We start from the raw sequence: 288358 nt of genomic DNA on the forward strand, positions 1-288358 counted from the left end.
TCCTAACAATGTACACTTCTTTTGTAGCACGCAGCAGACTGTAGTGAACTATTCATTTTGTGAATACTGGGACCCACAAAGTAATCTTCCCTCTTAAATAGTAAGCTCTGAGGATGTCATTGTGTTTATTTTGCTCTCCTCTCCATTTAGTCCAGTGCCTCATGTCTGGCATGTACTCAATAAATCTTTGCCAATGTGAAAGTGGCAGTTCTTGGTCTTTCCAACTTTATCCCTGACATAAATTGAAACAGGCATATGAGATTGCCATGGGAGGGAGGCTGTGGGGTCCAGAAGGTTCTAAGTAGGTGAAGTGCTGTGGCTGGCACAGAGGTGATGCAAACGAGCCAGGTGGGAAGAGGGGCAAAGGTTTTCCTACTAAGAAGATAGGCACGCCTGACAAGTACATAAACTTGAATTTGCTGCCTGATTTTGTGATTCTTAGGCTTGAATGTTAAGCAGTTTTGTGTTTCATATTCCTTTCAGCCACTTTCATCCTCACTCTCTTAGTTCAAATTCTTAGGAAGAGGTCTGGGAATAGACACAGGAGGAGGAGCTGACATCCTGGGCTCTAAGGGAATGTATTATGGAGGGTAGCTTTGCAGAGACCAGTCACATTGGGAATAAGCATCATTATTGTGATAACCTTGGTTGAGTTTTACAGTTTACAAGGCATTCAGATCATCTGATTCTCACAGACGTGTTGTGAACTAAGTGTGTGTGTATGTATGTGTGCTCAGTCGTGTCTGACTCTTTGCGACCCCGTGGACCACAGACCACCAGGCTCCTCTGTCCATGGGATTTCCCAGGGAAGAATACTGGAGTGGGTTCCCATTTCCTCCTCCAGGGGATCTTCTCAAGCCAGAGATCAAACCCGCATTTTCTGCACCTCGTGCATTGGCAGGTGGATTCTTTACCACTGAGCCACCAGGGAAGCTCTCAAAACCATGGCCCCAGATTACAGATGAGGAAAGGGAGGTTCAGGAGAGGGTGAATTATCCAAGTCATAGTGAAAGCAAGAGAAAATTAACATTTTTTTGGAGAACTTACTATGTCCTGAGGCACTATACTAAATACTCTATATATATTTTTTTCTTTTAATTGGAGGATAATTGCTTTACAGAATTATGTTGGTTTCTGCAGTACAACAACGTGATTCAGTTATATGTCCCCTCTCTCTTGAACCTCCCTCCCACCTCTACCCCATCCCACCCCTCTAGGTGGTCACAGAGCCCCAGGTGGAACTTACTGTGTTACATAGCAACTCCCCACTAGCTATCCGCTTTACACATGGTAATGTGTAGGTTTCATTGCTATTCTCTCAATTTGCCCCATCCTCTCCTTTCCCCAGTATCCACAAGTCTGTTCTCAATGCCTGTGTCTCTAGTCTTGCCCTGCAGATATGTTCATCAGTACCATTTTTTTCAGAATCTGTATGTGTTAATATATAGTATTTGTTTTTCTCTTTCTGTTTGCACTTTCGCCTTAAACACTTTATCAGAGACCACAGTGATGTCACTGCATATGTCTGAGATCATATCAACAAAGTTCAGATAAGAATCTGTTACGTTTACTAATATAAAACAAATTTATTGAATACATTTACTAATTTTATTTTTTTAGAGGTGCTCATTGCTTAATAACCATAAGGAACATCTACTGGATACACTGGGGAAAACTTGCATCTTTCTTATACTCCGCAAAATATTAAGAAGCATAAAAACAATCTAAGTCCATGAAAACATGTGATTATACTCTTTTTAGATCATTATCTCTTCAACAAGATGACAACGAACAACAGTGGCGGCACATTTTGTGTTCCTCTACAGATCCAGCTCTCTATAGGTTCTCTTCCTAATTGAAAAGAGAACACGCAAATGCCGTAAATTGCAGCTGATAAGAAGAATTACAACAAAAAGCGCCCTGCCTAGAGTTCTAGATAGGAAAGTGATCCAGTCAAGATTTAGGACCTATGCACAGAGCTGTGACCCAAGCCAGACACCTGAGCCCTGGTCAGGGGAACACTGAGCAGAGCCCAGCACAGAGGGTGTCATTTATGTGTCCTTTGAATATCACTGCATTTCAAGGCCAGAAAGAATACTGGCTCTTAGCTGGCTTTTTGTGTTATCTGTGCCTCTTCCCCTCTCCGTGAGGGATAAGTGAGGTTTTAATATACAGCCAGTGACATTCTAGTCGATGTAGGAAAGGGGCAGTCCCTGAGGGCAATCTGAACTTCTGCTTAGTATATTTACTCTTGCTGTTTTCCTTCCTCCTCATTTGTAATTCAGGAGGCTCTTTGAGAAGGGAGAGACAGCAAGGCTTCTTAGATGGATCGAAGGACTGTGAGCTGGGATACCAGGTTCTATGAAAAGGTCTGCTATTGAATTTGTTCTGCTACCTTTAGGCAAATCATTTGATCATGCTGTGCTTTGGTTTCGTCCTGTGCTTGCTAAGTGTAAACAACATGTAGTTGAATATTCTGTGATTATTATAGAGTATTTAAATGTGAGACTGATTTATTTTTCTAGGCCACCTGCTCAGGTCTGAAGTGAAAATCTGCTTCTCTGAGATGCTGGGCTTCGTGGCAGCTGACCCTAAACCCTTCAGACAGCAGCCATCTAGTTGCTGCTTCTCAGCCCATCAGGCTTACTCTATAGTTGAGGGGCTTATCTTGTGGTCTCCTTTGTTTGCAGAAATGAAATATGTCATTCTATACTTCATGTTGCTTTTACAGCCTCCTGCCCAACCCTCCCTCACCCCCTCTAAAAAGATGAAGGCTTTCTTTGGCACAGAGTTGCTTTACTTGTGACACTGATCCTAAGAGGCAGTGGAGACAGATGACATGGCAAACTGAATTACCTGAGCTTGCTACTATAGTTCCTTTTTGATGATCTGGGTCAGGACCACTAGAGGTTTGAACTAGATTTAAAGGTGCAGGCTCTTTGGGATTTTGGCAGGAAGCAGTTAGGGAGTATGCTGGAAAGAGAACACAAAGTACCCTCCTCCTCTCTGCCTTTTTGGTTTGTTATAGCCTGTGTTACATTAGGCAACAAGATGTCCCTGTTAGTGAAAGGTGCCAAGCTGAGGTTCTTAGAAGCTAATAAAAATGTTTGTGAATAAGGAAGGGTTTTGTTCTTCATCAGTGATCACCATGACACTTTTAAATAACCATCTCTGAAGTGCACGAATGGAGTTAACAGAAAGGTTTCTTTTGTTTTGAATTAAAATAAAATGTATTACATGATGTCTAGTGCAGTTAAATTAGAAGCATTTTCTAAACAAACCGAGCAAGGTGTTAAAGGGATAGGACCCATGAAATGTTTGACTCCTTACTGGTAGCTTCGGTGGCAGCAGGAAGAGCTTCAGACACAGGAACACAGTGTAACCTTTCAGTTTTGAAACGTTGCTAGGTCTTCCTGTGCTACAAATGATCAAAGACACATCTGGGTAAATATTGCTTGCAAATCTTGGTTGGCTTGAAGAGTACTGGATCCCACTTCCGTTTGTTAATTCAAGGAAACGAACATGCAGGGACTCGAATTTGGGGTCTTCATTCTTGGACAGGGTCATCAATACACCAGAACATAACTTGCAGGTGCCCCAACTGCAGAAGCTTCCAAAAGAGGCAGAGTTTTCGCCGATGCCTCTTAGAAACAGGTAGCCAGCAACCTGCCAGGCTTGAGGAACTGGGCGGGTAGGTGGGGAGGGATTGGCAGTAACATTTTGCACTTAGATTGACGTCTACTTTGCAGCTCCTGCGAAGCAGGGTGTAGGTCCTTGGGGTGGACGATGTGAATAGGAAGCCATGTAGCTTGGCAATTATGTGAAAACTGGCAATCTCTGTCTCTGGCAAGGACTTCGTCTGTATGAATGTACGAAGGGGATGAGGGTCACCCCGGGGTCAATCTGCACAACCTGGAGAAAAGTCCCGCCCAGGGGTGGATGAGGGGCCCAGAGGCCAAGACTAAGACGACGAGAGACCAGAAGAACTGCGGACACTACCTTGGAGGGCCGGGGAGGCTTCAGTTACCGCCTTCGGAACGATCACCTCTGGCTTAGAAGTATTAATATTAAAATCATTTCCGCCATTGTAGGGAGCCGCAACAAGACGGGAGGCGGGGACGCGCGCCAGGCGGATGCGCGCTCCCTTTGTCCCGCCTCCCGGCCGGCTGGCTCTTTAGGCCGAGGGAACGCGCTTCGGAGAGAACGCGCCGCAGGCGTTGCGTTTGTGCTCCGGGTGGAAACTGCCTTCCGCGGCGGCGGCGTTCCGGGGGCGGAGAGGACCGGGTAGGCGGGAAGGTTGAGCGCCGCCCGCTCCTCCCCACCCCCTGCCTCGGCCCTGAAGGGGCTGGATGGGCGGCGAGTCGGGCGCGATGGCTCGAGCTTGGGCGGCGGCGGCGGCAGCGGCTGGAGGCGGCGGCGCGTCCTCCTCCTCGCCCCGGCGGTGATCGGAGCGAGCGGCCGCAGGCCCCCGATGAGACTGCTCGCGGGCTGGCTGTGCCTGAGCCTGGCGTCCGTGTGGCTGGCGCGGAGGATGTGGACCCTGCGGAGCCCGCTCACCCGCTCCCTGTACGTGAACATGACGAGCGGCCCGGGCGGGCCGGCGGCGGCCGCGGGCGGCAGGAAGGAGAACCACCAGGTACGGGGCCGAACCCGAACCGGGCCCGGCGGGGCGGGGGCGGGGCGGCCAGCCTTCCCGCGCTCGGCCCGGCTATTGTGCGGGGCGTTGCGGCGTGAGGCACCCCCCCGGGCCTCGCCCCGCCGCCCCGGCCCCTCGCAAAGTTTCCCCCCCACCGTCTTCTGGGCCGGGCGCCCGGTCCGCGCCCCGCGGCTCCTTTTGTTCGGAGGCTCGCGAGGAGGACGACCTTCGGTTTCTCTCCCGGGCCCCGGCGCGAGCGCCCCGGAGCCCCGCATTGTTCCCGGGTCGCGGCGGGTGATTGCAGACGCTCGGCCACTTCGGCGTCCGCTCCCGGCGGCCGGCCGGAGGAACTTTCGGGCCGGCGCGTGGCGACCCATCTGGCACCGAGGCCTGAGAACTGAATGACGCGACCAAACCCGTGACCCCCGACAGCTTCCATCAGCCCCGAGTATCACGCCGAAAAGCCGGTCCCTCTGTTTGTCTGGTTGAATCTCTGAACGTACAAAGGTTCCATAAAGAAATTTAGCCGTGCGGCGTGAGCCATTTAACTCTCTGGGCTCGGTCGGGTGACATTTTCCCTGAGCACTTAAAAAGGTGTTTGATAACTCGTCACTCCTCTGCTGTCGAACCTTCTTCCCCTCCTACCTAAGAGAGAGATTTTCTCCTTCTAACTTTGATTTTGGTATCTGACCGGAGAGATGTGGTAACAAGAAAGGTGATGCAGGCTTTCACTGGAAGGGTTATCAGAACTGGGCAGGAGCGAATTCTTTAGAAGAGTTGTAGTTGTGCACCGTGGACGATGGCGATGTGGCTGGCTGGATAGTCTTTTCATTATCTTAGTTTTGTGCCACTTAAGTATGTGCATTTGCAGAATTAAGAGTGAGGTCTTTCATGTTTGATTATGATGTAGTTTGCGGTTAACATGACATTGAGCAGAAAGCCTCTTGGCTTTTGAACTCTGCCAGAGTATTGGTTTATAATAGCTAGCAGTTATAGTACATTTTGCTTTCCCAGAGAGCGGTAGCTAATTACTCCCCATCTTGTATGTCATCATTTCCATAGATTTCTCATTTTCATATATTACTTTTCTTACGATGCCAGGTGTTTACCCTGAAGTTGATTTCATGTGCTCTAATGAAACTAAAGAATTATCCAAGGAGATAAAACAATCCATTCAGAGAAATAGTGTTTAGTTTTTATTTAGAAAATATTTGTAGTGGGCTTTTTCTATTTCTAAGGAAATTATAAATGTCCATAGAATTTTTTTGTAATCCCACAGCTATTGTACTAATACTTTGTTAATCACTCCTATGATATAGTTAGGGGTGTACATAAACTTAGTAGGTGACCTTAACCTGTAAAACCACTTTCTCTGCAATGGATTAGTCATTTTTAGAGTTGTACTGTAGTGATAATGTTCAGTTACTAAGATATATATGTCGAAGTATCATGGATAATGATGTAAAACAGTGAGTAGAAATGTCATCTTTAACAGCTGGTGGAAATAAAGTTCTGGGTAGGATAAAAAGGAGGCTTATTTCCATTGACGTGTATAGTAGAGTCTCTTGACTATAGATATTTATTATAACACTTGAGATTACTGCTACTTAAGTATACTTGGTGTTTTCAGTGCTCATAAAAGAAATGGACATATTATAAAAACTGAAAAACTGTTTAAGTCACTTGATTTTTATGGGGCCTAGGTAGAATTATAGCTGCAGACACAGCCTCAGACGATGGCCTAACAAGACATCTCAGAATGTCTTCTAATTGTGTACTTTTTAAAAGTTGAATCTGTCAAGTTCTAAGGAAAATTAATACTGGTTTCCAGTACCTCCTTTGCTTCATTATGTTTCTAAGATACTCGAGTATGTGTAATAAGTGTGTATTTTAACCAGTTGCACATAACAATTTGGGCAGCTAGTTTCTCCAAATGAAGACTGATCTGGTGCTTTTTGAATACTGAGTAGAAGGGGGAAGATTGGCTCTTTTCCTTAGAACAGTCACTCACATTATTTTGAGTTGATGCATTCACATTATGAAAATATTGTCCATGAATAAAAGATTAAAGTGAACAAAAGAGATGTTTATGGAAACCACAGTGGACTAAATGAAATAGGAGACTGTTCTCTCTGCCCTGGCTGAGTTGATGATTTGTTATCTGCTTTGTGTTGCAGGATCCTTATAAACTTTGTTGCTTGTGAAGTAACTTAACTCTAAATGTTTTCCCTCCCTTCAAGTTAATAGTTCATACTGGGTCTTCTGGTGTTCATTTGGGTGTGTGGCTTCCATAGCCCGCCATCTGGTTCTTTTGCAGTTGCATGGAAGTAGGGTTATGGATTTGATTGAACTATACTTACAAGTTTTCCTTATGTTTGATTAAGAAATTATGGTGGTGGATTCTTTAAAAGAGAGATCTTAGGCAATGTTTGTTCATTAAAAATAGCTATTTAGTTACTGAATCCTAGAGAGGCAAGGCTCCTTTGGGCTAAAGCAGCTCTACACCATAGTCACAGCACCACTTTAATACCTTGGTTTGCTGTGCTTGGTGTGCTAGTTTCACAACTGGGATTTGTGTTTCATTTTGGAAAAGTGAGAAGGAAGGGAAGGGGTTTCTCAGCACAGATGGATATGGCTTGCTGGTCAAGTAGGCACCACTGACTTTTTTGTACAGACTGTAAAGTGAGGAAAAAAATTTTTTTTAAAGAAGTTTGCTTCAGAGAAAATTTCCAGTTTTCTTAATCAGCAGCACATTCTTAATCACAGATTGAAAGCTGGGTAGTTTGATTTATTGGAAAGAAATTGAGGCAGGTAGTGAGAAACTAGACATATGACTTTTCAACATTGGCGAACCAGAACTTAAAAAGAAAGTAATAACGACAATAACTTTGAATCTAGTCTTTTTCAGGCATTGCACCTGCTAGTTAACGCAACTGTTAAAGAGCTATTGAAACTTGAAAGAACTCTTAGGCCGCACTAACTAGGTTCTTGATAATAAGAGTCATTCAGCAGCTTCTCAGTTGATGGAGTGACAAAAGAATTGTTATAGAACTCCCTGGAACCAGGCCAGGACTGTTTCTCCAGTTGATACACTGCCAGGTTTTTTAAGAGCACAGATAACATTATCTGTGGAATTAATAAGGTAACTTGGGGAGGGAGATGGGAGGGAGTTTCAAAAGGGAGAGGATATATGTATACCTATGGCTGATTCTTGTTGAGGTTTGACAGAAAACAGCAAAATTGTGTAAAGCAATTATCCTTCAATAAAAAGTAATTTAATAAATATATAAGGTAACTTAAAATTGCAAATATGTATATATCTGAGTTTTTTTTTTTCACCTTCTTATGTAAACTCAGAAATGTGCTCTGCCATAAGCAATGATGGATTTAAGACAGAATTGAAACAATTTGGATTTTCTTTCAGATGAAAAAATATCAGTACTTGGACATCACAGCCAGAGGTCAAAGGTTGTGCTAAATACAGGTTCCATCTGCTCCTCACTCCCCAGTTGCCTTGTGGAGGTGGACCAAAGTTAGGCATGAGTTAACAGTGCCCAGAGGGGTCAGCCAGCTAGCCAGACAGATGCTGATAGATAGGTTTGTGTCCTCTGAACTGCCTTTGAAAGTCCGGAGGCCTTTGCAGCGGAATACCAAAGAGATTTTGAAAAGAGTTTCTTTCCTTCCTTATAACCTGTGTTGAAACCCTAAACAAGTGTTAGCTTCAGTTTTACAGAGCACAAGGAAGGTCCCTTCTTCAGGTATACCAGAGGCCTATATGTTCCCCTGTGAAGGTACCCTTGGGACCCTGATACTTCCTGTAAAAGTCTATTTCAGATTCTCTGAAGCTTTGTTAAAGTCTTGGGATTATAAACTACTAACAGTATTTGAAATGAAGATTGCCAGTAATTTGTTTATTAAATCAAAATTGAAGTGATTTAATCTAATCTTTCCCTGCATGTAAGTGAGGGTGTCTTGTTACTCTGCACTTTAAAGTCTCCTGTAAAGAGGTTGTTGGTTTAGGTTTGTATCATTTGTAGGAAAAGAATGAATGATTTGAATATTTACACCTGTGCTGTGCATATATACAAGGTGTGTGTGTGTTAGTTGCTCAGTTGTGCTTGACTCTTTGCCACCCCATGGATTGTAGCCTGCCAGGCTCCTCTGTCCATGGAATTCTTCAGGGAAGACTACTGGAATGGGTTGCCATTCCCTTCTCCTAGGGATCTTCCCGACCTAGGGATCAAATCCGGGTCTGCTGTATTACAGGCGGTTGCTTTACCCTCTGAGCTACTAGGGAAGCCCTTGTACAAGGTATCAGTGTATCCGATACACAAGACATCAGTGATTAAATGTCTGGACTGATATGATTGCATTGTAGAACTTAGAATGTGATTTTTGAATCCTTAGCTGTCAAGATCAGTGTCCTCAGGTTGGTCTTACCACCTACGGTAGTAGCTAAGATTCTCCTGTACTCCGTTAGTAGAGCCTTTCTGGTTGTCTTTAGTGGTATTGAATATCTCAGGTCTTCGGTTACTCACTTCTTTTGAGAATGGCAGAGTGCCCAGACCTACAGTGTGGTTTGAGGCATTCCCTTGAACCTCAGTGCTCAACTGGCTTTTGTGAACCTTGAACAGGAAGGGAAAGAAAATTGAGTTATTTGGCTTCTATTAAGTGTCAGGCACTGTGTATATATATTATCCTCTCTAATCCTTATGACAACTCTTGGTGGTAGGTGGTACATCCCTATTTTACAAACAGAGGCTAAGAGCAATGAAACTTGCCTAAGAGCACAGTTAATAGATAGCAGAGTTGGAATTTTGAATCCTGCTCTGTCTGGTTTCAAGGCCCAGGCTTTCCCCACTGTTTCGTGGTGTCCCTCTTAGGAAGCCTTGTTGGCTGAGGGGCTGTGAAAGTAGGTTGCCTTCTTAATAGCAAGCTGTACCCACTCTAGTGGAGCTCTGTGTAGACATTGAAATTATGTAACAATGCAAGTTGTTTTTGCAGTTTGTGAGTAGATAAAGATGAAAGCAAGTGCTTGAAGTTCTGGCCTTTATCCTGTTTGTGCATGCTTTGGACACATTTAACACTGGGGGAAAAAAGCCTTAACTGTGGTTTCTTTCTTGTGACACCAACCAATTCTCTGACGCCAGCTAGGTGTTCTGTGATTCACTTCTATTTGACACTACCCAGAATTAACAGCCCAGAGATTTAACGGCTCCCTCCTGCAAGACTGTCCTCACGTGTGTCTCACAGGCCAGCTACAGGTTGAGGGTTCACAGCCTACCCATGCTTCTGTCCGACTTGGTTACAAATTCTGGGGTTTCCACAACCCCCCCACCAAGTTAGATAACGATTCACAGAGCTCAGGAAAACACTTGGTTTCTGTTTACAGTTTATTATAGAGGATGCAACTTGGGAGCAGCCAAATGGAACAGAGGCACAGGGCAAGGGACTGGTGGGGGAAAGTAGAGGGTGCCACAGAGCTCCCAAGCCCTGTCCAGGTAAGCCATCCTCCCAGCATGTCCATGTGTTCAGCTACCTGGAAGCACCCAGAACCCTGTCTTTTAGAGGTTTATGGAGGTTTCGTTACCAAGGTGTGATTGATGAAATCTTTGACCAGTATTGGTTAAACTCAATCTCTAGCTTCTCTCTCCTCCCTGGATATTAGAGGTGGGACTGAAAGTTCCATCTTGCCTCCTGGTTATCACATGACCATACACTCACTCTGAGTTTCCCCAAGGTTTTAGGAGCTCTGTGCTGGGAACTGGGGATAAAGACCAAATATTTATTATTAAACCACATTACCTAATACTCACAAAGAGTCGGACACGACTGAGCGACTGAACAGTCCAACTCTTTGCAACCCCATGAACCTCAGCACACCAGGCCTCCCTGTCCATCACCAACTCCCAAAGTCCACCCAAACCTGTGTCCATTGAGCCAGTGATGCCATCCAGCCATCTCATCCCCTGTTGTCCCCTTCTCCTGCCCTGAATCTTTCTCAGCATCAGGGTCTTTTCAAATGAGTCAGCTCTTCATATCAGGTGGCTAAAGTATTGGAGTTTCAGCTTCAAAATCAGTCCCTCCAATGAACACCCAGGACTAATCTCCTTTAGGATGGACTGGTTGGATCTCCTTGAAGTCCGAAGGACTCTCAAGAGTCTTCTCCAACACCACAGTTCAAAAGCATCAATTCTTCTGTGCTCAGCTGACATTACCTAAAATCAGAAAGTTCATTTTCTAAAATAATTTTCTAATTCTGATTTTCCTAATGGGCTCAAGTCGTTTGTATTTTGGAAGAATAGATTATTATATGCCATGTGTCTGACTAGTTGAGGAACTCAGAGTAATTTCAGAAAAACTTTTAACTCCATCCCTCAGTCTGATAAGCAAATACAATTTTATAGGAACATTGCATTTCTACTTTAAAGGAATTGAGTAAGCCCATGTAGGGGTTCTTAAGCAGTGGTTATTTTGCAGAGAACTTGACAATGTCTGGGACATTTTAGTTTGTCATGACTAGGGGTGGGGAAGTGTTGCTGGCATCTGATGGCTGGCTTGGGATGCTGCTAAACATCCCACAGCCCAGATCAAGGATTATCTGGCTCCAAATGTCCATGCTGCTGAGGTTGAAAGACGCTGGCTTAGTGTAATTCTGTTACTATCTAGATCAGATTATCTTTAGCCCCATTTATCCAGTCTTAATTGGGCAGAACAGTCCTGCTTTCTTTTCTAGAATTGAATCTCACAGACAGGCACACTGGAAAGAATGGAGCAAAGAGAAGCTTCTTTGAAAAAACACTTCTTCTAAAAAACCACATGCACCTAGAGCAGGAGTTTGATTCAGTTGGGAGTGCTCAGCAGCCCCTTATTGGCTCTGTGAGGTGGGAAATGAAACATGCAGCGCTTTGCCAGGTGCCTGGGATAAGGTAGACATTCTGTGTTTTCCTTCACTGCTTGCTGTACTAACGTAGTTCTGTGGTGGGTGGGTAGCTTAACCACTATTTGCAGAATTGGGTTTAAGCAAGGCCTTACCAAAACCTTAAAGTTTTAGAAACTGACAGAACACAGGGACAGCTGTCTCCATGGTTATCCTTGTGTTCTCTTTAGGATTTTACTAGAAACACTAAATTCTGTTAGACTGCCTGTGATTTTTTTTTTAACAGTTGTTAAACAGATGAACATTTTGTTGTTCATCTGTAACTGTACCAGGCACAGAAGTCAGTCATTGTCCCTGACCTTTTATGGAGCTTTGTGTCTACCTGGGAAGACCTACCCTGAACATGTAATTTATATACAGGTTTTCCAGTTGAGCCATTTCAAATTCTGAAAGATGATGCTGTGAAAGTGCTGCGCTCAATATGCCAGCAAATTTGGAAAACTCAGCAGTGGCCGCAGGACTGGAAAAGATCAGTTTTCATTCCAATCCCAAAGAAAGGCAATGCCAAAGAATGCTCAAACTAACGCACAATTGCACTCATCTCGCATGCTGGTAAAGTAATGCTCAAAATTCTCCAAGCCAGGCTTTAACAGTATGTGAACTGTGAACTTCCAGATGTTCAAGCTGGATTTTGAAAAGGCAGAGGAACCAGAGATCAAATTGCCAACATCTGCTAGATCATCAAAAAAGCAAGAGAGTTCCAGAAAAACATCTACTTCTGCTTTATTGACTATGCCAAAGCCTTTGACTATGTGGATCACAATAAACTGGAAAATTCTGAAAGAGATGGGAATACCAGACCACCTGACCTGACTCTTGAGAAACCTGTATGCAGGTCTAGAAGCAACAGTTAGAACTGGACATGGAACAACAGACTGGCTCCAAATCGGGAAAGTAGTATGCCAAGGCTATATATTGTCACCCTGCTTATTTAACTTATATGCAGAGTACATCATGAGAAACGCTGGACTGGAAGAAGCACAAGCTGGAATCAAGATTGCTGGGAGAAATATCAATAACTTCACATATGCAGATGACACCACCCTTATGGTAGAAAGCAAAGAGGAACTAAAGAGCCTCTTGATGAAAGTGAAAGAGGAGAGTGAAAAAGTTGGCTTAAAACTCAACATACAGAAAACTAAGACAGCATCTGGTTGCATCACTTCAAGGCAAATAGATGGGGAAACAGTGACAGACTTTATTTTGGGGGGCTCCAAAATCACTGCAGATGGTGACTGCAGCCATGAAATTAAAAGATGCTTACTCCTTGGAAGAAAAGTTATGACCAACTTAGACAGCATATTGAAAAGCGGGGACGTTACTTTGCCAACAAAGGTCCGTCTAGTCAAGGATATGGTTTTTCCAGTAGTCATGTATGGATGTGAGAGTTGGACTGTGAAGAAAGCTGATTGCCAAAGAATTGATGTTTTTGAACTGTGGTGTTGGAGAAGCCTCTTGAGAGTCCCTTGGACTGCAAGGAGATCCAACCAGTCCATCCTAAAGGAGATCAGCCCTGAATATTCATGGGAAAGACATGTTGAAGCTGAAACCCCAATATTTTGGCCACCTGATGCAAAGAACTGACTCATTTGAAAAGACCCTGATGCTGGGAAAGATTGAAGGCAGGAGGAGAAGGGGACGACAGAGGATGAGATGGTTGGATGGCCTCACCGACTCAATGGACATGAGTTTGAGTAAACTCTGAAAGTTGGTGATGGACAGGGAGTTCTGGTGTGCTGCAGTCTGGGTTGCAAAGAGTCACACATGACTGAGTGACTGAACTGAACTGAACTGATTCAGGTCAGTGGTTTTAAATGTTACTGAGGAGAAATGAAACGTGAGAAAGTATTGGAACAGGGGATCCATCCTAGTTTGGAAGTTCAAGGGAAATGTTTAGGCTTAGGTCAGTTGAGGGTAGTGGGAAATGTAGGAGACAGCAAAATACCAGGTAAAACAGCTTTGGGAGATGAGCCTTCCAGAAAAAGAAAGAAGGGTGCAGTGTTGTGACATAGTGCGTGGCTGGGTGTTATGGGTTGATAGGGAGTGTCATGAGGTGAGGCTGTGTATACAGAATGGACAAATCTTGTAGGGCCTTGTAAGCCATATTATGTATTTTGAATATTATTTTAAGATAACTTCTATGGAGCAGGGTTGTGACATGATAAGATTTGCATTTAAAAATTTGCAGTTTCAGAGAAATGCTTAGTTCTTTAAATTTTCAAACCATTTTTAATTTCTGGAAGCTCAAAATGGCACCTACACTTTAATGTTTGTATTTTTTTTTAAGTTTTACCAAGATATAATTCATGACTGTAAAACTCATCTTTTGAAGTGTACAGTGGTTATAGTAGACTTCACAAAGTTGTACAGCCATCACCACTCTCTTAATTTTAGAACATTTTCATCACTTGATAAAGAAATCCCATATACATTAGCATGAAGACACTCCCCATGGTCTCCTTCCCCCAAACCCCGTGGCAACCACGATCTACTTTCTGTCTCTGAGTCTGCCCATTCTGGACAATTTGTGTAAATGAAATCATGTAATCTGTGGCCTTTTGTGACTGGCTTATTTCACTTAGCGTAATATTCATAGTTCAAATCTCAGAAATCAGTGCCTCATTCCTTTCTATGTTTGATTGATATTCTGTTGTATGGATCAATTACACCTTGTTATCCATTCATCAGCTGATGGACATTGGGATTGTTCCACTTTTTGGTAATTATGAATGATGCTGCCGTGATGCTGACATTTGTTTCATACAAATTGTCAGGAGGAACATGTATTTCAACCTTTATCTTTAAAGGAAGGGCATTACTCCTTTTTATTCTGTAGCATATTCTGATCAATAAGCATTTTCTTTTCTGAAAGATTGTCTGGCAGTAAAGGTTCAACCACATGTGTTAATATTGATGAGACAAATGCTGTTAAAAACTTGAGGCTTTTTTTTGGGGTGGGGGGCATCATTTGTAAGCATTATTTGCAGTTAGTGGTGCCAGTTCTTGCTTAGTTCTGGAAGTCAGAGTCCGTTATTGTTCTGGTTGTCCATTTAAAAGTGGGTGCTAAGGAATTCTTAGCTCCTTTGTTCCACGTGAATAACTTCTTGTCCGCAGTAATAGAATGTACCTGATTGCCTATTACCCAGGTGATGGCTTTCATCTTGATTAGTCATTTCAGAGAATTAAGAGAAGATAAAAGTTAGAATGGCTTCAGTATTACAGAGTTTAGAATGTGAACCAGGAGGTCAGGAGTATAATAAAAAATGGTTTATGACCTGCACTGGGGCATAACTTCAGGCACAGTGAGTATTAAGAATTAGTTAATGGTTAAGCCCGAACATTTTCAGACCAAGATAAAAAGTGTAGGCAGTGAATGTAAGAAGTTTCATAGCTTGTCATATAGTGGGGGAAAATAAAGGTATCAAGTTCAAGCAGTTTTGGTGAAAGTGTTTAATGGTAAATTAACACAAAACCATTAGCAGTTTAAAAGATTTGGTTTATCAAGTCAGGGCGCAGAGTTTGTAAAAAATATTAGTTAATCTTTGAAACTTTAATGTGCTTGTTTGGTTATATCAGTGTTAGTGTTGGCAGTGTTACCCAAGATTTCTTTCAGTGTTTAGCAAGCTTAGGATGACTATAAAATTGGTCCATCAGTTATTCAAGCAGTTACGGGACACCTACTGCTGATGAATGGTCATACTTGTCAGGGTAAGCAGGTTACTTTTGTCTCTTCATTGGGGGAAATTGTTTCTTAGTTGATAAGAGATTAATAGTAACTGATCTACTCAGCAGTTTCATCATATACTTAATGGACTGACTTTTATTTATCAGGCCGTGTTAGAGGACCCTTCTCTCATTGCTATTATTATAGGAGTCTCATGTGTCTGGCCTTGTATTGAGGATAAGCCTGCATTAACTTGTTTAATCCTCAGAGTAACCTATCAGGATAGACAGAAACCAGTGATGAATTTACAGAGTCTCAGAGATTTAAGTGATTGTATGAGCTCAGACACAGGAATGGCTGAGCCGGGACTTGATGGTGGGCTCACTCTGAAGCTTCTGTGCCCCACAGGCTGCTCCCCCCCTTGGTGTGCTAACTCTAAGTGAAAATGGGAAACATTTATTACACAAGATCACACTTTAGCCACAATTGAGGTCCTTGAATTTTGTTCTAAAATGTATGTTCTGGGTAGAGCCTGTTCCTGGTAATCTGCTTCTTAGCATGTTATTACTTTGTCTTCTTATTGTTTGCATATGACCTTAAGATCTTAATCTTTCTTAAGGTTAAGAAAGAACATTTGGCTCCTGTCTGTTAAAGAGTGTTAAATGACTTACTTGGTAAAGCACACCAGTATTTCTACAGGTTTCTTTATAGCCCGCAACAAAAAGGGTAGCTAAATCAGGTCACTGGAATTTTTTAAAAAATTACTTAATTAATTTATTTGGCTGCACCAGGTCATAGTTGCAGCACTCGGCATCTTGGATCTTCATAGCATCATGAGAATTCTCAGATGCAGCATGTGGGATCTAGTTGCCTGATCAGGGATCGAACCAGGACCCCCTGCATTGGGAACATGGAGTCTTAGCCACTGGACTACAGGGAAGTCCCTGGTCACTGGAATATTAAATCCTGCTACTTATTGATTGGTTTGGTGGCTTCGAGTTAAATCACTGCATCGAGTGTTTTTAGATAGAAAACAAGGTTAATGTTGGTAGTTAACTGCCTTCTTGCATTGAATCTCTGTGAAGGAGAGGCCAGCAGAGCTTCCTTAATCTCGGGGTACAGTGGGCCATAGTGCTAGAAGTCAGGGCCAGGAGTCAGGGTACTTGCCTGGCCCTGTCACCTACCAAGCTGCGTGACTCGCAAGCCTCTTCACCCTTCCTCCACTGTCTTACCTGCCCCTGAAGGTAATGAGAGTTAAACCAGAAACTAGGTAGGAGGAAGTATTTTATACCTTATAGGTCGTGTAAGAGATTATTATTCTCAAAGTGCCATGAGATTTATGGTATTTGGAAATCTTAGATTCAATTTAGTCTTCTGTTTTTCGTTTTTGGATTTTTTAGGTGATGCTTCAGTTCTGTGTTTTCATTTTTCTTATTCTTCTTTCTTTTTAGTGGTATGTGTGCAACAGAGAGAAATTATGCGAGTCACTCCAGGCTGTCTTTGTTCAGAGTTACCTTGATCAAGGAACACAGATCTTCTTAAACAACAGCATTGAGAAATCGGGCTGGCTATTTATCCAATTATATCACTCTTTCGTGTCATCTGTTTTTAGCCTGTTTATGTCTAGAACATCTATCAATGGGTAAGTGAATCTTGGATAATTTTTTCTTTATCCTTAGGTCTAGGAGAAAGAAAAGTTACCTCGTTGAGGTATTGACAATCTCCACAGCTACAACACTTGTAGTCAAAATCCTTGGCCCAGCCTTGGCAGGTTGCTTTTAAAATTCCCTATAACTTGATAAACAGCCTCATTGTTCTGTATTCTGTGATGGGAGTTACAGTGCTTCCTAATTTTGATGTGCACAGAAATCATCTGGGCATCTGGTTAAAGTACAGAGTCTGAGTCAGTAGCTCTGGCCTGGGACTACACTGTGTGGTCCCAATTTTCCACCCATTCCCAGGTAATGCCTATCCTGCTGCTGATCTATTAGAGAGGAACAGGATACTTGGAACCAAGCTATAGGCTGAAGAGTAAGATCTTTGCCATAAGCATGCTTCCCAGAAGGAGGTGTTCTGGGGAAGGATCTAATTTACTTCAGCCCAGCAGTAAATGGTGGCTCGTTCTAGTGACGGATTCTCCTCTGTTCTTATGTAATGTCTGGACTCAGCAGGATTTTGTAAACTTAGGAAATTCTCTGTCCCTCGAGTGGTTCTCTCACCTAAATCTATGGAAAACACTGTAGGAGTATTTTTATCCTTTCTCAGCCAACTTTTCAAACCCCCAAGCCTAAGAATCCAGAACTCCAAAGAGAGAAGTGGCAGGGCTCAGTGCGTGAGAAGCCTGTTGGACCACTTACAGCCACTGGCTGGGTCCACTCTTTCTTCTCTTCAGGTTTGGAGCCAGCTTCTACTGAATGTCTTGTCTGGATCCCAGTCTGTCCTCTGTCCTTAAATATGTTTTCAGGCACCACGAGCCATTTCTCAGGATTTCTTACTTGACTTTCTTCCTTGTTTATATGAAGTTGCCTTAAATTGGCTTCAGCAATCAGTTGTTATCTTTGTGTTGGTAGTTGAGTTTATACAACTTGTCTGCCATTTTGTTTCTGAAATTCACTGCATTGAATTTCTGTTCTGTGCCTTTTTTGTTGGGGGAGAGGACTGGCCACCACAGCAGTGATTTTTAGCCTTTTGAGGGTTCTGTACCTCTTTGAAAGTGATGTAAGGTAGAAATTCTCTGTTCAAATAGTCCTTACATTCAACATTTTGCTTATAATTTGGGGAGATTTCAAGCTCTAACCCTTCCTCCTACCTCTGCCCTTTTGGCCCCTGGTTAAAATTCTCTGCTCTGGGAGTTCACATTTTGGTCAGAGGGCTAATACTAAGTCCCCTTTGGCTCCCCTTATCTATAGCACTTCTGCTTTTCTTTTTTAAATAACCCCCATCCTCACCCCTTCCATCCACCCTCAGTGCCCCCTCCCACAATAAAACAGAAACATCTCTTGCCCCGCACCCTGTTCTCAGCTGAAAGCTTAATTTTGAGCCCATTGGTGCTTTCTCTCCATGGTGGTGGTAGCTTATTACAATGAGTGGCTGTCTCTTACAGAAATAATTAGTGTGGTAACCTTCTTGAATTAAAAAGTAAGATACACATTGGACTTCCTTTATGTGGGAAAGGGGAAAACCAAGAAAGGAGATAGCTGTGTTCTTTTATAGAGATATTTGCAAGGAGATATACCTCCTCTGTGGGCTTCCCTGATGGCTTGGTGGTAAAGAATCCACCTGCAGTGCAGGAGACATGGTGTTTGATGCCTGGGTCAGGAAGATCCCCTGAGGTAGGAAATGGCAACCCACTCCAGTATTCCTGCCTGGGAAACCCATGGACAAAGGAGCCTGGTTGGCTACAATCCATGGGATCACAAGAGTCAGACGTAACTGAGCATGTGGACTGGGGTGGGGTGGGAGTCAGGAGGGAGGCATACTTCCTCTGTAGATTCCAAATCTAGAGAGAACCTAGGCTAGAGAACCTAGAATGGTTATCACATACACACATGCACACACACAGGTGCATACGTGGACATCACTAACTTTGGGACTTAAGGACAAATTAGAGAGCCATACCTTTCCGTGGTATGTGTTTGCCGGAAACCTTGTATTGAGCAAAGTTATTGTCTTGGTATTTTAAGTGGGATAATTCTTCAGTGTCTGGAACTGCCCCGCACGTTTCAGGAAGTCTGACTTTTCTGACCTTGCCCACTAAATGACAGTAGCACCCTCAAGTCATTGTGACCACCCAAAACTCTTCCCACCTAGTGCTCCCTAGAGGGCAAAGGTCATTTGGGCTCGATGAATTTCAAATTTGTTGTGAGATTTTGTTTAAATCTTTTGGTGTAGCCTCTGTTGCTCATGATCTCTGGATATAGCACAATGCTGCTTTCTCTGGTGCCCTTTCGACATGAACTGTGACCTCAGGTGGCCTCTAGCTCTAGAATTTTATGATTATCATATCATGGGTCTTTAGATTCCAAAAGATATGGCTAGGGAAGCGTGTTATTTTATAATTAGGAAAGCTTAAGCCATGTAATGATTTTGCAATTTACTTTTGGTTCTATGGCAGGTGGGCACCAACATTTGAAACATGCATCCCCCAAGCTCCTCCAAGCTTATAACCTCTCTTACCTCTTGTTGGTTGTTCTGATTGTGGTTCCTCTGTGAAGTTTTATGTAGCTATTTCATAAAGTTCAGTTCCTTTTCTCAGATTTCTTTTTCATCCTGTTTTCTCATTAAAAGATAGGAACAATTGAGAGCTAAAGACAAAGTTTAGGAGATGAAGTTTTCTCTGGGAAGTGGTTGTATTGGTGAATATCTCTGAGGGTTTCCCTCTCCCATTTTTTTTTAACATTTCTGTGGGACAGGAGATTTACCGCAAACACATTGTTCGGTTTGGTTGACCTCTCCTAAGGGAAAGGAGAGGAAGAACTCGCTCCATAATTTTAATTTTTTTCTGAAACCAGTCTTACCAGGAACACCCAGTTGCACATGTCCTTCCAGTCACTGCATAACAAGCTTATTGTACCTTCTAATTGTTTCCAGAAAGCAGCAGAACAGTACAGATTTCCCTGTCATTTCCTAGACCAGTGGTTTTCAGACTTGTCCTGGGTCTGAAGAGGAGGCGCCTTAGGAGCTGCTTCAGGCTGCAGAGAAAGGGTAGAAACGGGCTGGCAGTGCTGGCACCCTCCCCTCTCCTGTTAAATTTTACATTGTCTGAGTAACATCTGCTTCATTTAAAGAAATGCTCCTGCTGCTGACGGGGAGTTTGGAATCCCTGCTCTAGACAGACTAGGATTTCAGAGCTAGAAAACAAGTTCTAAGTAGGGACACATTTTATTTCCTGAGACAATGCTTCCTTGAGACTTGGTGTGATCTGTACCTGCTTTTCTTAGAGCACTCTTTGATCTCTATTTTAACTCCTCTATTTTCAAATACATTACTAAGTTTTAGAGGTTTTTTAGGATTTTTAGAAATAATAAGACCTAGCCAATTGACATACAAACTGACCCAAGTATGAATCTACTTTTAAATACAAATTAACTGATATCACAAGGACCACTCTTCCTCTTTTCTCTAGTGTCTCTTAAAAATCTATTATCTAGACCTATTTTTTCTACTCATTGTTCAGTTTCATATTGTAAATGGCTTTCCCCTCCTGCCATTTGCTTTTTCTGCTCAGTGTTATTGGCTAGTGTTGTAGTCTGGTTCTGTTGGCCTGACATTTTTTTAAACTGATATACATGTTTTCTATTACTCCTTCCTATTTTGACTTCAGTTTTTCACAGTCATCTTTTATTTCCCTTTATTCTGTTTTCTTACATTTTTCTTCTTGCCTTCGCACCTTTTATTCCTCTCCCTGTCCCCACTCTTTTGGGTGTACTGTTTGCAGCCTCAGAGACAGACGATGATATTTGGAGGTGTTTTCTTATTTTGTTAACTTTGCTTTTTAACCACGAATCATATAGACGATGTCTGTTTTAATCATATAATCTTATAAAATGAGCATTTTGTAAATTCAGAAGGCTGTTGGTGCCATGTCACTGTTTTGTGTGGATGTTGGGTGGGAGGGCTTATTTCGTACACAGTCATCCATTTTTGTCCTTTTTCTCTTTTCCAGGTTGCTAGGAAGAGGCTCAATGTTTGTGTTTTCACCAGATCAGTTTCAGAGACTGCTTAAAATTAATCCAGACTGGAAAACCCATAGACTTCTTGATTTAGGTGCTGGAGATGGAGAAGTCACAAAAATCATGAGCCCTCATTTTGAGGAAATTTATGCCACTGAGCTGTCTGAAACTATGATATGGCAGCTGCAGAAGAAAAAATACAGGTATAGTTTTAGACATGGTTTAGAGTGTACTTCTTGGTTTTAGATGTGTTTCTTCTTAATATTATTTTATTTAAATGATACAAATCAGAAATAATTTTCCATGAGGAATTTTTAAAAAATCTTTCCATGTTACAGCTGACCCTTGAACAGTGTAGGGGTTAATTCACATATTATAGTCAGCCCTCTGTATCTGTAGTTCCTGCACATCCATGGATTCAGCCAGCACCAGACCATGTAGTATTGTGGTATTTACCTTTGAAAAATATGGGTCATGTGTAAGTGGATCCAGGCAGTTCAAAACCACATTGTTCAAGGGTCAACTTACAATTAAGTGGAAACTGAGAGAAAAATCATCTTTCTGTGGCAGTGTTTTTCTGAACTTCAGATTTTGGCACTGTAGGGAAGTAAAGGGCTTCCCTGGTGGCTCAGATGGTAAAGACTCTGCCTGCAATGCAGGAGACCCAGGTTCAGTGCCTGGGTTGGGAAGATCTCCTGGAGAAGGGAACAGCTACTCCCTCCAGTATTCTTGCCTGGAGAGTTCCATGGACAGCAGGGCCTGGCGGGCTGCCGTCCATGGGGTTGCAAAGAGCTGGACATGACTAAGTGACTAACACATAACACACAGGGAGGAAAAAGGCAGGTGAGAGACAATTTGGAAAAGAGAGATCAAATGTAGGGACTTGTTCCCTAATTTGAACCTGACATTCTCAAATCTTGTTTTTTATTTATTTTTTTAATTAAAAAAACTTCAAAAAATTTGTGGTAAAAATATGTAACAAGAAATTTACCACTTTAGCAATTTTCAAGTGTACAATAGTATTAAGTATATTTACATTGCAGTATAACCACTATCACCATTCATCTGTAGAACCTTTTTATCTTTCTCAACTAAAATTTTATACTTGTTAAACAGATTCCCCAATTTTTTGTCCCCCTGGCCCCTAGAAGACACCGTTCTACTTCCTGTTTCTATGAATGTGACTACTCTAGAAACCTTGAAGAATTGTACAATATTTGTCCTTTTGTGACTGGCTTATTTCAATGACCATAATGTTTTAAAGTTCATCCATGTGGTAGCATGTGTCAAAATCTACTTTGTTTTTAAGCCCGAATAATATTCCATTGTATGTATATACCAGATTTTGTTTATCCATTCATTTGTCAATAGACACTTGGGTTACTTCTACCTTTCAGCTATTTGTCAATAGACACTTGGGTTGCTTCTACCTTTAGCTATTATGAATAATGCTGCTATGAACATGGCTGTATACAGATAGCTATTTTAGTCACTGCTTTCCCTTCTTTGGGGTACCTATGCAGAAGTGGAGTTGCTTGATCATATGGTAAGTTGGTGTTTAATTTTTTGATGAATTGCCATACCTTTCCACAGCAACTGCACCATTTTATATCCCACTTGCAGTGTACAGGGGTTCCAGTTTCTCTACATCTTTGCCATACTTGTTGTTTTCTGATCTTTTTTTTTTTTTTTTTATAATATTCTTCCAAACGGACATGAAGTGAGAAATCTTGTTTTTCAGATCATCTGCTGCTTGAGAGACTTAGGAAGAAGGTTATTCTTTATTCAGTATGGATTCTGTTGAATGGAAGAAGGTGCTGAGTATAGAATGTGAGAGGTAGAGGTATATAACCTGCCTCCTTTGATATTTTGGAAGCCGGCCTTAGACTTAGAAAGTTCAGTTACATACTCCCTCACTTTCCTACCCATCTAAGTTTGTAAGTAAGAGATTAATTTAGGAACAGACTAACCTTAGAGACAGAACATATTAGCATAGTTCTTGGAGCAGGATTAGTTTTAAACTTTGGAAAAAACAGATTTTTTTTAGCCTGAGGAAGAGAATACCAAGTAGGAAGGAGGGGGAAGGGTTACTGTAAGTGGGGTTTTGCATGCTAAGTCACTTCAGTGGTGTCCAGCTCTTTGCAACCGTATGGATGTCAGGCTCCTCTGTCCATGGGAATGCTCCTGGCAAAAATGTTGGCGTCGTTTGCCATTTCCTCCTTGAGGGAATCTTCTTGGCCCAGGGATTATATCATGTCTCCTGCACTGGCAGGCGGGTTCCTTACCAAATGGAAGGAGGAAGAGGGTGTAGTCTCTGGTGTAATCAAGCACAACGAAGCCTGAGAACTCAGTTGAGTGAAAGGTAAAGGAAATTGACCTTCCTAAGAGCTTGAGCATTCAAGTCTTTGTCAGTGTCAGTGTTTAAGTGGCTCTTAGGGACATTGTAGCAGACTTATCTGTGTGAGGTTGATTTGTAAGATCCAGTAGTCTGCTCAGATTAGATCCTTGTGGGTCTGTGTGGTGGTACTTGAAATATATTCCTTCAATTAGAAATTAATTTACCATGTCAAGGCTTTGACCTTTGTTATAACAGTGACTTAAATCATGCCCAATTCCTAATTTGACTCTCTTCCATGTTTTGAAGTGAATATGGGGAGGAAGATGTTAGAAATATGTCTTCAAGTGATTTTTCTCCCACCTACCCTAAGCCATGTCTTTGCTTGCTTGCCTGCCATTTAAACCCTTCTAGAGACTAAGTGGCCAAATGGAATTTTAAATGAGACTTCAGATGTTCACATTAGTGATTCAGTACATGTAGAGTTTACATGTTATGTTACCTGATAAACTTGTACACCATGTAAAAAATACTTAATTTGGGAGAATTCCCTGGTGGTCCAGTGGTTAGGACTCAACATGTTTTTTCACTGCTGTGATCCAGGTTCAACCCCTGGTCAGGGATCTAAGATACCACAAGCTGCATGGAGAGCCAGAAACAAAATGAAACAACAACAAAAGCTGACCTTGCCCCCCTAATACACATAACAAAATCTTTTTGCAGTTTGACCTAGATAGGGTATTCATACTGGTTGACACTCCCTCCATGATGTTGTTACTATGAAATAAAAGCATATTCACAAAAGTGGCAACTTTTGGTGCAGTTTGAGGTTTTAATGGACAAGTGGTAGGGTTTGCCTAATCCATGATGACCAGGCAGACTTTTAGCTTACTTCCATGTTTTTTTTCTTTCTTTCTGTCTTTTTGGGAGGTAGCTATTTTTTGTTTCTCTTCAGTATATGGGTGCACAAAACCCTGGCTTTTTAATAGAGGTTCTGGATTTCATTTTTGAAATAAATCAATAAAACAGAAAATGGCCAGATTTCCCCTCTTCATTGACTATTGTTTATGCCAGAAAACCTGATTGTAAAGTTTAAGGATGTGGTTTTGATTTTTAAAACAAAAATAAAACTTTTCTTTACATTGTTGGTGTTTTGGTTTTTTGTTTAGGATTTATCACAATACTGATTGCTTTGTTACTTCTCCAAGGAAGGTGTACTTTAAATCCTCCTGGAAGGCAAACTTACTCACTTTCTTGAAAATAATAACCCTGTGAACAGATACCTTTCTTCTTGGGTTAGAAATGCTGTTTTGTAAGAGCCATAGATGTTTAGGAATGGATTATACAATTACTTTTTTTTAAGTTTAAGTTTTTAAAATTTATTTTTGTCTTTGCTGGGTCTTTATTGCTTCGCGCGGACTTTCTTTGGTCGCAGCGAGCAGGGGCTCCTCTTTGTTGCGGTGCATGGGCTCCTCATTGTGGTGGCAGCTTTTGTTCTGGAGCACAGGCTCTAGCTGAGCAGGCTTCGGTAGTTAGGGTACACAGACTCAGTAGTGGCGGCTTGTGGGCCCTAGAGTGCGCACCCCATGGGCTCCAGGAGTTGTGCTCGGGCTTAGTTGCCCTACAGTATGTGGAATCTTCCGGGAGCAGAGATAGAACCTGTGTCCCTGCATTGACAGGTGGATTCTTATACACTGCATCACCAGGGAGGTCCTCTACAGTTATCAGTTTGGTATAAAAGTAATTGTGGTTTTGGACCGTGGATTTTAAATCATTATAACTGAGCTCAAACACATCTTTAGTAATCAAAAAGGGACTGTTGCAATCAACACATTTTTGCCAATGAAAAAATAAGTTGATTCCTATAGCATAGATATCTGTGTTTTAGGATTTGATGAACTCTTGAAAAGCATTTTCTGCCTCGTGCTGGTTGTGGAAGGGTTTTCCCTGCAAAAAGTTGTGGAGATGCTGAAAGAAGTGGTTGTTGGTTGGCAAGAGGTCAGGTGAATATGGCAGATGAGGCGCAACTTTGTAGCCCAATTCTTTCAACTTTTCACGTGTTGGTTGTGTGACATACCGTTGGGCACTGGTGTGGAGAAGAATTAGGCCCATTCTGTTGACCAGTGCCAGCTGCAGGCATTGATTGATTGTGCATCTCATTGATTTGGTGAGCATACTTCTCAGATGTAATGGTTTTGCTGGGATTCAGAAAACTATAGTGGATCAGACTGGCAGCAGACCACCAGTGACCCTGACCTGTGTTTTGGTGCAAGTTTGGCTTTGGGAAGTGCTTTGGAGCTTCTTAGTCCAGCCACTGATCTGGTCATAGCTGGTTGTCATGTAAAATCCACTTTTTGTCGAACATCACAGTCTGATCGAGAAATGGTTCATTGTTCTTGTGTACAATAAGAGAAGACACTTCAAAGACGACGATTTTTTAGTTTTCGTTCAGCTCATGAGGCATCCAGTTATCGAGCTTTTTCACTTTTCCAATTTGCTTCAAATGGTGAATGACTAGCATAGTCGATGTCGAGTTCTTTGGCAACTTCTTGTGTAGATGTAAGAGGATCAGCTTCAGTGATCCTCTCAATTGGTTGTTGTCAACTTCCATTTGCGGCCACTGCACTCCTCATCTTCAAGGCTCTCGTCTCCTTTGCAAAACTTCTTTAACCAGCACTGCACTGTATGTTCATTAGCAGTTGCTGGGCCAGATGCATTGTCGATGTTGCAAATTGTCTCTGCTGCTTTATGATGAATAAAAAAAATCACTCGAATTTGCTTTCTGTCTAACACCATTTCTACAATCTAAAATATATATAAACAGCAAGTAATAAGTCATTAGCAAAAAGAAAAAAAGCAAGAAGGCCACATTAAAATGATGTATAACATAACCACATTTATTTAAGAGTGTATTCCAGTATCAAATCGCAGAGTTAAACAGTGAACACCTGCAGTTACTTTTGAACCAACCTAATAATGTTTTGATTATGTACACTAACAAAGAATTCCACAATTCAGATGACAGTAAATTAAACCTGTTCTTCGGCAGGAAAATAATTTTGGCAGCATGGTTAGTTCCTCAGACTGCTTTTACTGAAAGTTAATGTGAATGTTAGTTTATGTGATCTGAATGGTGTTTCGTAGATGGTGGAGGATACCAGCGTATGGCAGGGTGCAGAGTGGTAGTGGCAATGGGCTTGGAATTACATCTGCACGGGTAGTTCGACAGGAGTTGTATGTATGTTTTTGACACCAGAGAACAAAGATCTTTAATGTAAATTTTAAAAGATGCTTGACTTTAATGCATTATCTATAGGTTAAGGATCTTTCTTAAAAAGAAAGGAAAATATTGTAGTTAATTCTATTCCTTATGTTCAGACTCTTCTTTTTTTAAACAGAAAGATACTGGAAACTGAATGGATAGCCATTCATTCTCAACCCACCACCCTGGAAGCATTTATATAAAGATTGATTGTTAGGTTCTTTCTCACCTATATGGAGAGAGCAGGTTCATTGTCTTGAATAATCTATTAGGAGAGTTTCCAAGTTGTAATTTCTACTCTGCTTGTGATTTACAAGAGCTTGGACAAGCCACTTCTTTCATTTTTCTAATTTCCTCTTATAAGAGAGGAAAATTCAAACATCTTGTTAGGACTCCTGGGCTAATATGCAATTTGAGTGGGGCTGGTAAATTAGTCTTTATCGGTGGAACTGAGATAACAAGTAGAAATCACAAAACAGAAGTAAAGATGAAGTTGGACTTCTATAAGTATAGTTTTAACTGTCCTGGTTTTAAGGCTATCAGGATTTTGATTTTCTATTATAAGCATGTGTGTCTATCTTTCAAATTAACCAACATGGAAACTACCTACCTATCTTCAAGTGATTCTGAGATGGATTTGGTGAGATTATTCTGGATTAAAACATGCCAGTGATGTTTGGCTTCTGCTTTGTTGTAATCAGGTCTAAGTTTATTTGTTTGTTTTTTTGAATCAGATACATAGTTTGTCTTCTGCAAGTTTATGAATTTAACTGGCTGTTTGGCTAAGGTATTAATATACAAATAGCCTTTAAAAGTGATTTTGGAGCTGTAATGCCCCGCTTATTTCAAGTGACAGAAATCTGACTAGCTCCTTGAAGTTTGTCAGAGTGTTGTTTTGGAGGAGGCTTTTAGTTTTTTTAAAAATATAGATTGAAAAGAAGATGTATCTGAGTAGTTTGTATTTCTTTTTATTCTGCTGTGCAAAAATGTTCTGAAATGTCGTAAGATATCTGCTCAGTGTGATCAAAGACTTGTTTAAAAGGTCTTTTTTCTTGTTTCCTTTTGCTCCTGTCTCTGTCTTAACATGCCTCACCTACCACATTCTGATTGATATAACCAAGCCTCACCTACTACATTCTGATTGATATAACCAAGCAGGAGTGAGTAATTAATAGAATTGCCTTAACACTGTGACAAACAGACTCTTGATATAAGGATTCCTACCCTCTGTGAGTAAAACACTGTAAAGGACTAGAAAGTGTTCTTAGGGTGCAGAGGCAGGGAGGGGAGAGAGGGAAGGAGCAGGAGAGAGAGTGACTATGTGTGATGAGGTACTGAGCACTGAGAGAGGTGTGTTAACCGTGGTCTCGCTTACTGTTGTAGTAGGATGTCCTGTGCTTTATTTTTTCTATAGTTATTTAGATATGAAGATTCTAGAGTATGAAATAGTATCTCTCTCCTAGAACATAGATGTGCGCAAAAGATCATAGGTTGTAAATGGAAAATATCTTATATCACCCTGCTGCTGCTGCTGCTAAGTTGCGTCAGTCGTGTCTGACTCTGTGCGACCCCATAGACGGCAGCCCACCAGGCTCCCCAATCCCTGGGATTCTCCAGGCAAGAACAGTGGAGTGGGTTGCCATTTCCTTCTCCAATGCATGACAGTGAAAAGTGAAAGTGAAGTGAAATCGCTCAATCGTGTCCAACTCTTAGCGACCCCATGGACTGCAGCCCATCCTATCAGGCTCCTCAATCCATGGGATTTCCCAGGCAAGAGTACTGGAGTGGGCTGCCATTGCCTTCTGCCATTCTTAAAATAGGAGGCACCCTAGGAATCTACAATTACATCCCAGTGAAAGTAAAAGTAGAATTCTTTGTTCGTTAATTGATGTTCAAGAATTTGATGCTCTAGTTTCATAACCATTTTTATCATCTATATCTTTGTACTTATTCAACATACTAATTCTTACAAAGGAAACTTTGTATGTTTTGGAAATAGGTAAAATGTTGAATTTAAAGAAATATGGTTGTTTATTTTTGCATGGCCATTTTATTACTGCAAATATAAATTGTAAATGAAGATTTTGAACTTACTTTGATTTGGAAGACAAAGTCTTTATTGGCATCTAAATGTTCTTAAAGATGTCTTTAAGGGTTTTTGTATCTTTCTAATTTTTCCAGAGTGCTTGGTATAAATGAATGGCAGAAGACAGGGTTCCAGTATGATGTCATCAGCTGCTTAAATTTGCTGGACCGCTGTGATCAGCCTCTGACTTTGTTAAAAGATATCAGAAGTGTCTTGGAGCCAACCAGAGGCAGGGTCATCCTTGCTCTGGTCTTACCCTTTCATCCCTATGTGGAGAACGGTAAGTGTGGACACCCACTTAGTAGGCCTATTATCCAGCACTGGTGTTTGTGATTCTGTGCTGTGCACAATTAGACATGATCTGGTATTTCTTAGAATACCCTGATATTTAACAAAGTACAGTTAACCCATGTAAAATATCGCCTCAGTTAACTTTTGTCTTAATGTGGATTTTATAGTGCTCTTTGTACTCTCTTTGCAGTGATAATAATTAATACTGAGCTGGATTTGCCTGCTCAAGATTAAAAGCCTGAAATGCTGTTAAATGGAGCTTTCACCACTAACTTATTAGCTTTTTGAGCTGAGTCAAGCAGTAAATGATGCCTTTTAATCTATCTGAATATACTTGTTAAATGTCATAGCTATCTTGTATTTTACATCTCTTGTCCCTAAAATGATAAATGCTATTGTTATCCATTTTCCCTTTAGAAGACCATTTGTGTCCCAACGCGTATCATTTCTTTGACGTTTGGTTTTTCAGTCACATGGTCTTACTCTTTAACAATACTGAATGAAGAATATCTCAGAAGAAATGGTTGGATTTTATACTGCCTCATATTTATTATGACTTTTGGCCATAGTCACATTAATTCACACTTGGCTTTAACTTATTTGATTTGCATTTTAGATCATGTTGAAAGTTTTGACTTTAAGCCTCATTTGCATTTTTGTAAGTTATTGTACAATAATGTAAATTTTATTTATTATATAAGTAACACATGTTAATATTTGAAAATCTTTTCCTCTTTTACTGCCTTGTTCAACTTTGGGTTCAAATAAATCTTTAAGAACTTGTTGGCATTCTTGAGAAGTCCAGTAATATTTTGCTAGCATCATAGTTATCAAATACCTGTAAAAATCTTCATCCTAAGGAATAATGCTCAAGTTTGCTTATAACCATGGATTTGTGTTGCCACTCACTTGCCCCTTTGTTTCTTCTTGTTCTTATTTTTTTCCCCCATCAGGTCTTAGTTCCTTCTAATTCAGTGCTTGTCTTTAACGTTTACCAAATGTTTGTGGATTTGTTGTTGATGGTGGGGAAAATGGAGAATTCTTTAGACATAGGAAGGTAGAAAGAGGATAGATAGAATAGATGTCGTCCCCTCCCGCCCCTACATCTAGCATCTCCATTTTTACATTCCTTTGTTGAGCCATTTTGTCACGGTAAAGAAAAAACTGCTTGAACCGCATAAGTTTGTGGGGTAGGGAAATGTCACCCTTGATAGTTCAGTGGCCTGACCTGTTTCAGTGCTGTTCCCTCGGTAATTATACCACGGCTCCCTCTCACTGCATTGCCATCACTAGTCATCAGCTGGCAGGTCTGGGTTTCTTGTGTCCTGTTGGGCAAGCACATGATGGAACTTTAATGCTATTTCCTGGCATAGCAGGAGGTGGACATGAGCAGGGGAAGAAACGTCAGTCTAAACATGAAATCTATTTCCTTGTGTTTCTGACACTAAAAATTGAGAGGACATTAAACTGGACAAGAGGGCAGACTCTAGTAAAGGTCTGAAAACAGACTCCTTGCTTGTGGATGTGCCAAATTGCCTGTTCAATTCAAGTGGTCTGGTGTGTGACATAGAGCAAACCTGAGATGCAGAGCCTTGTTGCTGTGGGTGACCTTTAGTGACCTATAAGTTTTGTAGACTGCTTGTGGTACTCCGTTATTGCTTCCTTTCTCTGAGTTAGATCCTGATGATTTCCATGTGACCCCATGTGAAGACTTATGAGGTACAAAGTGATCTTGCTGTGTGAGTTCATGAATACAGGACTGGTTTAAGAATATCTGAGTGTACTTTGCATTCTGAATCAATTTATTTTAACAAAAGCAATTGTAGATGAAGTAATTACTGGTATAGTTTTTTTGATTGGTCTTAAAGTTGAACAACAGCAATTTTATTGCTTAGATCAATTTAGGGGAAAAATGCAAGATATATCTTTTTAATTTCAGTTTGTTTGGTGTACTGACCCAGTTCTGGTTGGGGGTTAAATCTCACTAGAATTGTTTCAAGCATCAAAAAGGGGGAAAGTATGTAATCAAGAAAAGGAGACTTATATTGCAAAAATTTATATTGAAAATTTAGTAAAGTTTAATTTTTTTAAATTGTGATTTTTGTAAAAAGGTAATTCATGGTTAAAAAAAAAAAGTGTTAAGCAGCTTCCTAGAGAGTATATAATGAATTTTCTCATCCACTCCAGTTCCACAATCTTGTTCACGTTTCTTGACTATTTTTCTAAAGATAGTCTATGCAACTATGCTTGGACATGAAAAAAATTGATTCTATAATCCAAGCCCATTATAAATACTTTTGTTGCCCTTTTTCGCTTAAGTATATCTAGGAAATTATTCGTAAGTGTCTATGTCCTTGTCTGCATGTAAGCATTGGTGTGCTGGAGCTGGTTTTATAGGCTCAGGAGAGCTGATTGTTGTATTGGCAGGAATTTAGTGAGCTGGTTGTTAAACTTGGCCATTATTGAAGTTGACCTCGAGGGGAGTACTTACACCATGGAAACGGGCAAACTCTACAAATAGACTCTCCCTTCTTCTAGCTCATTGGTAAACATTTACCAGTACACCGCTGGGCATTGGTAACTTTTACTTGATGAGGCCTCTGTTGACGTACTTATGGATACTGGCAGTTTGCTTTGTAAAGACAAGTGAAATGAATATTCTTAGGCAAGTCTTCCACACATGTGTAAGTAGGTATCGGGATGTTATCTGTTTCAAGAAACAGAAGAAGCAACTGAAAAATAAGAGTTTATCTTAGAAGAGTGATTCCAGGGTTGGTTAATTCAGTGATGAAAGCACCCACTGAAGTTCAGAACTTGCTTTCATTTCTTCATCTTCCGTGTGTTGACATCCCCCGAAGTTACAAAATGGCTGATGCGGCGCCAGGCATCATGTGTAGGCATGACAGAGCCTGGGAAAGAAAGAAGCATTTTCTCCCATACTTTTTTTTTTTTAAAGTGAGGGAAACCTTTTCCAGAAATCTCCCTGGTACATCACACTTTAGGTCCCATCAATCCCTGGGCCAGGAAGAACCCTTGGAGTAGGAAATGGCAACCCACTCCAATATTCTTTCTTGGAAAATTCCACGGACAGAGGAGCCTGGCAGACCGTGTAGTCCATGGGGTCTCAAAGAACTTTTGTCTTCATGGAGCTTGGTTCTAGTGAGGAAGACAGATGGTAAACAAATGGCATGTTGTTGGTGATAAGTGTTACGAATAAAAATAAACAATAAAGGTAAAAAAGGGGCTTCTTGGGATTGGGAGTTGGGTTTAGGTGCTGTAATTTTAAAGAGGATGCTCACGGAAAGACCTCATTGAGACGGTGATGTAGGGAAAAGGCTGAAGGAAGTAATGTTTAAGATTGTCTGGATGATACATTTCTAGGAGTGGAACTCCTTGTTAAAGAGTTAGTTTTCCAAATAGCTACTCTGTGACCCTAGTACCATTTATTGAATAATCTTTCCCTAATGCTTTGACATGCCACCCTTATCATGTATCATGTGTGTTGAGTCACTTCAGTTGTGTCTGACTCTTTGCGACCTATGGACTGTAGCGCACCATGCTCCTCTGTCCGTGGGATTCTCCAGGCAGGAATACTGGAGTGGGTTGCTGTGCCCTCCTCCAGGGGGTCTTCCTGACCCGGGGGCTGAACCCACATCTCTTCCATCTGCTGCATTTGCAGGCCTCTTATGTCTGCTCTGTTGGCAGGTAGGTGCTTTACCACAGTGCCACCTGGGAAGCCCTTTTATCGTGAAGGCCTATGATATGTTTGTCTCTGTTCTCTTAAAATTTATACTTCTGTATGTGTGCCAATACCAATCTATTTTAATTGCTGTAACTACATCATGCATGTTAATAGCATAGTACTAGTCTTTCCTAATCAGTTCCTCTTAGATTTTTCTTGGCTTATTTATTTAGCAGATAAATTTTAGCACTAGCTTGCCTAGTTCCCCTGTATTATATTTATGGGTTAGTTTAGGGAGTAACGAGTCTACTAGCTGATAATAGTATGTCTTTTAATTTGTTCAGTTATGTTCTTTCATGACAAAATTTTCTTCATAAAGATCCTACACAAGCTTTGTTAGGTTTATTCTAATCGTGTGTGTGATATTATAAATAGGATTTTTCTTTGTTGTTTAAACTATAAAAACTTTCTGGCTTTATATAATTGACAAGTTTTTTTTGTACTTAAGATGTTCAACATGATGATTTGGTATACATATACATTGTGAAATGATGACTGCAGTCAGTTAGCACATGCATTACCTCACATAGTTACCTTTTGTGTATGTGTCTGCAGAATGCTTAAGATGTATTCTTTTAGCTAATTTGAAGTATACAGTTTAGCGTTGTTAACTGTAGCCACCAGGTAATACACTAGGTCCTCAGAATTTGTTCCTCTTACACCTAAAAACTTGTATCCTTTGACCAGCATCTGAGCTCCCCCACCCACCAGCTCCTGACAGTCACCATTCTGTTCTCTGGTTCTACAAGTTTGACTTGTTTCAGTTTCAAGTATAAATGAGATCATGTAGTATTTCTTTTTCTGTATCTAGTTTACTTCACCTAGCATAATGTCCTGTGGTTTTATCCATGTTGTCTCAAATGGCCCTCCAGATATTATGCATAACACAAGAAGAGCAGTTTTTTGTGTGTGTTTGTGTTTGAACCAGTTTTGTAACTGTTTACCTTATTGGATTATTTTAGTGTTTCCAGTAGTTTCCTCCACTGATTCTCTTGGGGTTCTTAAAAAAGACAGTTATAACATCTGCAAGTGGTTTTGCTACTTCTTATTTTTAGCCTTTTTTTTTTTTTTTTTGGTCCAAGTTCATTTGTAGTTACTTCCAGAAAATGTTTTAAAAAATGGTGGAAACCTTTGGTTTTTACTTTAATGAAAAATATGATTCTGTCTTTCGGCCTGAGATGGCTGTTTGGCTAGAGATAGAATATTTTTCAAAAATCCTGTTTTATTAAGAGCATAACACAGTCAGGGGTCAGTGTTGGATTCTGTCACCTTTGTTTTCAGCCTCTGTGGTGACAGGGTTTTTTCCTCTGTTGTCTTATTAAATCTTCTAATACATATCCACTCATACATCTCCGCGCTTATGTAGGATAGTCTTCTTCTCTGTATCACTAGATTGTATTTGTAAAAACTCTAAATAAAGCTATTAGCATTAATATTATTGATAAATGACGGTCTGATCTAATCTTTCATTTGGAAGATGTTGTCTTTCTCATGTTCTGCTGATTTTGTAAAAAATAATTTCTGAATTCCTTCTAATGCTCTGGAACAGTTTAAATAGCATTGTGATTATTGTTTTTGAAGATTTGTTAGAATTCTCTGAAACCACCTAAATAAATCTGTACATATTGAGGGGTAGCCCTTGGCAACTTTCTCACTTTCTTCCAGGGTAATTGTTTGGGTTAAACTAGACATGTTCAGTCTTAAAGCTCCCATCAGTCTTAATAGAAATAAGCAAGACTCTGTCAGGACTGCTTTGTGGAAAGGGTATGGGCTTTTGAGGGCTAACCTGTTTTGAAATATGGGTCAGCCCTTATTGCCTGAGCCTCTCCTGAAGCTTAGTGTTTCATCTGTAAAAATGGGGCTGACATTTACCTTGAGGTTTGTTGTGAAGATGGAATAATATAGTGTATAGGATAGTGTCCAACCATGTCTGTCTCAGTATTGGTGTTTGATACATGTTAGATCTGTTTCATTCCATCCTGTTCTGTTCCTTTATTTTTATTTGTGGCTTCTTAGATCAGATTTGTTCACAGTCCTTCACTTTGAAGTGTTTATCGATATTTTTGCATTTTAGCTTGGTCTCAAATTCTGTGCCTTAAGCATCAGTTTATGTGATTCGAGGGGAGGCCTTACAAATAGCTGTGAAAAGAAGAGAAGCAAAAAGCAAAGGAGAAAAGGAAAGATATAAGCATGTGAATGCAGAGTTCCAAAGAATAGCAAGAAGAGATAAGAAAGCCTTCCTTAGCAATCAGTGCAAAGAAATAGAGGGAAACAACAGAATGGGAAAGACTAGAGATCTCTTCAAGAAAATTAGAGATACCAAGGGAACATTTCCTGCAAAGATAGGCTCGATAAAGGGCAGAAATGGTATGGACCTAACAGAAGCAGAAGATATTAAGAAAAGGTGGCAAGAATACACAGAAGAACTGTACAAAAAAGATCTTCACAACCCAGATAATCACAATGGTGTGATCACTCATCTAGAGCCAGACATCCTGGAATGTGAAGTCAAGTGGGCCTTTGAAAGCATCACTACGAACAAAGCTAGTGGAGGTGATGGAATTCCAGTGGAGGTATTTCAAATTCTGAAAGATGATGCTGTGAAAGTGCTGCACTCAATATGCCAGCAAATTTGGAAAACTCAGCAGTGGCCACAAGACTGGAAAGATCAGTTTTCATTCCAATCCCAAAGAAAGGCAATGCCAAAGAATGATCAAACTACCACACAATTGCACTCATCTCACATGCTAGTAAAGTAATGCTCAAAATTCTCCAAGCCAGGCTTCAACAATATGTGAACTGTGAACTTCCTGATGTTCAGGCTGGTTTTAGAAAAGGCAGAGGAACCAGAGATCAAATTGCCAACATCCGCTGGATCATCGAAAAATCAAGAGAGTTCCAGAAAAACATCTATTTCTGCTTCATCGACTATGCCAAAGCCTTTGACTGTGTGGATCACAATAAACTGTGGAAAATTCTTCAAGAGATGGGAATACCAGACCACCTGACCTGCCTCTTGAGAAATCTGTATGCAGGTCAGGAAGCAACAGTTAGAACTGGACATGGAACAACAGACTGGTTCCAAACAGAAAAAGGACTACATCAAGGCTGTATATTGTCACCCTGCTTATTTAACTTCTATGCAGAGTACATCATTAGAAACGCTGAGCTGGAAGAAACACAAGCTGCAATCAAGATTGCCGGGAGAAATATCAATAACCTCAGATATGCAGATGACACCACCCTTATGGCAGAAAGTGAAGAGGAACTCAGAAGCCTCTTGATGAAAGTGAAAGAGGAGAGTGAAAAAGTTGGCTTCAAGCTCAACATTCAGAAAACAAAGATTGTGGCATCCGGTCCCATCACTTCATGGGAAATAGATGGGGAAACAGTGGAAACAGTGTCAGACTTTATTTTTTTGGGCTCCAAAATCACTGCAGATGGTGATTGCAGCCATGAAATTTAAAGACGCTTACTCCTTGGAAGAAAAGTTATGACCAACCTAGATAGCATATTCAAAAGCAGAGACATTACTTTGCCGACTAAGGTCCGTCTGGTCAAAGCTATGGTTTTTCCTGTGGTCATGTATGGAGGTGAGAGTTGGACTGCGAAGAAGGCTGAGCGCCAAAGAATTGATGCTTTTGAACTGTGGGGTTGGAGAAGCCTCTTGAGAATCCCTTGGACTGCAAGGAGATCCAACCAGTCCATTCTGAAGGAGATCAGCCCTGGGATTTCTTTGGAAGGAATGATGCTAAAGCTGAAACTCCAGTACTTTGGCCACCTCACGGAAAGAGTTGACTCATTGGAAAAGACTCTGATTCTGGGCGGGATTGAGGGCAGGAGGAGAAGGGGATGACCGAGGATGAGATGGCTGGATGGCATCACTGACTCGATGGATGTGAGTCTGAGTGAACTCCGGGAGTTGGTGATGGACAGGGAGGCCTGGCGTGCTGCAATTCATGGGGTCGCAGAGTCCGACAAGACTGAGCGACTGAACTGAACTGAACTGATGTGACTCGACTCCACAGACACTGAACTGTATGCCTGTTAGCCGAGGGTTTCAAACTCTCTTAGCACTAATATAGTAGAGAGAAAGATATGACTTACTCTGAAAATTTCATTAACACCTGTTGGTATGTGGTGTCACTGCTCTAGACTAGAGGGGAGAGTGTGTAGACACTAGAACCATGTCTGTTCTTCTTCGTGTCCAAGTTGTTTTCATTTTATTCTCTTCTGATTATCTGGGAAGTGTAAATTTAAACAGAAAGCTATAGCTTGCTTAGTCCTTTCCAGTGGAAATTCTGGATGCTCACATAGCAGGAAAATTAATGTTAGGGATTCAGTGAATGGTCCTTATGACAAGGCATAGGGTCAATGGCTAAGGCGTGAAGTGTGCTTCATAACTCCGTTGAAGGGCCGAAAAAATATTTTTCTGTAGAAATATTGTTTAGTTGCATTCATGTAAGGGTATTTAAAAGACTTTTATGTACCAGGCAGTGCTAAGCAGTAGAAGTAAAAAGAAATGAGGTGTGTGCTTCTAGTTTTAAGATACTTAGAGAATAGTTCAGAAGACATAAACAGATGGTGGCAGGATAGTCTGAAAAGAAACATGAAGTCCCATGAGTTTAGAGAAGGAAAGTTCCGTTAACTGCTGGAGGAGTTAGGGAAGTTTTCATGCGGGCAACATTTGGCGTGTGTTTGCGTCTGTGGAGTGTTTTACCATATGCACATGCAACAGCAATAAGATGGGAACGAGGTGGGGTTCCCAGTTCAGTGAGACCCAAGGATAGCATGCAGACGAAGCCCTTGGTTGTATAACAGTATAGCGGTCAATCAGTATTGTTGGCTAGTTGGATGAATGAAAGAATGAATTATATATATATATATATATATATATATATATATCAGGCACTCTTATATGACCTCAAGGAAAATAACTACTTGGGAAAATATGTTCCAAAATTTAGCTTAAAAATTAGTCTCTTAAACACAGTCCTTGCTTGTATTGGGAAAAGTTTATTCTGAATCAAATACAGGTTTGTCTTAGGGATTTTGTTTCCTCATTAGTTACATGAAGAATGGTATGTTTTCATTCCTCAAAGGACCAAAAGGTAATGACTTTCAGAAATCAAAAGGAAATGATCAGATCCCTTCTATTCACCTAGATGGTGGTAGTACTTAACCTTTTCTGCCATCTGGTTTAGAAGTTCATTTATTTCAGTCAGGCCAATGGTCTCAAAGTTGGGGGAGTATGCAAGACTTTTTATGTTGGGGTACAGGAGGGAAATGTTAACATTTTTGTTTATATTGCTTTTCACGCCCATTGTTTAATTTCTGTTTTTGTGTATACACATATATATGCATACATGTATATGCATAAACTACAGAAAGCACATGTGCACTCACATGTGTTTTCACATACATTTACATGCAAAATGAGGTTATGCAGATGGAGAGGTTAGAGGTCCCTGACTTAAGCCATCAGTACAAAATGCTTTTAAAGGGATCTTAAAATATTTGAGATCGCACGGCAAGCTTTCAAGATGGCGCCGAAGAAAGACAAGAAGCCTAAGAAGTCAACCTGGAAGTTTAATTTGGATCTTACTCATCCAGTAGAAGATGGAATTTTTGAGTCTGGAAATTCTGAACAATTTCTGCGGGAAAAGGTTAAAGTGAATGGAAAAACTGGAAATCTTGGGAATGTCGTTCACATTGAACGCTTCAAGAATAAAATCATAGTCGTTTCTGAGAAACAGTTCTCTAAAAGGTATTTGAAGTACCTTACCAAGAAATACCTTAAAAAGAACAATCTTCGTGATTGGCTTCGTGTGGTTGCATCTGACAAGGAGACTTACGAGCTTCGTTACTTCCAGATTAGTCAAGATGAAGATGAATCTGAGTCTGAGGACTAGATGACGCCATCCTTCATAGGGCTTTGCTTGCTAACAAAACTAATTAAGCATACAAAAGAAACATCTTAAAATGGACCTTTAGGCTATCAGTGAATAAAAAAATTACTCTGTATGTTAAACATTCATCTTTTATTTAAGTGTATGCTGTTCATATGGTGCTGCTTTTCCTTTAATACTTTTTTATAATTTTATTGGAATGTAGTTGATTTACAGTGTTGTGTTAGTTTCAGGTATATAGCAAAGTGAATGAGTTATATATCCACTCATTCTTTTGTCATATAGACCATTACAGAGTATTGAGTACAGTTCCCTGTGCTATAACAGCAGTTTTTTTGTTATATGTTTTATGTATGCTAAGTTGCTTCAGTTGTGTCCAGTTCTCTGCAAATCCATGGACTGTAGCCCGCCAGTCTCCTCTGTCCATGGGATTCTCCAGGCAAGAATACTGGAGTGGGTTGCCATTTCCTACTGTCATCTGTTTTATGTATAGTAGTGTATACATGCCAGTGTCAGTCTCCCAATGTATCCTTCTCCCCCATATCCCCTGGTAATCATAAGATTTCTGCATCTGATTTCTGTTTTGTAAATAAGCTTTTGTCCACCTCCCCCCCGCCCCCAAATATTTTGTATAAGCAATATTTAAATAGCTTATAGCTAGTGGAATTTCAGGATTTATCTAATGTACTGGTTTTACAGACATCCTCAAGTTAAAAGTATATAGCAAAAAACACAATTGGGTGTAACTATATAATAAAATATTTAGATTTGAAAAAAAAATATTTGAAAATTTAATCTGGGGTATAAAAATAAGAATCCATCTCATTTTATACCAGATTAAGAGAAACACTTTAAATAAACATAATAGGTTGTAATTCAGGTTTAATAATAGGTTGTAATTCAGGTTTAATAGCAGATACATACTTGCAGGTACTTTAAATAGACTTTTTGTTACACAGAAGTAACTTTCAGAGAGCAATTCTGTAACATGTTTTCTTAGTGAGATGGTAGTAAGTGCCATAAGCCTCCTTGCTACACACTGCCCCTTGTCTACCATTTCCCTCCTTAGTTGGTTAAAAATCACACTGCAATGCATAATACAAAACTGTATACTCTGTATGGCCCCAACTATGTATAAAGTGTAGGTTTGTATAAATGTTTGTGTGTGTGTAATACAGTGACTTACTAAAAGAAAAAAAAATATTGCAAAGGCTCGATCAGTTCCAGTGCTTTGCCAAAAGCCTTCCCTGTTGCTGTTATTTGGCACAAGACTGACACCTAGAGTCCATCGTAGCTTATTTATTCTGAGGTTTTCTCTGACTGAACCTTCTGCTTTGGATTTTTTTGTTAAAATAACTAAAATGTTACTGTATTTATTGCGCTCTCACTTTTTGTTGGTAGCATGATGTAAGTTATTTTGCATACCCTGGCAGGAAAATGTGTACTATACCACTGGCCCATTGCAACACTAGAGAGAATGATATTTGCGAAATGCTGTTCAAAATGATTTTTCTCTAATTCAGATTTTGACATATTCCTTCCTCCCTCAGTTCCTCTTTCCCTGCCAGCTTGGTCTAGTTGGCCCACCATGTCTAGAAACCGTAAAGACGGTTCTTCTAGGCAAGACCGAGGCACTTGGTGTGACTTCAGATCATCTTTAGGGTATCAGTCATCGTGTGGTTATGTTGAATGGAGCAAGTACAGGACATATGCTTTAATTGGAAGTTTTTGAAGATGCTTGACTGCTTAGAATTCTCCTACCTAGCAAATTAGGAAAGTATTTTTCAGTTGCATTTTGTTAGGTTTTAGTATTTTGGTAATTTCCATTAGTAATAGTTTCCTTATATTCTCTGGCGTCCTTCTTATAGCTAGTTGACTTTTTCATTTACCTTAAATTGTTTTCTAAAAAAAACCTGATGGGTGTATATCCACTAATACTTTCATAGCATCTGGAGTTGAATTTTCAGTGACTTCATTGAAAGTCAGAAGACTTCTATGGTCTTTCATAGTTAGAAAGCGCTGCTCTATTTTCATAAGTGTTGTCTTTTTCCTGCAATAGTAAAGAACAGGCCACATTTTAAGTTTTGTAACCAATAACACCACACTAAGAGCGACATATTAATTACAGTGCTGTCTTGCATTCTCCAGTAACCATAAAGGTCCAGTTTCCACTTTCCCTTTGTGTGGAGTAGGATGTGGGAACTGAAGAATAACTTTATTGTTTACATGCCATTGTCAAAGCCCTGACTGAGGGCTTTAAAATTTCTACTTCCAGGCTTGTCTTCTAGTCATTTAATTTTGCCTCTTTGCTGAAAAGGTGCCTGTGTCAATAAAAGAAGAGTGTGGACACACATTTGTAATTATTTAGAGTGGCATCTTAGGTATTTATAATTAAACCACTTCTTTATGTACTTCTATATACACTGAAGGATGAAGTGACTACTTAGATGATACTATTTCCTGGATGAAAATCCTTTTTAGAAATTAGATTTAGAAAAACCACATCTCATATCAGAATTCTGTTTCATTTGCCCTCATGGCTGCTGTTTAAGAGGAAAATATCTCTGTTAGTGTATAAGTTCTTTATTTTGTATACATTTTAATTTAAATCTGGGCAGTTTGATCAGGTATCGTGGAAACTGTCTGCTCTGTTATCTCTAAAACAATGTCTTGTTTGAAAACACCTGTTTTTATAGGACTTTAAGACTGTAGAAGGACTATCAGAATGTATTGTAGTCAACATACATTCTTCCTATCACTAAACATCAAAGGCTGAAGAAATACTCATTTTTTATTCTTATTATCTGTCTTTTCTAATGTGAACAAGTAAATTTTCTATATATTTGATCCACAGATGTTTGCAACATTTGCTTAATGGTTACTACTGATGCAAGATACAGTCCAAAGAAGCTTTCAACCCACAAAAGCATCCTTGTCTGTATTGAAAACATTACCTGTATCCAGTGTGTTTCAGAAAGATTTCATGTCACTAAGATGCCAGCCTGGTTGGTGTCTATTTGATATTGTATCAGATGTCCTTTGTTATGTATTTATCAAAACAAATGCATTTCATGAAAGTCCTCTTTCAGACTCTTTTTAAAGAAAAACTTGATTATTGATAGCTTGTTGGCAGCTAAGTTTTTTTAGTTAAACATGCTTTTTAACTTTACATCTTTTTGATATTTTACACTTACAGTTTGTTGGTGTGTTTCCACATGTCTCTTATTATATAGCTCTTGAGCAATTTCCTGAAAAATACGCCGAGCACTCTTTTTCTATAAATACAAATAAGAAAAAAAAATGTTGTCTTATGATTAAAAGCAGTGATTATTGCACGTTATCTGAGCCTTTTCTTTCTTTATTGGCCACCAGTCTTAGAAACTACCCCACCCAACACATCTGTATCCACAGCTAACTCTTGTATTTTGAGTATATTAAGTAGAATTTATGATTGAGAACTATCAATTTGCCACATATTCTGTCACTTGAATATCATTTTTCTCAACAATAGGAAACAGTATGAAAGTTGTTCTGTGGTGATGTTCTGTGTTTCTTAAATTATTTTCATTGTAAAATAGTTAATAACCACAATTCTGAAGATGTTTTACCAGCATTGGTGTGTACCTTTTGTGACTCTTCTGTTTCTTTCTTTCTTCGAGTGTTAGATTTTGACTGTCAGGAAGAAAAGGAAAGTCTTACAAGACATGTTATGTACTCAGAACAATCATGGCAGATATCTCATACCATAATAAAGTTAAACGAGCTTGATATTTAAGTAATATGCAGTAAGAGTAATTTTCGTGTCACTTCTGAGGTGTTTTTATTAATAGCTCAAGCTGATACTGATAATAGGATTTATGGTAATCTTAATATAACGCATACATATCCCCTCTTATAGCATGTGAACAATGAGAAGTATAGTCTTTCTCAAAAACTTTAGGCCTCTTAAAGATATTTTAAGGCAGTGTCTAATCTCTCTCTCTCTTTTTAAAATATTTATTTAGCTGTTCCGGGTCTTAATTGCATCATGCAGGACTTTTAGAAGTATCGTGTGGGATCTAGTTCCCTGATCAGAGATTGAATCCGAGCACCCTGCATTGGGAACATGGAGTCCTAGCCACTGTACCACTGGGGAAGTCCCTTCAGTCTCTTTCGTTAACCTTTTTCACTCTTAAAGATCGTTCTTAGGCCTTTCATACCTCCCCCACCAGTGGAAAAGTAGTGTGTGTCTGATGGTTATAAAGAAGGATCTCTTATTCCCATTTATGGAAAGAAAACCATATAAATTATGTACTCTGGTTAGTGATTTTCAGTGATGAAAATTTTTGCTTTTTTCTGCAGACCTCTTCTGCAGTAGGTATTTCCTGCAGATGCAAAGGGAGATGTTAATTAGGTGAGCTATTTCTGAGGCTCCCAACCTGTGCAGAGATGGAGGTTATTTCCTTAAGACAATTTTCAAGTCCATAGGGACATCTAATGCATGACGTTTGACTTACTTTGATGAAGACGATGAAGATCACGAGCACACTGGTGATGTAGATAGAGAACAGGACTAAGAGGGCTATCAGGGTGGACTGCAGTTCCTTGCTGAGAACCTTCATCTCTTTGTTAATTATAGACAGAGAAAGAGAGCCAGTCACTATTGAAACATTATTGCAAATATATGTATAAAGTGTAATTGAAACTAAATGTTAAGGGGGACACATGAGCTTATGCTATTTGGCTATTCATATAAAAATTTATTCAGGGGCTCTTAATTTAGAAGGCACTCAAGTATATAATATAGTTAAAGCCAGTTCATTAGTTCTTTAAGTGTATTATGCCCAAAATGTTACTCATTTTTAAAACTTAAAATTTTAATAAATTCAATTAATTATTTGTCATGATGCTAAGAATCACTTTTTATGTAAATTGTTGCCTAAAGTGAGATAAACATTTCAAGACAGGTTGTTCAAGGGTGTTTTAAGTTTCTTTTAGTACCAAGAGTCTGTGGAGTTAAAATTCTTTCCCACATATGTTTATGACCTTGAACTGAATACATAGGTAAACAGTGCAGTCTTTGAAGACCCTGAGAAGGCCATGCGTTGAGATGATGGTGCTCACCGCACGCCTGTATATGCAGTGTTGTTGTGTCTCTTCTTTCTAATAAAGCTGGAAGTAGAATTATTGAATCCATTTGTACATTCTGAATTTCTCCCTCCCTGTAGGAAGTGTCCTGTTCTCTAGGTAGTGATGAAATAACACACCACAATTATTTGAAGTATGCAATTATTTGAAGTACAGAATCCAGTTAAATTTGTAATTGTTATCTGAATAACTTGTACTTTTCAACTAAATAAGCCCGTAGATGCTTATCCTGTGAACTCAGTTTATACAACATACATTTTTCTTGTGAAACTTAATAAATCAACCATATTTGTAAAACTTAAAAGTTTCAAGTGTGAAATTAGCGGCTGTGTTAAAAGGTAGGAAATCGCTGTTTCTGTCTTAATGGTATTTTCATTCCTACTCCTACAGAAGGGTGTTTCATCACATAAACTTGCAGGTTTGAGACCTCCTTCTCTTTACAAACCATTTTTCTTCTGGCTGTTATTTTCTATAGAAGACAAATGCATGCAGTGAGAGATACAAATTTCTACAGCTGTTGTGTGTTTGTTTTAATATCTGTTGTTGAGTCATGTCTGACCCTTTCAGATCCCATAGACTGCAGTGCGCCTGGCTTCCCTGTCCTTCACTATCTCCCGGAGTTTGCCCAAACTCAAGTCCATTGAGTCCGGGATGCCATCCAGCCATCTCATTCTCTTTCGCCCCCTTCTCCTCCTGCCTTCAGTCTTTCTCCGCATCAGGGTCATTTCCAGTGAGTCGGCTCTTCACATCAGGTGGCCAAAGTATTGGAGCTTCTGCATCAGTCCTTCCAGTGAATATTCAGAGTTGATTTTCTTAGCTGACATTAATTATTTGATATAAACCAGGCACCATTAAGGGCTTCCCTGGTGGCTCAGAGGGTAAAGCATCTGTCTGCAATGCAAGAAACCCGGGTTCATTCCCTGGGTCCGGAAGATCCCCTGGAGAAGGGAATGGCAACCCACTCCAGTACTGTTGCCTGGAAAATCCCATGGACTGGGAAGCCTGGTAGGCTATAGTCCACGGGGTCACAAAGAGTCGGACATGACTGAGCAACTTCACTTCACTTCACAGGCACCATTAAAAGTGCTTTATGTGCATTAACTCATTTATAATTTACCCCTACAGGTGAGCATAAACTAACATTAAATAATAGTGAAATAGCAAAAATTCATTAGAACACCAAAGTAAGGCTTGTAATATAGGACAATCTGGGCTCCTCGAAGTCTGTTTTAAAACCAAAAGCCTGATCAATTTGAGTTTATGTTTTAATGATCTCAGAGCTCATCATACTAGAGTTTCTTTAAAGGGGAGAGGTCTGAGAAAAGCATGGAGTTACTGTTAATCTCTTCCTTTCCCCAGAATCATGTGAAGCTTTTCCTCACAATTTCATAATTTATAGGTCTTAGCTAGGCTCAGTGTCCTCACTTGCATGAGGAAATTGTCATGGATTTTAGTAAATCTAAGGAAGCCACACCGACCCTTTTTCTTTCTGTTCATTATCTATGCACAAGGGGGTAAGGTCAGGGGTCCCCCAGTGGCTTTACCTAAATTTTGTGTTTATTCTCCATAATGCATATGTTTTTATAGGTTCAATTTATTGATTGCTTATGCTTCTCCAGTGTTTTGTTCTAGATGGTGCAATACCAGACCAGATCCTAACAAGGCTGTCAGTTAAACATCATATTTCAGTCCGTGTAACATGGAGAAAGAAGGGCATAGTTGGTCAGCCTTTGCCAGTAAAGTCTGGACATAGAGAATATACGACCTGACATAGCCCGGACTGTGTGTGCAGAGGCTGAGAGATGGAATTGGAGTAGTTCTTCAGTCCAAACTGCATGTTGGCTAGTGTGAATGTCATACTTTTCACTGGCTCAGCTATTAAGTTATCAGATGTATCTCCTAATCTCTGCATAGAAGTAAGTGATGCATTTAAGGGGCCAAGCAGAACCCAGTGTATGGGAATAAAGCTTTGACTGACCTCTCACCACAAGCACAGTCCCACTTCCCGTTTGCTTAGCTCTTGGTTGCTTTGAGTTGGAAAAGGCTATTCCACAGACGTAGATTGCACTGTCATTGAAAGTCAGCCTGTTCACAGTGAGGGAAACCCGGTTGTGTGCCAGATTCTTAAGTGTGTATTTGTCTGTCTCACTTTTGCATCCATTAGAGCACAGGTTCTCAGACTTGTGAGTCCCATAGCGAAACCACAGGCTTGTGGGTTGCTCTGCAGGGCACCCCACTGTGGAAAAGGAGCAGGACAAGGTTACGGCCTTTTGCGTGTAGTCCACTTCAAGTTCAGGTAGTTGAGACACTGAGACGATGCAGTTGTCTGCAACCCCTGTAGGAGGAAGCAGATGAGCTTGTTCACTGGGCTTCTCACCTCCCTTTGTCCTGTGCTCCTGTTTTATTGATATTTTGGGGTGAAGAATCCACTGAAAACCATGGCTTTCTTGTTCTTACCTTACTCTCAGCACGGTCAAGACTATAAAAGTAGACACTGGTGCCAATATTTTATGATAACTATAAATGGAGTATAACCTTTAAAATTGTGAATCACTATTATAAAGTTACAACACACCCATAACTTTTTTTTAAACTTGTACATTAACTTTACTATCAGTCCAAAAAATTGAAACTTAAAGGCAGACACTGGTGTTCCTCACTTTTCTTGACCCTCTGAGTTTCCTGACCTCAGGCTTGCTGGAGCACAGTGATGTCTGGTACTTAAGGGGCAGCCCTGGGGGTGGGGTGAGGATCTCCTTTGCTGGAGGTGACAGCAGATCCGGAGTCAGAAGTTCAGGCTCCACGTGTACACTCGTGGTGTGCTTACGAGCTGTCCGTTTATCTCCCTGTGCAAATCAATTGCTCTCTAGGAGCCTGTTCCCTTATCTGCACTGCTGGCCTCACAGGAATATTGCATTCAGTGTAGCAATAGGTATCAAAGCCCCTTATGCAAATGACTGAGCACATGAGCAGCAGGGATTTTTTTTTTCTGCCGTTTAAGGTTGTGATTGCTAGAAATTCATGACAGTTTACAGTTGTTCTTCAGGGAGTCTAGTTGTTCCAAAGGGAAACATTATAAAAGGCAAGATGTACATCTGGGAAATTGTAGCCCTGGCTTAGTCAGCCTTTCATTGGTGAGCAGAGGCCTGATGAGCTGGCCATGCCACTGCCCAGCAGGTTAGTTTCTTCCCTGGCTCTTGTGCATTGCTTTGTAGCCTCTTGTAGCTTTAATTTACTTGAGCGGTATTGTGATTAGGAGCAGAGATTTGAATTCAGATCCTAGCTCTTGCTAGTTCCTAGCTCTCTGGTCTGTTTCCTCATTAGCAAAAGGGAGATAGTGTTGTGAGTATCGTGAGGTTAGCAGGAAGTTTCCTTGAGGCCATCAGTGCACAAGGAGTATTTACTTACCTGGGTCTAAGTAAGTATTTAATGAAAGGAGCTATTTCTGCTGCGATGGCCACTCCTGTCCCCACAGTATCATATGCCCATTTTAGAGAGAGCTCTAAATAGAGCTGTAAAGAGAGATAGCTAGCTGGTAAAGAATCCGCCTGCAATGCAAGAGACCCTGGTTCAATTCCTGGGTTGGGAAAATCTGCTAAAGAAGGGATAAGCTACCCACTCCAGAATTCTTGAGCTTCCCTTGTGGCTTAGCTGGTTAAGAATCCACCTGCCATGTGGGAGACCTGGGTTTGATCTCTGGGTTGGGAAGACCCCCTGGAGAAGGGAAAGACTACCCACTCCAGTATTCTGGCCTGGAGAATTCCATGGCCTGTATAGTCCATGGGGTCACAAAAAGTCGGACACAACTGAGCGACTTTCACTTCACTTCACACCATCATGTCAGCAGGGTCGAGACTAGACACCCCATCTAGTGCTCTCACCGCCGCCACATCATGCTGCTTCCGTGTCATGGGGGTGGGTCCCTATGTGGCTGCCTATCTAATCCCAGGTTCGTGAAACTGGAAAGCTGCTCAGTTATTTACCAGTGGGAAGACCTGCCCTCAGCCATTTTGAGGGCAAGGGAGGCTCTATGTGAAATGCTATTATTGGTTGAGGCAAACTGGAGTTTGTGCATGTTTTCACTCTGACTTTGTGTGGTTCTATGTTTCCACATGGTCTTATTTGTCTGACTTTTCCCTTTGCTACTGTACACAAAATTAAAAAATAATCCAAGATGTCTGATACAAGTTTCATATGGGCTTTTTGTCACTTAACATTTTTCTTATAGGTCCTGATCCAGAGCAGAAGAATTAAAACTAGAATCATGGTATTTGTGACCCAAGTCTCTTCTCACCATGTTGTAATTTTTGTTACTTGTACAATTGGAGATGAGCTGGGAGCTTTTTAGCAACCTGGTAAAGGTAAACCAGAGGAGTGGGTAAAGTCAAGTCACTGGAGAAGGCCAGGCTTCCTGCGTCTTCAGCCGAGGGGTTTAGCCTCACTCCTAAGTCTGGTAACTGCGGCCGCAGGTCTCCTACCCAGACTTACCTTAGAAGTAGAGAAGCGGCCTTATGAGGTATAGTAATCGTTAAAGTGTGGGAACTTGAAGTGGAAATGGGCCTGCCAGAGTCGTGAAGTTAAGCAGCAAGGTCCCAGTGTCAACTCCTCCGTGAGGTAGTTTTTAAAAGGGAAGCTATCTTTTAGCATTTTTCCTGGAGAACTAGTGTTCCAGGGTAAAATAAATACTTGCAACTTTGGAGTTTCATATCTCTGCTCATGACCGCCTTGGAAGGGAGAAAACCCGGTGTGGTGGTTTCCTGTGAGAGCCCAGGCTGTGAGGAGACGGCTGCTCCCCCAGCCGCCCCCGCCCGCCCCCGCGCGTGGCAGCTTAGTGCGAAAGGGAAGTGTGGATAATGTGTCAGCCTGCAGCCCACTCCTCTCAAGAGCTGCGCTTGAAGGACTCTCGCATTCTGTAGGGTTTCTTTTTAAACACAGTACCCTCTGAAAAAGGTTGAAAGTTTATCTTCTTAGTGAAGGGAATGAAAGATTACTGTTTTTGAAGACCAAGCTAGAAAATACATAGAGAAGTAATTTCTGAACTTTCTAAAAAACGCCTTTATGGAAAATTTCGAACATACGCAGAAGTAGTTGACCAGCACAGTAACTTCTCCACCGTCACCTGACTTCAGCCCAGTCTTGTTTCAGCTCTTCTCCCTACTTGTGCCTTTACTCTCTCGTTATTTTAGGGCAAATTCCAGATAATTTGTCTGCACATCTTTCAGTATATATCTTTGAAAGATAATTCTTTTAAAAAATAATGCTAATTAGACTGCTCTATAAAAGTAATATATATACTTATTAGGGAGTTAATAGACTTATTACTGAAAGTAGAAACAAAAAAGTCACCCATAGTCCTTTCACCACTCTGCCCCTACCAAATCACGGTTAACATTTAAAAATATTTCTTTACAGATGAGAAAAAAATAAGAGCTTTTGTTCCCTTTCCTGGCCTATGACCCAAACTTTGTGAGCAAATCTGAGATTATGAGATTTTTTAGAACGATGATGAAATTATTAGAACTGTGATATAGGAAACTCTTTCCTAGAGGAAAAAACAGGCAAAAGTATCCATATATTTGTGATATGGTTATTTTTCAAGGAAGGAGCCATAGCAGTTTTTTCAAATGACAGGTACTTCAATTTATAGAAATTCAGCTTTTTCTGAAACACTGTTCTTTAAAATATATTCAATTATTTAGTGCAGAGTCAGTTTGCCTGTATGGGAACTGAATTGTTAATGATTAATGTGATTTTATGAATATTTTCAAGCCTTTGTTTGGAGAGGTACTCTTCTCTAAAGCAGCATGATAGCAAAGGAAATTTTCAATGTTAATATTAATTTTTTTTCTCAGCTGTTTTTTTATTACCTGTTTCTCAGAAAAAAGGAAATTTGTCACCTTAGACAGTTTCCATAATGTTATACATTTAAAAATCTGTAGGGGGTTAAAATATAAATGAATTTTTAGATGAAAAGTAGCAATTGATTTAAATAAAATGGAGGGAAAAAAAAGAACCTTACCGACATAAAACAGAATCAGATTGAGTTCCAGACCGAGAATGATCTTTCCTCTGTTCACAGTCTCCATTTCTGTGTGTATGTGTGAGGTGTGGGAGTGTGTATTTGAGGAGAGTTTTGGCTTTTTTTTTTTCTTCTCTAAGAAAGGAAGAACCAAAGAGAGGAACTCCTATTGAGGAACCATAATTGGGAACTTTTTGAAATTGTGTAAAGATTGTTTGTAATGCAGTTTCACCATTTAAAGTTGAGATTTTAGCTTAGAGCACACTTCTAAATGTTCATATGGTCACGTTTTTCTTGGGTTTTACAAAGCCTCAAAGATGTTAGATGTTTTGGGTGAGATTTTGATTTACCTTGGTGCATATTCCTAGAAAGTATTGTTTGACAGATAACTCATACTTAAATTTTCTAGAGCAGTTCAGTCTGTGCTCTTGGGCATCTAATTTGTTCTTGGTGCTGGGCTGATAACTGCTGGAAATCGAGGAGAAGCAGAAGGAGATACCTTCATGTAGTGTGCTAAGTCGCTTCAGTTGTATCCAACTCTCTGCGACCCTATGCACTGTAGCCCACCAGGGTCCTCTGTCCATGGGATTCTCCAGGCAAGACTACTGGAGTGGGTCGTCATGCCCTCCTCCAGGGGCTCTTCCCAACCCAGGGATCGAACTCACATCTCTTCCATCTTCTGCATTGGCAGATGGGCTCTTTACCACTAGCACCACCTGGAAAGTCCATCTTCATGTGGAGACAAGAGAAAAATCAGTGAACGATGAATAAATAAGTTGGGTGCCATTAACTAATTGTATCCCAGTTTTGTTTAGTCACTAAGTCATGTCCAACTCTTTGCGACCCCATGGACTATAACCTGCCAGGCTCCTCTGTCCCTGGAATTTCCCAGGCAAGAATACAGGAGTGGGTTACCATTTCTTTCTCTAGGGGATCTTCCCAACCCAGGGTTCGAATCTACATCTCCTGCATTGGCAGGAGATTCTTTACCACTAAGTCACCTGGGGAGCCCTTGTGCCCCAGTTTCGTGTGACCGCTTTTATTGTGAAATAAATGTCTGGAATCTTTGTCATCCAGAACCCCATCCTAGTCCCTCGGGGGCTTCATCAGTCAGGTTCTTTGTAAAAAACAGAAAGTGACTTGGGCTGACTTAATAAGCAAAAGGGAGTTTATTGAAAGGATTTGAGGGTAGCAGTGAGTCCCTGGGAGGACTGGAGAATCATGTGTTGGGGTCTACATGCAAGACACATGCCCCAAAATCTGCTATAAAGCTGATGTGAAGAGCACACTGCCCCCGGCAAGCATTGCTGCCTTGGCGTGGGCCACAGCCTGTCAGTAGTACCACTCCGTGTTGCCCGAGCTGCTTGGACTCACACCACTACTCTGCCTTCCCAGAGAAGGAGCCTCACGTCCCCACCTCTGGGCCACTTGCTCCTCATTTCAGGTCGCGGCGAGTGTTTCTGAGCTTAGGTCATGAGCCAGTGCCTGAGCTGCAAGAAAGAGGCGGGGGAAGCTGCTTCCCCAGGCTTTGCCTTCCACGGGGAAGAGGGGTGCTCACTGCCAGAAAGAATGAAGCCCTCTCCACTGTACTGTTTGTATGCTTGGCACTTGTTGATTATATATTTTGTCATTTACAGAAAGTTATTCTCAATCTGTATTTAGTAATACTTTTAACATTACTGTGTATTTTTTTTTACATCATTGCTGTGTCGGAAAGCACCCCCCAGATTTTATATATACCACTGTGTGTGTGTGTGTGTGTGTGTGTGTGTGTGTGTGTGTGTGCGCGCGCGTGTGTCTGTAGTCAGTGCTTGGTATGTATGTGAACTGAAGACTTTTTCTAGCCCCCTAGTACCTGGGCATCTGACGCTCATGGGTTTGGAAATGACTAACGTAACACAGACTTGAGTCACTGTTCCAAGAAATGCTAGGTTGATTCATCCATTCTAGTGTGTTATATCCTTTCTCTGGTTCTGGAGGTTAACTTGTATGAAATTCTTCTGAAAAGTTAGAGAATGGATTGACCTCTCTTGAAAAGCACACCAAATGGTCTGTTTTTAGAAATTAAAAGTCTCCGTTAACCTATTTTTACTTTCAGCCTGATAAACCTCTCTAGTTAATATGTGGCATAATTTTACTACAGTAGTGGCGTTTTCTTACGTTTATCCAAAGCACTCTTTCAAACTTTGTTCTACTCTGCCTCAATGTCCCAGTGTTTAATAAGCAGTTTTCCAAACCTATTAACCATTACACACCTGTCAGTCTAAGGGAGGGTGATATCAAGAAGCTGTCAGAGCAAGTAGTAGTGTGGGCTTTGGGTCTGGTTTAATGAGGGATTACATTTCTGCCCCAGTGTTCATTAACCTTGCAAGCTGGGCCACGTTCTTCAGTCTTCCTAAGTCTGCTTCCTCTTTGTCCTACCGCTGGGTCACCTGGGAGATCATTCATCAGAGCACCCAGTGCTTGGCACACACCAAGCCCTTAGCCGATATTGTTCTTCCCCTCTTCCCTCTTTTGAATAATTTGTTCAAGAATTTAACTTCATGTTTTTGTTTTAGTAGGTGGCAAGTGGGATAAACCATCGGAAATTTTGGAAATCAAGGGACAGAATTGGGAAGAACAAGTGAATAGTCTGCCTGAAGTTTTCAGAAAAGCTGGTTTTGTTATCGAAGCTTTCACCAGACTGCCATACCTGTGTGAAGGTGACATGTATAATGACTACTACGTTCTGGATGACGCTGTCTTTGTTCTCAAACCCGTATAAACACATGGAGGTTGAGGTCTTCAGAGTCCACCCCAAGAATGTACACTCCAGAAGAGGATCTGCAAGTTCAGTTATGTGAAGGGAGGACCTTTGGGGACTGCCATTCTAAATATCATGTAGGAATTTTAAAAGCCAAATTACTAATTATTGCTTTGTAGTGTGTAAAAGGAATGTTTTTTAAAAAACAAAAAACCAACTCTTTGAGGATTTTTATCAACTCTTTACTCAATAATGCAGGTCACACTCCAGTTATGGAAGATATTTTTTATACTTAATTGCAGTAGGAATTCATTCCCAAAGCAATAGTCATGACTTCACAGGGAACCAGCAAATGTGGGTTGTTTGTAATAAAATAAAGACTGGGTAATAAAGCTGTCTTTCCAGTTGCAAATATTGGTTATAAAGTATAGCCACTGATCCTCTTTCATGTTTAGAAATTCTGTCATTATTCTGGAAAATGTTTTTAATCATGCTAATAAACTGTTTTTGGAGGTGACTTTGGCATCATGTTGGAGTTACTATAAGGCTTCCCAAGTATCTTTAATTGCTTTGCTTCAGGTGTGCCCAAGTAGTAGCATATATGAAAGAAAGATGAAGTAGACTAGAATATATGGTAAAGGAAGGCTTTAGACTTGGGGTGGGGGTGATTATTGCAAATTGTGGTGAACGCAAGCAACCCAGACTAACTCTCAAAAGAACAACCTCGTTCAGATGTACTTCCGGGACTACCCTCACTCCCCAACTCATATATATATATATATATATGTATATGTATATGTATATGTATACATATATATATATATATATTTTTTTTTTCGAAACGCAGAGCAGTGGGTTCTGACTTTGTGGTAACTTGTGTCCTACACTCAGAATTTTGCTTTTCTGGACAATCTCAGGTTCTCAGAATTGGAACATTCAGTTTTGTCTACTGAACACAACCTAATATTCTTTTAATTCAGCTTCTTAACTCTGTCCTTGTATACCTCTTTCACAGAACTTGGCTCTTCTCGAAATCCGTAACTGAGTTTATAGTTTGCCAGGAGTATGGTTTGAGAAAACCACGTCAGACTCATGCATTCTAGAATCCGTGAGTGCCTCCAACCATATATCCAGAAATGTTGCAACGAGGAGCTCATTACCAAGATCGATCGATAACCATTGTGGATGTTCCAAAGAGCAGAGCACTTAACCCAGAATCTAAAATCTCAGTAATCATAGAGATGCCAATTTGAGATCATGCCTATTAACAGTATGTTATTCTCACAACTTGATTTTGTCAGCCAGGTGTTTCATTAAATATTCTCATCTATATGCTCATAGAAGTCATCAAATCAGCACATTTACTGCAGCACCTGGGTATAAAGGCGAATTAAAGTCTTGAGAAGAATGACTTTATTATTCATTAAGAACCGCATTCCCACGTCCTCACACCAGTATCTTCCACCGTTACTGTGTAGTCATAATAAGAGTTGGATTATGTGATTTATGCAAAAGCGTTATTGGTGCTTTCTAATGCTTTCCACCACCCCCCCCCCCGAATTCAAATAAGTGAAGTGCAAATACTTAGCACCTTAGATTGTAAAAATAGAGGAAATGAGTAAATTTAATGTAGTTCTTGTACAGTTCAGTTTTGCTTCTTTATAAGCTGTCGTCATCAGGGGTTGCTGTTTAGACTGCTGAACAAGAGTGCAAGAGTGACGACGGATGCTCAAAGAGGCAGGTTGCTCCAAAGTGATTCATTAACTTTGAAACTGAGAATTAATTTGATAGTCTACTTGGAAAAAAAAAGAAACAAGCCTTCTTTTCTCCCCCAAATCAGAGAAAGCACATACATTTATGCATTTTAAAGACAAATACTTTCTCAAAATCTGAGGTTCTCTGAAAATCAGCTTCTCAAAAGTGCCGTTTTTTGGTGAAAATTTAAACCGACAAATCCGCTCACATTTCATGCCTGGTCTTGAAAGTCTTGGTGGTATATCATCATTCCACTAGATGGCAGTGTTTCTTACTGAGCGTCAATGACTGTTTTATTTCCCCTTAAACGGAATCATGTTTTTTCTCCCCAAAGTATTGATACAATAAACTGCCTTCTTGTCTGCACCATTCCTTGTGTAAGTGTTTCATATCAAGTTAAGGTTGTACTGGAGGAATTAAGACCTCTATTTGCAGTCAAAGCCAGCTAACCAGTTGACCTTAAAGGTCACAGAGAAAGGAAATGCAAGCTGCACCTGCGAGTCAAAGCTCTTTGCACCTGCAGCTGTAAGCCTCTGGAGTGTTTAGATCACTGATGTCAGCGAATGGAAGGGAAGAAGACACAATAGCCTTAGTCATTTCTCCCTTGTGCAGAGCTGTTGAGAGAGACAGCGAATTTTCTACCCTTCTCTTATGTCACGTCTGTTTTTACATAATTGACCTTTAACAGAAAAGCAGTTGGGCTGGGAAATAAAGTAAAACTTAGCTGTTTCAAGTCGTCTTTCTGAGTAAAGCTTTGTTTTCACTTAGTTCTGCTCTAACATGTTTCATTAACTTTGAAATCTACTCCTCAGAGCAGCATATTCAAGCAGACTCATAATGAAGCAAGATGTTTTTACCAGTTGTTTCCTACTGCTTGCTGCTGCTTAGTTACTGATAAAAGCATTTCATGATCTTTTTTCTCTAAAAGCTGCAGTACCGTCTGTCCATGTGGGCTTCCAGTGGCTAAAGTGACTTAGCACGTTTATGCAGATACCTAAGTACTCCTCAAATAGGCTTATATCCAATGCATCTGTATTACAGCTGGAAGCCAGTGCACTGAGCCAGGGCTAGTAAAATGGACAGCCAGGGCTGTCCAGGTTGAGTTCTGCTGCGTAGGAATCCGCTGAACACAAAACTGGGCTTGTCATTGACTGGAAACAACCAGGATGCTCACCAAGTAACACATCAAAGATATAAAATCATGAATTGGCAGAAGGAAGATCACACTGTCCCTGTCAAGATCTAAGTGAAAAAATGCAGCCAGTATCATGAAGGAAATATTACCACAATATAAAATTCAATAGCCTGCCCTTTTGCAATTGTATGATAAGACAGTAGCTAGGCAACAGTGAACAACACAAGAAAAATAATTTCACATCTCCTGTAGCTGTTTGTATAGGTGTTCATATTTTGGTGTCTACTTTATCAATTCTAATATATTTGTATTGTCTTTGTCTTCTGTGTGGGCTTCCCAGGTAGCTCAGTGGTAAAGAACCCGCCTGCCAATGCAGGAGAGGCAGGAGACATGGTTTTGATCCCTGGGTCGGGAAGATCCCCTGCAGGAGGAAGTGGCAACCCACTCCAGTATTCTTGCCTGGGAAGTCCCATGGACAGAGGAGCCTGGTGGGCTACCGTCCCTATAGTCGTGAAGAGTCAGACACAACTGAGCACATTTGCACTCATATCTTCCATGTAGGAGTTGATTCTAACATTTTTAGTTGTTACTTTTATTTTGGAATAATGTTAGATTTCGAGAAACCTGTCAAAGATAGTACAGAGAGTTCCTGTGCACCCTTAACCCCCTAACTTTTGTCTTGCATAGTAGCCACATTATGTGTCTAAGAAATTAACATCGATACCCTATTATTAGTAAGCAAACTACTGACTACTGCAATTTTGCCCATTTTTCCATTTCCTTTTTCTCTGTTCCAGGAGCCTATTCAGCATACTACATCCCATTTAGTTGCTTACATTTAAAATTGCTTAGTGTTTATTGACACAGTACCATTATTTATATTTTTCTTCCAAATTTTTATTGTAAAATCACATGAAATTTCCCATCTTAACCATTTTTAGGTGTTCAATTCAGTGGTATTTAGTACATTCAAATTGCATAACCATCACCATAGTCCATTTTTACTGTTTTCACATTTTGCAAAACTGAAACTCTATAACCATTAACACTTAACTCCCTATTCCTTTCCCCCTTCCCCCACCCCCAGTCCTGGCAATCACCAGTCTACTTTCTTTGAATTTGGCTATTCTAGGTACCTCATATAAGTAGAATCATACAATATTATTTTGTGTATGACTGGCTTATTTGATTGAGCACAATGATCTCAAAGTTCATCCATGTTATAATGTGTGTCAAAGTTTCTTCCCTTTTTAATGCTGAATAATATTCCATTGTGTCTTTTGCTTATCCATTCATCTGTCAATGGACACCTGCATTACTTTTATTTGTTATTGAGAATAATGTGACTATGAACATGGGTGTATGAACAGTCTGTTTTGAGTTGCTGTTTTCGGGATCCGTACCCAGAAGTGGAATTTCTGGATCAGACACTAATTGTATGTTTAATTTGTTGAGGAATTGCCATATTGTTTTTCACAGTTGCTGCATCATTTTACATTCCCACTAACAGTGTACAAGGGTTCTAATTTCTCCACATCCTCCCTAACATTTGTTATTTTGTATTTTTCTTGATAGTAGCCGTTCAATGGATCTGAGGTGGTATACAGTGGTTTTGATTTGCATTTCTCTGGTGATTTTTTTTTCTAGTACAACTTGTATGGCATTGGGTTTCATTTACTAGTAACCTGTACTTTGTAGCTTGCTATCCATATTGATATCAAAGATTTGGAATCGGTGTACACTGATACCAAAGTACTTTTTCATTAAGAAATTTCATACTGCTGGAGAATTAGAATTATTATTGCTTAACTAGAACTTAAGATTTCCCTCTGGATTTTAGAGTCAATATGCTGTATTCACATGAATTATATACTAGTCTATTTTTTTGTGCAGGACCATTTAAAAATTACTTTCAGTAAGTATAAAATGAAAAGTAAAGATCCCCTCTTTATACCCTCAAATAAATAACCATGTAAATCTGGAATGTCTTATACACCTGCATTTCTTAAGTTGTGGAAAATAAGGACAGATATGATGTCCAAATGCTATTTTCTTCTATCCTGTTCAGGAATCAACATAGTACATTGGTTTTATATTTTCATCTTTTTTCACTTTTTAAAACTATTTTGTATTCAGGTATAGCCAGTACACCGACTAAATGGACATGAGTTTGAGCAAACTGGGAGATAATGAAGGATAAGGAAGCCTGGTGTGCTGCAGTCCATGGAGTCTGTGGGGTCACAAAGAGTCAGATACGACTTAGAGACTAAACAACAACAACAAATAGCCGATTAACAGTGTGTTAGTTTCAGGTGAACAGTGAAGGGACTCCGCCATACATATACATGTGTCCATTCTCCCCAAACACCCATTCAGGTTGCCACGTAACAATGAGCTGGGTTCCTACTATACAGTAGGTCTTTGTTGGTTATCCGTTTTATATAGAGCACCGTGTACTGGCAACCATAAGTTTGTTCTCTAAATAATTTTTTTTTTTTTTTTTTTTTGCTGTGGAAACCCTGGAACCAAGATGCAGGACACTGCTTTCAAACTTGGAACCCTCAATGCTTTTCAAATGGTAGAGTTGAAATGTTTGAGAATATGTTGGCAGTCTGTTTTATACTCAGCAGAACAAAAGTTTTCCCTACACTTGACTTTGCCATCTTGTTTTTTTTTATTTTTTATAGGGTAGCTGTGACTGATCATAAAGCACTACTGGTTTTGGCATTATAAGTAGCATGTTTGTTATAGAAAAAAGTAGAAAATACAGGTGTAAAGAACATGCAAGTAGATTTTAGCTGAACCATACCCTTAGAGGACCACTATCAACATTTTGGTATTACCCTTCTGGACTTTTATACATACCTGTATGTGTCCATGCATACACATTTACAAATTTTTAACATTAAAAATTTTGACAATAAAAGATACCTTTATTCTTCCAAGATGAATCATGTGAAACTCATAGACACCTATTTTCTAAATCAAAAATTGACAAAAGATGGAAGACATTTTCTATCATCTAGTGCTTGAGAGTAAGCTTCTTGTTTGAAGGATTAAACCAGGAGCCTAGGAATAAAAGGATGTTTTTGAGAATGCTGATAAATATTATAACTATTTATAAATAACTAATAAATATTTATAAACCATCAACTGAGCAACAGAGCAGCGGAGTCGGTCATTTTTGAAGAGTATATGTCATTCTGCCACCAACAAAGTAATGTCAGCATTATACATTTCAGTTTTTAAAAAATTTCAGGCATTGAGAGGTGTTTCATTAAATGTAAAGGATTGCGAGAAGATCTCTAGAGTTCACAATTAAATTTGTTGTTCAGTTGCTCAGTTGTGTCCTACGCTTTGGGGACCCCATGGACTGCAGTATGCCAGGCTTCCCTGTCCATCACCAACTCCCAGAGCTTGCTCAAACTCATGTCCATCAAGTCAGCGATGCCATCCAACCATCTCATCCTCTGTCATCCCCTTCTCCTGCCTTCAATTGTTCCCAGCATCAGGGTCTTTTCCAGTGAGTCAGTTGTTCACATCAGGTAGCCAAAGTATTGGAGCTTCAGCTTCAGCGTCAGTCCTTCCAATTAATATTCAGGACTGATTTCCTTTAGTATTGACTGGTTTGATCTCCTTGCAGTCCAAGGAATTCTCATGAGGCTTCTCCAACACCACAGTTCAAAAGCAGCAATTCTTCAACGCTCAGCATTCTTTATGGTCCAACTCACATCCATACGTGACTACTGGAAAAACCATAGCTGTGACTAGATGGACCTTTGTTGGCAAAGTAATGTCTGCTTTTTAATATGCTGTCTAGGTTTGTCATAGCTTTTCTTCCAAGGAGCAAGCATCTTTTAATTTCATGGCTGCAGTCACCATCTGCAGTGATTTTGGAGCCCAACAAAAATAAAGTCTGTCACTGTTTTCATTGTTTCCCTGTCTATTTGCCATGAAGTGATGGGATTGAATGCTGTGCTCTTAGTTTCTTGAATGTTGAGTTTTAAGTCAGCTTTTTCACTCTCCTCTTTCACCTTCATCAGTTCAGTTCAGTTGTTGAGTCGTGTCCAACTCTTTGCCGACCCCATAGACTGCAGCACGCCAGGCCTTCCTGTTCATCACCAACCCCCAGAGTTCACTCAAAACTCATGTTCATTAAGTTGGTGATGTCATCCAGCCATCTCATCCTCTGTCATCCCCTTCTCCTGCCTTCAATCATTCCCAGCATCAGGGTCTTTTCAAATGAGTCTGCTCTCTGCATCAGGTGGCCACAGTATTAGAGTTTCAGCTTCAGCATCAGTCCTTCTAATGAGTATACAGGACTGATTTCCTTTAGGATTGACTGGTGGATCTCCTTGCAGTCCAAGGAACTCTCAAGAGGCTTCTCCAACACCACAGTTCAAAAGCATCAATTCTTCAGTGCTCAGCCTTCTTTATGGTCCTACTCTCACATCCATACCTGACTACTGGAAAAACCATAGCTTTGACTAGACGGACCTTTGTTGGCAAAGTAATATCTCTGCTTTTTAATAAGCTGTCTAGATTGGTCATAACTTTTCTTCCAAGGAGTAAGTGTCTTTTAATTTCATGGCTGCAGTGATTTTGGAGCCCCCCAAAATAAAGTCTGTCACTGTTTCCACTGTTTCCCCATCTATTTGCCATGAAGTAATGGGAGAAGGGAAGGGAGTGGCAAACCACTTCAGTATTCTTGCCTTGAAAACCCCATGAACAGTATGAAAAGGCACCTTTGTCAAGAGGCTTTTTAATTCCTCTTCGCTTTCTGCCGTAAGGACGGTGTCATCTGTATATCTGAGGTTATTGATATTTCTCTTGGCAGTCTTGATTCTAGCTTGTCCAGCCCAGCATTTCGCATCATGTACTCTTCATATAAGTTAAATAAGCAGGGTTTCAATATACAGCCTTGATGTTATCCTTTTCCAATTTGGAATCAGTCCATTGTTCCATGTCCAGTTCTAACTGTTGCTTCCTGACCCGCATACAGGTTTCACAGGAGGCAGGTAAGGTGGTCTGGTATTCCCATCTCTTGAATTTTCCACAGTTCGTGATCCACACAGTCAAAGGCTTTAGCATAGTCAATGAAGCAAAAGTGGATGTTTTTCTGGAATTCTCTTGCTTTTTCTGTGATTCAACGAATGTTGGCAATTTGATTTCTGGTTCCTCTGTCTTTTCTGAATCCAGCTTGAACATCTGGAAATTCTCGATTCATGTACTGTTGAAGCCTGGCTTGGAGAATTTTGAGCATTATTTTGCTAGCATGTGAAATGAGTGCAATTGTGGGATAGTTTGAACATTCTTTAGCATTGCCTTTCTTTGTGATTGGAATGAAAACTGACCTTTTCCAGTCCTGTGGCCACTGCCGAGTTTTCCAAATTTGCTGGTATATTAAGTGCAGCACTTTCACAGCATCATCTCTTTGGATTTGAAATAGCTCAGCTAGAATTCCATCATCTCCACTAGTTTTGTTTGGAGTGATGCTTCCTAAGGCCCACTTGACTTCGTACTCCAGGATGTCTGGCTCTAGATGAATTATCACACCATCGTGGTTATCTGGGTCATTAAGATCTTTTTTTGTATAGTTCTTCTGTGTATTCTTGCCACCTCTTCTTAATATCTTTTGCTTCTATTAGGTCCATACCGTTTCTGTCCTTTATTCTGCCCATCTTTGCATGAAATGTTGCCTTGATGTCTAATTTTCTTGAAGAGATCTTTAGTCTTGACCTTTCTATTGTTCTCTATTTCTTTGCATTGATCACTGAGGAAAGCTTTCTTATCGCTCCTTGCTATTCTTTGAAACTCTGCATGCAGATGGGTATGTCTTTCCTTTTCTCCTTTGCCTTTTGCTTCTCTTCTTTTCTCAGCTATTTGTAAGCCCTCCTCAGACAACCATTTTGCCTTTGTGGATTTCTTTTCCTTGGGGGTGGTTTTGATCACTGCCTCCTGTACAATATTATGAACTTCTGTCCATAGCTCTTCAGGCACGTGTCCATCAGATCTAATCCCTTGAATCTATTTGTCACTTACACTGTATAATAGTAAGGGATTTGATTTAGGCCATACCTGAATGGCCTAGTGGTTTTCCCTACTTTCTTCAATGTAAGTGTGAATTTTGCAATAAGGACTTCAAGATCTGAGCCACTGTCAGCTCCTGGTCCTTCTTTTTGTTGACTGTGTAGAGCTTAGAAAAGATAGAAAAGATAGTTATGCATAATTCCACCATGCACACTCAACACTTCAGTGTATTTCCTGTTTTAATACACGTGCGTATATGTTGCATGTGTGCATGCTCAGTTGTGTCTGACTCTTTGCAACCCCGTGGACTGTAGCCTTCCAAGGCTTCTCTGTCCATGGAATTTTTCCAGGCCAGACTGCTGCAGTGGGTTGCCATTTCCTCCTCCAGGGCATCTACCAACCCAGGGATGGAATCTGTGTCTCCTGCATTGGCAGGCAGATTCTTTTTCACTGAGCCACCCAGGAAATCTTTACATAAACATATATGACTTCATGTTTGACTTTTTTAGATATAAAATTATTTCCTTGTGTGTTTATTACACAGTCTTTGTTCATACCCATTTAGATAGCTGTATAGCCCATGAAGTTGATGTAGTATAGTTCATGTAACCATTTCCTTAATGGGAACCCCAGTTGAGTCTTTTCCCACCTGACTCTCCTTTTGCATTCATATGCAGTGCTGCTGCATTAAATATTTCGGTGCACAAACTTTTTTTTTTTACTTCTAAGGATTTTTTTCCCCTTTATATAAATTTGGTCACATTTACTGACCAAGGTGTCTGAATATCTTTACAGTTCTTTTGTTTGTTTTTTAACCGTTGTATTATGGAAAATTCCAAGCACATGAAAAAGAAGAAAATAGATAATAATAACCCCTGCTCGAGAGACAGCTAGTATCAACACAGGACCCAGATTGTTTCACCCATATTCCTGCCCCTCCTTGGTCCCTGTTATTTCCAAGCAAGTCCCAGACATCATGTTTCAGCTTTGTAAATATGTATCTGCAAAAGATAAGGACTCTAAAAAAAGAGCCATATTGCAGTTGTCACACGTAAAAAAAACTAACCAGAATACCTCCAGCGACCACATTGCTCCAATTGTTCCATCATTTTTAAAATAGTTTGTTTGAATTCAGATCCAAATAAAGTCCCTACACGCAATTGGTGGATGTGTTTGGAGAGCCCTTCAGCCTCTTTCCTCGCCGCTCTTTCGGAGAGGGGCGAGGGAGAGGGCGCGCTTTTGTTGGCGTCTTGCAGCTGCGGGACTGTGACCCCCACGGCTCTCGGGGCCCGGGTCTCCACTCCGGCCGCCGCAGGGACCGCCCGCGTTGGACTCGCAGCAGCGGCGCCGGGCACCGCAGGTGAGGCATGGGCGGCGGGGACGAGGCCCCCCTGGGGCCCGTCGCGGGGGATGCGGGCGGCAGCTGCTCAGGCGCTGGGGTGCGCGGGGGGGCCAGGGACTCGCCGCGAGGAGCTGCCTGGAGAAGGGGCGCAAGGTACAAGGAGGGCGGCGGGGGCCAGAGGGAGAAAGGAGAGTGGGCAGAGGAGATTCGGCGACTTGAAGGGCTCGTGGGGAGGGCGCGTCCATGGGAGGGGAGGAGAGGAAATTTCTAAGAAAGGGATCCGAGCCCGCTTAATAAGAGCAGACATGAAGGCAAGGACTTTGTCATGATAATAGCAACAACAGAAGCATCAATAATAATAGCTACTATTTGTCCAGTGTTTATATGTGCCAGTGCTGGGGTCAGTTTTTTTTTTTTTTTTTTTTACGTATTTTACATACAAGGAAATTTCTTTACATATTTTTCCAATTATATTTCATGGCTGTTGTGAGCAAGAAATGAGAATATTCAGGTAGAGCAAACCGTTACACATTGGATACATTGATGAACTTTAAAATAACATTTACACAGTCTTTGTGCCTACTTAGGGGTTTCAGTCATGTCCAACTCTTTGGGACCCCATGGACTGAAGCCTGCCAAGCTCCTCTGTCCATGGGATTCTCCAGGCAAGAAAATGGAAGCCGGTTGCCATGCCCTCCTCCTGGGGCTCTTCCCCATACAGGGATGGAAGCTGCGTCTCCTGCACTGCAGGCAGATTCTTTACCATCCGAGCCACCAGGGAAGCCCCTGTCTTTGTGAGGCATTATCACCATCCGCATTGTACAAAGAAGGCAATGTAAGCCCAGAGAGGTCAAGGAGTTTGTTGAAGAGCACACGGCTAGTAATCAGTGGTCTAAATGAAAACTGGGGCTTCTAGCCCTGAGGTGGCACTGGCCATCTGGAGTTCAGGTACAGGGCCACTAAGCAGAGGCTGGAGAGCAGAACTACTCAGTGTTTGGAATCATTTAGCTCAGGGCTCGGGAGCTAAATGATTAGGCCCTGCCACCTAATAGTTGTGTGGTCCTCGGCAGGCCACTCGACCTTTTAAAACCCATTTCCTTGTCTGTGAGATAGAAATTGCAGTAATATTTGCCTCGAAGATTCTGCAAGGACTAAGTGAGGCCGTGTGTGTAGAGGGGTGCGGGCTTAGTTCTCACTCATTTAGTGATCGCTACAATTATGATTCCTAGAGAGCCAGGTGGCCCTGCGTCTGGGCCCCCCTTCTGCCATTTGCTCACTGTTTGAGTTCTGTGTGTCTGTTGAATTTGCCTGAGTGACCAAGTAAACCTTCAGGGCTGGTGGACGGAGCAAATGTTTTGGCCCAGCAGGCAGAGGATGCCCAGTGAGACAGCATCCTCCTCTCTCTCCTTCTATCACAGAATCCCAAGCCTTCCATGTTGCTTTCCTGAGACTCAAAGACAGGGAGGAGAATGACAGGCCAGAGTCTCACCGTTAGGGACAGAGCTGGGAGCACCACTCAGGCCTAATGCCTCTAGTCTAAAAAGAAAGCACACGTTCCCTTGAGTCGGGGCTGTTTCAATACCACAGTTAGAAATGAAATCCAAATCCAGTTCAAATAGCCTGGTAGCCTACAAACCAGACAAGTTAGACCACTTTGCATTAATACTAATGAAAATGGTCTTGTGGGGTTATTTTTTTGCTTTCAGTAGAAAATCTTCAGGTTAGTATCTGTAGACCTGTATCTTTGTATCCATGATACGAACCTTAAATGGCACTGCTTTGCAGACAGTAAAACTCCATGTAATTGTGAATTGTTGGTTTCCATCTGGGATGGGATGCCCCAGCATGGGGGATCCTCCCAGTATCTGCAAAATGTCTCTCATGCATTGAATGACCAGTTCATCCCAGTTTGCCTGCAACTTTCCAGGTCTTAAAGCGGAATCCCTCAGTCCCAGGAAACCCCGATGGTCAAGGTTTTTAGGAACCCACGTTCAGTTCAGGTTTGTGGTTATTGTTACGGGTTTCGTTTTGAGTTTCTTCAAAGCAGTCCTTGCCTGCCTGATTTTCGCCCATCTTGCAGGCCTTTGGGTGGGGAGGGGGCTGGATGCATGGAGAAAGCTATTGACCCCCAAATCACCATTGCCCAGCTCAGTCCTTTTAATCCTCTTGGCCAAGCTCCTGAAAGAGAGTGACCTGAGGGACTTTTAATTAAAACCAAATCCCATCCTGGCTTTGGACTGGAATTTCGTTGGAACGAAGACTTAATGTGCAGAAGAAAGTGGAGCTTCTATTTCAGTAATTGTAAACCCCTTGTAGAATTAATAGGGACACTGCAGCAATAAGCACAAGAAGCCTCATTGTCTGGGAAACTGGAGAATTATGAATGAGGCCAATGCCCCAGGGCAGCTGACCAAAGGGAAGGGAGGGAAAAAGGGCCATAGGTTCCCCAAAGTCCCAAAGCATGTAAGAGCTCTTAGGTGAGCTGAACATCCCCGCCTGCAGGGTGGGATTGATGGGGCAGAAGGCGTCTACCAAGTGCTTTGAGATCAAGTTCACTCAGAATCTATTAGAATGCTCTGCCTTCCTTGTCTGGAGGTTTCCAAAATTTCAGTTTGTTTTTGCCCTGAGCAGTAAAATGAACGTAACTGTTCCCAAAGCTGGTTGTGGAAGTCCCCATGGGGGGATAGAGAATCTATTTGCATAACAAGCCAGACAATAGCAGGGAAATCTGTATTAGAGGATGCTGGGGCGCCTATAAAGTAATCTCAAGAAACCATAGACGTGCACTGTGGGGCTCCTTTTAATTTCCCAAGAGGGTGGCAACTGGGGATCGGGTTGTGAGCTGCCTGGGAGTCACTTGTTTTCCTATCAGCCCTCTGGTCACTCCTTTTAGAACCCTTTCCCAGTTCCTCCACATCTCTCCACGCTTTTATAAAAATAAAAACATAGTTCCTTTTATTTTGTTTTTCTTTTAAAAAATAATTTATGTTTTGTATGTGGAAAATTTCGAACCCATACAAAGGTAGATACAGGAATATAATGGGCTTCAGCTTCAGTGCTCAACTTGTTTCCTCCATACTTATTTCCTCCCTCCTGTATTATGTTGAAACCATCTCAAACATCACATTTCTTCTGTTAAGTATATAAGAATGTAGCTCTAGAGGAGGCTTGGCAAACTTTTTCAATAAAGGAAAAGAGAGTAAGTATTTGTGGGGCCACACAGCCTCTGTTGCAGCTTCCCAGCTCTGTCATTGTAGCTTGAAGGCAGCCATCAGTTCAGTTCAGTTCAATTCAGTTCAGTTGCTCAGTCATGTCTGACTCTTTGCGACCCCATGAATTGCAGCACGCCAGGCCTCCCTGTCCATCACCAACTCCCAGAGTTCTCCCAAACTCACGTCCATCGAGTCGGTGGAGCCATCCAGCCATCTCATCCTCTGTTGTCCCCTTCTCCTCCTGCCCCCAATCCCGCCCAGAATCAGAGTCTTCCAATGAGGCAACTCTTTGCGTGAGGTGGCCAAAGTACTGGAGTTTCAGCTTTAGCATCATTCCTTCCAAAGAGCACCAAGCACTGATCTCCTTTAGAATGGACTGGTTGGATCTCCTTGCAGTCCAAGGGACTCTCAAGAGTCTTCTCCAGCACCACACTTCAAAAGCATCAATTCTTTGGTGCTCAGCTTTCTTCACAGTCCAACTCTCACATCCATACATGACCACTGGAAAAACCATAGCCTTGACTAGACGGACCTTTGTTGGCAAAGTAATGTCTCTGCTTTTCAATATGCTCCCTAGGTTGGTCGTAACTTTCCTTCCAAGCAGTAAGCATCTTTTCATTTCATGGCTGCAGTCACCATCTGCAGTGATTTTGGAGCCCCCCAAAATAAAGTCTGACACTGTTTCCACTGTTTTCCCATCTATTTCCCATGAAGTGATGGGACCAGATGCCATGATCTTTGTTTTCTGAATGTTGAGCTTGAAGCCAACCTTTTTACTCTTCTCTTTCACTTTCATCAAGAGGCTTTGTAGTTCCTCTTCACTTTCTGCCATAATGGTGGTGTCATCTGCATATGTGAGGTTATTGATATTTCTCCCAGCAATCTTGATTCCAGCTTGTGCTTCTTCCAGCCCAGTGTTTCTCATGATGTACTCTGCATATAAGTTAGATAAGCAAGGTGACAATATACAGCCTTGACATACTCCTTTTCCTATTTGGAACCAGTCTATTGTTCCATGTCCGGTTCTAACTGTTGCTTCCTGACCTGCATATAGGTTTCTCAAGAGGCAGGAAGGCAGCCATAGACGATACTTGAGTGAGTAGAGTGGTCGTTGTCTAATACAACTGTGTTTATGGACACTAATATTTAAATTGCATACATGAAATTTTCATGTGTCCAGACATATTGTTCTTTTGATTTTTTGAAACTGTTTATAAATGTAAAAACCATTTTTATCTCATGTGCCATGCAAGACCAGGTAACCTGTGAATTTGGCCCTTGGGTTGTAGTTAGCTAACCCCTTGAAGGAGGTCATGGAGAGGAGGTGACCACCATTGACCTTCAAGCTGGACCAGAGCAATCAGAGTTTCCTCACCCCTCCCCAATCCTTGGAATGTATGTTCTGCCCACTGTTCCCACCAGGAGAGCATTTTTTCGGGGACCTAACCTCTTAAGAAACCTATGTGCAGGTCAGGAAGCAACAGTTAGAACTGGACATGGAACAACAGACTGGTTCCAAATAGGAAAAGGAGTACATCAAGGCTGTATATTGTCATCTTGCTTATCTAACTTATATGCAGAGTACATCATGAGAAACACTGGGCTGGAAGAAGCACAAGCTGGAATCAAGATTGCCAGGAGAAATATCAATAACCTCACATATGCAGATGACACCACCATTATGGCAGAAAGTGAAGAGGATAAAAAGCCTCTTGATGAAAGTGAAAGTGGAGAGTGAAAAAGTTGGCTTCAAGCTCAACATTCAGAAAACAAAGATCATGGCATCTGGTCCCATCACTTCATGGGAAGTAGATGGGAAAACAGTGGAAACAGTGTCAGACTTTATTTTGGGGGGCTCCAAAATCACTGCAGATGGTGACTGCAGCCATGAAATGAAAAGATGCTTACTGCTTGGAAGGAAAGTTATGACCAACCTAGAGAGCATATTGAAAAGCAGGGACATTACTTTGCCAACAAAGGTCCGTCTAGTCAAGGCTATGGTTTTTCCAGTGGTCATGTATGGATGTGAGAGTTGGACTGTGAAGAAAGCTGAGCACCAAAGAATTGATGCTTTTGAAGTGTGGTGCTGGAGAAGACTCTTGAGAGTCCCTTGGACTGCAAGGAGATCCAACCAGTCCATCCTAAAGGAGATCAGTGCTTGGTGCTCTTTGGAAGGAATGATGCTAAAGCTGAAACTCCAGTACTTTGGCCACTTCACGTGAAGAGTTGACTCATTGGAAAAGACTCTGATTCTGGGCGGGATTGGGGGCAGGAGGAGAAGGGGACAACAGAGGATGAGATGGCTGGATGGCTCCACCGACTCGATGGACGTGAGTTTGGGAGAACTCTGGGAGATGGTGATGGACAGGGAGGCCTGACGTGCTGCGATTCATGGGGTCGCAAAGAGTCAGACACAACTGAGTGACTGAACTGAACTGAACCTTGAGAGAGCAATGTGTTGCAGAGACCACCTGGACTTGACCGAGATCTGTTAAGTCCTCTATATAAACTTTCCAGATTCTGGGGAGGTGAGGGTAGAGATCTACTCATCTTGGGGCCTCTCAAAACAAGCCTACTGTATAGCACGGGGAACTCTCCTCAATTTTCTGTAATAACTTTTATGAGAAGAGAATCTGAAAAAGAATGGTTATATGTATATGTATAACTGAATTACTTTGCTGTACACCTGAAACTAACACATTCTGCTTGGTAGTTAGAATAGGGAAACAGGGTCCCAGATGGCAGTCAGAGGAAGCAGCTGCTAGAAAAAAACAAAAGGGGAAAACTTCCCAAGGGACTAAGAACCTCGGGTGGGAAAACACACCCTTTTCTCTGATTGGTCTTGCACGTAACCAATCAGACCCCAGGAACAGTACGATATCTCTATTTGCAGAGGGCATAGCCAATCAGGGCCCAGGAATCTGCTCAGGGGCCGGAACAAGGGATATGAAAGAGGGGAGCCAAACTACGACTGGGTCACTCCAAGGCGGGACCGTGTTGGTCCGCTCTTATGCCTGGAGATTGTACTGCTTACAGCATGCCCAGTAAATCTTGCCTGTTTGAGGTGTAACTGGTCTGTCTTTTCAGCCTTTTGCTAAGGCAAGACATGGGAGAAGGAAATGGCAACCCACTCCAGTATTCTTGCCTAGAGAATCCCATGGACAGCATGGTGGGCACAAGAGTCAGACATGACTGAAGCGACTTAGCATGCATGCATGACAAGACAATAACATGGAAGAAGAACCAACCTGACAATTATAAGTCAACTATACAATAGAAAATAAAAAATTAACAAAACAAAACAAAATCCTCATAAAACATTCAACAACTAGCTTCCCTGGTGGCTCAGTGGTAAAGAATCCACCTGCCAGTGCAAGAGATGTGGGTTTGATCCCTGGTCTGGGAAGACCCACATGCCATGAAACAAGTAAGCCACACTATTGAATTTGTGCTCTAGTGCCTGGAAGCCAAAACTATTGAGCCCTTGAGCAGCAACTACTGAAGCCTGCAGAGTCAGTGCTCTGCAAGAAGAGAAGCCACCCCAATGAGAAGCTGGAATACCGGAAGGAAGAGTAGTCCCTGCTAATGGCAACTAAAGAAAATCTCAGGCAGCAATGAAGACCCAGCACAATAAAAAATAAAGAAATAAAAAAATTATTTTAAAAATATAACAGCAACAAGAGAAAAGGCAAGCATTGTAAGTAAGTGTCCTTGCTTAGTACACCTGCCATCTACCAATCTGGAGGGGCTGCTTCTTTCTCCAGTCTCTCCTTACCCTACCTGTATGGGGGCCAGATTGTGAACCAACATCCCTCCTTTAAAAGATAAGTACTCCTTTAAAAATGTAGCCACATTTCTGTTATCAAAAACATTAACAGTAATTCTTTAAAATGTTCAAATATCCAGACAGGGAGCAAGTTTCCACAGTTGCCCCATATTTTTTGTTTTTCATGGTTTGCTTCTATTAGGATCCAAAGAAAGTCTATATGCTATGAATACTTGTTACAGCTCCTAAGTTTTTTAAGTTCCTAGTTCCTTCCTCTGTGTGTATGTGTGTGTGTCTGTGTCTATGTCTGTCTCTCTCTTTGCAGTGTGTTTGCTGAAGAAACTAGGTCATTGATTCTGGGGAGTTTCCTACAGTCTTGAATTTGCTGATTGCACCTGGTCTACCTAACATTTTAACAAAGGAACGCCTGGGTCTCAGTCCTTAAAGCTCACTCACGTTCTCCCTTATGTTCATTTTCTTGGTGAACTCATCCAGTGGCCTGGGTTCAAGTATCTGCTGGCTGCTCTGTGTAGATAGCTCCAGTCTGAGCCCTGCTCTAACTGCAGACTCAAACGCCAGACTGCCTACTTGTTTTGTCCACTTGGGTGTTTTATGGTCATCTCAAGCTTAGCTTGTCCAGATCTCCAGGGCATCTTCCTCAAATCTGCCACTCCTGTGGTTTTTTCCTATTTCTCACCTCTCTAGATGCTCAGGCCCAAATCCTTGGACGTGTCTGTGACTTGTCTTTTCTTCCTCACATTCAGTTTATTGACTCTACCCTTCAAAAAATCAGCAACCTCAGATATGCAGATGCCACCACCCTTATGGCGGAAAGCAAAGAGGAATTAAAGAGCCTCTTGATGAAAGTGAAAGAGGAGAGTGAAAAAGCTGGCTTAAAACTCAACGTACAAAAAATGAAGATCATGACATCCGAGCCCATCACTTAGTGGCAAATAGATGGAGAAACAATGGAAACAGTGACAGGCTTTATTTTCTTGGGCTCCAAAATCACTGCAGATGGTGACTTAAACCGTGAAATGAAAAGATGCTTGCTCCTTATAACAAACCTAGACAGCATATTAAAAAGCAGAGACATCACTTTGCCTACAAAGGCCTGTATAGTCAAAGCTATGGTTTTCCTAGTAGTCACATATGGATGTGAGAGTTGGACCATAAAGAAGTCCAAGTGTCAAAGAATTGATGCTTTTGAACTGTGGTGTTGGAGAAGACTCTTAAGAGTGCCTTGGACTGCAAGGAGCTCAAACCAGTCAATCCTAAAGGAAATTGATCTTGAATATTAATTGGAAGGACTGATGCAGAAGCTGAAGCTCTAGTATTTTGGCCACCTGATGCCAAGAGCTGACTCATTAGAGAAGACCCTGATGCTGGGCAAGATTGAAGGCAGGAGGAGAAGGGGACGATAGAGGACAGGATGGTTGGATGGTATCGCTGACTCAATGGACATGACTTTGAGCAAGCTCCGGGAGATGATGAAGGACAGGGAAGTCTGGCGTGCTGCAGTCCATGGGGTTGCAAAGAGTTAGACATGACTGAGTGACTGAACAACAACAACCCTTCAAAATATCCCCAACCACTTCTTGCCACCCTCACTGCCATCTGTGACTAAGTCATCACTGTTCATCTCTTACTGGTCTCCTTGCTTTGCCTGTTGCCCTTGTTCAGAGCATTCTCAACAAGCAATTGGGGTTATGGAGCTAGTGTTTTAAAAGTCAGAGCGTGGCTTTCACACTCAGGCTGTGCTGTGCTCAGCCACTTCAGTCGTGTCTGACCCTTAATGACCCCATGGACTATAACCCACCAGGCTTGTCTGCCCATGGGATTTTCCTGGCAAGTATACTAGAGTGGGTTGCCATTTCTTTCTCCAGGGGATCTTCCCAACCCAGGGATCGAACCCAGGTCTCCTGCGTCTCCTGCGTTGCAGGCGGATTCTTTACTGCTGAGCCACCGGTGAAACCCGCTCTCATTCTAATAACCCTCAGTGGCTCCTGTCTCCCTCCAAGTAGGAGTCAAGGTGCTTATGATGACCTAATCTCACCTACTGCTGTCATCTTTGTGTGATTTATTGAACATGTCAGTTGCATTCCTAATGTCACAGCCTTTGCACTTCTGATTCCCTTTTTCTGGAACATTCTTTCTCCACACTTTCCCATTATTTGGATTTTGAAAACATCAGTTTGGCTTGTTTATTCCCTAAACCCATATGTGGGGCTTTGTTCCAAGCATTGTTCTAAGTGATTTACTTCAGTAACTAATTTTATCCTCATATGATGTTATGAGGTAGGTACCAGGGAAGCCCTTATCTTCTCTTTTTTCACATTCTTTCCCTGTATACATCATTACAGAGTATTGAGTAGAGTTCCCTGCGCTACATAGTGCATCCTTATTAGTATCTATCTTATACATAGTAGTGTGTACATGTCAATCCCATTCTTCCAATGTACCCCTCCCCCTCCCCTGTCCCATAACCATAAGTTTATTTTCTATATCTGCAACTCTGCTTCTGTTTTCTAGATAAGTTCTTTTGTGTTTTTTTTTTAAGATTCCACAAGTAAATGAAATCATGTGATATTTGTCTGTCTCACTTCCCTCAGTATAACAGTCTCTAGGTCAATCCATGAGGTTGCAAATGGCATTATTTCATTCTTTTTGTTCATGGCTGAGTAGTTTTCCGTTATATGTACGTACCGCATCCTCCTTATCCATTCATCTGTTGACGGAGACTTAGGCTGCTTCCATGTCCTGGAGGGAATGTAAATAGTGCTACAATGAACAGAGGGGTGCATGTTATCTTTTCCTGTTATGGTCTTCTGTGGCTACATGCCCCTGAGTAGGATTGCTGAGAAGGCAATGGCACCCCACTCCAGTACTCTTGCCTGGAAAATCCCATGGACAGAGGAGCCTGGTGGGCTGCAGTCCATGGAGTCGCTAAGAGTCGGGCACGACTGAGCGACTTCACTTTCACTTTTCACTTTCATGAATTGGAGAAGGAAATGGCAACCCACTCCAGTGTTCTTGCCTGGAGAATCCCAGGGACGGGGGAGCCTGGTGGGCTGCCGTCTATGGGGTCGCACTGAGTTGGACACGACTGAAGTGACTTAGCAGCAGCAGCATGGTAGCTCTATTTGTTTTTAAAGAACCTCCACACTGTTCTCCAGAGTGGCTGCACCGCTCCTAGTTCTACCACTTAAGAATTTGCAAGGACTTAGGAGCCCTGTATCAGGGATGGATCAAAAACCAAGTATTAGAACAAGAGATGCTCCTCGTGCTCTTATCATTTAGGAAATTATGAGGGATTTAGTGGCCCTGTTGCATGAACTGGGGGCAGAAACCAATACATATTTTCCATTTTCTCACAGTTTCCCTTCTCTCAGGGGTCTCAGTCTTGTTCTACCTGTCATCCGATGTCTGAAAACCTTTGTTTCATTTGTTTTCTAATTGTTTAAGGCAAGGAAATTTATCTGCTGCCATTTACTCCATCATAGCTGGAAGCAAAAGTCCAACTCATTCCTTATTTATTGGTGAGTGGTGTTCCATTGAGTGGGTATACCGTATTTGTTTAACCTTTCATCTATTGTTGAACATTTGAGTTGTTTCTAATTTTTGGAATGGAACTCTACAAATCTTTGTATGGATGTATGTTTCAATTTCTCTTGGGTAAATACCTAGGGGTATAATTCCTAGATTGTAGAGTACTGTATATTTAACTTTATAAGACACTGCCAAACAGTTCTCCAAAGTGGCTGTATCAGGAATGTATGAATTCACACTGCTCCACATTATTGTCAACACTTAGTATTGTTAATCTTTTCAACTTTTAGCCATTCTAGTGCATATGTAATGAAGTTGTTACCACACCAAATTTGGGTCCACTTGCCTGCGCATGGTAAAGCCAATCTACAGACACCAGGTTGTGGTGAAGGAAAGTGTTGTGTTTATTGCAGGGTGCAAACCAAAGAGTCCAGGGCAACCGGTGCTTAAAAGGCTCCTCCAACTCCTCAAATTCTTTCAGGGAAAGGTGAAAGACAGGGTAAAGGAAGGGGAGGGACTCGGGGTGATCAGCTCATGGACATTCTTCTGATTGGTTGCTGGTGAGGTAATCAGGAGGGACCATCTGGTTCCAATTGGTCTGGGGTTTATGTGCTTGTGGGCAGCATACTGGCTTCCCCGGGGGCTCAGCAGTAAACAAACTGCCTGTGATGCAGAAGACGCAGGAGACCTGGGTTCGATCCCTGGGTCAGGAAGATTCCCTGGAGGAAGGCGTGGCAAGCCGCTCCAATATTCTTGCCTGGGAAATCCCATGGACAAAGGAGCCTGGCCGACTACAATCCATGGGGTCACAAAGAGTTGGACATGACTGAAGTGACTGAGGATGCTCACATGCAGGGACAGAATACAGTTAACTTCTTCCACCTGTTGGGGGCTTTAGTATCTACAAAACAGCTCAAACGACGTGGCTCAGAATATTATCTTCAGTCCTTGAGGAGAAACTAAAAAGAAACTAAAGGTCCTTGATGCTGTTTAATGGCTAAAGTATGATTATTTTGTCTTGCTTGACTGTTTCCCTTCCTTTCTGCATTTTCTCACTTCTCTGAATTTACTCTTTGGAACTTGGGGACGGCCTAGGAAGCTAAAGTCTTTCTTTACACAAGAGGCAGGCAGAGGGCACGATGTCGGGGGGGGGTCCATTCTGGGAAGGCTCCACAGGGTCTGACTCACTTACAGTGTCTCATTAGTTATCAACAGCATGTTCTTGAAAACTAATATTTGCCTGGCGTGTTGCAGTCCATGGGGTTGCAAAGAGCTGGACACGACTGAGCAACTGAACTGAACTGAACGACACCGATAGTCCTTGAGATGCGTATTGGCCATTTGTATTTTTTTAAAATGAAGTTTAGGTTCATATTTTTTCCCTGTTGGCTTGTTCATCTTCTACCTACTGAATTGTAAGAGTTCTTTTTATTTTCTAGACGTAAGTCCCTTGTCAGCTCTAACAGAGTCCATGCTTTTAACCACTCCTCTTTGTTCAATTGAGGGGAATGAGAGGTGGTTGTAAGAATATAAACAGGCCATTATAACTAAGGAGAGAGATGATTGTGTTTTACACCAGCAAAGAAGTTTAGATGGAGCAAGGTGGATGGAATTTAAAAAAAAGTCTTTAAGGGATTCTGGGTCTATCTGTTTTTCCCTTGTCTTCTGATTATTCTTAAATATGTCTAAAATATACAACCCTGAGTCATGTCTGTGCTTGAATTAACTGCAGGAGAATGTCTCAGGAACCTCAGAGATGCTCTCTTTGGCTGTTCCTTTTCCTGAGCCTTGGAGTGGCAAGTTATAGTGTTCCAGACTCCCGGCAGGGTAAGTCCCGAGGGAGGAGTCATCTGTCACGGTTTCCACACATCTCAGGGGATGGAGTGGGGTTAGGTCAGTTCAGGTATATGGTGCTACGGAGTGTTCTGGGATGTGTGCGTGCCTGTGTGCCCTGTATGTGCCTGTATGTGTAGAATTTTCAGGGTTATTCTAAAAGGGTTTCTCAAACCAAGATTTCCTCACATTGGCACAAGTATAATAAAAATTCACTAAAAATTTCCGTCATGAGTAACCTTTTCTGGGGGATCTTTTCTTAACACATCTATATTTTTGAAGGTCACCCCATTCAATTCTGTTTATACATTCAATGGCTTTGTTGCAGATTTGCATCCATTGTTGCAAAAGATGGCGGTGAGTATACCATTTTCTTCTAAACAACATCCCCTCTGTTGAAACTGCCAACTCGTGGATGTTATACTTGATGTTATCTCTTTGCCTTTTAGGAAGAAATAATAGATGGAAGCTACCTGAATGGTAACATTCCCACTGTCCCCGCTTGTTGCGTCTAAGAATTTCAAACAGGAGGTGCCTGTGATCTCTCTGGAATGATTCCTTTTTAAGTTGTCTTTTCATTTTATTTCCATTGTAGCATTGCTGGATCTCATACAGTTTCAAAGGTAACTCATCCTAAAGGGGAGGTGGAGGGATGGAATAGATTTTTTTTAATGGAAGTCCCTTAACTATAAAAAGTACTATATACTCGTTTATCCAGTTTATCCAAAATTTAGCCAATGCACAAGTGTTTTAGAATAGATGCATTGTTCCATAGTTTTGGCCCCCTCTGCTGTAACACAAGAGCTAACATTTACTGAGTGCTTACTATGTAGCAGGTACTATTCTAAGTGCTTTATGCATAGAATACACATATAATCCTCACAAACCTCAGTCTCCTCCCACCCAGGTATGTCCTTTTGTTATCTCATTGGATAGAATAATGAAACTGGGGCCCAAGGAGGTGATTTAAGGCTGATTCCCTCAACTGGGAAGTGATGAAGCTGGGGTGTGTATCTAGCAGCCTGGCCCTTGGGTGCACCATCACTTTATTTTTTTAGAGTGCTCTATCATTTTATTTTATTTGGCCACACCATGTGGCATGTGGGATCTTAGTTCCCTGACCAGGAGTCGAACTGGTGCCACTTGCGATGGGAGTCTTAACCACTGGACCACCAGGAAAGTCCCTCACTGTCCCTTTATGTGCTGTTAGATGCCACCCTGTGGAGCAGGGCACTGCATAGTGTGGTGGCAAGGTAAATATTAACAGATGATTCTAATATAACAAGTACTATGAAGGACAGATGGGAGACTTGGGGCCCTATGACAGGAGCGCTCAATCATATTGAAGTGAAAGATCCCCATAAACACTCTTCTCCCTAAGGTAACTCCAGTTGACAGTATTGAATATATTCTTGCAGGCTAAAATTTTTTATCTGTCTCTAACTATCCATCTATCTAGCAGCACCTATGTATCTATCTATAACGAGAATGTGATTATAAAAGGCCTTCTAATTGTTTAAGGCAGGAGAATTTATCCACTGCCAGCTACTCAATAATAGCTGGAAGCAAAAGTCCCACTCATTCCCCTTTTCTGAGTGAGTGGCATTGCATTGAATGGGTATTACCACCTGTTGAACATTTTACCTGTTGTTGGACATCTGAGTTGTTTTCAATTTTTGGCTGTTATGAATGAAGCTGTGCATTTTCTGTGTGTTTGGCAATGTTTTAGCACTTTACATGTGTGGACAGATTTAATTCTCACAGTTAGCTATATTACATCGGAGAAGGCAACGGCACCCCACTCCTGGTAGGCTGCAGTCCATGGGGTCACTAACAGTCAGACATGGCTGAGCGAGTTCACTTTCACTTTTCACTTTCATGCATTGGAGAAGGAAATGGCAGCCCACTCCAGTGTTCTTGCCTGGAGAATCCCAGGGACGGGGGAGCCTGGTTGGCTTCCATCTATGGGATCACACAGAGTTGGACACGACTGCACTGACTTAGCAGCAGCTATGTTACATAGAAAGGGAAACTGGGGCACAGGAAAACTCAGTAAATTGCCTGAGTCCACACAGTTGAGTGGTAGAGCCAGGATTCAAATCCAGGTTTTGAGCCAACAGTCTTAACTATGCTATTCCAGCCTCTCATGGTATACACAGCATTTGTTTTGTAAATTTAATATAGTCAGGGGGCTTCCCTGGTGGCTCAGCTGGTAAAAAAATCCACCCGCAGTGAGGAAGACCTGGGTTTGATCCCTGGGTTGGGAAGATCCCCTGGAGGAGGGACACCTGTCTAAGTCCATCTGTTTGGATTGTTAATCTGAGTGGATTGTTACAGGATTTAGAATATAGCACACAGCTCTGAAACTGATTATTGTCTTTGAGAGGCTGGTGTTTGGGTAGGTTCCTAATACTGGAAACTCCCCTACATTGTGCCAAGGCAACACATTGCATTCCTCCAAGCACAGAGTTCCTAGCATCCTGGCCCACTCCCACTGTCCTCTCTGAACTTCCGTCCCCTGAGCTCTTAGCTAGCATGGGGACTACCCATCCTAGCGGAACCTGTCATCATGACCTTCTTTGTCTGTCTTTGACTAAAGCTCCCACGTGTGGACGGCAGACCTGTCGCACAGAGTCCTGGCCTATCTGAACTCACGGCACGTTGCCTTCACCATCCCCAGCCTGAAGGTGTGTATCTGAGACCCACCCCTGTGTTCCCTTCTCAGTGCACAGGGATTGCAAACTCAGGAGCCAGGTGAGTTGGAGAACTGGCAGAGAGCTAGTCTTCACTTCTGCAAAGAAACATGTTCTGTCCAGTTTTTTTGGAAATGTGCTATAAGCTCTTTTGTCTTTCATTTTTCTACTTTTGATGGAGATATGGTGTCTGTATAGGGTATAGGCTGAGCTGCTGTCTCTCAGCAAAGCCCCCTCAAATTATAGCAGCTCAGCCATGAAATTAAAAGATGCTTACTCCTTGGAGGGAAAGTTATGGCCAACCTAGATAGCATATTAAAAAGCAGAGACATTACTTTGCCAACAAAGGTCCGTCTAGTCAAGGCTATGGTTTTTCCAGTGGTCATGCATGGATGTGAGAGTTGGACTGTGAAGAAAGCTGAGCGCCAAAGAACTGATGCTTTTGAACTGTGGTGTTGGAGAAGACTCTTGAGAGTCCCTTGGACTGCAAGGAGATCCAACCAGTCCATCCTAAAGGAAATCAATCCTGGGTGTTCATTGGAAGGAGTCATACTGAAGCTGAAACTCCAATACTTTGGCCACCTCATGCGAAGAGTTGACTCACTGGAAAAGACCCTGATGCTGGGAGGGATTGGGGGCAGGAGGAGAAGGAGACGACAGAGGATGAGATGGCTGGATGGCATCACCGACTCAATGGACATGAGTTTGAGTGAATTTCGGGAGTTGTTGATGGACAGGGAGGCCTAGCATGCTGTGATTCATGGGGTCGCAAAGAGTTGGACACGACTGAGTGACTGAACTAAACTGAACTGAAACAATTAAGCTTATTTATATTATGTGTAATAGTCCACACCACCCTTATGGCAGAATGTGAAGAGGAACTAAAAAGCCTCTTGATGAAAGTGAAAGAGGAGAGTGAAAAAGTTGGCTTAAAGCTCAACATTCAGAAAACGAAGATCATGGCATCCGGTCCCATCACTTCATGGGAAATAGATGGGGAAACAGTGGAAACAGTGTCAGACTTTATTTTTGGGGGCTCCAAAATCACTGCATATGGTGACTGCAGCCATGAAATGAAAAGATGCTTACTCCTTGGAAGAAAAGCTATGACCAACCTAGATAGCATACTCAAAAGCAGAGACATTACTTTGCCGACTAAGGTCGGTGTAGTCAAGTCTATGGTTTTTCCACTGGTCATGTATGGATGTGAGAGTTGGACTGTGAAGAAGGCTGAGTGCCAAAGAATTGATGCTTTTGAACTGTGGTGGTGGAGTTGCTGATGGACAGGGAGGCCTGCTGTGCTGCAGTTCATGGGGTTTCAAAGAGTCGGACATGACTGAGCGACTGAACTGAACTGAACTGAGGTGGGAAGTCCAGAGAGGAGAGGCAACTCTACCGCAAAAGGCCATCGGCGGGGCGGGGTGGGGGGCAGGTTCCTTCTGTCTGATTGCTTTATCATCATCTAGGGAGTTGCTGCTTGTGTGGTTGAAATAACATATCCATTCTCCAACCCAGAGAGGGTGCTGTGGGAAAGAGGAAGTGAAAGGTCAACAGCCTCTCTTTAAGGATGTGACCCGGAAGTTGCATACTTCCTCCTGCTCTCATTTCATTGGCTCACAGTCCACAGTCACATCTTACTGCAGAGGAATAAGATGAGAGGCCATGTACCCGGATAAAACTTTTGGGCTTCTGTTGCTAAAAGGAATTACAAGAGAGAGGATCTTTGGGTATAATTATCAGTCTCTCAATCGCAGGTCCAGGAAATATTTTTCTCCCCTTTAAATTCGACCATAAGAAAAACAGTTGCGCAAGTGCGTAAATAGATGGCAATGGATATTTACATTAGGGAACAATAGGGCATGGTAGGAACTGCAGTGAGCTGGCCAGCCTCTACCTCATTAGCGTAATTAGTAGATGGGGTGCAATGTTGTGCTCTGTGAAGAGCACAGAAAACTGAAAGAACATTCTTTCAGAATTCAAAGACTGTTACTTGATTCAGCAAAGAGGTCATATCACTTATGAATGAAGTTCCGACATACGTCTTTGTTGTTTCAACTTTTACTGACTTTATGGTGAAGATGAACATTCATGTGAGGGCTAAGCTGAGATTGCTGGTTGTTAACGACTTACAGCCACTAGACGGAGGTGGCTGGTGGCCTCACGGCATCTGCTTTCTTCGTCTTGTTCATCAGTCTGTGTAATCTATAAAGAAGTGGTGCTTGCCCTTTTCTCTCTAGCAGTAGGGCTCCTCATGAAATGTGTATATTTTAACCTGATTTGAGCTATACTCCCTCTCTTCCTGTTTGTATATTCATTTATTCATTCAGTACCTACTCATCCAGCCTCTAGTCTCTGCCAGGCACGGTTGTAGACACTGGAGGCTCAGAACAGGCAGTCACCTTACCACCCATGTGGGCCTTTCAGTCTAGAGGGAGAGACATTGAGTTAACAATTCTTCAACTCATTCAAGACAGAGGATAATGGCTGGCACTGATTGAGAACACTTTATGTACTCATTTACTCCTTGTGATATAGGATTAATCCTTACTTACATAGTAAGTTTGACTCTTGTCCCTACTTTTCAGCTGAGAAAACTGAGACCTGGAGATACTGTTGCCCGTTTATCAAAACCCAGGAATCTCAGTTAAATTTGACTTGCAGATTAATAACAAATACATTTTTAGTATAAGTATGTCCCATGCAATATTTGGGATATACTTATGCTAAAAATTATTAGTTGTTTATATTTAATTCAAATGTAGCCAGGCATCCTGTATTTTATCTAGCAATCCTAGTTAAGGAACTTGCTTGAGGCTGCACAACTAGTAAGTAAGGTGGGGATTTGCACATGGGTTGTCTGGTTCTGCCATAAAGGTGGTGTCATCTGCATATCTGAGGTTATTGATATTTCTCCTGGCAATCTTGATTCCAGCTTGTGCTTCTTCCAGCCCAGCGTTTCTCATGATGTATTCTGCATATAAGTTAAATAAGTTAAATGGGCCCTTCCTTTTTCTGTTTGGAACCAGTCTGTTGTTCCATGTCCTGAACTGTCTGGTCCTAGAGCTTACCTTTTGTCCATGATGCTTTGCTGCCTTTCTAGAGCATTTTTATTTAAGGAAGATTTAGAAAATAGCTCCCCAGGTAGCAGAGGAAATCTCCTCTAGGAGAAACTGCTGGCCTCTGCTCCTTACCCTGGAGGGGATGCCATAGCCAGTTCATGCTGCCTGAATGTTGCTCCTGTGCAGAGGGTTTGGAGCATGGCAGAGGGTTTGGAGCGTGGCAGAGGGTTTGGAGCATGGCAGAGGGTTTGGAGCGTGGCAGAGGGTTTGAGCAGGGATCATCTGGGCATAGTAAAATATCTGAGTAGAGGTCAGCTGCTCTGGACTTGAAACCTCAATTGCCTGCAGGGACCAGGCAGCTATGGCTGGAGGGTGGTGATCAGGAAGAGTAATTACAGTGAGCGACTGCCCCTTGGCCTGTTGATTATTATACAGAAGGGGATATGTGTCTAGCACTGCCACATCTTTGTGGATTTTTGTGAGGAATTTCCTGAATTTTAAATGTTGGTAGCTCATTAAAAATTTTGGAGTCAACTCAGCCAAACGCGTGCAGGCTGCCAGCTTGCGGTCCCTGCAGGGAATTAGGTGGCTTGGCTGGGTGCTGGCTGTGTGATCCTGTCCTGTCCTCACTGACTCGCCCAGCATTCTGTGTCCAGGCAGCCATGGAAAACCTCCTGGAGCAGCGTTTGTACCAGCCCCAGAAGCTGCTGGAGGACCTGAGGGGGACAGATGCTCAGCAGTTCCACACCGCCATGAAATGCCTCTTAGAAGACAAGAAGGACCTCCTGGTGAGGCTTTCTTGGCATCCTGGGAGTGGGGGAAGTCCAGGGCCTTCAACTTGGTGCTTGTCAAGTTGAATGGAATTGAGCCTCATTCTGCCTTTCTTCATTTCCTCCCTGAAAACTCCTTGGGACCTAGATTTTCTGTCTTACTTCCTCCAGAGTTCAAATGAAATGCCTTATAATTCATATTCTTATGGTAACTCAGATAGTAAAGAATCCACCTGCTATGCAGGAGACCTGGGTTCAGTCCCTGGGTTGGGCAGATCCCTTGGAGAAGGGAAAAGTAACCCAATCCAGTATTCTTGTCTGGAGAAGCCTGTGGACAGAGGAGCCTGGTGGGCTACAGTCCATGGGGTCATAAAGAGTTGGACATGACTGAGAAACTAACACTTTATAAGTACTAAGAAATGAAGGATGCCCAGACAAGCCAGTGTAGAAACTGGCAAGACAGTTCAGTGGGCTGTGCAGCTGGAGCTCTCCCAGCTCACTGCAGCTCTGAACCCTCAGGAATGCCACCTGGACACACTCACACTCTGTCCAGGGTCCTGGCCTAAGCGTTACCAAGATACCGGTCCTGGTTTGGGGGGATTCTGAAACCTCAAACGAACAGAGCTTTCTTCTTTTCTAGTAGGTATAATCCTTCCTCAGTTTCAACTCTGTAAAAAAAATGCTTTGTAGTTAAAAGCAGTCTGAGGAAGGCTGGTATAAAAATATTTTGATCAAAAAAAAAAAAAGGTATTGTAAAGGCACAGTTGTGGCAGTCAGCTTTTTGAAAGTAACTTGTGAAGCATTTACCATATCCTAAATTGCACTCTTTGCAGACTTGCACACATATGCTCTGCTTTCAGAATAAATTTGCAAATTATACACAAAAAGGAGGAAGCTTTTAATATAGATATTGCATTTATAAATGATCTGTATTAGAATATAAAAATCTCCAGTTATATTCAATTACTATCCATGTTGTACAACAGGTACCTTTTATTTTAGTTGCTAACAAAAGGCTACACAACACACACACACACAAAGAAATGAGGGGTGCTGAGGAGTCCCAGTAGTTTGGCTGCATAAATACCCATGAATGATTACTGTGTACCAGGAGACACTGGGTTCTAGATGAAAGACAGTCTCTGCCCTCAAGGAGCTTATGGTCCAGAGGAGACAGAAACAGATAATTTTCACAAAATAAGGTTGGCTATGTAAGAGCAAAGCAAGGCCTCTGAGACACAGAGAATCACTGGGAATCAGAAAGGTGAGGTTTAGAGTTTTTCAGAGACAGTTGAAAGTGGAGCAGCATTTTCCTAAGGGAATTAAAGCGTTTAAACATTTTAATAATCATAAATTAATTTCAATGTCTGTTATTAAAATACACATCAAAACTGTGAGTTTGATGGAGATGTAGTTTTTCCTTTTGAAATGAATTTAAGTTTTAAGAAGAGTCAGTTTAAAGTAAAAAATTACGGAGAAGGAAATGGCAACCCACTCCCATAATCTTGCCTAGGAAATCCCATGGACAGAGGAGCCTTGTGGGCTACAGTCCACGAGGTGGCAAAGAGCTGGACATGATTGAATGACTGAACAACAGCAAAAAGTACCAAGTGTACAATCCTAACTAGCTAGCTGATCATTTAGAAGCTGAGTGTGTCAAAGCCACAGAGAACCTGTCTGTTAGAGCTCATTCAGTTAGTAACCTTTATCGAGTCCCATGTATGTTTGTTAAAAATAAAATAAAATTGAAAGCCTTTGTATTAAAAAAATAAAGTAAAAAAATTAAATAATTATAAAGGTGATGAAAGATACGGCAAAAATGAGGATGGTGGCCTAAGAAAATGGTCTGGATTAATGTTTATTGAGGGTTAACCATGTGTCAGGTATTATCCTGAGGGAATGATCAGTGAGCTGTTTCTGATAGAAACAGGGCCTGATAGGAAATATTTCAGGCTTTGTAGGCCGTACAGTCTCTGTCACAACTACTAAGCTCTGTGGTTGTAGTGTCAAAGTAGACAACAGGTGAATGAATGGATCTGGATGTGTGCCTATAAAACTTTATTTACAGGAACAGGCGGTAGGCTGAATTGGGCCCGTGGGCTGTATTTGCCAACACTCTTCTAAAGGTTTAACAAGCCAGGACTTTTTGAAATAAGGATAACTAGAATCTTACCATTTCAATATTCAGATGAGGAAACAGGCTTGGAGAGGTTGAGTAACTTCAGGTTACACAGCTTGAAAGTGGCAAATCTGAGGTAAGAACCTGGGTTCCTGACTCTTAGCTGTGAGCCCGTGGCAAGGCCCGCAGGCTCCTTCTCAGAATAAGGTGTTAACATCTATACAATGAAATACAAAGGATGATAAAGGAAGTTGATTCTATTGAAAGACATTTATCAAAATACGTAAGACAAAGTTGGGGGTCAGTAATTCTTGAATACTTTCAATAGTAAGGTTTAGTGGTTGGTCTAACAGCTTCTGTAATTTTGAGGAAATGTTGAGTGTAAGTGAGATTTCAAGTCATTTACAGCAACGGTAGTGAGTTATGAAAGTGTTTGTGATTTTTAGTGATGACACAGCAAAGCTTCTTGCTGGTTCAAAGCCACCTTGCTGGCTCGCTGCCTATGTTCATCCTTGAAGGAGATGCTGGGGGTCAGTTCCACAGCTGTGAAACGGAGGATGCAATTCCCTCCACTCCCCACCCCTAGTACTATCCACAGACCCCTGCCTCAGAACCCCCAAGTTACACTCTTAACCATTGCACTGTTTGGCCCCAACTGGCAATGACGGAAGTTAGGAAACTTGTAGACGTGGTTAGATGAGTGGGCTTGGATTCAGTACCCTTGTTTCAGATCCCAGCTTTGTGTGCCTTTGGGCAGGTTGTCTAATCTCGCTTTTGCTTCTTGTCACCTGTGATAGTGAGTTAATTATAGCATGTAATGTTTGCTGAGCGTTCACTAGGTACCAAGCACTCTCCATTCATTAAATCTCATTCGGTTTTTATAAATCTAGGAGGTAAGCACTGATTTTTATCTTCATGCAAGAGGAAGACATCGAGACTTAAAAATGATAAGTGACTTACGCAGGGACACACACATATAAGTCAAGGGCCTGGGCTTTGAACCTAGGAATATCTGACCCTCAGACCTGTGGGTATCAACCTATAGGACTGTTGTGAGAATAACAGGAGAGTATGCATGGTTGCTCCATGCTTGGCACAGTGCCTGGCGTGTAGTGCATACTCAGTAAATTGTGGTTGTTATTTTTAGAAGGCATGTTGGGTGAAGGACAGAGTTGTGAACAGTCAAATTTTGTGTAAACTCTGTCAGCATTCCTGGGGTCTGTGGTCCAAAGGATGTAGTCAGTCATCCTAACAGGCTATTTCTCAACATCTTCTGCGTACCAGGAATCCCACTGGGCACATGGCATGGGCCTCAGCACTTTCCTGGCTCAGCTTCATCTATACACTGAAATCAGATGCCAGGGCTCCACCAGAGCCTGGTGAAAGCAGGCTCTATGGTGGTGCTTGGGATCATCTCCCTTGTCATTCTTATGTACAGCCAGGGTTGAGGTCCACTGGCTTGGAGGAAAGATAGGTTTGTAAGCATTTCTAATCACGGAGTTTGGTTCAGGATGTTCTTGGAAGCCCAGAGTGGAGGGAGGTTTGATTTGACTAAAGTAGGACATCAGAGAAGACTTCACTGTTTCAATGATGACTGACCTTGACCTGAAAGAATCAGCTGGAATTCGCTGAGACAAGGAGGTGGGGATTCCAGCTAGAGCAAGGGCCTGAGGTGTGACAGTCATGATGTATCTGGAGAAGGACAAGGCATTCTGTAGGTGACAGAAAAGTCTAGAATATTTGACATAGCAGCATAGCGTTTAATAGTGGTCCTGAATTTCACCTCTGCTGCTAAGCGTGGTCCTGCCCAGTGTTTCCAGATTGAGAGGCAACCCTGACTTCTGCCACCCCTTTAGGAGCTGGACAACATCGTTATTGACTTGGGAGAGATTCGGAAACAAGCCTTGCAGAGCCCGGGTGTGAACCGCAGCCTGTTTCTCGTCACTCTGGAGAGGTGTTTCCAGGTGCTGAACCCCCTGGAGTGTGTGGAGATCCTGGGCATGGTGCTGAGGGGATCCTCAGGCCGCTTTCTCCACCCGGACATCGCGGAGAGTCTCCCGCATGACCTGCGTGAAGATGCCTTCAAGAACCTGTGAGTGTCCTCCCCACAACCCGCTGACTCCACTCGCTGCCCCTCAGAGTCTGTCCTGAGGTCAAGGAGATAACACATGAGGGAGGGGAGAAGGCAGGTGAGGACAGGTTAATATTCGAGGTCAGTTTAGAGATGGCTTGATTAAAACAGTCTCCCGCATTTTAGTCATTCTGGTATCATCCTCATAATTTTTGCTGTATTTGTATACTGCCTGTATTTTTTATTTTGTGTATTTAAAAAATAGTGATTTATTCTATTTGCTTAAAATATCTATATTAAAAATAAAAAATGATACATGCTACTGTATATAAAAGAGATAACCAACAAGGACCTCCTGTATAGCACAGAGAACTAGATTCAGATTTGGTAACAATCTATAAGGGGAATGAATCTGAAAAAAATAGATATATGTTTGTATAACTGAATCACTTTGCTGTACACTTGAAACTAAGGTAACATTTTAAATCAACTATACTTGAATAAAATTAAGTAAATTAATTTAAAAAAGTAAATATGGTATAGTTACTATAAATGGGAAACCAGTATCATTTGTCTTTGTTGTTGTTTAATCACTGTCATGTAAGGAATCATAAAAATAAATACAACAGCAATTTAAAAAGTGTCATTAAATCCTAGCTAGATATATTGCTCTGAGCTTGGGACCTGTTCTCGGGTAAAAAAGGAGCTGAGTGTGTGTTGAAGACTCCCTAGTGCTAAATTGAGACTTTCTCCTTGAGAGGTAGCAGGACTGACAGACACAGTTGGATCCAGGAGCTCAAATGACACCATCAGCAACATCTCTGTTTTTTTTAATCTCTCAGCTCTGCCCTCCTCTGCGTTGGCCTTGCTCCCAGGCAAGCTCTCTCCACAACGGAACATGGGCAGTTCCAGGCCCCTCCTCAGAGTGCCTCGTCCAGAGGACTTTCCCAGCAATTCCAAGCAGAGTCCTAGACCTGATTCTCATTGGTCCAGACTAGGTCATGTGCCCATTCTTGAGCTGATGACTGTGGCCAATGGGATCTGGGGAGATGAATGGCTTGCACGTGGGTCACAGTTCCACCCAAACCACATGGATGTGGGAGAAACATCATTTTCCCAAGAAAAACTGAGGTGCTGTTAATGCAAGAGAGGGGGTGGATGCTTGACAGTCAAAACTCAGATGTCCAGCACAAAAGCTTTATAGAAACCCTGAATAAGAGTCCAGGAAAAGATTTTGGGCCCTACAGAGAGAAAGACAATAGAACAATACAGGTATAACCCTGCATGACTCCAGGTTCTCATCATCACTGGGGAGTCCAGAATATGCCCCCATTTCCTGTTTCCCAATGAGCATCATTTAATCCAACCTCTTCTTTCACAGATGAAGAAACTGAGGCCCAACAAGGGGACGGTATACCTGAAGTGACCCCACAGGGTTTGACTCAATCTGAACTCAAGCCAGTTCTCCTGAACCTCAGTTTTGCCTACTTCTTACTCTACCCTTCTACTTGTGAGGATGATGTCATTAACTCCATTCCCATTTTTCAAATGGGAAAGTTGAGGCAGTGAGATTGAATAACTTGACCTAGGTCATGATAGAAAGTGAAAGTGAAGTCGCTCAGTCATGTCCGACTCTTTGTGACCCCATGGACTGTAGCCCACCAGGCTCCTCCATCCATGGGGTTCTCCAGGCAAGAATACTGGAGTGGGTTGCCATTTCCTTTTCCAGGGGATCTTCCAGGCCCAGGGATTGAACTCAGGTCTCCCACATTGCAGGCAGACCCTTTAACCGCTGAGCCTTAAGTCCAGATCCTTAGGCCATGATAGAGCATTGTTACAAATGGGCAAGCTTTCCCTTAAATGATGTTTACCATTTTCTCAGAATTACTGAACATAGCTATCTCCTGTCCCTTCCACCCCCTCTGCTGTTATGAAAAACAAAACAACAGCTGAAAGAGAGAGAGAGAAAGAAGAGGAAGAGGAAGAAGAAGAACCGGAATAAGAGGAGAAAGAGGAAGAAAAACAAGAAGGAGGAGGAGGAGGAAGGGTGAGGAAGAAAAAGAAGAAAAGAAAGATACAGAGAGAAGACCCTACGATGGATTGAAAGTTTGTCTCTCCGCATATGAAATGACTGGGAGAGTGGCGGGGACAAACCTGAAGCCTAGGAAAGGCTGGCGAATTGCTCATTTGGTGAACTGATTTTCAGTGGTGGGTGGAATTGAGCGAAGTCTTCCGAGATGAAGAGACTCAACTGTTTTGCCAGGATGAGCCAGAAGGGTGATCAGTGCCAAATGCTGAAAGGCCAACTCATATTGGACCAAACGGAACTGCTGGGTGTGGTGACAAGGAGGTCATTTGGGATTTGGGCCACAAGGAGTAGTGTGGCGGCGGGGAAACCAGATGACCCTGACTTAAAAAGTGACCAAGACACTTTATACCCACAGGATGTCTGAAATTGAAATGTCAGATACCAACAAGTGTTGACAAGGAGGTGGAGAAATCAGAACCTTCAGACACTGTTGGTGAGAAAGTAAAATGGTGTAGCTACTTTGGAAAGTAGTCTGGCAGTTCCTCAAAAGACCAAGTATAGAATTGTCATTTAACCCAGAAATTCCACTTCTAGGTCTACATCCAAGGGAAATGAAGCATGCTACACAAACACTTGTACGTGAATAATTATAGCAGCGTTATTCATAATAGGCAAAAGGTGGAAATAGCCCAACTGATGAGCAGATAAAGAAAATTGGTATATTTGTACAACAGAATAGAATTTGACCATAAAAGAAAGTACTGATGCATGTCCCAACATGCATGAACCTTGAAAACATCATGCCATGTGAAAGAGGCCAGATACAAATGTGACATATTGTATGACTGCATTTATCTGGAATATTCAGAACAGAAAAATCTATAGAGACAGAAAGTACATTAGTGGTTTCTAAGAGATGGGGTGACTAGAGGTTCAGGGGTGATAGATAAGAGTACAGGGTTCCTTTCTGAGGCACTAAATGGGTTCTAAAATGGCTTGAGTGATGGTTGGAAATGTCCATGAATATACTGAAAATCATTGAGTTGTGTACTTTAAATGGACAAATTGTATGGTACACAAGTTACAGCTTAATGAAACTGTTATTAAAAAAAAATGACCAGGTGGTTGGGAAATGGAGATCAGTCTTTGGCAGATATTTAAATGTGATGGAAAGAGGAAAAATGGGGAAATAGCTACACATAGCAAGGGGATGGGAAAGGCTTAATGACGGCTTAACCAGTGACGGCTTTGGGTGCATTTGCTGTTTGGACCCTGCCTGCAGGCCTGCATCTGTTTGTTTCTTAACTGATACCCACATTTTCATCGTTTAGGTCTGCGTTATTCAAAGATCTCTATGACCAGACCTCGGCCCATGCCCAGAGGGCTGTCTACTGCTGGATGACTGGGATTCTGAAGACATCCTCCAATGTGACTGGTGAGCCCAGGCCTTGAGGTGGGAACACTTTTTAGGCGGAGTCCATCCTTAAACATGGTGGTGCTTCATCTCTATAAATAGGGATTTGATTTCATTGTCACTTAAGACTTTTACCTTTCTCAGCTTCCAAAAAGGACGTGATGTGGCTTGTGGGAAAACACACATACCCCATTTCATCAATGCATTTTTCACATGTTGAAGTCCCTGAAGTAACAATCATTTGTATCTTAGAATCAAAGGTGTGTCCTAGTTTCTTAGGAAATAATAACAAGTTTACAAGTTCAAAATCTGTGTTAAAAATCTATGTCAAAATGGGACAATATAGTTCTTTTAAAGAAAATCTCGACAGTAAAGCCCAGAAATTCAGCACTAAGCTTCCTGGCAACCAAAGCAGAAATAGGCCAGGATTTATTTGACCGATGTTTATTTTTTTGTAAATTAATTAATTAATTTTAATTGGAGGCTAATTACTTTACAATACTGTAGTGGTTTTTTGCCATACATTGACATAAATCAGCCATGGGTGTACTGATAGATGTTTATTAAAAACCTACTATTTCCTAGAATAGTCAAATTCATAGAGATGGAAAGTAGAGTGGTGGTTGCCAGGGGTTGGGAGAGGAAGGAATGGAGAGTATGGAGAGTTACTATTTATTTATTTCATTTTGTTTATTGGCTGTGTCGAGTGGCTTGTGGGATCTTAGTCACCTGACCAGGGATTGAACCCCAGGCCCATGGCTGTCAAAGGGCTGAGTCATAGCCACTGGACCACCAGGGAATTCCCAGAGTTGCTGTTTAATGGGTACAGAGTTTCAGTTTTGCAAGATGAAAAAGTTCTGGAAAGGGATGGTGGTGCTGGTTGCCCAGCAAAGTGAAGGTACTTAATGCCACTGAACTGTGTACTTAAAAGTGATTAAGATGGTAAATTTTATGTTATGTTTATTTTACTACAATTGAAAAAAAAAGAAAAGAATAGCGATGCAGATTAGTGATGCAAACAGTTTCACAGGTAATGTCAACTTGTTGAATCTTTAATGTTAGTAATGTAAACAGAACAAACTCAACACCTAAAAAGAGCCCACTGGACTTACCTGGTGGTCTGGTGTTTGGGACTCCAACATCCAGTGTAGGAGGCGCAGGTTCATTTCTTGGTCGGGTAACTAAGATTGCACATGCCATAGGGTGTGGCCAAAACTTTTTTAAAAAATCTCATTTATTAAAAAAAAGCCTACTATGTGTCAGCCACTGGAGATACAGAGGAACAGAAGACAAGTCTTTGCTTTATGGAGCTATAGTTTTATTGTGGGTGAGAAGGTGGAGAAAACTTTTAGGCAAGTAAATAAAAAGAAGAGAGGGAGAGAGGGAGGATATAGATGTGAGTACGGCTCTGCAGAAAATAAAATTGGTAAATACCATGGAGAGGGTTACTGCTTTAGACTAGAACAGGGCTTGGCCATGGTTTTCTGTAAAGGGCTAGAGTAAATGTTTTAGGCTTTGTGAATGTAACAGAAAAGCAGCCGTAGACAGCAAATAAGTAGGTGTAGCTGTAGCCCAAGAAAGCCTTATTTACAGACACTGACATGTGAATTTCATGTAATTTTCAAGTGTCACAAAATATTCTTCTTTTGATTTTCCCTTAACCATTAAACAATGCAAAAACCAAGCTGAAGTCTGTGCAAAAAGAGATGCTGGGTGGGTTTGGCCCACAGGCTGTAGTTTCTGACCCCCAGATTAAGGAGTCAGAGAAGAGCTCGCTGAGCAGGCGACATTTGGTTTGAAACCAAAATGAGAAATGGAATCAGACGTGTGAGGCTCTGGAGGAAAAGTATAACAGGCAGGGGAAGCAGCAGATAAAAGGCCCTGAGGTGGAAGTGAGCCTATGTGTGTGGGGGAGACAGAGAAAGCCAGTGGGTGGAAGTGGAGGGAGTGCCAGCCAGTCCTTTTCCTGGAATTCAGCTCTGAGATTTGTGTATAAAGAAACATTAAAGAGTGGAATAATAAATGTCTTCCATGTGCAGCAGAATTCCCTCTGCCTGGTGCATAATTGTGACCTCTGGGAAACTGAATCTCACACTATGTAACCTGGGAAATTCACTCAACTCGCCCACTAGATTCTTGTTGTTCGGTGGCTAGGTCGTGTTCAACTCTTTGCAACCCCATGGTCTGCAGCATGCCAGGCTTCCCTGTCCTTCACTGTCTCCTGGAGTTTGCTCAGATTCATGTCCATCGAGTTGGTGATGCCATCCGATGACCTTATCCTTTGTCATCCCCTTCTCCTCCTGCCCTCAATCTGTCCCAGCATCAGGGTCTTTTCCAGTGAATCAGCTCTTCACACCAGGTGGTATTGGAGTTTCAGCTTCAGTATCAGTCCTTTCAATGAATATTCAGGGTTGATTTCTTTTAGGATTGACTGGTTTGATCTCCTTGTTGTCCAGTGGGACTTTCGAGAGTCTTCTCCAGCACCACAGTTCTAGACTGTCGACTTCCCTTAAGTCCTTGTTGCCAGAATGTAATTAGAGACAGACTCTCCTAAAATCCCCATGTGGTATATTTCATTATTAAACTAAAGTGAATTAAAATGAATTCTATTTGGACTTAAAAATTTTTTTTTTCATGAAGTTCCTTGAGGTAACTTGAAATACTTTGGGTGTCAAAAATATCCTGAATTTGGGGATCATTGATCTTCAGAAATATGGTTCATGCTTAATAATTAGTTAAAAATGGACATCTCAGCTTAGTTCTCGGTGAATTTAATGGCTCCCCCACAGAATTATCTAGCCTTTGGGGCCACCCTTTCTTCTAATAACCAAGTCAGGTGTTCAGAGTTCCCATCTAGAGGCTGTTTACCTGTGCTCACAGCAACAGCTGTGATTCCTGGGTTGGGGAGGCACCCTCTTGTTCTTGTGATGTGGTCCACAGATCAGCTGACCCCACCATCTCCTTTGGGCATCAGCCGTTGGCCAAGGCTTCTTGCAATAGCTTTTGGTGACTGATTCACGGCACCCTAAAAATGCTCCCTGCTTTTTTCATTTCCCTCAAATGCTGCCAAAGCAATGTTGTACTTTGTAAATCTTTTACTGGAGGTGGAGGATTAGGGGCAATGGCAGCCAATCCTAGTTCACTGAAACGTAAAAAAAAAAATTTTTTTTTTGGCCCCACCCCACAGTTGGGAAGATCTCTTGGAGAAGGGAATGGCTACCTACTCCAGTATTCTTGCCTGGAGAATTCCGGGGACAGAGGAGCCTGGTGGGCTATAGTCCATGGGGTCACAAAGAGTCAGACAAGACTAAATGACTTAACACTTTCACTTTTACTTTTTCACAGCCTGTGGGGCCTTAGTTCTCCAACCAGCGATTGAACCCTTGCCCTTGGCATTGAAAAGTGGATTCTTAACCACTGGACTACCACAGAAGTCCCAGTTCACTGAAATTTGAATTTGGATCCTGGCCATGATTGTTCCTAAAGTCCCACTGACATTCGCTGATGGGGAATTTCAAATGTCTGAACAGATGATCAAGTTCTCTGGGAATTCAGAGAAGAGAGAAATTATACTGCTGGCTAAGGAGATGAGAGAGGGCTTCAAGGAAGAGGAAATATTTGAGCTCAGTTTTTAAGGTTGGGTTTGGAGAAGGCAACGGCACCCCACTCCAGTACTCTTGCCTGGAAAATCCCAAGGACGAGGGAGCCTGGTAGGCTGCCGTCTATGGGGTCGCACAGAGTCGGACACGACTGAAGTGACTTAGCAGTTTGAAGCAGAAGGGTTAGGGGAAAGGCAGTCTAGCTGTTGGGAAAGTCCCAAGAGAGGAAAGATTTGGAGACCATTAGGGGTGCATACAAGAAAGGGCAAATGGTTTGGGTTGGCTCATGTATGCAGTGATAATCAATAAGGAAGATAAGGATTGTTACTGGCAGTAATAAAAGAATCAAATCTATTTCAAGTTAGTAACTAAACTAAAAATGAAACTATATTTTGTGGTCTTAGTATTAAAAAATAATCTGCATTTCTAACTAGTTCCCAAGTGATGCTGAGGCTGCTGGTCCAAGGAGCCGAACTATGAGTAACTATTGGCAATCCATCATTGCCTATGTATAGTGTAGCATCTCGTAAGCAGAGGGCTCTCAAAAAATGGCTGCTGAATGAATTCATGGATGCAAAAAGAGGTCCTGATATCAAAGATATTTCTGACAGTCATTTACCAGTGCATAGGCTTTTATTTATTTACTTTTTAACCCACGTTTTGTCTTTTTTGCAGATGACTCTGTTTCATGGGTCAGTGCAGAAAACTTATGGATTTTGGGCAGATATATGGTTCACTTACCCTTTGAAGAAATTATGAGAATTAGTCCCATAGAAGTAAGTTTGAAAAATACGTTTACATGTCTCCATCACCAATACATCTGAAGTAAGGTGTGTTCTGGACTTCCCAGGTGGCGCTAGTGGTAAAGAACTTGCCTACCAATGCAGGAGACCTAAGAGACGCGGGTTCGATCCCTGGGTTGGGAAGATCCCCTGGAGGGGAGGTAACTACAACCCACTCCAGTATTCTTGCCTGGAGAATCCCGCGGACAGAGGAGCCTGGCGGGCTCCAGTCCATTAAATCACAAAGAGTCAGACACGACTGAGTCGACTTAGCATGTACACAAGGTGTGTTCTAAACCTCTCATGTTCAGCCAGCCACTCACCTTAGCTCAATATAACTTGAGCATCTAAAGAAAACTCCTTGAATAAGGCCTCAAGCAGTCAGTTGCTGGGTTGTGTTCTAGTGTAGAAGAGCCACGAAAACAAAAAGAATTGTGGACAACTAAGACAGTTCTGATGTCAACAATAGGATCTAAAGAGAAGGTTGACTATGAACCAAAGGTCGTTTAAGGGTATTTTTGAAGTCAAGAAATGCCAAGGATCGTAGCTATAGAGTTTACAGTCACTGGAAGCACAAACCCAAGTCAAAAGCAACATGGATCGATTGCTACTTCTATTTATGGCAACTTCTATTGATAGCTTCTTCAGCATGAGCGATGATTGGACTTTAAAGTTTACAGTGGAGAAGTGTACATATTCATGGTGCTCAATTCACTGCTCAGGAATTACTCTCCTTTTCCTAATGTTGTTCTGATGATACTAAAATCCCTTGGGAGGCATGATGCTAGAACTCAGCCTCCAAGGAACGCTGCCAACAGGGAGGCTTTCATAAAGAGTTTGGGGCTTGCCACCAGTTTGTACCCTGTGTGCCCTAACTTTCTCCTGGCCAGTGAAAGAAGTGTTTGCATCAAATGACTGGCCCGTTCAAGGACTGACTGACCCAACCACGTCTGGTTATTATGAAATCAGAGGCAGAAGTAGGTTCCTCTTTCTTTAAAACAAATATTTCCTTATTTGGCTGTGCCGGGTCTTGGTTGCAGTATGTAGGATCCTTAGTTGTGGCACGTGGGTCTAGTTCCCCGACCAGGTTTAGAACCTGAGCCCCCTGCACTGGGATCATGGAGTCTTAGCCACTGGACCACGAGGGGAGTCCCTAGGTTCCTCTTTTTACCTGACAGGCTGGGAATATTTCAGATGTCTCTCAGTTTCATAACCCTCAGTTTAAAATGGATTAGACCTCCATTTTACTTTTTTAAAGTTGAGTGAACTTCAGAAAGTTGAAAGAGGTTAAATTCTCAGAAAACTGGGCCCCTAGCAGGGATTTCTTGAGATCCAGGGGCTGTTCACAACATTTCTTCATCTTCTAAACATGTAGAGAAGGGAGGTGAAGCCACAGGGTACCAACACTCAGAGGGAATTTCTTATGGACGTAAAGCACAATCCATGAGGGAGAGACAGCTTTATGAAATCTTTAAGCGAAGAATAACAGGGCCTCAAAATATAGGAGACCTCAGTGCGACACTCTTGGACACACAGGCAAAAAGTGAACAATAATAGAAAGAACCTGAAGAGTATATTTAATAAAGTTGAATGCATTATGTATATATTTACATAATAAGTGTGTGTTAAATATTATGTAAACATGTATTTATATATATATTGTATACATATATCCAACTTTATATCTTACAGAGAGAACACACATTCTTTTTTTTAATCACCTGTGGGTCATTTACAAACCAATTTATCTATTTTAAAAATTCTGATTCCCCAAAGCAAACAGTTTGTGGACCACATTCTCTGACCTTAATAAAACAAATCTAGAAATAAATATGCAAATATTAGCTTGAAAAAAGTTCAGCTGCTCATATATTAAAAAAGAAAAACTTTCCTAAATAACAGGCGGATTGTAGAAGAAACTGAAGCATCGGTTACAGACCCTTAGGAAATCAATGTCACTTAGTTACCAAAGAGGAAATGGGATGAGGGACCGATCAGTTAGGAGTTTGGGATTAGCAGATCCATGCCTGTCTATATAAAAAAGATAAACCACAAGGTCCTACTGTATAGCATAAGGAACTATATTCAATATCTTGTAATAAACTATTACAGAAAAAAAAGAAATCAATGAAAATGAGGAATGGGCATCTCCAGGGGTCTGGGGGCGGGGCGCAGCACAGGCCACCGGGGCGGGGCTTCACAGGGCTCCTGCAGCCCCCCACTGATCTTCCTGGCCTCCTCCACCAGATTGGGCTGTTTATCAGCTATGACAACGCCACCAAGCAGCTGGACACGGTTTATGACATCACGCCTGAACTGGCCCAGGCGTTTCTGGAAAGGATCAGCTCCTCCAACTTTGACATGAGGAATACCTCTACCATCCACAGGCAAGGAGTGTGGGCACTGGGCCCCCAGAGCTGTTTCCTACCTAAGCATCAGCTTCCTCTGAGCAGCAAAAGAGCTGGGGAGGGGAGGGAGGTGGTTGATCCATCTCTTTGAATTGTCCCACGTCGCTGTGCATGTGAGGGAGGTGTTTCCCCAAAGAGATCCCTTTAAAGAGGTTATGAAGGGGAGAAGAAAACAAAATGCGTTTAAAGCATCTTCTAGGTGCTAACATTTTATACAGCCTTACCTATCAAGTGCTAAGATTCCAGCTCTAAGCACAGAAGTGGAGCTTTTTACATTCTTGGTATTCCCTCCATTCCAAGTTGTAAATGTGTCATTTACAATTGGTTAGGTTGAGTATTGGAAATAGCTCACGGGCCTCATATTTGTGAACCTGTTGTATCCTAGACCCTCAAGCAGGGAGCCCTGGCGTGAGGTCAGCTCTAGAATTTAGTGATTGTAACTTGATCCCCAGGAACTGGAACCATTTCCAGCAGGGAAGGGCCAGGAGCTGTGTACTTGGTGACCGCAGAACGGGTTTGAATGTTGGGGGTAATTGTGCAGTGAGGAGGGGTGGTGGGCACCGTTCACCCATCTTCTCTCCATCTCCCAGGGTCTTACTGTCACAGATCTTCCTCTGACAGCATCACATGACCTTACATTTTCCAAAGTCACCTGCAGAGAATATTCTCATATAGAACCCTTACACCCTCTTCCTCTGTCCTTAGTAATTTTCACTCAGTAGCATGGGCCCTATTTTTTCTAGTCAGTTCAGTTTAGTTGCTCAGTCGTGTCTGACTCTTGCAACCCCATGGACTGCAGCAGGCCAGGCCTCCCGGAGTTTACTCAAACTCACGTCCATCGAGTCGGTGATGCCATCCAACCTTCTCATCCTCTGTTGTCCTCTTTCTCCTACCACCTTCAATCTTAGTAACACAAAAAATAGTGTAGTGATTAAGAACATGGGGCCTGGAGGCAGAAGTCCTGGGTTTGATCCTGGCTCTGCCACTTACAAGTTGGGTGATCTGCACCTCCCTGTGAATCTACTTCCCCATCTGTGAAATGGGAGCTAATAAACTGCCTATTTCATTAAGACCCTTGTAAGGATTAAGCACATTTGCACATAGAAAGTGCTCAGTAAATATTAGTTATTCTTAACATGGTTATTAATATTCAGTCTTCACTTCCTCTGAGTATTTTTTTCTCCTTAGACACACTTTAAAATCCTTTCCCTGAGCTGGTTGCTTTCCTGGGGACCTGTCTGAGAGTGTCACTATTTGATCATGGCCAACTAGGTGGTCCAACCACGCTAAGTCAAGTAGATTTCATACTAATGCTAAGAGCATCCATTTCAGAATAAGTGCTTAGCATCTACCAGGAAGTATGCTAATCACTTGGTATGCATCTTCTCATTTAACCCCCACAGTACTCCTTATTCTTTCATTCATCATATTTATTATGACGTGCTATGATGGGCGGAGAAGGCAATGGCACCCCACTCCAGTACTCTTGCCTGGAAAATCCCATGGATGGAGGAGCCTGAAAGGCTGCAGTCCATGGGGTCTCTAAGAGTCGGACACGACTGAGCGACTTCACTTTGACTTTTCACTTTCATGCATTGGAGAAGGACATGGCAACCCACTCCAGTGTTCTTGCCTGGAGAATCCCAGGGACGGGGGAGCCTGGTGGGCTGCCGTCTATGGGGTCGCACAGAGTCAGACACGACTGAAGCGACTTAGCAGCAGCAGCAGCAGCTATGATGGGCAAAGGAAACCTCCCCATTAAAAGCTTAGAGAGGCAGGGTTATGGTAGAGTGTGCGCTGCACAGCCGTGTGTAGCTTGCAGAGAAGTAACTTGCTGGAAGTCAAATGTCTCACAGAGCTGAGCTTCAAATTCCAGTTGGGGTGAAGGTGTGTTCTTAACCAATAGATGCAGTGCTTCCAGCTAGACCAGGGGTCAGATCTCATCTCTGCTCCTACATTGTTCTGACTCCTGTCTTTTTATTTTCTTTTGAAGCATCATCATCTAGGTGTGTTGGCTGTAAATAAATATCCTGGAAAAATCCTGGAAATAAACTTCTGCTTCAGAGAATCCCTCAGGGTGGGCAAATCCCTTATCTCTGTGTGGATAAGGAATGCTTTCTTTGTATCCCTTAATGCCCCAGGAGGAGAGACAGCATAGTTGGATGGATCTAGATTTAAGGCCTGGTACCACTTGCCTTGATCTGTCTGAGGCTCAGTTTACCCTTCTGTGAAATGGGGCTAATGAGAGCACTCACCTTGCAGGGTTGTGATGAAATAATCCAGGTTAAAGGGCTCAACACGGTTCCTGGTGCTTAGCAGCTGCTATGATTGTGACCTCTTGGTTCTAACTGGAGTGGAGTCTTGGTTGTGGCCCCCTCCTCTCTGCCCTCCACCAGCATCCCTTTATCTTCTTTCACAGGCTGGGGCTGCTGGTTTGTTTCTACGATGACCTGGAGCTGCTGGATGCTGCTGTGGCCCAAGTGCTCCTTCACCAGCTGATCAAATGCAGCCGCCTGCGGGGCTTCCAGGCTGGTGTTCAGAAGGTGCAGAAGTGCTGTGAGGCCCCGCACCCTTGGCCTCAGTTTCACTAGCCAGAGAAAAGGGAAGAACCGTCTTGTCTGCCCTTTGCAAGAAAGGGTGAATCGTGATCTAGGTCCAGCCACAGCAGAAACCCCAGCATGAACTTAAAGTAGGGAGAAGCAACAACCAACTGTAGGACGAGCTTGAATCAGTTTAATCAAAGTGGCCACCTCAGACTGAAATGTGCGTGAGGTTATTTGGGGATCTTAAATGCAGATTTAAGGTCTGGGTGGGGCCTGAGACTCTGCATTTCTAACGAGCTTCCAGGCGATGTTGAAGCTGCTTGGCTGGTGACTGTGCTTGGAATAGAGAGGAAGTAAAAGAACTCAAATCTGGTTCTACTAGTGACATATCCCTTCCCCAGGCTCTGCCCTCAGAGATTCTCAGGTTATGGTCTGGGGTGTGGCCTGGGTGTGGTAGGTCTTCAAAGCTACTCAGATGATTCCGATGTAGCCAGGGGAGTTACTGAATTCCTAGACCAAGGTTTTGGGCAAATCAGCACATGGGGACTATCTCATTTCCCTCCCGACTTCATCTCTTTCTCTCCCTTCTTCCCTTGAAGTCTTAATTTTGCCCGGCTTCTCTCCCTTCTTCTTTTTTTTTTAAGATTTTATTTTTATTTATTTGTTTATGGCCATGCTGGGTCTTTATTGCTGAATGGGCTTTCTCTCTAGTTGTGATGTGCAGGCTTCCCATAGCTGTGGCTCTCCTCTTGTGGTGGACGGGTTCTAGGCCCGTGGGCTTCAGTAGCTGCGCCATGTGGGCTCAGAAGTTGCAGTCCCCAGGCTCTAGAGCACAGGCTCAGTAGTTGTAACACATGGGCTTTGTTGCTCTGCAGCTTGTGGGATCTTCCCGGACCAGGGATTGAACCCTGGTCTCCTGCATTGGTAGGAGGATTCTTTACCACTAAGCCACCAGGGAAGCGCCTCTCTCACTTCTTTTTGTTTTTCTCATTTTTCAAATGGGAACGATAATATGAGAACAATATTCAAGAAAATTTTGGTCACCTCATCAGTTATTCCACAGCAGTGTTTCACACATCACCAAATCCTCAGGAAAAGAATCCTTCCCAAGCAAGCTCAAGCAAAAATAAAATAAGTGTAGTTTAGGGCCACAGGGACAGTTGTGACCAAGAAGAAAGTTAGGTGTGATTAGATATGAGAGAATCCTTTGGCTCATTTGGGTCAATAGTTCTTACTGGGAGGGTGCATCAGAATCAGCGGGAGGGCTTGTTGGAAACAGCCTAATAAGATACCCTCATCTGATTCAGGGGCTTCCCTGGTGGCTCAGATGGTAAAGCGTCTGCCCGCAATGCGGGAGACCTGGGTTCGATCCCTGGGTCGGGAAGATCCCCTGGAGAAGAAAATGGGCAAAAGTACCCACTCCAGTACTCTTGCCTGGAAAATTCCATGGACAGAGGAGCCTTGTAAACTGCAGTTGCAAAGAGTCGGACACAACTGAGCGATGTCACTTCACTTCATCTGATTCAAGAGAGCTGGGGTGGAACCTGAGATGTTGTATTTCTAACAACTCTCCAGGTGATGCTGAAACTACTGGTTAAGCCCCACACTTTGGGAGCCACTGCTGTAGGCATTTTGCAGATGTGGAAGCTGATCTCTAAGGAAGGGGAGCTGCTGATTTTGGAGAAAACCAGCTGTGATAGCTGTCTCTTTCACTTTACTCTGCTGCTCCCCAGTGGCCATCTGGAATACTTGCGTACACGCCTCTGACATGATTCTATATGTATCTAAGTCGCTTCAGTCGTGTCCGACTCTGTGTGACCCCATAGACGGCAGTCCACCAGGCTCCCCCGTCCCTGGGATTCTCCAGGCAAGAACACTGGAGTGGGTTGCCATTTCCTTCTCCAATTCATGAAAGTGAAAAGTGAAAGTTAAATCACTCAGTCGTGTCCTACCCTTAGCGACCCCATGGACTGCAGCCTACCAGGCTCCTCCATCCATGAGATTTTCCAGGCAAGAGTACTGGAGTGGGGTGCCATTATGGTTCATGCAAACTCAGGTGTTAAAATACAAACCGTTCTGTTGTTGTTTTGGTTTTGTATAGAGGTCACGTTACAACAGATAAATCGATTGCCTTCTTTACTGAAAACAGTTGGGAAACACACTTGACTATAACTGGACAGGCATGTTATAAAAAATAAGGGAATCACAAAAACGTGAAAACTTGTAAGACGTAATTTTAAATGAAAAATTTTAAATAGAGCAGGAAATTGCATTTCTGTTCATGTTACATCTATATAAAGACTAGATACCATAGTTTATTTATATAGGCATAAGAAATTTTTGAAACATAAACAGTTACTAACCACAGTAATTTTTTTGAGGTATAGTTTTCAGGAGACTTTTACTTTCTTGTTACTGTTGAGAATTATTTTTACACATTTATATATTATCGTAAAGCTTCCCGGGAGATTTCATAAAAGAAAAGCAGCCATATAAACAGGATGTAGAGTTCAAGGTCACAAAAGAAATAGATGCTACAGGAATGGTGGTTATGAGTGAACAAAATTTCCTTCTGCCATGCTTTAAGGTTGATTTAATAACAAATTAATATTTAAATGAAGCATAGAGTGAATTTGCAGCATAGGAAGGTCGAGGCCAGAGGAGGTGGCATTTTCAGCAGCGTGACTCGTGGTCTGGTCTCAGCACGAGCCCCCTTCTTTTTGATGAGCAGGGAAGGGGAAGGCGCACGCTGGGGTATAGTCTGGAGGAGCCGCCGTCCTCCTTGCTGTCAACTCTCACCCTGGCTTGCTCCCTTTCTAGCTCAAAGCTGAGCTCCTGGAAATTGCCATGGAGAACCAGACCCTTAATGAAACTCTGGGCTCTTTGTCGGATGCGGTCATGGGCTTGACCCACAGTCAGCTGGAATCCCTCTCCCCCGAGGCTGTGCAGGGCGCCATCTCAACCCTCAACCAGGTCTCTGGCTGGACCAGGAGCCAGGTCATCATCTTGTCTGCCAAATACCTGGCCCACCAGAAGGTCAGTTGGAGCATTGGACTCTGTTTTAATGGCCCAAGACCGAAGGGCTGGTTATAGACCTTCAGCAGGGGCAGCCAATCGGTAAGAAGATGGTGCCAAGGAAGGCTACCTGGGTGCAAATCCTTGTCTTCCATGTGTGACAGTGTCTGCTGCGTGACAGTGGGGAACTGACAACTTCTCCTTGCCTCAGTTTCCCTCTGTAAGATGGGGATAACAATAGCTCCTATTCCATAGGTTTATGTGAGTTGGTCCACAGGAAGAGGTTGGATAACACGTGACCTAGAGTCCAAGCTCAGTGAGTGTTAGCTATCACTGAGTTAATCATTTAACCTTCCCAACAGCCCTATAAGGTCAGTAATGTTATAACCTCCATTTTCCAGGTCATTCATATGAGGCACAGAGCGTATGAGGGAATTGCCAAGGCCACATGAAAGGGACAGGGCTGGGATTGAACCCAGAGCATCTGGCTTCAGAGCCCACTTGCATCATTCCCATGCTGACTGCCTCTACCATGGCACCGTGACCACTGCCCACTCATTCTTCTTTCTGACTCAAAGCTAAGGGTAGACCATCCATCTTGTCCCTTCAAGACTTCTGGTGACTTTAGTTTGAAGGCTTTGCGGACCTTCTGTTTTGACGGGGGCCGCCTAAGTCCACTCTGTGAATGTGATTTTAGAGCACTGCGGGAGACAGTCTTGTTCCTCCCAGCCCTGGACCAAGTGGCTTTTCTCTTTCCTGGCATCCAACTCTTCTTACAGAGGAATGAGGTGACTTTTGCTAAGAAGCCAAGTGCTCAAAAGTCTTTGCCTTCCTTAAGGACAGTAAGAGGCTGTTCATTCTACAGGGAATAGCTCAAGGAAACCACTCAACTGGTTTTTAAAAAAACCAGTAAATTTTTCTGATTATATTACATTTAGCCTCTTTACACCAAAGGAGGGGTTGGGAAACAGTCATGATTTCTGTTAGGGTGTCCAGCTACAGTCATATATATATATATATATATATATAAAATATCAGACTCACATCCTAAAATGCTTCTTTATTTCACCTCAAAGCTTCCACATGAAGATAGATGAGTGTGAGGCTTTGCTGTGTTAGTTGCCTGATGGGTGATATACGGAGGACAGCAGGCTTCTCCTGGTCCCGTGAGAGGGGTGTGCAGGGCAAACAGAGGCGCCATGACTCACCCCAAGGTTCTTGCCCATTGTTGCCACTGTGGGTACTGCCTGATGTTCGGGTTTTTTTTTTTTTAATAAAGCAGAAACTCTAATTTGGATTTTTATAGGATCCCCCCAATTTTTAAATCTCGTCTGCTAGGTCAGATTACACACAGAAGAGCCCGTTGCCTGGTCAGCGGTGGCATATGGGTCACTGTGCGGTGCTTAGCCGCTCAGTCGTGTCCAGCTCTTTGTGACCCCGTGGACTGCAGCCCACCAGGCTCCTCTGTCCATGGGGTTTCTCCAGGCAAGAACACTGCAGTGGGTTGCCTTGCCCTCCTCCACTGCTCTTTATTAATTCTGCTGTGGCCTCAGATGGCATAGTGGTTACCCCAGCGGCATGGTTACCTCTGTGTTGTGTTTTGATACTTAGGTCTCTTTCCTGATGGAAGGAGGAGGGTCTGGGAGGGCAGCTTGTGTCTTGCTCACAGTGGTGCCCCAGTGCCCCTCCGGATGCCCAGCCTGCAGTGGGGCCTGGTATACGCCCTTGAGGTGCAGCCCCGAGGCTGGTCCTCACCCTCCCTTGCCGGCGCCCCCAGGTGCTGTCCTTCTACAACCTCAGTCAGATGGGCGTGCTGCTGACTGGGGTGGGCACGCAGGCCTTCCACGCCATGGACCGCAGGGACCTCATGCAGCTCCTAAGAAGCGCCACCTCCCTGCACGTGTCTGACTTGTCACCTGCCCAGCAGCACGGTGTCCTGAGCAAGGTGAGAGGAAGATGTCTGGTCCGCAGCCCCTGCGGCTCTCAGGCGTGTGGTTTTGGGACTTTGTGAGGGGGCTCTGTCTTTGGGTGGGGTTGTTCTAAGCCTGGAGAATGCCTTCTTCTGATGCCCACCTCCCTTCCTTTCTGGAAAGTGCCTCTGGGGTCGAACCTGATTCTCCCTAGACTCTGGTGCTGTCCCCAGCCAGCTGAATCCGGAACACTTTTCTTCAGTTGGATTTCTTGCTGTCGTAATGTTTTAGGGGTTTGGTTTTCAAATGTGGAAATGAATCCTGAATTCCCCTGCTGCTAAGTCGCTTCAGTCGTGTCCGACTCTGTGCGACCCCATAGACGGCAGCCTACCAGGCTCCTCTGTCCATGGGATTTTCCAGGCAAGAGTATTCCCCTAGTGCTTCAGAAAGGCCCCCCTTTCCTGTTCCAAAGCCATGTCCACATTTCTCGCCCTCACTTGCAGTGGGTCTTCTGGGCATCATATCCCGTTGGACCTGCCATGTCTAATTGCACAGTCTGCTAAGAAAGCAACTCAAAGGGTTGGGCCTAAAATACCAATACCTTGCAGATCGCTGTAGCTCTTATGGTTAAAGGGTGTGGGTTTTGGAATAAGACAGAGTTGGGCTTGAGTCTCACGTTATCAAATTTCAGCCAATTACTCATTAAGCTTTGGTTTCTTACCTGTAAAATGGGGATAAGGACTGTCCCCACCTCACTGGGTTGCTGAGCAGATCTGGTGGGACTTATTGCCCATGAAGCACCCGCCTGGCCCTCACCCAACACTCAGTCCATCCTCTGCAAAGTTGTTATTATGCTTCTTCTCACTTTTGACAGGTGATGGAAGTGGGAGATACTGTCTCTGGCATTGTTGAAATACAGGGTGCTTTCTTTAAGGAAGTGTCTCTCTTTGATTTATGGAGGGAACCTGGATTCAACTCCACAGTCCTGAAGGCAAAGGAGATCCGGAGGAGTCAGGTATGACTGCAATGCCCAGAGGTGGTGCCTGGACTTCTGATTGCCTTATGGGAAAGGTCTGTTCTAAGGTTAACTTGGTACTTGGTAAACTTATTTCTGTGTGAGTAGACTCATGAACTTGGGCATACTCCGGGAGATGGTGGTAAAGGACAGGGAAGCCTGGTGTGCTGTAGTCCATGGGCTTGGGAAGAGTCAGGCATGACTTGGTGTCTGAACAACAGCAACAAACTCAGGAGGCAGAATAGTGTTAAGATAGATGAAACCCAAGTGTGAATTCCGGGGCTACTGTTGATTAACTTTGGGGTCACTGCTTCTCCTCCCATGGCCTCAGTTTTCTCATCTGCAAAATGGGGCTCATCTCTCATGAGACTCTGCTGGCTTGCACTGTACATGAGAGCAGTTACTACTGGGGCCGCCTGGGAAGAGTTGTGCTGTGGAGGCCCTTGAACTTCCTCTGACTTGCATTCATTCATTCATTCATAGTGTTTATGGAGCCCCTGGCCACTTCTCTCCCCTCTCAGGTGCCAGGTGCTGTTCGTAGTCCTGGGGACACGGAAGTGAAGGGAGCTTCCTTCCTAATAAGGGAGACAGTACAAAAGATCAGTAGTTAAATGTATGCCCTGCTACCTTTTTTTCTTTTTTGATCCCTCTGTAGGGCTTGTGGGATGTAAGTTCCCCAACCAGGGATCGAACCTGGGTCTTTGGCAATGAGAGCGTGGCATCCTAACCGCTGGTACTCCAGGGAATAAATGTGTGCCCTGTTAGATGATAGATGCTGATGAGTGGTAAGGAGACAGTAAGCCAGGGGAGGAGGCAGGGGTTCCAGGGGGTGGGGAGTGAGCTGCTTAGACAGGCGACTTGCTGAGCTCAGAGAGGTTGAAGGGGCCACAAAATCTTAGCTGCAGCATGTGGGATCTAGTCCCCTGATCAGGGATTGAACCCAGGCACCCTGCACTGGGAGCGTGGAGTCTTGACCCCTGGACCACCAGGGAAGACCCAGGAGATTCTTTATCTATGGAACTTTCTAGCCCATACTGGTCTAGTCATCGTCAGTTTTACTTCCTGGAATGCTGTGTTCAGCAACCAGCAGGTGGGCATGAAATAGGGGCTGCAGGGGGTCCTCAGCTGGGCAGTGGCTTCTCTGAGCACAGGAAGCAAACCTCCCGCCTCACTGTCTTGACTTTGCTCCTCGTTCACCTCCTGGACCACCTGGGGTGTGAGAGCTCTGCAATCACTGGACACCAGCTCAAATCCCAACCCGGCTGCTTAGCGACTGTGTGAAAGTGAAAATGAAGTCGCTCAGTCATGTCTGACTCTTTGGAACGCTGTGAACTGTAGCCCTCCAGGCTCCTCCATTCATGGGATTTTCCAGGCGAGACTACTGGAGTGGGTTGCCATTTCCTTCTCCAGGGGGTCTTCCTGAACCAGGGATGGAACTCGGGCCTCCCGCATTACAGGCAGACTCTGAGCCACCAGGGGATTCCTGTAATTGTGTGATTCTAGGTAAATAACAAAGCTCCCATTTTCCCATCTGTGAAATGGGAGCATAGGACTCATGACGATGGCCCATGAGTGTTCCATCAACGTGGCAATCATCCTCTTCCCTCAGGCCTTGTTCCTGTTTGAGCTTCTGTCAGAAACGACCAGGAGACCTGAGGAGCTCCTGAGGTGAGCCTGGGACTGACGCGCCCACTGCAGTCTCCCTCTCCTGGAGCCTGATTCCCCAGGAGGGAGAGTCGAAGTCCCGCCTGCCGTGGGTGTCGGATCAGATCTGCCTGCTCTTGCTCCTTCTTTCTTCTTCCCTGCCACCCCTTTCTCCTGGGCCCCTTGTCTCGTTTTCTAGTGCAGGGCAGCTGCTCAAAGGTGTGACGTGCCCCCACATTGACGCCATGAGCGCTGACTCCTTTCTGGCTCACTTCCAGTATTTCGAGAACAACTTCTCTCTGCTTTCACCGTATCAGGTACCATCAAAGCCCTTCCCTGCTTCTCATTCTCTCTCCCTACCCCGGTCACAGGGTGGATTAACTGTGGTGTCTTAAGATACTCATGCCAGGATTACTGATGCAGGTGATGATATGGGGCCAGGTATTGAGCCAGCTTTTCTCTAATTTCTCTTTTAAAAGCTCCACACACCCATGCCTCTGCAGCCAGAGTCTCAGCAGATGGGCTATTCTATACCCAGATGTGAACCTCAGATTTCAGCTGGCAAGTAGACCATTTTTGCATGTTCACAATTATGCTCCTGGGAGTGCTCCTCACACCCTCATCTGCCTTCCTACCCTTTCCAGGGGTAGCCTCTTTAACTCTTTGGGGAGACCAGAAGCAGTGCCTGATTTTCACTGTATCTAAGCAAGGGAAAGCAGGCCTGGGGAGCAGCGTTTGGACTTGGAGTGTAAGCAGCGAGCTGTATAGTGTCTGAGAGGGTGAGCACATGGCCTGTGCATTTCAGATCTGAATGAAATGTTTCCAAGCAATAACATTTTCTTTTTTTCCCCTTCCATATATTTTTATTTTTTATTATTTTAAAAAAACTCTTATATTTTTTCTTTTTCTTTTTTAAATTATGAAAGTATGATAATACATTTCCAAGGAGACTTGGAAAATACAGAACGAAGTCACACACAGCTCCACTATATATTACAATTATTTTTTTAAGTAGATAATTTCAGATTGGAGTTTCTATATCAAACTCTCAAAAATTAATAGAATGAGTAGGCAGAAAGTTTATAGTAGACCTGAAAAGCATTATGAACCAATTCAACATAATTAAGATTTATACAATTTTCACACAACAGCAGGATATAGATTCTATTCAAGTTCTCGTAGACCATAACTCAGGAGACACTGGAACATATCCAGGGACATAAAAACAAAGTGCAAACATTTCCTGGTCTAAAGGCATTGAAGCCATACAGGGTCTGTTCTCTTATCACTGTGGAATTGTGTTAGAGATCAATATTAGAAGATATTTGAAAATAACCCACATATTTTCATGTGCAATGTAACATTTACTGAGAGAGCTCTTTGACTTAGCCATTGAAAACCTCAATAAAGTTAAAAGACTGAAAAAACAAAGAGGGTGATTGCAGAGAAGAAAGCATTTAAATGAGAAAATTAATATCAAGGATACTTAAAAACACCCATGTATTTGGAAGTTAAATGTCCCACTTTTAAATGTTGGGTGTATCTAAGCAGCCATAACAAGGAAAATTAGAAAATATTTGCAACAATTTGCAAAATATTTGCAAAATATTTGCAAAATGAAAAGAGAAATTTCTCCCTGAGAGCCAGGAAGGGTAAAGCCAACTATATAATCCTTTGAAATCATTAGAATAATGTGCAAAATTTTAATGAAGCCTGTCATTCCCTCGGATCGTTTGTTCTCTCAGTGGTTCTCAAAGCCGAGCTTGCATCAGCACTGCTGGGAAGGCTTGTTTGCTGTGCAGCATGTTTCAGTTCTGCTGGATGAGTGAGTTGTGATGTGCTGTGCCACACAGCGGAGAAGGCGATGGCACCCCACTCCAGTGCTCTTGCCTGGAAAATCCCATGGGCGGAGGAGCCTGGTGGGCTACAGTCCATGGGGTTGCTAAGAGTCGGGCACGACTGCCCGACTTCACTTTCACTTTTCACTTTCATGCATTGGAGAAGGAAATGGCAACCCACTCCAGTGTTCTTGCCTGGAGAATCCCAGGGACGGGGGAGCCTGGTGGGCTGCCGTCTATGGGGTTGCACAGAGCCAGACATGACTGGAGTGACTTAGCAGCAGCTGTTAGCAGTACCACACAGCACCTGCAGTTCACAGTATGGTATCTGCACTTCACAATTTGCTAAGAGGGTTGCTCTCAAGTTATGTGCTCTTTCTAAAGAACCAAAGCAAAGGGACAGAAGGACGCTTTGGGAGATGCTGGGCACGCCTATTACCCTGACTGTGTGCTTGCCATCACGGGTGTTTGCCTGTGCTCATCTCATCAAAGAGTATGCATTAAATATGTGTAATTCTCTGCATATTGATTATACCTCAGCAAAACTTGAAGAATACAGAGCCCCACTTGTGGAGTTTCCCTGGGGCTCCTGGTGTGAAGCCTGATACTTTTCATTTTAACAGTTCCCTGGTGAGAACCACTGAAATCTACAAAAAGCCTTGCCCGGGTAGGGCGGGAAGCAGGTAATTTCTGTAACCTGGACCTTGGCGTGGCTGTCTCCTTCCACTCATCCGACTGATGCAATGGATGGAGTTCAGGCCCGCTTTGAGGAATACCTGCACCTTCAAATAGGAAGAGATGTCTCCATAAACCTCCTTACCTGACTGCCCAGTTCTAAGAACCTTCAGATACCAGTAATTAGAAAATTTGCCTTTATTGTTTATCTTTTTGCTGAAAACACATAATTATTATAAAACAAAACAATAGAGAGAAAGTAAAATTTCTCCTAGAGCATAGTTCTCAATAGGGAACCGTTTGGACATATCTGGAAACACCTGTTTTCATGACACCTGGGGGAGATGCTACTGGCATCTAGTAGGTAGAGGCCAGGGATGCTACTTAACCATCCCATGATCCTGAGGACAGCTCCTGCAACGTGGATTTATCCTGCCTCAAATGTAAGTCATGCGGCTTCAGAGGTATAACTACAGAGGAAGTTTGCTATTGACTTGGAGAATTTTTGGTATATCTAAAGCATATCTACATGTAATTTAAAAAACACAAATAAGCTCATACCATACACAACGTTCTGTTTAAATTTATATGATACACACACACAGAAATCTACCATATGGAAACAAAATGGTTGTGTAATATTCCACCATATGACTATACTATAATTTACTTAGTTCCCTAGTGCTGTATCTTAAGGTCACATCTCATTTGTAGTTATAAAAGAAACTGTGGTGAGCATTCTCAGACTTAAATTTTTGTGGGCATCTTGTTCTTGCCCCAGTTTCTTCATCCATAAACTTGGTGTAATAGTGTTATCTACATCTTAGGGTGTTAAAGTGAACATATAAGTTAATAAGTGAATGTATTCAAAGCACTTAGAACAGTGTCTGACCCTCCGAAAGCACAATCTGTGTTTGGTCTTATTGGGCTCAATTCCTAGAACTGCTTTAATCTTTCAGGTTAACTGTTTGGCGTGGAAATACTGGGAGGTTTCCAGGTCCTCTATGCCACCCTTCCTCTTGGCTGCACTTCCGTAAGTGAACACCAAGTCCCCCTTTTCAGCAGTATGATTGGCGGGTGTCCTCAAAGCCAAAGTGACTCTCTTTCCCTGGGTGTTGGTGACGAACTGGAAGCAAGTAGGGAGTGCCTTCGACTGTTAAATCCTTGAGGTCCAGCATATAAATTCTGAGCCCCATGTTGATGTTTCAGGCAGACTCTCTTGCTTTTTCTTGTTACTGAAAAACCAAAGCCAAGGCAACCTGAGCTTGAATGAGTGAACGCCAGTAAAGCAGGTCACATCTGAGCTGGCTTCATGGCTGGGTCCAGGCAGGGGAATCAGGACTAATGTGGACAGTGGGATTTCTCCTAAGATGAGTGGGTGTTCAGGCCTGGGGGGCAGCCCTACTTTTTAAATATGGTCTGGACACAGTTTCTCTCTGTTTCTCTTCATTTCCCTCTTCCTTCTTTTGCTGCCATTGTCTTCACTGAATTAAAAATATTTGTTGAGTACTTACTACATACTAAGTTCTAAGAGGTAAGTCAAATTTCCCCTTATAAAAGCCTACATTCTCATGGAGGAAAAACAGACAAGCATTAAGCCAACTATAATATCAAGTTGATATTTGATTGAAAGTAACAGAACCTTAACTCAAACTGGCTTAGACAATAAAAGGTAATTTTGTGTTCAGGAAAATCCAGGGGTGGACTCCAGGCATAGCTGGATCCAGGGGCTCAAATGAGAAGGCCAGAGAGGTCAGAGAGGGCTTGTGTGACACTCCGGGATGTTTTGTATTCTGGGCACAGTTCTATGTTTCAGAGAGATCATCATCACGGTCCATAGAGAGGATGGAGTGCAGGGGGCCTGGCTGGAAGGAGAGAGACAGTGGCGGATAATTTCTATAAACTTGACCTTGGCACGGTTGTCTTATTACACATACCCGTGTCTCAGCTCAAACAGCACTCCCTTCAGAGGGGTTCCCCTGGCTGTCCCCACATCATCCTCCATGATAGAGCCATTTAATTTTCTTCCTTCCATTCATTACTAGCTGAAATAATCTGTTTTATTAATTGGTCTCTGTGTTTCTTCCCCCTAGAGAATCCTGACGGTAGGGACCTGCCGCTCATGTCTTATTCATGTTGGTAGCTGGTGCCCAGCACAGTGCTTGGCATACAGCAGGCATGCCTGCTAAGTCACTTCAGCTGTGTCCAACTCTTTGCTACCCTATGGACTGTAGCCCACTAGGCTCCTCTGTCCATGAGGTTCTCCTGGCAAGAAGACTGGAGTGAGTTGCAATGGCCTCCTCCAGGGGATCTTCCTGATCCAGGGATTGAACCCATGTCTCTTTACATCCTCTGTGCTGGAAAGCGGGTTCTTTACCACTAGTGCCACCTGGGAAGCCCTGGCATGCCACAGATGCTCTTTATATATTTGCTGAATGAGTAAAAGTAAAGTGTGAAAGTGAAAGTGTTAGTCGCACAGTCATGTCCGACGCTTTGTGACCCCGTGAACTGTAGCTTGACAGAATGTGATCCACTGGAGAAGGGAATGGCAAACCACTTCAGTATTCTTGCCTTGAGAACCTCATGAATGGTAAGAAAAGGTAAAATGATAGGATACTGAAAGAGGAACTCCCCAGGTCTGTAGGTGCCCAATATGCTACAGGAGATCAGTGGAGAAATGACTCCAGAAAGAATGAAGGGAAGGAGCCAAAGCAAAAACAATACTCACTTGTGGATGTGACTGGTGATAGAAGAAAGGTCCAATGCTGTAAAGAGCAATATTGCATAGGAACCTGGGATGTTAAGTCCATGAATCAAGGCACATTGGAAGCGGTCAAACTGGAGATGGCAAGAGTGAACGTCGACATTCTAGGAATCAGTGAACTAAAATGGACTGGAATGAGTGAATTTAACTCAGATGACCATTATATCTACTACTGTGGGCAGGAATATGTTAGAAAAAATGGAGTAGCCATAATGGTCAACAAAAGAGTCAGAAATGCAGTACTTGGACACATTCTCAAAAACAACAGAATGATCTCTGTTAGTTTCCAAGGCAAACCATTCAATATCACAGTAATCCAAGCCTATGCCCCAACAAGTAACGCTGAAGAACTGAAGTTGAATGGTTCTGTGAAGACCTACAAGACCTTTTGGAACTAACACCCAAAAAAAGATGTCCTTTTCATTATAGGGGACTGAAATGCAGAAGTAGGAAGTCAAGAAACACCTGGAATAACAGGCAAATTTGGCCTTGGAGTACAGAATGAAGCAGGGCAAAGGCTAATAGAGTTTTGCCAAGAGAATGCACTGGTCATAGCAAACACCCTCTTCCAACAACACAAGAGAAGACTCTACACATGGACATCACCAGGTGGTCAACACTGAAATCAGATTGATTGTATTCTTTGCAGCCAAAGATGGAGAAGCTCTATACAGTCAGCAAAAACAAGACTGGGAGCTGACTGTGGCTCAGATCATGAACTCCTTATTGCCAAATTCAGACTTAAATTGAAGAAAATAGGGAAAACCACTAGACCTTTCAGGTATGACCTAAATCAAATCCCTTATGATTATACAGTGGAAGTGAGAAATAGATTTAAGGGACTAGATCTGATAGATAGAGTGCCTGATGAACTATGAACGGAGGTTTGTGACATTGTACAGGAGACAGGGATCAAGACCATCCCCATGGAAAAGAAATGCAAAAAAGCAAAATGGCTGTCTGAGGAGGCCTTACAAATAGCTGTGAAAAAAAGAGAAGCAAAAAGCAAAGGAGAAAAGGAAAGATATAAGCATGTGAATGCAGAGTTCCAAAGAATAGCGAGAAGAGATAAGAAAGCCTTCTTCAGCAATCAATGCAAAGAAATAGAGGAAAACGACAGAATGCGGAAGACTAGAGATCTCTTCAAGACAATTAGAGATACCGAGGGAACATTTCATGCAAAGATGGGCTCGATAAAGGACAGAAATGGTATGGACCTAACAGAAGCAGAAGATATTAAGAAGAGATGGCAAGAATACACAGAAGAACTGTACAAAAAAGATCTTCACGACCCAGATAATCACGATGGTGTGATCATTCACCTAGAGCCAGACATCCTGGAATGTGAAGTCAAGTGGGCCTTAGAGAGCATCATTATGAACAAAGCTAGTGGAGGTGATGGAATTCCAGTTGAGCTATTTCAAATCCTGAAAGATGATGCTGTGAAAGTGCTGCACTCAATATGCCAGCACATTTGGAAAACTCAGTAGTGGCCACAGGACTGGAGAAGGTCAGTTTTCATTCCAATCCCAAAGAAAGGCAATGCCCAAGAATGCTCAAACTACCGCACAATTGCACTCATCTCACATGCTAGTAAAGTAATGCTCAAAATTCTCCAAGCCAGGCTTTAGCAATATGTGAACCATGAATTTCCAGATGTTCAAGCTGGTTTTAGGAAAGGCGGAAGAACCAGAGATCAAATTGCCAACACCCACTGGATCATTGAAAAAGCAAGAGAGTTCCAGAAAAACATCTATTTCTGCTTCACTGACTATGCCAAAGCCTAGTCTTGACTGTGTGTATCACAATAAACTATGGAAAATTCTTCAAGAGATGGGAATACCAGACCACCTGACCTGCCTTTTGAGAAACATATATGCAGGTCAGGAAGCAATAGTTTAAACTGGACATGGAACAACAGACTGGTTCCAAACAGGAAAAGGAGTACGTCAAGGCTGTATATTGTCACCCTGCTTATTTAACTTATATGCAGAGTACATCATGAGAAACGCTGGGCTGGAAGAAGCACAAGCTGGAATCAAGATTGCCAGGAGAAATATCAATAACCTCAAGGTTGCCAGGAGAAATATCAATAACCTCAGATATGCAGATGACACCACCCTTATGGCAGAAAGTGAAGAGGAACTAAAAGCCTCTTGATGAAAGTGAAAGAGGAGAGTGAAAAAGTTGGCTTCAAGCTCAACATTCAGAAAACGAAGATCATGGCATCTGGTCCCATCACTTCATGGGAAATAGATGGGGAAACAGTGACTTTATTTTTTTGGGCTCCAAAATCACTGCAGATGTTGATTGCAGCCATGAAATTAAAAGATGCTTACTCCTTAAAAGGAAAGTTATGACAAACGTATATATCATATTAAAAAGCAGAGATATTACTTTGCCAACAAAGGTCCCTCTAGTCAAAGCTGTGGTTTTTCCAGTGGTCATATATGGATGTGAGAGTTGAACTTGGAAGAAAGCTGAGCACCGAAGAATTGATGCTTTTGAACTGTGGTGCTAGAGAAGACTCTTGAGAGTCCCTTGGACTGTAAGGAGATCCAACCAGTCCATCCTAAAGGAGATCAGTCCTGGGTGTTCATTGGAAGGACTGATGTTGAGGCTGAAACTCCAATACTTTGGCCACCTCATGCAAGGAGCTGACTCATTGGAAAAGACCCTGATTGGGAGGGATTGGGGGCAGGAGGAGAAGGGGACGACAGAGGATGAGATGGCTGGATGGCATCACTGACTCAATGGATGTGAGTTTGAGTGAACTCCGGGAGATGGTGATGGTCAGGGAGGCCAGGCATGCTGCGATTTGTGGGGTCGCAAAGAGTTGGACACGACTGAGCAACCGAACCGAACTGAACTGAACTGTAGCCTGCCAGGCTCCTCTGTCCATGGAACTATCCAGGCAAGAATACTGGAGTGGGTTGCCATTCCCTTCTCCAGGGTATCTTCCCAACCCAGGGGTTGAATTCAGGTATCTTGCATTGCAAGCAGATTCTTTACTGTCTGAGCTACCAGGGAAGCCCTCTGATTGAATGAATGAAAAAATAAATAAGACAATGACATTAGGAATGGAGAGACAAGAACAGATTTGAGTATTATTGAGGAGCCAGCAAAGGAAGATTTAAGGATAAAGAAATGAAGGAGTCTTGGATGGCAGAGAGAAGGCAAAACATGTTTGAAAGGAGGAGGTTGAATTTGGTTTTGGAATAGTGAAGTGGCAATGATGCCACATGGATCTTTCTCAACCTTTATTTCATTATTGCCTCCCAAAGGAGAAAAATTTAATTTCTCCATAATGACAGAAATTATAAGGAGTAAGATTGTGTTAAGTAGGATCGAGCTTTGGCAGGTCACAAATCACAATAACGAATATTCCTCACCCCCATTCCCTCTTTCTCCCTGAACCAGTTTCTCCCCATTGGGGGAAATATTGCTTATCTTGAGAATATAAGGTCAAGAGCTTGGAGGAGAGTTCTCAGCTCAAACAGTACTCCTTTCAGAGGGGCTTCCCTGGCTGGTCCCCATATCATCCTTCATGATAGAGCCATTTAATTTTCTTCCTTCCATCCATTACTAGATGAAATAATGTGTTTTATTAATTGGTCTCTGTTTCTTTGCCCTAGAGAATCCTGGAGTTGACGGAATTGGGAGTCATTTCTCTCCCCCTCTCTCCTCATCTTTTTCCCTCCACTTTCTATTTCATTTTTTTCTCCTCTTTGTCCCTTTCTTCTTCTGGTTTTTCATTTCCTTTCTCCTCATTCCCCCTCAACCAGTCCAGCAGGCAGCTTCTGTCTATGGAGAGCCTGTTCTCATATCTTGCTGTTGGGTCATGGAAGAGGAGCATGATGGGAAACTTGTTTCCACCTGTGAGAGAAGAGCATTATGGGAAGTTTGTTTCCTGCCAGTAAAAAAGAAAAATGATGAATGGGAGGCTTGCTCCCTGCTCAAAGGAGCCAGGACATCACTGGGGAGAACCAACACTTAAGGATCAGCTCTGTGATAGGCTCTTGGGCAAATACAGAGCAGCCCCTGTTTTCCTTCCCTCATTCTCCCATCTCTCTCCAGGGCTCGCTACCTGGCTTCTCTCCCAGCTTCTCAGTGTGTGCCCTTCCTGATCAGCCTGGGGAAGAGTCAGTTGGACTCCTTGGTTTTGGATTCCCACAAAAAAAATTCCGTCCTCAAGAAAGTGCAGCAGTGCCTGGTAAGGAAACTCTTCCTGGGTGACACTTTGACTCGTGACCCTTCCCCTCTGGGGCCTGAGGGCATCCTGGGGAGCCCTCAGGGGAGCTGGCTGGGTTCTCAGGTCTGATGTGAGGGCTGGAAGTTTGATTTGTGGGTCTCAAAGCTGGCTCTGAAACCACTGGGTCGACACTCTTGGCCACTGGTTCTGGGGACTTCCATTCTGGGGCCTGAATGAGGGGAGGCCGCCCTGGAGGACTGGAAAGAGCACAGTACACAGAGTCTGGGCTCTGGACGAGTCTCTGCCAGTGGTTGGTTTTGTGGCTTTGGGCAGGTCACTTCCCGTCCTTGAATCTCAGTCTCCTCATCTGTAAAATGGGTACAGTAGCACTTTGTTCATAGAGCTCTTGAGGACATGAAATAGGTAATATATTGTTTAATGCAAAGGCTCAAAGGGCCAAGCTGGCAGTTTCTTTATCTTGAAAAAGTGGATGATATTAGTACTTGTACAGTTACTTTGAAGATGAAGAGAGTAAGACCTGGAAACACTTACAACAGTGCCGAGCACACAGTAACCACTGAATAAATGTTAGTGATTTTTATCATTTTGAGAAAAAGCTTTGGAGGCTTCCAAGGGCCTACAAACTTGAAAGTACTGTTACTGCTGTACTCTCATCATAATGGGTACTGAACAGTGGGGTGTCCGCAGAGCAACACCAGCGACAGTGACCGCAGCCTCAGTGAGTGAGTGAGTGCTCACGATGGACACGTCTTCTGCCCACACCTGCCCCCACTTCGTGTGGTCGCCCAGACTTCTGAGGCCTACTCCCTTGGGGTGAAATTAGGCCTTGTGTGAAGCCACGGTAGGGTAGGTGGTTCGGATCCTGGAACCTTGGTGAGGTTTGGGGTCAGGAAGTGTTTTATGGGATCATGATCTGAAACCCCACAGGCCCTTTCCACCAGCTCCACTTGTCAATTTCAGAGCTACGTCGTTGCTGACGAGTACACCGTGGACATCCTGGGGAACTTGCTCTGTCACCTGCCAGCAGCCGTCATCCGCCACGAGTTGTCCCCCAGAGCCTGGGCCACCGCCCTGCGTGGTCTCAGAGACTGCCTGGACCTCAGCCCCCAGCAGAAGGCGGCGGTGAGGCTGAGGCTCCTGGAACAGCATGGGTGAGGAGGGCCCCAGGCTCGGCTCTGGGGCTGGGGTGGGGCTTCTGGCCAAGGGGCCCCCGGCCCTGGCTCTTCCGCCTCAAAGCAGAGTCTCTAACTTGTGATGAGGTTAGACCCTGGGATTTATTCTGGAAACTTGACCTTTCTTCTTTTGGGCTCAGGTGAAGGTGAAGTCGCTCAGTCGTGTCTGACTCTTTGCGACCCCGTGGACTGTAGCCTACCAGGCTCCTCCATCCATGGGCTTCTCAGATTCCCTATAAAGTGAGAATGATAGCTTCTCTTCAGGCCTCACGTGGTTGTCACCAATACATCTTGGCTTATGGGAAGGGAAGGAGTCTCGAAAAAGATGGCACTTTATGGGACTTCTCTGGTGGTCTAGTACCGTGCTTTGAAGGCAAGGGGAGTGGGTTCAATCCCTGATTGGGAAACTAAGATCCCACATGCTGTGAGATGCAGCCAAAAAATAAATTTTGAAAAAAAAAAGATGGCACTTTACAAATGCAAGGAGGTGTTATTATTATTGTTGTTAAAACAACAACAACAATGATAATACAAATAACTGAGGCACTGTCAGCTCTAGGTGAGTGAGAACTCCCTGGGGGAAAATAGAGCTGTCCTTTCCCATGCAGAATTTTCTGAAGTTAGGTCAGATTTGATTACGGCCTAGACGGAGAAGCCTGGTAGGCTGCAGTCCATGGGGTCACTAGGAGTTGGATACGACTGAGCGACTTCACTTTCACTTTTCACTTTCATGCATTGGAGAAGGAAATGGCAACCCACTCCAGTGTTCTTGCCTGGAGAATCCCAGGGACGGGGATTCTGATGGGCTGCTGTCTCTGGGGTCCCACAGAGTCAGACATGACTGAAGCAACTTAGCAGCAGCAGCAGCAGACATCAGTTAATGGTAAGACAACAAATGTCTTTGGAGTAGTTACTGTGGCCCAGGCACTTAATATTATATAGAGTTTAAGAGCCGGGACTTGGGAGCCTGAGTCCCTAGGTTAAATTTTTCTATCATCTACCGCCTGTGTGATCTGGGAAAAGCTACTTAGTCTTTTCACATTTTATTTTTGCATCTGCAGGATGGGGGCAGCGAGAGTCCCCACAGGGCTGTTGTTGCGATTAGCTGAGTTAATGCATGCAAAGGACTTACAACATTGCTCCGCCCATAGAACTGAGTATTTGACAACTGTTTTATCAGAAGGAATGAAGATTCAGTTGTTATTATTACATGTGTTATTACCTGTTGTCATGGAACTTACAGTCTAATGGGATATTATTGTTAATGAAAGAGATAAAGGGAGGTTTTTTGGCCAGGGATGGTTTGCCTTGGTCCTAGCAGAAGGATAATCACTGCTGATTAGGCAGATCTCCTTTAGAGATATCACCAGACATCCTTTAGGGATAGTGTGGGGGACGTCCCTGTAGACATTTGTGTCTCTGTAAGAATAACAGTGGATCCTGGACCAGTGCCAGGATCCTGGCAAGTTATTATTCTGCCAAGTTTGAGAGGAAATTTTATCTTGCTATAGGACGAGACTTATAATGGTAATTATAAAAGGAACAAATATAGCATTACTTTTCTGTTGAGGAAAAGGAGGAAGGAAACGCTCTGATGCAAATGAAAGAAATTCAGGAGCTCAATTCACACTAAAATATGGGAGTTGGTCGAGTTTAGAAGTGAATGTGACTTCAGGCATGGCTGGATCCAGGGGCCCAAATGATGTCATCAGGAAAATGTTCGTCCCACCTCTCAGCTCTGTGTTCTCGGATGTGGCCTTTATTTTCTCTATTTGGTGATAGTATTCACCTGCAATATCCTTTTTATTGCTAGAGATACCAGAAGAAAGAGAGCTTCTTTCATAGTTCCATCAAAAATCCCCAGGATGATTCTCATTGGTCAGCCTACATCACATGTCAGTTTTCTTGGTTAGGGATGTGGACCACATGATTGACAGCTTCTCCAGGTATATAGATAATCTTTTCCTAAAAGAAAAAGATGCTGCGGGACAAGGGCAAGAGCACGACCTTTCCATTTACTGCTTATTCTCTCTCCTAGACTCCCCCAGAACTGGACAGCCGAGACAGTGAAGGATTTGGGATCCTTTCTAGTGCTTTTCTCAGGAGATGAATTAAGCTCTGTTGCCACAAAGGTACCTCAATGTTCTATCTTAGAGAAGGCTGAAGGAGTTTGAAGAAGAGAAAAATGTGGTTAGTTATATTCCCTTGGGTTTGCTGTCAGTTTGTCTTTCTGGAAACCTCTTCCCTGCCTCAAAGAGCTTGGATGTTTCCAGCTCCACTTCAGGATGCCCAAGGTTCAGGGAAAGGCAGTGAGGCAGCAGCTAAAGGTCCTCTGAGCCTTTCACGTGGCTTCTAGGCAGATGTGTGTGACCTGGGAGCTGTCATTTGGCTGCCACTCTGCTATCCATGTGCTTCCCACATACATGTCCGTTGGAGGGCTTACACGCATCAGCACAATATGTACACAACACGTGTGTCCAGTATGTGGAGTCACATGGGCAAACATATTTGATCTAAAACCAAATCTTAATTGAGCATTGCCTTTGGATGTAACACTCTCCTTGGAGCAACTCCCCAAGAGTTCTACAAGGCTAAGAGGTGTGCCAAATGGTCATGTACTAGTCATCTCCTGCTGTGTAACAAAGCTGCACACTCTCAATGGCATGCAACAGGAAACATTTATTTTTTGCTGACTGCTCTGTAGGTCTGGGACTATGAGTCTGCCTCTGGGGCTAGGCTACCTGGAACCTGTTTTTCTTGCTGTGGAAATTTGAAACTCTACAAAGGGGAGGGCAAAGTGCAGTTCTCTTTAAAGCCTGGGCTTACGTTTCACTAGCCAAAGTAAGTTATATGATCAAGCCCACCTTAGTGGGGCAGGAAATTTCCTCCATGCAGGTGGAGGGTGTGGTAGGAGGGGATGTACTGAACGAGAGTCAGATAGACTGCAAAGCACCTCCACACACTTTCATTCTCTGTATGCACACATGTAAGATGTATGTTATCATACTCGCTCAGGGTACCTGAATACCTGGCATGTCACCCAAATTTAAGAACAGCAACATTCCGGTGTCCAGTCATGGTAAAATCTTCTCTTTGGGTGTCCAAACCTAGAGTCATAAGCAGCAGATGCATGTGTCTTGTAGGTTTATCTAACTTTTTAAAAAATCAATTTTCAAAATTGAAAAAGTTTTGTATCAACATAGTTAAAATCTCAGAAACACAATGTGTGATTAAAAAAAAAGTTGCAAAAAATACATACAGTAGGATACTAAGTAAATAAATACTAGTTAGATTAATTTTAAGCACATTCAAAATAATTCCATATGTAATAGAAGTTTAAAAGTGCATGAGAATGGTTAATTATCAAATACTGAATTTGCAGTGAGAGTTACTTCTGGGGAAGGAGGGAGGCCTAGGATGAGCTATCGGTTATATTTGTGATGTTTTACTTTTTAATCTGGGTTGTGAGCATGTGGATGTTTTGTTGTATTATTCTTTTTTGTTTTTGTTCTATTACTCAGTCGTGTCTGACTCTTTGTGACCCCATGAACTGCAGCATGCCAGGCTTCCTTTACCGTCTCCTGGAGTTTGCTCAAACTCATGCCCATTGAGTCGATGATGCCATCCAACCATCTCATCCTCTGTCATCCCCTTCTCCTCCTGCCTTCAATCTTTCCCAGCATCAGCTTTTTCCAGTGAGTTGGCTCTTCACATCAGATGACCAAGGTATTGGAGCTTCAGCTTCAGCATCAGTCCTTCCAGTGAATATTCAGGGTTGATTTCCTTTAGGATTGACTGGTTTGATCTCTTTGCTGTCCAAAGGACTCACGAGTCTTTTCCAACACCATAGTTCAAAAGCATCAATTTTTTGGTGCTTGGCCTTCTTAATGGTCCAACTCTCACATCCATACATGACTACTGAAAAAACCATAGCTTTGACTAGATGGACCTTTGTCAGCAAAGTAATGTCTCTGCTTTTTAATATGCTGTCTAGGTTTGTCATAGCTTTTCTTCCAATCAGCAAGTGTCTTTTAATTTCATGGCAGAAGTCACTGTCTGCAGTGATTTTGAAGCCCAAGAAAATAAAGTCTGTCACTGTTTCCATTTTTTTCCCCATGTATTTGCCATGAAGTGATGGGACTGGATGTCGTGATCTTCAGTTTTTGAATGTTGAGTTTTAAGCCAGCTTTTTCACTCTCTTTCACCTTCATCAAGAGGCTCTTTAGTTCCTCTTTGCTTTCTGCTATTAGTGTGGTATAATCTGCATATCTGAGGTTGTTGATATTTCTTGCAGCAGTCTTATTCTACTTTTAATTTTAATGACTGAAATGTTAATAGAACAAGAAATACATACTTGGGTTAGAAAAATCCCAAATACATCAAAGGCTACAGGATGTGAAGTTCCTGGCTCTGTGTTTCTGAGTCCCCAGCCTCTCCCATCAATGGTAGTTGCTCTTCCTAGATTCTTCTGCATCCTTTATGAAAGATCCTCCTCCTCCCTTTAAAAATACAAAATGGAAAATACTCTGCTGTGTAATCTCCTCTTAAAAGTTTATCTTAGAGCAGCCGCTCGTGACCTTAGCTGCATATGGGAACCCCTAGGGTACTAAAATGGACAGATACATGGCCCCACCCCAGACCAATGGTCTCAGAATCTCTAGGGTAGGGCCCGAGTGTCTGTGAATTTCCCAGGTGCTTCTAACCTACAGCCTGGACTGGGAACTCCTGGCTTAGACTGTGACTCTGATTCTGAAAATTAGAATAGAAGGAGGAAATACATGTAACCTGGGTGACTTTTGGGACACACGCAACTTCAGGGGAGAGTTTGATGAATTCTCTGGACTCTTGGACAGATTTACCAATAATATTCTGAGTCTTGAAAAAGTGTATCAGCTCTGGATAAGAAGTGACACCTTTCTTAGGGCAACTAGAAGCCCCCTCATTGCTAGTCTTTACCTCGAACTCAGAGAGAACTCTTTACTCCTCCTTTTATACATATATATTTTAATGCAAATTGAAAAACAGTACAACCCCCAAAGAGACAGGCATACATACATTTTTATAGATATTATCAGGCGGTAATGATGCACCATCTAATAGTCCCATAAAGAAATAAGTATACATAATTCCTACATCTTGGCTAGCATTAGGTATTGTCACTTATAATTCCTTACAATCTGATGGGTGAAAGCAATATATACTTGAACATGTATTGGATTAGCACTAAAGTTGGATATCATTTTATACGATTCTTTGTAGAGACTAGGTTAGTTGGGCTAGGAATTAAATTTATATGAGAAGCTGCTACAAGCACACCTCAGAGATATTGTGGGTTGGTTACTGACCACCACAATAAAGTCAGTATTGCAATAAATTGAGTCACATGAATTTTTCTTTTTTTTTTGGTTTCCAAGTGCATACGAAAGTTATGTTTACACCATACTATAGCGTGCAATAGTATTATGCCTCAAAAACAATGGAAATACATTAAATAAAAAATACTTTATTGCTAAAAATGCTAACTATCATCTAAGCGTTCAGTGAGTTGTTAATATTTTGTAGATAGAGACTCTTGTCTCAGTGTTGATGGCTGCTGACTGATCAGGGTGGTGGTTGCTGAAGACTGGGGTGACTGTTTTAATTTCCTAAGATAAGACAGCAACAAAGTTTGATGTGTCAATCGACTCTTCCTTTCACCAATGATTTCTCTGTAGCATTCAATGCTGTTTGATAGGATTTTACCCACAGTAGAACTGCTTTCAAAATTGAAATTAATCCTCTCAAACCTTGCTGTTGTTTTATCAACTAAGTTGTGATTCTATAATATTCTTAATCCTTTGTTGTCATTTCAATAATCTTCATCAGGAGTAGATTCCATCTCAAGAAACCACTTTTGTGCTCATCCATAAGAAGCAACTCCTTATCCATTAATGTTTCATCATGAGATAACAGCAATTCAGTCACATCTTTAGGCTCCACTTCTATTTCTAATTCTCTTGCTATTTTCACCACATCTGCAGTTACTTCCTCCACTGATGTCTTGAATGCCTCAAAGTCATCCATAAGGGTTGGAATCAACTTCTTCCAAATCCCTGTTAGTATTGATGTTTTGACCACTTTGCTTGAATCACAAGTGTTCTTAATGGCATCTAGAATAACCATCCTTTCCAGGAGGGGTTCAATTTATTTTCCCCAGATCCATCAGAGGAGTTATTACCTGTGGCAATCATAGTCTTAGGAAATGTATTTTTAAATAATAAGGCTTTAAAAATAATAATAATTTAATTGAATAATAAACATTTAAATAATAAGCCAAAAGTATTCCTTGATCTATGGGCTACAGAGTGGATGTTTTGTTAAGTATGAAAAAACATCAATCTCATTGCACATCTCCATCAGAACTCTTGAGTGCATTGTCAATGAACAGTAATATTTTGAAAGGAATCTCTTTTTCTGGGTAGTGGGTCTCAACAGTGGGCTCGAAATATTTAATAAGCCACACTGCACTCAGATGTGCTGACATCTAGGCTTTATTGTTCCATTTCCAGAGCGCAGAGAGAGTATATTTAGCATAATACTTAAGGACCCTAGGATTTTTGAAATGGTAAATGAGAACTGGCTTCAACTTAAAGTCACCAGCTGAATTAGCCACTAAAGAGAGAATCAGCTGGTCCTTTCAAGCTTTGAAGTCAGGCATTGACTTCTCTTCTCTAGCTATGTGCATCCTAGATGGTATCTTTTTCCAATATAAGGCTGTTTAGTATAGCCATCTTTGTTAATTAGCTTAGCTAGATCTTCTGGATAACTTAATGTGGCTTCTACATCTGCACTTGCTGCTTCTCTTGAAATTTTATGTTATAGATGAGAGAGTCACTTCCTAGGCAGGTTGATAAGAAGTCTAGGGGACCCTAAGGAGAGAGGGGTCTGGAATTCTCAAGGAGGAAGAAAGGACAAACTTTCTTTTCCCTCTACATTCCTTAGGATTATAGAACAATAATGTATCCCGCTTGAGGACAGTCTCTGGAAAAAACCTTCTGGCTAATCCTGTTATCTTAAAATGTAAATTATAGGAGTAGGTCTAGTGAGGTCTTTACAACCTCCAGATATTCTTTTGATTCACTGTAATAACTAATTATGAGTTTGAGTGAACTCTGGGAGTTGGTGATGGACAGGGAGGCCTGGCGTGCTGCGATTCATGGGGTTGCAAAGAGTCGGACATGACTGAGCGACTGAACTGAACTGAACTGAACTGAATAACTAATTAGAGAGTATATAACTCCATTGCTAACACCAGCAAGGGGGTACTCTCTCTGCCCCTTCTGATGCCTATGTCAGAAGCTTTCTCTATCTCCTTTATACTTTAATAAAACTTTATTACACAAAAGCTCTGAGTGATCAAGCCTCGTCCCAGATTGAATTCTTCTCTGGAGGCCAAGAATCCTGGCTTTTTTGCATGGTTCACCAACAACCTTTCATAGAGAAGAATTCTTTTCTTAAACCTCATGGATCAACTTCTGCTAGCTTCAGTCTTTTCCCCTGAAGCTTCATCACCTCTCTCAGCCTCTCAGTTCTTCATAGAATTCAAGGTTGGACTTTGCTCTGGATTAGTCTTTGGCTTAAAAGAATGTTGCGGTTGGTTTGATCTTCTATCCGGACCACTAAAGGGCTTTCCAGGTGGCGCTAGTGGTAAAGAGCCCACCTTCCACTGCAGGAGACATAAGAGAAGCAGGTTTGATCCTTGGGTCAGGAGGATTCCCTGAAGGATGGCATGGTGACCCACTCCAGCATTCTTGCCTGGAGAATCCCCGTGGACAGAGGAGTCTGGTGGACTATAGTCCATAGGGTTGCAAAGAGTCGGACACGACTGAATTGACTTCATGTACACACCAGACCACTAAAACTTTCCACATCAGCAATAAGACTGTTGTGGTTTCTTATCATCTGTGTGTTCACTAAGTAGGACTTTTTATTTGCTTCAAGAATTTTTCATTTGCGTGCACGATTTCATTTAACTGTTTGGTGCAAGAGGCCTAGCTTTCAGCTTGTCTCAGCTTTTGACATGCTTTCCTCACTAAGCTTAATCATTTCTAGGTTTTAAAGTGAGACTTATGACTCTTCCGTTCACTCTGACACTTAGAGGCCATCGTCAGGTTACTAACTGACCTGATTTCAGTATTGTTGTGTCTCAGAGAATAGGGAGGTGTGAGGAGAGGGAGAGAGATGGGAACAGCTCATTGGTAGAACAGTCAGAACACACACTACATTTATCAATCAAGGTCACTGTCTGATAAGGGTGTGGTTTGTGGTGCCCCAATTACAATAGTGACATCAAGGGTCATGGATCACAGATCACCATAACAAATATAGTAATGATGAAAAAGTGAGAAATATTGTGAAAATTACCAAAATGTGACACAGAGACTTGAAACGAACAAATGCTGTTGGCAAAATGGTGCTGATGGATTTGCTCATCACAGAGTTACCACAGACCTTCAACATGTAAAAATGCAGTACTGCAGTGCAATAAAATGAATGATGCATGGATGAAACGATGCATGTGTGTATAAAGAAAAAACAAAACAATGGAGGCAATGCAGCAGTGTTCCACTTTAAACTCTGATTTAAGTCTCTGTTTAATGTGCTTTAATTATTATTCATTCCTCGTCGGTCATCTTTTCTGCCCCATATAGTTTCCTGACATCCTGCAACAAACAGCTTCCAAGATGGCCGGGACTTTGCCCCCCAAAGAATTCCTCCAGACTGTCTTTGAATCTGTTCGGAACATCAGTGTGGAGAACCCCAGCTCTGACCCCAGTCCTGGTGAGTGTTTCTGGAGTATCTGAGTCTGTGCCTGGCAGCGGTGAAGGCTGATTTCCTGGCATCAAGCGGACTCCTTGTCCCAGGGACTGGATGCCGTGTCTGCAAAACAATGAATAGCAAAAATCCACAGGGCAAAAATTACATCTTTGTAAAGTGATTTGAAATCATATCTTGTTCTCCTCGGTTAGGCCAGTAAGTTTAATGGGTGAACATATGAAACAAACATTTCAGAATAATTGATTTAAGGGCCAAAATGTCTGTGTGACTGTGAATTGCTGTGCTGGGACCAGGCTGACTGGATTTGAATCCTGGGGCTGCTACTTGTGGACTGTGTGACTTTGGGTAAACTCTCTAACCTCTCTGTGCCTCAGGTTTCATCCTCTGTAAAATGAGGATAATGAAAGTCCCTCCCTCACTAGATTATTGTGAAGACTGGTGGGTTTAAACCTAGGAAAGTGAAAGTTGCTCAGTCGGGTCCGACTCTTTGCAACCCCATGGACTATACAGTCCATGGAATTCTCCAGGCCAGAATACTGGAGAGGGTATCTGTTCCCTTCTCCAGGGGATCTTCCCAGATCCCAGGGATCAAACCCAGATCTCCTACATTGCAGGTGGATTCTTTACCAGCTGAGCTACCAGGGAAGCCCCTTAAACATCCTATAAACCTATAAACATGTTCACAACAGTGCCTGGCACATAGGAAATGCTCAGTAAGTATTAGATATTAGTAAGTGTTATTGTACACTTATTAAGTGTAGACTTGCGCCCAGCAGGAGGAGACAAAGTTAACCAGACCAAAGAATAATTGTAATAATGATAGTTGACAATCCATGCTTACTTTGTTTCCTGCAGCAAATAATATTTGAGCACCAACTATGTGAACAAAATAGAAATCCCTGCCTTCATAGAGCTTATTTTCAAGTGGTGGCAGGGGCGGGGTGGGGGTGGGGGTGGGGTCGCTAGACAATAAATTGAAGGCATAAGTGAAATACGAAGTGTGTTGTGTGATAAATATCAAGAAGGAAAATTTGTTTGTTCTCTGTCTATGTCTTTATTCCTGCTTGCAAATAGGTTCTTCTGTACCATTTTTCTAGATCCCACACATGTGTGTTAACACATGATATTTGTTTTTCTCTTTTTCACTCTACACAACAGTCTCTGGGTCCATCTGTGTCTCTGCAAATGGCTCAATGTCATTCCTTTTTTATGGCTAATATTCCACTGTATATATGTGCTACATCTTCTTATCCATTCCTCTGCTGATGGACATGTAGGTTGCTTCCAAGAGGAAAGAGGGGCTAGGAAGAATTGAGAGATTGGGCTTGACATATATACACTCCTCTGTGTAAAATAGATAACTAATAAGAACCTACTGTGTAGCTCAGGGAACTCTGCTTGGTGCTCTGGGGTGACCTGAATGGGAAGGAAATCAAAAAAAGAGGGGAGATAAATATATATGGCAGACATACATCTCGGATTCATTTTGCTGTACAGCAGAAACTAACGCAACATTGTAAAACAACTATCTCCAATAAAATTTTTTTAAGAAGAAGGAAATTAAAGCAAGGACAGGAGTCAGAGAGTGTGGGGTGCAGGGTTGTAATCTGAAAGGAGATGGGCTAAGGAAGGTTTCACAAGGTGACATTTGAGGAAGGACTCAAGGGAGTTGGGAGCGGGGCCAGTGGACTTGTGAAGCTACGTCTGCAGACAGAGGAGTGGACAGGACTGGGGGAGGAAGGAGAAATGGAGGGCGGTGTGGCTGCCGTGGAGCCTTGTCTCCCTGTAAAGGAAGTCTTAAGGTGAGGGTTTCATGGGGCAGCAAGCCCAGCAGCATCACAGTCGGATTGATGCTCATCTTGGGTCCTCACCTCTGTCCTGTGGGGTGGGTGGTATGTTCCTCCCACTTTCTTGACAAAGGAAATGGAGTTTCAAGAGACTCAGAGATTTGGCCAAAGTCTCAGAGCTAGTAAATGGCAGCTCTTGGAATTGAATCCAAAGCAGGTGAAGATCACCACTAGCCCCCACGGCCCTCACGGCCCAACAGTCCAGCTGTCATAAGCTCCTCCTGTGCCCGTGGCGATGAGAAAGTAAGACTTTTCTCACCCGGGGAGGAGGCCCTTACCTCCAGTGCTTAGTTGGCGTTTTCTTTGGTTGGTTCTGGGTATTAATTTCTGCTGTGATTGTAGTAACTAATGGATTAGCAGAACTACTACTTGGTTTCACTTTGGTAAATTTTGTGTGTGTGTGTTGATTCATTCAACAAACATTTGCTGAATACCTACTATGTGCCAGGCCCTATTCTAAGCCCTGGAAGCACAGCAGTGATAAGCCCAAATCCCTGCTGCACTTTAAAACCATTCTTTTCTCCTCAATTCTGTACTTTTACTGGATCCTGCTTTCATTGGAAAGTGGGGCCAAGGGGGTCTGGGAGAGACAGGTCTTTTACATTCTACAAGTGGGCTGTGATAAAGATGTTTGAGCACCAGACCTGTATCTTCGACCTGGTCCAGTTTTGCCTCTTGATTGATGTCCAGTGAATTTCCACTGAAGATGCAGTGAGAGGGGTGTGGCCACAGGGCTCTTGAAATGTCCAGCCCTGGATGGTGCTGGCGAGTCTGTCAGTATCAGGGGTTGTCAGCTACTAAGACAGGAAATCCAGGACTCTTCTTAAGACAAGGGGCCTGGTTTCCTCTCAGACGGTGCACATCTGGGCCAGCTGAGACAGTATCTCATTTGTGTATTGGTGAGTAAATGGTTTGACTAGGTAAGGTTAAGCTTATTCAAAGACTGACGCAAATGGGTTTCTGCTGTTGCCAAGGAAAATGTAACAGACCCATTTCTATTCTCTCCTGGGATGGGAGGGCCACAGCCTCCACCAAGACTTTTATGGCAGGCAGGTCATCTTCCCTTTCCACACTTAGATAGGAGCACATCTTCCTCATAATTCTGGAAGCCCTAGCTCTAACTCTGGGTTGCAAACTCAAATGCATGGGGTGGCTATGACAGGTAGTGTAAGTAATAAAAATGGCTAACAGGTATTGAGTGCTTACTGTATACTTGGCTTTATATGTAATGATATGTTTCGTCCTCACAAAAATTCTGTAAGGTATTCAAAATTTTAATCCTCATTTTATAGACTGGGAGTATGAGGCACAGAGGGGTTAAATAGCTTTGGATTTGAATCTAAAGCCAGAGTGAACAGCTCCTACTGCCCAGTCAGAGTGATGCAAAGCTTCTACTGTGTGCACGCGGCTTTGTACAGAGTTAGTAAAACATAGCAGAAGTTTAATTCAAACTGGTCCCTGGGTGCCTGAGCTCAGCTTCTACCCTACACCGCTTCTCTTGGGTAAATCTGCTTGGAGAAGAACATTACTCACTTCAATAAAGAAGTAGACTCAGGGAATTCCCTGGCAGTCGAGTGGTTGGGACTCTGCACTTTCATTGCAGGGGGCCTGGGTTCGATCCCTAGTCAGGGAATGAAGATCCCACAGGCCTCACAGCCAAAAAAAAAAAAAAAAAGTTACTGCAACCAGTGATCACCGGGGGCGGGGGAGGAGGAAAGACTCACATTTACTGAAATTCTCTTTCCGCTGTTCCTTCTCCACATCATCCATTCCTCAGGTTGCCATGGCATCGTGGCTCCCTCTTCCGATGACATCATCAAGCTGGCCGAAGCCAATGCCTGCTGGGCCCCCGAGGACCTGCTCTGCCTGGAGGAGGACACGTTCCTCAGGAGTGTGGAGCTGCTGGGGGCCGTCAGGAGCTTCAGCCTGGCTCAGCTGAGGAAGCTGAAGGAGAAGGCAGTACAGGTGAAGCCCAAATCAGGGAGGAAGCCCTCACAGAGGGAGACCCAGCCCAGGGTCCCAGCCCTGCTGAGCACAGACCCATCTCATGGAGTCTGCACTTGGGTCATCTTGTTGGGATCTCACTGCGCCCGCTCCGAGCCAGAGCTGTGACCTGTGAGCCTGAGAGAGCCCTAGCTCCTCCCTCTCAGGACTCTGTAGAGGATGGGATGAGATGTCTTGGCATCTAAAGGGTGCTCCATAAATCAAATTTTGGGGATACCCTGGTGCCTCTGACGGAGGTGGTTTCCAGGAAGCATGCCTTTTCTTTCCCCACTGGAGAGCCCCACTGCTGCTTGCAGGAGGCTTTCTCAGAATCTGTTGCAAAGTCACCTGAGAACAAAGCAGAAAGGCATAAAAGGAGAACTCGAAGTAATTTGCCATCTTTATAAAGGTTCCCTTGAGTGGCTTGTTTCAGCTGTTAAGACTGTCCATGCACTATGTAGTTATGGTTGTGGAGTTAAGACATTAAATTCCTTGAAATGATACGTCTGTTTTGCATATAAGTAATCCAAGTTTATTGTAGACAAGTCAGAAAATAATAAAGAAGAAAATCAGTCAATCTTTTACCTGGAGATAACTGGGTGGCTCAAATGGTAAAAAATCCACCTGCAGTGCGGGAGACCTGGGTTTGATCCCTGGGTTGGGAAGATCCCCTGGAGAAGGGCATGGCTACCCACTCCAGTATTCTTGCCTGGAGAATTCCACGGACAGAGGAGGCTGGCGGGCTCCAGTCCATGGGGTTGGAAAGAGTCAGACACGAGAGACTACTGCTTTCACTTTCAAGCACTCTTAATATTTTGGTATGTTCACCCGAAGCTTCCCAGACTTCTGTGTATTGCATGTAAAATATATTTATATATTTCATACATGTATTTCATATACCTCACATATATATGTTACAAAAAATAGTATCATACTCACTAACTCTTCAATAGCTTCCTCTCCACACTAACAGTGTAGAGCACATATTATTATATATCAGAAATATAAATATATATCAGCATTTTAAATAGCTACATAATATCCTACTTTATGGTTGGCCTTTATTTATTTATCTAGTTGGTATACTTTAAGACTTTATTTTTTTTAATGCCTCAATATTTATACATATTTCTTTGGGCACTTGTCTTATTATTTACTTAGGCTAAATTCTCAGAGATGGAATATCTGAATCAAAGAGTATAAATGTTTTAAAAGGTTTTTATGCATGTAGCCAAATTTCCCTCTAAAAAGCATGTACCAATTTACATTCTTAACATCAACAAATGAGGGCATCCTTTATCCCATATTTTTCTGATACCATAAGTGATCATTCTTTTTACTCTTTGTCAGTTCGGTCAGCCTACTTACTATTCTTTGATTGTTGTTAACGTACATTTCTTTAATATGACTGAGACAACTTTTCTCATATGTTTGTTTCTTCTTTTGTGAATTTCCTATTCATGTTTTTTGTCTGTTTAAAAAAATATAGTCATCATTTTCTTATTGATTTGTTTGAGAACTTTATATATTAAAGAAATTTACCCCATGTCAGTTTCAAATACAGTCAGTAAAAGTGAAAGTGAAAGTTGCTCAATCGTGTCCGACTCTTTGAGACCCCACGGACTATACAGCCCACGGAACTCTCCAGGCCAGAATACTAGAGTGGGTAGCCTTTCCCTTCTCCAGGGCATCTTCCCCACTCAGGAATTGAACCGGGGTTTCTTGCACTGCAGGTGGATTCTTTACCAACTGAGCTATCAGGGAAGCCACAGTCAGTAGAGGTCAGTCTAATCTGGCTTTTTTTTCCACCTGAAGGTTTGGGACAGGCCTTCTCACTGGAGAGACTACCATATTGTTTCCCTGGGGCGCATTGCCCTGGCTCTTAATGAGAGTGAGCTGGAGCAGCTGGATCTCAGCTCCATCGATACCGTGGCTTCCCTCAGCCAGCAGACAGAGTGGACCCCAAGGCAGGTAAGTAGACATGCTGGATCTCTTAAATATTCGATTTCTGTCTTAATAGTGTGTATATTTTCCTTTACATCCTAGAGCATACTTAGCATAGTCATTATAGCAGCTTTAAAAGTCTTTGCTGCTGGGGACTTCCCTGGTGGTCCAGTGGTTAAGACTTTACTTTCAATGCATGAAATGTGGGTTCAGTCCCTGGCCAGGGGGCTAAGATCCTGTATGCCTAATAGGAAAAAACAAAAAAAAAAAACAAAACATGAAACAGAAACAATATTGTAACAAATTCAATAAAGACTTAAAAAATAGCTGTAAAAAAATGAAAGTCCTTGCTTCTAATTTCATCATCATTGTCATTCCTATTTATTTATTTTCGCTGCACTGGATCTTCACTGCCGCTCATGGGCTTTCTCTAGTTGGGGGGGGGGGGCGCTACTCTTTCCCGTGGCTTCTCTTGTTGCGGAACATGGGCTCTAAGCTCTTGGACTTAAGTAGTTGGGGTGCACGGGCTTAGTTACTTCTAGGCATATGGGGATCTTGCCAACGTAGGGCTCAAACCCATGTCCCCTGCATTGGCAGGGAGATTCTTAACCACTGGACAACCAGGGAAGTTCATCATTGTCTTTTTGTTAGCTAATTTCCCCCCTAATTATGGTCATATTTTCTTATTTGTAAGTCTAAACATTTTAATGGGCTAATGGGCATTGTGAGTTTTACATCTTTGACCACTCAGTTTAGTTGTTCTCCTTTGAAAAGTACTAGGCTTTGTTCTGGCACACACTTCAGTTACCTTCAGATCAGTCTGATGATTTTGAGGCTTCCCTTTGAGCATTATAAGGGTGAATCTAGAGTGAGCGTCCAGCCCAGCATTTCTCATGATGTACTCTGCATATAAGTGAAATAAGCAGGGTGACAATATACAGCCTTGATGCACTCCTTTTCCTATTTGGAACTAGTCGGTTGTTCCATGTCCAGTTCTAACTGTTGCCTCCTGACCTGCATACAGGTTTCTCAAGAGACAGGTCAGGTGGTCTGGTATTCCCATCTCTTGAAGAATTTTCCACAGTTTATTGTAATCCACACAGTCAAAGGCTTTGGCATAGTCAATAAAGCAGAAATAGATGTTTTTCTGGAACTCTCTTGCTTTTTCGATGATCCAGCAGATGTTGGCAATTTGATCTTTGGTTCCTCTGCCTTTTCTAAAACCAGCTTGAACATCTGGAAGTTTATGGTTCACGTATTGCTGAAGCCTGGCTTGGAGAATTTTGAGCATTACTTTGCTAGCGTGTGAGATGAGTGCAATTGTGCGGTAGTCTGAGCATTCTTTGGCATCGCCTTTCTTTGGGATTGGAATGAAAACTGACCTTTTCCAGTCCTGTGGCCACTGCTGAGTTTTCCAAATTTGCTGGCATATTGAGTGCAGCACTTGTGGCCACAGCAATCAGAGCAGAAAAAGAAATAAAAGGAATCCAAATTGGAAAAGAAGAAGTAAAACTCACTGTTTGCAGATGACATGATCCTCTACATAGAAAACCCTAAAGACTCCACCAGAAAATTCCTAGAGCTAATCAATGAATATAGTAAAGTTGCAGGATATAAAATCAACACACAGAAATCCCTTGCATTCCTATACACTGATAATGAGAAAATAGAAAGAGAAATTAAGGAAACAATTCCATTCACCATTGCAATGAAAAGAATAAAATACTTAGGAATATATCTACCTAAAGAAACTAAAGACCGATATATAGAAATCTATAAAATACTGGTGAAAGAAATAAAGAAAAAAAGGATTTGAAATAGCTCAACTGGAATTCCATCACCTCCACTAGCTTTGTTCATAGTGACTCTTTCTAAGGCCCACTTTATTTCACAGAAACACAAGCTGGAATCAAGATTGGCGAGAGAAATATCAATAACCTCAGATATGCAGACGACACCACCCTTATGGCAGAAAGTGAAGAGGAACTAAAAAGCCTCTTGATGAAAGTGAAGGAAGAGAGTGAAAAAGTTGGTTTAAAGCTCAACATTCAGAAAACTAAGATCATGGCAATTGGTCCCATCACTTCATGGGAAGTAGATGGGGAAACAGTGGAAATACTGTCAGACTTTATTTTTTGGGGCTCCAAAATCACTGCAGATGTTGATTGCAGCCATGAAATTAAAAGATGCTTACTCCTTAGAAGGAAAGTTATGACCAATCTACACAGTATATTTAAAAGCGGAGACATTACTTTGCCGACAAAGGTCCTTCTAGTCAAGGCTATGGTTTTTCCAGTGGTCATGTATGGATATGAGAGTTGGATGGTGAAGAAAGCTGAGCGCCAAAGAATTGATGTTTTTGAACTGTGGTGTTGGAGAAGACTCTTGAGAGTCCCTTGGACTGCAAGGAGGTCCAACCAGTCCATCCTAAAGGAGATCATTCCTGGGTGTTCATTGGAAGGATTGATGTTGAAGCTGAAACTCCAATACTCTGGCCACCTCATGAGAAGAGTTGACACATTAGAAAAGACCCTGATGCTGGGAGGGATTGGGGGCAGGAGGAGAAGGGGACGACAGAGGATAAGTTGGCTGGATGGCATCAATGACTTCATGGACATGGGTTTGAGTAAACTCCAGGAGTTGGTGATGGACAGGGAGGCTTGGTATGCTACAGTTCATGGGGTTGCAAAGAGTCGGACATGACTGAGCGACTGAACTGAACTGAGAGTGAGCTTTATTCAGTGGTTAATTTATCCCCATCACTGAGACGTGATTCTTCTGAGGACTCCATCCAATGCTCTGTGTAGTTCAAGATCTCTTCTCTAGGGCTGGTGGGAATATGAACTCTTCCCAGCTCCGTGTGAGCTCTGAGAATTGCTTGGCCTCCTGCTTTCTGATGCCTTTTTGATATTTATGTGGACTTCCATTCCTTGCGTGTGATAGTGCTCAGCCTGACTTGATAAAAACCTCTCTGTAGATGTCTGGACCCCTTCCCCTCTCTGTGCAATTTCTTCCTCCCCAATACATCACCTGACATATTATAGGATCTCTGGCCTCTCTGGACTTGAATCTCTGTATCCTCAATGCAGCCTGACCACTGGGCTTTTTTGGGTTCCCTTTCCCGCTCCATAGCCTGGAACCTGACTCTGGGCAGACAGTAAGGGCAATTGTGGGGTTCACCTGATTTGTTTTCCTTCTTTGAGCATTATAGGCTTGTGCTTTCTGTTGTCCATTGTCTAAGTAGAGTCATTTCATTGACTTTTTTTCAGTTTATGGTGAGAGGGCGATTCCTGTGTCAGTGAATCCTTCATGGGCAAAAGAAGAACTTCTGCCCAGAAAATGTTTCTGTTGGGTAGGAAGTTAATCCACTGTATTGCTGAACAGGGTGTCTTAGCTGCTCTGTGTTCACTTGGTTCTCAGGCGGCCCTCCCCTCAGCTGTCATTTTCAGCACTAGGCTTGCGTATCATGTAATTAGCAACCCCAGAAAAAAGCGCTTCTTTCTCATTAATTTTTGAAACAGCCTCAGCATTGAGTCCAATCATGTAATTGCCCAGTCCTAAACAATCTGGTCAGAAGTAGAATATGTGGGTTGGCTTGACACACATCAGAGAGTAGAATCCATCTCATCAAGACCATCTGAACTGAGAATGGGGAACACATGTGCGATAGGCTATGTGATGACCCCCAAAGATGTCTACTTCCTCATCGCTGGAACCCATGAATAGGTTCCTTTATGTGACAAAAGGAACTTTGCTGATGTGATTAGGTTAAGAATCTTGCAGTGGGAGATTATCCTGGTGGGCCCAACATAATCACAGGGGTCCCCAGTGATGGAGGTGGGGGCAGGAGGGACCCAGATACAGAGGGCAATGTGACAGGGGGAGGGGGAGGCAGGGGGACACACTGAGAGATTTGAAGGTGCAGTGCTGCTGGGTTTGAAGATCGAAGACGGGGCTCTGAGTCAAGGACTTCAGGCAGCCTCCAGAAGCTAAAACAGTCAAGGAAATGAATGCAATCTAGAGTCTCAAAAGGAACACATCCTGATGACCCATTTTAGGACTTCAGATCCCCAGAACTATAATAGAATATATCCGTGTCATTTCAGGCCACAGAGTTTGTAGTAATCTGTTATAGCAGCAAAAGGAAACGAATACAGGTGGTTCACAAAGGGAAAAGCATCAAGGGGAGCATGGATACTAGGCAGGCAAAACCAAGGCATGTCCCCTACTCTCATGAGCTTCTTGCAATCAGGATTGCCGTGTCACATGACTGAGTGGCAACATTCAAATAGAACACGGGGTGAATTGTGCCCCGCTGGAGCTGGGCAACATGGAGGCCCTGGCCCTAAAGGTGAAGTAAGTTAATACATGTTAAATATGTGAACAATGGGCTTGCCTGCTGGCTCAGACATTAAGAATCCGCCTGCAATGCGGGAGAACTGGGTTTGATCCTTGGGTTGGGAAGATCTGCTGGAGAAGAGAATGGCTACCCATTCCAGTATTCTGGCCTGGAGAATTCCATGGACAGAGGAGCCTGGTGGGCTACAGTCCATGGGGTCGCAAAGAGTCGGATACGACTGAGCGCCTTTCATTTTCACTGTGAACAATGCCTGGCACCTCGTAGTCCAAGAAATTAGTTGTTTTCATTGTTGCCATCAGTATATTGTCATCATCACACCCCCTCTTTCTGGCAGTTTAACACTTGCCTCGTTTGCAAGATGAGAGGGTGGGCCCTCCCCCTGGCCCACCAGTCTGCACTTCCTGCCGCTCTGACATTCTATAATCCTGGGGTTCTGTGACTCTAAAACTGGTTTTGACTGACTTAAGAAGTGCCGCATCACACTTCCAATATTAAAATCATTCTATTTGCAGTCTGGGAGAAAACAGGAAAATATCTCCAAGTTAGAAACTACAGTATCTCTGTCCCTTTGTACCAATTTTCAATTCCCATGGATGGCAGTGAGATTTATCAATATGTTTGAAGGGGATATGAAAACCTAACATTTGCATATATCATTTGCAGTCAGTTCCTCAACTTTAGCTCCCAATCAAACCCTTAAATGCATGTTTCTAGATTAATAGTCAGACCTGGTGGAACTGCATTAACAGATAGTTCAGCTTAAAAACCAATATAAAGGAAAAAAACTATTATAGAAGCCAGAGGGATGAACAGAGAGATTGAAATCTTACAGCTATTCACTTTTGGCGGTTAATATTGCCTAAAAGTGTTGGTATTAATTGTCTTGGAATCATTACAGATACACTGGCCCAGTCATTCAAGGAAATATATTTTGGCTTATCATCTTGCAGGCTGAGCTTGCATTTTCCAGGTTCCAGTGGCAAAACAATTTAATATCGCATCTTCAAAGTAATTTTATTTGAATTGTATTTTTGCACTTTCATTTTAAAATGGGCATGCCTGATAGTCGGGGAGCACAGACTGCTATGAGTCAACAAGTGAAACCGGATTATGAAGACTTAATAAGAAAAGTTCAAAAGCCAACGTGAATCTCTACCTCTCCTTCATCCCCAAACATCTTCACTGGCTTAGAGTAGAGGCTCTGGAGTCAGACTGCCTGGGTTGTAATCCTAGAACCAGTCATTCAAGCCATCTTGGCATACTTGGCATTACCTTGGCATCTTGGCTTAACCTTGGCATAGTTACTTAACCTCTCTGTGCCTCAGTTTCTGCATCTGTGAAATAGAGATAATATTAATATTTACTTCCTAGGGTTGTGGGGATTAGGAAAGATAGTATGTGTAAATGGTCAAAAGAGTGTTGGCATACAGTAGGCATTCAATAAATATTACCTGTTATTATTTGGGATGCACATTTCCATTCAGTCAAGGACATTTAAATCTAAGCACAGTATTAACTGAAATTCCCTTATAGCACCTGTGAGCTTTGTAATCATTAAGGGAAACTTCATGAAGACATTGATCAATCTGATTTGCAGAAATGTAGGAAATCTCTCTGAAGCCAATCCATCATGTGAGAAGCAGTAATTCAATGTCATTTCAAACGAATATATATTGCCTATGCTGCTGCTGCTGCTAAGTCACTTCAGTCGTGTCAGACTCTGTGCGACCCCATGGACTGCAGCCTACCGGGTTCCTCCGTCCATGGGATTTTCCAGGCAAGAGTACTGGAGTGAGTTGCCATTGCCTTCTCCTATATATTGCCTATGGCTTCTGTAAATCACTTACTTAGATGTTCATCCATTCATTCATTGAAAAAGTACTTATTATTCAGAATGTACCTTACTGTGGGCTACGCATTGTGCCAGGTACTGGGAATATGGTAGTGAACTAGCTGGGTAGGGTTTTCATCTTTGGAGATGCTGCTTGGTGATACAGACAAAAAGTTGAGCAATCAAGAGGAAACATTTAACAAATTTTGATAAGGGATAAGCAGAAGATGGACAAGGTTCTCATGGAAATAGTAGGGAGGGAAGCTACTTGGGATGGGAGAATCCAGGAAATCTTCCCTGAGCAGGAAGCATTTAAACAGACCTGAAGGATAGAAAGGCAACAGCTGCGTTAAAAAGTGGAATCCCATTGCAATGTTTCACCATGTTCGCCAACATTTTCTCTTAACACTAGAGTGATCCATATTGTGTGACAGGCTGGACTGACATTAAAGGGAGATGGGAAGATTCACTGTGACTCTTCCACTTCCACTCAGGAGATGTTCGTCCTTGGATGTCCCCTCCCTACCTTTGCCTTGTGAGCGCTGGTCCTTCTGTAATCTTTATAATCTGTCTCCATGATCCCTGACAATCCACATTATTATGCAGCTCATCTTCGGGGGATTGACTTGGGTTCTTCCTATAGTCCAACATAGGCAGATGAAATTAACCAGGATCCATCCAGTTACAAGTGACAGAAAACCCAACTCAAAGAGACTTGAGCAAGAAGGGAGTTTGTTAGCCCAATAAAAAATAAATGGAAGATCTAAATAGACAGTGCTTCAAAGAAGACATACACAAGGCCAAAAAGCACATGAAAAGATGCTCAACATCACTAATTATTAGAAAAATGCAAATCAAAGCTACAGTGAGGTATCACCTGACATTGGTCAAAAAATCTACAAACAATAAATGCTGGAGAGGGTGTGGAAAAAAGGGGACTCTCCTACCCTGTTGGTGGAAATGTAAATTGGTGCATTATAGAGAACAGTATGGAGATTCATTAAAAAATGAAATATGAATTTCCATATGATCCAGCAATCCCACTCCTGGGCATACGTCCAGAGAAAACCATAATTCAAAAAGATACATGCACCCCAGTGTTCGTTGCAGCACTATTTACAATAGCCGAGACAAGGAAGCAACCTAAATGTCCATGGACAGAGGAATGGATAAAGAAGATGTGGTACACATATATAATGGAATACTACTCAGCCATAGGAGACGGCGATGGCACCCCACTCCGGTACTCTTGCCTGAAACATCCCATGGGCGGAGGAGCCTGGTGGGCTGCGGTCCATGGGGTCGCTGAGGTTCAGACACGACTGACAGACTTCACTGTCACTTTTCACATTCATGCATTGGATAAGGAAATGGCAACCCACTCCAGTGTTCTTGCCTGGAGAATCCCAGGGATGGGGGAGCCTGGTGGGCTGCTGTCTATGGGCTCGCACAGAGTCGGACACGACTGAAGTGACTTAGCAGCAGCAGCAGCAGCACTCAGCCATAAAAAGAGTGAAGTAATGCCAAAATATCATATGATATCGCTTATATGTGGAATCTAAAAAAATGGTGTAAATGAAAGCACATTTACACAATAGAGTCACAGATGCAGAAAACAACTATGGTTACCAGGCGGAAAGAGGAGGAGGGATGAATTGCGAGACTGGGCTTGACATATACACGCTACCATATATAAAATTGATAACTGAAAGGAATTACCATAGGGAGTCTCTCAGGGCTCAGATGGTAGAGAACCTGTCTGCAACGCAGGGGACCTGTGTTCGATCCTTGGGTGGGGAATATCCCTTTAAGAAGAGAATGGCCCATTCCAGTATTCTTGCTTGGAGATTCCCATGGACAGAGGAGCCTGGTGGGCTGTAGTTCATGGGGTCACAACGAATCTGACATGGCAGAGTGACTAATACTCACTTTTCACTAAGGACTTACTGTGTAGCACAGGGAACTCTGCTCAATGCTCTGTAAAGACGTATATGGGAAAAGAATCTAAAAAAGAGCGGCGATATGTATATATGTGTGTATATATGTGTATGTGTGTGTGTGTGTGTGTGTATAACTGATTCACTTTGCTGTGCACCTGAAACTAACACAGTGTTGTAAATCCACTATACTCCAATACAAATTTTTATAAAAGAATGGAGTTTATTGACTCCTATCACAGAGGAGGTCAGGAGTGGAATCAAAGCATGGCTGGATCCAGGGGCTTCAACCCTGTTGTCAGGACTGTCTCTCACCATTTTTGACCCTCCTTTCTTCTGCGTTGGCTTTGTTCAGAGGCAGTTTCTTTCCATGTGGAGAGTTCTAGCAGATTCAGGTGTTTGTCTTCCAAGGTCCAGTCCAGAGTAAAGAAAGCTCAGTTCTTCTAATTGCTCCAGCCAAAGTCCTGGTTGGTTTTGTCTGGGTCATATCCCCAGTCTAGAACCAATCACGACAGTCAGGCTAAGAGGCATTCTGACTGGCCAGGAACACTCCTGGAACTCAGAATGCAGTTAGCTCCAATTGGACCACATGAAGTAAGAGTGTGGGAAGGCTGGCTCACCAAGGAAAGTCATGAACAATGAATAGCCACTATGTTAAATTAAGGGGACCCTACACTACACATCAGCCCCTAAAAGCAAAGCTAATTGGGAAGGTTCCCGTGTGGTTTTAAATGCCAGAGCATTTAATGTTCTACCCTCTGGAGCTGAAGAGTGAGAGGCAAACGTATTTCAGGGTAGATTTCACGGAGGTAACATCTGACTTGAACTCCCAAATAAAAGGATGGATTTTTAACAGTTGGGAATGTAGGAAGGGCATTTCAGATTGAGGCACTGACTTGAGTAAAGGTGTAAAGGCAGAAAATTACAAGGTTTTATTGGAAAATTGTGAAAACATACACTGAAAAAGTTTGGATCCTAATGCAGAAGAACTTAAATGACCAAACTATCTGAAAGTCATGAATGATGAGGGGAATAAGCCAGCAGACCAGACCCAAGGTACCGGTGTCTTTAATGTTGAAGGGTACAAGAACTTCATGGCCTTTATAGATCAGGGGACACACTCAGTAGAAGAGGCACCATCGGGAGGTTAAACTGGATGAGTGGCTAGGATGGTTTGGAATGGGTAATGTGTCCAGAGGAGAAGCGTGAGCAATCAGTCAGGAGGCTGGCTCCATTATCCCCTTGGATCTTGGGGTCTTGATCATCCCTGCATGGTTCATTTCTTGTCCTTCCACATTTTTATAGGCTAAATCCATTCTGCAAGGGTTTCTGGAGGATTCAGGCTATAGGGTCCAGGATCTGAAGAGCTTCCACTTGGTAGGACTTGGTGCAGCCCTGTGTGCCATGAACATCACTGAAATCTCACTTATAAAGATCTTGGAATTCAGGTAACCAAAATACTAGTGCACAGAGGGGCAAATGATTGATTTGTTGGTTCATTCATTCATTCATTTATGCATCAAGGTGCTCTCTGCTTCCTGCTGCTTTGCAACCTTTCTGGGATAAAATAGGGAGTGAGATTAGCTGGATCCTTTCTTGGTGCTGAGCCTACCTACCTTTTGCATATCTATTTTGGCTGGAAAGTCTCCTAGGCTCACACTATATCCCTCCCTTGTAACCAGGGTGGTGGTGGCCAGAATCGGGACCCTGCTCTGCAGTACCCAGATCTTGGCAGAGTTTAAGAGGAAGGCGGAAGTTGTGTTTGGGGAGCCCACCAAGTGGTCCAGCTTTGTCTTGCAGGAGCTTGGGACCATTGCAGGTAAGAGGCACCTTGAGCATGCCTTTCTCCCCCTTTCCAACCTTAAATCTGGGGACAAAAACAAACAAAATCCTTGGCCACGTATAGTGAACATCCATAGAGTTATGATAGAACCTAGATTTCATGACTTTAAGTTGCAGAAGGTGGGGATCTGCAAGTCTGCTTTTTAAACAAGCTCTCTTGGTAATTCTGTGTAGCTAAAGTGGTTTAGAATGTTATTTAATTGGCTCCAAAATAGACTTATACACAATTTAAAATTTGTGTAAAGTGAAGCTCCTTCTGGGCATAAATTTCCTTGTAGGAGACCAATCAGGGCTAATGTGACCCACATATTTTTTTTCCTGAGTTGATTAAGGAACCTAATTCCCCAGTGTGACTTTCAGGGCCTTTTGTAAGGAATGATGTTTGCCTAGAACATGCAGATCTGTACATTACGCAGTGCCATTAATAAAACAAACGGAGTTCTGATGGCTTGAATTAAACCCTCTGATTCCTTTTTCTCCCCAGCTGGATTAACTAAGGAAGAGCTCCAAATGCTTGATAAGGATTTGATGCCATATTTCCAGCCATCAGCAATCAAATGCCTTCCTGATGAGATATTCAAAGTAAGTACTCAGTTCCTCAAGGAGAATGGGAGCTGACCCCATTTCAAATCACACAGGGAAGCAGATGGTGGGTGTTGGATTCTAGGGACCTGCAACCTGCTTCTGCTAATAGGGCCAGAGGAGAGCTATATGCCAACAATGGATGGATCACAACATAATTTTAGCTGTTTTTGTTTTTAAAGTTTTTTCTTCTGTTTTTATCTTTTAATTGTGTCTATTTTTATGGTTTCCTTCTCTTCACAGCCACTGGTGCTAATTTTCTATTTATGATGGTATGACAGGTGTATATTCCCTTATCCCAAACCCTTGGGATATTTCAGAATTTGGAATTTTCCAGAGTTTAGAAAGATCACTCTGTGAATCTACAGTATTGTAACTGAACACCTTCAGCAGTGTCTGGGGGAAGCACCTTGTAAGCAAGTACATTAATATTTCTGTGAAGAAATCTGTGACAAATCACACTAATTGGAATAAATAGAGACTATAAATGGCTTCACATCAATTCAGGTCAGATTTTGCTGGCAAATGAGTTTGTCTTAAACTTTGGAAAAAGCTTACAGGTTTCAGACATTTTTTGGACTTCAGAATTGTAGATGAGGGATGACATTTCCATTAACATTTCCTTTTAAAATTAATTTAAGTGAAACATTTAAATTGATTTAAAGAAAAGTATTAAGAAAGCCACAATAGGATAGGTGGTAAATAGCTATGGAAAAAATTGAGAGGGTTGAAGGGGATCTGCTGAGGATAGGGAAGCAGATGGATAAGATTAGGAGAGAGTTTGGTGGGGGAGTCTGCTCTGATGAAGAGTGACTCTGGTGTTCTTGTTTGCTGGGTAACTTGGAAACATATTCTGTCCACCAAAACTGGATAAGGCATACCAGGCTAGACAAGCTCCCATGATGGCACGTCATTGGTTCTTTTTAAGACAAGAGAACAGATCTTGAACCACTTCAGGACCAAGAACAGTTCCCAGCACAGACCAGGTGTGAGCTCTGTTTGAAAAGTGAAAGTCGCTCAGTCCTGTCTCACTCTTTGTGACCCCATGGACTGAACAGTCCATGGAATTCTCCAGGCCAGAACACTGGAGTGGGTAGCCGTTCCTTTCTCCAGGGGATCTTCCCAACCCAGGGATTGAATCCAGGTCTCACATTGCAGGTGGATTCTTTACTGTCTGAGCCTCCAGGGAAGCCCAAGAATACTGGAGTGGGTAGCCTATACCCATCTCCAGAAGATCTTCCTGACCCAGTAATCAAGCTGGGGTCTCCTGCACTGCAGGTGGATTCTTTACCAGCTGAGCTACCAGGAAAGCTGTTTAAGGGAGATAAACAAGTAGCTATCCTTAAAGCCCATTCAGCTTCTCTTCTGGGGGCTCTGCCTGGGGGTAGGCAGCTTGGTCCTTGAAGTTAGCATGTTGCTGAGCATGCTCTCCTGGTCTTGTTTGGAATGTACTTTGCAGCTTAGCTTTTCTGGAAATTCCTAGCGGCCACTTACGTTGTGGTAGGCTTCAGCCTAGCTGCTAGGGTGTAGGTACCAGACTAGGTTTACATGGCATGTACCAGTGAAGGCATATAATGCAGTGCCTTCAGGGGCTTGAAAAATGAACAAAAGAATGTAGTGGCCTGGGTAGGGACTAAGGTGAACTGGAGAGCCAGTCTAAAGCTGGGAAAGCTGCTTCTCATCTCTGGCACAGGATGTGATGCAGTGTGACAATGTGGGCCTAGCATTGCTGCCGGATCTTCCTTTTTTTTAAGAATCCTGAAGTCTCATTTTCACGTAACATCTCCTGATAATTAAATGTTGGAACTGCTTTAAATTCATTTTTAAAAAACAGTTTAATAGACCTAGGGTTGCAAGGAGCAACATTGAAAGAATAGATAATTTTTATAATGCAGACTCTGTGTTAATGGTAGATGTAAGGTATAAGCCAGAACTGCATGTCTGCTGTGTGTGTGTGTTTGGTGAGAGGGAGGAGGTGATGCTGAATTTTGCAGGACAGGTTAGCTAGGTGAAAGGGAGGAACAGTGTTCCAGGTGGAAGGATGTAGTGCCTCCCGGGGGCTACACATATGACTGTCCATTCTCCAGGAGCGAAGTGTGCCAGCAGGGAGTGAGGGATGGGGTGCTGGAGAGGTGGGCAGGACTCGGAGCTTGAAGGCCTTATTACTATGTAAAGTGCTTGAATTGCATCCTGGAGAGGGGGCAGAAAGGGTTCTAAGCAGGGGAATCACATGATTCCAGGGAAGCACCAACCTGGACAAGAAAGAATAATGTGAAGGAGCAAAGACAGGGTGAGAGAGCAGAACCCCCTTTCTCAGAATCTTTGGGGCCCTTAGAAAATGAGCAGGATGACTTTAGAGGCACCGGACATCCCATCTCATTTCACACCCACTAGAACTGATCACTGAGTCCTCTAAGCCAGAAATGATTGCAGAAAACATCTTGTTCAGGGCCCTTGAGCAGAATTACCACTGCTGTGTGTCTATGGCACACATCACTAATAGATTACTGCACTTACCCTTTGTAGAACCCTTACTGGACTCACCTGCAATGAGTTGAGAATCCACATGGGAGAATCCACAAGTTCTCTGCGTGATCCCACATCTAGTCCAAAAGCACAGAGAGGCTGTGAAACTTGCCCAAGGTCACACAGCTAGTGTGTGGCGGAGCTGGGACACAGATTAAAAGCTTTGCCCTTTAGGTGTGTGTTTTCTCTACCACATCAGAGTTTCTCCGGTGGGGGACTTGAAGCACTGTGGGCAGGGTAATTTGCACTGCATTAAACAACATTAAGTCACCTTATCAACTGTCTTTTACTACTGATTACTTCAAGGAGGAAATCTCAATTTGGAGCTTATATATATATAATATATGGGCCCCAGGATCAGACATTGTTGGCCAGCAGATCTAGCTAGAGTTGTTTTGCTTCTTCTGGTATATTTTACACGGGTACTTATTGCAAGTCATCCTAAGTTTCCATTTTTGGAAATTGCCATTAATTTTTTTTTCATTTTAAAATACATCTATATTAGTAGTGAAAGAGTGGTCGGATTTTAAGGAAAAATCCTGAAGAGGAGCACAGATGAGAGATGCATGGGTACCGCAAAGTTGCGCGGGCCCAGGGAGGATGCCCGAGCTTTGAGAAAGTCTCGGAGGGGCGCCTCTGAGGGCGCTGTCCCCTACTCTCCTGCAGGAGCTGTCGGCCGAGCAGATCGCCTCCCTGGGCCCTGAAAACGCGGCGGCGGTGACCCCTGCCCAGCGCCGGCAGCTCAGCGTGTTGCAGCTGCAGAGCCTCCAGCGGGCGGTAGATGGCGCCAAGGCTCGCTCCTGGCTGGACGCGCCTCCGAGCGCCAGCCCCGCCCGGACCCCCTCCTCTCTTTCTCCTCCAGGTAAGTGGGATGGACCCAGACGCACTTCCCACTCCCAATCCCCCTTCCTTGTCTCTCGGTCCGCCTCGCCTGACGGGAGACAGCGAGAAGGCTCCTAAAATTCAGGGTGGGGTCTCTGACGGTCCTTGAAGATTCTGCATTCAGAGAAAAACCCACAGTCCGTACCAAGCATATGTAAAGAATGGTCAACTCCGGAGCACTTGCAAGTCTTGAGATGGGGGGAGCTCTTAAAAATGGGCAGCCCCACGGACCCCACCCAGAACCCACTGAATCAGAATTTCTCAGGCCCTTTCAGTGGTTCCTTTGCTCCTCCGTCCTTCTCACCGTCCAGGATTAATAAATTCAGTCGATATATTTTGGGTACCTACTGTGTGCTAAGCCTGCTGTAGGAGCTGGTGAGTAAGGCAGGTGAGGCTCTCTCGTAATGAACAAGGAGATTTCAAATCTGATTAAGACCAGGGAAGGAAAGCAGCAGAAGGAAGTGGTGGTGACGAAGAAATGAGCTGAGCAGAGGAGTCGGGGGTGGCTTTCTTTCCCGGGTTTTTTTTTTTTTTTTTCCCCTGTCTGTCTCACCTCCCCTCCCCTCGCCCTCACACTTCTTTATGACTCCTGTCTTTAGTGAGCACGGTCTTTGGACAAAGTATGGTGCTCGGTTCTGGGGAGGCAGCTGTGAACAAGCCAGGTGTGTCCTCCGTCCTTGTGGAGCTCCCAGTCCAGGGTGGGGGTGACGGAAGCCCCAGCACCCAGGTGACCATGAGGCAGTACGAGGGGTGCTGTGAGCGGGGGACACAGGGAACGCTGGGGAAAGGCAGCTTCCTGGGCTTTGGGGAGGGGAAGCCGCTGTGGAAACCTCCTGAAGACTGCTTTCTAAGCTGCAAACCCAGCTGGAGAGATACCCAGGCCACGTGGGAGTATCCCAGGTAGAGGCAAGAGCAGATGCAAACACCTGGAGTTCAAAGAGAGCTGGGGCTTCACCATCTCCAGGTACCCCCCTCTCCTTCTCCCCACTTGGGGATGGGAGGATGCCCAATTTCTGCAGATGGGAGCCAAGTCCTTTGATTTATTACTATCTTTAAACTTTTTCATCGAAATATAATCTGCATACATGTAAAAGTTATTTGAAAATGTTGCAGTGTTTTGGGTCTTATATAATGCACACAGTAGACCATGCACATGATTTAAAATACAAAAAGTCTGAAAAGCTGTGAAGTGAAACATCCACCCTCCACCCCTTGTTCCATAGTCACCCAGTTCCCCTCCTCAGTGTTACCAGCTTGTGTATCTGTCCAGAGGTATGCTATGCATATCCATAGATTATTCCTGCACTTTTACAAAAGCTTATTATATTTTGTTCTGCGACTTGCATTTTTCACCTGAAAATTTACCTTAGAGACAGTTCCATGTCCATATCTAGGAGCCGTGCAGTTCTGGTTTTCTGGTTATGCTGTAACTGTCTTTAATTAGATCTCTATAGACGATAATTCAGTTGTTTCTATTTTTATACTGTTACAATCAATGCTGCAGCAAGTGACTTTATATACTTTGCATCTGTTCAAGTTTATCTGCAGGGTAAACTCTTCCAAGTGAGACTTTGGCGGGGGGCACGGGTCAGAGGGTCGGTGCATCTGGAAATTCTGATGCAGGAGCAGTCTAGATCCTCTTTCCTTCCATTCACCCCACCGGGCTGAGCTGGTCCTGGCAGCGGGGTGAACCGTTCCTGGGGGCCAGGCATTTAATCTTGTTTCCTAAACTTGCTTTTTTATCTGAACCACCTGGGTGTGATACTTAAAATCCAAATCCCCTGTCCTGGTACCTGCCTTGCTGAATCAGAATTTGCAGGGGAAGATCCCCGAATTTGCATTTTTAGCCATCTCCCTAGGTGACTCCTGTGATTAAAGGCAGTTCTGGTACTTGATAATTCACGCAGTCTCATACACTTTGCCCTCCCACCCTTTGCTATTTGGGGCCATTATTCTTGTTTAGGGTTGAGCAAGCCAAGACCTAGTGGGGGGTGCGGTGCAGGGAGCTGGTGCGATGTGCCCACCCTCTGTGGGCTGCTGAGACCTCCTGTGAACTCTTGTTTTGTTTCCTTGTAGGAGCCTGGGTCTCCGGGGGTCTTGGGCTGGGCTACCCTCTCCTGGTCCTGATGCCCAAGCTTGTGTGGTGAGTGGTGTTTGCGCATCGCCCTGGGGCTCAGGCAGCTGGCCAAGGTGCTTGCAGACCCCGAGGACGCTGCAGAGGGTGGGAGTCCCCCACCTCGACTCAGAGCCTCAACAAGGGCAAGGAGACCCTGGGACTTTGGAACTGAAGAGGCACTAAAGGAAGAATAATTATTAAAATATGGCCTTGTACCTTCTTAAACTGGCTTGTATCCTCAGCAGGGAGACCTCATCTCAGCCTCCCTAGTTTTCCAGCTTGGAGACAGAGAAGCTGGGGAGGGGAGACCATTTCCTGTCAACAGCATGAAGACATTAGTACAAGTTAACACCCTCCCTCTCGAGGGAGATGCCAGCCAGCGACGGGTGCAGGCCAAGGCCCCCGGTCTCACCAAGGCCTGCTCTGGCTTCTCTTCTGGTTTTAATTTCCCTTCCTTGGAGATATAGGCCATATTGGATTTCTCCTTCTTAGATATTTAGCAGAGCTGAAATAAATGAATTCCATAACAGACGCCGATATTCCTGCCTGATTGTTGGGACTAATTGATGTTTTGGTGGGCATTGCATTGCTTGGAAATTAAAACATTTAACATGGCTCAACATTAAATCAATTTAAAACTACATTTTCCAGATACCTTCCACTTCCTTGGGAGTCAGCTGAATGAATGGCTGTTAAACTTTCAAAAATATACCTTTCTTGGTGGAGGTGGTGGCTCTTCCAGGTTTTAAGTGCCTCTGGGCTTTGGGGATGGGTTGAAATGAAAGAAAATACACTGTGTAAGTCAGTCACTCCTGCGATTATGGTGCAGCAGAGCAAATGCATCCAGTGGCTCAGTCCTTTTGGAGGCTGGGATGGAGTTACCTCTGGAAATTTGCAAGATGCTCGTGACTTTCGGCTCAGGAAGGCAGAGGTTAGGAAGGGGTGCTTTGCTGCCTCCCAGATGTTATGCCTTCTCAAATTCAGCCATCAGAGTTCTTTCTCATGACATAGCTTAAGGTGGCAAGTTTTCTTTTTTTTGTGTGTGTGGGGGGGTCAGTTCCCAGCCTCCATCTTCTGCAACTCCCCCAGCTGTTTGCAGAGATCATGGTCACTGGGGTGTGGGTCAGTGTGCTGGCTATGGCTCTGATTGGTCAGGGTCTGTGCTGAACTGGTTATTAATTCAGGTAGACATTGTGGTGGCTGGCGGGTCTTCAGAAGTTGTGTGTGGTTATTACAGAAAATTAGAAGACTGGGGTGTGGAGGGTGAGGTCCTGTGGGTATTACTTGGGGTCTGACCTGATTTTCTTTCATCCTGGTGGGGAAGCGGTCGCTAGTGCTGCTTCCTGAGCCCAGGTCATTTATCTCGTTACAAACTCCAGCCCCAGTGTAGCTGGGCGGGACCGGCTGCTTTGAGCAGGATGCTGGGTGAGAATGTGTCTGCCCAGATTCCCATCAGAGAGGCCTTGGACCTTGCTCAGTAGTCCCACTTTCTTCCAGCCTTGAATTATCCTGGGCAACCACAACTTCCTATGAGTCAGACTTCATGCTGCCAACGCCAAGTAGCTTTGCATCTCACTTTTGCTTCTGATCATTTGTTTTTGGGTTAGTTTCTGGGTTGTTCCTCCCATTGTGGATGACAGTAATGGCTCCTGTTCTGCAGGTCCAGTCTGCATCAGGTGCTGCTCTGAGGTCTTCACCTGTGTCATTAGCTCTCGTCATCATCATCATGACCCCGCCAGGTGGATGCTGTTGGTTCCCATTTTCCAGATGAGGCGACTGAACCTGAGAAAGATGAAGGAACTCTTGTCTGAGGCCTCTCAGATAGCGAGGATTTGGATTCTGACTCTTTGTCTTGCCCTCTGCTGCCTCCTGGATGGATATTCTTGAACTTCTCTAATGAGTTAGATCAGAGAGAGGTTCTGTAGATCCCTTCCCCTCCTCCTCTGGCGGGAGGCCAGCCTGCCTCACAGCTCATATAATTGGTGATTGCCTCAGGCAGGAAGACAAATCCAGCTTATGCCCTGCAGGACCCCCGGGGTCTCGGGTTGAAGCGTGCAGCCTTCTGCACGCAGAAAAGCAGCAGTCACACCGCAGGTACGGCTCCCGCTCACCTTTTCAATGTCAGCGGTGCTGTTGGGTTCCCAGCCTCCAGCTTCTGCAGCTCCCCCCAGCTGTTTGCAGAGGTCACGCTCCCTGGAGCGCGGGTCACGGTGTGCTGGTTATGGCTCTGATCGGTCTGGGCCTGTGCCATACGGTTATTCAAATTTTTGAACATTGCTCGGCTAGATCCTTTTATAGATCCCCTACCATCAAGCTTGATGGGGGCTGGGAGTCTTCCTGCACCTTCAGTCTGTCATCCAGTGGGACTTAGATTTAAGCTATTCCCTCTAGTCCTGGTACCCAGGGGTTCAGCCACAGTGGCTGGGATGGGCTCCACTGCCAATGAAAGGTGGCTATGAGTTGGTGTGTGTGTGTGAACATGTGTGAGTGTGTGTTTACCTGGCTTTACTGAAGAAATGCTATCATGGAAGAGGCAGTAAATAACTTAATATTAAATATTAGGTATTTTCTTTGTCCTTAAAAGTTCTTTAAGGACAAAAGTTCATCCTTGCCTCCTTTAAACACATCCATATTGCCTCCCTATAAAGCATATATGTAATAAACAGGGAGGCCTGGCAGAACTCCAGCCCACACGGTGTCTAAGTGGCACGTCTTCAAAGTGCAAATCTTGAAACCTTCTTAAAGTGAGTGTCCTTGCTACAAATCCATCCAGGACGTCCAGCGATTCCTGGGATTCTCAACCACTGCAGGAGGGTCGTTGTCCACTTCTCTGCCTTTCCTGCCCCAGGAACTGATTACTTCAGAAAGGGACATAGCTTGTCTGATCCTTGAAATGTTGGCAACTCACCGGTGGGTGAAGACCTTCTTTGCTTTCACCTTCATCCTGACCTTTTACGAGCCTAACAAAATGCCTGCTGATGAAATGTGGGGGAAGGGGCTGTCCTTTCCCAGGAGAACTCTGGCCCTGAGAAGTTCCTTCTAGTCTCCGAGACCCTCTGGAACACCCCTGTGTTGGGGGCAACTAGACAGTGGTTCCCAACTCTTCTGCTCACTCCCTTTATTAGGATGGAACAGCCAAGCTCTTGCCATGTGGCTTCATCGTGCATCTCAGTGGGTAGAGTCTGCTTCCCCACCTGTTAACTTTGGCTTTGGCCGCTGAGCAGACAGGACACCATCCCTCCAGCAGAAGTCTTACACGTGCTCGTGTGATTTGACCTTTGGTAATTGCTTCCGCGTGTGAGGAGACCTGTGGGTGAGGAGATGTGGAGTAGACCTGAGCCCAATGCACAGCTCGGAGCTGAGATGAGATCAGCAGGGCCCAGCTGAGCTCAGCAAAGCCCAGGAGAGCCCCAGCCAACCTGAATACTCATACGTGAGAAGTATGTATTTGTTAAGGGAAGCCACTGAGATTTAGGGTTATTTGTCGCTGTAGCCAAAGCTGACTTGTACTCCATGACTTCCGCTGCCTCTCTGGCACGGGCTGGTCACATGCTGGGGACAGGAAGGTGGTGCACTCTGTCCCTTTCATCACATTCCCATCATTTGCCCTGTAGATTGTGCCCATTAGGGAAGCTCCTTGTCTAATGCTGTGCTTCTTGATACAACACCATGGCCCCTAACTGCCGCTTACTTCCCGTTTCCAAGACCAGGGGCTGTAGAAATCAGGTAACTGCTCCTCTGGGGTCAGAGCTTCTGCCCGTAACATGGTTGTTCCGTCTGCTCTGCCATGGCAGCCTTCATATCTAATGGCTCATCAACTATTTCACCTGGAGCACTCACCCATCCAACGTCATTGCCTCCATCTCTGCAGCTTAGCTCTACCCCCTGGTACCATCAAGGCTCTTTAGCTGGAGTTTCCCAGAGGGATATTCAGGTCAGGTAATAGCCTGTGGAATAGGTGCACTGGCCCATCCTCAGGGGAGAGCATCCCAGCTGGAGAAGGTGGCTCTCCTCCAGGTGTGTGTCATCCCCACTCACACTGGAAGCTGGAAGCCCCACTGAAGTGGCTGAGGTCCACAAGTATGACCTTGAGCTACTCTCCCTTGGTGGTCTGCTGCATCCGTCTTCTGTTCCTTGCCATGTCAGGCCCACTGAGACCCCACTCTCTGCCATAATATCTTGGGTCAGGGATCCTGAGACTGATGGGCAGGCTGGTGGTTTTCCACTAGTGTCCAGTCAGCTTCAGGACCTCTCACACCAGGAAGGATTTGGAATGGGAGGAATGGACATGACAGGCATGTAGCCCCCCTGGAATGTAAGTTTCCATGGGCAGAAACCCTGACCGTCTTGTTCAATGACGTGTTCTTCCTGCTCAGCAGTCCCCAATGGGCTGGGTCATGGTTGGTGTTCACTGCATGTTTGCTGAATATGTAAATGAAACTACTTTCCCCCATCACATCAGACTGAACTCAGTAGGACCTCTGGTCAGGCAAGTGTTGGTAAACTTTAGCTCCATGGGAGCTGGGGAGATGTGATAAGAATCTACTCATTTAACAAAAGAGCATATTGAGAACTCACTTTTTGCCAGCCCCTGTGCTGGTCACGATGGAGGCAGAACACACCCAGGCCTGTCCTCATGCAGGCCACGTTGTGTTGGAAGCTAGAGGAGACACATGATAGACACACGCAGACAGTGATCCGATGGTGATCAATACAACTGAGAGAAGTCACTCGCGTGATGGTGGGGGTGAGCGCAAAGAACAAGCTTTAGGTAAAAATCAAGTGGGCATGGAAAAGATAGTGATTGGGCAGAGACTGGAAGGCGATATGGGGCGGCGTGCGTATACCTGAACTTATACCTATATTTCCATCTACATTCACATCGGCATCCATATCTACGTCGACGTCATCATCTCTGTCTGTATCTGGTCCGGGTAGCAAGGAGGAGCAAGTGTGAAGTCCCAGAGGCAGGACTGAAGCGCTGGGTGTCTAAGGACCAGCAGGTGGCATGGTGGGTGGGGAGAGGCAGGCGATGAGGCTGGAGAGATGACGGGCCAGATCAGGCAAGTCCTCTGGGGCATCACCGGGCTTAGTCTCCTGGTTCTGAATGAATGGAAAGTGGAAGGAGGTGGAACCCCATGGGATCTTTGCCCTCTTGCCGTGACACAAGGGGAACTCAGAAAAGGTGGCTGTGGCTCCAGAGCTGCTCTGGGTTCTGTCTTGCTTCCTCTACATATTGTCAGGCTCCCTGTAGTTCTTATCCTGTTGCTTCCTCGTAAAGGAGTCTTTGCATCAGTTCAGTTTGGTGAGCGTTACCTTAATCTTAGAAGATTTAACTCAGGACTTTGTTTCCAGGCCCCTTGCTGTGTCCTCAGTGTGGGGAGAGACCTGACCCTTCCCTCCCGCCCCATGCTGATGACCCCTGAGAGCACATCTCCTCCCCACACAGCCAGGCGAGCGGTCAGCCGCAGGAGTCTCTCCGCATCACTGTAGGTGAGGTATCAGGACCCCCTTGACTTATATCCCTTCTGAGAGCTGGGAAAGGTTCTGGATTCAGGCCTGGCTGGATCCAGGAGCTGTGACAACATCCGCGGGAGTGGGCTTCCCTCTTGCTATCTTCTGAGTCTGCCTTTAAGCCTGGCTTCTTTCCTAGGCAGGCTCTCCTTTCACGGTGGCCACCATCAGCATTAGATTCATAGCCTAACATGTTAGCATTATTGAGAGAGACAGAGAGACCTTGGTCTTTCCTGGTCATGCCAGTGGAAGTCCCTGGATTCACTTTGATCGAGCCTGCCTGAGGCAGGTGGCATTGCTGAGCTGACCCCTATGGCCGAGGTGGTGAAGTACACCAATTGGCCAAGGCTAGGTCAGGAGGCTACCCCAAATCCTACCCCAGATCACAGTGACCAAACAGCAAAGGGCAGATTCCAGGAGAGTTCAGTTACCAAACCATGGTAGGCAGAATTCTAAGGTGGCCCCAAACTCCCTGCAATGCACGCCCCATGCAACCTCCTCCCCCTAAGTGCAGGCGTGCGTGTGGGTGGATGTCACTCCCATGACTGGGATGCTGATCGGCTGACTTTGAGTTCCTCAAAAGGGCGGTCATCTGGGTGGAACTGACTTGATCAGGAGTGCCCTTGAAAGGAACCAGGCCCTTCCTGATGACAAAGCTGTTCAGAATGTGAGAACCTGTGGGGAGACCACAAGACAAGGGCCCAGGGTGCACTTAGGAAGGCGAGAGAGGCCCTGGCTGATGACCAGCAGGAATACAGAGACCTCGGTTACACGATCAGAAGGAACAAAGTCTGCGAAAACCAGCTATTCTGGAGGAGGACCTCAGCCGCAGACAAGACCCCAGCCCCAACCGTACCATGATTTCAGCCCAGTGAGATTCTGAGCAGAGAATTCAGCTGTGCCTTCTGACCTATAGAACTGTGAGATAATAAATGCGTGTCATTTAAGCCACTCCATTTCTGTCCATTTGTTCTGTAGCAATGGAACACCAAGACACAGAATAAGGGGAAATGAACGCCGGGAAGGCAAAGTGACTGATGTGTCCGAGGAGCTGAAAGCCGGATGGTCATCTCTGGTTGAAATAGACCAGCTCTGGAGTTTAAGCTTAGCCTGGGAACATATCCTTGAGCACGAACACCCCCTACCTCTTTTGCTTCTTGGCAGGAGGGAGGCCTGGTATGTTTATTTATTTTCTGCACTTGTCATTGATAGTGACTGAGCATTGTTTGGACTTCCTTGGTGACTTAGCTGGTAAAGAATCCTGCTGCAATGCGGGAGACCTGGGTTTGATTCCTGAGCTGGGGAGATCCCCTGGAGAAGGGAAAGACTACCCACTCCAGTATTCTGGTCTAGAGAATTCCATGGCCTGTATAGTCCATGGGGTTGCAAAGAGTCAGACACGACTGAGCGACTTTCACTTAGCATCATTTCCTCCTTTTCCGCAATACTATGAATTTCCTTTGAGAACATTCCTTTAGGACTTTCACTCATGTGGATTAGGTGGGATCAATACCGCCTCCACTTCCAGTGCTGGGCTCTGATGCACTGAAATCAATAAGCCTATCCCATCCCCCAGGTCACACTAATTGATTCAGGGATGGGCCAATGAGAGCCAGGTCTGGGATTTTTATTCAACTCTTAGAAGAGAGAGGGAGAAGGAGAGGGGGAAAGCAAGGGGGATGTTCTTTTGTTCTGGACTCAAGCTGTTCAGCCATCTTGAAACTGTGAGAAGAGAGGCTGTATGAAGAAATGGAATTGAGAAATAGAATAAGGATGGAGTTAAAAGAGGATATGAGAAACAACAAACAAAAACTTTTTTAAAAAAAGAGAGTGATGATGTAAGAAAACCCATGTTCTGGAAGAAGTTTCTGGAGCCTGGATCAAACGATACCTGCACATCTGTCTTTGGACCATTCAGTTACAAGAACAAAATTGGGTTAGATTTTTTGATGCTTCCAATTGGTTTGAAGAGCTTCTCTGTTCTTTCTTTTTCTTGATTTCTGAATGTCTGAAAATTGTTTTTTATTATGGGTGTAGCAGATCACAAGGTGTCATTTCCTCTATAACAAATTGTTTATGGGTATCCTGGCTTCACAGGGCCCCTAAAAGCTTTGTTTTACTCTGAATTTGGCTCAGATGCGCCTGAGTGTCTGTTGGGTTTACAGGGGCCCTGTTTTTGAAAACTATTCTTTACATAGATGACAAAGTAATGATTTAATGTTCTTTGCCTTGAGCCTTGGTGTTGTTCTGGAGGTGACACTCATCTGAGGCGGGAGATTTGCTCCTCTCACCCTCTGGGGACCTTCCTTGTTGGGAATTTGGCCTCAGGTGGCTGAGTCATATCCGGCTGACTCCGAATACCAGTCTGGATCTGCTTGTCCAATGGGGCAGTGCCTCCTGTCCTGTGAGGGCAGCCAGTACCACCTCCTGCTTTTCTTCCTCCTGATTTAGCATCATGCATGGCACAAATTCTGGGTACAGCAGAGGGGTTTTTAGTTTTCCCGTGCAGCCTGGGTTTGCTGGCACAGCCTGCTCTTAGCAAGTCTGATTTTCTAACTGGCATCCAGCTGCATCTTGTATGATTTCCTGTACAGGTCTCCCTGGTCTTTACACAGGGGGCTTTTCTCTTTGTTTGTATGGTCCACGACTGTCTCCATAGTCAAACACCCACGCCAGTCTTGTCAAGTACTGGGCTATAGCAAGGAAAGAATGGAGCTTAAGACGCAAGGCTGCTCATTGGATCCCTGGGAACATGATATTATGGTTCTTCACTCCCCGCTGCTCCCCAAGGACTGACACTCGTACAGCATCCAGAAGCAGGCTCAAAGCCCTGCTCTTGGTGCCTGTACTACACTTACCAATAAGGCCTCCAGTTCCATCATGGCTTTATTTTAAAAGCTACTTTGTGTTTCTCCATGTTGGTTGGAATACCAGCTGTGGAGAGTCTTCTGATGTCTGCTCCTTCCCAGGAGAATTGCTTTGACTTCTGTGCTTTTTAGAAGCTCAGAACAAGCTGCCTGGTGTTTTTTTGGATATTTTTCTGCTCATACCTCCAGATCCACCTTCCACTCTTATCAGTTCCCCTCTGTCCCAGATCCTGGGTAGGCTCCACTGTCTCTGGTTTCCAGCTGGGTTGGGCAGTGGGGCGTGGCAGACGATTGGAAGGTCCTGACTCCCATTCTGTCAGCCTGAGGATCCTGTCCTCCTTGAAGGCCATGGTTCCTTTGGGGGACTGTTTCTTACAGCTGCAGCTCTCTCTGGATTCCAGAAGTCTCTCTCTCCATTTCCCCTTTAGCCCAGTGGTAAGGGCTTGCCACTGTTGACAATTCCAGGGTAATTTACATTCCGTATTTTCTCTTAAATACCTGCCTGCAACTCTGCAATCTTCCCTTCATTGAACTTTCTTCAAATACCCCATTTGAGTGCGCCATGCCTTTCCTTCCAGGACCAGACTGATCCGTTTAGAACATCCAGTGTCAAAAAATACACTCTCCAAAGGCTGCAAAGGGAGTCCCAAAGAAGCTGCTCCACTGCCCCTCTGATTGGCGTGGCTGTCCACCTCCAGTAGGGATGAATCAGGTCAGTTAATGCTGCCCTACTTTATCTGATCAAATTTGTTACTGATGTCATGAAGATGCATCCTTCTTACATTTGACTCAGGAATTGCTAGCTGGGCATTGCACCTGTTGTTAATGACCCTGAATACAATTCTCAAATTAAACTGGGGTCAGCCAAATCTATCTAGCCTGTGAGGAGCACTCCCAATTTCATGACCAGGGAAAAAACCGAAGCCCTATCTGGGTTTCTGTGAATTCCTGGTGAAGCAATGCCTCTGGGGTCCTCCTAAAAAGACTAAAATGTGCTCAGTGGTGTCTGATTCTTTGAGACCCCATGGACTGTAGCCCACCAGGCTCCTCTGTCCATGGGATTTCCCAGCAAGAATACCAGAGTGGGTTGCCATTTCCTCCTCCAAGGGATCTTTCTGACCCAGGGATTGAACCTGTGTCTCTTGTGTCTCCTGCATTGGCAAGCAGATTCTTTACGACTGCACCACCTGGGAAGCCCAGGATCCTCCTACGTGTATACTATTGATGCGTTCATTGCCTCGGGTGTAAAATATCTCAGATAACCCATTCACATAAGGCATTAGTGGGTAATTGTGGTGGGTGACTTCTAAGATAGCCCCCAACGATCCCTGCCTCTTGGTATTCACATCTCTGTGTAATCCCCTTCCCTGAGTGTAGGTTGGGTCCATTGACTTGTTTTAATCAGTAGAATGTAGCAATATGTTGCCCTTGAGATAGAGTTACAAAAAACTGGGACTTCCTTCTTTCTGACATGCTCCCTCTTGCTCACTCTGATAAATCAAGCCACCACGTTGTAAGTTGTCCTAGGGAGAGGACTGCATGGCAGGGATCTGAGGGCAGCCTCTGCCAACAGCTCACGAGGAACTGAATTCTGCCAACAGCCATGTGAGTTCCCTAGTCTAGCCTTAGGATAAAACCTGGCTGAGACCTTTATTGCAGCATGTGAGAGACCCTGAAGCAGAGGGCCCCATTAATCCAGGTTCAAATTCCTGACCCACATAAACCGTGAGACAGTAGATATGTGTTGTCTTAAGCTGCTAAGGTTTGGGGTGATTTGTTACACGGTGATATACCTCTAACACAGTCGCTGTTCAGACTCTTTGAGACACCATGAACTGTAGCACGCCAGGCTTTCCTGTCCTTTGCTATCTCCTGGAGTTTGCAGAAACCATGTTTACTGAGTCAGTGACACTATCTAATCATCTCATCCTCTGCCACCCTCTTCTTCAGGGTCTTCCCTAATGAGTCTACTCTTGGCATCAGGTAGCTGAAGTATTGAAGCCTCAGCTTCAGCATCAGTTCTTCCAATGAATATTCAGGGTTGATTTCCTTTAGGATTGACTGGTTTGATCTCTTTGCAGTCCAAGGGCCTCTCAAAAGGCTTCTCCAGCATCTAACACAGTAATCTAAACATCTAGCACAGTAAACTACTGATGATTTCAGTGGGGAGACCAAAGCAGGACTTGCATTGCACAACAAATAATGGAGCAGTCCAGCAGGCATTTTTCTGCATCCTCAGCCCCCTCAGTGCTGAGGGATCCTCTGTCTTGCTCTACCTTGATATCACTCCTTAGCTTGGCAGTGCCAGCTTGGCAGTGCCTAGCTTCATTGACTTCAGGTTTTCAATTCTTTCCCTATTTTGCAGAGAATTTTAATGCTTACTAACTTCTACTCCCTAACTTGTTGACAAACTCCCCCAAGTTTCCAGCAGAACAATGTCCTTTCTGTCAACACAGCCCACCTTTCTCGGGGAGCAGTGTGGGTTATAGATCTAAAAGATGTCTGTTACATAAGTCTCTTAGCTTTTTTTTTTTTTTTTTGCATATATTGCTATTCAAGAGCTTAAAACTATTGAAAAAACCACAAACAATATTTCCATTTAACAGAGAAAATGCCCGTATGACATTCTTTGAGTCAAGTTCTCATGTGGCATGTGAAGGAGAAGTACATGCTGCTGGAGAAAAGCCTTTTAAATCCTATGCTTTTTAACATTTCACCTTGTATGTTAGACAAGACTATTGCAAGAGAAAAATAGTAACATTGTTGGAAAAATATGGGCCAGAAAAGAATTCCAGAACGCACACTCTTTGAACTTGAGATGGTTTTAGAGACTATGTGCTAAGTGGCTTCAGTTGTGTCTGACTCTTTGTGCTCCCATAGACTGTAGCCCACCAGGCTCCTCTGTCCATGGGATTCTCCAGGCAAGAATATTGGAGTGGATTGCCATGCCCTCCTCCAGGGGATCTTCCCGACCCGGGGATCGAACCTGTGTCTCTCACGTCCTGCATTGGCAGGAGGGTCCTTTACTGCGAAGGCTGTGAAATTACTACAGTGAAACTGTAGACTTCCTGTTTTGCACTATTTGATTTGGTTGGTTCATGTAGGCAAATCTCGGGTGACCTAAGATCTTGCTAAATACCTAACATATACTCAAGCAAGAAAGATAAATGTAGGTGTTTACATCAATGTTTTAAACATGTGATCCAATATGTTGGCAAAAATTCAGTGAAGGAATAGTAGTAATGATTAAAAAAAGAAAAAGGTACAGGGAAAACTTCAGGAGCAAACTATAAAAAAATACATCTGCACATGGCCATTTCTGACTTTTTAAAATGTGTGAGGCACCGATAGCTCTCACCTGGATCCCTGTAAGAACTTCCTGGCTTTTCTTCTTGTCTCAGACTTGCCCCTTTGGGGTTTATTTTCAACACAAAAATCAGAATGATCCTTTGGAAAAGTCAGAGCGTTGTTCATACTGGAGAAACAACCAAATGTCCCTCAACTGATAAGTGGATAAACGAAGCGTCATATACCCATCCAGAGGAATGGAGCACGGATACATTCGACAGTATGGATAAACCTTGAAAACATTAGGTTAAGTGAAAGCCATCAGTCACAAATGGCCACCTATTGTATAAGCCCACTTACAGCCAGCAACACATCATAGTGTTTCCGAAGGTAGAGAGCCTGATGGGGCCAAAGAAGGATGTTGTTTCAGGGATGTAGGGGAAAAAAAGGAGGTCAGATCACGATGTTTCTCTGCTCAAAACCTTCCAATGTCTTTCCACATAAGTAAGAACCAAGTTTCTTAACTTGGTCTACAAGGCACGTGCTCTCTCCCACCCCTGATTTCTTAACTTTGTCTACAAGGCACACGCTGTCTCCCAGCCCTGACTTGTCTGAGCTCCCCATCATTTCTCCTGCCATTTCAGTTTCCTCTTGGTCCCTCCAGTCCCCAGACTTGCACTGGCTGTTCTTCCTGGAAGGGGCTTACACCGCTGCCTCCATGCTTGTTCACTCTCTTCTTTTAGGTCTTGCTCAAATGTTACCACTTGGCCACCTCCCTGACCAGCTCATATAAAAGCATACTGTTGGACTTCCCTGGCGGTATAGTGGATAAGAATCTGCCTGCCAATGTATGGAACATGGGTTCGATCCCTGGTCAGGGAAGATTCCACCTGCCTCGGGGCAACTAAGCTTGTGCACCACAACTACTGAAGCCTGCGTGACCTAGAGCCCATGCTCCACAACAAGAATGTGTGTGTGCATGCACTCTCAGTCGTGTCCGACTCTTTGCAACTACTTGGACTGTAGCCCACCAGGCTCCTCTGTGAATTTTCCAGACAAGAATACTGGAGTGAGTTGCCATTTCCTTCTCCAGGGGATCTTCCCACCCAGGGATTGAACCTGCGTCCCTTGTGTCTTCTGCATTGGCAGGGAGATTCTTTACCAGTTGAGCCGCAGGGGAAACCCAACAAGAGAAGCCACCACAATGAGAAGTTTACTCACTGCAGCTACTGAAGCCTGTGTGCTTAGAGACTGTGCTCTGCTACAAGAGAAGCTACCACAAGGAGAAGGTCGAGCGCCGCAACTAGAGAGTAGCCCCACTCACGGCAACTAGAGAAAGCCCATGCACAGCAGCAAAGACCCAGAGCAGTCAAAATAAAATAAAAAGCACACTGCTGTACACATTTCATTTCATTCATCAGGGTCTTTTCTAATGAGTCAGTTCTTTGCATCAGGTGGCCAAAGTATTGGAGCTTCAGCTTCAGCATAAGTCCTTCCAATGAATATTCAGGACTGATTTCCTTTAGGATTGACTGATCTCCTTGGAGTCCAAGAGAGTCTCAAGAGTCTTCTCCAACACCACAGTTCAAAAGCATCAGTTTCTTGGCGCTCAACCTTCTTTATGGTCCAACTCTCACATCTATACATGACTTTTGGAAAAACCATAGCTTTGACTATACAGATCTTTGTCTGCAAAGTAATATCTCTGCTTTTTAATATGCTGTCTAGATTGATCATAGCTTTTCTTCCAAGGAGAAAGTGTCTTTTAATTTCATGATGCAGTCACCATCTGCAGTGATTTTGGAGCCCAAGAAAATAGTCTGTCACTGTTTCCACTGTTTCCCCATCTATTTGCCATGAAGTGATGGGAATGGATGCCATGATCTTCATTTTTTGAATGTTGAATCTTAAGCCAGCTTTTTCACGCTCTTCTTTCAGCTTCATCAAGAGGCTCTTTAGTTCCTCTTTGCTTTCTGCCATAAGGGTGGTATCATCTGCATATCTGAGGTTATTGATATTTCTCCTGGCAATCTCAATTCCAACTTGTGCTTCATCCAGCCGGGCATTTCTCATGATGTACTCTGCATATAAGTTAAATAAGCAGGGTGACAATATACCGTCTTGACGCACTCTTTTCCCAATATGGAGACAATCTATTGTTCCACATCTGGTTCTAACTGTTGCTTCTTGACTTGCATACAAGTTTCTTAGGAGATAGGTAAGGTGGTCTGGTATTTCCATCTTTTTAAGAATTTTCCATAGTTTTTTTTTGTGATCCACACAGTCAAAGGCTTTAGCGTAGTCAATGAAGCAGAAATAGATGTTTTTCTGGAATTATCTTGCTTTTTCTATGATCCAGTGGATGCTGGCAATTTGATCTCTGGTTCCTCTGCCTTTTCTAAATCCACTTGAACATCTGGGAGTTCTCTGTTCACATACTGCTGAAGCCCGGCTTGGAGAATTTTGCTCACCTTAAAGACATATGACTTTTTTATTTGTCACTTATTTGTATACCCTAATAAAGTTGGAAAAAATATTTTACAAAAAAGGAACAGGAAAAGAGTGGCTGACCAGTTGACATCCCAGGAGTTCTATTTGAACGCCTGCTGGTTTTCTGTATTGACAGCATCTTAAACTTTTATTTCATATTGGAGTCTAGCTGCTTAACAATGTTGGGGTAGTTTCAGGGGGACAGCAAAGGGACTCAGCCATATATACACATATATCCATTCTCCCCAAACTCCCTTCCCATCCAGGCTGACACATAACATTGAGCAGAATTCCCTGTGCTGTGTAGTAGGTTCTTATTAGTTATCCATTTTAAGTATAGCAGTGTGTATTGACAGCGTCTTGGTGTATATGGGCCATGTCTCCTGATCTGAAAGGCTCTTACAAAACTCTAGCACCTAATGATCTATTTATCTGAGATCCTCCAGCAGCCCCTGAGGTGTATTCCCAATGTGCCCTGTTTCCTACATTTTAAATGAAAGCTATCACAAACATTCCCCCTAACTTTGTTGGCAATCTGTCCAGCCATTTTCACATGATCCTGTAAGACAGAAGCTCAGTCTTAAATTTCCATATACCGAGGTTCTTTGGTTTACCCATCTGGGCACCAGACTACTTTGTGCGCTCATCTGTAATGTGACATTTTCTTCATCTCTGAACTTGTATCGTGCGCTTTACTCTATATGTCTGTACATGACAAAGGCTGAGCATTCCAGGAAACATCTGTACTTGAACTTCTAGGTTAAATAAGAATCAGAAAGAATGGGTCTTGGAATATATAGTAAGCTAAAAGTTTAAAATAAAGGTGAAAGGGGATTTCCCTGGGGGGTCCAGTGGTTAGGATTTTGTGCTTCCATTGCAGGGGGCGTGAGTTCTAAAATCTTACACGCTGCACGGCCTAAATAAATAAGTGAACTGTTAAAAAGAAAAATGAAGGTGAAGTCTGAGAGACAATAGCAGGGAAGAGTTGGATGGGGGGGTGGCGCTGTGGACAAAAGCCTGGTTCTCCCCACACATGTGAATGCATCACCTGGGGCAGTGGGTGGAGTCCAGGGCCACGGCTGGCATCTGCATTTCCTTTAGATGAGTTACAAGGAGGTGCCACTTCTATACAGGTAGATTAAAAGAAGTTCCTCCACTGGGTAGAGTGGACCAGTTACCAAAAGGCATCCCTTCCTTTGGCTGAAGCCCTTTGGACCCGGCCAGATGGCTTACCTAGTGATCCGAGGGAGGGCTTGACTTCTGACCTCGTTCATTACCTCGGTCAGATGCTTTGTAAAGTGCACGTATAGTCCAACTGTGCTTGAAGGCCCTGAGGGTGCCTGCTATTCTTCCTTATTACAAAACTCAGCCACTCGGCCAGCTTGGAGAGGCATTTTAAAATCTAAGTGAAGTTAAGGTAAATTTGTGTATAAGTTATAAAGAACGCCATCCAGGTGAACAAGGTTAGATGGAACCCTGTACAGTCTACCTGAATCAGGGTCTAGAAGTTTTACTTGAATTTTCTTTTCTCAGAGAAAGAATTAAATTGTTTATCTGATTGAACCAGGGCTTGTGTGATATTTCAGCAGAATTTGAATGTATATGTGCATATTCTAAGGCCGATTTGGAAATTAACACTTGAATACTGTGTATGTAAGAGGGGCCCACTTGGTTTGAAATAGTCTTTTTCATTCTCTTTGGTTTATTGGTAACGATGAGTTGATTTATCCCTAAATACTTCAAAGCTTTTTCTGTTTTAGCTCTGGGAATAATGTTTTTCTTCTTTTCAAAGATGTAATATTTCTGCTAACAGTACAGAAAGATAGCAAAGATAAGAACCTTCAGGGTTCTTTGAAGACAAAAATGTTATTCTGAATTGGACATTCATTAGAGTGAAGGGATAAGTTGCTAAATCTTTATGATTTGGGGTTTGTTTGTTTAATGCATTTCTTTGCTTAAACTTCAGGTGCATGCATGATAATTTTAGAGAGCAGAGAGGAGCAAATGCTATTTGATTTATGAATCTTTTCAAAAGCATTCAAAATTTATCTCGAGTTTGGTTAAGTTTATTTTTCATAATCTTGGTTGAAAGAAAGAGTGATTGCTCCCCTCACTCCACATCTCAAAAGATGGGGTGTTTTTTACTTATAAGTTCTTTGACATTAGAGGAGGGGCCAGAAGTGTTAGAAATGAAGGTGGGGGTGGGGAGACACATCCTAATTACCATAGGAGCAGGAAACTGCATGGAAAAGACACTGGTTTAGTTCCTCTTTGCTTTCTGCCGTTAGGGTGGTGTCATCTGCATATCTGAGGTTACTGACATTTCTCCCAGAAATCTTGATTACAGCTTGTGCTTCATCCAGCCTGGCATTTCACAAGATGTACTCTGCATATAAGTTAAATAAGCAGGGTAACAATATACAGCCTTGATGTACTCCTTTCCCAATTTGGAACCAGTCTGTTGTTCTATGTCCATTTCTAACTGTTGCTTCTTAACCTACATACAGATTTCTGAGGAGGCAGGTAAGATGGTGTGGTATTCCCTTTTCTAAATCCAGCTTGAACATCTGGATTCTCGGTTCACATACTGTTGAAGCCTAACTTGGAGAATTTTAAGCATTACTTTGCTAGTGTGTGAGATGAGTGCAACTGTGCAGGAGTTTGAAGATTCTTTGGCATTGCCTTTCTCTGGGATTGGAATGAAAACTGGCCTTTTCCAGTCCTGTGGCCACTGCTGAGTTTTCCAAATATGCTGGTGTATTGAGTGCAGCACTTTCACAGCATCATATTCTTGGATTTGAAATAGCTCAGCTGGAATTCCATCACCTCCACTAGCTTTGTTTGTAGTGATGCTTCCTAAGACCCACTTGACTTCACACTCCAGGATGTCTGGCTCTAGGTGAGTGATCACACCATCTTGGTTATCTGGGTCATTAAGATCTTTTCAGTACTGTTCTTTTGTGTATTCTTGGCACCTCTTCTTAATATCTTGTCCTTCTGTTAGGTCCATACCATCTGTCCTTTATTGTGCCCAGTAACTGTGGGCTATTTGATTTCACTCTTGATTGTGTTACGGGAATTAGGATACTGGATGTGCCCAGGGTTAGCTACTGTTATTCTCAGCACCTCAAGTGAGCTTACTAGACACACTTGAGGGCATTTGTACCAAGGGTTATGGGAGAACAAATTCGTGGTTGATCTTTCTACTTAGTGAACTTTTCAGGATTTAGGCTGAAGAAGGTGGGGAGGGCCCTGGGGCTGGCTGGCTTATGGAGGGCTCTTGTGTTGGGGTCCTAAAAGCCCCAGGATACAAGATAACCTTTGCCAGCAGACCTGGGGACAACTGCTACCACTCAGGATTTGGGATAAACTTGAGACTCAGACTCTGCCAATGAGGTATTTTTGTTGCCTTGTGTCTGTCTGACTTTTCACGTGACTTCCATCTGCTTTTGCAGCTCGGATGGTCTGTGAAGCATTTTATTCCTCCTCAGAGTGTGTGGAAGTACAATGGCAGGGTGTTTCAAAACTGGATTGCTGTATAATTTTTAAGCTGCATTGAATTATAATCTCCTATTTTAATCTCCTATTTTAAAGCAAGGTAAGATGTACAGGGGCTTCCCTGCTGGCTCAGGGGTAAAGAACCCGCCTGCCAATGCAGGCGACACAGAGTCAATCCCTGGGGAAGCAAATGGCACTCCACTCCAGTATTCTTGCCTGGGAAATCCCACGGACAGAGGAGCCTGGCAGGCTTGAGTCCTTGGAGTCACACAGAGTTGGACGTGACTGAGCGACTAAAAGAACAAAGATGTACCAGAGTTATAGATGTCCTGAATATTCATCACCCAGCTTCTCCCAGGGATATTTATATCATCCTATTATGTTGTCAAAAACAAGAAACTGATGTTGGCTTAATACTATCCCAATTGATTTTTAAGCTTTATTGATTAATTACTTAATTGGGGTATTGTCCAGAAGCAGCTACCACAAACTTTGTAATTCCTGGCCTGAGAAGTTGCAACTATCCTCTATAAGAACAGCAAACAGATTATATGTTAGAAATTTCCATATGACATCCCCTTGTTGTGAGGGGCCCGATGTGATTTTCCTCATCAAAAGGAAGAGAGGACTCTTCCTTGAGTACTCTGTGTGGGCCAGGAGCATATCCAGAATACCTTGTTGGAGGATATTTTATTCTTCATTTGGTTGTGTCAATGCCCTAGCAATCATGATGGGACAAGTCTAGCTAACCTACTTGCCATCAAAAATAATAAAAGATGCATGTATGCATGCTCAGTCATGTCCAACTCTGTAGGACTGTAGCCAGCCAGGCTCCTCCATCCATGGAATTTCTGAGGCAAGAATACTGGAATGGGTTGCCATTTCCTCCTCCAGGGATCTTCCTGACCCAGGAATCAAACTAGTGTCTCCTGTCTTCTGCATTGGCAGGTGGATTCTTTACAACTTGAGCCACTTGGGAAGCCCCTGTTAAATAGATCATAGAACCTTAAGGATGTGCTGATAATAAAGGAGAGCCCAACTCTTTGCTCAGCATCCCAGAAAAAAATCACCTTGGACATGAACGCTGATAATGGGGGCACTTATGGATTGACATGAGTCTGAGCAAACTCTGGGGGGGGAATGAAGGACAGGGAAGCCTGGTGTGCTGCAGTTCATGGGGTTGCAAAGAGTTGGACATGACTTAGTGACTGATCAACAACAATGGATTGGGAAGGGGTAACCTCAGTACTGCACAAAAGGAATAGAGAGAGGAATTTTTCTGGTTGTGCCAAGTGGGATCTTAGTTCCCCAACCAGGGATCGAACGTGGGCCCGCTGCAGTAGAAGCACGAAGCCCTAACCACTGGACTGCCAGGGAATTCCGAGAGGAAATTTGGGTGGAGGTGAGGGGATGGGCAAAGAGAAGACTAAATCTAGCCCACCTGAAGAATAGCAATATTATAGAGGGCAAAGTTGAAGTTATAGGGTAAAAAGGGGGTAATCATAAGAAAGCCATTTTTTGAGCATGGTGCTCTCCATGCATTATCCCCTTCGATCAGCACAACCACGTGAAGAGGTAAACAGTGGTGTCCTCTTTCATAGAGGAGGAAATTGAGACTTGGATATGATGTTGGAGACAGTCAGGAAGACCAGTTTCTAAAAAGGGGATGTGTCAGCTGCTCTACTGACGTTCTCAACACTCTGCCTTTCATACTCCTCCGCCTCTGAACAGTCTCTGTCTTTCCAATTATTGTCTATTCCACTTTCAAAACATGCCTTTAGTTCCCCTACTTCTGTCCACTTCCTCCAACAGCCTGTACAGTACCTCATCCCCTCACTTCCTCTTTTGCCTCCTCCATAAGACTATGTTTTCTTTCAACAAAAGCCAGAGACACCTCAAACAAATACATATCTGCTAATGTGAGTCCCTTCATTTTAACCTTCAGAGGCTCCCTTAAAGTTACTGTAAAATTCCTAGACTCTTATTGTGGCCTGCAAAGCCCAGCCAGGTCCCTCCATCATCACCTCCATCGTTGCACCCCAGCCATGCTCACCTTCCTTCATATCCTTGACTACATCCTCTCTTTCTTTCCCCGTGGTCTTCACTTGCGTTGTTTCTTCTGCTTAAGCACTTTTCCCTCCACTTTGTACCAGTGAAATGACTTATTTTTCAGGTCTGTTATGGACTAAATGTCTGTGTCCAGCACTCATCCCCCCAGATTCATATGTATTAGGAGGTAGGGCCTTTGGGAGGTAACTAGAAATAGATGAAGGCAGGAGGGTGGAGCCCTCATGAATGGCATTAGTGCCCTTATGAGGGTCACAAAAAGCTTGCACTCTATCCCTGCTCTCTGCCATGTGAAGACACAAGAGAAGGCAGCCATCTACAACATGGAAGAGGAGCCGTATCAGAACTCAACCATGCTGGCACCCTGATCTTGGATTTCCAGCCTCCAGAACTATGAGAAACAAATTTCTATTGTCTATAAGTCGTTGTCTGGTATTTTATTAACCCAAACAGACTAAGACATGGTCTCACCTAAAATATCACTTTTCTAACATTCCAAATTTAAACAAGCCTCCTATACTCATTTAAGAGTGGTTTATTTTTCTCTGGACACTTTCCACAATATGTAATTATTCGTTTGTGTGATGATTTATTTAACATTTGTGTCTTCCTATAAGATAATAAGCTCCAGGATCAGGGCCTTGTTCTTATTGCTCACCATTGATTATATTTCCAGGGTCCCATACAGTGCCTGGAATGTAAAGAGGCACTTGATAAATACTTCTTGAATAAATGAATAAAGAAAGATATGTAGGATTGCTGACTATTCTAGCTTTTGGTTTTCAGTATCATTTTCCACTTACTTTCTTAAACAGCAAAATGTTTAAAGCTATGCTTTCACCTAGAAGGTATAAGAATTTGAAGCAATAACTCAAAATCAATGACTTGTGTTATGGATTGATGGATGTCCCTACAACCCAAAGTCTCTAATCTGGGATATGACATTGCCTCTGAGTTTGCCAGTGAACTTGACCACAAAGACGCTGAGTGCACTGCCAACCACAACCAGCAATCGAGTAGCGAGTGGTGGTGTCAATCTTAAAAGCATAAGATATTCTTAGATGCTTATTTTTATAATTGGTTTTATTATGGAAATGCTAAAATGGGCCCAAACCATATGTCTCCATCGAGAAAAGTCTGAGCACTGATTGCATGAAACAAAGGGCTTGCAGAGACATTGGAAGACCACTTGTGTGACTTGGGAGGCAAAGCGCTTGTGTTTTTTGCAACTCAAAAGAAGTCTTGGCTTGGAGCAGTACAATCAAACAAACAGATAAAAATTGCTTGTCTCTTCATTCAAGGTCAGTTTAGAATCACTGTAAAGGGTACATGTAATAATAGAAAACCTGGTGGAGCCTGGAGCTGTAGAAATGGTTGAAATTATTTTGGGTCAAAAAGAGGCAGCCAGGTTGAAAAAGGTGCCCTTATTGAGTGATATCATCAAATGGGTTCAAAAGATGCACTTGGGCAATTGGTGGAGAGACCCAGGGGCTGCCAGCTCTTTACGTGCGATGAAAGGGGAAATGTCAGTGGCTTGGCCATTTTACCATTTTACGTTTTAAAATGATGAAGGCCATGCCGGTGTGCTAATTTGCTCAGTGCTGAATGGGATAGCAGCTGGTGAACAATTTTCAGCAAGATATAATTTTTCTCCTTTTCTAGCAGTATTGATATTTGCCATGCGGTTCAGAAATGTACTGTGTCTCTGTTCCTGGAGTTCTCTGACCCTGAGAGAAAGGACAACCCTGAAGCTGTGATGTCCCTGCACCTGGACAGAGGCTGCATTTTCTGAAATGAAAAGATCAATATGACGGGATCTTGCTAATCATAATCTCATGGGGAATTATTCATTGGTGTTTCCTGATGGCAAGTTATTTATTCATTCATGAGAACAATTAAACACCCTCTTTGATGCTGTTCTTTTTAGAAGGGGTGTAATTACACGCACATGGTAAAAATTTAAGCGGTACCAAGGGTATTCAGTGAAAATTAAGTCTCCTCAGCACCAGTATTTTGCAGCTCCTTCTGGAGATTGTCCATGCCTATCTGTGCACATAAATGCATTCCCTTTATTATTAGCACAATAGTAGCACCCTGCGTTCTCTCTCTTTCTAAAACAAAACACTGAGGTGAAATTTACAAAATTCAGGGGCATTTAGTACATTCATGTTGATGTGCAACCAAGACCTCTGTCTAGATCCAAAACATTGTGTTTTCTTTCCCTCTTTATTGCTAATATTTCTCACTCAGCGATACATCCTGGAGCTTGTTCCATGCTAGGAAGTGCTAGTTCCTCAATTTCTTCTTTATTCTATGGGCGACTCTTGTGCCAGACCTGGAGATGAGCAGCTCAGATCAGCGTTGGAGAAAGGGCTGGCTGCCTAGTTGTGAGGAGGAGGGGAGCTGACAGCCTTAAGCTGGGGCTTTTTCAGGGTCCTCCTCAGTGTTGAGTTAGGGTCACACTCTTCTTGGGGCAGCCTCCAACCTAGAACTGAGTAAGGTGGTACTACAAGGGCCTGGCTATTTTTCTATCAGTCAGTCTTGGCTTTCCTCTGGGCTGGTGGGGAACTTCTTCGCTCTAAATTGGGCTCTAATGGCACCTCACCCTCTCAATCGTATTTCCTTTCCTTTATAACTGTTACTCCCTCATGAACCCTTCATATTCCATCTGATATCTGCTTCTCAGAGAACCCATCTAGAACACACTGCCACACACCCACCAACACACCACATCGCATGTATCCAGTCTTCTATTGATTGACAAGGAGGCTGCTTGCGGTTATTTGCTATTATAGGTAGTGCTGAATGAAATCCTTGCACATGTGTCTTTGTACGCATATGCAGGAATATCTGGAGAAAGAGTTCCCAGGGGTTGAATTTAAATTTTGCATTTAAAGTTTTGATACATAATGTCTAACACCCCCTCCTCCCATGCAGCTGTGCCAGCCTACAGCCCCACCAGGCGGGGAGGAGAGAATTGTTTTCTCACACTCTTGTCAACAGAGTGTATGATCACATTTAATAATGTACCCAATTTTATAGGTGAAAAATACTGTCATCGTAATTTTAATTTGTTTTTCTTCTTGTGAGTGAGGTCGAATGTATTTTCAACAGCTTTAAAATGATGGCAAGCAAAAGAAAACACTATTTCATATTAAAACAAGCAGACTACGTAAGCAATTTGCATTGCAATTTTAAAAAATAAAATATAACACTTCAAAGAAATCCCCTATTTGTGGAGGGCTACTTTGTGCTAAATCCCTAAACATTTTTGGGTTCAAATTCTCTTCCTGGTGCAGTTTGAGGAGACTGGGATAGAAAAGTGTGCAGAATCCTGACACTGGTGTGATGAGATTTTATGAAAGTTCAGGAGACCAGTCCTCCACCTGGGTAAGGAATTTCCTGGGTACAGAATCTGTTTAGGTTAAGACTTAAGGATATTTTCGTTTTAAATGTATAATGAATTATATATTTTTTTTGGGGTGTGAGTCATCATGAGTTGATGATTAGAATGCTCTAATTCCTACCCCTGTTAAACTCTGTCAGCCTCAGCAAGATAAAGTGTTGTTTGTACCAGAAATATTTATGTTTCCTACTTTTCTGAGTGAGTCTGAGGAGGACCCAGGCAGTGGAGGCTAAGCTCTTATTCTAAAGTAAAATCTGTGATGGAAAAAGATCACAGGAATTTGTCCTGTCTGATGACAGGAACTAGGTTGGGAGATGTGGAGAAGGAATACTGTGAGATTCTGAGCTCTGGTCACCCACTAAAGGCTGGTGGAGTTGATGTTTTATGTCTACTTCCCTTTCCTGAGTCCCCCAGGAACAGAAGACTTGGTGAGGTGTATTGGTTAGACCACCAGTGAAGCTGCTGTAACAAAGAAGCCCTAAAATACAATGCCTCAAAAATATGATTAAAGCCTACAATTCTTTTCCATATTCTGGTCCAGTTTGATCCAGGGTTGGGTAGCAGGCTGATTCCATGAACTCAAGCTTCTTCTGTCTTATTGCTCTGTCACCCCCTGGGTGTCACCTTTATTCATGTGATTAAAGTTGACGCAACAGCCCCACGATCCAGCCCATAGGGAGCGTGAGAGGAAATTGAGGACCAGTAATTTTCTTTTAAGTAAAATGGTAAAGCTGCTGATACATCACTTATACTCACCTGTCCTTGGTGAGAATTTACTCATGTGGTCATACCTACTTGCTGAGAAATGAGACTCCATTAGAACCCTAATACATTGAAGGGGAGTCTGGAAACCCTTCCTCCTGTGGGCTTCTGTTCTTAGTAAGGACACAAAGAAGAATCTAAGGTCATACCTGTTGCAAGAAAGTTTATTACTAAGGAAAGAAAAACAAGTAGAAAAGAGTTGGACAGTACTGAGAACACACAAGGAAAGAACAGAGGAAACACCTCAGGAGAGAGGTGGGTCTCACCAAGGGGGGCAAATAGCCCTGAAGGGCTGGGTTACAGAGCTGTTAAGGCAGGTCATTTGCACACTGGGGGGTGTCACTGATTGATAGCCTTTATTGACTGCTGCAGGTTATATACCAAGGCATTCTACTGTGCATGTCTTTCCCATAATTCAGTCTGTTATAATTAGATGTATACATTCGCAAATCTTTATGAGCACTTCATGAGTCCAGTGGCTGCCAAAGGTTGCCTCAATACAGAATAGTGGGAAATGTGCACACGTGCTAAAGTAGGGAAGGTTTTTCTGGGCCCGCTGACTATTTTTGAAATGCTGATGGGCATATTAGGGGCAGGACTGGTAAGTTGCTTGTTGGATTTAGGCAGCTATTCCATGGCTAACTGAAGGGCCTGTGTCTCCTTGTTCTCAGCTAACTCCCTGCCTATCAATTAAATAGGGTGGCCATGCACCCTGTTAAAACCCCATAGGGGAGTATAGAAGGAAGGAGGGACAGCTGGGTTTGTGGAGAGTTGGGTTCAGAGTCTGGCAGAATCACGGTCCAGTAACGGCAGTAATTCTGCACCTGTTGTCAGTCACATCCATTCCAAGCAGCCTGACTTGGTGACACGAATGGGAAAAACAGTGAGGAAGAAGAGATGCCACTTTCTGTTTTAATCCTTCAAATAGGCTTCTTTTTTTTCCTTAAGAATGTGGTATGAAGGGTTCTCCGTTGTTTAACTTGGAAGACATCAATGATTCATTATTGAATGAATGGAGCACCTCCTATGTGTGCCAGGCATTGCCTAGGTGCTGGGTACAGAGAGGTCCTCATGAAGCCTCCAGGAGACTGGAGGATGTAGACATTAAACAAAGAATCCCACAGGTAGATGTATAATTACAAATCATGATGCATCCCCTGCAGGAAAAAGTAGAATATTCTGTGCAAGAGTATAAGACATGGATCTAATTTATATTAGAGGTTGAGGGAGGTCTTGGAGGGAGGAATATTTAAACTGAGATCTAAATGTGTTGGTACTGGGTGGTGGATGAGGGAGAAGAAAGGGTGGTCTAGGTAGAGGGATTAGAATAGTGAATGAGGGGGAGAGAAATGAAATACGTGGCTGGAGAGAGTGGCGGGAAAGGTTCTTCTACCGCCTGTTGGCCATGTTTAGCAGTTAGCTATTGCTGCCTTTAAAACTACTCCAAAATGTAGCGCGTTGACACGGCATTCATTTACTGGTTCATGATTCAGCAGGTTGGCAGTTTAGGTTGGACTCAGCTGGTGGTTTCTGAGATCTAGGCTGAGGCCCCTTTTGCATCTGCAGTCAGCTAAGGACCCGCAGGTGCTGGGGCCTCTGAGGGTCGGTGGGCTGTTGGCTGGGACACCTGGCCTTTCCTCCATCTGGTCTCTCATCTTTCTCCTAGGCTAGCTCAGGCAGGCTTGCTCACCTGGTGGCGGGGTTCTAAGAGGAAAGTGGAAGCATGCAAGACCTCTGTTCAGAACTGGCACTCTATCCTTTCTGCTACATTCTATTGGCCAAAGCAAGTCACACAGCCAGCCCAAACAAGGGCTGAGGAAATATGTTCCAATTCCTGATGGGAGGAGCTGCAAAGTCACATGATAGAGGGTGGGATGTAGGGAGGGATGCACAATTAAGGGTGGTTTTGCAACTGAGTGAGGAGATTTTAAAGCAGGAACTGGCAATAAATGGGCGCATGCCAAGGTGAGCTGGGCTGCACTATGGTGGAAACTTCTGAGAATTTGTCTTGTCTCACCACATGTGTGGTGGGCCAGGGCTGGACACAGCATCCATCTGCCAGCTCAACCCCTGTGGCTGGAAACAGGAACAGAAACTTCACGTTTTCAGCACCTCCAGGCTTTCCAGTGAGGTGCTGCTAAGGGGCTTTCATACAGACAGCTTAGCTTGTTTGGAGTTGCGAAGCTAATATCCTCACCGCAAGCTGAGCTGCGAAGAATCCCAGACTTGTCTAAATTATAATTTGTTTGTTGGGCCTCGAGGGGGTCTGAAAAGCCTGTTCCAACTTGTCTCTCTCTCACAACACACAAGCATATTTGCCCAAACAGGCATTTCTCTTCTGAGCACTTTTTTTTTTTTTTTTGTATGGAAGTATTTTGCCAAGTGTGGCGTGCTGGTTGTTAAGCTATTGTCTCTCAATTAACCCATCCTTCTAGACTCCACTCTGCGATGCTGGGGTGGGGACCTGGGAACCACATTTCTCCTTCGCCCGCCGGATGCTCTGTGAACGGGGAGACTGGAAGGAAGGAGGAGAAAGGGTGCCTTCCTTCTTATTTGCTTTCTTTTCTAGCCAGTATCACTCCAGTAATGATTCTACACCTTGGCAGTGGCAGTTGATTACACTGGCAGGTGTTCCAGTTTCTGATTTCATCGCCCACATTCCCAGAACCCGAATGGGGAGCCCTTTCACGGACACCAACACTGTCTGGGCATTAGCTCCTTCTCAGAGGTCTGAGTTCCAGCTTTCAGGGGCTCTGCTTCAAGCCTCTAGGTGCTAATAATCCCATATGCTCCCCTCTGTTCCTTCAGGATGGTAGCTGCGTCCAGCATTTATTATTTCTGTGTTAACGCAAGTGTTCCCTTTTTGCATTGTTAGTTCTCTGTTTCAATAATTCTGATAAAATAAACGTGCGCAGTTTCTGTCGTCCTGCCTGAATGTTGACTGTGACATATGGTAAATGAGTATGTGTTTAGTCACTAAGTCGTGTCAGACTCTTTTGCGACCCCATGGATTATAACCTGCCAGGCTCCTCTGTCCATGGGATTTCCCAGGCAAGAATACTGGAGTGGGTTGTCATTTCCTTCCCCAGGGGATCTTTCCAACCCAAGGATTGAACCCACATATCCTGCATTGACAGGTGGGTTATTTGCACTGAGCCACCTGGGAAGCCCTACCTATAGTATGTAAGATTGTCTTAAATAGTACTATCTTAACATTAAAAAAATTTGAATGGGTATACAATACTTTGGCCATCTCATGCCAAGAGTTGACTCATTGGAAAAGACCCTGATGCTGGGAGGAATTGGGGGCAGGAGGAGAAGGGGACGACAGAGGATGAGATGGCTGGATGGCATCACCGACTCGATGGACATGAGTTTGAGTGAACTCCGGGAGTTGGTGATGGACAGGGAGACCTGGCATGCTGCAATTCATGGGGTCGCAAAGAGTCGGACAAGACTGAGCGACTGAATTGAACTGAACCGTGTGTTAGGAAAAGAAATATATAACACATCAAATTCATTATCCCTTAGATATTATTACTTAAGATTAAAAAATAAGTTACAAGTGACTTAAGGAACAAGGCTAAGCAAATAATGAGACAAATGGTTGTTGTTCAGTTGCTCAGTCATGTTGCTCAGACCCTTTGTGACCCAATGGACTGCAGGACACCTAGCTTCCCTGTCTTTCACCGTCTCCCAGAGTTTGCTCAGACTCATGTCCATTGAGTTAATGATGTCATCCAACCATCTCATCCTCTGTCATCTCCTTCTCCTGCCTTCAATCTTTATCAGCATCAGATGCTTTTTCAGTGAGTCAGTTCTTTGCATCAGGTGGCTGAAGTATTGGAGCTTCAGCTTCAGCATCAGTACTTCCAATGAATATTCAGGGTTGATTTCCTTTAGGATTGACTGGTTGGATCTCCTTGTAGTCCAAGGGATGCTCAAGAGTCTTCTCTGACACCACAGTTCAAAAGCAGCAATTCTTCAGCTCTCAGCCTTCCTTATGGTCCAACTCTCATATCTGTACCTGACTACTGGAAACACCATAACTTTGACTATACAGACCTTTGTCAGCAAAGTGATGTCTCTGCTTTTTAATACGCTGTCTAGGTTTGTCATAGCTTTTCTTCCAAGGAGCAAGCTTCTTTTAATTTCATCACTGCAGTTACCACCTGCAGTGATTTTGGAGTCCAAGACAGTAAAGTTTATCACTGTTTCCATTTTTTCTCCCATCTATTTACACAGCCACAATAGTGAAGGTGGTATGTAGCGGAAGTTTGAAAACACTGAGTTAAGCATGTGCACCTTGCCCATTGCCCTAAGAAAACAGCTCTTTAAGCAGGAAAATTACCTTGGTTCCAACGAAAAATCAAGATAGAGAGAAGATTAGAAAAGCCTTTAAGTCAGATTTCTTGCATCTCTTACAGTCCCTTGTGTGCTGGATTCCAAAGGTAGCTGCCAAACCTGACCTTGCCCTTGAAGGACAGTCAATAGCTGACTTTTTGTTGGATCTGGAGATGAGGTTTACATATGCAGATCAACCAATGACTGAGAAAGGTGGCCACCATTAAAAACATTGTTCATATGTTATTGCGGCTGGTCTTAGTCGCATCATGTGGACATTTTGTAGTGGCGCGCACTCTTGTTGCAGAGCATAGGCTGTGGAGTGTGTGGGCTCAGCAGTTGCGGCCTGTGGGCTTAGTTGCTCTGCGGCATGTGGGATCTTAGTTCCCCGACCAGGGATTGAACCCTTATCCCCCTGCATGGCAAGGTGGATTCTTAACATCTGGACCAACAGGCAAGTCCCTTTGGCTGCCATTTTGCAAGGCCCTCTTTTGGTTATGTGGGAGCAGAGCTGCACAAAAGAAGCCAATGGAATCACTTAAGCTGGGGCCTCAGATTCCTGTGTTTTAGCCTCATGAAGTTGCTGGACTCAAAGGTGGCATTCTGGAGGTCAAACACCAGATGTGGGCAGAGTGTGTGGCAAGGTCAGTGGAGGGAGGGCCACTCCAGTGTCCTACCTTAGCTCAGAAAGGAATGATATCCTGTTCGGAGAAGCCGGATGCCATTTCCTCTCACTTTAGTGCCGAGGTGTTGAGGTAGTTATTTTTGTTCCAAGCAACCCAGATGGGGGAAAACTCAACCCACACAGGCTGGAGAGGGGGAAACAAACCTTTAAATAAGAGACTGCTCAAAGAATTACAGAGGTGGCCAGGCCTAATGAGGTCGCCCCAGTGGAAACGGTGAGTCTGAAACGTGACTTTTGAATTATGTGAAAATGAGTAGCAAAGAAGTGCGGTGGAGGCTCGCTGTGAGACAGGTGTCTCTGGAAACGCTTCAGCAAAGGGAGACTTGGGCACACGTTCCCTTATGACTGACACTCAGTGTCACGGGCTTTAATTTTATTTCACTTCTGTGAGGCAAGTTGTCATAGGTGAACTACAGACAGAAAAGGAAAGGGATGTGAAGAACTATTTCACTTCTACCTGAATGTGACAGGAAAAACTTTTCAATTTAGACATTCAGTCTTTCACAGAGAATTCTTCATCTTTAGAGAGACTCTGATGTGCCGAAATTTTCTGGTTGAATGTTTTCCTTTAGGAAACAATCCTTTAGGAACAGAGGTTCAGAGGAAGAGGCAAAAGCAATTCAGAACCACAGTTTTTCTAAGATAACTAACAGTTCCACTTGGAATGATCAATATGATATAGAAAAAATGGTTCCTTGGTTTCTGCACTGATTTTCATCTTTTTGGAATTATTTCTACACAGTGTCTTAAAAAGGACCAGGCTTGCTATTTATTGATAGGTTTTTCTGAATGTCTGACCACCCAAACATTGTTTTTTTTTTGAAAACCATTGTTCTCTTAATCACTAAAGTGTGCCAAGTGCAGGGATGAGCACCTCAGGGCAGTTTTCTCATTCTTGATTTCTGAAATATTTTGACTTGTTCCTGTTCTCTGCCTTGTATCTAATCAGTTCTCAAATCCCACTCACTGGGCTCATCTATTCATTCAACAAATGTTTACTGAACACCCAAATGCGCAGCTTTCCCCTTCAATCTGGAGATGTTTATCCTTCAAGTTTTCATTCAGTGTGTTGCATTTTGGGTTCTCAGCATCCCAGGGCATGAAGCGTCTGCCACTGGCACAGACGGTCTCTGACATCTTTGGCATCAAGGGTAACACTTAGATTCATACACTGACTTTCTTGTATCCAAGCATAAATATGGTAATGATTAGGTTTCCATATATCCATCCACTTAAATGGGGAAATGAAAATAACACTAATTTCCAGTTTTGTTGTTGCTGTTGTTCAGTCATGTCTGACTCTGCGACCCCAAGGACTGCAGCACGTCAGGCTCCTCTGTCCTTCACTATCTCCTGGAGTTTGCTCAGATTCATGTCCATTGAGTCGGTGATGCTATCTAACCATCTCATCCTCTGCTGCCCTCTTCTCCTTTGGCCTTTAATCTTTCCCGGCCTCAGGGTCTCTTCCAATGAGTCAGCTCTTTGTATCAAGTGCCCAAAGTATTGGAGCTTCAGCTTTGGCATCAGTCCTTCCAATGAATATTCAAGTTTCCAATTGCTAAATGTGTAATGTGATAGGTATTATTGTGGCCATCCTGCCAAAAAGACAGGGACTCCCCATTCCCCAATTTAGTTCAGATATCAAGAGTGATGCAAAAGGTTTATTGTTCACACATAATGAAACTTTCTAGGGTGAGCAGGACAGGTTCCCAAGCAGGTTCAAAAATGGCTTGAGGACAGGGAAAGGTGACTGCCAGTGTTTACAATGGTTTGGGGTGGCACTGGAGTGAGGGATCTTGTGTGAAGGTTAAGGCTGTGAATTACGTGCTGGCTCCAAAAAGACAATATCAAGTCTTTCTTATCAGCCTGCTCAGATGTGGGGCAGAAGTGGAAGAGGGAGGGGTGGTTTGGAATATGTCAGAAATCGAACCTCAAAAACAGAGACAGACACTTTATTACAGTTCATCCTTGATGTTTGACTAATGACTGAAATGTGTTATATTTCATTTAATTGAGTTTGAACTTGTTTAATTAAACCATTGTGGTTGTCTGTGAGCCTGTATCTTGAGATCAGTAAGGGAGATGAAATTTTCACTGAATGACTCATTAAGGAGCCCAGCATTGTGTGTGTCAAGAAGTGAAATGAGAGTTTGGTCGAAACTCCAAAGGAGATAAGAAGTGTCTTGTGGAGGCCTTGTACTCTGGCTTTAGTTTATAAGGAGAGGTGGGACAAGGGCTTCCCAGGTGGCACTAGTGGTAAAGAACCCACCTACCAATGCAAGAGATGTAAGAGACATGGATTTGATCCCTGGGTTGGGAAGATCTCCTGGAGGAGGGCATGGCAACCCACTCCAGCATTCTTGCCTGGAGAATGCCATGGACAGAGGAGCCTGGTGGGCTACAATTCAGAGGGTCAGAAAGAGTCAGACATGCCTGAAATGACTTAGCCCACATGCATGTAAGACTTACATTTATATATTTTGGGGATCTGTGAGGCAAGAGATTCAGGGCAAACATACCAAGGAATCGTTTCTGCCATCAGTAAGACCAGATGGGCAGAGTGTTGGCAGTGGTCCGTGAGTGTAAAACTGTGCAGATACTGCTTGCAGCGCTGGGATAAGTTCCTAAACTTGGGTACTGATCCTTGGGTACCATCCTTTTTCAGGGATATCCTGGAGTGAAGTGGAGACCAGCAGCTTTCTAGCACATTCCATCACAGCATGATTATGATCTTTCTTGCAAAGACTGTGCACAAAGGCAGGGCTTTGAGATACCCACAGGTAGCCAGGTAAAGCTGTATCACATTCGTTTGATGGTGATGACGAACTGCAACTGAGAAGCTGTTAAAATAGGCACTGAATGGAAGAGATTAAGCCAAATCTATGACTGCAAAGTGTTTATGAGCTGCTGATCAGACAAAGTCAGCAATTTAAATAATACCTGGTGTGGGGGGCCTCAGTGCATGGGATCATGGAATTAAGATTGCAGTATCTGTGGTGAGATGCCATTCATTCCTTCCTGGGTTAAGAAAAGGCCAAATTGGCCTATTCAACAGAGCAGTAGTGGGGATAATCACCCCCTTCTCTAAATAGGCTTGCATAATGGGTTTCAATCTCAAATGCCCTGTTTTGATTTATATTGGGTCTTATTAAATATTTTATCCAGCAGCGGAGAGGTCTATGGGTTCCTATGTTTGTTAAAATGATTGTATATATCGAAGACTTAACTTTATCACAAATTGAGTCAGAACCTCCATGTCCATTATGGGATATTTTTGGGCAATGGCCCTTTGACTATTGGGAACTTAGGAAAGGCAGTATTTCTGAGGGTTAAGAAGAGGCACACTTTTTTGTCTTCTATTTTAGGTTCAGTAACTACCCTAAGATTACAGGGAGTACCTTCTTTAAGTTAAATGGGATCCCCAGGTATAACTATAATTTGGGTCTCGATATTGATTAAGGCTGTGAAGGCTGGCCAACTAGTGCATCTCAGTAGGTGTTACAGTTAATTCAGAGCCTAGGCTATACGGCTGCAAAACCCAAACTGCGCATGTTTATCTTCTTATTGTGCAAGGGGTGTTTTTTGCTTTTTTTTTTTTTTAGTGAATTTTAGGTTTCCAGTTGAGCCAGACTGTGGATCTCTGTTCCAGTTTCTTTGTCTCTTCCTCCCCAGGAGTTGTTTTTATTATTATTTGGTGGTGGTTACTAGCTCTACTTTAGGGGCAGGGGTCCTCTCTATCCTGCTCATATTTAGAAATTTCTTCCTCCAGAGAACCTCCAAATAATATCATCAGTTTTAGGGGCTTCCCCCCAAGAAAGTGGTAGCTTTATTGAGTTTTAGGGTTCACTGATTAAGTCAGGTTTGAATAAACCCTTTGGCTGTGCCATGTGGGGCCACGAATGTTTTTTCCTATAATCATGAGGACAAAAAGTTTTGTTATGATGAAGGCACAGATGGCAGCAAAGGCATTTTGAGGGTCCTAGTGGGCCATCTGCTTTTAGGAGTGTGACCATAGTCTGTTCTTCCATGTGAGTGATCACCCAAAGGGCACGCACACTGCATAGGGCCTCAGTCTTTCCCCTGAGCACTCTATTAAATGGAGACTAAAGCCTAGTGGAGACACACACAGTGGTCACGAGATGAGGGTCATTCCTTGCAACCTAGTGACAGTCATGGCTTAAGCCGGAATTGAGATGTGCAGTTCAGTCGGAGACATGCAGATGGGTCCAGGCCAAGACACATGTCCCAGTGTCATACTCCAGCTGCTAAATGCCAGTTATGGAAATTCCTGACTTGAAGTTGGTTAAATATAAGAGAGGCTTGAAAGAACTCAGCAATTGCAGCACAGCTCAGTGTGAGCTAGCCAGCAGGCAGCAGCTCAGCTTAGGAGCAGGCTGGCCAGGAGCGGTTCATGAGGCAACCTCTCCAGCAGGCAGTTGAGCTGGAGAGCGGGTCAACGCGGGTGAAGGCAGACCCTCAGTGGTGGTTGTTGTCTAGATATCCCGTGTCACCCTGAAGACTTGGGATGAGCTCCGTCGCCCCAAATTTGGTTCACACACCACACACACCCCAAGAGGGTCTGACAAGGCTTATTACCCACATGATGAGGGTTTCTGGGGAGCTGGGCAACCTTCACAAAGAGATGCTCGAGAGTAAAGAAAGGCTAGTTTGGCTTTGATGGTAATTTGAGGGGAGGGCTGGGATGAAGGTTCCTGCCCACGCGTCAGGGCTGGCGTAGTTTGAATTTCTCTTTTTAATATTACTTTTGGCTACACTGGGTCTCGGCTGCAGCACATGGCCTTCTCTAGTTGTGGGGCATGGGCTTAGCTGTCCTGCGGCAGGTGGGATCTTAGTCTCCCAATCGGGGCTCAAACCCATGTTCCCGTGCAATCGAAGGTAGATTCTCAACCATTTGACCACCAGGGAAGTCCCAGTTTGAACTTCCTGCCATCACCAAAGAAAGGAACAGTCAGGCTTTCTTAAGGGGACTGAAAGAATGGAGCTTGAAAGCTATTGGCACTCAAAGTAAAAAAATGGAGTCAAACTCTTTATCACAGATACATCATCTCCTTCAATCTCATTTTACAGATGAGGTCAATAGCCTTGTTGCTGCTGCTAAGTTGCCTCAGTCGTGTCCGACTCTGTGCGACTCCAGAGACAGCAGCCCACCAGGCTCCCCCGTCCCTGGGATTCTCCAGGCAAGAACAGAGGAGTGGGTTGCCATTTCCTTCTCCAATGCATGAAAGTGAAAAGTGAAAGTGAAGTCGCTCAGTCGTGTCCGACTCTTCGCGACCCCATGGACTGCAGCCTACCAGGCTCCTCCGCCCATGGGATTTCCCAGGCAAGAGTACTGGAGTGGGGTGCCATTGCCTTCTATGAAATAGCCTTAGAAGGATTAAATAGGACACATAGCTATTAAAGAAATAAAATGAATAGTGGAAATAGGAGTCAAACTCAAGCCCATGTGACTTCCCGATCTGCTCACTTGACCACAAGGCTACACTGACTCTTGGGAGGAAAGAAGAACTTGCAGCTGTGACAATCTGGGCTCCTCCAATGTCACAAAGGGCACCTCAGTTATCAGTGGAGGGCCCTGTCTATAAACAGGGGGCTGGGCACTATTAAAGCATAAAAATGGCGGGAAGGTGGGAAGTATGGGCCAATGCGGGTGTGAAATACATGTCAACTGTAGATCTTGGTCCCTCAGTCTGGTTGCCCAGAACAGTTCACTGCAATTCTGTTTGATTATCCCTCCTTGAAATGCATATCCTCTTACACTGTACAAGCATCAGTGGATTAGCCAATATGAATAGCAGAGTAGCATCCTTCAGTGCAAGTGTATTTCCTGAGAAGGTGAGATTTGGAAAGGATGAAACTTCACCTGGACTTACTTGCCTTTGCCTCTGCCCAAAATCATATCTTGGAAGACCCCACAACTTCGTCTCCCATATCGCCAAACAGCAGAGAATCTGCACAATAGGGGATGTCTTGGAGAAGACCCATGTCCTAGCAATAGCCAGACTGTATTAGGACTTGGAGAAGAGATGTCAATCCAATGGCTTTATCAAATAACCTCACCCACTCTAAGAGATGAACATTATTTCCTGATGTTGTATAGCAGGAGGTAAAATTATCCCTCTTCCCTTAGGCCTGCAATTGCATTGAAACTGCCTATAATTTTTAGCATGGAGCTATGACTCTTTGTTATGTGTATCCTGGTGCCATCAGAAGAAAGGCTTTCTTTTAATGGGTTCTTTTGGAAACATTAATGACTGCAAGTTTATTTTTTTTAAGGCACGACTTTAATTGGCACAACCATCTGGGCATGGAAGGGAGCATCTGGCATGCTTGACAACCCATGGCTTCCTTGCTTGGGTGGAGATGCTGCACGCTTCATTGCTGTCTACGTTGGCATCAAAGATTCTGCCAAAATCTTGAAAGAAGTCTTGTCTAGTGCCATAAAAGCTAGTCGTCGGAGGAGTTTCTGTCACAAAATGGATGCATAATATTATGTTCTTATTTCAACACAAACATGTGGCCTTTCCAGAAAACAAATCCACAAGCTCTTGATTGAACACTGGACAGATTTTTTACCTCTGTAAGGGAAGGAAAAGCCGCCTTGTGAAATAATTTGGCAGCAGTCTTGCACCACTGGTCTTTCTTAGGGGACCTTATTAGCCATCTGAATGAAGTACATGTTTCCATTTAGGGTGCTTCAGTTACCACGATGGATGTTGCAGAGAAACCCTGAACTCCTTGGCCAGTTACCCTGCGGGAGGACAACTCTCCAAACTTGAGAAAATTAAAAGAAAGAGCTTCTGAAGACTGGAGCTGAGAATGATAGAGCCTTATCGATTTCTTGGTGTGTTAAAATCTAAAGACACTGAGGAATTAGACAGACTCTGGTACCAGTTCCAATGAGGAGGGGGGTTTTCCCCACACCAGTTCTCCAGGCACCTGTTGGGTGTCCTACAATTAATTTAGTTCCAACACTCTCTACCTATAGACAGCATCCGATTCCATACGTTAAGTGTTTGGTCCTATAGGACTCCTGTCCACCCATTCACTTCAGATGCCAGTGGCAAGTCCAGCTTGTTACCTGGCTCCTGACTGACTGGCTATATATCAGAGGTTCCTATGACCCTCTCCTTGGGTTCCATTTATTTGCTAGAGTGGCTCACAGAACTCAGAGAAACATTTGGGAATGTTAATCTTTTCTTTTCCAATGCATTTTTGGGGTCCAGGATTTTTGATCATTCAGGTTCCATTTAAATTCAAATTTAAAATAGATTTTGTATTGATATCAAAGACCACTCCACAATTCCAACTTTTTATTCAAGCCAAGAAATCACAGCAATCTCATTAACATGTGATTTGAAGAATTGAAAATTTTTGTTTTTTGTGCAGTTTTAGATCTATTCCCTCTACCACTCAAATAGACCTTGAATCTTAAAATAAGTTATAAAAAATGAGACCAAGCCTTTTTTTCTAAAAAGATTACTTTTAACTTCTCTTCATGTGCAGGAAATACATTTCCAATGTAGAAAAATCTAAATGCAAAAGTTTTGGTATATGTATTTCTGTGCATTTTTTCCTGGGAAGATGGGGCGCAGCTTTCTCCAGCTTTTTGAAGAAGTCTGTGATGCTCATAGAGGAAAGGACTGTAGCACAGGCCAGGTTGGGTGAGCGGGCCTCAGCTCCACCTGCTTCCAATTATTCTTAATCATTGGTCAGGCTGGTGAGTTCTCAGCACTCCTTTGCATCCCAGCCAAGATACCCGTTAAAAACAAACCAGGAAGGTTAATCAGTCCCAGTCCCTGGTCCTTAAATCAATCAGTACATCATTGAAGTTATGCATAAATTTCCCAAAGGTAAACAGATTTCTATTTAAATGTTATTGCTCTCATTAGCATCAGCTGTTTTCATTATAAATGTGCTGAGATGTTCTTTTCTAATCTAGTTTATAAATTATGCTTATTACTTTGAGGTGTGGAAAAGAATTATTTTGGTTCCTAGGGTCCTTTTGCCTTTATGCCTTCATTTTCTCTGTCATCTGAGGAGCCTTCCCTGCCTTTCTCAGTGGTCCCTTTACCTGTGTCCCCTCTGATGCTCTGCTCTTTTAAATCCTGGTTCTCCTTCTGCCCAGAGCATTTCTGCTTTGACTCATTTACTGGTGTGTTCTTCTTCTTTCCACACGATGACATGGGTGCCTTACAAGATTCAGTATTGAGCCTTATGATTTAATCTTTCTATATTTGTTCCTTTAGAGAACTCAGCCACCAAGTTTCCACCATCCGTCACCTCCACCATGACCTATTCTGCTTGCTCCACTATAACTTAGTTTCCTGAGGTGTGGTAGATACTTCTGGCTCGCATGTGGTTTAATAGTTACTTATGTATGTGATACTGTTCATGATTGGGGAAAAAGTAGAAGCACTGACAGATTTCATTTTCTTGGTCTCTAAAATCACTGCAGATGGTGACTACAGCCATGAAATTAAAAGACGCTTGCTCCCTGGAAGGAAGGCCATGACAAACCTAGACAGTGTGTTAAAAACCAGAGATGTCAGTTTCCTGACAGAGGTCCATATAGTCAGAGCTATGGTTTTTCCAGTAGTCATGTACAAATGTGAGAGCTGGACCATACAGAAGGCAGAGCACTGAAGAACTGATGCTTTCAAACTGTAGTGTTGGAGAAGACTCTCGAGAGCCCCTTGGACTGCAAGGAGATCCAGCCAGTCAATCCTAAAGGAAATCAACCCTGAATATTCATTGGAAAGACTAATGCTAAAGCTAAAGTTGCAATATTTTAGCCACCTATGCGAAGAGCTGACTCTTTGGAAAAGAGCCTGATGTTGGGAAAGATTAAAGGCAAAAGGAGATGAGGGTGGCAGAGGATGAGATGGTTAGATAGCATCACCGACTCAAAGGACATGAATTTGAGCAAACTCTGGGAGATAGTGAAGGACAGGGAAGCCTGGCATACTGCAGTCCATGTGGTCACGAGAAGTCATGCACTACTTAGCGACTGAACACGCGCACAGAATACACACACACTTCTGTGATTATGGAAATCCATCTATGGCCGGGAATACTGGTTTCCAGTTATATTAGTTACATGAGGTTTCCTATTTAAAAATGCATTTTAAGTAAAAATGACTTGATTGAAAGCAGAGGTCAACATACTTTCTTTGCAAAGGGTTAGATAGTAAATATTTTTCAGTTTTTTGGGCAAAGAACTCCATTGCAACCACTCATTTCTGCTGTTGTAGCTTGAAAGCACCACTGACAACATGTACACAATTGTGTGTCCAGATCTGGCCTGTAAGCTTTGTTTGCTGATCCCTGATCAAAAAAAATCTTTCATGATAACTAGAATTCAGGAAGTGGATATAGTAGAAACCATAAAGCTGAAATATAAATGCCTCAAGAGTGAGACACTTTGGTTTAAGCTATCACTTTGTTCAATATGTGAACAACTACTTTGTCCATTCAGAATGCTGGGAACACACATCCCTTTTTGTAAAGAGCTTAGTCTACACAGACAGACTGAAGGACAGAAAGTTACCGTAGGCTGCTGGCCTCAGAAGCACTACCAGAGATATGTATGTGTGTGATTGTGTGTGTATGTTTAGGAGGAGGAAGAAGAGGGGCTATGTTGGTCCTGAAAAAACTGCCCTTTCTCACTTCCCCTAGACTATTCACTTGTACATGATTATATAATTTATGTCAGCCTTTGTCCATTTTATAGATGTGGAAACTGAGGTTCAGAGAGGTTAAAGAGTTACTGAAGGTCACAGAGCTGGTAAGTAGAGGGAACAGGATTTGAACCAGCCAGGCTGACTTCAAGACCTGTGTATGTAACTGCAGTGCTACCCAGGTCCCAATTACTTAGGCTAAGAAATTGGTCCCTCCTTTTGGGATGATTTCGTGCAACAGAAACCAGATCCGTCTTTGGAAAGTCGTCAACTTACACAAGTGCCCTTGGCGTCCTGCTCATTGTCACCCTGCTAAGGTGACTCTTGCAACGTGGACAGGGGAACTGGGTCTCTTCACCTGCACTGGAGGTGGACATAGAACTTACCAACCAGAAACTCTAGGTTTCTGTGAGGATGGGAGGCATCTAGTCTATTTGTCAGCTGTTACTCAATGTGCTGGGGATTCCCAGGTGGTAAAGAATTTGCCTGCCAATTCAGGAGATGCAAGAGACGCAGGTTCAATCCCTCGACTGGGAAGATCCCCTGGAGGAGGAAATGGCAACCCACCCCAGTATTCTTGCCCGAAAAATTCCATGGACAGAGGAGCCTGGCTGGTTACAGTCCATGAGATCGCCGAGTGGGACATGACCGAGCGGCTGAGCACGCACGCACACGTCCACTCAATGTACTGAGGGGTGCTTGCTTGCTTACAGGACAGAGCAACCACAGCGACAATAATAGTAACAATTCGCAATGAGAATGATGCTACACCTCTGTGTGACTTGCTAGACATTAGACACTCTTATAACTACTTTGCATGGCTTGCATGTATAATTAATTAATCCTCATAACAAGGTTTTGAGGGTGTGTGTTAGTTTCCTGGGGCTGCCAATAACAAATTGCTGCAAACTGGGGGCTTGCGACGACAGAAATTTACTCTCTCGTGGCTCTGGACTCTGCAAGTCTGAGATCAAGGTGTCAGCGGGGCCATGTTCCCTCCAGAGGCTCCAGGGGAGGGTCTGCCCTTGCCTCTTTCATCCTCTTCGCTTTTAGTTTCATCACTCCAATTTCTGCCTCTGTCCTCACCTGGCGCTCTTCCCTTTGAGTCTGTCTCCATGGCTCCAAATCTCTTCCTCTCTTCATAAGGACAGAAGTCACTGAGTTTAGGGCCACCCTAATCCAGGAGGACCTAAACAAATTTTTATTGGAGTATAGTTGCTTTTCAATATTGTATTAGGTTCTACTGTACAGTAAAGTGATTCAGCTAGATGTATACAGATATCCCCTCTCTTTTGGATTTCCTTGGTATTTAGGTCACCACTGAGCATTGAATAGAGTTCCCTGAGCTACACAGTAGGTTCTCATTAATTATCTATTTTCTACATAGTATCAAATGTCAATCTCAGTCTCCCAATTCATCTTCCTCCTTCTCTCCTTGGTGTTCATATGTTTATTTCTCCATATCTGTATCTGTATTTCTCCTTGTAAATAAGATCACCCATACTATTTTCCTCAGATGCCACATATATGCATAATAGGCAATACTTGTTTTTCTCTTTCTGACTTGCTGCAGTCTGGGTGACAGTCTCTGCTGCTGCTGCTGCTAAGTCGCTTCAGTCGTCTCCGACTCTGTGCGACCCCATAGATGGTAGCCCACCAGGCTCCCCCATCTCTGGGGTTCTCTAGGCAAGAATACTGGAGTGGGTTGCCATTTCCTTCTCCAATGTGTGAAAATGAAAAGTCAAAGTGAAGTCGCTCAGTCGTGTCTGACTCTTAGCCACCCCATGGACTGCAGTGTACCAGGCTCCTCCATCCATGGGATTTTCCTAGGTCCATCCATATCTCTACAAAGGAGGATCTTATCTTAATCACATTTCCAAAAAAGAAGGTCACATACACAGGCCCTATGCCAGTGGGGAGCAGATAGGACTTCAACTTTGAGGGGATAAAATTTAATCCACAACAGGGAGGTACTATTATTATTTTCATTTCACAGCATGAGGATTCAAGGTGCTGAGAGGTTAAGAATCTATCTGAGGTCACACAGCTTTATTAGCAGAGCCAGGATTTGAACTCAGATATTCTGGGAGGCTGTAACCCAAACCACTGTGTCAACAACTGCTTTGCCTGCAGAGTTGCCGTACCTGGCACTTCAGACATGCCACGGCCTTGCTGCAGCTTCTGGTGAGAACAAACACGTACTGAATTAGCTGAGTGCGTGGAAAGCCTTGTGGCTGTGTTGGGTGACTCCCAAGGAGCCCGAGGACAGGTGAGGGGCTGGGCTACTGGTGGGGATTCTTGTTTATCTCAACAGGGAATCAGGCTCTCAGTGTGGCAGACTGGGCACATGAGCAGCTCCTGCCGTCACCTGGGTAATTGGTTTTCTGTGTTCATTTCAATAATGAACAATATTAAAGGAGGCTAGAGATGCAGTGGAGATACAGCATTGTGGGAAGAACAAAGAGATTTTAATGTGTTGGGTCTCAGTTGTGGGGAAGATGAGGGATATGATAATAGGGTATGAAGGCAGCAGCGATTATGCAGCAGCCTTCGTGCCATCCATCATGGCTCACGTCCGGGGTTGGTGGCAGAACAGGAGTCTTCTCAGATCCGGGCATTATCTCTGCTGTTTATTTACATCTCAAATCAGGTTGTACTGACAGGGAGTGAAAGGGCTTCCAGGGAAGAAATGTAACTACATGATATATTTCCTGCAGAAAGTGCAAACACAATACAGACTATCTGGTTAAATATATCATCCCAGAAAGGATCCAACTGCTGAAAGCTTAAGCCTGCACTTGATATTTCTTGGCGTGAGATCACTACAACAGTTCCCCCCTTAGCCATGTGGGATATGCCCCAGACCCCCTGTAGATGCCTGGAACTGTGGATAGTACTCAACCCTCCATACCGTGTTTTTCTCTTTACCTACATCCATAGGTATTATAAACTTTAATTGATAAATTAGGCACTGGAAGGGGTTAACAATAATAGCTAACAATAAAAAATGATAGTAATGTACCATAATAAGAGTTTCGTGAATGTGGTTTCTCTCTGTCAAAACAGTGTACAAATTTAATGCCTTTTCCATCTTAATTAAACATGTATCCTTCATTGTGGCTGTAACTTTTTCAGTTTGAGGTGCGATAGCAAAAGCAGCATGGGTTTCTTTTTCTTTCTCACAGTCTCATGGATAGAAATTTGTTCTTACCATAGGCAAACTTAGCATATGGGCTTGTCTTTTTCCCTTATTAAGTCAAGAACTTTAACCTCTTCACTTAAAGGGAGCACTTAAAGGGTTCTCTTAGGCACATCTGTATTGTCAGCATCACCACTGTTGTGTGTTGGGGCCAGTGTTGGGTAAAATCAGGGTTCCTAGAATGCAAGGACTAAGGTACCAAGACAGGCAACCTGATAAAATAAAGGACCACCAAATGGCTAACAGGGCAGCGAGTGGCATGTGCTGGGCAAAGGGATGTCACTCAGGATGGAGCTGGAAGGCGTGAGATTTCATCATGCTGCTCAGAAGAGCCCACTGTTTAAAATGTATAAACTCTTTGTTTATGAAATTTCCCTTTTAGTATCTTTGGACTGTGGTTGACCACAGGTAACTGAACCTGCAGACAGGGCAGAGAAACTTTGGATAAGCAAGGATGACTGTGTGCCCTCGGAGATGACCGGCCTCCTCTGTTCTCTTTCTGATTGCTCTGCATGACCTCTCCCGGCCCACTCTGTGTCCCGAGTCCCATTTCCTTCTTTTCTGGAAGTCCAGTCCTGCCTGGACTACCTCATCTTTTCTGCGGCTTTGATTCACGGCTAGTTATGTGCTGATGCTTCCAAACTGTATCTTCCCACTGTTCTTCCCTTCTCAGCTCTTTACAAACTTTATGAACAGATCCTACATTTCCATAGTTAAAACCGAGACAGTATAAACAATCAGTATAAATTCCTCCTTCCTTCTTGGTCTTGCATCTGCCTAGTTTTGTTTTTCCTAGAAGGTTATTCCTGGTTTCTTATGACTCCTTCTCGAGGTGCTCCTGTACCAGAAGATAGAAATGGTAGTTTTTCCTCCTTCTTCCTTCAAATGTGCCATATCATACACATTCTGAATTTTTTTCACTTTTGATCTTTCCATGACAAGATTGAGAGAACTTCATTTTTTCTTTTCTTTTTTTAAACTTACAATTGCCGTGTTCCATTGTCTGGCTGTCCCATTATGATTTAACCAGCCTTCTATCAAAAGACATTTGAGTTGTCACCAGTCATTTGCTATAATGGTTAATTTTATGTGCAATTGGTTTGGCCATAAGGTGCCAAATATTTGGTTAAATATTATTTCTGGGTGTGTTTTTGAGGGTGTTTTGTATGAGCTTAACATCTGATCCAGTGGACTGAATAAGCACATCACCTTCCCCAAGGTGGATGGGTCTCAGCTAATCCACTGAATGTCTGAAGAAATAAAAGGCTGAATAAGAAAGAATTCTCTCTCTGCCTGATTGTCTCTGAGCTGGGAACTGGTCTTCTCCTGCACTTGGTCTCAGACTCAGATTGGAACCATGCCATTGTCTCTCCTGGATCTGGACTTCTCAGCCTCCATAATCATAAGGACCAATTCCTCAAAACCAGTCTCTCTGTCAATAAATATGGAAAGATATAGAGATATATAGATTTAAGTTCCAAAGGGGATCTGGATCTCTTGTCATGATTTTCCCTCAATACATGAATTTCTAGCACCTCTGACAGGTAAGGAGGAATCCAGTCAGAGAGAGTATGGGGGGAAGAGGGTGGAAAACTTTCTACCTTTAGCAGGGCAACAGAACCTCCTTAGGGAGAGAAATGATCCTGCCAGAGAGAAGGAGGAGAGAATGCTAAGGGAGGAAGGTAAAACCTCTGGCTGCGCCTCCTGATCTCAAAAACCATCATGACTGTGACCTTTCTTCTGGATTTTAGGAAGAGGAGCCTATGCATATTATTATTAAAGGGTACATGTCTTGACCCACTGTTACAGACTGACTTGTGTTTCGTTAATATTCATATGTTGAAGGCCTAAAGCCCCCAGTGTGACTGTCTGTGGAGGTAGGGCCTTTATGGAAGTAAATAAGGTTAAATGAATCACTGTTGTTCCTGTTCAATCCTTCAGTCATGTCCAACTCTTTGTGACCCCATGGACTGCAGCAAGCCAGGCTTCCTGTCCTTAACCATCTCCCTGAGCTTGCTCAAACTCATATCCATTGAGTCAGTGATGCCGTCTAACCATCTTGTTCTCCATCATCCCTTTCTCCTCCTGCCTTCAATCTTTCCCAGCATCAGGGTCTTTTCCAATGAGTTGGCTCTGTGCATCAGGTGGCCAAAGTATTGGAGCTTCAGTATCAGTCCTTCCAATGAATATTCAGGACTGATTTCCTTTAGGACTGGCTGGTTTGATCTCCTTGCAGTCCGAGGGACTCTCAAGAGTCTTCTCCAACACCACAGTTCAAAAACATCAGTTCTTTGGCACTCAGCTGTCTTTATAGTCCAACTCTCACATCCATATGTAACTATGGGAAAAACCATAGCTTTGAGTGTATGGACCTTTGTCGGCAAAGTTATGTCTCTGCTTTTTAAAATGCTGTCTAGGTTTGTCATAGCTTTTCTTCCAAGGGGCAAGCGTCTTTCAATTTCATGGCTGCAGTCACCATCTGCAGTGATTTTGAAGCCCAAGAAAATAGAGTCTGTCACTGTTTCCATTGTTTCCCCATCTATTTGCTGTTAAGAGATGGGACTGGATGCCATGATCGTAGTTGTTTGAATGTTGAGATTTAAACCAGCTTTTTCACTCTCCTATTTCACTTTCATCAAGAGGCTCCTTAGTTTCTCTTTGCATTCTGCCATTAGGGTGGTGTCATCTACATATCTAAGGTTATTAATATTTCTCCCGGCAATCTTGATTCCAGCTTGTGCTTCATCCAGCCCGGCATTTCTCATGATGTGCTCTGCACTGAAGATAAATAAGCAAAATGACAATATGCAGCCTTGACATACTCCTTTCCCAGTTTGCAACCAGTCCGTTGTTCCACGTCTGGCTCTAACTGTGGCTTCTTGACTTGCATACAGGTTTCTCAGGAGGCAGGTAAGGTAGTCTGGTATTCCCATCTCTTTAAGAATTTTCCACAGTTGTGATCCACACAGTCAAAGGCTTTAGCATAGTCAATGAAGGAGAAGTGCATGCTTTTCTAAAATTCTCTTGCTTTCTCTATGATCCAACAGATGTTGGCAATTTGATCTCTGGTTCCTCTGCCTTTTCTAAATAGAGCTTGAACATCTGGAAGTTGTCAGTTTTCACATATTGTTGAAGCCTAGCTTGGAGAATTTTGAGCATTATTTTGCTAGCATGTGAGATGAGTGCAATTGTGTGGTAGTTTGAGCATTCTTTGGCATTTCCCTTCTTTGGGATTGGAATGAAAACTGACTTTTCCAGTCCTGTGGCCACTGCTGTGTAATCCAAATTTGCTGGCATATTGAGTACAGTACTTTCACAGCATCATCTTTTAGGATTTGAAATAGCTCAACCAGAACTCTATCACCTCCTCTAGCTTTGTTTGTAGTGATGCTTCTTAAGGCCCACTTGATTTACAGTCCTGGATATCTGGCTCTAGATAAGTTATCATGCCATCATAGTTATTTGGGTCATTAAGATCTTTTTTGTATAGCTCTTCTATGTATTCTTGCCACCTCTTCTTAATATCTTCTGCTTCTATTAGGTCCATACTGTTTCTGTCCTTTATTGTGCCCATCTTTGCATGAAATGTTCCCTTGGTATTTGTAATTTTCTTGAGGATATCTCTAGACTTCCCTATTCTATTGTTTTCCTCTATTTCTTTGCACTGATCACTGAGGAAGTCTTTCTTATCTCTTCTTGCTATTCTTTGGAACTCTGCATTCAGATGGGTATATCTTTCCTTTTCCCCTTTTGCTTTAGCTTCTCTTCTTTTCCCAGCTATTTATAAGGCCTCCTCAGGCAATCATTTTGCCCTTTTGCATTTCTTTTTCTTGGGAATGGTTTTGATCACCGCTTCCTGTATAATGTTATTAACTTCCATCCATAATTTTTCAGGCACTGTGTCTATCAGTTCTAATACCTTGAATCTGTTTGTCACTTCCACTGTATAATTGTTAGGGATTTGATTTAGGTCATGCCTGAATGGTCTAGTGGTTTTCCCTACTTTCTTAAACTTAAGTCTGAATTTGGCAATAAGGAGTTCATGATCTGAGCCACAGTCAGCTCCCAGTCTTGGTTTTGCTGACTGCATAGAGCTTCTCCATCTTTGACTGCAAAGGATATAATCAATCTGATTTTGTTTTCAACATCTGGTGACGTCCATGTGTAGAGTCATCTCTTGTATTGTTGGAAGAGGGTGTTTGCTATGACTAGTGTGTTCTCTTGGCAAAATTCTGTTAGCCTTTGCCCTGCTTCATTTTGTACTCCATGACCAAATTTGCCTGTTATTCCAGGTGTTTCTTGACTTCCTACTTTTGCATTCCAGTCCCCTATAATGAAAAGGACATCTTTTTTTGGTGTTAGTTCTAGAAAGTCTTATAGATCTTCGTAGAACAATTCAGCTTCAGCTTCTTTGGCATTGATGGTTGGGGCATAGACTTGGATTACTGTGATATTGAATGGTTTGCCTTGGAGATGAACAGAGATCATTCTGTCGTTTCAGATTGCACCCAAGAACTGCATTTCAAAGTCTTTCATTGACTATGAGGGCTACTCCATTTTTTCTAAGGGCTTCTTGCCCACAGTAGTAGATATAATTGTTATCTGAATTAAATTCACCCATTCTGGTCCATTTTAGTTCACAGATTCCTAAAATGTCAATGTTCACTCTTGACGTCTCCTGTTTGACCACTTCCAATTTACCTTGATTCATGGACCTAACATTCCAGGTTCCTATGTGATATTGTTCTTTACAACATTGGACTTTACTTTCACCACCAGTCACATCCACAACTGGGCATTGTTTCTGCTTTGCCTCAGCCTCATTCCTTCTGAAGCTATTTCTCTGCTATTCTCCAGTAGCATATTGGGCACCTACTGATGTGGGGAGTTCATCTTTCAGTGTCATATGTTTCTGCCTTTTCATACTGTTCATGGGAGTTCTCAGGGTAAGAATGCTGAAGTGGTTTGCCATTCCCTTCTCCGGTGGACCACATTTTGCCAGAAATCTCCACCATGACAATCTTGGGCGGCCCTGCACGGATTGGCTCATTGTTTCATTGAGTTAGACAAGGCTGTAATCCATGTGATCAGTCTGGTTAGCTTTCTGTGATTGTGGTTTTCATTAAGCCTGCCCTCTGATGGATGAGGATAAGAGGCTTGTGGAAGCGTCCCATCTGATGGGAGGGAATATAATCATAAGGATGATCTAATAGACTGATGTCCTTACAAGGAGAGGAAGGGACACCAGTGAGCTCTCTCTCTCCATGCTCACAGAGGAAGGACCACGTGAGAACACAGCAAGTTTGCTAGCCAAGAAAAGAGTTCCCACCCCAAGCCAACCCTGGCAACTTGATCTTGGACTTCTAACTTTCAGAACCATGCAAAAGTAAATGTTTGTTAAGGTGCTCAGTCATGGTATTTTATTATGAAACCTCAGCAGACTAGTGTCCCCATATATTGTTTTTAATCGATTTTAGTTATATGAGTAAGAGATACTTCCATTCTCCTTGTAAACAAAAGTAAACATTAAAGAGTCTTTAACCAACACCTCCCATCTTAATTCTCTAGTGCAGAGGTTGGCAAACTATGGCCCACAGGCCCAATCTGACTCTCTCTATGTTTTTGAAATAGTTCTATTGGAGCACACCTCTTTCATTTATATACTGTCAGTGACTGCATCTAACTCCATTAGAAGAGTGGATTAGTCACAACAGAGATAGTAAGACCTGATAAGCCTAAAATATTAACTCTGTGGCCCTTTACAAAAGGATATTGCTGATCCCTGCTCTAGACCATGCCCACAAACAAACACTGTTACAGTTTGTGTGAATTATTTTTGCTTATATAGTTCTGTATTATATAGCACTGTATGTGGTACAGCAATGGGGGTATCTTTTTCTGTATCTCTTTTTCAGACAACAATAAGCCTTGGAGATTTGTCCATGTTGATAGACATAGGTCTGTCACTTCATTGTTTTAACTGCTGCATAATATTCCAAAGTTTTAACATACCACGGTTTATTCCATGCTTTTACTAATGGAGGCTTCCCTGGTATCTCAGCTGGTAAAGAATCTGCTTGCAATGCAGGAGACTCTGGTTCTAGTCCTGGGCCAGGAAGATCTGCTGGAGAAGGGATAGGCTACTCATTCCAGCATTCTTGAGCTTCCCTTGTGGCTCAGCTGGTAAAGAATCCGCCTGCAAAGTGGGAGACCTGAGTTCGATCCCTAGGTTGGGAAGATCCCCTGGAGAAGGGAACGGCTACCCACTCCAGTATTCTGGCCTGGAGAATTTCATGGACAATACAGCCCATGGGGTTGCAAGGAATCGGACACAACTGAGTGACTTTCACTTTCACTGGTTATTTCCAGTTTTTTCCACTACAAAAAACATACCAACAGAAAAACAAATACCTTGTATGACATCTCCTTATACGTATGTTTGAGTGACTCTCTGTGACTAAACCAAGAAGGAGATTGCTAGGCCCTGAGGCAAACACATTTTAAAATTTAGTCCTAGTTTTCAAGTAGGTGATACATTTACGTGATTCCAAAAAATTTAAAAAATGATATACAAGTCATACACTGCAAAGCCTCACCTCTCCCTGTTTTCTGCCGTCTCCCATCCCTAATAAGGTATCAGTTTCTTATTCATCCTTTTAGGGTTTCCTGATGAAAACAGAGCAAAGGAGCCTATGTACTCCTGCATACTATATGTGTATTTCTTTATTTCGCTATCTTTTCACTTGACAGTATATTGTGGCGTTTACAGTTATCTTCCCATAACTGTAAATCTTCTTATAGAAGTGTCTAGAATGTGTACTCATGCCTTTTAAACATAGCATTTGGTCTGTGTAGTATTCTTTCCATTGACATACCCTACTTTGTTTAACTAGGTCCTTATAGGGGATCACTTTTTTTTCTCTTTTCTTTCATGATGACAGTAAGGAATGCACATTTTAAATGTTAATAGATATAGCCCCATTGCCAGTTTAAGGGGCTTTGTTGTTTGCATGCCCACCTGGGTGCCTTTTTAAGAAGCCAAAACAGAGCAGACACTTGCTTGCAATTTAAGCTGCAGCAGTTCCCAGAACACAGCATGTTTTGCCACATGTCCTTACTATTCTCTTTGTTGGACCCTCCCTTTCTACACCTTTTCTGTCTAGCTGACTCTAAAATCTTCCTCTAAGTTTTGCCTGGAAAATCTGTGAAGCTACCAACCCCTGTGGTAGAGTTGATTATTCCCTCTCTTGGGCACTTGCCTACATCTCTATTTTTGCTCTTCTCACATGGTTCATTTTCTTTCTTTCCCAGTCTTGTCTCCTTTCCCTCCTGGTGGACTTCTTGAAGGATGAGACCACTTCTTCATTCATGCTTCATTCCTAAAACCTAAGACAGGTCTGTTGTGCAATAGGTGCTCAATAAAAGTTGGCTGAATGAATAAATTAGCGAGTAAGTGATCAGTAAAAACACAGATGAACCAACGAAATTGAATTTGGACAATGAATTCATGGGTGTGTTTATCCACTAGTCTGCCAATCATGCAAATGAGCTTATCTGCATCTGCCGATGGAATTTCGACGGAATTTGCATGCTGGAGGGGGAGGCTGCCAGTTCACAGAGGATTCTTCTAGGCATTTGTCATTCATTATAAAACATAAGCTTGCATTGGAGTTTATGCAGCACAGTGTCAGCCAATTAGAGGAGATTGTAGCTTTGGAAACAAACATCTGCTTGGTGCTGGGTAAATAATAGTTAGAGTCTGGTGTTTTACGACTATGTGATTAATTTGAATCTCATATAATTTAGTATTTGACCATGTGGGACTCACAGAGATCATGCCCATAATCCAAGTTACAGCTGCAAAAATGATATCTGGGATTTCCTACTATTGGCTGTAAGTACTTAGAGATGATTTCTGGTTGCTGTGACAACTGGGACTATAGGAAAGAGTATGGGTCAGTGGTAGCCACCTCACATAAAGGATCATAGAGAGGGACACCTGTCTTCATATTCTATCCTGGATGTGAGTATGTGCTTAGTCGCTATAGTCATGTCTGACTCTTGCGACCCCACGGACTGTAGCCCACCAGACTCCTCTGTCCATGGGATTTTCCAGGCAAGAATACTGGAGTGGGTTGCTATGTCCTCCAGTAGGTTGCTATGTCCTCCAGGGGATCTTCCCGACTCAGGGACCAAACCCACGTCTCCTGCATTGCAGGTAGATTCTTTACCACTGAGCCACCTGGGAAACCCTTTGCGCTGGATGCATGAGTCCTCAGTCATCTCAGTCATGTCCAACTCTTTGTGACCCCATGGACTGTAGCCCACCAGGTTACTCTGTCCATGGAATTCTCTGGGCAAGAATAGTGGAGTGGGTTGCCATTTCCTTTTCCAGGGGATCTTCCCAAACCAAGGATCAAACCCAGGTCTCCTGTACTGCAGGCAGATTCTTTACTGACTGAACTACAAGGGAAGCCCTCTATAATTCCATCTTGGATAATCCTCCCATAGACAATACATGGAGTACTGGGAAAATATGAATGCACTCTGTTGGCCTTTGATCATTGTTTCTCCTTTTCCCAGGGGGAAGAAAGTTAAAAGAAACATGGTAAGGAAAGTACCATCAATCAAGTTCCTTCTATGGTAGGTCCTTTTCCAGATGCTTTTCTCCTCTTTTTCCCATTTGCAACTTATAACAGCATGAGGCTAGGATTATTAATTACTATTTTACAAACAAACAAAATGAGTTGGAGGGACTTATTCTGGGCTCTAGCTGGCAGGTGGTCATTCTGGGAGTTAAAGTAGATCTGCTCAAGCCTGTGTTTCTCCCAGGATACCACCCTGCATTCCCAGAGGATGTGGCCAATGGTGTTTGACAGAGCAGTGGCTGTACCATAGTTCTGATTCTCTGCAGATAGTGCTGGGTGGATTGGCTGTGAACTCTACCTGCCTTGCTTCCAAATAAGATAAGCAGACGCACTGTGATCTTTGCCTGTGGGGTTCTCAAGTACATCATTCAAATGCTTTATGTGAAAAGATGAGGGGCCTGGTGAAAAGCTGGCTGTTGGCGGACTTGAGTGTGTAACAAATGATAGCCAAGTGACCGAGAATGCAGAATATTTGCCAAGCTAATAAGACTGCCTGGCTCTATAACTACCACAGAAATGAGAAAACAACTAGGCCATTGGATTTCCACAGAATCATCAATGGAGCTTTGAAAAATAAGCGTGTCTGGTCACCACCCACAGATATTCTGATTCCATGGATATTTTAAACAAGCTTCCCTTGCTATTCTGATGCTTAGCCAGATTTTAAAATCTGTGATCTAGTCAAATGGATCATTTGAGTCATCAGACCTTGAATAAGGATTGCTTTCTTTGGCTACATCTTTCCTTTATCACATTAAGTCACTCTCTCTCTCTCTCTCTCTCTCTCTCTCTCTCTCTCTCTGTGTCTCTCTCATATATTTTTTTTTTTCCTAGCAGTTAGAAATTCTTCAAAGCTTTTTGCCACTAAACCATCTGCTGGTGAAATCTCCCACTAGGTTTCAAATGCCAAACTGTTCCCAGTAGCAATTTTCTGTATTATTTTGGGGAAAAGAATGAATTACATTTCTTCCCTCGGAACGAAAATACTTTAAAAATAAAAATACTCATTATGGACCAATAGCAGTTGCTTATATTTTTAAAAGAATAGCTTTATTAGAGACATGTTTTGTGAGTTTTCTTCAGGCTTCCCTCACAGGCTTGATTCTTGCATTGAGAACAGGAAGCATGGATGATTCTAGTGCCAGGGTGCTCTGGCGGGTAGTGGTAATATAGAGAGAATGGAGACCAATTTGGCTCAAAGAATTATAGGATGCTTTATTGAGTTCCCAATGCCCACAAGCTTTATGGAAGTAGCCAGACGATGCTATAAGCCTCATTAGAGGATTTATGTGGATTGTACCTTTGTCACGTTGTGTAATCCCCTCCCAATTCAAAATCTTTCCCCATTACTATAGAAACCCACATCCTGTGATAAGTAACAGGAGTGTTGTTAAAAGTCTTGGGAAAGATAAACCTGAAATTGTTATATTTGCCTCCATTTGGAGATGGTTTTCTTTAAGAGTCTTGTTGGTTAATCTTCTAAACCTTCGATATCCATTTATAATGGCAGATGGCCAGCTATCTACCCAGACCTCATGATCCCCTTTCTATAGCATAACATTCTACTGGTAAAGAGCATCCCCTCCGGGGACCATGTAACCCATTTCCCTGTGCATCAGTGTGTGGTTGTCTGATGAGTCCTGACCAATGGGATATGAGTAGAAGTGATGTGTGTCACTTAAAAAAAAAAAGAAGTGGGTGTGTTTTCCATTTCTTTTTCTCTGTCAACTGTGCACAGATAATTTCAAAGACTTAGGGGGCAGTGGAATCATCGTGTTGAAAGAGGCTGGGTCCCTGAATCACTGCATGTAAGAAAGTTGCCTGCTGACCAGAAATACCATCACTGAGCTTTTATGTGAACGAGAAGTAAGTTCTCACTATGTTCAACTTCTGTAGTTTGAGGGTTGCTCATTAATTGTACTGATCTGCTGAAAACTTTCATCTGGTTTAAGGCAATTTGACCTCCTGACCCAGAAGTGCTGATAAGAGCAGTGACTCCTTCTCATGTCCAGCATGGAACATCTGGGATCAGTAAAGAATTTTCATCTTGTGACAACCATTCTGGGTTTCCCCAGTGGCTAAGAGGTAAAGAATCTGCCTGCAATGCAGGAGCTGCAGGAGAGACAGGTTCGATCCCTGGGTCAGGAAGATCCCCTGAATAAGAAAATGGCAACCCACTCCAGTATTCTTGCCTGGAGGACCCCATGGATAGAGGAGCTTGGTGGGCTACAGTCCATGGGGTCGCAAAGAGTTGGACATGACTTAAGAGACTTAGCATGCATGTACGGCAACCATTCTAAGAGAAAAGAGAATATTTGTTACCAGAGAGTGGTATGAATAGTAAAAAGATACCAAGGATGAAAGAAGACTATGAAAGTGATGCCCATTGGGACAGGCAGGTAGATGAATGATTTCTGCCCCATAAGATGGGGGAATATTTTCTACTCTTGTCCTGTTTAAGCCTCTGACAACAGACTTTGTATCTTTCCCTACACTAACCCTACAGAGACAGTTCTGGCAGTCACCAGGGAAGAGGATCACTTTGCAAATAACACATTTCAGTACCAGTAGCAATAAATATCCTTGAAAGTCTCCACAAACTAGGCAGTTGTCTAGGTAGAGCGAGGACAAAAAAACAAAACAAAACAAAAAAAAAAACCTGCCAAATTATGTCTTCAGAGTGCTTACAAAGCAGTCAGGCTGACAGAACATAATAATAAGAAATATTAAGGCACAAAGTCCAAGTGTAAAATTAGTGGTAAGAAGCGAGCTGACACAGGCCTTCAGGAGAAAGCAACCATACTTGGGCTTGTGACATAGCAGAGAGTCCTGGGCAAGAATCTCATTTTAGCAGCTTACATCAGGGCAAAATGCAAATAAAAATAAAGTCTCTGCAGCACCGCTTGCTTTAAAATTTTTTAAATAATTTTTAGAATTTGGGTAAGCCTATAAAATGAGTCCTTATTTATTAAATGTCATTTGACATGTAAGTAGTGATCACAATAAAAACTGCAAACCAGCATCCTAAAATTCTTCCTGCAGGATAGTCATTATGCAATTCTGTTGGAGACAAAGCCATGTTTAAAAAAAATGGAATATAAATTTTGGGGCAAAGTAGGTATTTTAAAAATTAAGAATTTGCTCAGCTTATAAGCTGACCAATCACAATAGACATGGGCCTTAGAGGGGATCCGGAAGCTCCCAACTGTAGGTGGTATTAACTCTTTACCTGCTGGATCATCATTAACAATCCTCACAGCTGCACCTGGGCACACTGGCCAAACATCAACCCAATACAGAATCATTATAAAAAGTGAAAACACTGCTGACAAGGAATCTCACTCTGTTCCCACCTCTCAGAGATTATTATCACTAAAAATTTAGAATATATCTTTCCAGACTTAAAAAGTTTTCTGTGCAAACATAAATAACATCATATTATGCATTCTGCTCTTTTCATCCCTCTTGAAAAAAGTATATTATGAACACTATGTTATGTGCACACATAATTACCAATGTTCTTGCTTTTTCTTTTATCTCTTAATGAGAAGTTGTGGACCTAAATCAATACCATTATTGAAGTGTTTTAGGCACTCCCAAACTGCAGTCTCAAATTCATGCAACATTTAAAGTGTACGTTGTTCTTTGGAGGTTTTTGGGGGAAGGCACAGCAAAGGTCCCCTCCTGCAGCTACTGTCCCCTCATTATCCTTCCTGGTTGTTTTTCTAGTCTTGTTCATTCCATACCCTGGAGGGCTCACTCTTGTCTTGACCTCCTAAGGGAACTTTAGTATTTGGAAGGATCCACTGTGTGTCGTTAATTCCTCAGTGTCTTTTTTTACAAAGAAATATTTTAAAAATTTATTTATTTATTTAGGTGGCAGCACCAGGTCTTCACTTTGGTATGCAAATTCTTAGTTGCAGCATGTGGGGTCTAGTTCCCCAACCAGGGATCAAATTTGGCCCCCTTACATTGGAAGTATGGAGTCTTAGCCACTAGACCACCAGGGAAGTCCCTCTCAGTCAGTTTCTTTTTTTAAAATTTAATTAATATATTTATTTTGGCTGTGCTGGGTTTTGGTTGCTGCTCGAGCTTTTCTCTAGTTGTGGCCAGAGGGGGCTACTCTCCATTGCAATGTGCGGGTTCCTTATTGCAGTGGCTTCTCTTGTTGCGGAACATGGGCTCTAGAGCACACGGGCTTCAGTAGTTGCAGTTCCCAGGCTCTAGAGCACAGGCTCGATAGTTGTGGCGAATGGGTTTTGTGGCTCTGTGGCACCTGGGATCTTCCCAGACCAGAGATCAAAGCCATGTGTCCTGCATTGGCAGGTGAACTCTTAACTACTGAGCCACCAGGAACCCCTCACTCAGTTTCTTGTACCTTTCTCTCCCTTCATAATTTTCTGGTCCTAGTGTTCTTTCCTCAGAGAAGGCAATGGCACCCTACTCCAATACTCTTGTCTGGAAAATCCCGTGGACGGAGGAGCCTGGTAGGCTGCAGTCCATGGGGTCACTAAGAGTCGGACATGACTGAGCGACTTCACTTTCACTTTTCACTTGCATGCATTGGAGAAGGAAATGGCAACCCACTCCAGTGTTCTTGCCTGGACAATCCCAGGGATGGGGGAGCCTGGTGGGCTGCCCCACCAGGGGCACACAGAGTTGGACACGACTGAAGTGACTTAGCAGTGTTCTTTCCTAGGTACCCTGTCAGATGCTGGAAAGATCCTCCTGGATCTCCTGTCCCTCTTTCTTCATAAGCTAGTCTTGTGGTCGCTCATTAGGAGCCAGATGGTTGGGAGAAGACTTGAAATTCAAGACTGGGCTGTTTGGGTTCCTAGCTGTAAGTAATGGGAGCAGATCTACCTCTTCCATGTTCCTGAAGTATTCTGTACATCTCAGCATCCAGTGAACTTAAAGTTCGTTGCCCTTGAGGATTTTGTCCCACAAGGAAGAAGCTGCATCTTTCTTGTTCTCCACGGTATCATCATCACCCTGCCTGGCACATGGCAGGTGCTTAGTAAAGATTTGAATAAACAGCCAGGACGAAAAGGATCCCGACTGGCTGAGAACTGAGCTGAATGTCCTCGGGCTCAGGGCCCCAATTGTCCACAGGTTGCAGTGACCTGAGAGATGAGAGTGGCAAGTCTACAACAGCTGCCTATTGCAAAGGAAAGGCCAGCAGATGTTCTGACTGCTTCTGGCTGTCACTGGTAGGCTGTGTCAGATGGGGCTGCCAGGCAGGGCTGCCGTGTCAGGAGACCTTGGGGGAAGGAGCAGATCCCAAGCTGCAGCAGATGGTGAATGCTGTCTTTAGTCTTTAACATTTAAGGAAGAGAACTGGGAATAGACACTCGGCTCAGTGGCAGTTATGATGCATTTAAATAAGTCTTGCAAATCATTTACAGAAATGCAGATGCCTCCAAAGTTCTTAATTGCCCGTGGATTTTGTAGGAACTTCTTCTAGTTCATCTTTCTATCCTCAGTGTCTAGTAGAGAGTGTGGGTGTGGGGTGAGTCCCCTGCATGCTGGAGAGGGGAGGGGGCTGCCCACTGAAGGAATGCATATCCTGAGAGGCAATGACATTAAGTGACTGTGAATTATTGATCATCTTCCCAGGGGAGTCTGACCCCTTAAGAGCAAAATCTGCATCTTATGCTTTTTTATATCCTCCTTATATCCACCCCCAATTTACTCAGTTTCTTGTTCTATCCAAGCTAATGTTGGGCAGGTACATAGATGTCAATGACCCTATCATATTTTCCTGAAAAACAAGGATTTCTGAATAAGGGAAGTAGGACTTGGGAAGATATTTCAGTTTGCTTCCATTCCCAATGGGAAGATGAATACCAACTTCATAAGGTTGTTGTCAACATTAAGTAAAATCACATATGTAAATGGCCCCAGTCCATGCCTGATACCTGGGTGGTAGTTATAAAATTATAGGTCTGAAGAAGTAGTACGTCATGAAGGTTTTGATCATGAATCTTGTGTTCATGGAGCCCTGGGCTTATATTGTCCCTCTGTCACTTACTAGCTTTGCTAACTTGACAACATATTTAAATTATCTGAACCTCATTGTCCTCAGAGAAAATGGCACTACTAACAGTGTCTAACTCACAGAGTTGGTGTAGGATTAAATGCAATAATTAAATTAAATGCAATAATGCATATAGTCATTGCTCAAAAAAAGACAATACTCATTAATGTCATCATTATTATGGGACGGAGGATGGTAAGTAGTATATCTTGGTTGTTTGAAATTATATGGGAAAATTTGGGTTGGGTGAGTATATATAGAGAATTCTTACCCTCCCAGTTGTTCAAGCTAAAAAACTTGGAATTATTCTTAAATCTTCTGTTTTTCTCACTCCCCACAACCAGTTCATCAGACATATAGGTAGAATCTAGCTACTTCTCACCACCTCCATTGCTACCACTCCTGTCTGAGCCACCATCACCTCCCTCCTGGACACTAGCCAGTAGCTGGTCTCCCTGCTTCTATCCTTACCCCCAACAATCTTTCATCAGCACAGTAGCCAGAGGGATCATGCTTAAAAACACAAGGCAGTTCCATCTCGTCTCTACTCAAAACCCTCCACTAGTTCCCCAACTCCCCCAGAATAAGAACCAAATGAGGCCCTGTAGGTCTCTCCCTATGTGATCCGCTCCCTCCTTTGCTTCTCTCTGTCCTCACCTCCCACCACTCCCTCTCTCACTCCGTTCATTCCAGCCACACTAGTTTATCTGCTGTTTCTTGAACACACCAGGCATACTCCTATTTTGAGCACTTTGCATGGGTTGTTCCTCTGTTCCTGGAATGCTCTTCTCCTAGATATTTGCATGGTTCATTCTCTCCCATTCTTCCCATCTCTGCTCAGATGTTGTCTTCTCCACAAGGCCTTTCTTGATCACCTGCCCAAATACTAACAGGCAGCCCCCCTGACAATTTCAAATTCCTCTTGTCCTGCTCTTTGCTTCTATCTTTTCTTAACACTCATCCCACCCAACACACCATACACTTACTTACATATTATATTTACTGCTTGTTGGCAGACTTCTCCTGCTAGAACACAAGCTCCATAAGGACAAGGATCTTTTTTTGTTGTTGTTCATCAGTCTATCTCCAAAGCCTCAGACAACACTGGGCACACAGTTCAGTTCAGTTTAGCCCCTCAGTCACGTCTGATTCTTTGTGACCCCATGGACTGCAGCATGCCAGGCTTCCCCGTCCATCACCAACTCCCAGAGCTTGCTAGAACTCATGTCCATTGAATCAGTGATGCCATCCAACCATCTCATCCTCTGTCTTCCCACTCTCCTCCCGCCTTCAATCTTTCCCAGAATCAGGGTCTTTTCCAAAGAGTCAGTTCTTTGGATCAGGTGGCCAGAGTACTGGAGTTTCAGCTTCAGCATCAGTCCTTCCAATGAATATTCAGGACTGATTTCCTTTAGGATTGACTGGTTTGATCTTGCAGTCCAGCACACAGTAGGCATTTGATAAATGTTTGTTAAAGGAAAGAGTGCACCCAAGGGAAGGAACAACTGTAAAGATCTAGAGACAACTTATAAATGAGAAATCATAGCACTTCCCTGGTAGTTCAGTGGCTAAGACTCTGAGCTCCCAATGCAGAGGGCTGGGATTTAATCCGTGGTCAGGAAACTAGATCTTGCATGCCATGGTTAGAAGATCCTGTATACTGCAACTAAGAAACACGATCCATGTGCCATGACTAAGACCTGGCACAGCCAAATAAAGAAATGAAGACATGGAAACTTATATTGCCATATGTAAAATAGATAGCCAATGGGAATTTTTGGTATGTCTCAGGGAACTCAAACAGGGGTTCTTGTATCAACCTAGAGGGGTGGGATGGTGTGGAAGATGGGAGGGAGCTTCAAGGGGGGGGGACATATGTACACCCATGACTGATTCATGTTGATGTGTGACAGAAAACAACAAGATTCTGTAAAGCAATTATCCTTCAATTTAAAAATAAATTAATCCATTTTGAGTTTATTTTTGTGTATGGTGTTAGAAAGTGTTCTAGTTTCATTCTTTTACAAGTGGTTGACCAGTTTTCCCAGCACCACTTGTTAAAGAGATTGTCTTTAATCCATTGTACATTCTTGCCTCCTTTGTCAAAGATAAGTTGTCCATAGGTGCATGGGTTTATCTCTGGGCTTTCTATTTTGTTCCATTGATCTATATTTCTATCTTTGTGCCAGTACCATACTGTCTTGATTACTGTGGCTTTGTAGTAGAGCCTGAAGTCAGGCAGGTTGATTTCTCCAGTTCCTTTCTTCTTTCTCAAGATTGCTTTGGCTATTTGAGGTTTTTTGTATTTCCATACAAATTGTGAAATTATTTGTTCTAGCTCTGTGAAAAATACCGTTGGTAGCTTGATAGGGATTGCATTGAATCTATAATTTGCTTTGGGCAGTATACTCATTTTCACTATATTGATTCTTCTGATCCATGAACGTGGTATATTTCTCCATCTATTAGTGTCCTCTGATTTCTTTCACTAGTGTTTTATAGTTTTCTATATATAGGTCATTAGTTTCTTTAAGTAGATATATTCCTAACACCATACACAAAAATAAACTGAAAATGGATTAAAGATCTAAACATAAGACCAGAAACTATAAAACTCTTAGAGGAGAACATAGGCAAATCACTCTCTGACATAAATCACAGCAGGATCCTCTATGACCCACCTCCCAGAATATTGGAAATAAAAGCAAAAATAAACAAATGGGGCCTAATTAAACTTAAAAGCTTCTGCACAACAAAGGAAACTATAAGCAAGGTGAAAAGACAGCCTTCAGAATGGGAGAAAATAATAGTAAATGAAGCAACTGACAAACAACTAATCTCAAAAATTTACAAGCAACTCCTGCAGCTCAATTCCAGAAAAATAAACGACCCAATCAAAAAATGGGCCAAAAAACTAAATAGACATGTCTCCAAAGAAGACATACAGATGACTAACAAACACATGAAAAGATGCTCAACATCACTCATTATCAGAGAAATGCAAATCAAGACCACAATGAGGTACCATTTCAAGCCAGTCAGAATGTCTGCAATCCAAAAGCCTACAAGCAATAAATGCTGGAGAGGGTGTGGAGAAAAGGGAACCCTCTTACATTGTTGGTGGGAATGCAAACTAGTACAGCCACTATGGAGAACAGTGTGGAGATTCCTTAAAAAACTGGAAATAGAACTGCCTTATGACCCAGCAATCCCACTGCTGGGCATACACACCGAGGAAACCAGAATTGAAAGAGACACGCATATCCCAATGTTCATTGCAGCACTGTTTATAATAGCCAGGACATGGAAGCAACCTAGATGTCCATCAGAAGATGAATGGATAAGAAAGCTGTGGTATATATACACAATGGAGTATTACTCAGCCATTAAAAAGAATACATTTGAATCAGTTCTAATGAGGTGGATGAAACTGGAGCTGATTATACAGAGTGAAGTAAGCCAGAAAGAAAAACACCAATAGAGTATACTAACACATATATATGGAATTTAGAAAGATGGTGACAATAACCCTGTACGTAAGACAGCAAAACAGACACAGATGTATAGAACAGTCTTTTGGACTCAGAGGGAGAGGGCGAGGGTGGGATGATTTGGGAGAATGGCACTGAAACATGTATAATATCATATAAGAAACGAATTGCCAGTCTAGGTTCGATGCAGGATACAGGATGCTTGGGGCTGGTGCGCTGGGATGACCCAGAGGCATGGGATGGGGAGGGAGGTGGGAGGGGGTTCAGGATTGGGAACATGTGTACACCCATGGTGGATTCATGTTGATGTATGGCAAAACCAATACAATACTATAAAGTAATTAGCCTCCAATAAAAATAAATAAATTTAAATAAATAAATAAAATTTAAAAAGAAATGAATAATAAATGAGTAATAAATTTAAAAAAAGAGAAATGAACACAAGGTCCTCAAGGCATTTAGACATTGAACTCTAACTTGAAAATATGGTTTTATTTGGCAAATTATAATCCCAAGTAAAGCTTCTCAGCTGGTGCTAGTGGTAAAGCAAATGCAGGAGACATTAGGGAGTTGGGTTTGATTCCTGGGTGTGGAAAATCCCCTGGAAGAGGAAATAGCATCCCACTCCAGTGTTCTTGTCAGGAGAATCTCATGGACAGAGGAGCATGGCAGGCCACACCCATAGGGTTGCAAATAGTTGGATACCACTGAGCATCTGAACACACACAGCACATTGTGCAGATTACAATCCAAATTAAAAATTGAATGAAGAATTAAGTGATCTGGTAACAATAGACCCACATTCTCTAATGGACGCTGCAGTCAGAGTGGAGAAATGCTTTGTCATTTGGTTTGCCATGGTACCAACGGCACCCACTTTCTTCGCCTAGGTTATCTTCCTGGACTACCTTCCTGGACCCTGGGGCTGTCTGGATTCGCTATCTTTGACTAGCTGCTCACAGCTGGAATGTCTCTGTTCCCATCTCTACGGCAGGAGTTCCATCCTGTGGGTGGGGTCTCCCCTCTGCGGGGGCTGTCTATTCCTGCTTTCAGTAATTAGATACTGGGGTGATTGACCACGGAAGATCAGTTCTCAATCACTCCTGAACACATAAAATATTTGTGAAGACATGAAATAAAAATGTTACTGTGCTGGGAACATTGATCAGCAGGGTGATGTTTATGGAGCATTGTTAATTGGATTTCTAGAATGAGATGTTCTGTCGGTTGGAGTCTATCTGATGAAACGTGGGCTGTGACAGCAGCTCCTGGCAATGACCTGGGGATGGCTTCATGGTCAGGGAACTGGGCAGCCATCTGACCAACAGGCTGGGGAGAGGAAGGAGGATTGAAGAGGTCGCTGGGCGCTCTAGTGGTCCAAACTTCTTATCAGTGAGCTGTAGGGAGTACTCCATCTCTCAGATTTATCAACAACTTTAATGAATGTCATGTTTGAGATAATGACCTGTATCTGGACTTGCACAAAGCCCTGAAAATACTTCTACGAATTGTGTTTTTATCTCAAGGACTGCAGCGTGCGACGTGCAACATTACCATTGATATCATCTATTGAGAACTCTTTCCCAGGTTCTTTATTAAGGTTTAATTAAATTTTATGTGTTATCAATTAGGATTAATCTACATTTAGTCTGAATTAGAGGAAGCCAATTATAAATAACACCACTTCTCATTTATTCCTGAATACAAAATGAAGGTTTTTAAACTTCCTTTGGAAGAAAAAATACAACCCCACTGAACCAAATATACACTTTAAAGAATTTTATGCCCCAAAGCTAAGAGTTCTATTAAAATAACGTGAATGGATGAAAATTCCTGTAGAAAGGTGCTATAGACAGAAAATGGGAGTAGTGAAGGGAAGGAGAATTACAAAGAAAGCTGTTGTCTGGGAGGAGTTTCAAGAAACCAGCATTTTCTATTTTCACAGACTGAAAACTCAGCAGTGGCCACAGGACTGGAAAAGGTCAGTTTTCATTCCAATCCCAAAGAAAGGCAATGCCAAGACTGTTCAAACTACCACACAGTTGCACTCATCTCACACGCTAGCAAAGTAATGCTCAAAATTCTCCAAGCTAGGCCTCAATAGTACTTGAATGGAGAGCTTCCAGAAGTTCAAGCTGGATTTAGAAAAGGCAGAAGAACCAGAGATCAAATTGCTAACATCCATTCGATCACAGAAAAAGCAAGAGAATTCCAGAAAAATATTTACTTCTGCTTCACTGACTACCTAAAGTCTTTGACTATTTGGATCACAAGAAACTGTGGAAAATTCTTAAAGAGATGGGAATCTCTTTAAGACCATCTTACCTGTCCCCTGAGAAACTGGTATGCAGATCAAGAAGTAACAGTTAGAACCAGAGATGGAACAATAGACTGGTTCTAAATTGGGAAAGGAGTGTCAAGGCTGCATATTGTTACCCTGCTTATTTAACTTATATACAGAGTGCATCATGTGAAATGCCAGGCTGGATGAAGCACAAGCTGGAATCAAGAATGCCAGGAGAAATATCAATAACTTCAGATATGCAGATGACACCACCCTAATGGCAGAAAACGAAGAGGAACGAAAGAATCTCTTGATGAAGATGAAAGAGGAGCATGAAAAAGCTGGTTTAAAACTCAACATTCAAAAAACTAAGATCATGGCATCTGGTCCTATCACTTCATGCAAATAGATGGGGAAACAATGGAAACAGTGACAGACTCTTTTCTTGGGCTCCAAAATCACTGCAGATGGTGATTGCAGCCATGAAATTAAAAGATTCTTGCTCCTTGGGAGGAAAGCTATGCCAAAGCTAGACAGCATATTAAAAAGTAGAGACATCACTTTGCCAACAAAGGTACGTATAGTCAAAGCTATGGTTTTTCCAGTAATCACGTATGGTTGTGAAAGTTGGACAATAAAGAAAATTGAGTGCTGAAGAATTGATGCTTTTGAACTGTGGTGTTGGAGAATACTCTTGAGAGTCCCTTGGACAGCAAGGAGATCAAACCTGTCAATCCTAAAGGAAATCAACCCTGACTATTCATTGGAAAGACTGATGCTGAAGCTTAAGTTCCAATACTTCAGCCACCTGATGAGAAGAGCCAACTCATTGGAAAAGACCCTGATGCTGGGAAATACTGAAGGCAGGAGGAGAAGGGGACCAAAGAAGATGAGATGGTTGGATACCATCCCCGACTCAATGGACATGAGTTTGAGCAAGCTCCAGGAGTTGGTGATGGATGGGGAAGCCTGGCGTGCTGTGGTCCATGGGGTCACAAAGAGTTGGACACGACTGAGCAACTGACCTGAACTGATCTCTGATGGCCTTGGCCTTTAGCTTCTTGAGGCAGGATTTCGGTTCCTGGCCAAAGATTGAAGTCAGGCTGCGGCAATGAAAGCACTGTATCCTAGCCACTAGACCAGTGACCAGTGACAAGGCCTGGACCTTCAGCTTTGTAGAAATGAATTCCCACAAAGACAGAAAGTGGTGAAACAGGTAAAGTGTTTGTTAGGAGGAAAGAGTGTACAGTGCGTGGGGGTAGACACATGGGTGGACTTAGAGAGAGAGTCTCACCCTGGTGGTAGTTTGAATCACTTATATGGATAATTTCTGCTGGGTTTCCTTTGGCCAATATCTTGCTTTGCCTGGTTCTGCGTCCGTATTTGGTGTATCTCAGAAACCTCCCATGTGTGTGCACACATCTCCCAGCCAAGGTGGATTCTGGTGGAGAGGCCTATGGGTATGCTGACATCATTCTCTTTTTGACCTCCAAGGAGCCTCTCTGCAAGTGTATAGTTGGGAAGGTGTCCTTGATCATGAGAATGAAAAATATATGGTCTCTATCTTTTATCTGGGCAGGGCTCAGCTCCTGTCTCGCGCTTGCTGTTTTGGAGTATCTGTCCATAGGGGACAGACTCCAGATACTCAGCCTGGAGTTTGTCCCCTGGGATCCATCTCTCTCCTTCATCAAGACAGCAGGCAATCTAAAGGATAAATCCATTTTCCCATCTCTAACCATGAGTTCGATAAAACTCTTCCCCAAGGAGGTGCAAAGGACCTTAACTGGCAGAATGATTATACTTGGTGGGACTACATCAAAAGGTTTTCCTTCTGAAACTCTGGCCAGATATAGATTTATTAGATTTATAATAAATAAGTGCCATTAGCTATGAGAACAGCAAAAGCAATGGAGAAGCAGTCAGGCTGTGGGTAGTTGAGGCAAAGAGGCTTTGCAGTGTTAGCCTGGAGTGGTTGCAGAAAGAAACAGAATGCACCACAGTTATTGAAACATCTCTGCTCCCAGAAGAGGCCAGAACAACCATGTGGTTGTATTTGGTGAGGCCAGTTCAGAGTGGTTCAAATATTTCAAGTTCTCTGCTTTCTGGGCACAAGGAAGATTACACTCCACCCTTCCCTCCACCTTGGATCACGGCATGAGACTTGCTGGTCTGTGAGATGCAAGAAGTGATGGGTATCAGTTCTGTGTAAGAGGTAGCACACCCTTTGCCATGATTTCTGCCTCCTGCTGCAGAAATCATGGAAACATGGTTTAGCTAGAGCATCTACCAGCCTAAGATGGGCAGAGTCCTCCCTGCCAGCTTGCACAGGTCATGTAGCAGGAGCAAGAAGTAAACTTTTTGGTCAAAGCACTGAGATGTTGAAGGTTTGGCTACTTCGGCATAACATCGTTTATTCTACCCAATAGACTGTCTCTAAGCTTTGATTTCTTCTAAGCGTTGGTACCTACCTCATTGGGTTATTATATGAAGAAAAGAAATGAAGTAATTTACAAAAAGTGTTTCACTCAATGTCTGGCACACAGCAAGTACTTAATAAATGTTAATGCTTGCTGTTATTGTTGTTGAGGTTGGGGATGCCTATATATTATGCCTAAATGACTTTGCAATACTGTGTGGGTTTCCCAGGTGGTACTAGTGGTAAAGAACCTGCTTGCCAATACAGGAGACAAAAGATGTGGGTTCGATCCTTGGGTCAGGAAGATCCCTGGAGGAGAATATGGCAAGCCACTGCAGTATTCTTGCCTGGAGAATCCCATGGGCAGAGGAGCCCGGCAGGATATAGTCCACAAGGTCGCAAAGAATCAGACACGACTAAAGCAAGTTAGCACAGCACATGTGATACTGTGTTCAGAGTTTATTTAAACTTTTAGAATTTTGGTATCTCGCCCTCTCACCTAATCAGAAATTCCATATGAGGCACCCTTGATTCCCTCCTATTAGAACAGTTTCCAGAGTAGACAGAGTCTTATAATGCCTGGTCCTATTGACCTCCTCTTCTCTCTGACACCACTACCTAGTAATCCCGTAATATATAGTTTAATAAAGCACAAAAACCAGCCTTGTGATGACAGCCCATTTAGGGAGGCACTGTGCTTTCAGTGGGCAGCTGGAGACCTAGCCTGCACAGGCCTTCTAGTACATCTGTGATTTCAAGGACCCCTTTCCCACAAATACCCAGCAGTTGGAAGAGTAACTTGTGATTTGTCTGACTTGGGCTTCTGTACATGTTCTGGCCTGAGTCTCATTTAAGTGTGTTCAATCTGCACACAAGGTGTAAACCAACTGACTTGAAGAGACTTGAATTCCATGGGTGACCAATAAGCAGGTGTGTGTTGTGAACTCTTCCCAGGGGCTTGATGTGCTCTTGTCCCAGAAAACTTTTTAGAGGTTGCCATGTAGTAGGAAACCTTTGGGACATTTGGGAACAACGATAAGACTAGTGCAAGTATTGCCTGCACCCAGAATTTAAAGCGACCAATTCCTTTGGACTGATGCAAAATCCAAATTGGCCCAGTGTGTGCAAACTCACTACAATCAGGAATGTTTTGGTTGCAAGAAACAAAAAACCAGCATAGACTAAAAAGGAAAGTTACTGGCTGTCTTCACTGAGATATGAAATGAAGAAAAATACCAGCTTCAAGGATGGCTGTATCTGGGTATCCAAATGATGTCATTGGCTCTTTCTCAAGCCCTACTCTGACTTACTTTCTCTGTATTGATTTGCTTTTCATCAGTATTTCACATGGTGGCAAGGATAGCATCAACACCTCTAGAATTCTGTTTCTCTTACGCCAATGATCCCAGCAAAAAAGCTGTGCCTCTATTTCAATAGTTCCAGGAAAAGTACTGAGGATGACTCTGGGGTTAATTTTTCTAATCTACAAAGAATTTCTGCAAATTGAAAAGATTTAAAAAATTCAATAAAGAAATAGGCAAAGGGTAGGAGTAGGCAATTTTCTGAAGAGGAAGTGCAGATGGCTAATAAGCAAACTAAATTATGCTCATTTTTATGGGGGAAGGAAAATGTAAATAAAAATGACAATAAGATCATGTTAGAAGTTCATCAGTTTGGCTAAAACTGAAATGATTCATAATCCATGATTTGTGTTTGTGTGGGATAAATAAAGGCTCTCATATTTTGCTGGAATGAGTAAGATTGCTTTAACCATTCAAAAAAAAATCTGGAAGTAGCTGCTGAAATTTAAAATATATATACTCTTTGACCCAGCCATTTAACTTTGGATAAACAGAAATAAAAATACCAGATCAGTAGCAAAATGTTTATTACAATATATCTGATACTTGCAAAAATATGGAAGCAATCTGAAAGTCCAAAATAGGGAATTGAATAACTTATATTATTTGTGTTCTGGAGTTTCATGCAGCTATTAAAAATAGTATTTGGCTATACATCTATAATCTCTTTCTAAGTAAAAACAGCAAATTGATACAGTAAGACCCCATTTTTGAAAAAAATGAAAATTTATTCCAGTGACTTTTTATGTATGAAGGTTTGCATTCTGCTGCTGCTGCTGCTATGTTGCTTCAGTTGTGTCTGACTCTGTGCGACCCCATAGATGGCAGCCCACCAGGCTCCCCCATCCCTGGGATTCTCCAGGCAATAACACTGGAGTGGGTGAGGTTTTCATGAGATGGGGAAAAAGTATGGAAAGATACATACTACATAGTTGATATTAGTTACTTTGAAGGGAAGGGGTCTTGTGGGTATATATTGCTATTGTAGTTTGAAAGAAAAAATCATTATAGTTTATATAAAAAAAGAACAAAGTGTTCTCATGTCCCTGAAACACATTATAACAAAGGGCAGGTACAGAGTGGTACCCTAACTCTTAGGGTGGGCATAGGGGGATATGTATGCCTCGTCAAGGCTCTTTTAAAGTGCCTTCTGGCCAGTACTGGCTGTGATGTTTGCACTGCCAAGCTCTGCCACAAGGGGATGTATCTGTCATCTGTTGGCCCTGATCACACTGGGCCTTCTGTCTGAAGAATGGATACATTGGATTCATGGGGGGCCTGCATCTTATATTTCAGCAAATGTGATATATGTTGTGCCTGCAATTCATAGGTTCTCTTATGAATTGAATCTGTTGAGTCTGGTTACCAAAAATCTTTGTGTTCATGAGATCCAAGCCTTGTGATTTTATTTGGTTGTGTGAAGGTTCCTATTGTTAGTTAATGTTGTCCATAGATCATGCATGGAGGCCTGATATTCAAACTGAGTAATGGACTAAAGGGCAGAGGACTTTTGACTTGGCTTATTTTCCCTTTCACTTCATTGTTATTTATTTGTTTATTTTTGGCTGTCGGGTCTTAGTTGCAGCACATGCAATCTTTCTTTACATCATATGGGATCTTAGTTCTCTGACCAGGGATCCAACCTGAGACCCCTGCATTGAAAGGTGGATTCTTAACCACCAGACAACCAGGGAAGTCCCCATTGTTATTCTTATTTCAATAATAACAACAACATTGTGAGACATAACCAGGGAGTTGATATTATTCTTGGGGATCTATGTTTGTGTCCCCATTAGTCAGCACATCCGTCTAACAAATATTCCTGGTGTGTTTGGCACAGTGCTAGGCACGCCATTGACCTTGTGGTCTGTGTTTTCCACATTAATACTGAACAGCTATTGCTATATGGAAATGAGGAAAAAAGAACAGTCTCCTAAGTAATAACTGAGTCAAAGGAGAAATGAAATATATAATCAAAGACCATTTAGAGAGTAATGAGAATGTGAATAATACATATGAAAACTTATAGGATGTAGCCAGAGCTCTTAATTTGCTTTTTATTGTTGAAAATAAAAATGAGTAAAGTTAGCCTTAAAAGAAGTATGAAAATTAGCACAAAATTTTAAAGAAGTGAAGAAAGATAAATCCCTTCAAGAACAAAGCAGAAATTTATGGTTTTGAAAACACACATGCTCAAACTAGGATAAATGCATCCAAGAGGTGGCTCTTGGAAGAAAACAAGTAATATGGCTAAACCTCTGGCAAATTGACTGAGAGGGGAAAAAAACAAAATAAAATTTTAAATGATGAGGAACTCTTAAAAACCAAGATATTACAATGTACAACTCTTTGTAAAGAAATGAAAAAAAACTCGGTGCAGCAAATTCTTTAGTGAAGTATGAATTATAAAAATTGACTCATGAAAAAGTAATAAGTCTAAAGAGAAAACAACCATATTAAAAATAAAAAAGTTGAAGTGTTACTAACTGGTAGCTCTAAAATAACCTCCTTGAACAGAAATTTTTCTAATGTGTTTTTCTCATATTTTCCAGCAACAGATTATTCTTGCACTTGACAAATGGTTCCAGATTATAAAAAAGCATGGAAAATTCTCTAATTCATTTTATGAGGATAAAGCAACCCTGAAATCCAATCTTGAAGAAGTTAGTGGGAAAAAAGGAGAGAACAGAAGACCAGGGAACTAGATGAAAAACTATAAATAAAATAATAGCAAACAGAGCTCAATAATACATTAATAGAATCATTCGCCATGACCATGTCAGATTCAGCCCCAGAATGCACAGACTTTTGTCTTTCAGATCATTTTATTTAAAAAGAAATAAAATAAAACTTTCAACTAGTTGAGGAGCCCTTTTTGTGCCTCTTCTGGACTCCATCCTCTTCCTCCTTTTCTCTCACCCTCAGTCCATCCCTCACCCCTTTTCAAACAACAGTGATAACAACTATTTTGGAGTTGGTATTTATCCTCCTAATCTGGATTTGGAATCTCTACAACTTTTATGTGTTCACAAATATTTACCTACATATTACTCTATGTGTCCTCAATATCCCATAACTGGTTTTATTCTAAATGTGTCCCACCAGAACTTGCTTGGCATCACTTTCTTAAGATGGATCCATGCTGATACAAGCAGAACTTGCTCATTCATTGTGTAAATGCACATATTTAATTTTAACTATTATTTTTTGGACCTGCACATTTAGGTTATTTCCTTCTTTGGGTGGCTATTGTCAACAATAATACAGCAAATGTCGTGTACCCTTCCCCACTTGCCTGTTGCAGTGGTCTCCTCTCCTATCATCAGGGTATGAGTTCGGTTTTCCACATCCTTGCTAACCCTTGTATGGGATGAGCTTTTATGTCCGTTTTAATTTGTGTCTCCCTGATTACTAGCAAGGTGGAGGTTTTTTCAATGTTCATTGATCACCTGCCGGGGGCCAGCATGAGGAACTCCGCCCATGGCAAAGATCATGAGGAAGGAGGCTTGGCATACGCAAAGGCGGGATCAAGCCTCAGGAAACCCCCTGTTCCCAAGCATCTAACCCCCAAACCAGAGTCTGTTTTATGCTCTCACCTACACCTCTGACTTTACGGGGGCTCTCCCGCATAACCGTTTTTCTTGGAGAAGGAGTAGACATGCAGCTCCAAGGCAATAAAAATTCTTGGGCGTGACAAGAGTGTTTCAGCTTATGGACTCCTCTGAAGTTTATCTAGCCCACCTGTATAGGTTTGTCCGGCCACATGTGATTGTTTACAGCCTCCCAATCTGAGAGGCACGAGATGTTTTAGACTTACTAAAGGAAAATTCTTTTGGGGAGTTAAAAATTATTAGTATAATGGGTTGGTTAGGAATTATATTGGTGAAGGGTTTTTCATTTGTTGTGTCAATAATTGCTGCTAATTCCCTGCTCTGGGTGGGACAAGGGTGTCTCAGGTCAAACCTCTCTGCTGACAGACTAGCTTGTGTGACAGGATTATGCATACTCCTGCCACATGATTGTTTATTACCTCTCAACCATAAACAGCACAGAGAGTTTTGGAGTATTTTGAGAGTCTTAATTAGCATAGGGCTTTTTCTTCCTGTTGAGTCAGTGATTGCCACCAGGCCTCCATATCCTTAGGCACCTGGGAATATATTAATCAATGTATTTGGAATATAGCAAAGGAAATATGGTAGTTTTTGATGTTAGCAATACTAGACTTTTTGAGCTAATGGATTTTCTCTTTTATAATAGATCACTGTACTTTGTTATAAATCACTGTGTCCTTGCTATGTAAGAATGTAACTTTATCATATCTTAAGACTAAACAGATCTTAAGGGGAGCATTGGTGAAAGGATTTTCATTTGTTTGGCTGATGTTTGCTGCTAAATCTCCAGGTTCCCTACCCTTATAATGAATATAACTAACATGTAGGAGAAATAAGTATTAACCTTTAAGCATATAGGAGAAATAAGTATTAACCTTTAAGACTAATCATGTTAACCTTGGGTTAAATAAATTCCTTTCTTGATTGTAACTCACTACACCCTCACCCTATAGGAATGTAACTTTATTTGGAGGGTGGTGCCTGGTTTAAGAAAAAACACCCTTGGAAGAAATAAGTTTTTTGGTTATCAGAAAGAAAGGATCATAAATGTCAGCAGGTCTCACTCATGGCCAGAAGATGACGTACCTTTTTTATACATTTATGTGAAGCACCTGATTTTGATAAAGGTCAGGACTGCTGCCTCCCGTGTGACTCTGTATTCATCCCTATGTGTAACAAAAGGTATATAAGCAAACCCCAAAATAAAGAAATCGGATCAGTTTCCGGAAAGACTGATTCCCCCATGTCGCTTCTTTCTTGCTCCTGTTTTTCTGGCTGAATTCCCATCTGGAGCATGGATGCTATTCCACGTAATCCAAGTTGTTCAGCCTCCTTTTCTTCACTAATCTTCTTACTACGCTATCCATTTCTAATCTCTCTATATCTGTGATTAAATATGTATTTTTCCAAAGATGCCGACTCCGTCCCCACCTTCGAATCACCCTGGATCCACCGGGGCTGGACCCCGGCAATCACCAGTATATTCTCTCTGAATTATCTGTTTATATCTTTTGTCTATTTTGGGGGGTGGGGGTGGGGTACGCTACAAGGCTTGTGGGATCTTAGTTCCCAGACCAAAGGTTGAACCTGGGCCTCAGGAGTGAAAGTGAGGAGTCTTAACCACTGGACAGCCAGGGGATTCCCCTTTGCCTCGATTTTAAAAATCCTTTTCCTATTGATTTTTAGGATTTCTTTATATATTCTGGATGCTGATCCAGAACTATTTAATAACAGAAAATCTATTAATATATTACATCACAGAAATAGATTAAAAAAATACCATGTGATATGTCAATAGGTACCCAAAAGATGTTTTTCTCTAGAACTTGATATATATTCCTGATAAAAAACTCTTTGAAAACTTAAGAATAAAAGCACAAGAAAGTACCTCTTTTAAACAAGGTGTACATCAGACTTGCTGTTGAGACATCAAATGCATTCCCATTAGAGATAAGGATGCTTACTGTTATGGGCTGAATTGTTCCCCCCACCTCCAGCCCCACCCCCCACTGCTACTCAAATTCGTGTGGTCAAGTTCTAACCCCTAGTACCCAGAATGTGACTGTGTTTGGAGGTACAGTCTTTAAAGAGGTGCATGCATAATTTAAAATGAGGCCACTAGGATGGGCCCTAATCCACTATGACTAATACTGTTGTAAGAAGGGGACAGAGAGAGGCCCGTGTGAAGACAGAGGGAGAAGACAGCCACCTACAAGCCAAGGAGAGAGGCCTCGGAAGAAACCAGCCCTGCCAACGTCTTTGTCTTAGACTTGTAGCCTCCTGAAATGTGAGAAAATATATGTCTGTTGTTGTTAAGGCCACCCAGTCTGTGGGACTTTGTGATGTCAGTCAGTTGAGTTCGGTCGCTCAGTTGTGTCCGACTCTCTGCGACCCCATGGTCTGCAGCATGCCAGGCTTCCCTGTCCAACACCAACTCCCAGAGCTTACTCAAGCTCATGTCCATTGAGTCAGTGATGCCATCCAACCATCTCATACTCTGTCATCCCCTTCTCCTCCCACCTTCAATCTTTCCCAGCATCAGGGTCTTTGCAAATGAGTCAGTTCTTCACATCAGGTGGCCAAAATATTGGAGTTTCAGCTTCAACATCAGTCCTTTCAATGAATATTCAAGGCTAATTTCCTTTAGGGTTGACTGGTTGGATATCCTTGCAGTCCAAGGGACTCTCAAGAGTCTTCTCCAACACCACAGTTCAAAAGCATCAATTCTTTGGTGCTCAGCTTTCTTAATAGTCCAACTCTCATATCCATACATGACTACTGGAAAAACCAAAGCTTTGACTAGATGGAACTTTGCCGGCAAATTTTAATATGCTGTCTAGGTTGGTCATAACTTTTCTTCCAAGGAGGAAGCATCTTTTAATTTCATTAATTTGTGATGCCAGCTCTCACCTTTACCAATATTATATGGGTGTGTTGTGACATATTTGACCAATGACCATACGGTGTAACAGAGAAATGAGACACAACTATGAGAAAGAAAGAGGCCAATGCATTATTTATGAGTGATATATGATAAGAACTATAGCAGCGTCAATAGGACAGTTTGTCTGATAACAGAAGTAGTTATCAGATAAGCATCTAAAACTCAATAATCAGTAAGGAAACTATTATTAAATGTCTTATTTGCAATAGCAATAGAATATAAAATAACCAGACTGCTTGTAATGGGAGACGTGCATGAAGAAAACTATAAAAATTTACTGAGCAATACAGATGGTTAAAATAAATAAAGAATTGCATTAATTGCTTGAATGGGAACCTAAAGCATTCAGAGATTTAAATTCCTCTAAAATTAGCTTACAGACTTAACCCCTGGAATTTACATTCTTTAGTAGCTTAATAAAATAATTCTATGGTTCAGTTAGGGCAGTTTGAGGATTTGAAAGCCCTAGTAATGAAATAGGATGGCATGGCTCAAGAGTTCAGAACCAGGTAAGTGGGTTAGACACTTGAACAGTCGTCAAAAGTGGGATGTGGAAAACAAATGATGCAAAGATAATCTTTTAAAAATCAAAGAGGAGTGGAAGCTGGAGTAGAGGAACAATGTAGAGCAAGTAAGGCCAGAATAGAGCAAGGGGTACAGTTAGTAACCAGTCAGGGGCAACCACAGGGCCTGGTTCTGGCCACCATCTTCCCCTTACATCTATTTCTGTTTGCTTTGGAGCAGTCTGCAAGATGGTCAGGATCACCCTAATCATTGTCGCCCTTCCCTATGGCTGTGTGGAGTTTCTATGAGGGCCCCCGGTGGAAAGATTTCATGGAATAGAAATCATACTTGGGACGTGTTTCATCCAGCTTGGGTGGGTCAGGTCTTTATGGTTGGCTGGAACAGTAAATCATGCCTGGGCGGGGCAGAGGGTGGGGTGTGTTCCCCAAGTAAGTCTCTGGCTCATTCTCTCAAGCGTAGCATAGGCGTTGGAGGCGCAGGGGACTCACCTCACCTCTCCTCTCAACCACAGAGCAGCTGGTGGAGGAGGGATGGCAGGGGTCTTACAAGGCTAACTGTGGGAGTGGGAGGAATCTGGGAAGTGGAAGGAAGTTGGCTCATTCAGTGATCTGGAACAGACTCTAACTTGTGAGTGGGATGGATGGTGTGGAAGTGGCATGAAGGAGTAGGAGGGTGAGTTATGAGGGAACGCTCCCAGTATAATGCATGATCTAGAATAGGAATTGGCAAACATTTACTGGAAGGGGTCAGATAGTAAATATTTTAGGCTCTGTGGATCACGTGGTTGCAATTACTCAGCTCAGTTCTGCCCTCGGACTGTGAAAGCAGCCATAGGTGGTAGAGAAGCAAATATGTGTTCCAATAAAACTTTATTTACAAAAACAAGTGGCAAGTGAGGTTTGGCCCTCAGGCTGTAGTTTGCAGATCCCTCATTTAGAACTTGAGTTTGCAGTTAAACCCATCTCCACAGCTTTGCTGTGTCTTGTATAACACTGGCAAATCACATTATTTATTAAATTTGTTTCCTCTTGTCTATTATGGGGATAATAATAGGTCTGTAGCAGTGGTCCCCAATCTTTTTGGCACCAGGGACAGGTTTCATGGAAGACATGGACTAGGGGTTGTAGGGGATGGTTACAGGGTGATTCAAGCTCATTACATTTCTTGAGTTCCCTGAGCAGGAGATGGAGCTCAGGCTGTAATATGAGAGATAGTGAGTGGCTGTAAATACAGATGAAGCTTCACTCACTCACCTACCACTCACCTCCTGCTGTGAAATCTGGTTCCTAACAGGCCATGGACTGCTACTGGTCGCCAGGATTGGGGACCCCTAGTCTATAGGATTATTGCACATAGTTAGTGCTCAAGAAAGTCAGCTTTCTTGTCACTTTGTTGTCAGAGTCATCATTATAAATATTGTTTTTTGTGAGAAGAAGGCAGTCAGGAAGGTCATCCCAGGATAAACAGTCTCTCTCCTGGATTATAAATAAAATCAGAACACCAATTCTACTTAACGCTTCCGTCAGTAGACATGAGTCTTTAACATTTCTAAAACTCTGTAACATCTGTTGCCAGGTCTTTGGCTACACTTCGCATCAAATCTGAATTCCTGAAGGATCTGTGGTCATTTTTGAAACTTCAAATTGGAGACTGTACTAGAGGTTTTCACAGAACTCACATCAGGACTTTTTTGTTGTTTAGGAAATACAAGTCACTGCCCCCATAAATAACATTCTGACTTTTCAAGTGTTCATAAAATGGCCAAACCATCCTTCTGCAAGTTGGCTAAATTTCTTTCTCACCAGGCAGTCATTTGTTGCTCCGGACATTTAGGAAGATATATTTCCCTTCTACCCTCTCTGCTGCATCAGAACATCCCCAAGTCCCTTCTCTGGGGACTACTTCTGTGGTGACATTGTTTTGTCACTGTCAGGAGCCAACATGTGGCCTCTGAAAAGCTGGCTTTAATTTGATCAAAGGGCCTCTGGCATTAAGATGTCCAAATTATTTTATTTGATTTTTTTCAGAGGCAATAAATCAGTGTCTCTTGAAATATATCTTGCAGCCATCTCTTATGCGCATTCCCACTGTCTTGGTGGGGGGACACCATCATCTCACTCCTGGATTATGAGACCAGCTTCCTGACTGGTATCTATGCTTTTGCTTTTGCAGTTCCTCTCCACAGAGCCCCCATCCATTTCTCTACACAGCAGCCAGAGTGATCTTGGAAAAATGGAGAGTAGACTATAATAAAATATTTTAACGGCTTCCCATCAATCTTAGAATAAAATCCAAACTCCTTATGGTGGTCTGCAAGGCCCTGCCCACCTCTCTCACCGCATCGTGTTGCCTGGCCTACTTGGTTCAGTCACTTCATATTTCTCAAATACACTAAAATCCCTCCTGCCTCAGGACCAACTTCCCCCTGTGACAACACCTGTGTTAGTTTCTTCTTGCTGCTGTAACAAATTACCACAAACTTCCTGGCTTAAAATAACACACATTTCTTCTCCAATAGTTCTGGAGGCCATGAGTCCAAAATAGGTCTCACCAGATCAAGGTGTGTTCCTTCTAGAGGCCCTAAGGGGAGAATCCGTTTCCTTGCCTTTTCCAGAAGTAGGGGCTGCGTGCTTTCCTTGGCTCATGGGCACAACATGCTGACCTTGGCTTTCAATGTCACATCTGTTTGGGTTCTCCTGCCTCCCACTTTCTTTTATAAGGACTATTGTTACAGTAAGTCCAGGCGAATATACAGGATAATTTGTTCACCTCACTGTCCTGGACTTAATCACATCTGCTAAGTGCCTTCTCCCATGTAAGGTAACAGATTCACAGGGTCTGGGGATTAGGACATCTTGTTATATTCTGATGAGCATGCTCCTCTTCCTTGTGGAGCTGATTCCTTTCCATCTCTGGCCTTAAATATAATGTATCTCCTCAGAGACAGCTTTCTGCCCACCCCATCTATATTGGATTCTTCAAATTTTCTCTCTCATGACACCCTGTTACTTTTCTTTGTAGCAAATTCCTCATTAACTATGCCCCTATTATTTAAGTCTCTTTTAATTGGATATTCTGTTCCTTAAAACTGAAGGCATTCTTAAAATAGGCCTTAATAACCTGCACCTGTGTCGTCCAAAGACTCTCTGGCCAGAGGGGCCCCTTACTCCCCACATATAAGCCTGATCTTGCCCTGCCCTGGTCTCAGCTGAAATCCTGGAGAAGGAGCAGGTGGATTAGATCTTGGCTTCCACCCAAATCAGTCTTGCCAACAGGCTCTTGTGTCCAGAATGTTTTGGATGCCAGGGGCCCAGGCTGCTGATCCCTTTCCAGTGGGGCACTGGGTCATGGGTGGGGGGGTGAAGATTCAAATGTGGAAGGGGTTAACTCTCCCTCCTCCCCCTCACCAGTTAGAGAGCTACTGCCAGGACCTATCCTCATGTGAACCAGCAAATGGTCTGTCTGGTTGGAGTGCTTTCATGCACTAAAATTTATGATATTAATCACAGCTCAGTGAGAACATTTTCCAGCTAAAGGCTCTCTGTTTTAGGGTGGGTTTCCCAGAACTAGACCCTGAGTTGAAGCTGTGTGCGAAAGTGATTTATTAGGAGGAGTTCTCAGGGAACACTGGTAGGAGTGGGTAAGTAGGGTGGGGACTGGCAGAGGCCAGGGAAGTGTTATGTTGTCAAACCATGACAAATGGATGATCAACTTGAGTCAGTCCCACAGGAGAGCCCTGAGGGGAGCGAGGTTATCCCTCACAGTAGTCCCATCAAGACAAGAGAGCAGGCAGGTTTACAAGCCTGGTAAAGAATCTGCCTGCAATGCAGCAGACCCCAATTCTATTCCTGGGTTGGGAAGATCTGTTGGAGAAGGGATAGACTACCCACTCCAGTATTCTTGGGTTTCCTTTGTGGCTCAGCTGGTATAGAGTCAGCCTGCAATGCGGAAGACCTGCAATGTGGGTTCGATCCCTGGGTTGGGAAGATCCCCTGGAGAAAGGAAAGGTTATTCTCTCTAGTATTCTGGCCTGGAGAATTCCATGAACTGTAGAGTCCATGGGATCTCAAAGAGTCAGACATGACTGAGCGACTTTCACCCATCACTAATTGGTTAAGCGCTTTCCTCTCAAGGGAACCTAGGCATTGCAGGCTCTTGGCACAAACAGACAAAGTGAGAGCAGTCCTTGACAATGCAATGCAGGTCCTGGCTGTGGAAAAGCACACCCGTACTTGTGTGCAGACAGCAGTGAAGGGATCTGGGTCTGCACACCTGTGCTCATGTGCAGAAATGGCCAAGGGATCTGAGGACACATGGGCAGGGCATTGAGAGCCTTGCTATGTTCTCCAGCTCCAAGTGGACCCATTAGTTCTTTCCATACATATTCATCCATCTTCCACTCTGTGCCAGACTCTGGAGGTGCAGGTCATGAAGACATGGTCCCAGCCCTCATGAAGTTTATGGTCGAGTAGGAGAGACAGCTATTAAGTCTGGTAAATGGTTGGGCATGGAAGGTTTCTCTGAATAAATGATGCTGAGCTTAGAGTTGAAAGATGATGAGACTGAACCAGGCAAACAAGGGAGGAAAAAACATTATAAGCCAAGGGAGCATGTTCAAGGGTCCTGAGGCAGGAATCAGCAGGAGGAACAGAAAGAAGGCTAGTATGTTGGGAGTACCAAGAGAAAGGGGGAGTGATAAGAGATGAGCCTGTGGCCTATGGATGATTCTTTCCTGCCTGATTTCCTTTCATTTCTGTCCAATATCTTCCAGACTCATATCTGTGGCCCATTCTACAATATGCTCCCTGGAAGCTGAGGGGAAATGGGGACATAAAGAGGATGTTAGGTGGGAGAGTCTATTTTCAACTGTTCATCTTTTCCCCACTGAAGCTCATAGCTGAAATTAATACATAAATTTACAGCTGCAAGTCAGTTGTGATAAATAATCCCAGAAGTGTTCCGATTATTTACATTTTTATGGAATCTTGCCTGAGCAAACCCAGAGAGCTCACCAGGCACTTGAAGAATTATGTCTTGTTCAAAACCAATTTAATAGCAATGGAAAATAAAGCCATCTGTGGGAACTTGTACAGCAGAGCAGTAATTTTGTGCCAGATGAGCAATATACAAAAAGCACCAAATCAACCAGATCACACTGAGCTCGTGGGAAAGTAACAATGGCAACCTAAATGAACTGTCCAGAACATCGGCCTTGGAGTGTCTCTTGCTTACATGCTATTTGGACGAGCGTTCTGGTCACATGGTGAGGTGAGCGGGTGCTCACTGAAGACAGGTAATATGGTAAGGGAAGAAAGTTGGCTTTGTGGAGGGATCAGGAGCATGGGACTGGAGCCAAAGAGTTAAGATTTGCATGTGGGTCCTGCTGCTTACTTGTTGAGCAACATCAGGCAAGTCTTTGTTCCTAATTTTCCTAATGGGATAATACATGTGTATTTCTCTCTCCTAGCCAAGCACCCTTTCCCCCGCAACATTAGTTTTATCTTCTTTCCTTTCTCATGGTCTATCATTAATTTTTAAAGGCTTTATTGAGGTACGATTTACATACATTAAAATTCACCCATTTAAATATACAGTTCAATGACTTTTTTTTGCAAATTTATATAATGGTGCAATCATTAATATCTCCACAATCCAATTTTAGAATCCTTCCATCACTCCCCAGTTTCCTCACTCTCATTTATTTACTGATTTTAATTTATTTTTTATTGAAGGATAATTGCTTTCAGAATCTTGTTGTTTTCCTCAACATGAATCAGCCATAGGTATACATATATCCACTCTCTTTTGAACCTCGCTCCTGTCTCCCACCTCATCCCATCCCTTTAGATTGATACAGAGTCTCTGTTTGAGTTTCCTGAGCCATATAGCAAATTCCCATTGGCTATCTATTTTACATATGGTAATGTAAGTTTCCATGTTACCTTTTCCATACATCTCACCCTCTCCTCTCCTCTCCTCTCCCCATGTCTATAAGTCTATTTTCTATGTCTGCTTCTCCATTCAGTTCAGTTCAGTTCAGTTGCTCAGTTGTGTCCAACTCTTTGTGACCCCATGGACCACAGCAAAGCAGGCCTCCCTGTCCATCACCAACTCCCTGAGTTTACTCAAATTCATGTCTGTTAAGTTGGTGATGCCATCCAACCATCTCATCCTCTGTCATCCCCGTCTCCTCTTGCCTTCAATTGTTCCCAGCATCAGGGTCTTTTCAAATGAGTTAGCTCTTCGCATCAGGTGGCCAAAGTATTGGAGCTTCAGCATCAGTCCTTCTAATGAACAATCAGGACTAATATCCTTTAGTATTGACTGGTTTGATCTCCTTGCAGTCCAAGGAACTCTCAAGAGGCTTCTCCAACACCATGGTTCAAAAGCATCAGTGCTTCAGCACTCAGCTTTCTTTATAGTTCAACCCTCACATCCACACATGACTACTGGAAAAACCATAGCCTTGACGAGATGGACATTTGTTGGCAAAGTAATATCTCTGCTTTTTAATATGCTGTCTACTCCTGGGTGTTCTTTGGAAGGAATGATGCTAAAGCTGAAACTCCAGTACTTTGGCCACCTCATGCGAAGAGATGACTCATTGGAAAAGACTGTGATGCTGGGAGGGATTGGGGGCAGGAGGAGAAGGGGACGACAGAGGATGAGATGGCTGGATGGCATCACCGACTTGATGGACAAGAGTTTGGGTGAACTCCGGGAGTTGGCGATGGACAGGGAGGCCTGCTGTGCTGCGATTCATGGGGTCGCAAAGAGTAGGACATGACTGAGCGACTGAACTGAACTGAACTGAGACTGGTTGTAACTCTCCTTCCAAGGAGTAAGCGTCTTTTAATTTCATGGTTGCAGTCACCATCTGCAGTGATTTTGGAGCCCCCCAAAATAAAGTCAGCCACTGTTTCCCCATCTATTTCCCATGAAGTGATGGGACCAGATGCCATGATCTTAGTTTTCTGAATGAGTTTTAAGTCAACTTTTCACTCTCCTCTTTCACTTTCATCAAGAGGCTCTTTAGTTCTTCTTCACCTTCTGCCATAAGAGTGGTGTCATCTGCATATCTGAGGTTATTGATATTTCTCCTGGCAATCTTAATTCCAGCTTGTGCTTCACTCAGCACAGTGTTTCTCACGATGTACTCTGCATATAAGTTAAATAAGCAGGGTGACAATATACAGCCTTGACATACTCCTTTTCCTATTTGCAACCAGTCTGTTGTTCCATGTCCAGTTCTAACTGTTGCTTCCTGACCTGCATACAGATTTCTCAAGAGGCAGGTCAGGTGGTCTGGTATTCCCATCTCTTTCAGAATTTTCCAGTTTACTGTGATCCACACAGTCAAAGGCTTTGGTATAGTCAATAAAGCAGAAATAGATGTTTTTCTGGAACTCTCTTGCTTTTTCGATGATCCAGCGGATGTTGGCAATTTGATCTCTGGTTCTTCCATTGACCTCCTGTAAATAAATTCTTCAGTACCATTTTTCTAGATTCTGTATATATGCGTTAGAATATGATATTTACCTTTCTCATTCTGACTCATTTCACTCTGTATAATAGGTTCTAGGTTCATCCACCTCATCAGAACTGACTCAAATGTATTCCCTTTTATGGCTGAGTAATATTCCTTCGTGTATATGTACCATAACTTCTTTTATGATTGGGTTGTTTGTTTTTCTGGCATTGAGTTCAATGAGCTCCTTGTATATTTTGGAAATTAATCCTTTGTCAGTTGTTTCACTTGCTACTCTTTTCTCCAATTCTGAGGGTTGTCTTTTTACCTTGCTTATAGTTTCCTTTGCTGTGAAAAAGCTTTTAAGTTTAATGAGGTCCCATTTGTTTACTTTTATTCCCGTTATTCTAAGAGGTGTGTCATAGAGGATCTTGCTTTGATTTATGTCATTAAGTGTTCTGCTTATGTTTTCCTCTAAGAGTTTTATAGTTTCTGGTCTTACATTTTGGTCTTTAACCCATTTTTAGTTTATATTTGTGTATGGTGTTAGGAAGTGTTCTAATTTCATTCTTTTACATGTAGCTGTCCAGTTTTCCCAGCACCATTTATTGAAAAGGCTGTCTGTTCCATTGTAATTCTTGCCTCCTTTGTTGAAAATAAGGTACCTGTAGGTGCATGGGTTTATTTCTGGGCTTTCTATCTTGTTCCATTGGTCTATGTTTCTGTTTTTGTGTCAGTACCATACTGTCTTGATGACTGTAGCTTTGTAGTATAATCTGAAGTCAGGAAGGTTGATTCCTTCAGCTCCATTCTTTTTTCTCAGGACTGCTTTGGCTATTTGGGGTCTTTTCCCATATGAATTGTGAAAATTTTTGTTCTAGTTCTGTGAAAAATGCCATTAGTAAAATGGCACCCCACTCCAGTACTTTTGCCTGGAAAATCTCATGCATGGAGGAGCCTGGTAGGCTGCAGTCCATGGGGTCGCTAAGAGTTGGACGTGACTGAGTGACTATACTTTGACTTTTCACTTTCATGCATTAGAGAAGGAAATGGCAGCCCACTCCAGTATTCTTGCCTGGAGAATCCCAGGGATGAGGGAGCCTGGTGGGCTGCCATCTATGGGGTCGCACAGAATCGGACTGACTGAAGTGACTTAGCAGCAGTAGCAGCATTGAATCTGTAGATTGCATTTGGTAGTATAATCATTTTCACAATATTGATTCTTCCTACCCAGGAACATGGAATATCTCTCCATCTCTTTATGTCATCTTTGATTTCTTTCATTAGTGTCTTATAATTTTCTATGAAGTTCTTTTGTCTTCTTAGGTAAGTTTATTCCTAAACATTTAATTCTTTTTGTTGCAGTGGTGAATGGGATTGATTTCTTAATTTCTCTTTCTGATTTTTCATTGTTATTAAATAGAATTGCAAGTGATTTCTGTGTATTGATTTTGTATCCTGCAACTTTGCTAAATTCACGGAGTAGCTCTAGTAATTTTCTGACACTATCTTTAGGGTTTTCTATGTACAGTATCATGTCATCTGCAAAGAGTGAGAGCTTTACTTCTTTACCAATCTGGATTCCTTTATTTCTTTTTCTTCTCTGATTGCTGTAGCTAGGACTTCCAGAACTATGTTCAACAATAGCGGTGAAAGTGGACATCCTTGTCTTGTTCCTGATTTTAGGGGGAATGCTTTCAGTTTTTCACCATTGAGGATAATGTTTGCTTTATGGCCTTTACTATGTTGAGGTACGTTCCTTCCATGCCCATTTTTGGAAGAGTTTCAATCATAAATCGGTGCTGAATTTTGTCAAAGGATTTTTCTGCATCTATTGAGATTATCATATGGTTTTTATCTTTCAATTTGTTAATATGGTGTATCACATTGATTTGCATATATTGAAGAGTCCTTGCATTCCTAGAATAAACCCAACTTGATCATGGTGTATGAGCTTTTTGATGTGTTGCTGAATTCTGTTTGCTAAAATTCTGTTGAGGATTTTTGCATCTATGTTCATCAGTGATATTGGTCTGTAGTTTTCTTTTTTTGTGTTGTCTTTGTCTGGTTTTGGTATCAGGGTGATGGTGGCCTCGTAGAATGAGTTTGGAAGTGTTCCTTCCTTTGCAATTTTTTGGAAGAGTTTTAGAAGGATAGGCTTTAGCTCTTCTTTAAATGTTTGATGGAATTTTCCTGTGAAGCCATCTGGTCCTGGGCTTTTGTTTTTTGGGGAGATTTTTGATCACAGCTTCAATTTCAGTGCTTATAATTGGGTTGTTCATAATTTCTAATTCTTCCTGGTTCTGTCTTGGAATATTGAGCTTTTCTAAGAATCTGTCCATTTCTTTCAGGTTATCCATTTTATTGCCATATAGTTGTTCATAGTAATCTCTTATAATCCTTTGTATTTCTGCCTTGTCTGTTGTAACCTCTCCTTTTTCATTTCTAATTTTGTTGATTTGATTCTTCTCTATTTTTTTCTTGATGAGTCTGGCTAAAGGCTTGTCAATTTTGTTTATCTTCTCAAGGAACCAGCTTTTAGTTTTATTAATCTTTACTATTGTTTCTTTCATTTCTTTTTCATTTATTTATGCTCAGATCTTTATGAATTATTTCCTTCTATTAATTTTTTTTGTTCTTCCTTTTCCCAACTATTTTAGGTATAAACTTAGGTTGTCTATTCGATGTTTGTCTTGTTTCTTGAGGTAGGATTGTATTGCTAAAAACTTCCCTCTTAGAACTGCTTTTGCTGCATCCCATGTGTTTTGAGTTGTTGTATTTTCATTGTTGTTTGTTTCTAGAAATTTTTTTATTTCCCTTATGACTTCTTCAGTAACCTGTTGGTTATTTAGAAACATGTTGTTTAATCTCCATGTGTTTGTATTTCTTGTTTTTTTTTTCTTGTAATTTATATCTAGTCTTATAGCATTGTTATCAGAGAAGATGCTTGATACAATTGCAATTTTCATAAATTTACTGAGGTTTGATTTGTGACCTATCAAGATGTGGTTTATCCTGGACAATGTTCCACGTGCACTTGAGAAGAAGGTGTATTTTTCTGCATTTGGATGGAATGTCCTGAAGATATCAATGAGATCCATCTCATCTAATGTATGATTTAAGGCTTTGTTTCCTCATTACTCTTCTGCTTTGATGATCTGTCTATTGGTGTGAGTGGGGTGTTAAAGTCTCCTACTATTATTGTGTTACTATCAATTTCTCCTTTTATGTCTGTTAGTGTTTGTCTTATGTACTGAGGTGCTCCTATGTTGGGTGCATGCTGCTTCTACTGCTGCTAAGTCGCTTCAGTCATGTCCGACTCTATGCGACCCCGTAGATGGCAGCCCACCAGGCTCCCCAATCCCTGGGATGCTCCAGGCAAGAACACTGGAGTGGGTTGCCATTTCCTTCTCCAATGCATGAAAATGAAAAGTGAAAGTGAAGTCGCTCAGCCATGTCTGACTCTGTGCAACCCCACAGACGGCAGCCCACCAGGCTCCTCCATCCATGGGATTTTCCAGGCAAGAGTACTGGAGTGGGGGTGCCATTGCCTTCTCCAATGTTGGGTGCATAGATATTGACAATTGTTATGTCTTCCTCTTGGATTAATCCCTTGATCATTATGTAGTGTCCTTCCTTATCTCTTATAATATTCTTTATTTTAAGGTATATTTTGTCAGATATGAGGATTGCTACTCAAGCTTTCTTTTGCTTCCCATTTGCATGGAATATATTTTTCCATCGTTTTGGTTCAGTTCAGTTTAGTCGCTCAGTCGTCTCTGACTCTTTGCGACCCCGTGAATCGCAGCACGCCAGGCCTCCCTGTCCATCACCAACTCCTGGAGTTCATTTAGACTCATGTCCATTGAGTCAGTGATGCCATCCAGCCATCTCATCCTCTGTCGTCCCCTTCTTCTCCTGCCCCCAATCCCTCCCAGCATCAGAGTCTTTTCCAATGAGTCAACTCTTTGTGTGAGGTGGCCAAAGTACTGGAGTTTCAGTTTCAGCATCATTCCTTCCAAAGAAATCCCAGGGCTGATCTCCTTCAGAATGGACTGGTTGTATCTCCTTGCAGTCCAAGGGACTCTCAAGAGTCTTCTCCAACACCACAATTCAAAAGCATCAATTCTTCAGCACTCAGTTTTCTTCACAGTCCAACTCTCACATCCATACATGACCACTGGAAAAACCATAGCCTTGACTAGATGGACTTTAGTCGGCAAGGTAATATCTCTGCTTTTGAATATACTATCTAGGTTGGTCATAACTTTTCTTCCAAGGAGTAAGCGTCTTTTAATTTCATGGCTGCAATCACCATCTGCAGTGATTTGGGAGCCCCCCAAAATAAAAACTGTTTCCACTGTTTCCCCATCTATTTCCCATGAAGTGATGGGACCAGATGCCATGATCTTTGTTTTCTGAATGTTGAGCTTGAAGCCAACTTTTTCACTCTCCTCTTTCACTTTCATCAAGAGGCTTTCACTTTCTGCCATAAGGGTGGTGTCATCTGCATATCTGAGGTGATTGATATTTCTCCCGGCAATCTTGATTCCATCTTGTGTTTCCTCCAGCCCAGCGTTTCTCATGATGTACTCTGCATATAAGTTAAATAAGCAGGGTGACAATAAACAGCCTTGACGCACTCCTTTTCCTATTTGGAACCAGTCTGTTGTTCCATGTCCAGTTCTAACTGTTGCTTCCTGACCTGCATACAGGTTTCTCAAGAGGCAGGTCAGGTGGTCTGGTATTCCCATCTCTCTCAGAATTTTCCACAGTTTATTGTGATCCACACAGTCAAAGGCTTTGGCATAATCAATAAAGCAGAAATAGATGTTTTTCTGGAACTCTCTTGCTTTTTCCAGGATCCAGCAGATGTTGGCAATTTGATCTCTGGTTCGTCTGCCTTTTCTAAAACCAGCTTGAACATCAGGAAGTTCACGGTTCACGTATTGCTGAAGCCTGGCTTGGAGAATTTTGAGCCTTACTTTTTTCAGTCTATATGTGTCTTCAGGTCTGAAGTGGATATCTTGTAGCCAGCACATATATGGGTCTTGTTTTTGTATCCATTCAGCCAGTCTGTGTCTTCTGGTTGGAGCATTTAATCCATTTACATTTAAAGTAATTATTGATATATATGTTCCTAGTGCCATTTTATTAATTGTTTGGGGTTGATTCTGTAGATCTTTTTTCTTCTCTTGTATTTATTCACTATTTAAGTCCCTTTAACATCGAGAATTCTGAAAGAGATGGGAATACCAGACCACCTGACCTGCCTCTTGAATAACCTATATGTAGGTCAGGAAGCAACAGTTAGAACTGGACATGGAACAACAGACTGGTTCCAAATAGGAAAAGAAGTACGTCAGGGTTGTATATTGTCACCCTGCTTATTTAACTTATATGCAGAGTACATCATGAGGAACGCTGGGCTGGAAGAAACACAAGATGGAATCAAGATTGCCGGGAGAAATATCAATCACCTCAGATATGCAGATGACACCACCCTTATGGCAGAAAGTGAAAGCCTCTTGATGAAAGTGAGAGTGGAGAGTGAAAAAGTTGGCTTCAAGCTCAACATTTAGAAAACAAAGATCATGGCATCTGGTCCCATCACTTCATGGGAAATAGATGGGGAAAGAGTGTCAGACTTTATTGTTTGGGCTCCCAAATCACTGCAGATGGTGATTGCAGCCATGAAATTAAAAGACTTACTCCATGGAAAGAAAGTTATGACCAACCTAGATAGCGTATTGAAAAGGAGAGACATTACTTTGCCAACAAGGTCAGTCTAGTCAAGGCTATGGTTTTTCCAGTGGTCATGTATGGATGTGAGAGTTGGACTGTGAAGAAGGCTGAGCGCCGAAGAATTGATGCTTTTGAACTGTGCTGTTGGAGAAGACTCTTGAGAGTCCCTTGGACTCCAAGGAGATCCAACCAGTCCATTCTGAAGGAGATCAGCCCTGGGATTTCTTTGGAAGGAATGATGCTGAAGCTGAAACTCCAGTACTTTGGACACCTCACGAGAAGAGTTGACTCATTGGAAAAGACTCTGATGCTGGGAGGGATTGGGGGCAGGAGAGGATGAGATGGCTGGATGGCATCACTGACTCAATGGACGTGAGTCTGAATGAACTCCGGGAGTTGGTGATGGACAGGGAGGCCTGGTGTTCTGTGATTCATGGGGTCGCAAAGAGTTGGACACGACTAAGCGACTGAACTGAACATTTGGTGTAAAGCTGGTTTGGTGGTACTGAATCCTCTTAACTTTTGGTTGTCTGAAAAGCTTTTTATTTCTCCATCAATTTTGAATGAGATTCTTGCTGGGTACAGTAATCTTGGTTGTAGATTTTTCCTTTTCAGTACTTTAAATATATTCAGCCATTCCCTTCTGCCCTTCAGAGTTTCTGCTGAAAGATCAGCTGTTAAGCATATGGGGTTTCCCTTTTATGTTACTTGTTGCTTCTCCTTTGCTGCTTTTAATATTCTTTCTTTGTATTTATTCTTTATTAGTTTGATTAGTGTGTGTCTTGGCGTGTTTCTCCTTGGGTTTACTCTGTATGGGATTCTTTGTGCCTTTTGGACTTGATTGACTATTTCCTTTTTCATGTTGGGGAAATTTTCAACTATAACCTCTTCAAAAAATTTCTCATACCCTTTCTCTTCTTCTTCTGTGACCCCTATAATTTGAATGTTGGTGTGTTTGATATTGGTCCAGAGGTTTCTGAGACTATCTTCAGTTCTTTTCATTCTGTTTACTTTATTATGCTCTTCAGAAATTATTTCCACCACTTTATCTTCCAGCTCACTGATTCGTTCTTCTGCTTCAGATATTCTGCTATTGATTCCTCATGGAGTATTTTTTAATTTCAGCAATTGTGTTGTTTGTATCTGCGTGTTTATTCTTTAATTCTTCTAGGTCTTTGTTAATTGATTCTTGCATTTTCTCCATTTTGTTTTCAAGGTTTTTGATCATCTTTACTATCATTATTCTGAATTCTTTTTCATGTAGTTTGCCTATTTCCTCTTCATTTATTTGGACTTCTGTGTTTCTAGTTTGTTCCTTTATTTGTGTTGTATTTCTCTGCATTTTCTTTTCTTTTTTTTTTAACCTACTGTGTTTGAAGTGTCCTTTTCCCAGTCTTCAAGGTTGAGTTCTTTCTTCCTTTTGGTTTCTGCCCTCCTAAGGTTGGTCCAGTGGTTTGTGTAAGCTTCATATAGGGTGAGATTTGTGCTGAGTTTTTGTTTGTTTGTTTTTCCTCTGATGGGCAAGGCTGAGTGAGGTGGTAATCCTGTCTGCTGATGATTGGGTTTGTATTTTTGTTCTGTTTGTTGTTTAGATGAGGTGTCCTGAACAGGGTGCTGCTGGTGGTTGGATGATGCACAGGGTGCTACTGGTTGTTGGGTTGGAGGCCTTATATTTAAGTGATTTCCTTTGTGTGAGTTCTCACTATTTGATACTCCCTAGGGTTAATTCTGGAGAAGGCAATGGCAACCCACTCCAATACTCTTGCCTGGGAAATCCTATGGACAGAGGAGCCTGGTAGGCTGCAGTCCATGGGGTCGTGAAGAGCTGGACACGACTAAGCGACTTCACTTTCACTTTTCACTTTCATGCATTGGAGAAGGAAATGGCAACCCACTCCAGTGTTCTTGCCTGGAGAATCCCAGGGACGGCAGCCTGGTGGGCTGCTGTCTATGGGGACACACAGAGTCAGACACGACTGATGTGACTTAGCAGCAGCAGGGTTAATTCTCTGGTAGTCTAGGGTCTTGGAATCAGTGCTCTCACGCCAAAGGCTCAGGGCTTGATCTCATTACATCGTCCTTTAAAAAAGATGCCATTAAAAACGCCTCCATGGAAATCCACTCAATTGCTTTTCCATCTCAGCACATTCTTTCCTCTGGCAGAATATTCCATGTAGAAGTTAAGAATGGTCTAATCCACTCTATGACAATGATTCAAGGAAGCTTTTCCAAATGATTTCTTCTTTACAACCGAAGACCTGGGGTTTCATAGAGATGTTCACCACCATTTCAAATAGCCCTGGCAGCAGGTCAAGCAGACACCTCAGCCATGGAGAAGTCATGTTGGTTATGAGTGTTCCTCTTAGGCATCCAGATTTTTCCAGGGAACCCTGACTGATGGTTATGATTCAGGAGGATGTATAAGTCCAGTTGCCTGGGTTTTCTTGAATCCCAACCAGATTTGCAGCTCCCCCTCAACCCCCAAAGGAATGCGAGGACCACTGATGTTAGCTGCTTGCAGGAAATTTGTTGTTTCTGGCATAAATAGTCTGATGGGGAGGAAGAAACGGGGAGGCAGTCGGAGCATGAAGGGCAACGTGAGGTCTGAATAAGAGCTCTGTATGGAGAGACAGAGACTGGTCTGCAAGAAAGAGCCTCATGCCCATTTATAGTCGATTCCAGCTCCCACCTCCTGTTCAAGACAACTATGGATGTATTTTCCATCTCTCTTCTAGAAGTTTCATGTAAATAGAATCATACGGTATGTGGCCTATGAGTTTGACTTCTTTCACTTAGCATACTCTTTTTGAGATCTGTGTCACTGCTTAGCAATAGTTTGTTTTCTTTTATTGCTAGTATGGAAAAATCACATTTTGTTTACCTGTTAAAAAGTAATTTGGATTGTGTAGTTTTTGGCTGTTATGAATTGCTCTGAACAATTGTATGGGTGTCTTTGTGTGGACGCGTATTTTCATCTCTCTTGAATAGACATCTAGGAGTAGAATTGCTGGGTTGTATGGTAAGTAACTTTTTAGGAAGCTATCAAATTATTTTCTGAAGTGGTTATACCATTTAACATTTCCACCATCAACATGAAGATTGCAGTTGCTTCGTACATTCTCACTAGCACTTGATTTGTCAGTATTTTTTACTTAACTATTCTAAAGTGTGTGTTGTGATTTAAATTTCCATCTCTGTCATGGCTAATGGTGTTGAGCACATTTTCATACACTGATTATCCATTGGTATATCTTTTTTGGTGAAGGGTTCATTTAAATCTTTTGCCCATTAAAAAAAATTGGACTGTCTTCTTCCCACTGAATCATAAGCATTTGTTTTTCTGGATACAAGTCCTTTTTCAGATATGTGTTTTGCAAACATTGTCTTTCAGCCTGTGGCTTACCTTTTAATTTTTCTTAGTGTTATCCTTTAAAGAGCAAAAGTTTAAAATGTTGATGAAGTATAATTTGTCAATTTTTTCTTTTATGGATTGTATTTTTAATGTCATATCTAAGAAATGTTAGTCTAGCCCAAGGTCACAAAACTCTCTCATATTTTCTGCTAGAAATTTTGGCTCTTATATTTAGATTATGATCCATTTTGAGTTAATGTTTGTGTGTAGTGTGAGGTAAGGGCCCAAGTTCATTTTCTAACATAAGAATATTCAATTGTTCTTGCATCATTTGTTGCAAAATTATCCTTTCCTCACTGAATTACTTTGGTCCTTTGTTGAAAATCATTTGACCATTTATGTGCAGGTTTAAACTCCAGTACTTTGGCCACCTGATGCAAAGAACTGACTCATTTGAAAAGACCCTGATGCTGGGAAAGATTGAGGGCAGGAGGAGAAGGGGATGACAGAGGATGAGATGGTTGGATGGCATCACCAACTCAATGGACATTGGTTTGGATGGACTCCAGGAGTTGGTGATGGACAGGGAGGCCTGGCATGCTGCAGTTCATGGGGTCGTGTCAAGAGTCAGACATGACTGAGCGACTGAACTGAACTGAACTGATTTTTTCTTTTGAGGAATAATCTTTCTCCCATTTGATAAATGTTTGTGGGACAGTAATAGAGTGGGCACAGGAACCAAGCTGGGATCCTCTGATGCTTTCTATCAAGGATTTGAACCCTGAGAAGCAAGACCAACTAACTGAATGGTATGCAATTACATTCAGCTTTAATGATAGTTTCCTACCCAGACTCATTCCATAAGACTCTGAATAATAAGAATGAGCAATCCATGTAGCATTTAATGTAGCCCATGTGTAAGTGTTAAGTTGCTTCAGTCATATCTGACTCTTTGCGACCCTATGGATTGTAGCCTACCAGGCTCCTCTGTCCATGGGGATTCTCCAGGCAGGAATACTGGACTGGGTTGCTACGCCCTCCTCTAGGGGACCTTCCTGATCCAGGGATTGAACCTGTGTCTTTTAAATCTCTTGCACTGGCAGGCAGGTTCTTTTTCACTACCACCATCTGGGAAGCCCTACTAAGTGCCTGGCATTATCCTAAACACTAATTATATAAACTCATAAATGCTTACTCCAAAGTTGTAAGACACAGACTACTATTGTCCTCATTTTATAGTTGGGAAAACCAAAGCAGGCAGAGTCTAAGTAACTTTGTTGTGGTTGTTCAGTCACTAAGTCATGTCTAACTCTTTGTGACTCCATGAACTGCAGCATGCCAGGCTTCCCCGTCCTTCATTATCTCCCTGAGTTTGCTCAAACTCATGTCCATTGAGTCGGTGATGCCATCCAACCATCTCATCCTCTGTTGCTCCCTTCTCCTCTTGCCCTCAATCTTTCCCAGCATCAGGGTCTTTTCCAATGAATTAGCTCTTCACATCAGGTGAAGGATTGGAGATTCAACTTCAGCATAGTCCTTCCAATGAATATTCAGGGTTGATTTCCTTTAGGATTAACAAGTTGGATCTCCTTGCTGTCCGAAAAGCACTCTCAAAAGTCTTCTCCAGCACCACAATTTGAAAGCATCAATTCCTCAGTGCTCAGCCTTCTTTATGGTTCCAACTCTCACATCCATACATGACTACTGGTAAAACCATAGCTTGGACTATATGGACCTTTGTCGGCAAATAATGTCTCTGCTTTGTAATATGCTGTCTAGGTTTGTCATAGCTTTTTCCCCAAGGAGCAAGAATCTTTTAATTTCATGGCTGCAGTCACCATCTGCAGCGATTTTGGAGCCCAAGAAAATAAAAATCTGTCACTGTTTCCACTTTCCCCCCAATCTATCTGCCATGAAGTGATGGGACCAGATGTCATGATCTTTGTTTTTAGAATGTTGAGTTTTAAGCCAGCTTTTTCACTCTCTCTTTCATCTTCATCAAGAAGCTGTTTAGTTCTTCTTCACTTTCTGCATTAGGGTAGTATCATCTGCAAATCTGAGGTTGATGTTTCTCCTGGCATTCTTGATTCCAGCTCATGCTTCATCCAGCCCAGCACTTCATATGATGTACTCTGCATACAAGTTAAACAACAGGGTGACAGCTCTTGATGTACTCCTTTCCCAATTTTGAACCGGTTTCTTGTTCCATGTTCAGTTCTAGCTGTTGCTTCTTGTCCTGCATATAGGTAAGGTGGTCTGGTATTCATATCTCTTTAAGAATTTTCCACAGTTTGCTGTGATCCACACTGTGAAAGGCTTTGGCATAGTCGGTGAAGCAGAAGCAGATTTTTTAAAAAATTCTTTTTATTTTTCTATGGTCCAGCAGATATTGGGAATTTCATCTCTGGTTCCTTTACCTTTTCTAAATCCAGCTTGTACATCTAGAAGTGATTGGTTCTAAGTAAACTGCCCAACCTCAAAAACACTATGTAGCAAGGCTATGGTTTGAACCAGGAAATCTGATTTCAGAGCCCATGCCTTTAAACATCAGGCTATCCTATCTTGGTTGAGCTTCCTCTTTCCTAACCTGTGGAGGTGTTTTTGTTCCTGCCTACTTCAAGGCCTGGGTATAGTCTGGAGGCTACCTTAGAGGGTCCAGTCCCCATTTCCTCTCAGTAGATCACCTATGTCTTGAATTACCTACAGGTTTTGTTTCTTCAACCAAAGTCCCTTTATAAGTCCAATTCACAAAGTCACTGCGAGGATTTAAGAAAGATGATGCATGTCAACCACTAAGTGCAGTACTAGGACAGCACATCAGTAGCTCTCAGAGATGATGATGGTGATGATGAAGATAGTGATGATGGTGGGGAAAATGATGCCAATATAAAAATATATGTCTTATCAAGCCCTAAACCTAAGGATCCAAATCCTGGAATGAAAAGCAAGAGAAAGGATATCTTACTTGCACTTGTCCTTGTGGGAGGGTCCGTTTGGTGGCTGTATTCATTATCTACTGGTGTACAACAAATTATCTCAAAGTGTATCAAGGTAACACAACGTTGACCCCACAGCATCTGTGGATCAGGAATAAGTCTCTCATGAGCTTGCAAACAGGCTATTGGCTTGGGCTTTATTATCATCTGAAGGCTAGACTGGTAGGGAATGGGTATCTGCTTCCAAACTCACTTCTGTGGTTGCTGGCTAGCCTCAGTTCCTTGGCATGTGGGCTTTTTCATAGAATGCTGTGTGACATGGCAGCTGGCTTTCCCCAGGGCAAGTGATCCAAGAGAGAGCAAGATGAAGTGCCCAAGATGGAAGCCTCAGTACTTTTATAACTTAAAAAATTTTTTTTGATTAATTTATTTTGTAATTGATGGATAATTGCTTTATAGAATTGTGCTGGTTTCTGCCAAACATCAACAGGAATCAGCCATAGGTATATGCAAATCCCCTCCCTCTTGAATCTCCCTCCCATCTCCCTCCCCATCCCACCCTTCTAGGTTGTTACAGAGCTCTAGTTTGAGTTCTCAGAGTCATACAGCAAATTCCCATTGGCTATCTATTTTTTCATATGGTAATAAGTTTCCTTGTTATTCTCTCCATACATCCCACCCTCTCCTTCTTCCCTCTACACCCTGTCCATAAGTCTGTTCTCTGTGTCTGTATCTCCACTAAGAGTTAGTCACTCAGTGGTGCCCAACTCTTTGCGACCCCATGGACTGCAGCCCACCAGGCTCCTCTGCCCATGAGATTTTCCAGGCAAGGATATTGGAGTGGGTCACCATTTCCTTCTCCAGGGGATCTTCCCAACCCAGGGATTGAACCCGGGTCTCCCACACTGCAGGCAGATTCTTTACCAACTGAGCTACAAGGGAAGCAGTGTCACTGCTGCCCTGCAAATAATTTCATCAGTATCATCTTTCTAGATTGCATACATATGCATTAGTATAAGATATTTGTTTTTCTCTTTCTGACTTACTTCAGTCTGTATAATATGCTCTAGGTTCATCCACCTCATTAGAACTAACTTGAATGCATTCCTTTCTATGGCTGACTAATACTCCATTGTACATATGTAACACAGCTTCTTTATTCATTAATCTGTTGATGGACATTTAGGTTGCTTCTGTGTTCTCTCTATTGTAAATAGTGCTGCAATGAAGATTGGGGTACACGTGTCTTTTTCAATTTTGGTTTTCTCAGGGTATATGCCTAGTAGAGTCTTTTTATAACTATATCTCAGATGTGTCATGGCATCACTTCTGCATTCGATTTGTAAGAAGTCAATTAGTAAATCCAACCCACACTCAAAGGGAAGGGATAAAAAGAGGGCATGAATAACACTGGGGACTCTCTTAGAGGCTGTATATGCCACCGTGACAGTCTTGTGGGATCCAAAGTTAGGTGAGGATGTACCACCCAAGGAAGCCAAAAGAAAGAGCTTGAGAATGAGTTTTTCATAAAATTCCTTAGACAGATGTCTACTCTCTTTAATCTTGAAGAATTTCTTAGAACCTTCCCAGCAGTAGTCTTATTTGAGATGGATCAAGATTGGCTTTATAGCTTTTCATGGGAAGGAGAATAAACTGACCTGGATTCAGGTGCCCTTTCATTTATTGCATCAATAGACATCTACTGAACATCTACCCTGTGTCAGGCACTATGCCAGAGATACCTAAGACCTCAAGGGGTTCAAAATTCTAATGATAGAGACATGAGATAAAACAATGATAATACAACAGGACTATGTACAAGGTAGGGCTTCCCTGGAAGCTCAGCTGTTAAAGAATCCGCCTGAATGAAGGAGACCTGGTTTGATTCCTGGGTCAAGAAGATCCCCTGGAGAAGGAAAAGGCCACCCACTCCAGTATTCTTGCCTGGAGAACCCTCATGGACAGAGGAGCCTGGCAGGCTACAGTGCATGGGGTCACAAAGAGTTGCACATGACTGAGCGACTAAGCACAGCACAGCACATATACAAGGCATGGTAGTAGCACAGGAATGGAAACATCCAACTCTGCTTGAGAAGTTCGATGAAAGCTTCAGAGGGAATACTGAGGCTGGGTCTTGCAGCATGCATAGGAGTTTGCCAGCAAAGGGGGATGGGTCAAAGCATGAGGGGAGGAGGACAGACAAGGTGGCAATATACAAGGGTCTGCCATGTTCAGGGAAGTGTGAAGTTTGTTGTGGTTGAATGGAGGATAAGAGTGGATGGGTGACAGATGAATCTGGATATTTTCAAGGGTGGTATATATCATGTGGGCTTCCAGGTGGTGCTAGTGGTAAAGAACCCGCCTGCCAATGCAGGAGACATAAGAGATGCAGGTTTGATTCCTGGGTCAGGAAGATCCCTTGGAGGAGGGCATGGCAACCCATGGAGAATCCCATGGACAGAGGAGCCTGGGGGGCTACGGTCCACAGGATCGCAAAGAGCTGGACATGACTGAAGCGACTTAACGCTCATGCATATGTCTTGCAAAGGATGTTTTACTCTGTCCTGGGTGGGACAGGGACACTCTGAAGGAGATTACACCCAGAGGTAATGTTGGATTAAGATTGAAAATGCAGCTGTGTTTTCCACCACAAGGTGGGTTCTTCTTCAGTAGTGTGTCCGTCCACTAGGGCTCCCATAATAAAACACAGCAGACTAGGTGGCTTAAACAAGAGAAATTTACCTCTCACAGTTCTGGAGACTGGAGGGAGGTCCAAGATCAAGTTGTTGACAAGTCTGGTTTCTCCGGAGGCCTGTCTCCTTGGGTTGCAGATGGCTGTCTCGCTATGTGCTCACATGGCCTTTTTTCTGAGATGCCCACTGCGGTGTCTCTCTTTCTCGTTCAAAGGACACCAGTCATATTGAATTAGGGACCTTCACTTATGACCCCATCGACCTTAGTTACTTCTTCAATGCCCTAGCTCCAAATATAGTCACATTGGGGGTTAAGATTTCAACATATGAATTCAGAGAGGGGGATACACAATTCAGTCCATAACAAATAGCTATCATTTTATGAACCATGTATTATCTCCTGAGCTCTGTGCTAAGCAACTCCCATGCAATCTTCCATTTCATCCCCATGCCATTGCAACCTTGGATGAGTTATTCAACCTCTCTATGCCTCAGTTTCCTCATCTGCAAAATACTTGCCTTATTGTGTTGTTATGAGTATTAAATGAATTAATATATGTAAAGCATTCAGAACAGTGTCTGGTGCAGAGTGTTTGTTAAATATATGAATAAACTCTAAGATATAGATAGAATTCATATCCTCATGTTACAGACAAGAAAATCAAGACCTTGAAGGAATAGAGGTTGGCTGGCAGAACCGCTTGAATTCAGTGCTATCCTAATCACAATGCTATCATTTTGGATCTCTAAAATGGGCTTGGGGGGGTCTCAGAGCTTGATAGATTCTGATGCATTTCTCAAGGGAAGAGAGCCTGGCTAATCTCACATTTGGAGAGCAAGGCTTATCAAAAAGCAACTGCTGGCCAACAGTCCTGTCTACACCAGGACTGGCACCCTGATCTGCCACCATCTGCTGCCTCAAATGGTGAGTAGGGACTTTATTTCCCCCAGGTGACAAAGTGGGAATGCAGCACTGATTTATATATGGATGCATTTGGAGAAAGCAGAAATTCTAGTGGTGCTGAAGCAGAGGGTGTCTGGTATGGGGGGATGTGCCACACTAGTGGTCATTGGGACTTGTATGTCTTGCCTGCCCTTTGTGTTGCAGGCCACAGGGAGATATTGGAGATTTTTAAATAGGATATCCTCATCAGTATTAGGAGAAGGCAATGGCATCCCACCCCAGTACTCTTGCCTGGAAAATCCCACGGACAGAAGAGCCTGGTGGGCTGCAGTCCATGGGGTCGCTAAGAGTCGGACACGACTGAGCGATTTCACTTCCACTTTTCACTTGCATGCATTGGAGAAGGAAATGGCAACCCACTCCAGTGTTCTTGCCTGGACAGTCCCAGGGACGGGGGAGCCTGGTGGGCTGCCATCTATGGGGTCACACAGAGTCAGACACGACTGAAGCGACTTAGCAGCAGCAGCAGCAGCAGCATTAAGCCACAAGAATGGAGTTTGGCCAACCTAGGCTAAAAAAAAATCAATTAAAATTGAAACAGAAGTCAAACAATCATATCTTTGAAAGATTTGCCCCAAAGATCTAGGCAAAAAGAAGTAACAGAAAACCCCTCAAAGCATCTTCACTATTTTTCCTTCTCTGCAAGGACCACCTCCAGCTGTAGTCCAGGAAGAAATAATCTGATTGGCTTAGCCTAGGTCACATGACCAACACTAGAAGGGCAGCAACCTCTTTATTGTCAGTCCTGGCCAACAATCTTCAGTGCACCAGGGTAAGTTCCCTAAGTAAAAGTGGATGCTCTTACCTGAAGACAGGAAGTTGTTGGAAACACAAGGGGAGAAGTTGGAAGCAGACTTCTACTAACTGAGACAGCAGACCTGAGAATCAAACTGGAAAACAGTGCTTTTTTTAACTTTTCACGGGATAATCTGCAGTCCTGTGTACATTGGAGCTGTGCTTAAAATTTTCCCTATGCCTAATTTTATTTTTATCTATTTATTTTGTGGTCCTACATCAGCCTTTAGAAAAACAACAGGTCATGACCTGGAAGCAGACCCCAGGGTGGTTGGGGGAGGTCAAGAGTCCTTTTGCAGGTAGTCCTGAGTGTGGCTGGGGAGGTCTGGGGAGGGGAGGGGTGGGTGGGGTGTGCAGTGGGAGAGGGTGGGGCCACGCTGCTCTGTGCTTTGCCCTCCAGTGAATCTGCAGCCAGTGCGACAGGGCTTTACAGCAGACTCCCGAGGGTGACCAGGAGTATGAGGACCAGGGCCAGGGTCCAGGGAGCCAAGAGGCCAGAGCCATTACAGAGGTTTTGCTGGCAGCAGGATGTGGTGTGTATGAGCTTGGAGCAGCCATTGTATATGGTCTCAAAGCAGCTGGGCACACAAGGCTTGCTCCCCTTCATCCTGACTGGGGTGTAGTAAGTCTGTGTAGTTGTGCCGTAGGTGACCATGGCCAGGCAGCACATGGGCTTGAAGCAGTTCTCCCCACTGTAGGCGCACACGTGGCAGTCCAGAGCCTGGGCCACAAGTCGGCCCACCAGAGCCACCAGGAACAGGGTGGGTAGAGGAGCCACGGCTGGAGGTGAGAGGGCAGAGTGGGAGCAGGGAAGTGGACAGCAGCTGGTCCTCGATTCAGCTCAATCCAGGGCTGGGGGAGGGCACAGGGGGAGTGGGACAGCACCTCATCCTCCAGGAGTTCCTGGTCGCCCGAGGCTCTGCAGCCCCTGTGTTACGCAGTCAGCCCTGTACCCCAGCAGCTGGCTGTGCCTCTCATTCTTACAGCCCAGTTTTACAGGGATGTTCGCGAAGCTGTGGCCCAGGCCTAGCTTTAGATTGTAATTTTTCAGATAAATATGAGTATTTTTCAATAGTTAAAAAATTCTGATGGTAAGGCAACTAGATACATTTCTATCTATTATAGAAACAGAGGGTGTTTTATGAACAAACATACTTATGAATTTTTTCAAGTAGACAATGCTGGAGTAATATTATTCCTATGGTTCAAAACCTAAAATGATATATAAATGTATACATGTGAAAGTCTCTTTCCACTCCCAGGCATATAGATAAGTGCTTACTAGTTTTTTATGTATGTACCCTTCTGGTGCTTAAAAAAAACATTGTTATAAATACAGATGGATATGTATGGGAAAGGCTTGTCCTGGGTTCCTCTCTGAAAGTTGTTGGGGGCCCCCGAGGAGGCCTGAAGAAGCTGAAGTTCTATTTTATGAGCCCAGCCCCAGCTCTGAGAGTCTTCCCCTGACCTGAAGTCTTTTTTGGGGACGTGGGCCCTCAGAGTTCTCAATGTTCCGCTTTATTTTCCTGGGCAGGTCCAAATTTTCCAGGCCTGGGAATGAACGCCCTGTTTCAATGGAATACTCCAGCTTACTGAGACTGGGAAATCCTGGGGTCAGCTGAGTTTTCACATTCATCCCATTCATCCAGGTTCTCTTGGGCAGAGGCCAACCCTGTTGGCCTTTTGTTTTTGTAAATAAAGTTTTATTGGAACACAGCCACACCCATTTGTTACATATTGCCCGTGGCTGCTTTTGCTTTACAACAGCAGAGCTGAATAACAGAGAAAGGATGGCTTTCAGAGCTACACATATTTTCTACCTGGCTGTTTACGGAAGACTTTCGCCAACCCTCGGAGAAGGCGATGGCACCCCACTCCAGTACTCTTGCCTGGAAAATCCCATGGACGGAGGAGCCTGGTAGGCTGTGGTCCATGGGGTCGTGAAGAGTTGGACACGACTGAGCGACTTCCCTTTCACTTTTCACTTTCATGCATTGGAGAAGGCAATGGCAACCCACTCCAGTGTTCTTGCCTGGAGAATCCCAGGGACAGGGGAAGCCTGGTGGGCTGCAGTCTACGGGGTCACACAGCGTCGGCCACGACTGAAGTGACTTCGCAGTTAGCAGTTTGCTAACCCTGCTGTAGGAAGAGAAAAGCTCACGAAGCACTTTGCTCTGCAGCGCTTTCCAGTGATTAGGGAACCTCACGGGGGCCCCTAGTGAGAAGTCATCATTTCAGAGAAGCAATGGCTCAGTCAGGAACTGTGGGAATTATCTTTGTTCCTCCTTCCCCTCAGCCTATCCCTGTCCCACATTCAATTCAGCATCAGGCTTGTAGATTTCCCCTCCCAAATCTCCTGCATTCTGTCCACTTTCTCCATCTGCATCTTCATTGTTGCTTTGTCTCTTGCCTAGACCACCCTCCTAAGCCTTCCTCTTCTTCCTGTTTTTGCTCCAAAGCTGTTTCCATCTGTTCTTCACAGAGCAGCCAAAGTGATCTTTGTAAAGTAAAGATCAGGTCAGGTCACCCTCCTGCTTAAAATCCTTTAATGGCTTATTATTGTTCTTAGGATAATGACCCCAAAGGCGTTATGCAGACACTATTTCTCTGCCCAAGCACTCCCCAGCCTCCCTTCTTTTCCAAAACACTCCCTATTCTTCTGGTGTTACCTTGACCATCACTTCCTTGGAGAATCTCTCTTGACCTCTCTCACAAGGTAGGGCCTCTCATTTCAGGCTCTTGCAGCCCTGTCCTCATCCCTATGTGGGAACTTGTCTCATTACAGATGCTGTTTTACATTTATTTATGTGGGGTTTTTTTGTGGGGGGCCTTTTCCACGAGAGGAGGAACCCATATCTGACTCTGCTGACCACTGTGTCCCCAGTGCCTTGCACAGTGCCTGGCACACCGTAGACCCTCCATAAATATTTATCAAATAGATAAAGGATGAATCGTGTCATCTCAGCCACCTCTGGGTGATGGGAGTGATTCTGAGGTTTCAGGTGCCAGAGTCTCAACGTCATCCCTTGAGAATCATGTTTAACAGTGTGAGTTGGCAGAGCCAGCTTAGGCTGATGCTGGCTGAATGCCATTTGGAGACAGCAGCTGCTGAATTCCTTCCAGTTAGTGTCTCCAGCCCCAGACAGGGTGTACTCTAGCCTCCAGACTGTGTCCCTGAGATCAGTCATACCAAGAGGGCTGCTCCCAGCTCCTCCATGCCTGGTCCCCCCAGAACCCAACTAGTGAAGATGCTTAATGAGGAAAGAGAGACAGGTGTGTGGGTGCCAGGCCCTGCCACTCCCTTCACTATCTGTTAAGTATTCCATGGGATCCAGACACAGAATTTTATTTGTTTTTCTGGACCTAAGCTGCCCCCTGACATAGCCAGTGATTGCTTTTTTAAAACCACGAAGGGGAGCTAGGTCCTTTCATCTCCTGATAAGGTGCCAGGTGACAGAGAGATCAGCATCCCAACACATAAATCTGCAACTAATCCTTGGGAATCAATATTTTTCATTAAGAACCTGTGAGAGTTGAGCCATTATGGGGAAAATCTGTTTAGGTTGACACCTTGATGAAGTTATTCAGTTCAGGGGCTTAAGTCATTGAAAGGTAATAAGGAGCACAGAGCAATCTCAGGGCTGGTTAGGGGAGAAAACGATGGGAGTATTGAGCTTCAGTTCAGTGAAAAATGACCTGCTGATTTATTGGGGAATGATGGGGTGCTGGCCTCCTGAGCAGGCTGGGCCGGACACAATCAACATGGCAGCCCCTCACTCTCATTGCTTCTCACCATCTGCAGTCACTGCTATTTATAATCTATCTGGCAGTTTTTTAAAAACAGTAGTGGGGAAATGTTCAGGGCTCTTGGGATATTTCCATTTCCTACCTTCATACCACTCTTTCCCCTTTTGGACTTTCTCCTATAGGTCATGGGAGACAGGGGCATTGAAGTATTGTAAACAATCGCTAGCCTGCTTGACCCACCAGCCAGCTCGTCTGTTTTTGGGTTTTCCATCCCTGGTTTTATGTGCTGGAAGGTCTCCTCATTTGGGCAACTCCTTTGGACCTTGAAGTTGCTCTCCCATGGTTATGCAAACCCTCCCCTTGGCACCACAGTCTCCCCTTTCTGTTCCACTCTCAGCTCTGGACACCATCTCAATTTCTGTTCAGGGGCAGCTCCATGGCCTAGGGCCCATCATGAACCTCACACCAACTGGACCATCTCTGTGGTGTGGTCCACAGGTGGAGAGGATGGAGACGAGGCACAAAGGTTGGGAGACACAGATGTAGAGAAGTTTGCTGGTGAAGTGGTAGAAGCTTTAAGCTCTTCTTATTGCTGGTCACAATTTTCTAGAAGGAAGACATGAGGTTTTAGAAACTGGCCAGGGACACTTAAAAGGATAGCTGGACAGGGTGAGAGGCCTGAATAGCATGTAGTCTCACCAGACCACACCATGGTGTGATTTCCTCCACCTGTGCTCAGCCTGCCTTGCGGAGGGAAGGAGAAGGCATGGTTGTGGGGAGACTTGTTTATATCCAACCCTGTGTTATTCTGCCACATGTTACAGTTATTTACTTGTCTATTTAATCTACCTGATTAGTCTGTTGGGGACATTAGAATCCACATCTTATTGATTCTTATATCCCCAGAGCCAGACACAAAGCCTGGTACCTGGGCAGGTGTTTAATGGACCTGCATGTTTGATGACTATTTTCCTTCCAGCTCTAAACTCTAATGGTTTTTTATTTGTCCAGTGGATCTCAGCCTTCTAAATTCTGGGTACTCAATTCATCCTCCATATCCCCTCCCCCGAGACTCACTTGAAGGATCTAGTCTTTTAAAGCCATTTATTTATTAATAGCCATTAATTTATTTAGCCATTTAAAAATCAGGCATTCAATAAGACAATAAATCACACCTTGAAAGAGTAGGCACACTAAACACACACATACCCAGCATTGACCTCCACACTCAACCAGTGTGTTGGTTTTGGTTAGCCTTATTGTAGTGCTATTGTAGCTAAATGTCCCAGTTTCACTAGGGATTTGTGACCCACAGGAAATCACTTGTGGGTTCCCTTCCCTCTTCCTCCAGGTGGCAGCATGGAGTAATGGTTAAGCCCCTGGATTTTGGGATCAGTTTTCCTGGGCTCAAATCTTAGCACTGCCGCTTACTAGCTGTGTGTCCTTGGGTGAGTTATTTAAACTCAGTTTCCCCGCTATAAAAAAGGGAGGCGGGTGGGATAATAAGTAAACCATCTCAAAGAATTGTTGCAAGGCCTTTTACAAAGAACTTAGGATATAATGGGCACTTCATAAAGTCTAGGTGATGGAAAAATCACGTAGATATCTGGGCTCTGGGACCTCCAGATTCAGGGACCTCCCCATAGACGGCAAGAAGCCCCCAGCCATCCAGACCCTCCGCCGGGAGAAATGAGTATTGCTTTTTAGCGTTGCTCCCCGTGATTTCCAAAGGTAGCAGCATTTCTGAGCGAAAACGAACGCTTGCCTACTGCTCTCTGGTTCTGTGTGTATTGATTAGCGTCGCGGGGGTGGAAATGGGGTACTGTTCTAGAAACACTCACTTTGATTCCTCAAATAAATCCCCCCTGGTGTCCTGCTAGGAAACTAATTGGGAGTTGATTCTGATGAATAAATGTGCTGCCGCCGCCTGAGGAATTGACCACGCCGGCAGATGGCTGGAGCATGAGAAACACTCTGTCGCGGCCTTCCAAGGGGCCCATCAATAATAGATGGGCTCCGGCCCTCCGAGAGGGAGGCATTGCTGCTGCAGGTATGAATTATGGATGCCGTTTAGGGTAATGCGGATCCATCTCAGAGGTTCCGCTCAGTTTATGTGCTAGTAAAAGCCGGCAATTTGCTTGTGTTCCAGCTATAATTTGCGCTACATTAAGGGACCCTCCTTTCCATAATGGATGTGCGGTTGGACGCAGGCGCAGTCAAGCCTCGAGGGCAGCGGCCCGCCTGGCAGGATGCGGCGCAAGGCCAGGTGTGGTCCTGTGCAGCTCATCGCCGCGCCGGAGACCCTTGGGTGTGCAGGCAGATGGAGGCCTTTAGCTTGTCTCCTGGGAAGAAGCCCCACTTAAACCCGGAGCCCTTCTGTGAGTCATCGGTCAGATGCAGTGGATGTTTGTCTGGAGACAAGCAGGAAAAAAAAGGCCTATGAGTTGCTGGTCTAGACAGAAAGACATCCAGGTTTTGCGAGAGAAGCAGTTGGTGAGATGATGATGGAGCCAGACTGCCCAGGCTGAATTCTGGCTTTGCCATTTCCAAGTTGTGCGCAAATTGGCCTTTTTGTGTGTGTGTGCCTCTTCGCCCCAAATAACAGTAACAGTGCTGACTAGACGGAGGCCGAAACCAGCGCAAGCGCATGAAGGCCAACTGTTGAACTAGGACTGTTGTGAGCTGGTTGTTAAAAAAAAAAAAAAAAAAGCCACTATTAAAAATTAAATTCTATAAACTTGGAGTTAAATTATATTAAAACCAAAGCAATAAGACCTCAAAACTCAAGTCCTCGTTTGACTTCATTTTACTATTATGTATGGCCTTGAGGCGATTTCTGTGTGTTGCATCTGGTTGGGGGCAGCGATAGGACATGCTACTGGGTATCTCTTCCCAACTCTGAGGTCCAGGGCCCCGTACTGGCATTGTGAAACTGGCGGTGGAGGGAATGTTTATACCAGGCACGTGGGCAAATGTTTCCCTTGGGAACTGGTTGTTAAAATTTTCAGAGCACATCACTAGTATTGACCTAATAAAATTGGTTAGAGGATTAGCTAGTTAATATGTTTATAACTGCTTTGAACAAGGACTGGCACATCGTAAGCACCACATAAAAACTGGCTATTATTTTTTCATAGGTTTTTCACAAAATTTGCTAGCACAGATCAAAGGGTGTATGAGTGGAGCCCTCTGAGGAACCACAAGCCTTTCTTCTTTTCCAGATCCCATGATACAACAGCCTGAGAACAGACTTACTAACTCTCCCCTTGGGGCAAGGATAAACTCAAATTCTGGAGAAAAGTGAGGTTTCGGTTTGCACATTTTCCTTAGCTTTTCAAGTACTTTCCTTTACAGTGGGCAGAGATTCTAGCAAGCTGACCTTGATGAAGGGTGGGCTTCTGGCTCTGTTACCTACTAATTTGAGGATATTATTTCACCTCTTCAACTCTTTGCTTGCTCAGCTGTCAAAAGAGGGTAGTAACAGCTGCTTCATGGATTTAATTCTAAAGATTCTGTGAGAGCCAGTACAACCTCTGGAATCTGATTGCCTGGGTTCATATCTTACCTCTAGCACTTGCTGGCTCCAATCTTTTAGGGAAAGAAAAATCTTTATTTCTGTTAGCTTTAGTTTTCTCATCTCCAAAACTGGGATAACGACACTTCTCTTGGTTGTTGTGAGAAGGAGTGGAATAGTAAGCATGTTTACCTGGATATTATAAGTGCTTGGGTTTCCCAGGTGGTGCTAATGGTAAAGAATCCATTTGCCAACGCAGGAGACATGAGTTCGATCCCTGGGTTGGGAAGGTCCCCTGGAGGAGGGCATGGCAACCCCCTTCAGTACTCTTGCCTGGAAAATTCTACGGACAGAGGAGCCTAGCAGGCTACAGTCCATGGGGTTGCAAAGGGTTGGACTCTACTGAGCAGCAAGCACACACGCATGGTAACTGCTTAATAAATATTAACAGTGACCATAGTTCCTACCTGGAAATTATGCCTCTCACCATCCCTGGGGTGTGGAGGGGTGGTTAGGCAGATCTGAATGTTGCTGGGGAAGACTCCCCTTCCCTCTCGCTTGTATGTTACCTTCCTCTTAAAACTGTATCTGGCCTTAGCTGATGACCCTCCTGCTCTGATTCCACCCTGAGGAGGAGCCCTCTTGGATAGAGTGCAGCAAAGTGGTACAACTCTACTCAAACCTCTGAAGAAAAACCTCCCTGGAGCTGGTGTGAGGATTAAATGAGATAATGTAGCTGCAGCGATGCAATTCATTAGGAATTTAATACGGCAAAATAGACTGTCCAAGAATGAATTGTGTCTTGTTTCTCAGCTGGAGGCTCATCAGAAAAGGATGGTATTTTTTTTTTCCTTCTCTTGCCCTGGAGGATAAGTGGGTCTTTGTGTTCTTTAAGTTTATATCGGCAGATCTCATTTTACTGTGCTTTGCCTGATTGCCCTCTACAGATAGTGCTTTTTTTTTCCCCCCATTTTTTAACAAATTCAAGATTTGTGACAACTCTGAGTTGAGCAAATCTATTGACGCTGTTTTCCCGACAGCATTTCCTCGCTTCATGTCTCTGTGTCACATTTAGGTGGTTCTCCCAACATTTCAAACTTTCTCATTGATGTTATGTTTGTCATGGTGATCTGTGATCAGTGACCATGATTCGCTGAAGGCTCAGATAATGGTTATCAGTTTTAGCAATAAAACATTTTTTAGCTCATTCAGAAGCCTAGCATGCTGCAATCCATGAGTCTGCAAAGAGTTGGACATGACTTAATGACTGAATAACAACAACTGATAAAATAGTTTTATTTAATTTTAAAATGGCTTTCCATGTGAAAATTTCCCAAAGCTGGGAGTAACAGTCTAGAGCCAGTAAAGCATTTTAAAATTAGGTATATACATTGTTCTCTTTAGACACAATGCTATTGCATTAGTAGACTTCAGCATAGTGTAAATATAACTTTTTGTATGTCCTGGGAAACCATAAATATTGTGTGACTAACTTTATTTAGATATCTGTTTTATTGTGGAAATCTGGACTGGACCTTTAATACCCCTGAAGTATATCTGTACTTGAGATCCCAGGCTGTTGGATCTCAGTTATCTGAGAAGGGTCTTCAGAGAGCTTTGCTTAAAAGCAGGGCCTGGAGGTTGTCTCTAAAGAGCTGCCACCATGGCAGGGCCATAATATTACTTTCACCTTTCAACTTGAGAGCAGTTCATATTGTGATATCTGTCAAGATGTTATGAGGTTCATAATAGAGGCTCAGTAAATTTTCCCTTCATTTATCCCTGCATACTTTATTGCATTTAATCTGAACCCCACATCAGTTCAAAGGTTGAGACCTAGGGCTCTTGAGCCAGGTAGACCCAAGTTCAAATCCTTGATCCACCACTTACCTGGCAGTATGAATCTTGGGTAAATTACTTAAACTCTATGCACCTCAGTTACATCATCTGTAGAATGAGCATTAAAACAGCGCTGTTTGTCAAAATGAAAGGACTCTTAAGTCGGCTGCCTCAGACATAATAAGTACTAAGTGAACAATGGCTATTATTATTGTGTACTTTATGAGTCAAGTAGGGCAAAATAAATTTCACTAAAGAAAGCAAGAAACAGGGGTGCAGAAAGGCCAAATGTCTTCTTTGAGGTCAGGAAGGACTCAGAAACCAAACGCTCTGCTCTGTGGAATCTAAGCCAGGAGGGAACACTTTGTTCCCCCTACCATTTAGAGCCAGGGTTCCACCAACCTGAGTGTTCCATGTTCCTCAAAGCTTTCCAAAGCTATAAATATTTCTTTCTGAGGGATTTGCTAGATCACGGTTTTTGTCTAAGCAGACCACTTTGATTGGCCTTGGCTCCTTTCCTGATTGTTCTGTTCCATGAATCCATTGTTTCAATTGTTCTGTGGTTTCTGCTGGAATCTTCCAGAACCACTTTAAGCTTAAAGAGGAGAGGAGGGTGGGATGTCAATCTCCAGCATAACACAGACAGTGAAAGGACCAGTCTAATTTGGCTAGAGTTGCCACTGAATCTGATGGGCTGTTGTTTTTAAAATTTAAGTGGTATGGGTACTCATTTAGTTATTTTTGGAGCCAGTTTTCTGATTATCAAAGCATTATGTGGCAATTATGAGAAAGCTGGAAGTCAAAGGTCCCATACTTTTTTTTGAAGGTAAGCAGTCTAGTAAAAGCCCAATTCCCTAAATCTCATTGGATTGTGAAAACAATTAACACCTTATAGAATTTATAGCTTTTCTAATTAACTAATCAGTAAATCAATTACCAGAAAATCTTTATTGTGTACCTCTTTTTGTGTGCTAAGGCCAGTCCTGCAATTGTGGTGAGAAAAGGAAATAAAAGCTCTGAATTAATAAAGCTTATACAGTCCTGGAGGGGAGACTAATCTAATGACAATGTGGTTAGTGATCAAGGGTTTGGTCCTTCAGGTGGCAGGAGTTGGGACAGGCAGTGTAGCATGAACGGGGAGACAGATGAGCCCCCAACAGGATAAGAAAGGCTTGTTGAAAAAATTTGGTGGAGAAATGTCCTGTTTCTTAGGCTACAAGTGAAATAAAGATGACTCCATTCATTCATCCACCCACTCATTTGTCCATCCATCTATACATCCAGTTAAAATTTGTTATTATGTTTAATCTTTTGAGGTATAATTGATATAGAAACTGCACATACTTAAAGTGTGTAACTTGATAATTTTGACCTGGAATTATACCAGTGAAATCTTCACAATTGAGATAAAAGTCGTGTTCATCATCCTCAAAAGTTTCCTGTGCTTCCTTGTAGGTCTTCACGGGTACCTTCCCAGACAACTACTGATTCTTCTGTCAGTGCACATTAGTTTACACTTGGTACAGTTTTATAAAAATGGGGTACCTGATTTCTTTCACTCAGCATCATTGAGATTTATCATGTTGTAGCATGTATCAGTATTTTATTCTTTCTTATTATTGAGTAGTATTCCATTGCATGGACATACCACAGTTGGTTTAATTCACTTGTTGATGAATATTTGGATGCTTATAGTTTTTGACTATTAAAATATTCATGTACATATTTTTGTATGAATATATACTTTTATTTGTTTCTGGGTAAATTCCTAGGAGTAAAATGGTAGGTTCATATGGTAGGTACATTTTAAACTTTTAAAGAAACTGACAAGCTATTTTCTAAAGTAACTGTGCAATTTTACATTCTCAGCAGCAGTGTATTTTCACCATATCCTTACCAACACTTGGTATGGTCAATCTTTGCAGTTTTAACTGTTCTAATAGGTATTGTAGTGGTATGTGATTTTAACTTACATTTCTGTAAAGACTGATTAATGACTGAATTTTTTTCTGTGCTTATTTACCAATTGTACGTCTTTAGTGAAGGTCTTTTCTATCAAATATTTTGACCATTTTTATTGGCTTGTTTTCTTGAGTTTTGTGAGTTCTTAATACAATCAGGATATAGGTCCCTTATCAACTATTTGATTTATCAATTGTATGATTTTCTCAGTCTACAGCTTGTTTTTTATTCTCTTAAAAATGTCTTTTTGAAAAGCAAAGATTTTTAGTTTGATAAAGTCCAGCTTATCAATTCATTCTTTTTTGGATTATGCTTTTGATGAGAAATCTAAAAAATCTTTGTCTAGATCAAAGGTCCTCAAACTTCTTGGCTGAAGGACTGGTTTCATGGAAGACAATTTTTCCATGGACCTAGGGGTTGGAATGGTTTCAGGATGATTTAAGCACATTACATTTATTGTGTACTTTATTTCTATTAATATTACATCAGCTCCACCTAAGATCATCAGGCATTAGATCCCAAAGGTTGGAAACCCCTGACTCAGATCATGCTTACAAAGGTTTTCTCCTATGTTCTAAATGTTTTATAGTTTTAAGTTTTATATTTAGATCTATGATATATTTTGAGTTAATATTTATATATGAGGTGAGGTATGGATGGAGGTTTGTTTTCTTTTTTGCAGATGGCTATCTCATTGTTCCAGTACCATTTATTGAAGGGATTATCCTTTCTCTACTGAATTGACTCTGGGCTTTTCCTAAAAAACCAGTTATTTGTACATTGTGGATCTATTTATGGACTCTTATTCTGTTTCATTGATCTATTTGCCTATCTTTATGCCAATCCACACTGTCCTGATTACTATAGCCGTATAATAAGTCTTGAAATCAGATAGTATTAGTACTTTGTCTCTTCTTCCCTCACAGTATTTTGGCTTATTTAGAGCCTTTGTATTTCCAAAAACATTTTAAAATCAGTTTGTCAATTTCCACAAAAAAAGCCTGCTTGTTGGATTTCATGGGATCTACGTTTTAAGCTGGGAGAATTTTCATCATCTTAACAATATTGAATCTTTATGAGTCCATGAACCTAGTATATCTCTCCCTTTATTTAGGTCTTTTTAAGACTTCCTTTAGCAATGTTTTATTTTCAGTGTATAAGTCTTTCATATCTTTTGTCAGATTTATCTCTAAATATTTCACAGTTTTGATGCTATTATGAATCAGTTCAGTTCAGTCACTCAGTTGTGTCTAACTCTGTGACCCCAGGGACTGCAGCACACCAGGCTATCCTGTCCATCATCAACTCCCGGAACTTGCTCACACTCATGCTCGCTGAGTTGGGGATGCCATCCAACCAACCATCTCATCCTCTGTTTCTCCCTTCTCCTCCTGCAGTCTTGCCCAGCATCAGGGTCTTTTCCAATGAGTCAGTTCTTCACATCAGGTGGCCAAAGTATTGGAGCTACAGCTTCAGCATCAGTCCTTCCAATGAATATTCAGGACTGATTTCCTTTAGGATTGATTGGTTTGATCTTGCAGTCCAAGGGACTCTCAAGATTCTTCTCCAGCACCACAGTTCAAAAGCATCAATTCTTCAGTGCTTCTTTTTGGTCCAACTCTCACATCCATACATGACTACTGGAAAAACCATAGCTTTGACTATATGGATCTTTGTTGGCAAAGTAATGTCTCTGCTTTTCAATATGCTGTCTAGGTTGGTCATAACTTTTCTTCCAAGGAGCAAGCATCTTTTAATTTCATGGCTGCAGTCACCATCTGCAGTGATTTTGGAGCCCAAGAAAAGAGTCTGTCACTGTTTCCATTGTTTCCCCATCTGTTTGCCATGAAGTGATGGGACCAGATGCCATGATCTTTGGATTTTGAATGCTGTTTTAAGCCAGCTTTTCCACTCTTCTCTTTCACCTTCATCAAGAGGCTCTTCAGTTCCTCTTCGCTTTCTGCCATAAGGGTGGTGTCATCTCCATATCTGAAGTTATTGGTATTTCTCCCAGCACTCTTGATTTCAGCTTGTGCTTCATCCAGCCTGGCATTTCGCATGATATACTCTGAATATAAGTTAAATTAACAAGGTGACAATATATAGTCTTGACATACTTCTTTACCAATTTGGAATCATGTCTGGTTCTAACTGTTGCTTCTTGACCTGCATACGGATTTCTCAGGAGGCAGGTAAGGTGGTCTGGTATTCCTATCTCTTTAAGAATTTTCCAGTTTGTTGTGATCCACACAGTGTTTTATTACTTTAAATTTCTGAGTGTTTGCTGCCATTATATAGACATCTAGTTGATTTTTGTATGTTAAAATAGTATCCTGCAACTTTGCTAAACTAACTTATTGGTTCTAGTAGGTCTGTTGATTCAATCAGATCTTCTGCATAGAAGATATTGTCATCTGCAAATAAAGATTGTTTTACTTCTTTTGTTTCTGTCTGGATAGGACATTCTTGTCTTGTTTTTTATCCTTGGGGAAAAGCATTCATTCTTTCATCATAAGTATGCTATAGTTTATCTGTATATGTTCTTTATCAGGTTAAAGAAGCTCCCTTCTGTTCCTACATTGCTGAGAGATTTTATTAGAAGTGAAAGTTGCTGGATTTTTATATATTTTCTTGTATCTATTGAGATGATCATAGTTTTTCTTTTTTAGTTTGCTAATATGATGAATTACCTGATTTATTTTGATTAGTAAACCAGCCTTAGATTCCTGGAATAAACCTTAGATATCATAATGTATTATCCTTTTTGTATATTGTTAGATTCAATATGTGAATATTTATTTAGCAATTTTGCATATATAACCATGAGGTTTTAGTCTGTAGTTTTCTTGTAACATCTTTATCTGATTTTGATAGTAAGGTAATGTTGGTCTTATAAAATCAATTGGAAAGTATTTCTCACTTTGCTGCTTTCCAAAAGAGTTTATACAAAACTGGTATGGAAGCAACAGTTAGAACTGGACATGGAACAACAGACTGGTTCCAGATAGGAAAAGGAGTATGTCAAGGCTGTATATTGTCATCCTGCTTATTTAGCTCATATGCAGAGTACATCATGAGAAACGCTGGGCTGGAAGAGACACAAGCTGGAATCAAGATTGCTGGGACAAATATCAATAACCTCAGATATGCAGATGACACCACCCTCATGGCAGAAAGTGAAGAGGAACTCAAAAGCCTCTTGATGAAAGTGAAAGAGGAGAGTGAAAAAGTTGGCTTCAAGCTCAACATTCAGAAAACGAAGATCACAGCATCCGGTCCCATCACTTCATGGGAAATAGATGGGGAAACAGTGGAAACAGTGTCAGACTTTATTTTTTTGGGCTCCAAAATCACTGCAGATGGTGACTGCAGCCATGAAATTAAAAGACGCTTGCTCCTTGGAAGAAAAGTTATGACCAACCTAGACAGCATATTCAAAAGCAGAGACATTACTTTGCCGAATAAGGTCCATCTAGTCAAGGCTATGGTTTTTCCAGTGGTCACGTATGGATGTGAGAGTTGGACTGTGAAGAAGGCTGAGCACCGAAGAATTCATGCTTTTGAAGTGTGGTGTTGGAGAAGACTGTTGAGAGTCCCTTGGACTGCAAGGAGATCCAACCAGTCCATTCTGAAGGAGATGGGCCCTGGGATTTCTTTGGAAGGAATGATGCTAAAGCTGAAACTCCAGTACTTTGGCCACCTCATGCGAAGAGTTGACTCATTGGAGAAGACTCTGATGCTGGGAGGGATTGGGGGCAGGAGGAGAAGGGGACGACAGAGGCATCACCAACTTGATGGACGTGAGTCTGAGTGAACTCCGGGAGATGGTGATGGACAGGGAGGCCTGGTGTGCTGCGATTCATGGGGTCGCAAAGAGTCGGACACAACTGAGCGACTGAACTGAACTGAAGATGTTTTTTGAAGCCATTCATCATGGAGATATTTTTATGTATAATTTTTATTCAGGCAGTATAGTTCTCCAGATTCTGAACACAGACTGCCTTGGTTTGAATCCTGGTTACTAAAACTTACTAAATATGTGAGCTTGGGGATCTCCAAATACCCATTTGCAAAGTGGAGGAATAACAATGCAAAGGTACCTACATCATTCATTTGTTGTGAGAATTAAATGAGATGATGTGCATATCCAGTACACTTTACTTATTATTATTACCATGTGTTTACATGGGAACAGCTCCCCACTCCAGTATTCTGGCCTGAAGAATCCCATGGATAGTGCTCTGGCCTGGAGAATTCCATGGACTATACAGTCCATGGAATCGCAAAGAGTTGGACACAACTGAGAGACTTTCACACACACACACACACACACACACACATATCTCCTGAACAAGACTGAGCTGTGGATTAGGACAAAAAAGGACCTGTGGGGAGGCCGTGTACCGTTTTCCTCTTCAGACATGGCCTCACTCACCTGGGCCTTCTTCTCCTCCCTTACTCTCTAAGGTCTTTGAAAAGAAAGCTGGGCCTATCATTTGATCTGTGACCAAATGAACTTTGCCTAGCCTTCATTTCCTCATTCATAAGGAAGAGATAATAATAATAGCAAATAATTTTATGTGCCAGACACTGTCTTGAGAACAATCCATGTATTCACTCATTTAATCCTCACAACATCTTGTAAGGTGGGTACTATTATAATCCCCAATTTTACTGATGGGAAACCAAAGCAGAGAGAGATTAGTGACTTGCCTAGAGCTGCACATCTAATAAGTGGCAGAATGTGGCTAAGAACCTAGGCATATTGGCTTCAGAGCCCACTTTTTTACCCATTATCCTATGCATATGCCTTATAGTTTGTTGTTGTTGTGTGCGTTTTGGGTGAGGACTAAATGGGATAACCTGGGGCACACAGAAGGATGTCAAAAAGTGCTACCTTAGCTTCCACAAGTCCTATAAAACTCTGGAAGGAATAATCTTTTCAACACACTGATTATTTTGTTTTCTCAGCTTCCATCCCCAGTCCAGCTGAGATCCAGGGCTGACTCCAATTAGAAAAGCCTCTTTCAGCAGAGAGGGCAAGCTACAATCCCAGAAAACTCTGACTCTCAAGGCTAGAAGGGCAATGCTGTGGTCCTCTTTCTCCTCTTGCCACTCAAAGTGTGGTCCTTGGACCAGCAGTATCACTGTCACGTGGGAGCTTATGAGAAATGCATAATCTCAGGCTCCCCAACAGATCTACTGAATCAGAATTCATATTTTAACAAAAACCCAGGTGATTAGTCTGCACATTAAAGTGTAAGAAACACTGTTTTAAATCAATACTTTTTCTGCTTGATCTTTCCAAGCAGTTGCTTGGTTGATAAGCTGATGGGAATTCACCAACACATCTCCTGACTGTGTGATGCTTATACTGAGTACAAATTTATCTTTCCAGAGCAGGAAATGCAGAGTCAAAGGTCTTCAGTGGGTCAGGTGGGAACTGTGATAAGCTGGAGTGTGTGTTCTATCTAAAAGGGTAGCCAATTGCTGTTAAATGGAAATGCAAGTTTTTCTGATATCTTTATCAAAGCTGGGCATCTGGCTATTTATCTTAAACCTCTTATTTGTTCAATATTAACAACTAATTCAAACCAATAAAATAACATTGAGAGCCAAACAGGCCTGTGTGTAGACCATATTCCTAATGGGGTGCTATTTGTGACTTCGACCAACCTAGATAGCATATTGAAAAGCAGAGATATTACTTTGCCAACAAAGGTCCGTCTAGTCAAGGCTATGATTTTTCCAGTGGTCATGTATGGCTGTGAGAATTGAACTGTGAATAAAGCTGAGTGCTGAAGAATTGATGCTTTTGAAGTGTGGTGTTGGAGAAGACTCTTGAGAGTCCCTTGGACTGCAAGGAGATCCAACCAGTCCATTCTAAAGGAGATCAGTTCCATTCTTCTTTCTCAAGATTGCTTTGGCTATTCGAGGTTTTTTGTATTTCCATACAAATCTTGAAATTATTTGTTCTATTTCTGTGAAAAATGTGGCTGATAGCTTGATAGGGATTGCATTGAATTTGTAAATTGCTTTGGGTAGTATACTCATTTTCACTATATTGATTCTTCCAATCCATGAACATGGTATATTTCTCCATCTATTAGTGTCCTCTTTGATTTCTTTCATCAGTGTTTTATAGTTTTCTATATATAGGTCTTTAGTTTCTTTAGGTAGATATATTCCTAAGTATTTTATTCTTTTCGTTGCAATGGTGAATGGAATTGTTTCCTTAATTTCTTTTTCTACTTTCTCATTATTCGTGTATAGGAATGCAAGGGATTTCTGTGTGTTGATTTTATATCCTGCAACTTTACTATATTCATTGATGATCTCTAGTAATTTTCTGGTGGAGTCTTTAGGGTTTTCCATGTAGAGGATCATGTCATCTGCAAACAGTGAGAGTTTTACTTCTTCTTTTCCAATTTGGATTCCTTTTATTTCTTTTTCTGCTCTGATTGCTGTGGCCAAAACTTCCAGAACTATGTTGAATAGTAGCGGTGAAAGTGGACACCCTTGTCTTGTTCCTGACTTTAGGGGAAATGCTTTCAATTTTTCACCATTGAGGATAATGTTTGCTGTGGGTTTGTCATAGATAACTTTTATTATGTTGAGGTATGTTCCTTCTATTCCTGCTTTCTGGAGAGTTTTTATCATAAATGGATGTTGAATTTTGTCAAAGGCCTTCTCTGCATCTATTGAGATAATCATATGGTTTTTATTTTTCAATTTGTTAATGTGGTGAATTACATTCAGGCTCTACTGCAAAGCCACAGTCATCAAGACAGTATGGTACTGGCACAAAGACAGACATATAGATCAATGGAACAAAATAGAAAGCCCAGAGATAAATCCACACACATATGGACACCTTATCTTTGACAAAGGAGGCAAGAATATACAATGGAGTAAAGACAATCTCTTTAACAAGTGGTGCTGGGAAAACTGGTCAACCACTTGTAAAAGAATGAAACTAGATCACTTCCTAACACCGCACACAAAAATAAACTCAAAATGGATTAAAGATCTAAATGTAAGATCAGAAACTATAAAACTCCTAGAGGAGAACATAGGCAAAACACTCTCCGACATAAATCACAGCAGGATCCTCTATGATCCACCTCCCAGAATTCTGGAAATAAAAGCAAAAATAAACAAATGGGACCTAATTAAAATTAAAAGCTTCTGCACAACAAAGGAAAATATAAGCAAGGTGAAAAGACAGCCTTCTGAATGGGAGAAAATAATAGCAAATGAAGCAACTGACAAACAACTAATCTCAAAAATATACAAGCAACTTATGCAGCTCAATTCCAGAAAAATAAATGACCCAATCAAAAAATGGGCCAAAGAACTAAATAGACATTTCTCCAAAGAAGACATACGGATGGCTAACAAACACATGAAAAGATGCTCAGCATCACTCATTATTAGAGAAATGCAAATCAAAACCACAATGAGGTACCACTTCACACCAGTCAGAATGGCTGCGATCCAAAAATCTGCAGGCAATAAATGCTGGAGAGGGTGTGGAGAAAAGGGAACCCTCCTACACTGTTGGTGGGAATGCAAACTAGTACAGCCACTATGGAGAACAGTGTGGAGATTCCTTAAAAAATTGCAAATAGAACTACCTTATGACCCAGCAATCCCACTTCTGGGCATACACACCGAGGAAACCAGAATGGAAAGAGACACATGTACCCCAATGTTCATCGCAGCACTGTTTATAATAGCCAGGACATGGAAACAACCTAGATGTCCATCAGCAGATGAATGGATAAGAAAGCTGTGGTACATATACACAATGGAGTATTACTCAGCCGTAAAAAAGAATTCATTTGAATCAGTTCTGATGAGATGGATGAAACTGGAGCCGAGACACAGATGTGTATAATGGACTTTTGGACTCAGAGGGAGAGGGAGAGGGTGGGATGATTTGGGAGAATGACATTCTAACATGTATACTATCATGTGAATTGAATCGCCAGTCTATGTCTGACGCAGGATGCAGCATGCTTGGGGCTGGTGCATGGGGATGACCCAGAGAGATGTTATGGGGAGGGAGGTGGGAGGGGGCTTCATGTTTGGGAATGCATGTAAGAATTAAAGATTTTAAAATTTAAAAAAATAAAAAAAGAAAAAAGAAAAAAAAAGAAAAAAATAAATTAAATGCTGAGAAAAATAAATAAATTAAAAAAATCTACATTTATTAAAAAAAAATAAAAAAATAAAGGAGATCAGCCCTGGGTGTTCATTGGAAGGACTGATGCTGAAGCTGAAACTCCAATACTTTGGCCACCTCATGCGAAGGGCTGACTTATCTGAAAAGACCCTGATGCTGGGAGGGATTGGGGGCAGGAGGAGAAGGGGACGACAGAGGATGAGATGGCTTGATGGCATCACCGACTCGATGGACGCGAGTCTGAGTGAACTTTGGGAGATGGTGATGGACAGGGAGGCCTGGCGTGCTGCGATCATGGGGTTGCAAAGAGTCGGACATGACTAAGTGACTGAACTGAACCGAACCGAGCCTAAAAGACTTCAAAATAGTCCAGGTTCTTGAATAAAACAAATATGTATTGTATATGATGGTCTTTTGACTGTTTGGAAGTTCTTGAAAAGCATACAAGACTTTCTATTGTTTAGTTGTCTGTAATATCAGCCACACTCGACCACAAATATTTAATTGCTTACTATTCATTCCCTAACTGCCCATCTGACTAACTCTGAATCATCCTTCAAGACCCAAATCATCCCAGTGCACCAGCCCTGAGCACCCTGTCTCATGCATTGAACCTAGACTGGCAATCTGTTTCACATATAGTAATATACATGTTTTGGGATGGAATGGGGAGCGAGGTGGGAGGGGGCTTCAGGATGGGGAACTCATGTACACCCATGGCTGATTCATGTTAATGTATGACAAAACCACTACAATATTGTAAAGTAATTAGCTTCCAATTAAAATTTAAAAAAAGACCCAAATCAAGCTTCACCTCCTTTGTGAAGGTTTTCTGGCTCCCCTCAACTAGAGCTGAGCACTGCTAGTCCAGGTGCCCGCATGCCTGGACCATGTTCTGTTGGAGTCGCTTGTTCATATCCTTGTGTCTCCTAGAAGTGCTCAGACGTCAGAGACCGAGTCTTACATAATTCTTTATTCCAAACATCCATAAAGGGTCAGGTACAGAGTAGGTGCTTACACCAGTTACCTATTGTTGTTTAATTGCTGAGTCACGTCCCACTCTTTGTGACTCCATGAACTATAGCATGCCAGGCTTCCATGCCCTCCACTATCTCCCAGAATTTGCTCAAACTCATGTCCATCGAGTCAGTGATGCCATCCAACCATCTCATCCTCTGTCGCCCTGTTCCACTCTTCTACTCAGTCTTTCCCAGGATCAGAGTCTTTTCCAGTGAGTCAGCTCTTTGCCTCAGGTGGCCAAGGTATTGGAGCTTCAGCATCAGTCCTTCCAATGAATATTCAGGGTTGATTTCCTTTAGGATTGACTATTTTAATCTTCTTACTGACCAAGAGACTCTCAAGAGTATTCTCTAGCACCACAGTTCAAAAGCATCAATTCTTTGGCGCTCAGCCTTCTTTATGGTCCAGCTCTCACATCTGTACATGATTACTGGAAAAACCATAGTTTTGATCTACTGTAGCATAACTTATTTAAAACTTAGCAGTTTTTGACAATGCACACTTATTATCTCTTAATTTCTGTTGTCTAATCTGGGCATGGCTTAGCTGAGAGCTTCTGGCTCAGGGTCTCTCATAGGCTGGGGCTGTGGTTTCATGTGAAGTCTTGACAGGGGAGAATCTGCTTCTAAACTCACATGGTTGTTGGCAGGATTCAGTTATTTGTAGTCTTCTGGAACTGGAAGGCTCAGTTCCTTGCTGACTCTTGGCCAGAGGACTTCTTAAGTTCTTTGCCACATAGGTCTCTCATGGACAGCTCAAACATGGTAGAGTGAGTAAGTGAGAGTGCTTCAGACAGAAGACAGCCTCTTTGTAACCTGATCCCAGAAGCAACTTCCTCTCTTCTGCTGCATTCTATTTGCTAGAAGCCAGCACTAAATACAACCCACATGCAAGGGAAGGGAAATATACAAGGGTGAGCCTGCCAGGGAGCAGGGCTTATTGGACCATCACTGAAACTGCCTACTGATGCTCATATGTGCTGTGCATACTTGCTCAGCCTTGAGATTCAGATTACCCATGTTCAAATCCCAGTTCTGCCACTTACTCTGCAAGTTTAGTCAACAGGGATGGGCATCAAGGATTTCTGATCCATTATTTGCAAAACAGAAATAGAGACACAAGCATACAGAACAAACATTTGGACACTAAGGAGGAAAGTGGGGTTGGGATGAATTGGGAGATCGAAATTGTCATATATACACTATTGATACTATATATCAAATAGATAACTAATGAGAACCTGCTATATAGCTCAGGGAACTCAGTGCTCTGTGGTGACCTAAATGGAATGACCAAAATGAGAGAGGATATATGTATATGTATGGCTGATTCACTTAGCTGAGCAATAGAAACTAACAGCATTATAAAGCATTATACTCTAATAAAAATTAGTTTTTTAAAAAACTTTCTGATCCATAGTAGTATTTTGGGGACTATGCTTAACATGGCATCTGCCTAACTCTAAAAATATTAGTTATAATTAGAATTATTATTTAAAAATGATTATTGAATGTACTAGAGGTACACAGGTAAGGGAGGGAAAATAGAAGAAATAGAATAAACGAAATAGAAGAATATGGCTGGTGAGATGCCTAGGTCTCTCCCTCTGATTGAAGTTACTCATTTCTAAATCTTTTTCTTTTCTCCTACCAGTTAACTTGATCTTTGTCCTAATCTGACCTTCTACTCCCATAACTCTGCCCCATCCTCCAAGTCTAGCAGGGTCTCCTTACTTTGCTCAGAGCCTGTCCCTTTCCCACACCACATTGTTTTAACCCTTGCCATTCCTTAAACACTGCAGAAGGTGATTACAGCCATAAAATAAAAAGACGCTTGCTCCTTGGAAGAAAAGCTATGACAAACCTAGATAGCATATTAAAAAGCAGAGACATTACTTTGCTGACAAAGGTCCATCTAGTCAAAGCTATGGTTTTTCCAGTAGTCCTGTGTGGATGTGAGAGTTGGACCAAAAAGAAAGCTGAGTGCTGAAGAATTGATGCTTTTGAAGTGTGGTGTTGGAGAAGACTCTTGAGAGTCCCTTGGACTGCAAGGAGATCAAACCAGTCAACGCTAAAGGAAATCAGTCCTGAATATTCATTGGAAGGACTGATGCTGAAGCTGAAGCTGCAATACTTTGGCCACCTGATATGAAGAACTGACTCATTGGAAAAGACCCTGATGCTGGGCAAAATTGAAGGCAGGAGGAGAAGGGAATGACAGAGGATGAGATGGTTGGATGGCATCCCTGACTCAATAGGCATGAGTGTGAGCAAGCTCCCTCCTAGTCATCGTTTTTTTTGAAGTATGAGCAGTAATCATTTAAATACACATAATAGTCATTTCTGCTTTTACTCCTGTGTCCTTTCTTTTCTCAACAGATAGTCTTATCTATTTGATTTAAATAACAACAATACCCCAAAGTTACTGACTGCTTACTAGGTGCCATTTAAGCCTCTGAAATCAATTGTCTCAATTATCACAATAACTTCTATGAAAATGTATCTATGAAATAACTTCTATGAAACTATGCACTAATATCACCCCAAGTTTAAGCTCTTACTTACATTTATTGAAATGTGGTTTAGATTCTTGGAGTCCATCTATTCCTCAGCTCTGCATACTCAGTAGACTGCAAGAGGCTTCTTCAACCCAGACCACTTCACTGAAGTTGTTCTCCGAAGACCTGGAGGCCAAGTTGCAGAATGCTCCTCCCACGTGACCTTCTAGCATTCCAGACTGCTGGTGAGTAATCCTTTTTGGAACTCTTCCCTGGCTTATGTGACTCTGCACATTCCTTTCTCTCCAACAATTACTCGAGCATCTTACTGACTTCTTGTCCTCATTCCATGCCTTAAATGTCAGCATTTTCTAACATTCTCTCTTGGCCATCTTTGCAGGCTACACATTCTCCCTAGGTGATCTCACTGACTCTTGTAGCTCCAAATATCATCACTCCATGAATGACTTCTCTATTAATGTTTTTAACTCTGCTTTTTACTTGAAACTTCAGATTTGTATTTCCTACCACTTGGGGATTCTGGAGGGACTTCAAAATCAGCTTGGCTAAACTCAGTGTCATTGTTCCTGAAATATTTCCATCATTCTTCACTACATAGCCTAGCAGAAGAACTGTCTACCCAGTCTGGACTTTAGTTACCAAAATTAATTAAGTAACCAAACTCTGTTGATTTCTCCCAGATATATGTAAGTCTTCTGGAAAGACTCCGGTTCCAGCTCAGTCTCTCATTCCTGTTGACTAGTAAGGTCTCTCTGCTACTCATCTCCACAAAATAGACCCACGTATGTTATTTTCCAGCTTGAGTTTTCCCCATTGTATAGTTCACAAATGGGGCTTCACTGGTGGATCAGCAGTAAAGAATCTGCCTGTCTATGTAGGAGACGCAGGTTCCATCCCTGGGTTGCGAAGATCCCCTGGAGAAAGAAATGGCAACCCACTCCATTACTCTTGCCTGAGAGATCCCATGGACAGAGGAACCTGAGGGGCTACAGTCTGTGGGGTCACAAAGAGCTGGACATGACTCAGCCAACAACAACATACTGCATAAATACCAGATTTTTTGGACTGGCATTCCATGATCTTCTCATATTCACTCTTCTAAGTTTAAAATTTTTAAAAAATAATACTTAGTAATTACCGGTATAGAAAAAAACTCTTGACTTTTGTAGATTTATCTTGTAACCACACAACATGCAGTTTTCTCTTTAATTGATGTTATGGATTATAGTAACAGATAGTGTGGTGTTAAGCCATCCTTCTGATTCAAACAAAGATGTATTATTCTTATGATAAACCAATGGACTTAATTTTCTTATAATTCATTTAAAATTGTGCATCTGTATTTATAAATGTATTTGTGTATTGCTTTACTTTTTTATGTTTTCTTCATTAGATTTAACCGATAAGGTGATTCTAATTTCATAAAAGTAATAATGTCAAACAAACACATATGGGCCTGTTATCTACCAACCATTGTTCTAAATACTTTATCTGTATAAATTCCTTGAACCTTCACAACAACTTCTAGAGGCTACTCACATTCCACGGCTCACGATCCTCTTTGTTTGTCCTCAAAGACAGCGATGTGAGCCTTTTTCCCATTGCGCCACTCCAATTTCTTCTTTGGTCAAATCTCCTTCTGCCTCTTTAAAAGGATGCTTGTGATTATACTGGATTCACTTGGCTAATCCAGGGTGAGCTTTTTATTTTAAGATCAGTTGATTAGCAGACTTCATTCCATCGGCAAGCATAATTCCCCTTTGCCAAATTCATTGGTTCTGAGGATAAGGATGTGGACATCTTTGTAAGGGCAGGAGGGGCATTATTCTGTCCATCACATTCCCCCGGCCTTTGTGCTTTTCCTAGTTATCCTTGGTATTCAGATATTCTGAAAATTCACTTGACAATTTATGCTGCTTATCATTCAGTGCATCCTTTCAACCTGAAGACTCTGAATTCTGTCTGTGAACATTTTTTCTATAATGTTGATTAGCGCCTCCATTCATTTCTCTCTCTTCTCCTCCCTGGAACTGCCACTAGATGGATTTTGTTCCTTCTGGGTGTGTCTTTCATTTCATGTAAATTTTCTTTTTGTTTGGTGATTCTTGATTGAGAGCAGGGCTCTGGGGCCAGACTCCCTGGGATTCAGTACCTCAGATCCCCTTTTTATTAGCTGTGTGTTGTGGGGGAACTTGTAGTGCCTCAGTGTCCTCATCTAAGTGAAATGGGGGTTATAATGAACACTTGGCCACAAGTGGTTGTGAAAATGGGAACACTTAGGCTGGTGTAGGTCCTTGAAAAATACTCAGTAATTGTTAGCTATTATGTTATTTATATTAGCATTATGTTTGTATTTATGGTCATTCTCCTTCCTGTAGATGAGTACTGACTACAGTATTTAACTCTGAAGGGGGAGGGTTGGGTAAGATGTGTGGCCAAGGGTCTTGTCTGGTAACCAGTGTGGAGGTTCCCTTGTTCCTCCCAGGCAGGGGGAGGATCCACTGGCAACCTGGGCTTCAGCCAAGCATCTGCAGCCCAGAAATAGAGTCTTCGTATACTGAGAGTCCCACTTAATCCCCATCATTTTCTGGGGCCCCAAGCTATACAAACTTGGCCCAGCCTTCTCTCTCCCACCCCTTCCCTCTGGAGATACATTGGCCTCCTTTGAGTTCCTCCAAGCACCTAGGTGTTTTATCCCAAGGCCTTTGCATGGAGAGGTTCTCATTCCTAGAAAGCCCTTGCATTAATGCAACCTTCCTTGCGTTATTGGAGTTCTTTCTTTCTTTTTTGAACATTTATCAATCTATTTATTCATTTATTTTTGGCTGTGCTGGGTCTCCATTGCTGTGCGTGGGCTTTCTCTAGTTGCAGAGCCTGGGGGCTGTTCTCTAGCTGTGGTGTGGGGCTTCTCATTGCAGTGGCTTCTCTAGCTGGGGAGCACGGGCTCTAGGTGCACGGGCATCAGTGGTTGTGGCACGTGTGCTCAGTAGGTGTGGTGCATGGACTTTGTTGCCCCGTGGCACATGGGATCTTCCTGGGCCAGGGATCGAACACGTGTCCCTTGCATTGGCAAGTGGATTCCTAACCACTAGACCATGAGGGAAGCCCCATGTACTTATTTCTTTAAACAACTGTCTCACAAATCACATGACCTATTATGAATTCTAGACAACTAAAAACAAAAGATTCCTCCCCCACAACCATAGACTCCTGCATGTAATGAACATCAATCTCTTGGGCTTAGGTTCAGGAAAAAGTAAGAATAATAATACAATAAAAAAAACACAACAACATAGCTATAGATTCATGTTAGCTCTTCCTATGATTTTAATCACCATTGTCCACACACCGAAAGTGAAAGTATAAACCCTTCCCAGTGCAAAAAGACTAGCCTCTTTTGTTTCAAAATCCAATTTCTCCTTGGTGGGATTTTTCTTCTCCAAGTCTAATGGTAACTGTCTTTTTCGCCTTTAAATATTTCTGACTTGGAAAGTTGGTGGGCAGAGCACCTCCTGGCAGCCAGAACATACAGAACCATTTCTTCATTCTTTCAATCATTTGTTTGTTCATTTATAAAAAGGAACAAATTTGAGTCAGTTCTAGTGAGGTGGATGAACACAGAGTGAAGTCAATCAGAAACAGAAAAACAAATATCATATATTAATTCATATATATGGAATCTAGAGAAATGGTGGCGGGGGCGGCTAGAAAAATCGTACTGATGAACCTATATGCAGGGCGGGAATAGCGAGGCAGACGAAGCAAGCAGACTCTGGACAAAGCTGGGGCAGAAGAGGGTGGGATGAATTGAGAGAGTAGCATTGATATATATACACACTACCATGTGTAAGATAGCTATCTACCACGAAGCAGCTGTAAGGGACAGGGAATTAAGCTCAGTGCTCTGTGATGACCTAGAGGGGTGGGCTGGAGGCTCAAGAGGGTGGGGACATAGTATACTTACGGCTGATTCACATTGTTGTACAGCTGAAACCAACACAACATTGTAAAACAATTACCCTCCAGTTAAAAAAAAAAAAAAGTAACAACAACACAAACCATTGTGGGGTGCCCACCGTGTTCCACGGGCTGAGTTTACAGAGATGACTGAGCCCAGAGCTCGATAGGCCTGTAATCACACATGACTTTTTCATCCAGCTTCCTCTCTCCCACCCCTTCCCTCTGGAGATACAGCGGCTTCCTTTGAGTTGCTCCAAGCACCTAGGTACTTTTTCCAAAGGCCTTTGCATGGAGAAGTTCTCAGTCTTAGAAAACCCCTTCCTTTCTCTTGCCCCATCCAGGCTCTTTCTCAGTGAAGCTTTCCTGGGTTTCTAGTACTTATGCACTTCACACGCTTGGCACCCTGTACTTCTCCTTCCTAGCACATAGCTCAATTGTAATTAAATAATGTAGATACCTATGGCTCACTGTTTATTCCCTCTCCTAATATCTAGTTCCATGTGAGTAGAGGCCATTCTCTCTTTTTTGACACTGTGCTCAGCACAGAGCCCATTATTGTTGCTCAATAAATACTTGGCAGGCAAGGAATGAGGTCATGTTCCCCCACCCTGGGGATATTCACAATTCTGTAGTTTTGCTAATCAATCATCTGCCTCTCTGTGCCTCAGTTTTTTCCTTCTGTGAAATGGGGAAAATAATAGTACTGGTAATGGAGTTGTTGTGTGAATTTAATGAAATAATATATGTAAAGCTCTTAGAAAATGCCTCATGCATAGTAAACGCAATGCTCAACAAATCCTAGCAATGGTGATGAGGAGGAGGATAATAATGATTGTGATGGAAAATATATAGTGTTCTGTGAAAACTTTGAGGAAGAAACTGCTGAGTGGATGTTGGACTAGATCTAGAGGGATTCTTTAACAAAAAAGTGATGTTGGAGTGGCAACCTAGAACTGAGTAGTCAGGGGAAGGCTGCTTTGAGGAGGGGACCTTCAGGCTGAGACCCAAATGGCAAGGAGGAAGGAGCCGTGGGAGGATCTTGGAGAAAAGCCTCCCAAGCAGACAGAACAGGAGGTGCAGTGGCCTTGGGAGGAATCCCATTTTGTTTGTTCCAGGAACAGCAAAGAGGCCAGTGTGGCCAGAGCAGAGTGAGCAATAAGGGAGGTGGTAGGAGAGGAGGTCAGATCATACAGGGTCCTTTAAGTGATGGCCACGATTTTGGATTTTATTTGTAGGTGTTGGAAGGTTTTGAGATGGGGCTGATCTGCTTTTGAAAGGGTCACTCTATGGGAAACTATGGAGGTTCTTCAAAAATTTAAACATAGAACCATCACTGTTGTCATTTAGTCACCAACTTGTATCTAACTCTTTGTGACCTCATGGACCGCAGCACTCCAGGCTTCCATGTCCCTCAGCATTTCCAAGAGTTTGCCCAAGTTCACGTCCTTTGAATCAATGATGCCATCCAACCGTCTCATCCTTTGTCCCTCTCTTCTCCTTCTGCCTTCAATCTTTCCTAGCATCAGAGTCTTTTCCAATGAGTCAGCAGTTCACATCAGGTGGCCAAAGTACTGGAGCTTCTACTTCAGCATCAGTTCTTCCAAAGAGTAATCAGGATTGATTTCCTTTAACATTGACTGGTTTGATCTGCTTCCTTTCCAAAGGACTCTCAAGAGTCTTCTCCAGCACGACAGTTTGAAAGCATCAATTCCTCAGTGCTCAGCCTTCTTTACAGTTCTAACTCTCACATCCATACATGACTAATGGAAAGACCATGGCCTTGACTATATGGACTTTTGTCAGCAAAGTGATGTCTTTGCTGTCTAACATAGTCTAGGTTTTATAGCTTTTCTGCCTGGACGCAACTGTCTTCTGATTTCATGGCTGCAGTCATCATCCACAGTAATTTTAGAGCCCAGGAAGAGGAAATCTGTCACTGCTTCCGCCTTTTCCCCTTCTATTTGCCATGAAGTGATGGGACCAGATACCGTGATCTTAGCCTTATTTTTAATATTGAGTTTTAAGCCGACTTTTTCACTCTCTTCCTTCACCCTCATCAAGAGGCTCTTTAATTCCTCTTTGCTTTCTGCCGTTAGAGTGGTATCATCCACATATCTGAGATTGTTGATATTTTTCCCAGCAATCTTGATTCCAGCTTGTGACTCAACCAGCCTGGCATTTTGCTTGATGTGCTCTGTGTATAAGTTAAATAAACGAGGTGATAATAAACAGCCTTTTTGTAATGCTTTCTCAATCCTGAACCAGTCAGTTGTTCCATACAGAGTTCTAATTGTTGCTTCTTGACCTGTGAACAGGTTTCTCAGGAGACAGGTAAGATGATCTGGTATTCCCATCTCTTTGAGAGTTTTCCACAGTTTGTTATGATCCACACAGTCAAAGGTTTTTGTGTAGTCAATGAAACAGAGGTAGATATTTTTCTGGAATTCCCTTGCTTTCTCTATGATCCAGGGAATATTGGCAATTTGATCTCTGATTCCTCTTCCTTTTCTAAACCCAGCTTAAACATCTGGAAGTTCTCAGTTCATGTAATGCTGAAGCCTAGCTTGGAGGATTTTGAACATAACTTTACTAGCATGGGAGTTGAGTGCAATTGTCTGGTGGTTTGAACATTCTTTAGTACTGCCCTTCTTGGGAATTGGTATGAGGATTGACCTTTTTGAGTGTGGCCACCACAGGGTCTTCCAAATTCACTGATGTATTGAGTGCAGCTCTTTAATAGCATCATTATTTAGAATCTTAAATTGTTCTTCTGGAATTCCATCACATCCACTAGCTTTATTGGCAGCCGTGCTTCCTAAGACCCACTTGACTTCACACTCCAGGATGTCTGGCTCTAGGTGAGTAATCACACTGTCATGGTTATCTGGGTCATCTGCTAAGAGAATAGATTGTACAAATTCTCATCACAAGAAAACAAATTTGTTACTATATATGGTGATGGATGGGAACTAGACTTATTGTGGTGGTCATTTCTCAGCATGTACATATTTCAACTTACTCTGTTGAACACCTTAAATTAATACAATGCTGTATATCAGTTACATCTCAATAAAAAATCAATAAATCAATAAATAAGAGAGTCACTTTAACTGCTATATGAAGAATGAGCTGTAGGTACAAAGTTCAACATGTGAACAGAACATGCCAGGAAAAGAGGGCATTTCAGGGGGAGTAAGTGGCAGCCAAGGACACTGAGTTGGGAATGAATGTAATTTGTTTCAGGGAACAGAAAAAATTCAGAGTGACAGGTTCCTAGTGTGCTTGGAGGAAGATGTGTGTGCAAATGTGACTGGGGCCCAGATTTTGAAGGTCTGAAGGACATTCCCGGGTGTTCAGATTTTATCATGGAGCAAGTTTCCAGAAAGATGTTTAAGCAGGGGAAAGATAGAAAGTTTCAGTAAGATCCAATCAGTAAAACATGAACCTTTCTAGGTATCTCAAACATAAGTAATTTAATACAGGGAAGTGCTGAGAAATGAACCAAGGGATGATAAAGCAGCTCACAATTTTATCAACACCAGAAGCCAGCACCACTCTCTGGGCTGGGGAACATGGCAAGGAGGAGGTACCAGAATCCAGAAGCTGGAGTTGTTCAATAGGAAGTAGATCCATAGCAGAGGCTATCTCGCCAAGTTCAAGCCACAGGAGAGATGCAGAAGCTGCCATAGCCAACTGCATGAGGCAGAGGCTGGGAGAAAAGTGCCCTGATGTTTTCCCACCCTAGATCTCTCACCAATGCTTCCCACTGGCTAAACCTGATTAGAAGTCAGATAGCAGGAAGGCTGAGAAACACAGCTTGCAGAAGGGCAAGAATGGATCTGTGGGCAAATAGGACATGATTAGCCACACGACCAATTCTGTTTCCTAGAGAGACTGCAGCAGCATCTGTGCTAAGGAAGGGCAGGCACCAGCGTCTGTGTTAAGCTAGGGAGGCCAGATAGGACACGACCACAGGATCCTAAAGAGTCCGTGATGAGAATCTGAACTCGGGCAAAGGTGGTAGAGGTGGAGAGAAGGGGTGGGTTCAAAGGACGTGCTAAGATCTGGGTGACCACTGGAATGCAGAGAGTGAGGAGGAAGAGAGGATATTGGAGGTTTTGAGTGGGCGACTGTGCCAAATCTGGTCAGGGAGGGGAAGGAGTGAGAGTGAGGGGCTCCATTTCTTTCTTTAAAAAAAATTTTTTTTTGATGTGCACCATTTTAAAAGTCTTTCTTGAATTTGTTACAATATTGTTTCTGTTTTATTTATTTATTTGATGCAAGGCATGTGAGATCTTAGCTCCCACACCAGGGATCGAACCCACACCCCCTGCATTGAAAATGAAGTCTTAAGCACTGGCCTGCCAGGGAAGTACCCAAGGAGTTCCAATGCAATGTCCTGAGTTTGAGGTACCCCCAGGTCACCCACATGGAGACCTTGTATGCCCCCTCAATCCTTGGCTTCATTCTCTGTTTATGAATGATGAGTAATAATAGATAATGGTTATTGATGCTTACTATGTGCCAAGTGCAGCTCTAAGTATTTTATGTGTGATAATTAATTTATACTTATGATGCCCTCATGTGGAAGATATTGTTACTCCTATTTTACTGATTAGGAAACTGAGGGACAGAAAGAGAGTTCCTGACTAAACTCATTGAGTTTGTAGGGGTTCTGATATAAATCCAGCCTGCGTCAACCTCCTGTTCAGAGAATTAATTGAGGTAATGTACAATTCAGGCTCTGACATAAAGTAATTATATTTTGTTTTAATATTATTGTCAAAGATATATTTGCTTTTGTGAGCAATGTTGACTCACACTGTGTTTAAGGCAATGTTAACATCATTGAGACAGGAAAGAGTTATAAGAGCTGAAATCACAGAGTATTTGAAGGCTGATAGACTTGAATTCAAAATATGGTCTCCTACTTTGGCATCTCGGTGACCTGGGACAAATGAACTTACACTCTCTGAGCCTCAGTGTATTTATTTGTAATATGGGCACAATAATGTCTCACTTGGTTGTTGAGGGGATTAAGCAAGGTGAAGTATGTGGTGCCTAGCACATAGTAGGTGGTTCATCGCTATTGGGTCTCCTTACCTGGGGAATCTCTTGGACCAGTAGAATAAAAGGAACATGGACTCTAACTGTGATTCACTAGGATTTATATTTTTGTGAGTCCTTTCTACTCACAACTTTGGTTCCTTATCACCAAGGGAGTTGGAATAGACCTCCAAGGCTCCAGCTCTGAAAACCTGCCAACCCATGATCTCACATCTCCAGCTTACTTTATAGTTGATTTGCAATATTGTATTAGTTTCAGGTGTATAGCATAGTGATTCAGTGTTTTTTATAGACTGTGTGTATGTGGGTGCTCAGTCATTTCAGGTGTGTCTGACTCTCTGCTGCCCCATGAACTTTAGCCCACCAGGCTCCTCTGTCCATGGGATTCTCCAGGTAAGTAGAGTGGGTTGCCATGCTCTCCCCCAGGGGATCTTCCCAGCCCAGGGATAGAACCTGCGTCTTCTCTATCTCCTGCATTGCAGGTAGATTCTTTACCACTGAGCCACCAGGGAAGCCCCTTTTACAGACTATACTCCATTGAAAGTTATTACAGGATAATAGCTATAATTCCCTGTTCTATACAGTATATCCTTGTTGCTTATCTGATTTATACATAGTTGCTTGTATCTCTTAATCTCTTACTCCTAATTTGCCCCCCGACCTCTTCTCTCCTCCCTTTGATAACCACTAGTTTCTTTTCTTTATCTCTGAGTCTGTTTTGCAGAGACATTTATTTGCATTATTTTTTAGATTCCACATGTAAGTGATACCATACAGTATCTGTCTTTGTCTGGCTGATACCACTAAGCATAACATCTCATGGTCCGTCCATGCTGTTGCAAATGGCAGAACTTCATTTTTTTATGGCTAAGTGATATTCATGGGCTTATGAATATGTCCCAAATCTTCTTCATCCATTCCTCTGCTGATCAGCATTTGAGTTGCTTCCATATCTTGGTTACTGTAAATAGTGCTGCTATGAGTGTTGGTCACACCCCAACTTTTCATGCTGTCAAATGGAGACATAACATCAATCTCCAAAGCAGGCTGAGTACTGGGGGCCAGGCTGAGAACATGTTGTCCTTAGGGACAGCCGTTTGTCCTTAGAGGGCAGGGATTTGACATCCTGAGGACATTCTTGTTTTAGTCAAACTAAGCCAAGAAGTCTTTGGGGGCAGGATCAGCACTGGGGTAATGTCTTTAAGAGTTTGAAGCATCTTACAGATGGGCCTTCTATTCATAAAATGGCATCTTATTACTCTAAATTTAAGCATGGGTAAATGAGTCAGATTGCTCTTATCTTCATTTATTTGTTTGCCAATAAACTTTCTGAGTGCCTATTATGTGCCAGGCATGGTGAAAGCTGCTGGTGATATAGCAGTGAACAGAAGTCCTCTTGGGGCTTACATTCTAGCTGGGATAAACAGATAAACAAGTAGGTCAATAAACAAGTTAACGCACAAGGTAATTTAATGGAAAATAGGATAGAGAAGGGGCTAGTGTGCTCAAGCTAGTGGTCAGGGAGGCCTCTCTGAGAACACAGCATCTGAGGTGAAACCTGCAGGGTAAGGAGAAAGAAAGCAAAAGAGAAGTCACTCAGTTGTGTCCGACTCTTTGCAACCCTGTGGACTGCAGCCTACCAGGCTCCTCCATCCATGGGATTTGACCATGCAGGGGAAGGAGAGGCAGGTGCAAAAGTAGGAGAAGAGAGTTCCAGGCAGAGGGAATTGCAGGTGCAAAGGCCTTAAGTGAGGAGAGCTGGAGCCAATCAGATGAGACAGTGAGGAGCAGCCAGAGCCCATTGACAGCTCTTCCTCCCGGTGCGCGGATGCGGTTGGACCACTCTCAGCGTGGGAGGGACAGTCTGGGTTGAGACTTAATTTACATTTCAAGAGGGCTAGAAACCTTTGAAAGCACTTTTCTCGGCTGACTTTGGAGAATTAATTAGTTAATATCTGCATGACACTCAAAAATCTTGGAGGAACAGGAATATATTATTGTTATTTCCCCATTGAGGCTTTCTAAATGGAGGTCTGAGTACCTGGGATTTTTGCCCAGAGGAGGCTGAATGAGAAATGGCCCGCGGTCCCCTGCAAAAGAAACATTTCTTTCTCCTGCCCTGCTGGGAAATCTGACTTCCATTTTTATAAGGCCAAAGAGGGACTTGGAAACAGGGCCAGTTCTGACTCTGTAATTAATTTCAAAGAAAGTCTTTTACCTTCACTGCCTATAAAAAGATTAAAAAATAACTTTTGTTTAGGCAATACCTTTCTCTAGAGAACTCACTCAACTCCACAGTGAAGAGTTTGATCTTCTTGCCTTGCTGTGAAGTAGGCAAGAAACCCACTCCCTTTCATTTTTATTTTTTCAAACATGCAAGAAATTACACCAAAGCTTTCCTGGCAACCTTGGGGAATCCAGTTGTCAGAAGCTGCACCCTTCACTCTATGCCAGATCCTTAACCTTGACTCCATGTTCTTTCTTTTGCTAATCTGGGTGTTTGCTGAGGATTTTCATCCAGGTAATTCTCTTTCTCTCTCTGTCTTTTCCTAATAACAGCCAGATACTCTACACGCATCATGTCATTTACTTGAAATGTACAAAGGTGACTGTTTTTCCATGAATGTCATAGATGAGGAAACTGAGACTCGAAGAAGCCAACTCACTTCCTGAGATCACATTGCTTATAAGAGGAAGGGCTGGGATCTGGACCCAGGCAATTTGACCCCACAGCACTCACGGTGAAACATTACCATCTACTCTCTCCTTTGGAAGAAAAGCTATGACAACCCTAGATAGTGCATTAAAAAGCAGAGACATTACTTTGCCAACAAAGGTCCATCCAGTCAAGGCTATGGTTTTTCCAGTAGTCATGTATGGATGTGAGAGTTGGACCATGAAGGAAGCTGAGCGCTGAAGAATTGATGTTTTTGAACTGTGGTGTTGGAGAAGACCCTTGAGTCCCTTGGACTGCAAGGAGATCCAACCAGTCCATCCTAAAGGAAATCAGTCCTGAGTATTCACTGGAAGGGCTGATGCTAAAGCTGAAGCTCCAATACTCTGGCCACCTGATGCAAAGAATGGACTCATTAGTAAAGACCCTGAGGCTGGGCAAGATTGAAGGCAGGAGGAGAAGGGGACAACAGAGAATGAGATGGATGGTATTACCAACTTGATGGACATGAGTTTGAGCAAGCTCCGGGAGTTGGTGATCGACGGGGAAGCCTAGTGTACTGCAGTCCATGGGGTTGCAAAGAGTCGGACAAGACTGAGTGACTGAACTGCCACCTTTGAGTTAAAACCCTAAGAATGACTGGGATGTCTTTGAAGATTCTTTGTGCGGTACCACATTAAGGGTATCAAAGGTATACTTTTTCTTTATTTTTTGGGAGGCAATACTGTGTTTTTCTTTTTTTGTGTGTGAAGGGCTGGGGGTGGGAGGTGGGTGGGTGCAAAGTGGAGAGAAATGCCTTTTATGGATCGTCTGCTAAACCTTGTGAAGCTGTAGCTGAGTCTCAGTGCCAGACAACCGCGCCAGCTGACTTAATGGCTCTGAAGGATGACAAGGCTTAAAAAATCGACTGTCACTGCAGAACTTGGAACAGATTGAAATAGAGCGCTTGAGTCATCTGTTAAAGATGCCACCCTGGGCCCCTGTCGTGCAATGCCCGGTTAGAGCCAAGAACACATTAAAAACTAACTACTTTGATTGTGATGCCTAAGGGTCCTTGTCCCATGCGAGGGGACTGCAGGACAGACATTGCTGCTTGACAGACACCCCGATTTTGGGGGCCGCTGGTCAGAGATGAGTGAAGCTAGGTTACAGATAAGGCCTCCAGTAAACAGTGAGGTTCCCAGAAGACCTCGGAGCAAGAAGGTGCGTCCTGTCTTGCCTGCAGAGGCCCTGTCGACTCTGCTTGAGTGACCCTACATGTCACAGCCTGCCACGCAGCCAAGTGCCACCCATGTGCATTCCCTGCGTGTATACAATGCACCCACAGCCCCACTCATCCTCAGTGTCCTGCCAGACAATCTCCAACCCAGGAGATTCTTGTTTGGAACTCATCTCTAAATACTATGGAAATGATTAAGAGCATTGGGTTTAGTACTGGAGAAACCCTAAATAGAAAGTCTTCATCCTTCCAAATGTGTATAAAACAAGCCCACATACACTGAGGAATGCCTGTGGCCAATTAGGATGTCAGAGGAAGCCAGTAGCACTTAGACACTGTAGTCGGGTGCCTTAAGTGCTATTGTGTCATGGATACGATGTGTATCTTGTTTCTCAAGGTGGAGGAGGGCCTTTTGAAAAGTCAGGTGGGTTTACAGGTCAGATGGCAGGGAGGGTGAAAGCTGAATATACTGATATGATGATGGAGCAGGACAACTGGCTTGTTATCCTGGCTTCGCTGCTTACCACTGTGCGACCTTGGACAAGTTACTTGATCCCTCTCTGCCTTAGTTTTACTAACTTGAAAATGGAGATTAATAATAGCATCTAATTTTGAGGTTTCATGAAGATTAGGCCATTTGAAGTGCAATTCTCTGGCACTGTGTTCTTGCTCAAAGAATTTTAGCTAAAAAAGAAAACCAATAAAAAAGTATCCAGATTCTCATTTTTCGCCCTGAAAGAGAAGTGGAAAGAGGGGAGGTGCTGGGTGGGGCTAGAGTGGGAAGTCCCATGAAGTCCTGCAGCCTGGGTCATGGTGACTGTCTTGCAGGAAGTATCATGACTGCCCCATGGGTAGTATTGATCAGAAGGAAAATCTATCATATTGGAAGAGAGAAATCTATTAGGGCAAATAATGCATACATAAAAAGCATTTAGTTTTACAGGTGTGGTATAATAAATCCCCAGCTCCTGGGGTAGCTCAGATGCTAGAGAGTCTGCCAACAATGCAGGAGACCCAGGTTCACTCCCTGGGTCTGGAAGCTTCCCTGGAGAAGGGAATGGCAACCACTCCCTGGACAGAGGAGCCTGGAGGGCTGCAGTCCATGAGGTCACAAAGAATTGGACATGACTGAGTGACTAAAACAATTTCCTAGCACAGAATTCCTAAAAACCCTTGGAATTTCCTGAGTGGTAAGAGTGTCTTTTGTTATTCATAAGGGCCCCCTTTAGATGACCCCTGAGTTTTCCTGATGGGGTGATGTAGAGTGGAGCTGGTCACCAACAAAATCAAGTGATCTGAAAGCTGGCACTTTGAGCTGCATCCACTGACCTCTGGAAGAGGAGTGTGTGTGTCTGTTGGGGAGGGGCTGGAACGAGACTTGACTGGCTTTCATCTGCATGCTGCAAGGGTGATGTGCCTGATCCCCATGGGGACAGAAAGTCCTGTGCTTGAACCCTTCTGGACCTCATCTTGTGTACCTCTTCATCTAGCTGCTCATTGGAATCCTTTACAATATCTTTATATTAATAATAAACTGGAAATAGTAAGTAAAGTGTTTCCCTGGGTTCTATGAGCCATGATAGCAATTTATTGAACCCAAGGAGGGAGGCTTGGGAACCCCTGGTTTGTAGCCAGCTTGAACAAAAATATAGGCAACCTGGGGACCCCACTACTTGTGAATGGAATCTGAAGTGGTGGCAGTCTTGCATGACTAAGACCTTGACCTGTGGGGTCTGCACTAACTCTGGGTGGTTAGTGTCAGAATTGAATTCCAGTGAGGGAATTTCATTGTCCCCCCAGATTTCATTGAGAAGTATCTCACCCAACTCAAATCTGTGAACATTGCTTCTGTGTAGCAAAAGAATCAACAAGAATACTTAACCTACAGGCTAGGGAATGGTTTCTGGAAGCTCTAACCTGGTGGAGTCATTTGCAGACTAAAGGATAAAGCAGGCAGTAGCATTCAATAGAACATCTTGGAGGGCAGCCTTACTGGTATCAGGTTTTGAACCCCAAAGTCTGGTAATTGGGGAGAAATAAATAGAAAACACTATATATACACACATAAATATGTGATTAGATATTTTGATCAATACATCTGTAAACCAAGTATGTCTAATATTTTGCTGAAACTTTCTGGGACCCTTTGGGAGGGAGGTAACACTTTATTATACCACCACCAGACCTTTAAGCAAGTGCATAGACAAGAAACAAAAATTGTTGCAAATAGCAATAAAGCCCAAAAGTTTAAGCCTTAATAAAGTCTTAAACACCTTAAGACTTAAGGCATCCACCTTAAGCAGCAAGTTGAGGAGGAAGAAAACTTGGCCTACGCAACAAACAGAATCTAGACTGAACCTCAGTTATAACAACAACAGGTAATATTGAGAGCCAGGCACTCTATACACCTTTAACATCTGAGCCCTATGAGCCTCATAACAACCTGATGACACAGGAATAGTGTTTTCCCCATTGTATTAGTGAGGAGACTGAAGCACAAGAGCTGATAAGTACTCGAGTCAGGCTGAATAAGCCTGAAGACTGAGGATGGATGCCATTGCAGACCTTACTATTTCCTTTATAGAAACTAAAACCAGAACTGCAGATGTAAATCATTCACGCTTTGTTGATTCAAGTTATTCCTCCATTTGCAGTGAAATGTATATAGTTCCCATTCTTTGGTGGGGGCTATATAATTCTAAATAAATCTTTTTGTGGTCTTCATAAAGTCTTGGGCTGAAAAATCCAGCTCAAATCTAGGTGCAGTAATTGGAGAAAACCTTGGCAGGGCGGATTCTGTCCTGCTATTGCAGTGAAAATTCTGCTGCCCAGGCTGTATATCTAAACAGCCTGCTTCATAGGCCCACTGAGGTGTCTCAGGCCCATGAGATGAGCATGCCCCAAGCCAGACTGATACTTAATTCTGAGTCTCCTTCTTCAGTTTGTGGCAGCAGCATCCTTCCGGTCGCCCAGACCGTGAACCTCGGGTCCTCCGTTTCCTCCCTTTTAGTCCCCGCCCTCATGTCCAACTGGCCATCAAAAGCATCAGGTGCCGTTTCTTATAGAGTCCCCAGACCTGGTGCTGGCTTCGTCCCTGCCTCTACCACCCTAGGGAGGCCCTCAGATGATTGTGTGATTACTGTAGCAGCCGGTTTCCGACTAGTGATCTGGCTCGGGTTTTGTCATCTTGCTTCTGTTTCCTTCCCTTTTTTTTAACGTGTTTGGGACTCTGCTGGGTTTTTACTGCTGTGCCGGCTGTCTCTAGTTGCAGAGATCAGGGGCTCCTCTCTAGGTTCAGTGCGCGGGCTTCTCATTGCGGCGGCTTCTCTTGTTGCAGAGCACGGGCTCGAGGTGGGTGGATTTCAGTAGCTGTGACTCCTGGGCTCTGGAGCACAGGCTCAATGGTTGTGGTGCACGGGCTTAGTTGCTCTGCGGCGTGTGGGATCTTCCCAGAACAGGGATCAAACGTACGTTTCCTGCATTGGCAGGAGGATTCTTTACCACTGAGCCACCAAGGAAGCGCCTGTTTCCTTTCATTTTAATTGTACTTTTCCCCTTTACAGATAGTTTTGATTTCTCTCATCTTTTGTGAAAACCTGAAAGGCAGGCACCTTGATTTAAATTCTATTAGTAGCAACCTTAGAGATTTTAAAGAAAAAATTTTTTTTAATTGCAGTATAGTCAATTGACAATGTTGTGTTAGTTTCTGGTGTACAGCCTAGTGATTTATATGTGTGTGTGTGTGTGTATACATATAGCACACATACATATTCTAAAAGAAATTCTTAAATCTATATTTGTTAACAAATGATCAAAATCCATTACAGAAATGCAATTTTGGGGGGGCTCCTTTTTGTGGAAGATGAGAATTTTTGAGGACTTTTTCCTTGTGAATTTAGCCCTGTTACTGTCGTAATTATAATAAAACCTATTGGAGTACGATCAACCTGGTAGCCATACTACAACAATGCTTTAGAGTTATTATTTCTATTCTATTTAACTGGCTTCCACAGAAAAGCACATGTTTGCTAGCCACATTTCCTTATTCATGAGTATTTACCTCTGACTGCTAATTCATTTTTTGGCATGAGTCTTCAGATGGTTTATTCAGGATGGGTCTTTGCATGTTCGAGAAAATCTTTTTGGTGATTTCCTCCAGATGACAATTTGGTTGGATGTAGGTTATCAGTGCTTTGTAAATGATGTTACTTTGTTTGCTACCATTTAGTATTGTAAAGTGCAGGTCTGAAGCCAACATATTTTCCTCAGATACTTATGGGAATTTAAAAAGTTTGCCTCAGTATTTCTACCTGTGGATCTTATTTGTCTAAATAAAAGTCCAACCTCTATTCTTAAATTATCTTTATTTAGATCCAGAATTTTCCTTCTATTATTTGATAGTGTGTCTACTCCTTGGATTCTACTTTTGTTTCCTCTTACGATTTTTTATCATGTTACCATTTCCTCTGAGTTTAGTGGGTGAGGGAGGCAAGTTTTTCTTCCACTTTGTGAGTCTTTCTTCCACATGGCCTTATCGCCAATGTGTGGCTTCTAATTTAGTTATTGTGCTTTCCATCTTTAGATAATCCTTAATCCAAAATTAATTCCTCATTGTGACCACTTGTTCCCATTTTATAGACTAAAAAGACTTTGGGGATCTTGTTGAGATCACAGATCAGGTATGTAAGAAATATTTTCTCCCTGTCTTCCTTCCTCTCATCTTTCTCCTTTTCCTCTTCTTTCTTTTTCTTCTTCTTCTTTTTTTTTTTGGTCTGGTTATAAATGAATTTTCTCTGACTCTGGAGCAAGGCTCCTTCCTTTGAACTGCAGATGATTTGCATACACCTCATGTTGCTTGTCATATTTGTCTGAATTTTTATAAGGAAGGACCTACAGGTCCACACTTTAGAAGAAAAAGTAAAAAAAGCTAAAATATTATCAGTCATGGCCAAGTTTAGGGACCATGTGTATGTGTGTGTGTGGCTCAGGGTAATGGACGAAGCAAAGTTTCTGGTAGCCTCCTCAGGAGGCTTTATCACAGACCCTAGAAACAAAACCTAGGGACTCTGGCACACCCAGGACTCAGCTGTACAACGTGTAAGGGAAAGTAGAGGTTTATTTCTACCAACATATGATCTCACCTAACATCTATCTACAAGTGGATGGTTTTACTCTATCCATCACCAGTTGAGAGTTGGTTTGGGTAAGAAGTTTTGAGTCTTTAAATACACCCTCCCATTCCTACCTTAACTAGGAAGACTGGTTCTAAGCTTGGTTTTCCCTTAATTTATAATTTAAAAATAGGTTCCGTTACACTGCTCTGGGTACTCGATTGTAATGCTGAGGAAAACAGACATAGTCTTTGCTCTCATGGGATTTGTAACCTATGGGGCTATAGCATAGTTATAGGATGTTAATCCAACAATCATATGAATAGGTGCGAGGGACAGGTAATCACAAACTGAGAGTGTGTAACTGGGAATGGGGAGGGAGGTCAAGGGTGGCTTCCTGGAGGAAGTGGCATTTGAGCTGTGATGCGGAAGATGGATGGGGATGAAGAAAACCAAAGTGGGAGCAATTGGAAGGGCAGGCCAGGCAGAGGGAGCCTGCGCAAAGTTTTGTGTGGAAGGAGTATGAATAAAAACTGCTTCTGTGGTTGGAGTGTGAGCAGGAGGGCTGGGGGCTGGGGAATGGTACTAGAGGGGATCAGAGGAGTTGTTAGGGCCAGAGTTAAGGGCAAGGAGAGCCCTGGGAGAACTTCTTTGGTGAATAGAGCTAGAAGGGGTAATGACAAGATCAGATTTGGCTTTTGGAAAAGGAACTCTGAAAGTAGAGAATCTCCAGGCCGGGGGAGGGCTGGCGGGAGAGGGTTGATTAAAGATCCACCGGGACCTGAGAGATAATCTCACTGTTTGCCCGTAGGTGTGCCCATGGAGGATGTGCCTGCTGTTGAAGGGTTTCTGTTTTTCCCGTGTGAAAACCAGCTCCTGGTGTCAGATGGTTTGTCGCAGTGTGTGGGGGGACAGGTGGGGAAATCAGGTACTTTTCTGGGGCTTACTGATCCAATCCTCCTTCATAAGGTGTGGAAGATGAACTCCCCTGATAGAACCTATGGAGGTGAGTCCACCGGGTTGGTCTTGATGGAAGCCCATCTTGCAGGCCATTCAGGGCTTCCCCAGCCCTCCAGGAAGGGAACAGGTGTCCACGCCTCTCAGCCCATGGTGCCTGGAGCCCACACCCCTCTGGCTTAGGGGACACGGGGTCAGGGGGAGGTTCAACCAGGTTCTCCCCTTCACTGCTCCAAAAGAACACCTCTCCAAGGAGGGTAATCCCATGTCAGGCCTCAAAGAATCCTTTTCATCTGGTCCTGTCCGTGCTCTACTAGGCAGGCATTTTTGAAGCTCCTGGCATGTCAATTGCACCCTGCCTGTATCCTCTCTTAGGCACTGGTGAGTGGAGATGCTGGAAAGCTGTACTCAACACTGAGAATTTTGAACACAAAAAATACTTCTCTTGAAACACTTGTTTAAATAACATTTCCTAAAGAGTAAACCAGTTTGCATGCATGCATTCTCATTCATGTCCAGCTCTTTGAAACCCTATAAGCCGTCAGGCTCCTCTGACCATGGGAGTCTCCAGGCAAGAATGCTGGAGTGGGTGTTGCCATTTCCTTCTCCAGATGATCTTCCCGATTCATGGATAGAACCCTTGTCTCCTGCACTGGTAGGCAGGTTCCTCCACTGAGCCACCTGGGAAGTCATTTTACACAGCTGAAAACAGAAACGAGCATGCCGGCTCTGCTCCTTCACTGGGTGCTTTTTTTCCAAATGTCTGCTACGTTTTTGGAGGAAAATGTATGGATTTGCTGTTCTTTGTGAGTTCACTTATGAATTGCATTTCCTCTTTCTCTGATGTCTGTTTGGGTCACAAAGGGTTAATTTAAAGTGGCCTGATCTCCCTCCCTCCTTCACTCTGCTCCCCCCCACCCCCCCATTCCCCCCCGCAGGGGAGCCCTGCCTTGGAGATACAGCTAATTATACTGGCTCTGGGAGATCTCTGAGCTCATTTCAAGGTAGATCAGAGATGATTTCTGAAAACGTATTCATCGCTGCGTGGCTGTCGTGGGAGAAGTGAGGGAGGGGACGGAGCTTCCTCAGGACTAATTGGTTGTTTGTGTGCAACGAGAAAAATAGCTCTTGAAATCGGTTCTGGGTTTTCATTATTTATTCTATAGCCAAGATTTGTTATCATTAGAAAATTCAATAAGTGAATGAACGCTGCAAATCAGTGAAATGATTAGTAATTCATTGCTGGATGAAAATATTTTCAAAATTGAAGTTAATATGACTGACTAAGGGGTCAGGGAGCTGACAGAGGGAGGCCAGGCAGGGCCAGGAAGCGGGAGACAGGACTGGGGCCAAAGAGAATAAGAAAGCCCTGTCCCTGTGGCAGGGGATGGCTGTTGCTCCTCTCTGGCTGACTTCTACCACGTGGGAATATGGGCTCAGTGTTGCCCATCTTCCAGCTTTTCCCAAAGAGGCTGAACATCTAGATTTTTACATGGAATTAGTTGGCAGCTAAATTTGCAATACCTCTGCAAGTGACACGGGGCATAAATGCTGCAGCCCACCTGCTTGCCATCTTGGGTCTACACTGGAAGGTGAAGAAATCCTTTATCTTGGTGTTTTACGTCTCTACTGGAAGTGAAGTGAAGTGAAGTCGCTCAGTCGTGTCCGACTCTTTGCGACCTGTGGACTGTAGCCCACCAAGCTCCTCCGTCCATGGGATTCACCAGGCAAGAATACTGGAGTGGGTTGCCATTCCCTTCTCCAGGGGATCTTCCCGACCCAGGGATTGAACCCAGGTCTCCCACATTGCAGGCAGACACTTTAACCTCTGCGCCACCAGGAAGTCTCTACTGGAGACCCCCACAAAAATAAAGAAGATGAAATATCAGGCCCCCAAACCCTGGGGCTTTGTTTCTCCTTTCTTATTAAGAGGAGACTGGTATTTTCAGAACTCAACTCCTAAAGGAAATATAATGATGCCCAACCCCACTGATCCAAGCAGAGAATGACCACCAGGGAAACCACCAAAGGGGGCCATCAGGGCTG

General features: G+C 42.8%; 4 protein-coding genes and 1 pseudogene across 8 annotated transcripts; 3 read left to right on the forward strand and 2 right to left on the reverse strand.

Moving 5' to 3' along the window:
- The first annotated feature begins 2208 nt into the window (after positions 1-2208).
- METTL9 (methyltransferase 9, His-X-His N1(pi)-histidine) lies at positions 2209-52943 on the forward strand. 4 transcript variants are annotated; one of them, XM_069570341.1, is made up of 5 exons: positions 2209-2369; positions 16692-16882; positions 20906-21115; positions 28691-28875; positions 52242-52943. In XM_069570341.1, the coding sequence occupies exons 1-5, from the start codon at positions 2325-2327 to the stop codon at positions 52445-52447; spliced, it is 837 nt and encodes a 278-aa protein (XP_069426442.1). In that variant the 5' UTR covers positions 2209-2324; the 3' UTR covers positions 52448-52943. The 4 variants fall into 4 exon arrangements, with proteins under 4 accessions (XP_069426442.1, XP_069426443.1, XP_069426440.1 ...); XM_069570342.1 differs by having other exon boundaries at positions 2216-2369; positions 52245-52943; XM_069570339.1 differs by lacking the exon at positions 2209-2369 and adding an exon at positions 3192-4636.
- LOC138429145 (ribosomal protein eL22-like) lies at positions 38172-40587 on the forward strand. Its single transcript, XM_069570344.1, has one exon. The coding sequence runs from the start codon at positions 38172-38174 to the stop codon at positions 38538-38540; it is 369 nt and encodes a 122-aa protein (XP_069426445.1). The 3' UTR covers positions 38541-40587.
- IGSF6 (immunoglobulin superfamily member 6) lies at positions 38198-49821 on the reverse strand. Of its 2 annotated transcripts, XR_011252701.1 has the most exons (7): positions 49684-49821; positions 45643-45999; positions 43034-43140; positions 42162-42209; positions 41732-41812; positions 40427-40587; positions 38198-38579 (listed from the first exon to the last, which is right to left on the reverse strand). XR_011252701.1 is itself a non-coding variant. In XM_069570343.1 (6 exons), the coding sequence occupies exons 1-6, from the start codon at positions 49748-49750 to the stop codon at positions 40531-40533; spliced, it is 717 nt and encodes a 238-aa protein (XP_069426444.1). In that variant the 5' UTR covers positions 49751-49821; the 3' UTR covers positions 39403-40530. The 2 variants fall into 2 exon arrangements, 1 of the variants encoding a protein (XP_069426444.1); XM_069570343.1 differs by lacking the exon at positions 38198-38579 and having other exon boundaries at positions 39403-40587.
- Positions 52944-62566: 9623 nt separating the features above from the next.
- Positions 62567-147979, forward strand: OTOA (otoancorin). Its single transcript, XM_069570345.1, has 30 exons — positions 62567-62706; positions 74948-75042; positions 75377-75405; positions 75498-75528; positions 75644-75671; positions 77648-77735; positions 81457-81588; positions 85546-85781; positions 89121-89224; positions 93478-93578; positions 95832-95971; positions 98412-98535; positions 101356-101571; positions 103328-103495; positions 104335-104475; positions 106085-106143; positions 106319-106436; positions 109592-109665; positions 115474-115609; positions 116570-116760; positions 118820-118913; positions 125472-125601; positions 129223-129410; positions 131244-131399; positions 140806-140948; positions 141183-141319; positions 141827-141924; positions 145117-145312; positions 147409-147475; positions 147691-147979. The coding sequence occupies exons 2-30, from the start codon at positions 74952-74954 to the stop codon at positions 147716-147718; spliced, it is 3444 nt and encodes a 1147-aa protein (XP_069426446.1). The 5' UTR covers positions 62567-62706; positions 74948-74951; the 3' UTR covers positions 147719-147979.
- A 96984-nt stretch (positions 147980-244963) lies between these two features.
- On the reverse strand, positions 244964-250283 carry LOC138429675 (ly-6/neurotoxin-like protein 1 pseudogene; annotated as a pseudogene).
- Between the last annotated feature and the right edge of the window lie 38075 nt (positions 250284-288358).

The sequence above is a fragment of the Ovis canadensis genome, chromosome 24 (genome assembly GCF_042477335.2).
Source record: "Ovis canadensis isolate MfBH-ARS-UI-01 breed Bighorn chromosome 24, ARS-UI_OviCan_v2, whole genome shotgun sequence".
Taxonomy (NCBI): Eukaryota; Metazoa; Chordata; class Mammalia; order Artiodactyla; family Bovidae; genus Ovis; species Ovis canadensis.

Bases quoted from the DNA above. Each gene is read 5' to 3' on its own strand.
- METTL9 (XM_069570339.1), top strand. From the start codon at position 4,472: ATGAGACTGCTCGCGGGCTGGCTGTGCCTGAGCCTGGCGTCCGTGTGG. The intron at 4,637-16,691 runs GTACGGGGCCGA...CTTTCTTTTTAG, and splicing joins GCAGGAAGGAGAACCACCAG to TGGTATGTGTGCAACAGAGA. The intron at 21,116-28,690 runs GTATAGTTTTAG...TAATTTTTCCAG, and splicing joins CTGCAGAAGAAAAAATACAG to AGTGCTTGGTATAAATGAAT.
- LOC138429145 (XM_069570344.1), top strand. From the start codon at position 38,172: ATGGCGCCGAAGAAAGACAAGAAGCCTAAGAAGTCAACCTGGAAGTTT.
- IGSF6 (XM_069570343.1), bottom strand. From the start codon at position 49,750: ATGGAGACTGTGAACAGAGGAAAGATCATTCTCGGTCTGGAACTCAAT. The intron at 46,000-49,683 runs GTAAGGTTCTTT...TTCCTCCTACAG, and splicing joins TCTGATTCTGTTTTATGTCG to GGGTTGCAGACAACTGCATC. The intron at 40,588-41,731 runs GTAAGTGTAAAA...TTACTATTGCAG, and splicing joins TGGAAACACACCAACAAACT to GAAAAAGACAACACTTATGA.
- OTOA (XM_069570345.1), top strand. From the start codon at position 74,952: ATGTCTCAGGAACCTCAGAGATGCTCTCTTTGGCTGTTCCTTTTCCTG. The intron at 93,579-95,831 runs GTAAGTTTGAAA...CTCCTCCACCAG, and splicing joins TGAGAATTAGTCCCATAGAA to ATTGGGCTGTTTATCAGCTA. The intron at 98,536-101,355 runs GTGCAGAAGTGC...CTCCCTTTCTAG, and splicing joins TCCAGGCTGGTGTTCAGAAG to CTCAAAGCTGAGCTCCTGGA.